General features: G+C 40.8%; 6 protein-coding genes across 7 annotated transcripts; 4 read left to right on the top strand and 2 right to left on the bottom strand.

The window, feature by feature from the left end:
• Positions 1 to 85,952: 85,952 nt before the first annotated feature.
• Positions 85,953 to 122,523, bottom strand: RFX6 (regulatory factor X6). The gene is made up of 19 exons (XM_074150687.1): positions 122,325 to 122,523; positions 121,942 to 122,098; positions 120,174 to 120,297; positions 118,567 to 118,628; positions 111,794 to 111,871; positions 108,658 to 108,685; positions 103,712 to 103,819; positions 101,265 to 101,342; positions 101,058 to 101,171; positions 98,938 to 98,987; positions 97,966 to 98,125; positions 95,880 to 96,024; positions 94,480 to 94,589; positions 92,373 to 92,490; positions 91,155 to 91,277; positions 89,533 to 89,742; positions 88,493 to 89,002; positions 87,294 to 87,512; positions 85,953 to 86,119 (listed from the first exon to the last, which is right to left on the bottom strand). Exons 1-19 carry the CDS (start codon positions 122,521 to 122,523, stop codon positions 85,953 to 85,955), a joined length of 2,760 nt encoding a protein of 919 aa, XP_074006788.1.
• An 18,830-nt stretch (positions 122,524 to 141,353) lies between these two features.
• Positions 141,354 to 153,345, top strand: GPRC6A (G protein-coupled receptor class C group 6 member A). The gene is made up of 6 exons (XM_074150902.1): positions 141,354 to 141,547; positions 143,115 to 143,418; positions 145,296 to 146,123; positions 149,001 to 149,213; positions 150,694 to 150,817; positions 152,225 to 153,345. The coding sequence occupies exons 1-6, from the start codon at positions 141,354 to 141,356 to the stop codon at positions 153,343 to 153,345; spliced, it is 2,784 nt and encodes a 927-aa protein (XP_074007003.1).
• Positions 153,346 to 158,321: 4,976 nt separating this feature from the next.
• On the top strand, positions 158,322 to 164,119 carry FAM162B (family with sequence similarity 162 member B). Its single transcript, XM_074150889.1, has 4 exons — positions 158,322 to 158,512; positions 158,916 to 159,027; positions 162,092 to 162,200; positions 162,408 to 164,119. Exons 1-4 carry the CDS (start codon positions 158,395 to 158,397, stop codon positions 162,504 to 162,506), a joined length of 438 nt encoding a protein of 145 aa, XP_074006990.1. The 5' UTR covers positions 158,322 to 158,394; the 3' UTR covers positions 162,507 to 164,119.
• On the bottom strand, positions 163,371 to 182,658 carry KPNA5 (karyopherin subunit alpha 5). 2 transcript variants are annotated; one of them, XM_074150887.1, is made up of 14 exons: positions 182,554 to 182,658; positions 180,345 to 180,478; positions 179,163 to 179,264; positions 178,984 to 179,083; positions 178,095 to 178,189; positions 177,121 to 177,252; positions 176,129 to 176,217; positions 175,131 to 175,230; positions 173,361 to 173,524; positions 172,180 to 172,258; positions 171,537 to 171,662; positions 170,530 to 170,657; positions 168,748 to 168,926; positions 163,371 to 167,050 (listed from the first exon to the last, which is right to left on the bottom strand). In XM_074150887.1, the coding sequence occupies exons 1-14, from the start codon at positions 182,555 to 182,557 to the stop codon at positions 166,863 to 166,865; spliced, it is 1,620 nt and encodes a 539-aa protein (XP_074006988.1). In that variant the 5' UTR covers positions 182,558 to 182,658; the 3' UTR covers positions 163,371 to 166,862. The 2 variants fall into 2 exon arrangements, with proteins under 2 accessions (XP_074006988.1, XP_074006989.1); XM_074150888.1 differs by lacking the exon at positions 182,554 to 182,658 and having other exon boundaries at positions 179,178 to 179,264; positions 180,345 to 180,473.
• A 1,947-nt stretch (positions 182,659 to 184,605) lies between these two features.
• On the top strand, positions 184,606 to 192,343 carry ZUP1 (zinc finger containing ubiquitin peptidase 1). Its single transcript, XM_074150650.1, has 9 exons — positions 184,606 to 184,691; positions 185,564 to 185,660; positions 186,763 to 186,931; positions 188,308 to 188,496; positions 188,594 to 188,609; positions 188,845 to 188,994; positions 189,640 to 189,791; positions 190,121 to 190,341; positions 191,573 to 192,343. Exons 1-9 carry the CDS (start codon positions 184,606 to 184,608, stop codon positions 191,618 to 191,620), a joined length of 1,128 nt encoding a protein of 375 aa, XP_074006751.1. The 3' UTR covers positions 191,621 to 192,343.
• A 5,596-nt stretch (positions 192,344 to 197,939) lies between these two features.
• Positions 197,940 to 206,782, top strand: LOC141466654 (amine sulfotransferase-like). Its single transcript, XM_074150702.1, has 7 exons — positions 197,940 to 198,015; positions 201,273 to 201,442; positions 202,594 to 202,802; positions 203,664 to 203,790; positions 204,336 to 204,430; positions 205,343 to 205,523; positions 206,280 to 206,782. The coding sequence occupies exons 2-7, from the start codon at positions 201,304 to 201,306 to the stop codon at positions 206,402 to 206,404; spliced, it is 876 nt and encodes a 291-aa protein (XP_074006803.1). The 5' UTR covers positions 197,940 to 198,015; positions 201,273 to 201,303; the 3' UTR covers positions 206,405 to 206,782.
• The last annotated feature ends 667 nt before the right edge of the window (positions 206,783 to 207,449 follow it).

The following is a 207,449-nucleotide window of genomic DNA, read 5'->3' as shown; positions in this document are numbered from 1 at the left end:
AAGCTTTGAAGCCAAAGGAAATATATCTGATACTCGTGGACTGATTACTCTTTGTGGGTATAAGTGATGATGCAGAGGCAGAGAAACTCCAGGTGGCAACTCAGGTGTGACAATGTGTGCTACCCTTTGGAAGGGAGGATGCCAGGGCAGATTCACACCAGACACCTTGGTAGAGCGTTCCCAGATTTACCCTGGGCTCAGGGCGCAGTGAGGTGCAGACGCCCCAGTGCTGGCTGGGGGCTGGCTCCAGGTGCAGGCAGAAAATGGCACATGGAGATGGTTACTGGGTTTGGACAGAAACTAACTAAAAAAAAATTAGATCTTCAGGTCTGGTGCAACAGCCTCCTCCTTTTTATTTCTCTTTTCAGTGCTCTTTTCCCTCAGTTAGCAGGGTCTCACCTCACTTTTTTGCTGTGCTCGGGTGTCCGCTGTGCCTGACCAACAATATGCCAGTGAATTCCCTGTGCTCACAGGGTGCCAGCAGCTGCCAGTCAAGAGAGAAGATCAAGAAAATTCCAGGCAAGGCAGAGCTGACCTGTCCAACTGGCAAGGGGGCTGCCACCAAGGGGAGCAGGGTTAGAGGAGCTGTCGGAGCCAGACCTGGTTTGTGATTATACATACATCCTCATTACTGAGATGTTTAACTATTTTGCTTGGTATCTTTTAGTCAAGCTATTTGAAATGTTTTAAAAGCAGAATGTAAAGTTTCATAAAGCCTGTAAAAATCAATCCTTAACAGTAACATCTTTATTTAAAAGATGCAGGGTCTGCATCTTTTAGTGTACTCTTTATTATTACTTCTGTTCTTGTGCCTCTGAACATCTGACTCCCTTTGCAAGAAAAGTGATGATTTTTCTCATTAATATTAATTTAAGTGTTGACCTTCCAAGCATCACTCAATGACTTCTGATTGTTTGGAATGATAAGCTATTACAAGAGGTGCTACAGATTCCTCTCTCCCGGAAAAGCAGCCTAGGAGTTTGAATTGTTTGCTAAATCATCACTTTAACAACTTTCTCAAAATAGAATTCCCTAGTTCTGTTTTTTGTGCAAAAGCAAACTTTCTACTTAATTTCATCACTGCTGCCATTCTGCTCAATCAAAGAGAAAAGGCAGTATTCAAGAATTGGGTTGTGTGTGCTTTTCTGTAAACATGATGAAGGAGAGATAATGTTCATTTGGCTTAAGACTATGGAAGAGCAAGGACGCAGAGAGGTCAGGAATAACTGGGGGAGGCCAGAAGATTGATTCCTCCTTAAATATTCAAGCATTTATATTACTTGTTTGAGTTGAGTTGCTGAATATTTTCAAATGCATAAGGTTTAATTGAATAGGAGGGCTTTCTGTCTGATTTTTCTGAATCCATTCTTGTTGCTTTTGGGTCTCACCTTCCCTGCTTGCTATTGCCCATTGACCTCAGCAGTGTTGGCCCAGCTGCTCTTTCTTCCTGCCACCTCCGAGTTCTCATTGCTTCCTTTTGATGGTGTATTTTCTATAGCAAGAGTTTAAGGGAGCCTGATGTTGCTGTCAGCGAATTAAGCAGCATGTTGATTGTGGCTTTCTGAAAAAGTTTAAAAATGTGCGTCAGTGTAATGGCCAAACTGTCATTAAGGAGCTCTTATGCAGACATGAAGAGCCTGTGGTCCGAGCCCGGTCACACACAGCTATTCATCTCAGTCTCCACAGTAGTAACAAATGTCATCTATATACAGAAGCTACTCACGTATCTCTTTTGGCTGACATTATTGATGCCTGTTTTTCTGGTTACATATATTGACTAATTGCAACTGCCAATGTTTTAAGAGTCAGATCAAATAATAAAAGCTGAAGGTGGCTAAGTGACACTCCGAACTCCCAGAGCCCTTGGAAATATGGAAGAATTATTTCCATTGGTTTGATAGAACAGTATATTAGACTTAGCACGGAGACAATATTCCAAAAACGTCCTCGTCCTCTGCATGTGTTCCTGTAAACATGCCATTAACAGCACCCTTCCCCGAAAACAACCCTTCCCTGCATCCTTCCTAACAAAAGGAGCTGGTGGAATAGAGGAAAGAAAAGCAAGAGGTTTAATGCGGCACCTTGCAGACTGCTGTGAATTATTATCACAGTTCAATTCCTGCCTAAATCTTGGACAAGAACTGGACTGGAGCCCCTTAATCCATCCTTGAACTTGTCCATGTAGAATAGAATAGAATCATAGAATCATCTAGGTTGGAAGGGACCTAGCTTATCAGGGTAACACAGTCTTTTTGAAGGAATATTAGAGCAAAGTGTCTTTGATAGTAGAGGGCAGATAAGGATGAATGAAGAAATGATACATTTCAAATTCTGGTGAGCAGGGAGACTCTGCATGTAATCAGGTCCTTGTCTGTGTTTTGTCTTAGGGGAGACTTTCTTTCTTCACCCCTTTCCCCTTAGGCTACCCACACTTGCCTATATACCTACATATGCCACATTTTACATGAGCTTTGCTTTTTGATTCATTTTCCTCTGTTATAGAAACCATCCAAGTCAATATTCTGATGGCATTAATTTCCTATTCTCTAATTTCAATAATAGTCTCCATGGTTTTCCTTGTTTTTTGCTCATAAGGACTAAATGTGCCTCACAAAGACATTGTAACCATCATATCACGCAAACCATGTCTCTTGTCCTAAACATCCAGACAATACAGGCATCTTGTTCAGCCTCATATAACTGCTTTTCAAGAGCAACTGTAAGGGCTTACCCATTTTGCTGACAGAGGCATAATTAATCAGTGCTCACCTGACCCAGTGTAGCACACAGTTTCATTCCCTTGACATTTAATAACTTGTTATCCAACACCTTGCTTGTGTCCTCCTAGGCATCCTGTCTATTCTAAGCATCCTGTATTACTATGGCCATGTGCATGTCATGTTCATATAGTCCTGACTTCTAACATTTTCTCCGCCAGCCTCATGCAGCATCCCCATTCTTTCCCCCTCCTCTCTACTACTTGCTTACCCTGAACATGACTTTTGAGTCATTGCACATGACCTTCTTATTTCCAGCCCTGAAACACAGTGTATCTGATGAGATGTTTGGGAGGCAGTATTTTGAGTAGCCTTTGTCTTTCTGCATTCTCAGGACAGAGTACAAGGCAGTTGTGTGTCAGGTAGACACCGAAATGGGTCCACTGCCACTGTGACATGGCTGTCCTTGCCTCCACATCACTTCTGATCCACAGGATTGCATTTAGTGACAGGTAAAGGCTTGGTCTGTGCTTATCAATAACAGAGTTTTTGTTAGCTGAAAAAAGGGATGGTGTGATCTCTTTCTCTCTCCTAACAAGCTTCAGCTAGCAGTAGCTCATCGGTATTGACTGTAAATTTTGGAATAGTAAAGATGGACAGACTTTATTCACTCATTAATCTCTGCCTTCTTTACTCTTGCCACAACACTGTCAGCACTTGGGTTGCTCTTCCAGAAGGGTGAATGGGGCAGGAAATAGAAAACAGGAAACGTGGCTGATGGGGAGAGGCAATGTCTTCCCGCAGCTGTTTCTGGAGCTCTTCTTGGTCCACTGTGGCTATACCTCCAGACAGCACTCTCTTTTCTAGCCTGCAGGCCAGGGAGCACATCCTTTCTTCCCACCTGAACCCGCAAAATAAGGGGGCTCCATCTCCCCATTCACAGTGGGTTTGTCTGTTCCTAAAACACAGTCTTGTCTGGTGCTTATCCTCCACTCATTGTCACTGAAGTGTTACCACCATCATTCAATCCTTGGATATAGCCTCATCTTCAAATTTGAGGCTCATCTGCCTGGTAGATGAAATAATTAAAATCACAAGTATTTTTTTATTTACCATGCTCTTTCATTAGTTCTCATGTAGGTTCTTCACAGCACCAAGGCTTACTGCCAAGGAGAGGAACTGCAGTCCAAGTTTGCCCTCATAATGCCAGGCTTACTTTAACAACACCTTTGTTTTTCAAATATATGCTCTAAGCTGGCAGATGTTATTTAGTTACCCTTCATCAAGCACCTGACTCCGGCTTGCAGCCTGGAAAAAGTAACCTCATGTTAGGCTTTGTGGATTGCCTAAGAACCTGATATTCCTAAACTCCCTCTGCAACCATCCTAGTGAGATCTCATGGTGGTGACGTATACTTATTGCCACATAAAGAGGGGACATAGAACAAGAATTGAACATGGCCAAGGTAGCCACGCTTCTGGGATATGAAAGAGAAGCTAAGGAATGGCACAGTATCTGTCCTCCCATGGAGATTACAGGGGACTCTTCCCTCCCATTCATCATGACATAACTTTCCTGTGGGGATTATAGCATTTGTTGACGAGGAAATGCAATAGTAGGAAATTATCTGATGCATTTTGATGTGTCTAAGTGATATTGAGCAGGTGGAAACATGAACAAGATCTTCCATCTGCAAAAACAAAAGTCCCGTGCTTGTTTTCTATTGACAACACTTTATTATTTATATTCCTCAAGGACAACAAGCAAAAATGTCACATCTAGGCTGGGGGTTAAACAGCCAAGTCATCCAGCTAGGCAAAGGACAGAGGAAGTGACCAGATCAACAGGGGGAGTAGGGGTAATGTATTAGGGAAAGTTTCAAGACAAATAAGAAAGGAGAGGAATGGAGATCATGAGGTAAATATAACAGAAGAGAAAGTTGGATATTTCTTGTTCATCCTGGAAAAGGCAAAGATGATGACCCTCAGTGAATTTAAGGAATGTGGAAGCTGGCTGTGTAATTAATATAAAATATGAAATTGCGGCTATGAGTTAATTCAAAGTTCCTACATGAGGGACTGCAGCATGGCGCCTGCTGTACTCAGCATGTCCACTACCAAGAGTGAATATTGGACTCCAGTTATGTTTTACATCCTTCCCACTAATCTTTTTGCTTGCAGCCTCTGATTAAAGTTAGGACAGGGTGCAGAGTACACAAACAGGTGTTTTCAGGCCTGAAAGTGAATGGCTCTGGGACCTTGTTTTGGTTGCAACAGATTCAGTAGTGGTGTCTACACTAGGTTTTGCAACTGAGCTGTGCATTGTTCATAGCATTGAGCTCTGACATATCTGTGGAGCCCAGACAAGGCAAGGCCACCATTTTGTGAAGCAGATACGTTGGCATACAATGACTTACACCTTTCCCTGTTTAACCTGGTGACAGACATTGCCACTGTGTACCATCTTGCTTGTAAATCCCAAAGATAAAATTCCCCTCCCATTCTAATCTGTCTGAACATGAAGCAGAAGTGAGGTCTGCTGGAAACGGTGTAACTGAGCTACAACTTCTTCTTGTTCAAAGAAACAGGAGGAATACAAAATGATTCAGGTAAAAAACTTATCAGTGACTGCTTCATAGTGAGAAGAGTGACACATCTTAGATATTCCTGAAATCCTGCTGCTACATACGTTGCTCAGCTTTTGTTTTCATAAATCCAGAGTTTTCCCATTGCAGGTGATCACAAAGTGGTCTTCTCTGATATGTGGATTCATGTTACAAAGCTGGGTGCTGGCAACCTCAGTACCACAACATAGCAAGCTCCGTTATTTCAGGTCCATTTTCCAAGCAGATCATGTAAATTCTTTTGTTACTTTATATTCAGTCATAGTTGTAACCCATCATTACAGAATGAATGTTTTTTGCCCAGAGTGGAGCTTCATCTTATCTTAAAACTTTAACTTGTAACTTTTCATTGAATCAGGCTTGAAGATGAGTTTGATTAGAAAAACAAAGTTAACCTGTGATAGCATGTGGAATAGCAGGCTTCTCCATAAGGAATGGCATCACTGGCTTGGTGATATAGTGCTATGATGGCAAAAAACCCACTGCTTCACAGCAATGGAAAAAGCTCTTTCCACTCAGAAGGTGGGGTGTCAGCTGTCTTCCTGCAGGCAATCTGTAGTCTGTTTCCAGCAGAGTACTTTCCAGTACTCAGTAGTGTTGGTGTCTGATACAAAACCATCATGGGAAAAGCTGGCATCAAGCAGGGGGTAGACCTACCTGATAGCAGGGGAATAGCCTGTACTACTCCTCTGGAGTGAGATACAGGAACGGCAAGAATCGCCTGTGGCTGATGGTCTGTGTAATTCTGTCTCAGAATTCCCATTAATGTCCCCAGGAATGTACGAGATCTTGGATATTTCTTCACATCAGGTGGCCGCAGTTGAATACTGTCTGTAGGTTTGGGACAGTGACACATTTTCACATGTAGACAAATAGTTCCACTCCGAATCACACTGGAGCATTAGCTCTTCTGGTTGTCAGCCTAATTCTCCATTTAAAAAAATTTTTTCCAACCTTGGGAATGTTCTCCTACAATATCAAAAGTGGTGGAAATGAAAACCATTTAATCTTGCAGTTTGTTAACAAAATATTACAAACATACCAGTCTTTCCAAGAAAATATGCCTAACATGAATTCTTTTTTCCTAACAGAAAACTGTCTTGGGATGTGTGCAATGAAGAACTTTGCCTATAATTACAGTCATATAGATTGAAACTACATAAACGCATATTATAGCGCCGCTTCTCCAGAGGACAGGGTATTAGCTTTCTCTCTGCAGTCTCCGACTGCACGGCCCAGCGTCTCCTCACTGTTATTCCCCCTATTGAAGTTCATTGCGTTTTAAACACATAAAATCCTAATCATCTCGTTACAAGAGTACGAGCATAAACCGAAGCACAGTTTGTCTGGCGCTGCTCGCATAAGGAGACGCATGTCTTCGTGCTTACAATGTGCACCCAATATACTACGGGTGCGTGTTTCACTGCGAAAGTGAAACTAGCCAGAATGCTGTCTAAAGAATAAAGTGAGGTGACATCACTGCGTTCGCCTACTAAATTAGAAGTTTACTCATTGCCCCTTCAGGTCTCAGCTGACCCGATTTGGATTTTAACCAGCAAGTAAACAAGCCCTATTAACAACACTCTTCAACACCAGTTCTAGCAAGATGCCAATATGCTTATAGCTAAACAGTATTTCAGACCATCAGCACCCAGTCACTAATTTAAAAACTGACCTTTTGCATTCACCACGTGGATGAGCCCGGTAAGTCAAAGGACAAGGAAAAATCTTATAAAAAAGAAGAAAGACAGCTGCCAAGGGTGCGATTGGATCAACTTCAGAGTAAGTCTGCAGGACAGAGTGGCATTTGCAGAGGCACTGAAGCTCTCTCATGGCATCAGGCTGGTGGTGGTGACAGAGCCATCTGTCCTGTCTTTTTTGCCCTTTCCTGTCTGCTATTAATTTTCCACAAAGGCTCCAAGCGACAGTCCCCTCATAGTGACCATACTTGGAAACAAGGTGTATGACAGGCGGGGGGAGAATGGCAATAATCTCGGAGAGCTCCCGTGTTACCGCTTGGGAAAAAATAGCTGAGAGTTTGCAAAGTAGCGAAGAAGAAGTGAAAACCGAGAAGATCTGCTGACAGGCGGATTCAGCAAGCACGCACTGCCTCATTACGTGCGCCTGTGACTCGGGGCGCAGGGGCGGGGGGTGCTCGCCTCCTGCACACGCTGCCCACAGTAAACAAGTGAGTATTTCTGGAGCAGCTGCCCGTGTAAGAGGAGAGGTGCCTGTTGCTGTCCTGCAAAGCCACAGTTTCATGGGAGTGTGTGTCTTACCCTCCTGAAACTTGCTCATTTCTTGCACTAATTATGCCAGGCCTTTGCTCTGCAAACGGTTCTTCGGGGCAAAGCCCGTGTTTAAAGTTAGGATATTTTGCTGAGCTGGATCTGTAAGAAGTGGGATTGCATGCCATATTTCGCGTTTTAAAATGAGCAGCCATCAACATGATCTCAACTGCAGTATACACAGAAATTAATATAGTTTGCTTTATGTTCGGATTGGTGCTATTCTTAGCAGCAGGCAAGTCTAGACATGTTTTACAGAGTTTGATTACACAAATTCCAGTTCAGAGATATTATGCTAAAATTCAGTTCTACTCCCCATATATTCAGTTACCATCTTCATCATTAGACTGTCCAAGTATCCTACAGTATTGCTTCATGCACTAAAATTAACACTTATCCCACATTTATTCTCTCATCTTTTCCCCCAGAAGGTTACGTGCACAGGTTTTGATATCTTAAAAGTAACATGGTTGCACACACACACACGTGCACACACTGTTGCACGGCCAAAGTGTGTGCGAAATGAGCTGCCTACCTGGAGCAGAGACTGTTTCATTTCGTGTTGGTTGGTTGTTACTGAGGGAGGTTGCATGGGCTGACTCCTGTGACAGATCTCACCCCTGTTATTGCTGAAGCTCGTACTGTGTCCAAAGACTAAGTCCTGCAGCCTCTGCCAAGAGGCTTCCTCCAAACTGGTTTTAGGACAGAAATGCCTTACTGACCCTTGAAGATTTTGACTGCATGCCTCATTGCGTGTGACTTATCCATGGAGAGGGTGAGAACTGGGTGTTTAATATGACTGTGACTGTACCCAATGATGGGTACTTCCCAGCCTTTACTCCCATTCCAGGCTACTGTTCTCAGGACCCAGTAGGATCAATGAGCTCATATGATGGGCTCCCATTTTATTTCACTTTAATTCTGTTACACTAGAGATGTACTAGTGGTTTGGCAGGAACACAGGGACCTGCAGAGACGTGCCTCCAGGTGACTTGTGTAGATATTCATGACAGCAGATAAAGCCTAGTACTTCTCGGAATGGTGACTTTACTCTTGTTTTCTTCCTTCCTATTAAGAAAATGAGGGAGAGATCATTTATATTATATTATCCTGACAATGCCTGTTTTTCTTCCAGAGTAGGAATAATCTTTGATTCCTCTTTCATTTCAACTTCACAGATAGCCTCTGCTTAATGAAGTTGGGCATATATCTCCCTTGTATCAAGTGTGTTCTAATGTTATGTGACCAACTGAACCATGAGATGGTTAAACCAAGTGCTCAGAACAGCTTATTTGTTCAGCAGTTTATTTAATGTGTTCTTTGATGCTCTGGGTAATTTCTGCTGGCTTCTAGTCAGAGCTAGATGTGCAAAACTTCTGAAAGTTTTGAAGCCCCAGGAAGCATCATTCCTTCCCAAGGTTTTTCAGGTTTTCTTGTAGTTGTTAATTTTCTAGTAACTGAAGTTTGAAACAACAATGTGGGCTACTTACTTGTAACCAAAACAAAATTTTCTTAACTTTAAGAATGTGAATTATATTGTTTAGTTAGAAAATCAGGAGTATGTTTGTAGTGGAAATAATGGAAATACTAGTGTTCAATGCTGGGTGGTTTAAGAATACAAGAGATACAAACTTTGCAAGAAAAGTAATGTCTTTTAGCTGCTTGTCTAGCTACATCACCACTTCCTAAAAATTTTGTGTTTATATATGTGTTCTTTGGGTATGAATAATGAAAATAGAGCTAACAGCTAATACTAAGCTTTACTGCATGAACAGGTATGTAGAGATATTTTTGTATTGCTAACACTGCACAATATTAAGTCAAATGATCTAAGAAATAGAGGAATTTTAATAACACAAAGCTGAAAGTTTTCCAGGGAAGAAACTTCGTGTGAAAGGCTTAGTTTTCATAGAAGTAAAATTTATTTCTTGATGTTCAGCAGCTACATCCTTTAAGAAAATAAGCTAGAGATTCTTTCACTGTTCCTTCCAAGACAAAGTACCTCTTTTGTGTGAAAATCTTTCCTTTTAATTTTTCCAAAGCTTTTCAATTTTTTGCACAGCTATTCACAGAAAAAAAAAAAAAAAAAAGTTGAAGAAAACAGCTTCATATTCTGAAGTTTCCAGGTTTTCTCCCAGAACCTCAGACCTTTAAGCAGCCTGCAGGGGCCCAGCAGAAGTGCTGTACCTCTCATGTAGTGATCAGCAGAGAGGATGCTGCTGGTTGGAGTGTGTGGCAGCTGTATGAGAAGGCAAAGACTGGTAGTGTCACCTTGCCTCTTCCCCTTCACTCATCTGGAAGCTGCTGTGGAAATACTCCTGTACCCTGAAGAAATTGTGACCATGCTTGGCTAACACTCAGGATTGAATCAGATGTGAGATTTTTTGCATCATCCTTATCCTTGTGGACCTGCTCAAAGTTTAGATCTGATTTCAAGCCTTGAGAGTGTTGAGATGTGCAGTTTTGTTCAAACCTGATGTCTGAGGTCACTAGTGACTAGGTAGCTTGTAGGTAGGTTCCAGTGGAGAAAATTAAACTGCAGTTGACTGTTCTGCCTATGCTAAGGTAGGCTTCCCTTTGAACCTCCTTCCAACTTTTTTAAAGATATGTGAGAGAGATTCAGGCTGGAATCAGATCCAAGTAATCTAGGTGACTCAGGACATGCTTTAGCCAAGAGTTGTTGAATATGACATTGCTTGGCTACTGATATGTGAGGTGTTTTTATGTTCCTCTATTTATCTCATTAGTATTAGTATTATCATTAACATTAACATTAGCATTAGTACTATCTTTTTGTTAAAGAGCAACAGAACCCATGGCCAGGAAGAACGTAGGCAAACACCCTGCCCTTGAATGAATGACTAAGGTGAAGGGTCTGGGGCCACCAGCAAGGACTTTACTGTCATGAGGTAACCTGTGACCACTGACTACATGTGGCCACAAAGGCTTGGGCTGTGTTCTGTGCTTTGAGGCAGTCTGTCTGGCAGAGGAGAGAATGTGTGACAGTCACCTGTGTCCTTGGGGACTCCCAGCCTCACCCTTGGGTTGAAACCTACCTCCAGTGAATCAAATCTGGATGGGGATATCCCATTCTTCCTTCCTCTGGCTTACTGCCTGGAAAAAATCCCAGAGCCCTGCTTCCTCTCAGCGGTGTGGGGCTGCAAGGACTGGAAATACCCCCTTAGTGGAAACTGTGTCACAGGGTAGCACACCCTGGGGCTGACACGGGTTTCATGTCCAACTGTTGGCCAGGGCCAAAGGAGAGGCCTGTGTCATCTCACTGGCAATGGGGACAGTCTGGGAATGGAGGAGCTACACCGGAGAGCTCACTTGTCTACTTGCCCTGTGAGCCCTCGCTGGTGGCTGGGAATGCTGGTGACCATGCAGCTTTTTAGGTCGCCTTAGAGTGTTACATTTGGTGGAAAAAATTAAACTGGAGTTGACTTTTCTGCCTGTGCTAAAGGAAGGCTGCCCTTTGAACTGCCTATCGGCTTTTTGGGAATGTAGCAGCAGTGGTTAGTGCTGTGAGGCTGACCATGACTTGATTTTAGGAGACAGGATCTTCCAGCTAATTCATACAGCCTTGCAATGGAAAATTTCATTTTTCCAGCTGATACAATGACTTTTCAAATTAACAGCTATTTTGCATATACTTAAAGTAATATATATGTAAAAACTTTATTTTTTTTTTTAATTTTCAGAGTGGGAAGAGGATTACCAACGTACATGAAAAAATATGAATTAGTAGCTGATAATATTGAAAGCTTTGAAATATCTTACAGCACAGCACATTAGACATAAATACCAGAAATGAGAAAATTGGTAGTTAGACAAAGCATTCAGTTAAGCGCAACCTGGAAAGACCTAAAAGTGGGTCTGCTTTGTTACCACCACTTACCTAATTGTGTCAGGGCCATTTTGATCTACAGCTTGGGCTTGAATTGGGGGACACAATGCATTTGAAATATAATTCCCTACAGCTTAAGATGAAGAGCTGCTTTAACACATTTCTATCCACTGTGAAATGGGCCCACACATAGCAACTGATTACATAGATATTAAACCTCATTTTAATATGAGATGTCTTTAATAATGCATATTTTTTATGGTCTGAATGTTGCCTCAAGCTGTCCTGGCACACGTGCAATGAAAGGTCCTTACAAGAAAATGCACAAAAATCAGGGCTACTTGTCAGGAATTTCTTCTTGCTGCTGACATAAGACTACACAGAATCATAGAATCATAGAATGGTTTAGTTTGGAGGGGACCTTATAGACCATCTAGTTCCAAATCCCCTGTCATGGGCAGGGACACCTTCCACTAGAGCAGGTCTGCTGGTGCTAGTGCAATCAGGATGTTCAGATGCACAGAAACTGCCAGGAAGATACAGACAGTTTGGGTTTATATGGTCATATGGACAAGCGTAAGCATGTTGCTTCTCATATTCTGGGCTGTGTGTTGGCCATCACTTGGAGTGAGCCATCTTCGTTATCTGAAAGGACCGTCAATATCCTAAAGAGTCCAAATTGTTTTGAGTGACTCTCATTAAAGATGGATGTTCACAGGAATGTTCACAGGAAATCTCTAAAGTGTGCTCTCTGGAAAACATAATACTTGGATTTACTCTTCACCAAAACCACCCACTGAAATCAAAGACACAGAGAGTTCACAGAGTTTCTGTGGCAGGAGTGTTCACATGACTTTTGTCAAACTGAGAGTTTGGGGTAGTTTTGACCCAGGGAGTGTTTGTAAAATTCATTCTTTAATGAGTTTCACTCAGTTAGATGTGTTTGAGAGAAGGCTGTTGCTTGACAGTAAGCTGTAGGGCTCCATTGGTAGAATGAGAGCAGCAGATTAGCAGAGACAGAGTAAAACCACTCAGTAGAGCGAAAATGTACAGTTAAAGAATGAAGTTACATTTGCATAAAATGACTGGAAACCTCTGGTTCAGGCCATCCATGATCATACCACGTTCGATACCTGAGCTGGCTGTTCAGTTGGAGAAAGCCTGAAGCACCTACATGGCTTGAGACACTAAGAAATTATACTACATAACGTGGGTAACACATACTAGATTATAGCCCAGGAGGTATCCTGTGCAAAGGTGGGGGTGGATTTTACAAGTGAACTGCAAAGAGATTTAGAGATCCTGGACGGATACAGTGATGCACGAATAGAACTTCATGAGGACATTGCTTCACGGTTATGTAATGGAATGGGTAGCTGTCTATAATTGTCCAGCTGGACTACTTAAATGAACTAAATAACTAATTGAACCTGTCTCATAAACTTTTTTCATCTGGGCTTTTTTTCAGTGATCCCTGTAATGTCATCGGGGCTAATTTTAGCTGCCATTTTCCCTGTGAAAATATTTACCAACACCGTGCCCTCAGTCTGTTGTAGTATAGGAAGTTGGGGCTGCATGACATCTCTCCAGGCTGAATGCTCTCCTGTCAATGAGATCAAATTATAAGTAGCTGCACTAATCTGCCCATCATCAGAAATAGCCAAAGAAAAATGCACAAATGTAAACATAAAAGACAACTCTCATAATTTGCATACTTGTCATAGTTCACCATAAATCAGCCTAAATGTCAGCAGGCTTGGTCTTTTTGACACAATCTGGAGGCTAGCTTTGCTTGTTAACATCTTATCTTCTCACAAGATACTGTATATTAGTGAAGTTAATTGACTAATCATTTTCACCACTGGGAGTGTAAGTAAATAATTCCATCTATTCCTACCTAGGCTTCTGTTTACGGTCCGAGGGTGCCAAGCATTCAGACTAAATGAAAATATACCCTCTAGTAACCATGCATGGCATCCCCCATAACAAGCTGCAGAAACTCTCCGAAGCATTGCTGTTATGTTGTGGGGAATCCTGAGAATCTTAAGCTTAACTCACCATGCCGGCCAGCCTCCCGCAGGGCGGCCAGGCAGAGACTGGGACGGCAAGGGGATGCATCTGGGCAGCCCCATGTTAGAGCACTGGCATCTGTCATTTTTAGGAAAAGGGGGCAGGTCGGCAAGTAATGAATTAGCGGTGGCTGGGAATGTGCATGAGACGATGTGGTAACACACGCTTTCAGCTAGATGAGAGGAGCTGGAGAGTTATCTAATAGCTGGCATTTTCCATCTTTTGACTGTACCTGCATAATCAGCCATAAATATTTTCTTCCTGTGACCAGTTTTTCCTAATGGCGAGGAAGGCAGATTTACTGCTTCTTCTTTCTTCCACATCTTTGCCATCTGGTGCATTAAAGAAAAATTGACTCTGAATTAGACTTTGGGATGTACTTGTGGTTTCAGTGACAAGACTTTGGTGGGGCGAGAATTAGTAGTCCTGAAATTTTGCTTTAATTTGTGATGAAGATTTTCTTGGTGATGTAGGGGCAAGTTCTCAATCTGGTAGCTCCCCATTTGGCCCATAGGAATACAGGACCAGTTTTTTTGCAGCTGTATCTCATAATTAGTTAGGACTTGTTTGGTACCTCCAGACTGTCTGTATGGTGTACTCTGTCCTGTTTCTTTTTTTGTGAAAAATCTTTGTCTAGAAAAGTGTCTTGAGTTTTCTTTGCGCACGGTGTGTCTAAAAGATACAGCCTGAACATTGTCACCAATTCTTGCCACGCTGGCCCCTTTGTATGACTTGCTCCAGAAACCTTTCCCTTCACGTCTCCCCCTCCTCTTTAGAGGAAAGCAGGGTCCTGTGCTGGCTGATGTATTGCCCTGCTTACTTTGGTTCTGGTTCTTTCTGCTGTGACTTCTGCCATCCCGGGTATCGATTTGCGCTGGGGATTTTTTGCCGTGCACAACCACCTGGTTTGGGACCACCAACTCGTTTTCCCCGCTGGGCTGCAGCCAGGAGAGGCAGTGAGTGCTGGCTGTGGGCTCCCTCCCACCCAGGATTCACAGGTGAAAAGCCTGCAGTGAAACCCTGAGACCAGAAGGGTTCAGTCCCTGCCAAACTGTGCCAACCTGGCTGTCGTCGACAGCTTTGGCCATTCTCTGGTGCCAACCAAACTAAAGTCTGCTTTTTCCTACTTGTGAGGTCACAAGAAGTTGATGACAGCTAATTGCTCCTACAGAAAAGGAACTTTAAAGAACAGATTTTTTAGATTTAAAAAGCTGAATTGTAATTGAAAAAAGGACCTAGCCATATGCTTAAGTATCCCTATATTCATCTGCATTTAAGGAAGGGCTTTCTTTAACAGTTAGGGACCTAAACAGTTAGTTAAATGGTTCTAGTAATGAAGATTTTTAGCACACAGAGCCAGAGAACTTGCAACTTTGTGCCCTGAATGTTCAGAATGCATTTCACAAAATACAAAGGCCACTTATACTTTAAAGAAATAGTAAGTAATTCCACTGTATGTTATCTCACATCTGTAGCATGTTCCCATGTCCAAAAAACTCTTAATTCCCCAAATGAAGTTCTGTTGACATCTTTGCACATTTAGCTTATAGATGGTCTTAGTTTGTGAGATATGTGCTATTTTTCCTCTCATTTTTGTATGCAAAGAAATCTTTTATGTGGTTATATCAAAACACAGTCTTGTATGCAAGTTGTATTTGATTCTGACCAAGTTGTCCTCTGAGGAGCATGGTTGTGTAAAAAGTGTGTGGGGGGAGGGAGCTAAATGTAACATTTAATGGGAAGTCCATTCAAACCCTCTAGCAACTGGAACTAATGGGGACAGACAGGGTTGTGAAATGTGAGCCTACAAGATCTCCACCGAGAGATATCCGTTCCACTTTGTCCTCCCAGGCCTTACTTCCCAGAGACATTGAGTTCTTTTCTTTAAATCAGTTCAGATATTTATGAATAAGAGCAGTACCACAGTGATTTCTTTCTAAAGGTATTTCTTGACATCCAGGAAATCTTTCCAAACAGAGAGAGTGTTTTAGGCTGTTGGCTTTCTGAGGTAGCATGTTGCTTCTTTTTTTCTACCCAGTGCAGTGAATGGGTCTCTGACTGTGGTTTTATTCACACAGAAAAAAAAAAAAACAAATTTTTTTTAATGGCTCCTTAATGAAATGAGATTTAATAATAGAAGTTTGTTGCATTAGAATTGGTAACCATTTACCCTTACACAATCCTAGGGATATAGCAGTGTTAACAGAATAACAGCATCTTGGGCAGAGATTTCTGTGGAAGGACAGCACAAATTATTGTAGTTGATGAAACAGAGGATGTTTTAACAAACAAAAATATCTGCAGATGAGCATATATTGCAGGTGTCTGAGTAATTCTGAACTGTTTACGTATTGGGCACTGAACACTGCACCATCAGAACACTTTGAACATCTGAGCATCTATGAACATCTGAACACTTTATGTATTGGGGAAATTAAATAGAGACATTTCCATGTGTTCTTCCTGGCCAGAATTCAAATTTGGAGACTGGTGTAATCAACCACCTTGAATAAATGGAAATATGCTTTATTACTTTGCTAGTACCAGAATAACTTTGAGCCAACCTCAGTACGAACACATACTGCAACAGTGCCAGCCTCATTCAGGTTACTGACTACCTTGCAGCTCTGGACACAGAGGAGCCTAAATATGCTGAAAGGGACAAAGTAGCCCCGGAAAGTAGAGGAAAAAGGAGTTCCCCTGGGTGGCAAAAAGAAAATCTTTTAACTTCAGAGTGGTGGATGGAAAGGAGAAGGAGTAGGGAAAAAAAGACGATCCATTGATGCAGCCATGAGGAACTGCAGACGTTGCTGAGTGAAGACTAAGGAGAAATGCAGTCTTCTGGGATGCCATGAGGATTTACTCAATTAGGTCCTGTGCTCACCTCTGGGTAACGAGGCATTCCAGGCCAACTACTTTGCATGGATCAGATTTATTATTTTCTTGGCCACCCAGCTGGCTGGAAGACGGCTGGCATGGTAGTGAGAAAGCCTTCTGGACCTAGTTTGGTGTACAGCACCTTTGATATTTATGCTGTTTCCTTCTCCTATTAATATCTGAGATGGAAATATCCCTGATTGCAAGATCAGGGAAAAAAGAAAGAGTAGGAAAAAAATACAGTAGGCCATCAAAGGAATTTTCAAGATGAAAAGCACTTCCTTAAGATTGTTCCCTAGAGGCTAAGCTACTTCAGTGACTACAAGAGCAAGCAGGGAACTGGGTATACTGGGAAGTCTCAAGTGCAAACCGAGGGCACTGCAGGCTGTGTTGGGGAAGCTGAAGGCATTTATAGCTGTGGTGCCAAGGAGAACACTGGCAACCTGCATTGGGTTTAAAACCACTGTTTCATTGACTGCATTTATAGCGAGGAGAGATATTTTAGAACAAGAAGGGAAATTTCCTTTAAATCAGAAGTAGTACTGTTCTCATGTCTCCGCTAACATGCTCAGCCAATTAGACATGGAAGAGAAGAATAAGCATGGACTACTGTATGTTTTCATTTTTGTACAACGAACTTTAATCAACATACCCACAGTATAGAAACATTATATATATCATATCAGTATGTAGTTAGAAAATGGCATACAGCTGTAAAATAATTCAGAAGCTCTTCTGCCTGACATAGTCTTTAAATTACATTAGTGTTTCCACCAAACAAGATCTTTCTTCTGTGAGCATCTTTGCTTGAAAATACTGTGCCCTTCCAAAATGAAAGCTCTTGCTCTTCAAGTAGCGAATGTGTATTATTGCTGAAAATACAAAGCAGTGGAATCCCTCCTTTTAAGCAAAATTTAGTGCAATCTTAACGAGGGTGTCAGGATCATAATGAAAGCTTTTATGTGACTGCAACAATACATGTGCTGCATAGAATTAATTATCTAGAAGTGAAATGTGTGGGTGATGTCAGCCTGGAAATATCTAATCAAGATGTCTGCTGGTAGGTTACCTTCAAACATGTAACCTACTTAACCTGTAATATAATGAGGATAACTGTAAAGCTTCAAGTAGCTTCCCAGCAACTCTGGCTATTGTTTGGAGATTATTTATGTTTAGCTAGTCTGGTACAAAACTCCAACATGTGATGCTCTCACTTGCCTGGGTGGTGTACTATTGACTCATAACTGTGATCAGCTTTAGCAAAAATGAGCTATTATTTGTATGGTTTTTTTAGTTAATTTGCCCAGAACTTATTTTTGGCTGCTTAAGAAAGCAGTCCAAGCCAAATTTCACACCCCTGGACCCCTTTTCCTGGACATGATGGGGGGCTCATTGGGTACTGAAAGCGCTGAGTTCACTCCTGCTTTACTTAATGACTCAACAGGTAAATTACAGAGCTGTGCCTGGAGAGACTCTGTGTGCCCACTGGCCCAAGAGATGTCTGTGGGTGGTTTTCCTGCTATGGATCAGTATTGTGAGAACTAGTTCACTGACTCCTCCCCTGTATGTTCTCACAAGCATGATCTTGTCAAATTTTCCCTATTTACAAAATTCTAACTAGTTAGATTCACCCTTTTGTGAAGTAATTTAGCAGCACAGGTCTAAAGGAAGTCTTTACTTAAGGGTATAGGGTCCGTTAGGTGCACATACAGGGGAAGACTGCACGTCCAGCTGTAGGCCAAATACTACAATTTAGTAACGATTCATATTGCTTTTATCCAATATTAGGATGGGTGGTACTGGCTCAGGTGATTTAACAGGCAGATGGATATTACATTTATGTTTGGTAAAAGATTGTCACGGAGCCTTGGACACGTAGGTATTATGTAGAAGATTTGATCTTCCTGTGCCTAGACTGTCATCACCACCAAATGGCTCAGTAACTTGGAGAGAGAGATGAGACTTTATCTTTAATATTCTCTGTATGTCTTGTTTAATTCTGTTTCTTGCTGCAGGGTCAAAAACGCTTACCAGGAGTTGTTTCAGCTGAGCTGTCAAAGCCTGATTTAGTTTCCTTTTTCTGCATGTAACACACACAGAGCAAGCAACTAAAACAACGGACAAAGATCATTTAAAAAAACCCAAAAAGTCTTTCTGGGACAGATACTATGCAAAGTAACTACTGATTGGGCTGGATGAGCAAATGACAGGCATCTCAGAGCTTACATAGTCACCACCTTGTAGACTCTACTGTTGCTCTGTGGTGGCCTGTAATAGCCTGGGAATGCCATTTTTCCAGGGTTGATTTTTTCCTAGTTACCTATTCAGAAATTACAGTCATTCAGCTGGTCAATATAATTATCAGTTATGTTGTAGCAGAGAAAACACCAAAAAGGGTTCCAGCAACTTAGAACAACTGCACGGGCACTGTGGCTGTCTGAAACCTATTTTGTAGTACACTGATTAAGAAGGGATGTATTGTATTGGAAAGGTGTTTACAGTCAAAATGAATGAAATAGGATATGGATAATTAGGATGGCCATATTACTGGAAAAGAAATAGGGAGCAAGCTCCTAATTCCATTTGAAGCTAATTAGGTGGCCTGTCACTTTGATAAGATGTTTGGGCTCACAGAATCTGCTTTGTTGAGGGTATTTCTTCTTTAATTGGCCTGTCAATTACAATTTGCCATGAAATGCTGCAAACTGCTCACAGCCTGTTTTCAGGCTGTCTTACAAAATGGATCCCAGAAACCAGGTTTTCTTTTCTTTTCTTTTTTTTTTTTTTTTTTTTGACCAAAAAACCCCACATTAAAATGCATACTGGTTGTTACTTTCCTGCTTTGTTTTAACTGTTTTTGCTGTTCACTTTGACGCCCTCAGGACTGAGGCTACCTAAGTCTTCCACAACTGCAAAGGTAGGAGTTATGCTTATAATGCAAGTAGCAATGGAAAATTAGATGTAAATTGAGCATGAGATATGGAACACAGTGTTGCTTTTTCCTGGGGTGATGAGCTGAGAATGCTAAAACCAAAGGAGAGGAGCAGAAGAATAGGTGCCTTATTGGAACAAGATGTTTTTGACACCATTAAGGGTTAGCTGAGAAACTGAAAATTAGCAAGTACTTTTTAGAGGGTGCATGGAAATAATCAAGCGTGAAATAGCAATCTATTGACCTCTGGTAACTTGATGTCTTGATTTAGGCAACTGCTTTAGGAGCTTGACAAACAACTTAATGCCAGCGATACTGGACTTTTTATGGTAGTTTGCTACTTAGATGAGGAACGGTCACCATGTGACAAAACATTAACAGCTGACTCAAAGGCACTCTTGGTCAAAGCAAAAGCAAGTGTTTTCCATGTTGGTATTATTTGTTTCTTTTTTCCTGGCTGAGAAAAACAATTTGGCTAAATGCAAGGGTGCTGTAAGCTATTGCTAAGGGCCCGCTTTCCTTTTGGAAGCAAAAGCTGTGTAGAATTTGCTGTCAATACACTGTTGACAAAACCAATAGTGCTAACCAGTGCATGAATGTAATTCTCGTGTTCCTGGGCATGCACTGTCTGTGTTCTCACAGCGCTGCAGTAGCCAGTATCTAGTCCCTGTCCTTGTCCTTTCCCTTCGCACCATTCAAGTGGTATGGAAGAGTTATTTTTAAAGAAAATTCTATAGGGATATCCCCCTTGCTCTCTCTCCAATGACAGACAGAGCTGGAGAGGGCAGGAGCAGCAGTAAGTGCTCTTCAGTTTTGTGTGGAATTAAATGGGTGCTGTAAATCCAGGAATAGGTGTGTTATGGATGTGCATGTCAAAACCTAAGTCACTATTGGCCTCTAGTAACTCTCATAACTATTAAAACTATCTGAGGTATCTGGCTAAGCCAATTCCTGTTTCTCTTCTCTTACAAATTGCAGCAAAATGTCCTGAGCTTAGGAGGTGTGAAGCACGTTTTGTGAAACAGCAGTTGTTTGAAAGCACTCAGCCCCCATCTCAGATCTGAATGGAGAGCAGTCTGCTTTAAGATTTTTTCCAAAGATTGGGTTAGGTAGAGAAATAGTCATTTCCTCTCCGGATTTCCTCTCCTTTTTTCTTAAGGACAGGTTCTATTAACACACATTCAGCAACTTTCCTCTGCAACAGGGTGTATATATGTTTGTGGCCTTTGCTTCATTTTCGGACTGGCATAGTTCAGCTGGAAGACACCTACAATGATCGGTCTAGTCTGACAGCCATTTTAGGTTTTGGCTGTGACTCAGATTCAAAGCAAGGTGGCTGCAGCCGCAACGCAGAGTAGTGACCACTCTACACTCAGGGCCGCCCAGTGTCTGGTGCCACTGCTGTGCACGGACATTGGAAACCTGCCTCTTACTCTGATGCTATGTCCAGTGATGTGACTTAAAATTTGATTCTGGTAGGAGAATTAAAAAAGCTAAATAAAATGATGACTTAAAACCTTACACGTTCATCGGTCCCTTGAATAGCTGTTTACACTCCTTTTACTATAAATTGGTACCTCATGGCTTCTTTGTATAAGACAGTGAGCTAGTCTAGCGGGATGACCTAGTTATTTTTAAAGCCTGCTTATGTCAATGCTCTCTGTCCTGTGACCATGTTGGCCACCATTATTTCAGAGTGAGGTCAGTCTTTTTCTTTGCTCGGGCCGCTTGCCAGTTTCTCAACACCTGCCTTGAAAGTGACAGCTCTATGGGTGTCCTCATAAATTACAAATCATGTGCCTCTGCCCTGATGCCTTGGGACAGGCACAAAGTTAGAAACTGTCCTGTAACCCAAGCCCTGGGGCTGCTGCATGGGACAGCTGAGCAGCAGGCAGCGAGCCACAGCAGCGGGGGGCCGGCTACACCGCAGACCCCAGCCAGTGCCCGGGCTGGCGTGGTGGAAACTCTGCGTGTGCCGGTGCCAGCAGGCATGTGGCTGTGCCTGGCGGGAGCCAGGGCTGGTCCCCAGGTGGGGAAGGGTGGAGAAAACCAGCAATGGGGGTGTGGTGGGGTTCGGGCAGCACCTCTGCCCTGGCGTGTCCGGGGCAAACTGAACCAGACAGGGAGCAGGAGGGGGGCTCTCTGCACTGAATGGGCAATCCTGTGCGCAGTTGTCACTATCCTCTGCCACCTCCCAACTCCTCAGTTACAGCTCTGGCATATGTTTGACCACAGCACTAACTCAGTGATGTGTTTTCCTCCTTCTGCTGTGCCCCACAGACACTCAGCCAGCACACACACGCTCCATAGATTGACACAGTCCTAAACCTTGAATTCAGCAAAACACATAGGTGCTCCCCTTCCACCCACACCTAGCCCCCCAGTCTACTCTGCTCTCACCAACCCCACCATGCAGGTGACATCCACCCCCAGGGAAACTTAGACCATTCAGAGAAGCTGCAAGACTCCACTGTCCGAATCATTCCGCTCCTTCCCGAGATGTGTGTTGTTCCCCTCTGTTGCAGGGTCCATATCTGGCAGTGTCCAAGATCTGGGAGCAGCACCTGCTGTACTACAGCACCACAGTCCTCGCTCAGCTCCATAACTGCAGGTGCTGGGCACAATTGCTAATCTGATCCCCGATGGATTGGTATGCTCTGAGCTCCTGGCACGTGAGATCCCAGCATGGAAAAGCCATACAAGCACTGAATGGAGCAGAGGCTGATCAGGCATCTTCTCAACCCACCTGTATGCTCCCTCCAAAGGCACAAGCAAAATCTTTTGCCCTGTTGGCATGGGATCCTTAGCTGGATGGATGACTAGCCTGCAACAAAGTGGAACCCTGAATTTTTTTAAAATGATCCATGAGGTGTATTTTAACAGAGACTGCTTTCTTTCTTTCTTCTAGATAGTTCACATCTCCCATGTTCCTTTTGACGACTGGGTAGGATGTATAGTTGATGCTCTTGCCCGTTCATCAGTGAGAGAAGGCTGCAGAGGGACGCTGAGCAGAGCTGCCTGTAAGCATGCACCACCTTGCATTCTTTTGATTTTAAATTCATGTGAAAATACATTGTACTTCCTTACAGCTGTGCTTCAGAATATTGTGCATATTGATTTCCAATGGAAATACTGAGCTGGGACTGATAAGTAGGCTGCCAAACAAATTTATTGGCTTTGTGAAATAATCAGGTTACATCTCTTGGTTTTTTTGGGCCACAGATTAGGTCTCAAATTAGGTGGTTGGAGGTGGATGAGTGAGACTCCAAACTTAATTTGCTCTAAGTTTTGTAATGTCAGCTGCTGTAATTCCTGCATGTGATTTACCTTCCCAAGCACACTGTACGGTATGGGGTTTTCACCCTGGATCTGATAGGGATGATATTTTTCCTTCTAGAGGGTGGTATCTTCTCCTCAGAAGAAAATATCTGTGACCTCCAGCCAACTCAGGGTAAACCTTGTAGGGATTTCCTAGTCCAGTTTTGTTTTCTGCAGTTTCTGAGCACACTGTGACCACAGTAATAAAGTGTCTCGGCATAGAAACATGCCATAGTGAAGGAGCTGTTAGTCACAATGACAAGAGGTAGTGGCTTGGAGGAGTCATCACCCAGTGTTTCTGCAATACACACCAAACACTTCTGTGATATGGTCCCGCTCCCATTCAGTACTTCCCATACTGTATCTCAAAATAAATGCATAAGTATCTATTGGAGTTGGAGTGCTACTGGTAGTGCAGTGTGTACTTTGGCAAGTTTATTGTTATGCATGTTCCTTGAGATCATTTCAGCTATTCAAGTTCTTTTCCTCTCCCAGCTTTGTTAGCAACTGCCAGCACTGAGGACTCAAAGTCCCTTTTTCCAGCTGGCAGCAGCAACAATGACAATAAGAGTACAGACATACATGGTTTGAAGTCTTCTGCCTTAAAAACACCTATGACTCCATCCCTGCATCTGATGACATCCTATAGGTAGATGGGACACTCTAGACAAAACTGCGGTTTCATAATGCTCAATTTCCATGGTACAGGACATACACACACAAAAAGCCTGAAAAGGCTTTCTTTAGGTGGTAGGATCAACAGGTGCAGGAAGTTACCTGAATCTGAAAGAAAATATATCCAAGTGATTTCCTGCTGAAAACAGGGGAAAATTAATTTGTTCCCACAATGAGGATTTGACATTTGAACCTGATCATACCAAAGGATGCACACTTCTTTGAGAGAGTGTGGAGTTGTAGCTCACCCTGAAGGCTGAACATGTAATTTATTCTGTCCAGTTCCAGCTCTCTTCTCCTAATAGCTCGGTCTTACTTTCTTACTGTTTCAGGGAAAGGCTAGGCGAGCTTTGTCGCTTCTCTGGTCTGAATTGTCTTTGGATGTGAACAAATTAATGAACTAACTCTAGGGATGGCAAGAGAGGAGATCCCTAGTAGGGCGTATATTCACACAAGTTGGCTGTATATAGATTTGAAAGGCCAGATCTTGGAATTTTATGTTGAACTTTAGGCCACTTATCTTACCTAGCCTTCAGTGACGCGAAAGTCCATGTCCAGCTATGTCTTTCAAGAAAATAACAATTTGCCATTACTATTATTTGCAGTAAAACAAACAAACAAAATGGAAGCAGTAGTAGTTCAGGGTCCTTGAAGTGACTCATGTCAGCAAAGGGACTGAGAATAGAAATGGAGTGGGATGAGCATCTCTGGGGAAGGCTGCTCTACCACTGGCAGAGTTGGAGGCCAGCTCCTTCCTCTACGGTGTCCTCCTCCTGCTCACCCCACCCAGTGCAGTGCTGGGCGACACGCCGAGCGGGGAGCGTGCCTCCTGTCCTCTGGGCCTGGTGGTGACAGCAGCTCCTGGCCCCTGGCCAGGATGACTATTGCCTGGGAGGAGGCGTTCCGAGGTCTGGGAGGCATTCACGGGCCCAACAGCTGCTCCCAGCTCCCGGGGCAGGCAGGGGAAAGAGATGGAGCAGCCTGTCAGGAGCTGGAGCACGGCCCCATGGTGGGGAGGGGAAATGGTGGGGCTGCAGGAGAGCTCAGCAGTGGCTAAGGTATGATGCCACTAGTGAAAAACAAACGGGAAAGAGCTTTGCTCCCGTTAGTAATGAGAAGTAAAGATAACTCTTCAGCACAGAAGGGAAGTGTTTCTTGCCATGTTATGGTTTTGCTTTCTTCTTTTCTTCCCCTAATGGAAAGCACTTACAAAACTTATAATGTTAATAAACTTTTGAAAAATATCACCTCACACCTTTCCAAATCTTGAGGCAATGATGCCATTGCCAAGGAGATTGTCTATTTGCTGTCCACGAACAACAGTAGCAAATGTTTTCAATCAAAGCAAGGAGTCATCTCACTGACAGCAGCACAAGAAGAACTTTCCTGGCCTGTGGTGGACTAATGTGTCAGCTAAAAGTCAGACTGAGATTGCCTTGGGGCAAATAAGATGGTCGTTGTCACACTGATCTAGTAGCACCTATAGCTGTCTTCATCAGATCAGCAAAAATATGGCAATCAGGAACAATCCACTGGAGTAATTTTTTCAGGGAAAAATTTATGCTAGTTGTTGAAGAAAGCAGTGATTATGGTATTTCTGCAGGTGAGATCAAACAATTCAGACAAAAAATGGGGTTCAAAGAGCTAATAATTGTGCTTTTTGTCTTTAAAGAGAACTTTTGGCCTGAGCCAGCATGTTCTGAAACAAGTGGAAAAGAGAACTTTTAAGTTATTCAAAACTATAAAAGTCCTGATGCCCTAGGATTGTGGTTGTCTCAGAAAGGCGGTATTTCTTTGTGGATATAGAGTATGACAAGATGTCAGGTGACTGCTAATTTTATTCTTGCTCTGTGATGCACCCGTGCCTCCAGAGACCTGCTTGTCCTTGAAGAAGTCATTTAATCTTCTGGAGCCTCCGCTTCCCTTCCCTGCGCTTCCTTTTCTCACCAACTTCAACCGTCAGTGACTGAGCATGAGATCCCTGTCTCAGTCTTAGCTTCTCAACCCTCCAGTGTTATGTGGATGTAAATAAAATAAAATCAATACCATGTGAAAACACAGGACCATCCAGTACTGTGCAACTTGCAGTGCTGAATTAATTATATATCAGAAAAATGGTAGCTGTAGGAATTGTGGTAAGTTTACTGAAAAAAAATGTGGTTTGCTCAAACCTTTCCTAGCTGCTCTTCATTGGATGCAGAGTGCAGTTATGTTTGAATTTTTGTTGTTGGTGAAGTAATTAGTGCTGAACACAAAACAAAATGAAGCCTGCCTTTCTCCTGAAGGGTTGACTATCTAAGGTCCTGAACCTGGCTACACTTATGGACATGTTTAATTTCATGAAGATGAGCAGAAGATGTCACTTGTGTATAAAATTACTTTTCAACTATAACAACCATGTCAAGAGAGGTCTTGACTAAAGTTTCTATCATTCAGGATTTTTACTTTTTACCCTCTCCCAATAAGTTTTAGGGTTACTTCACTTGATTTCTGTGGGACAAGTTGTGTGACTGAAGTTGCTTGAGAACAAAAAAAAAAGCCTTTGTAGGATTTAGGCTCTAGAACAGCAACCCTATGGCCTCGCTTCAGCCTGTGAATAACTTTCAGCATTTCCACATTTAGCCAACAAAGCATTGAAGAACTCAAGTCACACAGTACCACTAGGAGGTAAACATTTTGTTTAATTAGAGTTTTACATATTTTCTTGGCTGTGTCCATCATGGGAAAACTTCTGAACCAAAATTTGCAGAAGGTGCCTTAGGAGTCATCCTCCAGTTTCCTTACACAATCAGGTCTTTTTGAGGAAAAATGGTGTAGAAAGCACACCAATGACACCAGACCAATTTTATGCACTAAATGCCGACACCTTGAAAGGTCACAGTTACTAATTTGTTTTACACTGTTCCAGAGCAGAAAAATAGTTTTATGTTGTTGGTGTCCCAGCTCAGAAGAGAGAAAAACATAAGAGTTGGTTTCCGTGACCACATATGTACAGACAGGATCCTGTGGGAACGGGAGTTGTTCATGGTTGTGCCCATGATGTACTAGTGGGTGTCAATTAGCCATGTCTCCTGGTGGCTACTGATGAATGAACACGTCTTAGGAAGAGAGGAGGAGGTTCTGCAGCTGTCATGTAGCAGAATAAAACTTCTGTGGCTTGATCTTCTTAATTTCATTTGTGGAGCTTTTATACCTGTCACAAAACACTGCCTCACCATTGCTTTATCCATGATCCTGTACCAATGCGTTGTTCTGTGGGAAAAGTGACCATGTCTGCATAAGGCAGAAAGTGAGAGAATGGACACAAAATGTCTGTAAATATGGTGTGACAATTTATATATTTGCATATGGGAAAAGCTAAGTGAGTGTTCTATACATAAAAGGTCAATTCTCTTTGAATGCAAGTGAATGTTCCTGCCTTTGCTATCTACCCTGGAGCTACATAACCTTTGCTTAGCACTATTTTGACTCCTTCTAGCAGTCACAAAGTAGACGCTAGCACCTTAGTCCATCAGGATGCAAGTATGCAAACTTTATTTTATAAATGTTTTTGCATTCAAATATTTTAACTTAAGTAATTGGTTTTGGTAACTTCCTGTATAATTTCCTCCTTAGAGTCAGTGTTATCAGATGCAGAACATCATTTTGTGGTGAGAAGAGGTAGATTCATGGCTTCTGCTGGAGCCTGTCAACAGTCCTCCCATTGGCCATAGAAAAACAATGATGTCAGGCATTCACTCATGTTCTTGAGCAGGAAAGCAGGCCGATAGTAATGTGGGACCTGTTAATGGAAATAATACAATATCATTAAGCTTCCCAAAGACATATGTTACAGCATTTTGTTTCTTTTATTTTAATATATTTGAAGAGATGCACAACTGTCATAAACAACAAAGTATCTCCCAATTGTTGACCTCTCATGAAAACTCTAGGCATCTTCTATCACAATCCAACAAACAGAATTGAACAATAAAAAGGATTCCAGAAGGTGTTTAAAATCATTTTTGCTTGTTGAATGACTGTACAGGTTTTGCTATGTTCAAAGAGTTTGGTATTCAGGTCTTGCTTGAAGCTAGTGATAAAAACATCTTTCATCCCTATAAAAGTTGAAGGGCTGCTTTAAGTGCTGTGGAAACAAGTTCAGCACCTCTTGTCAATTTGGTTATATGTAGGTGGATCTGTTTGCACTTAATACATACAATACCTTAATACACTCCAAGACCAAGAGAATTCAAAAGTGGCACTTGTTGAAAGCTTTTCTTCCTTCAGCTTGTTCTTCTGAACTTAGTACTCCATTGGAAAGCATAACAGTAAGTTTTCTACTCTAGCAATATTTTAATAAAGGCCAATAACTTGTATCAAGATGATCTGGAGGATATCCAGCACTCCCTGATGTTGGTGCCTTCATTACAGGACAAATGTAATGCTTATTTGATTTCACATGCTGTGTTTTACCTGGTTTGTTCAGTGAGGAAGTTGGCATATTTCCAGGCGTGTTGCCTAACCACTGTGCTGAGAATAGAAAAAAATTTGGGGGACTTCTCCTGCATTATCACTAAGATGCACAGTATCTTAGTGATAATAGCAAAGAAAAGGAAGGCCAACTCATTGATTTGCAGTTTATGTCTTTAAGTTGTGCTAGAGCCACCTCGTCAGCTTCAGTGGAGTTGATGTAGATGTCTCCAGAAGTGACTATTTCCACATTTGGCTGAGGAGAAACAAGAATGTGTTGTCTGTTTCCCTCTTTATAACAGATTCCACAGTGAGGTCTGGGTGCAGGAGCAAGATGAACTGCTCACGGCAAGGAAAGGCTGTGTGCTGTGCTTTCAAGACACCAGCTGCACAGGAGCCATCAGAGCTCCATGGAACAGGGTGCACCTCCCTCTCCCTTTGGAGGATCACATTTGCTAAGTGCTTAATGTCAGTGAAGTTCTCTGGGTGACCAGGCTGTTATTGCCTTTCCTACGCAGCCTGTTAAAGTGCACGGGCTATTATTCGCCTACTCAATTAACTGCTAAGGAGACAGAGGAAATATGTGCCCAGAGGAGAAAATGAAGCCATCTTTATTTGCTGGCTAATCAAAATCCAATGGCTTTTGAAGACAGTATGAAATGATCATTAATTAGGAGAAATACCTAAATTTGGAGTTCAAAGGACCTTGTACAAGCCAAGAAAAAAAGGCTGGGAGGACAGAGCTTGTTCCCTTGGGTTGATGAGCTTGTTCCCTTTGTGGGCTTAGGCAGCATAAAACAGTCTGCATCTGAACTGGACGTGGTCTGAAACACATCTCCAGTTCCCACAGGTGCACGCATCTGCAAGCCAGAGATTCAATGCATTATAGGGTATGGGTCCCAAAGAGCAATATGCTAATTTAGTTTCAGTGTATGGCAAACAGAAGGTCCTTATATGAGAGTGGATTGAGACCACTACTGACCACTCCTTGCTCTCTCATGCTCTGATATCAAAGAAGCCATCAAAATGCTGGATGACAACCCAAGCCGAACACTCCCCCCAGCTCTCCTTGGGGCATGAATGCTAGCGTATGAGCAAGTTGAGGAACAACACCTAAATGACAGGAAGGCTCAAGCTGTGGACACCACTGTGCACACATCCAGGACCACGTCCATGGAAAGGCTCTGAAGCTGTGCTTATGACGAGGACAGTGGGACGGTCCCAGTGAAATATAAGGGGAAATGGAAAGGGCAGGGGAAACGCCGCAGGGGTTGACACTCTGGGCTAGGGGCAAACAAACCGTGCAGCTGCTACACAAAACCTGCCCTGTGGCTCAGAGCGGCGCAGCCAGAATCCTGCCCTCGTGGATGTCCCAGAGCTGAGGCTGTGCATGGCAAAGGCACCTGGATGAAAAGGAGCAGGGAAAAGAGGTGGTGTAGCTGTGATCTGGAGAAAGGCAGACTGGGAAGAGGTAGCTATGTGGTGACACCAGCCCCATGCCCTGCGGAGCAAAATCTGCCCAGCCACATAAATTTTTCTAGTGTCTTCTTGTTAGACTTTGCCCCAGAAGGGAGATGGTCAATGGCTTCTGACAACACAGGTCCTATTCCTCCATGTCAGTTGTTTGTCCTGCCAGTGTCTCTGGCAGGGCATCTCTGTGTCTCTGTGGTGGTGACCTGAGCATAGCCACAGTGGTGAACCAGGTGGGATGTACTTAGAAACTACTTAAAATGAGTACATAAGGTAGTAAAAATAAAACAAAATTCATCTCCAAACTAAGAAAAATTGGAAAGTCTGCAGTTCTCATAACAGTCACCATCCTTGGTAGACTCAACAGACCCAATAGACCTTTGCTTCATTTTCACTAAAAAAAAAGTTGATTACGGAATGTCCTGCCAATTGTGTACAAAGGAGTAGATCTAGGATTCATATATTCCTCCTTTAGAGGATGTATATCCAAAATATAATACTTGAAGGTGTTATAAAGGTGAAAGGATATTCTGCAAACACATAAAAACAATAAAGCACTACTGCCTGGTTTTTTCAGAACAATATCACTTCAATTATTGTGAGTAGAAATCTGTCTTCAGGCTCAAGTCAGAGTTGGACCATTTTTTTGAGAAGAAGAAATTTTTCCAGCTATGTACCAATTTATTAAAATAATTATGAGACAACCCAGCCACCAATGGGAAACCTGAGGAAAAGAGAAGAGAGCAACACTAGATCAACTTAGGAAATCAATAAAATTTTCTTAGGGTCAAAGGGCTGGAGTATTTCTCTCCTGGGAAATAAACACTTCAACATGTGTAGATCTGACCCCAACCACTATCTTAAAGATTAGCCTGAAAGATAGTGCTCTGGAAGGGCACGCAGAGAACTCCATGTGATAATTTCCTGGAATTTCTGGATTGAAGCAGATAAGAGCTGCATGTTGACATCTGTGAATTGATGTGACCTTTAACTTGCAAGCTGATCAGACTGTGATCAGCAAAGAATCATGCTCAGAAGCACTTAATAAAGGACTCAATGAGTTAAATTTGGGAAAAAGAAGCAAAAAAAATTTATATTTAAGGACTTCACTTCTACATAGATCAAAGTGGTATTTGCAGACTCCCTCACAAAAGGACTGCTTCATGGGTGAAATTTATTGTCTTATTTCTACATGCTAAATCATATTAAAAAGTGCAAACTGCTTACAAACCTTCAGGAAACCAACAACTGCAGTTCCAAGAAGTACAAGTATGGCAATAGCAAGGTGTATTTAGGGACACAACTTACTTTACATATCCTGTTTTTAATTACCAAGGTGCTAAAGAGAATGTGTAAAGCACTTGATAATAACACACACATTAAAGACCTGCTGGAGCATTTATTAGAAGAGCATTTCTTTCTTCTTTAACATGTCAATGTATATGGGGAGGACAGTTTTCCTGTTCCTTTTAAAAAGAAAAAAATATTAGGCTTTGATTCTCTGGTTTCTTTTCATCTTCTTCTAGCTTAAAAAGCTTCTGGAAAGGAATAAAAAAAGATACAATAGCAAAGAAATCACAAAAGGAAGATATCAATAAGAAGCACCACTGACTATTCTCTAAGCAGTTTCCAAGCAACTTTTAATGGAAGGTCAGGCACAAGCAAGATAAAGGGACGAAAACCAAGACATTATTTCATACAATAAAGTGACTTTGAATGCTGCCAGTTACAGAGGAAATAGATTGGCCAGCCTGAGCACTTATTTATGTTTTTCTGTGAATACAAATGAAAATCCTCTATAAAGGGCACTATCAAATTTGAGCGGGAGTGTTAATTCCAGCAATAGGTTTGCGTTTCTCCCCTGAGAGGCTTTCATCACTGAATATGAAATGTTGACACTGTGGTAGTGATGGCGGTCCTGTTGGACTCCATCAACTCCTTCTGCCTGAAAATCTATAATACTTTTTGTCTTTAATTAATCATGTCGCACATTTGCAGCTCCAAGCAGATTGGGTATGAGTTGTGTGGATGGGGCGACTGAGGCATAGAGAGGTGGAGTGACTTTACCAATATTGCCATAACTATCCACAGACATTCTAATGCAGAGATTGCAACGGTCAGAGGCATGCCTCCAGTCAAGAAAAGACAACCATACGTGCAGACAACCCTGGCTACCCAGCACCGCTGGCTCCTTACAGCAGCTTCCAGTGGAAAGAGATAGAAGCTGTATCTGAAGTGCATATATGTAAGTTATGTATCATGTCTACTTTCTTCATCCAGCATCTGGCAGCCTTAGAGAGACGGCAGCAGAAATAGTCCTGAAAGAGGGTTTGAAGGACAGATTTTGACAAATAAGTTGTTTCTGTGTCCTGAAAATGTGTTGTGAGTGAGACTGTCTTTTAAGATCAAGGGTGGGCAATGAACCACAATACTCATTTCTGCCAACATATGCTTATGGAAGAAGCAGGTATAGATATAGCAGACCATTGTCTGTAAAATGCACTCAGATATATCTGAAAAATGCTGTGAAAGTCTCAGCATTTTTACAGCATTTCTTCTATTAGACATGATTTTTTAAAAAATCACAACCCTCTACAAATTGCATGCAAACTGCATGCATCCCAAGCTTCTGCCTGTGAAGAAGGACACCAGTGACAGCTAATCACCTAACTAAATGTGTTGACTTCAGTCTGAAGCAGAGGAGAGATTTTTCACAAGACGTGCTTAGCAGTGGATGTGGCAACAAATTATCAAGGGTGGAATAACATCTCAGACTGATGCAGCTGTGCCTGCAGTTAGAGTTAGCTTTGAAATAAGACCTTGGCCAGTATGATTTGTTCTATGTATAGACTCATATAGGGACCAGCAACTGACCTTCCCTCTGTTGTCTTCTCCCAGCTTTGTGGTCCAGACCCGCTTGGCTGAACTTACCTCCTGGGCTGGAGCAAGTGATGCAGCTGCCAGCTCTAGGTCAGAAGATGGATGCGAGAGGAGATTTCTGCCACAGAGTGGGTTGATACTGGTTTTATATGGGCAGCTCTGCTGTCCCCTGCTGAATCCTGGTGCCCAGCTCTGAGCACGTAGGATATGTCGTGTCTCATCAGCTGAGTAGTTTGGCAGGGCAGCGCCTGTCTCTGTCAGCTGCTGGTAGCTTAAAAGAGTTCTAGTATTTTAATTACAAAGTTCTGGTGTTTTTTGCTTGCTTTTAATTTAGGATTGTGAAAATGTGTTCAGGCAGGATGTGAAAAGAACATCTTGATGTCCATGCAATTGCATTTATCTTAATTTAAAATAGTTCATGGAAGTTATTTATCATGATTCAAATCATGCACTATATGAGACAGCACTCCTCTTGTTTACTCACTACACTTTTTCCTGCCTTTATTATCTAATTTCTTCTTTACCTGCTTTTAGGTTTGGGTGTGTTACTTTGAGAGTTACTTGAGTTTTTTTTCAAAGTAAAAATCTGCACAGCACACAGCAGCTGGGCATCTTTGTGGGACCAGAGTATGCGTGTGTTCCACAGAACTACTTGCTCTCTTGTTTCTGAGGCCAATTTAAAGCTCTCATCTCAGTCTTCATGAAAAATCTTTTGAGTATTTTAGAAACCATTTCAGCTGGAGCAGAGCTTCTTTTGAGCCAACAAAGCTAATGGTGCCTAATAAAACTCCTTGTAGCTAAGGAAAAAGTTTGACTGGATGAAGCCTCTGAGTGGAATTAACTACCAGAAGGAATGAGTTTAAGCCCAGTCTAAGTTGTTTTTGGAGCAGCTGAAAACATTTTAAAAACAATCTTCTTGCAATAACCAAAGATAAGAAATTACAGCAATAATAACAGGAAATTTGGGGTTTTCAACCAGTCCTCTGCAAGAGGCTTTTAAGAAAACATTAGTAACGGGACAAGAAGTAAGGTAATATCACGGCTATAAAGGCAAAGGACTGCAGGTAGGAGCAAAGAGATCCATCTTTCCAACTGTTGCTTTCTGGGCAGTGGCCTCTCAAGCAGCAGCATTTGGAGATGAGGTATCTTAAATAGGATTTAAAACATCAATAACTTACAGATCTATCTTTTAATTCCTAAGACATCTACTCCTGCCCAAGTACATACCTTGTCTTCTCTCTCCTATAACACTTAATGGATGTTTAGTCACTACTTCAGGATTTATCTAGCTAAAACATGACTCTTCATTTTTACTTTCTACACCTTCTTTTGCCAACACTGTACCCAGCTTATCATCCTGTGGCCAGGACAGTTCTCAGTCTTACAATTCTCCTGGCTTTTGGCAGAGGAATGAATACGAGACATCTTACCCCAGACTACTTGGGGGCTGCCATGCCCACCCTGACTCCAGCCCATGTTCTTCCTCCCTCTCACACTCTTTGTGCTTTGGTGCAAGCACATCAGGCAGTTCAGCAAGTCGTGCTGTTTCTAGACAAATCTGATGTTTTTGGAAGATTTTGTTTTCAGCTGGGTTGGTTCTCTGAAAAACCTCACTGTAGGTTTCATGGACTGCAGTGTCAATAGGTGGGGGAAAAACAGTCTGGACTTCAGCTGCTTTAAGGTCCTACAGAAGGGTACCTAAACTGATGACTTTTTTCTGTGTAATTTATCCAAAATGTAGCCTTTCCTGTTCACCATACATCTTTTGTTACTGCAAAATTGTCATCCCTGGTCTTGATGAAACACCATCCTGTCTCATCAGTGTTGCTGCAAAGACAATTTTCTCATCCTGTCACATTCCCCAGACAACCCCTCCACCAATTCCCCATTTTTATGTTGCATTAAACACTTCAAGTTCAGGGCCCTTTCTGGACTTTCTTATCCTGACTCAACAGTTCTTAATTACTCTTAAAATATCAACTTTCTTCTCCGGTTGTGCCCTACTGCCATCATATGCTCAGTTTCAAGATGCTCTTGCCCATGCAGTTAGGGAAGCTTCCACGTATCTGTGCTATTACTCTCCCTGAGACCCCTTCTTAAGACTCCTTTATCCTGTAATACCTACAACAGGTGAAAAAAAAAAAGACAAATATCTGGTGTGCTCAGTTTGTAGACTGTTGTGTCAGCCAACGTTGTATTACTGTACCTCTTCTCATGCTCATATCTTTTTCTATACATTTTTTATGTTGATGCAATGTCTAACAGAGCAGCATTATGGTCCAGGTGTTTAACTTGGAGGGTGGAAGGAGAGTACTACTCCATTTTTATTGACTACTCCATCTTTACTAGGTGTGCAATTTGACAGTATGCTGATTCACATAGTCCAAAGTTCAAAGCAGAGGGCAATATGCATTGGCAAAAAATATCTGAGCTCATTCATGTTGCTAGATTCAAATGTAGAAGCACCAGCTCGAGAAATGTCATCAATGTCATTTTTTATAAAGTTATTTGTCACAAACTAAATAGTATAAGGTGCAATAGAAAGAGTGGAAATAAATGGAAAGAAAAATCTAAAAAAAAAAAAAAAGGAAAATGAAGGTATGAAGCAATCAGGAGCTTCATTGTTCCACAGGTGAAGCTGTCCAAAGACACAGGTTTTCAATAGGAACTCAAGAACCTATCTCCAAGTGACCCCTATCTGTCACTGGAGCCAGGTCTTTGAAAATGTTTCCATGGTTTTCCATGGCTTATGGCCTGATTTTCCAAATGCTTTTGAATATTTGTCCATTTATGCATGTGTTCCTAAAGAAGTTGTGAATGTTTTGAAAATCTGGGTACAAATTGGTAAGCTTAAAAATACCTAGTGGGACATATCTGCAAAGGCAAATAATTGTTTGATTTTGTTTGGGAGTTTCACAAGCTAGTACTTTAAAAATGAATGTAAATGGAATTAAACTAAATAAAATAAAACTTCCAGGAGGAGTTTTTTTGGCTTGGCAGACTTCAATGCAGACTGAAGAAGCCATTTCTCTGCTCTGATGTTTGTTTTTATGAAGCCATTTTGTATATAATGATGTGATGATATGTTACCGTGGATGTAGCACTAAATATAGCGTGAGAATATGTGTGCTATTTAAAGTGATCATGAAAGAGTGTGTAGTGGGGGGTGCACTTGCTGTATGTGCAGTACCCTATTTATAACAGACATATAGGATGGATTTAGTGTACTAGAATTAAGCAGTTGAACTGTAGACTTGTAAGGACATGGTGATAAGGCTAAACAAACCAGAGTATCTAATGTGTCAAAAGGAATACTGAATTCATGAAATGTACACAAAATTAGCTGGTTTTTTTTTTCTATAGTAACAAAAAGCGTCTCTGGCTTGATTTATTTGATACATAAATTTAGTATTAAATATGGCCTTGATCTTGCATTTTATGGTGAGTGGGTTTTTTGCACCTACAAACAAGTCAAGTCATAGGATGTGTTGCAAATTACAGAATTTTGGGCTAGTGCTGGTAGGTGCCGCCAGGAGCTGCGTGTTAGCGAATCAAGACGTGGTCTCTGTTTTCTGGGAGGAAAAGATGGTGATCTGTTTTTCCAGACTGCTCCCTCTCTCTTCCTTTGGAATGCTTGAACACACCTTGGTACAGCTTTGATGAATTTTCTTGACCCTGCGACTTCTGTGCAACCAGGTAGAGAAGCTGAGCATCTATTTTCTCACCTATGACTGAAGAGAAATTATTTTTTTCCTGGATGTTGCACAGACTTCTTCTGTACTTTTCTACTGCACTTTTCTTTGACATTATCTCCAGTGCTAACATTCCTGATGTATAAACTTCCTTCACAAAGAATTTAAGTTTGGCCATAGACCGTTGGTTTTGAACACTGAAGCTATTTGAAGTAGGCATATGACTTGCAGATTGATTTCGGAGACCAACAAAGGATGTGTTGAGGAATTTCATTTCCCTGTAGCAGTAGAAGTAAATTACTTGCTTGATTTGTCACAAGTTAAAAAATTTTGGCTTACATTGAAGCTGAAACACCAGAAAATCAGAAAATAAAAGCTATACACAACTCTGACTTCTTCATCTGTATGTGGTTCTGAAACAAATCATTAGAAGTATAAATGTGAACACAACTTAAAGATTTTTAAAACTGTAAGTGGCAGAAATTTATGTTTCATATTTTAAATATATGTTAACAATATATGTTTACACATAACAATATATATGTTTTGAGAGATTGACTACATATGCAACAATACAGAATTTTGCTCTTAATTGCATCATTCCTTCAAAGATTATAAGGTTTTTCTTGGCTTCCAGAAATAGCGAAGGTAGCACAGGGACATACCATCAGCCTTGTGCAGAGAAACCTCTTTCCAACATCTTTTCAAAGTCCACAAGCTTCCTGTACAACACCCTTTGATTCCTAAAGGAAGCCTAACCCCTACAGGATTAAATTGATTGATGTCTGCATGCCCTCTTCTACTGATGTTCTGGATGGAGACATGCCTGTGGCAATCCTGCCCTTTAGGGTTCAACCTAAGCTCCCTCAGCTGCTGAATGCAGTAAGTAGCTGGTTCTGGGTCTGACCCAGAGGGATGGCTTCCCCTGGAGTTCGATACCCTTGGGAGCACACAGGGCCTCTCTGGTTTGCACGGCACCTCTATCTCCCCAGTCAACCTCATTGTCTAGTCCAAGGTCCAGCACACAAGGAGAACCAAGCACTTAAGAGCCCCGATCTGATCTCTGTCTCTGCTTTGTACCTGTCTCTACTTTGACCCTGACCTAGTTACACCGCTTCTCAAGGCTGGTACCTACTGAACTCTAAGTTTGCTACTTTCTTTCTCCCATTTACTTCTTGCAGTTCCCATTAACACACAAATGAATGATAACTTAGCATGTGTTTAGAGACCTCTGTTGTCATACCTCTCTGTCATTACAGATATCCTTCATAAGAATTCAGGAAAACTAAGGAGTTTCCCTGAATCCTTCCTTGCCAAGCTCATGAGTCCCTTTTATCAACTCCAGCATGAGCACTCAGATCTACTACAGCTGCCGGTGATTGTCAACAAATGGTGACTGGGGGAAACCTACATGCTCATCAGCACTACAGTCGTGTAGGGTGTTTCTGGCTGAAAGCTCATGATCTTTGACACAAGTCATGCAGTGAAATGCAGACCATGGCCTGGACCTGTGTGATGCATTCAGACTCTGGCCCAAAGTCTGCACCTTCACACCCAGCAGTGTGGGAATGCTGCAGCATCTGTTCCTGCAGAGGTGAGAAGGGGCGTTTTTCTTTTCATGGTCCTTTATATTATTGGTGCCTTATATAAGATACCGACATTGTAGGTGATCTAGAGCCTATACATTGTGTTACTGTTCCAGTTGTTCTGAAAGCAAAAGCCATGAGAGCCTAATGACAGTATTTTCAAGAGAAGTCTTTTCAGAGTTGAAGTCGGCCTGTCAGGTTCTAGGGCTGGACTGTCAGTAAGAAGAACTGAACATACCTTTGGAAGTCTGGCGTCATATGTGCTAAGCAAAGTGTAGCCAGGCTCACAGCACTTCTAAAAGTCCAGCATTCAGAACTCACAGGAAACTTGAGGCAAATGTTGGAGTGGGACCCAGGACTTGTTTCCAGGTTTCTCTGGCCCAAGAAGAACATTCCTGTTTACTCAAGAGAAGCATGCTACGTTCAGCTCCAAGTATAAAGGAAAACGTGGTCAGTGCAGAGTTACCAAGACTGTAGCTTGGCAAAGATGCTGGATAAAAATACCAACTTTTCTCATGAGATTTAATGACTGTCAGTAGTCAAGGTGAGGCCTGTTTGAAACTTTTTTTTTGAAGGATTTTATTTAGTCAAGCTAAAGTATTTTCATCAAGAAGATGGAGAACTTCTTGAACAAGAGATGAAAACATTTTCCAACACAGGCATAGGAACATACCTGACCCTACTACTTGGCCACATACTTAAACTGCCAGAAGACAACATCCCCTTAGTCATAGGCATAAAAGCTTCTGACAGCTCTCCTTTTTGCAGAGGATCTTGATTTTGGTCTGAGGGGCACTGCGACAGCCACGGACAAGCCAAGGTGAGGGATGGCAGCTGGGAGCAATGTCTGGAGGAGAGCATGATAAACCCCCCAGCCCTGGGCACAGCCTAACCAAGCCCAGGCATCAGTGTCATGAGAGTTGCTCCAAACCTGGAGACCCTTGACCAGCAATACTTCTACTTCTGAAAATAATTTCAGAGTTTAAAATGTTTTATCTGGTTCTGACAGCAGTCTGTGCACTGGAGGGAGTATGAGGATAACTGTCTCCCGGTGTCATCCAGATAATGGTATGATGGTGTGCAACTAAATCTGGCCTGCTACCAGCCTTCATGAGGCTGGAGATGACTTGGCTTCACAAAACTGGCCTTGTACAGGGATTTTCCATTCTCTGGTGCATAGGCCCTCCCAGAATTAGTTTTCGGCTTAATGCATGGCTGGGCCTCTTGACATGACTGAGCTCTACTGTTAAGAAGGAATGAAGGGTGGGTGTCTTTTTTTTTTTTTAATAGATGATAATGTGGCATCTTTGGCCTGTCATCTCCTGCACCACAGAGAAGAGCAGGGACCTAAGCAATGAATGAAACTCTGAATAGAAAACACTATTGTTTCATTCCTTTAAAAAAAAAAGAATATTACAGGGGCTAATTGCATGATTTAACATTTGAAAACTTTGCATTCCTCCTCTGCTTTGGAGAGTAAAAGGGCCTATTATCATTTCCAGGCCAGATGTTTTAGTTTATTGAGCCTGTTTGATCCCTGCACCTGTCTAAGACCAGCAGTTGCTGGATTAGTGTAAGGAGCTGAATTAAAAAATCTGGACAACTGTTACTGAACAAGTGAATGGTGTGAAAATGAGCAGGCTTTTGGTATAAAGGATTTACTGTTTGTGACACAAGGCAGTACACATCATTTATAGTGCGAAATGAGCACGCAGCGTTCATTCTGCATGTCCATGTGCTGGAATATACATTACAAAGTGACAATCACAGGAACTTCCAGTGAGGGAAAGAAAGGGAGGGGGGAAGCGAGGGAAGCAGGGGACATATTACACCATCCATCTGTGAGACAGCCGTTCAGTTACAAGGAATTATATATTATTTCTGGTGGATTATGCTGATTATAAAAAGAAGAATTTGGTTCCTGCCCCCACAGCGAAGGTTGCTGTGCATCCTGAAGGAAGCAATGGCTTTTCACTTGCGCCTTTCCTGTGCTGTGGCTCTTTCCTTTGCTCCCTGCTCCCTCAAACATAACCATCGGATATATTTTCTTTCCTCCTGTTCTTTCTGTTTTGACTAAAATGCACTGTGCCATGTGACTTACAGAAGTTGTTTCATGTCTCAGTTCTTTTCGGTTTAGCTGCAAATATGGCCAGCCCTAGCGGGTCAGAGACCAAGATCCATCTTGCCTGGTAACCTGTCTCTGACAGCTGAGATCAAGAGGATGGCTAGTGCTCATACAGCTTTACAGCTTAAAATCCCTCAAAACAAATATGCCTCAAACACACACCCTAGAGGACAAACTGCAAGAGGTAGCTTGTTGGAAAGCTGTTTCACTAACTGCCATTGTAAAATTTGCTTTTGCAAAAAAACCCCAACAAAACAGCAAACAAAAAAAACCCACAGTAGTGAGCCTGTAACTTACTGAATCATGGTTGCAATCCAGTGTAATACAGAGTATTGTGATTTGCGTTTGCAATCATTGACTTCTGCCAATCAAGGTATAAATCTTGCCGGTTCATATTATCAGCTATTTACTGCGTATATATTGCGGAGCCTAAAGATTATGGGTAGACATAGGTGTGAAAGTGACAGTGAAGTGAAGATAAATGGTTCCCCTGCCATGTGAGGTGGGTCTTGGATCATTCACTGTACTCCACACACACAGAGGTGACTCCCCTCCTTGCTCCCCGACTTCTCCCAGCCTTGCCTATTAAATCTGCCCTTCCCATTTGGAAAATGTCAAGCGTGTATTCAAATACTCAGCACGAGGTTGTTCCTGCCTCTGCAAAGATCATGCCTGAAGTAGATGAGATTTAGGACTGTGGATGTTACTTCTGCTTTATAGGTAGAAATATAGCAAAATAAAGTCACTCATCCAGCCTCAAACAGCTCGGTCTATGGTAAGAAGAGAAACCAAACATCCTGTGTGACAGCTCAGAGGTTTAATCACAAGTTCATACACCCTCCAGCTTTTTCAATAGCATGTTCAATGTCTTACTTATCTGTATGCATCGACCCTGTATTTGTGCAAACAAACTGATCTAAATGACTATGACCTGGGCAAGGACATTCTTACGTGTCTAAATGCAAAGGTAGACTCGGTCCACATTCATTAGGAACCCTTTTTAGGCCCAGACAGAAGAACAGAAGACAGCCTGTGAGGCTTGTTCAAAGGCTGGTATGATAGAGGGAGGACTTGCTTCTTCCCAGTACCTTCTTAGATGTTGTTGCAAAGGGACTGGCCCATTACGCAGGCAGGTTGATGAGTGTGGACTCTGATGTACTGATGGTGCGGATGTTCTCTGTATTTGGAAGACACTGTGTGTGAAGAAAGCTTAGAAATCAATTAGTTCCAGATTTCAAAAGGTATGTTTGTGTGCCCTCTCTCTCATTGCCATATTTTACTGACGTAGGATCCTAAACTCCATGACTTCCAGTGGACTAGTGCCTAAAAACCTGTAAAACTCTGGCTTCTGCTCAATTATGACAATTAGAAAGCAAGAATAGAACATCACAAAATGTCCTGTGTTGATGCAGCTGGACAACTGCAGTTTAGTTCTACTGCTTGTCATTAATACTTCACACACATACAGCTAGTAAAATGATAAAAGCTTAACATCAGACACTTCCAACATCTTCATATAAAGTCTTTGAATAAGGAGAAAAACTTATTTTATTTAGGAAAAACTGATTTTTCATTCAGATTATAGAAGGTACACCTTATTAATTACTTATTAATGTGCTTATTAATTACTGGTTTTTAATAGAGGTATAGTTATAAGTTTGAGCTAGAAAATGGAGAAGGTACATATTTTTGTGCAGGTTTTTTTGTTTTGGTTTTTTTTGAAGTAATTGCTGTTTTAAGGTGTTTGTCTTGTGCAAATACACACCCAAATATGTGTATGCACATAGCTTGTCTGTGTATTTCATCCTATATGTAAAAGACTGTCTCTTCTTATTCTGCCTCCATACTGTAATAAAAAAGTATTTCACTGGCCAACTGATTTTACATTTTATTGCTGTTTTCCATTGGAAAAATTATGTGTTTTATTAAAGATTTTCTTAAAAATCTAATTATTTTTCATCATGATGACCAAGGTAAAGGAAACATAATGAAATGAGATATGGCTGGCTAAGTTAAACTTCAGTGTAATTGTCCTAAAACTGGTTATTGCATTCAAAATGAATGGAATAACTGAAATTGGTTATTTGCTTTATTAAAAAAAAATAATAAAATGCTGTATTGAGTAAAATTAAGTAAGTGCCCTGCTAATTTCAGTTCTGTGATGTCTTCATCAGCAGCACTTCTGGAATGTTGTTTTATAATAACCAAACTGGGATCTTTTCTGTTTGGTGTCACCAGGACACTGCATACAGGTGTCTTGGCACAAGGGACTTTGGAGATCATGTAGTCCAACCCCCCTGCCAGAGCAGGTTCACCTAGAGCAGGGTGAACAGGAATGCATCCAGGTGGATTTTGAATATCTCCACACCCTCTCTGGGCAGCCTGTTCCAGTGCTCCGTCACCCTCAAAGTAAAGAAGTTTTTCCTCATTCTGAGATGGAATTTCCTGTGTTCCAGCTTGTGTCCATTGCCCCTTGTCCTGTCACCAGACACCACTGAGAAGAGTTTGACCCCATCCTCTTGACATCAGCCCTTCAGATTTATAAGCATTGATGAGATCCCCTCTCAGTCTTTTCTTCTCCAGGCTAAAGAGTCCCGGGTCTCTCAGCCTTTCCTCATGAGAGAGGTGCTCCATTCCCTTGATCATCTTTGTAGCCCTCTGCTGGACTCTCCCCGGTAGTGCCCTGTCCCCTCTATGAAGAAGCTGATGAATACCTGCAGGGGGTGGGGGGGTCAATTGCATGAGGAAACCTGCTAATAACAGTTCTGGGAATACCAAAATGTCCCTTGTTATTTGTGTGAGAACATAAGAGGTGGTCAGCCTCCTGGAATGTAAATAAGAAATAGAAATTCATGACTGGCTCCTGTTGACCATGGTGGCCCTAAGTGGTGTTTGCTGCTGTAGTGGCTGATGTTGCTTGTGTCCAATTCCCAGCTAACCACAACACGCAGTAAGAGAAAACATGGCTAACTGTGATTGTGGACTTCTGCAACGAGAGGTGAGTAAAGCCCAGGCACAGCAAGGCTCCCAAGGGCCCTGATTGAGTTGGGCACTTCCCTGGAAAGGGCTATGTGGGTACCAAATTCTCACATGCCCTCCCGTAGGAGTAGAGCAGTGTATGAGGCTGTTGGGAAATGTGTACTGTCTTTGTCACTATGAACTTATTTTAACTTTAAGCTACTCATACAGCTTTTATCAGAACGCTGAGCCCTCTGAGGGACAGCTGAGTGACATGCTGCCTTTGAAGATCAGGTGGTATTGCTAGCAAGACATCAATAGACAAAACATTAAACTCACCTGGCCTGTCTTGTATGTCACCCAGCCCTGTTTTAGGCGCTAGACCTTAATGAAAATGCACCGCCTTTGTTGGTCTGTGGCTAATCCAGGCAGAGAAGGAAGGGGAGCTGCAGAAACACCATTTCCCTTGTATAGGAAGGATTATAGGTGCCAATTTGACATTCTACATATTCTTAAAATTCTTGTGCTGTCTGCAAATGAAGGAAAAAAAAAAAAAGAAAAAGAAAACAAAAACAAACCCAAGGGATGGCATTGTGTGTGCTGAGCCTGAGATACGAACCTGCAAGCCAGAGCCCCATTTTGTCACTTTGCACTTGCGCTTTAAATTCACACTAATCCTTCCAATGCAGTGTTGAGTAAGAAAGAAGTAAACAGGCTAATGCCAAAATCCCCCTGTTTATAGGATTACTCAGCGGTAAGAAAATGACTTGGATCTTTGTGCTGGGGAGCGGGTGGGCAGACCTTGGGGTACCAGGTTCTTTGTCAGATGGTGAGATGGTGGTAGAGAAAGGAAAAAAAATAAATCACTACTTTACATCCTTTCAAGTCTATTTAACCAATATACACCAGGAATGGGTACATGCATCTTCTCCCTGAGTGGCGGAGAGCTTAGATTTAACACTTCTGTGAATTAACCGCATAGCTAAATGCAGAAATAATCAGGACCTGGTTACTGTCAGTCTGCCATTGCGGATTTATATGCCAAAGTTCTGAAATATTTCAAATAGAATTAGTATGGAACAGAGTTGAATCCAACAAACCCTCAGGAACGTGCCTCTTGCAGCTCCTCCTGTTTTCAGGCTAAGTAATTCTGTGGCACTAGGCTGTCCATACTGGTTTATCTTTCTAAATTGTTCAAATAAATGTTCACAATTCACTTATAATCAACCTGCTAATGAGTTTTAGCAGACTGAACTAAACAGCATCGTTGATGTAGTGGAAGTCTGGAGAGACTGGAGCTGTGTAGTACCAGGATGGATGTAGCCTTGTAGAAAACACTTGAATCCCACTGCTTCTGCTGTCAGTAGATTTTTGTGATCCCCTGGAACAGAGCGTTTTTAAAAATTTTGAGATGTGTGTGGGATATCTAATGAGAACATGTCTGCTTTGAAATAGTTGCAAATAGTGATGCAGGGCCAAGGCTATTTATGGCTCAGGATAGTTTATGTGACATTGGAACCAGCTGAGGAGCAGGAGAGCGAGTATGGCACTAGCTCAGTTCTCACCTTGGCCACAGAGGTGCAGAAGCAGGGATGGATGCAGTGGATTTTTTACCCAAGCTATGTTACATTACCTGTCAGGGAACTTCTATTGGCAAGTAATTTCTCCACAGTTTATTTAATAATCTGTGGATTTAGTAAGAAGAGACTGAAATACAGATTACCACTATTTTATTTAACTCTTTGAACACACCTTCATTTTTAGGTGGGGGAATTACAGATTTGCTAGCTTATCCTCTGAAGCAATCATGGCATCAGTCTAATTACGAGTGCAACCACCTTTGGAACTGCTTGCTGACACTCTTAGGGAATGCTGAGAAGAACCCAAATCCACCAGTTGTGGCAACGGCTGCACCTGGGGCTGCAAAATCTATGCATGAAAATGCTACTTCACATTGGGTAGTGTGGGTACTTCATGCAATATGCATTTAAGCCTGCAATAGACTGGAGGTTTCAGCATACTCTAATACTAGGACAACACATTAGGAGTAGATGGAATTGTCTACCTCACATAATGGACAATCAACCCATAAACACAGGGTTTAAAGTTATTTGACTTTCGTTCAGACAACTAAAAGCCATCTTTACACTCATCTTGGGTTAATTTGAAATGAAATTATCAAAGAACCAAAATCAAATGTTTCATTCAAACTAGTTTTTGTTTTGTTTTGGATCAAACACTCTTCAAATAAAAAAAATAATCAACACTGACAAGATCATTATGAACTGAAGGTTCTAAAATGAATAATGCATTATACAGTTTTGATTTATTTTACTTTGTGAAACTTGAATTTGGTGAAGGTATTGATAGTGCAAATCTGCCTTTCTGTGAAAATTTTGGTCTGTGTTGCAATAATTTTGCAAAATTCTTGTTGGAGTCACCTATTTTAGCTTTTTAAAGCATTTTGACCTGATGCTTATGTACCCAGCTGAAGTGCACTAACAGCTGCTTTCTGTGCTGAGGGAATATGTTGTAAGTAACCTGCTATTTTTGTGATTCCCGTGGTGTAGCTCCTAACATTAACATGCTTATTTTTGCAACGTGAGAGGGAGAGCTGAAGCATAAGAACATTCAAGTCCAGGTCTGCAAAAGCACCTAGACAGAAGAAAGAATAAGCCATTAAACCTCACCTCAGTGAGACCAAGGGGTCAGAAGTACTCTCCATATCTGCACTCAGGCTCTGCCACTGTTAAGCAAGGACTATCAGGTTAATGGGGTCAGTCAGAGAGAAAATAAGCTCTTGCTCTGCAGCCTGGTGAGGGAGTCCCTCCACTGGGAGAGTAGGTCCTGTGCTCTGGCCCTTGGCCTTGAAGTGCATATCCATTTTTCATCAAGAGTGTTGTTGGTAGGAATCAGAGGTCAAAGCAGATCTCTCTCCTCTCCTACTCTGATCTTGAGTGAATGCACTTACCTAGTTATGGAGTCATGCTCCTGTCTCCATGATCTTGGTCTTGCTGACACTTTGAGTTGCTGGCTGAGCCCCTCAGGGACAGTGAAGGCCAGATGCACTCTCACAGAGTCTGCAGGCTAGACGCTGGAGGGTTTGAACCTTCCAAAAGGCCTCCTAGTCCCTGGCTCATTGCTCTGCACTGTTATTTAGGAAGGCAAGTTACCAGGTCCCACCCAGGAAGGTGCACCTTCTGAGAGAAGACGCAGGGCTATGAAAATCTGGGCTGTGGAAAAGCACTTAAGCTGAGTAAGGGAGCAGAAATTCAGATATTGATTTGCTCATCGGTGGCTTCTTTCTGTTCTCGGGCATCAAACTCCCTGCATCTCATGGGGCACATGAACTCCACTCCTAGACTCTAAGGGCTGGGACCCTGTTGTAGGGCTGACCTCATGCAACTTCTGTGAGAAGCACAAGAAATCTGTGACACATAAAGGGCCTGAAATAAGGTATCCCACAATCAAAAGCTGGTTCTCCAGTCCTGCTCTTCCTTCGCACCCAAGGAGGGGAAACATGGGGAAAAATTTGCACTGCAAGGTAATGGGTAATGCAATCTACAGGGACATAGAGCAAAAATCTCTGTGAGGCATAGCAAGAGTTTACTGGTCACTGGCAACTTCTCATAACTTATCAACAATGGGTAATAACCCCCTCCTCTCTGTCTGTATCTGATCACAGCCACTCTATAACAACAGCTTATAAATCTTAATCATAAATAAATTATTCTACGTAATTTTCATAATCAAAAGTAACTCTCATGAATGTTCAGAAATTAAGTGAAACAGGTGGACACAAATATTCATTGTGGGATGCTCCCACAGTAACAGCAGAATTGGTTTTGTGACCAAAATATGTATTTTAGAGTAGAAGGAACAATGATCAGCCTCTGTCATAACAAAGCAGATGCCATTAACTAAAAAGCAACAGAGAAAGCACTTTTGACTTTCGCTTGCTAAATGTAATCTAACATTTACCCACCACAAGCCAGAGGTCAATGCCTCTTCCCTTCTAGCAAATGCTGGCTATGGAGGAAAGCTGAGGAGTAGTGTTCTTCCTTTGAACAGTGCTTTCATTAGCAGAAACACTGCTGTTTCTAAGTGGCTTTGCTGTTGAAGAGCATGGCCACTGTGCTTAAGAGTTTCAGATCTTTTAAAACTGCAACAACAGCAAAACCTTTTAAGCCAAAAATCTTCTTGAACTTAAACATTTTAGACAGAAACTTTCAAAAAAAGTTTGTGGCATCACCAAATTACTGAGCTTTGCCTTTTACACTTTAGGCTGGGGATGAAGAACACTCTTGTTCCTTCCTTTGGGCTTATATTCACTTTGCAATGAAGTATCCATTATTCATTTACACTGAAAACCGAAGCAGGGAACCTGTTCACTGATATGTGCTCTATCAATTAGTAGTAAGTGAATGGGTTATTGTGGCCTCATTTTTGGAAAATCCAGCAGAATAGCTACGTTCCTGCCAGCCTTAGGTATTGCTTTCTGCTTTTTGGGCATAAGGAGACTCTTGGGTAGTACAGAGCTGAATTGGGGATGCCTGTGCTTCACCCTCCTGATCCTTAGCAAAGGTTTGCTACAACTGCTGAACCAGTCTTTCCATTAGTCTGCACACTGTCTTATCCTTCACACTAAACAGAAAGACTAGTAAGCACTGACAGATCAATGGTAATATTTTGTACATCCCTTGCAAATGACAAAATTCTCCTTGGGAAAACAGATAATCATAGGTATTGTCTGGAAGATGTGTTTGCATCCCTGTAAAATTTCTGTCTCTGTCTTCTACTAAGACTGTATTTTGTTACCTGATGCACAATTTGATAAGGTTGCGTGTAGCTTCTATACAAAGTGAAATATCCTCTCCCTTTTATTTTCTATTGTTTTGGTTAAGACTTGCCACTCAAAAAACTGTTCTTGTCATCGAACCAGGGAATTAAGTCCTCTTTTCCCGAATAATTCTTGAAAAATTATTATCAAAGATTATTACAGTCACTTTTGTTCACATATATGTTTTTTAAAAGTAGTACCAGACAATTAAAAACATGAACACAAAGTTAAGATGTTCTAAAATTGAAAAATGGCAAGTACTTTATTTCATGGCAAACATCATATGCTGTTTAGGAGAATTAGTGTGTAAATGGGTCCTTTGTGCTGTTCACAGAAGCCCTTCCTCTGTATAATAAGGTGCATATTTATGATAAAAACATTGCAGCAGAAATCAGTGATTCGAAGCCAAGGTAAAGGTACTTCTTAGATTGTAAACAGCTGTATTAAAAGATATATCAGTACAGTTGTACTTTGATTCAGTCTTTGCTTTGAGAAGAAATCCTATTCATGTTTTAGTGTTTTGATATAGTCAGCCTCCTTTGGAGGTATTCAGTGTTTTTTGTATGGGAAACCATCTAACAGGAGCTACTCAGCTCTTTATGAATAGAAAATCAATTTCTTAAGTATAATAGGGCTGTTCATTGGCTCTGTCCTTGTGTTCTATCGTTGAAATTCAAAATATATGTTCATAAACAAAAAGTGACATTACTCAGTCCATATCCAAAAGGATAGAAACCTAAACATTTATTTATGAAGGTAAAATGGGGTGGCATGTAACAAAAAGGAGAGGCTTTTTTGTAGTGTAGTGTAACCAGATACAACAAACAATGTGGACTCTATAATATAACAGCTCTAAGAAATACACTACAGACTTTGATGGCAGTTTTCTCTGGAGTATTCTTCATAGGATGCTGAATATCTGAGCAAGGCTGTGAATCTAGAGCAGCTAAACAATATTTTTTGTTCCGAAAAGAGTGGATTTGTAAATCCACTAAAGAATAATTTGTAAATTTTGGGAGTATCTCCTCATTATTACAAGGGGTAATGATTTTAAACTGAAATAGGGGAGATTTAGACTAGATATTAGGAAGAAATTCTTTACTGTGAGGGTGGTGTGACATTGGAACAGGTTGCTCAGAGAAGTTGTGGATGCCCCATCCCTGGAAGTGTTCAAGACCAGGTTGGATGGGGCTTTGAGCAACCTGCTCTAGTGAGAGGTGTCCCTGCCCATGGCAGGGCATTTGGAACCAGATGATCTTTAAGGTCCCTTCTAACCCAAACCATTCTACGATTCTATAATTTTAAGTCGGTAATTGTGAGTTGGATGCTTGCAAAGGAGCTGGTCTTTCTCAGCCTATGGAGCTTTTCACTGGCTTCAGAGAAAAAATATTTGCTAGGACAGCAAGAGTTTAGTTGTGTACAATGAAAAAAATATTTTTTTAGAACTACTTGGGTTCCAGTGAGGGTGAGCTTAATTATTAAAACAGGGTTAATTATAAAATCCCTGTGGACAATAAGATTTCAAAGACTTTTTCCGAGGAGAAGGTTCAGTGTTTTGGATTTAGGGACAGAAGCACAATCACAGGGAACTGGGAGAAATGCCAGGCTGCTTCTTCTTGTCCCCTCACTCCTGGTGTCTGGATGTCCCTGTGACCGTCCTTCTAAGAGAAGCTTAAAGTGCCACTTTAAGGACTTCTCCTGAGGTCCACAGGGATTTCAGAACGTGCTGGACCCCAAGGCTCATTACACTAATGACCTGCATCCATCCCTCTTGTGCCTGTGCAGGTTGTCTATACACTCCTCTTGTTGATGGTGAAGATGTGTTGGGGGCCACCAGGGAGCAGGGCTGAAAGCTCTACTCTGCAGTAACCTAATGGGGTTTCACAGAATCACAGAACATCTGGGGTAGTATCTCTCTGGAGATCATCCGATCTACCCTCCTTGCTCTAGGTGATCAAGAGCAGGTTATCCAGGACTGTGCCTAGTTGGGTTTTGAATATCTCCAAGAATGGAGGCTCCACAATGTCTCTGGGCGACCTGTAACCTGTAGGTTTTGATATTGGGTATTCAACATGTTCGACATTCTTGATCTGTAATGGTTGTCCTCACTTCATGGGATGGCAGTCACATGTGCTGGTCTAACTAAAGGCGGTGCTGGAGGCTGTTCCCACCAGCAGCCAGCAATTCCTCTGCACAGTCCATGGCAAGCAGCAGCCCCAACTGGGCTGGATGGCCTCCCCCATGCTCTCAGGCATGAAGCTGCTGGTTTCAGGCTCCTGGAGCTCTACTTCACAGTGGAGGCGGACTCTGGCCAGTGTGCCTGGGATCTCTTCCATCGTTTAACTGCACCGTTGTTGATCTTGCCTGTAGGCACCAGCATCCACTGCCTAGACCTGGCACAATGGTGAAAGCCTCCAGTGAGATCTGGAAGGTGAAGGCCATGCATCTGATGGGTAGTCACCACTGACAGCCATTAACTCTGGGCAAGTCCAGGGCTGTGGCCTCCCACGAGACTCCCAGTAAGCATGTCAGACCCACTGGGCTACCAAGAACACCAGACTGAAAGACAACATCTGAGAATAAGGGCATAAGGGTGGGGAAAAACTTCCTAAGGCAAGCTAGGCTGGGAGAAGGGCTGGTCTGCTGAGACACAGAAGAGCAGCCGATCATTACCAGGGTCCATGCAAAATCACTTGTTACCTCTCTGTATGGGGGACTCTGGAGAGGCACAAGGTAGATAGTGATATGTGGGGTTTTTTGAGAAGTACACTTCCAAGAATTTTGCTCCAACCTCAACAACCAATAATGTCATAGACATGAGGACAGAGCTTCAAAAACTTTTCCCATATTAAAATACACTGCAGGAACTTTAGGCCAGCAGGGTTTAGGCATCTGCTTTCTCAGCAGGACCTACATGCTGAACTCGGGTGCATGCATTTGAAGATCTCTCTCTGAAGTTCTGAATATGAGTGTCCCTGAGAGCTGACAAGAATTGGGTTCCTGAAAACTTTCGGAAAAAGGACTTTGGCACTTAAGCATAAGATTTTTCTCACTAAAATCAACATGCATAATTGCTTAAGTTACTATTTGAACTAAAGCATGACATGCTTTTAAAGCTATACCCAGTCTTCCTGTATTTCAAAAGATCAGTTTAGGAAGTAAAGCAAAATGGAAACATTTCTTTACTCTTTTCCTTCTAAACCTCATTTTGATTATATATTTTTTTTGCTCTCTGTTGTCTTGTGATAGAGACCTGGTTTGCTTGTTCGTTCTGTTCTCACAGTGCAACTTGAGCTGTGTTCAGTGTTATGTTACTTCCTTCCTGCACCAAGAAACCTCTATCATGCCCAATTTGCACTCTTTGCTTTCACTACGCATTGTGTCAGCATTCCAGGCTGCAGTTAACGGTCATTAAATAAGACAGAAATGCCTGAAATCCACTAGCTATCCTGCCTGAAACGCAGGAGCTGACAACTTCTCTGCTACTTGTTCTGTACAAGTTCAACTTGCTTGCACTCCTTGCTGAAACACAAAAGTTGTTATTTTCTGAAGAAAAAAAGCAATAAATGTTAGCCTGGAAAATTGGTTTTCAATATTGTTTAACAGTCTTAAAAACATCGCTGACATATGACGACAGCTTTTCCCCTTCCATCAGCATGATATTACCAATGTGTACAAAACATGTGCTTTGCCTGAGTTCAATTTCTTGGAGATATAAGCTTGACTTCAGCTCCTTTAGGTGTTTGGCACCCTTGTCTATTTGTGGAGAGCTATTGTCATGCCAAAACTGCCAAGTTTTACTGGGATAAAAACCAAAAAGAGGTGGCTAAATCAATATGAAAATAAGTAGTCAAAATTTAGGGTTGAGTAAGATCTTTCCCCAAAACTGTATTCCAGCCTTTCATGAAACTTGCTAGATTTTGAGTGCATGCTGTCAAACCACTTTTTGCCTGTTTTGCTAAAATGTAGGATTTCTGTAAGTAAACTCTGCCTGGTCTGTATGTGTGGCTGTTTGCATGCTGCTGCCCATTTCAAAAGCATCTGAATGAAGAACGGAGACCTCCGTGATATTGAAAGTTCCGTGACACTGAACTAAGTCTTGAGAAAGCTATCAGATAAGTGTAGGAAGCACACAAAGATTAGTGCTTTCCCCAAAGGGGAATGTTGTAATTTTAGCTTGCCCAGATTACCAGGGAGCAGACAACCCATGCAAGGCAGCCACAGAAAACCTCTCTGCTTGACTTCCGCTGCATACGGGATTACCCGCTTAAATTCCTGTTCCTCATCTGCTCCTGCTGGCAGGGTTGGGTTGGCCATCTCTGCCAGCCTCTCCTCCCACTGCAGGTGTTATTTTCTAACAAACTCTTTCCCTCCCTCTCCCCAGCCCCGGCTTCTGGTACCCACATGGAGGAGCTGCTCTGGTTGCAGCAGTTAGGATCAGAGGGTGAGTGAGGGCTCTGTAACATGTAGACTGAGGCTCACAAACTGTCTGTTGTAACCACCTAGTCTATGGTATTATCCTGATTAATTTCTTTCATCAGCATGGAAGCCCTCCTTTAACTTCTCCCCAACCTTATAGAAGTTTATGCTCCATTAGCCAGTGCCAGTGTCATGTTCCTCCCCTAAAGAGTAGGGCTTCAAACCAAGGCATCGCCCTGTGTTGCATCCAGGATCTTGTCTGGAGCAAGGCTCTGCCATGGCAAATCTGCCTTTCAGCTTGCTTGCTGCAGGGTGACCGCTCCCAAGCGAACAAACACAGAGATCAGGGAGATAATCGATGCTTGCTTTAGCAGGGTCTTTGGACACCACAGGGGTGGGGAGAAGAGGACATGCGTTCTCCTGCAAAGCGGGATACTGGTGGAAGGCTTCAAGGCAGGATCGCTGTAGCAGGACTTCCTCCTCCGATCGGAAACGGAGATAAGAGTGAAACTCTAGCTAGAGCCTCTTCTCAAAAGGAAGGTTTAATGGCTTCAGAATGATCGTGTAGCTGTCTAATGCATTTAGCCTGTGGCAGAAAAAAAAAAGAAAAATAAAAGGGTTAGGAAATACAGGTCTGATCTTAAAACTAGTATGAAGCAAATCTCAGCACATACATTAATTGGGTAGAAGGTTCATTCTCTTCAAAAACATTCAGAGAAAACCACAGGGTCAGAAAGCAAGTTCTTTGTATGTTTAGCAAAAAACCCAAAAATATTAGAAAAAACACCCATTTTAGGAAGAACTGAAAAAGACCAGGACTTGGCTTGGGTTTTTGTTTTGCTTTCTCTTTAGGTCTTTTCTCAGGACAGCACTAAATTACAGATAGCACAGAGTATGTAATGTCTAAACAGTACATAGTTCAGGCAAGCAAAATTTGTGCCTTGTCACAATATTGATATGAGGGTTTTATTAGAGAGTGCACAGACACTGCCTTTGTGACAGGGGAAACATGACCATTAATTGGAGTGAAGAGGGACAGGACAAGTATGCCATGAACAGACAGACCTGACAAAGATACACCTTCCCAGCAGCCAAAAACTTTAGTAGTGTAAACAGATAATTAAGAAAGACAGACAGAAAACAAAGCAAAACGGAGAAACTTTTTGACTTTTGAGAACTACTTGGTGAGCACCTCTGACATGCTAAAATTCCAGTGTCTTTTGTTAGCAGTAAGTCTGGATCTTTGCACTTTGGGGTAGTTGGTAGCATTGACACATCTCTTGTGAGGCACTTCATTGCCATCTGTCTGTGGTCCCTGTGAAATTTATTTATTTTCATTGTTTCTTAAATATGCATAGTAGTAGCTCTAAGAAACAGAGATGTGACGCATGTGCTAAAGTAAGCTCATGTGGACTTCAATGCAATCTTTGGTTTTTTCCACTTTGCTGACAACAGTCATTGACTGAAAAATCAGTCCCAGGTGGGACGGATCCCACTGTGAGCCCCCTTCCTCACCTCGAGCTTTCGACCAGGCCCCACTGATGATACTGTGAATGATGGGCTCCTGTCCTTCCTGTGCGGGTTGAAGCAAGGCATTTGTTTACACAGCTCCTGGAACTGGAAGCAAGGAAGAGGGAAATGCAAATAAATATGTATATGCCTTACTGACATGAGAGCAGCTCTTTCCTCTCTCCTGTTGGAGCCCTGCTCAGCCCACAGCATACAGCAGTTTCAGCAAGCTGGCCTCCCAGATCCATTTTGAGCAAATGGAAAACAACTGGTATAACTTAATATTATTAGCTCAAGAGCTTGTATCACAAGACTGTAGCTCACATTGTGCAGAAAACCAAAAGCCAACCCTGCCAGGAAGTGTTGATCTCACACCGTCCCTCCATTCCTCCCTCCCCCTCTCTTTCAGCCGTTTCTAAGAGGCTTCAAATAATGATTTTGTCATTGCTGCGGGTTAGTGAGCACAGTTCCCCTTCTCCTCTTGCCATTAGGGTCTTTCATGTCTTATTATCGAGGTCTCTAGTCTTCCTGCCCTTTGTTGAGCATTGCAAGCCTTGTTGCAGCTGTTCTGCATGAGTTTATTCTAACTCACTAGATAGATGTGTGGATGAGACTCTCCAAATGCTTGTGTTCTGTTTAGATGTTATCATGAAAACATAGCAGCCTTGACCTTTCACATAACTTAGCTAGCCATGAATGGTGGCAAGCCCTGTCCCCCAGCCACATAAATTTCATGCCTGTTCATCAGCTGCTGTGATGCAGAAGAGCATTTTGTCTCCCTTACTTTGGACATCTCAATTTGGTTACAGGGCTTTCCTAGAAGGTGTTCTTTGTATATTTTTATCCCCAGCTTTTGGCTGCTGGTAGGTATTAGAAAGCAGAGTGCAGCCTGGACCCTTTCATTTGTAGGACATGAGCTAATTAGCACTTTCAACAGGTTTAATGAATTGCGTCAGAGTCTTACAGAAACAATGCTTCTAGCTAGCAATAATTGGGAACACAAATTAGTAGATCCCATTCTTCCTTGTAATTGCATTAAATCAGCTGATATCTGAGCTGGAATGTACCTATGTGAATCCGTTTATGAAAACTGTTACACCTACTTTATTTTGTCTCTGTGTTGATATATGTTTATAGTTGTTGCAGCAAGAGAACCTACACGTTGTTGTTTCTGCTAGTCCGTACTTCTTTTGTTTTGGTACTGTTCACCATTTGTAATGAGATCCTAAGAGATGACACAGCTTTATGATGAAGGGTTACCTTCTCTTTCTTAATCCCTTGTTATGCAGTGTTACATGTATTAGATGGTTTACATATTAGATGTTAATTAAAGGGGAGCAGATGGAATCTGTCAGCATCAGAAAGGCTACATGTTCAAGTTTCTGAGCCAGCAAAAGCAATCCACTGGTTTGCCAGGAAGGCAGCCTGCTGAATAAAACTGTTGTGTGTCAATGTGCAATCAGAACCACAATTTCTTTGCAATTTAGCATACAATGGAATTGATTAATAATACAGAAATTACAAAGTAGTTAAGAATAACAAACTTGCTGAGCAGCAGCTGCTGCTTATATCAGTATGTCCTTGATGGCAAAATAGCTTTGATGCCAAACATGAAGCGTTGTGCAAAACCCTAGCACTTTTGAATTTATTCACTACTATTCTTCCACCTTCCTGCAAACAGGTTTATTTCTGTGTAGCAAAAAAAAGCATCAGTGTATTTTTTTCTGCTCCTGGTGCTTCAAAATTTCTGTATGTTTCTCACATACAAACAAACCTCTCAATTTTCCAAGTGTGCAGAGTAAATTGAAGGGCAGGCTCTGAAGCTGCTAGTACACACACAGCTTCTGGTGGGGAGCGGATGAGTGGCTGTGCTTCCAGGCTCAGCCTTTTGCTCACTAAGTTCCATCCCTACTCAGAAACATGCTTGAGCATGGAAGTAAACCAGCAGAAAATTTGGCCCCCGTGGTGGTGAGTGTCACTGGTCAGTCAGCTGTAATATTATTTATTTTCTCTCTTTGAGTCTCTTTTCAGTGGTATGGCTGCAAAGGGGATGCTCTATGACAGCTGTGCTGGTACATGTAGTGGCACAAACATTTGCTCCCTTGAAAATTGGATTACGAATCAACATTTTTCCACAGAAAGCTTTAAGTAATCTTCAGAACATTTGGTGTGGAGATGAGCAGTGGAAAGATCAGGACCAAATGGAAATAATGATTGGAGAGGGGATGAGAGAGAAGGAAAGAAAAAGCAGAGGCAACTGTAATGGGTATTTATCGATATGGTACTCCCGTTTTTGACTGTCGACACCTTCTAGCTCTGTTCTTGCCCTCAAATGTGGAACTTGAGTTCACCTAAAACACATTTTTCTATCATGTCTTCCTGCCCACCAGATTAGGACCTGACAGAGAGATGAAGTGAATCTGCAGTGTGAGACAACAAAAGGGAAAAAAGGGAAAAGGAGCCTGTCAGATGGATGTGGGATGTTTGTGTACAGAGCCCTTTGATAGCTTTCAGCTTTTTATATCCTTAAGCAATGCAGACCTCTTCTGATGGTGGGACGCAGCCATGGGGTTGTGTGCGGCCATATGTTTGGTGAATGCCTGTGGAGAACGGGGTGAGAGAGAGAGGGCGGAGAACAGCTTACAGACTGACAGGCACGCTCCAGTGAGTGTGTTTGTGTTGTGGGGTCTAAAATCTGGAGAGCAATTGTCTCAGCTGAAGTGGAGATATTTGACTACGAAATAAGTGAAAATGAAACATATTTTATGTGATCTGATTACATTGCAGAATCGTAGTCATCTTCCACACTGTTTAAAAGGGGTTTTTTTGCTAAAAGGAAGGGGCAGATCTTGATTCCTCTGGAAAACCCTTTAAAAAAAAAGATTATACTTTCTCTGGGGTGACTAAGCAAGGTTGTATGTAAGCAGCTTTCAAGGTCACATGCTATTGTTATATCCTATTTTGTGTTATGGTGTTGGCCAGGCTTCTCAATCCATTAAACTGGGCACTGGCGAACAGAACGTGTCCCTGGTTCAGAGTGAACTGGGGTTTTAAAATCAATATAACATTTGGTACTATATCAGATACCTGGGATAAATCCAAGATACGCTATCAGAAAATAGTTGCATTTATTTACCAAATGTGTATTCTTAGTACTTTTTACGTTTAAGAAGACCAATGTTCCACAAAACATGCTGATTACCTTTAACCATATTTTTGTAGCTTGTAGTTTCTTAGTCTTGGTAGACTTGAACATATTTCTTTAGTCATTTCCCCTTTCTTTAAAAAAAAAAAAAAAAAAGTTCAGTTTTCTGGTTTTCTACCCTTTGTCATCTTCTTAGTTTATTACTGAGTGCTTAAAAACAAATTCTGATCTGAAAAGCTCCTTAGCTTATCCTTCAGGATTTTGGATGCAAGTTTGAAGCTGTCAGTTTTGAAAATAAGTAATTTTAACAAGTGTTTTCCTTATGTTCTTTTTTCCCAAACAATGAGCTTCCTCTTCTATTTATAGCTCCATACAGAATTATTTGTTCTAAAGGTGGTGCAGCAGTCTCTCTTAAACCTCCTTATTTTTCTGTACCCTATTTCTAATTATACCATCTGCTCCTATGTTAACCTGATGCCTGACACGGATTTATCTATTGTATATGGTTTTTATCTTTAGTTTTAATGAAATGGCCACTGATATTTTAGATATTCCTTTCATTTCTGTGAATGGAAAATGTATATTACTTTCCTTTTCTTCCCTCCTTATAACTGTTGTCATTTAAAAAAAAAATATATCAAAAGTTTATATCTTTTTTTAAGTAGGACAGATTTTTCTAAGCAATTTTTTTCTTCATATTTGTTCAATTGTATCTACTGGTCATCCATTCCTCAAACAATTCCTACTTAAAACTGATTTCCAAATGTGCTAGCAACCGCTAAAAGCTTTGGGAAGATTCAAGTTTCAGGTATGCCAATCTCTGCTCTAGTGTGCCCTCACCACATAAAACCACATTAGATCACAATATTCTCACCTTGCTGAATGAGTTTGCATTATATTTAATTTTTAAGTCAGTGATTAATACTTTGTCCATCAGAGAGAAGCCAAATACTGAATTAACCTGTAAGGGATAGTGTAGTAAGAAAAGTCTCTTGTTTATTCCTTTTACAAAAGCTATAAGAGCTTCATTACTAGCATCATAAAAAGTCCAGTAGAAGTTGGGGGGGATTATGGACAGATACAATAGGATTTATTCATCCCCAAACACACATGCAGCACTAGATCCATCTTTAATGTAATTACTTAAAACTTTAAATCAGAAAGCACCTTTCATTGACGATGTCTCTGTAGAAGGCTGAAACATTCTCTTCCAGCATGCCCTTATCCAGTTTTAATAGGAAAATTAATTAATCTCTTCATTTCAACATTCAAAGTGTGATCTGTGTTACCAGTATCCATTACTTTTCTTCTGTGAGTTTATCTGGTTCACAGAGGGATTTTTATGCCAAGTGCCATTTGAGCTTGCCTTTGGTGCATGAGCAAGACTCAGTAGAACTTAATCCAATATTGGGCAGGTGAGAAACAGGAGACGCTTACGGGTGGGCTGACTGAGGAGGGCCTGTTCATCCACTGACTGCATGGTCATGGTCCTGAACCACGTGGGCTGAAGTCAGAGTGAGTCTTTCCATTGACTTCATCCCAGAGCATGGACCCAGAGCTGTTGCTTGAGGATGCAACACTGGTTAGATGATTCTCGTTGAAATATGTTACCTTAATTTCTTAGCAAGAGTTTCACATTAATTTCCATTTGCTGCACAGATAGATTAAAGAAACGTGTTTTCCTCCTGAGATTAATGTATAATGACATCTATCCAAAGAATGCTTAAGTATTCACACTTCAGAGAAACTGACCTTTAAGCCACACTTAGTGAAAGTAAGCTAAAATCAGTATTGCATTCTTGTTACCAAGGACACTTAAAATCATCTTCTTAATTGTCCTTGACAATCTTATCATTAAAGATCTTGGCATTAATTAACTATATAATGTCCCTTGCTTGATAAAATCAGCCTTGCTGGCACAATAGGCATTGTATTCTCCAGGCATTCTTTGCAGGCACCGTATCTATAGCAGGTGTCGTTCATGTTACTAATGTTGCCCGGATGACACAAAAACATTTGGAGCACTTAATTGTCCGAGAAGTGAGCTGAATGAAGGCAGTGGTGACGCTGTAAAATATGTTCCAACTCAGTGTTTCTTAAGGGAGCTTTTATGCCAAGATTAGTATCAGTGTTTAATTGACAGCCTCTTCACTTGGTTAATTACTTGGGCTATTGTAGCAGAAAGAGAGAAATGGACAAAGGCATTTGTGATATGAATCCCTACCAATACAGAAACAGATATGAGAGTGCTGTGAAGACCGATAGGAAAAATACTGAGTCTTTTTCCTGCTGGAGTATGATCTTCTTTCAGCATTTTCAAAGGAAAACCTGAATCACCACAATAATGTTGGTGGTTCAAAGGTGGCCAGGTTCAACGCTTTTATATTTTTCAGATGACTGTTAGGAAAGACTGCAAGTTGAAGGCTGAAAGTTCAACCTGTGTGTTGTATATCAAAACACGGTCAGACAGAAATTGCATGTAATTCCATATCTGCACACACACAAAATATGTATAATTAACAATACAGACCCACTTTCATAAATTGGGATCATCTTTAAATAATGAGAGACTTGAAAGACCTTTTGTGCTTTCTTAAAGCACAATACCTAGCTAAACTGTACTTGGGCTATCTCAGACATCAGATTGTTTTTGTAAAATATGGTTACAGTGCTTATGGAACCACCACTTTCCTTTTAAAAAAAAAATGGGCAGGCTACATTTTGAATGTAGACTGTAAATCTCCCACACCTTAGTGCACTGACTTTGGTTATGCTTAAAATGTGAGCGTGCACAAGATATTTCAAATGCAAACATGGAAATACAGCAGTCCTGTTAAGAATGCTTTCCAGAAGGTATAGTCACAGTCATCTTGGTGTCTCACCCCCATCCTCTTGGGTATTCATGCAATACCCATCTCCATCTGTGCCACCAGCAGACACCAGCTAAAACCACACGGCTGCTGAAGGGAAGCAGTTCTAGGGTGGTCCTGCATGGGGCTGAGGCCTCCAGTCTTTGGAAGAGCAAATTTCTCCTTCTGTCCTGTGATTCTAGAATGTATGAATTCTTGTTTTCATAAGTTTGAGAAATGCTCCATTCACTCTCTCAACAGTTAGGATTTTACCCTGGCTGCTCGTTTTGGAAGTCATCATATGTGTCATAAAAGTATATCAGACAGATGGGATTTGGTGGATGGGCTAAAACTAAAGACTGGGTCTATAAGGATGTGCATTTAAACAATTACACCTGACCTATAGGAGTAAGCACAGCTGATCTAACTCATGCATCAAGTTCATTAAGGTGGTTTGTGATATTGTAGTGTATAAATAAATAACTTCTACTTTTCCTCTTACTACTTTATTAGTCTCATATAGGTTCAAAAACTCAAAAATAAACAAAGTATTTTGAAATGACATGCACCCATGAAAGAAATAAACTTTGAAAGAATGAGTCTGGGAAAAGAATAAGCTGGTTTCTGGGACTGTTGTTCAGGCAAGCAAGGCATGATGAGTCAGCCCAAGCCTTGGCTACTTGTTTTCTCTGTAGGCACAACCACTGGTAGAGCTGAGTGGTCCTTTCTGTCCAAAAGCTTGACTTGGTAGCTAACTGCAGCTGGGTCTTGATTGCCTCGATTCCCACTGACACAGGGAAATCCTGTATGAAAATACCTTATTGCTCTGTGAGTCAAATTATCCCAGACCTTCTGCTTGTTCTCACTGTTGAGGTAAATGAAATGAAGCTCTAGAAAGAAAACAACTCATGGCTCACAAAGAAAAGGTGACAGAAGTATGGCACACTTGGCTGCTGCCTTCGTCAGAAAATCTTTCCTTTACTTAGTCCTTCTACAAGCAGTAAGCCTCCCCATCTCCTTTTCTTTAGTTCCCCATTCTCCATCCTGCAGAACTTCTGCTGTTATTTTCTCTGGCAGCTTACTAGAGCCTTGGAGTAACTGAAAAAATTAATACAGAGGAAAAACTAGACTGGAAAAAATAAACTTTATGGAAAAGTGCATCTGTTAGTCTCTGGAATAATCTTCACAGGCAGAGTCTGAAAATGGTGTATTTCAAACAGAACCAGGCACTGGTCAAGAGCAGCCCAGAGATGGTTGGAAAAACATAGATAATTTTAGGAGATCTTTTTTGTTTTATCTAGACCCCTGTTTACAGGCCGGTGTCACCTGAGGCAGTTGCAATGACAGTCACCATTGCGTTGCTAACACTGGGATCTCAGAGTTAGTTTCCCATAAGACTGGTTAGTTGGAACATGTATTTTTGGCTTGCTAGCTGTAATTTTAAACAAAGAAACACATATATGTGTTTAGCAGGTTTGTTCTGAAATCATAAAACCTAGACTTTTTTAAAAAATGAAACGTACAACTTGCTGAATATAATCGAGTCTCCCAAAAAGTACTGGAACTACCTTCTTGGTATTCTGCATTACTAAAACTGTCCTTCCATAAAGTGCTGAAGACATAAATTAAAATTATTGATCATTACCAGGTAAAACATACACAATATCCTTATTTTAGTTTCAGATTATGCGTGTCATAGCATCTTCAAACAGTTTGATGCAAGACAGCTCTTTGGGCAGTCACTGCTGCAAGATGAGACGGATAAAATAATAAATTTGAAAAATCATTTTGAATTCAAAATGGAAACAATTATTTATCATTTGTGCATTGAAAGCCACAGCAGGTACCCACAAGACGCTATGTGCTGCTTACGTATGAAGAGCACTGTTAGTGTAAGCAGCGGAGTGTGGCAACAAGCCTGGGGGACTGATGGGGGGAGCGGGAAGGGGAAGATGGATAACAGTGATGCTCTCATTCAATTTACTTCTGACAGCTATTCTTTGCTAATTGAGTGGTGTGACTATCTCTCTACCTAAGAGATGTCCTGATGTCCCGTGCACATACTCAGTCCATAGTCAGTGTAGATGTATGACAGCAACAGCCTGCCTACGGTACAAATAAATGGTCTGTTATGCAGGTGGCTTGAGAGCCACAGTGTGGGGACTGGGGAGCTAATCAACAGGGAGACTTTTCAAAAGTACAAAGGACTTTCAGGTGCCCCTGATGCTTTTAAAAGTCTTCCACAAACCCGGTGCCTTGGAGTGAAGGCATGTCTGCCAGGGTCTGTGCAGTTGCCTCCTCCTTTGCCTTTGCAATGAGCTAAGCGGTTGCAGGCCAGAAGAAGTTGGGATACCGTGTAACTATGTCAACGTGCCGTTGAGCATGGTCTAATAAGCGCTGCTGAGAGGCAGCATCTGTTGCCTCCGTCTCAGTTTAGCGCTAACAGGGGTATATCTGCTGACTTGTATCTGGCTGGCTTGGTACCTGAGATGAATGACTGTCAACGTCTGATCGTTTGCGTCTTGAAGGATGATTTTATGCAGCGCAAATCAACATTATTAATTTTTTCTAAAGCATTAGGTTGCCTCTCCCATGTTTAAGAAAATAAAAAAAAAATAATTTAGAAAAGTCTTAGTGCGAGGAAAATGTTTTCATTCAATCTGATGAGCCACAGAACTCATAGACATCCCCAGTTACCACGTGATGCTCTCTATAAAGATGGGAAGTGCTCAGGTGTCAAACCCAGCAGCTTCAAACAGGACCAACATAAAGTAGCAGAGACCATTAACTACCTTCTGAAGGCTGAACATTTAAAAAGGATAGCTGTAAGTGAATATCACCTACTCCAAGAAAAGCTGAAAGCTTGAGCATCTGCCAAGGATGAGCCAAGCCAAGGGACATGACTTGGCTCTCCCTGCCAGAGTCTTGACAGGGGCCAAGGGAACTTGCTGTACGCATATGGCAAAGCATATAAATTAAATGTTTTTTGACGATGGCCACCAGAAGGCAGTGTCAGCGTCCTGTCACTTGGCTCTGCTCTAGCCCTGCCACAGTAAGCAGCTCAGGGTGAAGGGCACAATTAGCTGGATTACGTCTGAGTCCACTCGCACGTACTGCAGGTCATGAGTCCCCTTTGGTACGGCAAGGGATCAGAACAGAAAAAGCCTCCATTTCTCAATCCAGGCTTTTATTTTGCCAACTACTGGCAACTAACCATGGAAGAAAACACCGTGGCTTTTTTCACTTGTTGCTTTGTTTTCAAAGGAGCAGTTTCCAGTGCAATTGAGAGTGTGTGAGGACACGAAAAATGAGGTATCAGCATTGGCCTTTGTGAATAACTAGTCACCAGCAGCACTGTTCAACATTTCACACCACAAATCTGTTTGAATCGGAGACAAACCTAAATCCCATGGAACAGGAGGCATGATCTTCCCAGGATTAGTGAGCACACTCTGCTAACGTACATCCAAACTTTTGGAATCTGTAGCTTTAATAATATTTATACAAAAAGCAATCTAAATGACACCGCTAATTTGAAACTAATGGCAGCTGAATGTACCATAATTTATCTCTAAGTTATAGCTGAGCATAAGATTTACGGTGCCAAAAATGCAGAGAGATTTCCCAGATACTTACCACCAATGAGATAAATGCCTGTAATGCCTGATGGCGGAGCTGGCGTGCACCGCTCCAGTGCCCACGGCTCCGCTCAGGTTGGGAGGCATGTGCCGGAGGCAAGTGGGTTTTTGATCCATTAGCCACCATAGAGATCAGAATATATTTTCACTGCTGAATCCCATGGTACTTCTTCACATTTTCTAGCTCATATCGCTCAATAAATAGATCAGGTGAAGGACGAATATGTGAAATAAAGCAATGCTATTTACCTTATGGTGTAAAAGACAAATGAGTGGAAAGGGGAAACATTGCACAAATATTTTAATACAAGTGCTAATAGGCAATGTTGATAACAACGTATAATACAAAAGTAAGGAGTACTATAGCACAGATGCATTAAGAACAGAGACCTGTTATACATGCAAAGAGTGAGACTGGCAGTAAAAGACAGTCTTTGCAACTGTGAACTTCCAGGCTAACTGGAAGGGGAGGATCCCTATTCATATTTACACATGGGAAGCTGACTCATGCAGAGGTTGAGAGAGGGGCATCCTCCAAGGGAGACTCAGCCTGCCGAAGGCTGGGCTCACCCTTGGAGACGTGCCCGTCCCTTTCCTGAGACCAAGGAAGCACAGAGGAGACAAAGTCCCAACTGAGGACTGCAGTTTGGTACAGATGACCCCAAGGGACTTCAGACAGTCTCCCTAGGAAGCCTCTGGCAGAACAAGGAGTAGGTGCCATGCACCCAAAACTCATGTACCATAACAAAAGGTATTCTTCCTCTTTTCCTGAATAGTGCCTGAAAAATGTCTGTGATTAAACAAAACAGTGTCATACAGTTGTTGTATTACCACAGTTCAATGGTCAGACAATTAAGGAGAAAAAAAAGAAAAAAGAAATGTCAGTCAATAGTCAAACTAAAAAGTTTGGTTTAACTCTGTTAAAGAAGAAGTGAACAAACCCTGGAGTGACCTCAGTTGAAGGAATTAAGAAATTTGCAATGTTTTTGGAGGGGAATCAATTCAGTTCATTTTTAGTGTGTGAGGCCTCACATAGTGCACTTGGACCTGGATCTGGGAGTGAGTGTTAATCCCATCCTTCATTTGAAGATATTTGAATCAGACATTGTACTGTTGGCCCAAAGATCTGAGCATGATTTTTACCAAAGAAGTAAGGTATGACAAGTAAGTCAAGTTTGAGAATAAATGACAGCAATTATTAGCGTTCAGAAAGCACCATTGGTTCATTTTATCAGCTTTCTTGTTCAAGTCTGGTACCTTCTTTTCACCCATTTACCTTCTTCACTGAACCTAATAACTTTATAGATAGCCCTAAACTCTCAGAAATAACGTTCAGGAGACTGTGTTGTTTTAGAAAAGGAACTTGGAAGATCTTAAAATAAAATAAAAAGGAGAGATTTGATCATCCTAGACCACATTAGTGTTTGGTCTGGAGGCTGAAGGTACTGACTCAATCTTTTCACATGAAATGCAGATCTCTAAGTCAAGAGATATATCTCACCCTGAGCGGGGTGTCAGATGACTCGCCCTCTGGAGGAAGGAGAGCAAGATGCCTACAGAGGGTAAATAATTAGGGTTTCTTGACCATGAATGAGATGAATCCTGTGCTGGGGAACTGTAATTTGCAGTATACTATGAAAAAGGCCATGCATTGAAGGCTATGTACAAAAGCGAGTATTTTAATCATCACTTCATCAGCTGAAACGCCTGTTGGGGTGGGTGTAGCAGCACATGGTGATGTACTTCAAGGCTGTGTGGCAATGCCTATGTACAATGAAGCAGAGTTAACGTTGTTCAGGCAATTTTCATTTTTAGTTGATAACATGAAGTCATTGGCTTACATTGGATTTCCCCCAGTACAACTCAGACTGTAGAAGAACTTAAATTATTTTCTAATGAGCTCCATCTTCGCTGGTGACCTGTGAAACAGTTTGCAGTGTGCAAACTGGTGTTATTAACACACTCAGCAAAGCTGCTGTTTTCACAGACTGCTCTTGAAAGCACTGTAACAGAAAAGGTCGCTTCGGAGGAACGCTTCCTCAAACAATTCACTTACTTACAAAATACTTTTTCTTCTAGGTTTTGCACACTGGATGACATAGCTCAAAAAATCTCACTGTTTCCCCCTCCTCCCCCATTCAGTTCTGGGAAGAAGGATCTCCCTAAATTGCTAGTGAGGCGTGTCCCCAAATGTCCTATTTCCTTAACAGGTGAAAATGTTCTTCTGGAGGTGACAACTAGCCCCAGCTGTTGAAACATTTTGAAGGCCGGTTGTACTGATGAAGGCTTACTTCATGTGATGAAACTCCAATCAGTAGTCCAAATATAGGATTACTTTTAGCCCCTTTGTTTTGAGAACTGCTTCACTTACTACCACATAGGCTTAAGCATGCTGAGGGATTTTCCCTCAGGCATCAGCTTGGTAGATCATTTGCAGGATTGATAGTTTTGTACGCTCAAAGCAGCGATGGACCTGAAGGGGTCACTGGTAGAATAGCTGCATGCTATATGTAGGCAAACATAAAGGCATCATATGGAAAAATCTGTCTGTAATTAAGGCTTCATTGCCAGAGAAAAAGAAAAGGAGAAACTGAAATCTGATGTTTTCCTCTCCCAAGTTCCTTGGGTGAGTCTCTGACTTCTCTGTCTTCTCTGACTTACAGCGAGGAAGTTATTTTCTGGTTCTGGAGGAATGAGAAAGTCCCTCATATAAGTAGAATTCTTAGGAACACTTACAAATACCATATATGCCTATTCATCTTGTTGATTTTCTGGTATCTGCTGTGACAGTATGCTATTTACCACATTTGTAATAAAACAGTATTGGAAGATAGTGTGTGTGGAAAATTGGTACAGAGGTGTATTGCAAGCCACACAAAGCAGGCACTATTTTTTTCATGTATCACCCCAGTTCTTAGTGGGACCTTAAGGCTCTATGGTTAAATGAAATAGTGTTATAAGAGCACATTAAGTTCTCTTCTGCCTCTTTGGGGATCTTGTCTACTGAATTTTCAGCTCTGGAAGATGTTGCTTGTCACTACCCAGAACTAAGCGTTTTGCAACGGGCAATGCATTTTTAATAAGTTACAATTACACAGCACCCAAGTTTTGGCACACAGAAACATTTGTTTAGGTACAACAGCACTCTGTTAATGTATTCTGTGTGAAAGAAGAAAGCATAAACATCACATGTGATGTGACTATCCATATGCGTATGCATATGCATATGCATATACATATAGGTTGTATGAGTTTTTTCATCTGTAAATTAATAGGGAACTAATTATAAATACTCTAATAGAAAATATTGTATATTAAGGTTGCCATAGTGCCTTTAATTCACCCTGCTATGCCATGGGAGAACTTTAACCTGCAGTTTATTAGCTGCTGTACAATGATTGCACACCTAATTCTTAATTTTGGTTCATGCAGGGATGTATAATGGACTTCCTTATGATTCCTTTCAGGAAAGTTGTTAAGGAGGTAAGAATGCTATAAACATTTTTTCGAAGAGGGATTAGGGTTATATGTTAATTTCCTGTTATCATTCCTTTCTCAATAATAAGTTTCTTTTTGTTTTGGGATGAGGAGTGATACAAAGGGCTGGGGAAAGAACATATATTACTACAGATTTTGCATTAGGATAAGTTTAGCTGTGTTGTCAATTAGGAGCACTGCTAGGTGAAAGCATGTATTGAATTTACCTTCAAAGACAGTAAAAGTAACATGCATCTCATGGCACCTGTGGCTGTAGCATAGATAATCAAAGCACAAGCATTTGCATGTAGAAATCCAAAGTCCTTAATTCTGTTATCTCCAATTGTGGGTTTTTTTTCTCTCTGCCTCCTATAAGAAAGCCTCCAGTGCTGTGTTTGCAGTTTACATTGCTCTGCCATTCTTCAACTCCACATTTTCTTCTAGGCAAAACCAAGGACTATAATGAATAAGGTTTATATGTACACAGCTTTCAAATGTGTAAACAAATTTCTTGAAAGTTCATGGAAATGTCCCCCAATTTTCTTCTGCTATTTTTCTGTTCTACTATTTTGTCTGTTACTGTGCAATTGGAGGATTTAGCAGGTGGCAAGAGGAGAAAAGATTTTAATGGAAAAGACTTTGCCGAGTGCCAGTGACAAAAAGTGGGCGATGCACATATCTTGAAGATTTGGGTTAGGAGATAGGCACCACTGGAACAATGTAATTCGAGTGATGAAAAATCATTCAGGATGATTGTTTAAGGTGTTCAAGGACTTACACTGCAATTTGTTTTATACATGTATTTCTATTTTAACAAAGAAAACTTTCACGTGGTATTAGGCGAAAAGAGCATGAAATTAATGTTTTACCACAAATGAGAGACATCAAAACATGCTTTAGAAGCACATTCCTAAATTGAATTTGGCCTTGAGTCTGTGCAGGCACAAGAATCACAAGCAAAAAGAACACAAAGCTTGAGCTAGGCTTAGTGAGATACTTTTGAGCTTTATAATACATCCCCTAATAAAAAATTTATGCTTGAAAATCTCTCTTCACTATCATACAGTCCCTGTGAGATAAGGATGTGTTAGGTCTTCCATTAAGCCTTCACTATTACCTCTGTGGTTGTTTTAACAAAAAAAACCCTCATTAAGAAAAGAAAGTTCAAGACTGGAACTCATCATAAAAAGCTTAATTGTTAGGCATGAACGGGCATGCCCAGAGAGCAGCTGGCAGTCACTCATCTCCCTGGATGGTCTTGAGGGCAAAATGGGAATCTGGGACCCCCATCCTGCTGGAGCGGGCAGGAGGACATGAAGACGGTGAGGGAGGCACCGCTGCTGCATGGGGATTCTCTGCGCCATGTGGGATGTTTGTTAGAGGGTGAGTGGAGTGTCCTTCGGCAGGGAGAGATGGAGCGAGCAGGGCAGCTGGGAGGTGGTAGGGCTCCGAGTGGGGGGAGATGAAAGGAGGAGAAACTGAAAACAAGTATGCACGCCTCCGGGTCTCCAAAGGCTAAAGCTGTTAAACTTTGGAACCACACTAGCTCCAGGAAATAGCTGAAGTTCACATCCTATCCCCACAGTCTGCATTTAGCTGCACATTTACTCTTAAGTTTATTTTTAATTTTATGGCCGGTCCACATGCCACCGGTTGGCCTATGCTTCTGGCCCTGCCATATTTACTTGGGAGATTCAAGTAAGTCTCTCCTTTTTTTTTTTTTTTTTTTTTTTCAGTATAACGCTATACCAAACAGAAATTAACTTCCACATTCCCCAGCTTTCCTTAACTGTTATATTTTTTAGACTTTCATAGTAACTTTTACTTTAGGAATATACAAGAAGACAGTGTAAGTAAAGTGGTTAAAAATTAATTAAGGTTATTAAATGATAATCTGTTGCATCATTAACAAAATGAAGTGCTTTAAATCATTATGAATCCAGGAGCTGAGGAATTAAAACACTTAACCAAGTAGTCAAGTCCCAGCCCTTTCTAAAACTGAAAACCTCAGATCCTGCCCACCCTACACACAGCAGGGAATCGGCCAGAGGAGACCATCAATGGGGCTTTGTCATCTCCCCGCGGGGGTCAGAGGGAGGAGATAGCAGGAGATGTCCAAGATATCCAACCTCTTAGCATTGCAAAGCAGAAGAAGGATTGCCCCATCCTTGGAAGTGTTTAAGGCCAGGCTGGATGGGGCTTTGAGCAACCTGGTCTAGTGGGAGGTGTCCCTGCCCGTGGCAAGGGGGTTGGAACTCGATGATCTTTAAGGTCCTTCCAACTCCAACCATTCTATGATTCTATGAAGAGCAAAGGGAAGCCCATCAGTGGATGTTCCCTTAGGCTTTCCTGATCTGCTATGGGACTAGAGGAGAAAATCCAGCATCCAAGGAAACATCTGTAGCAGATGGATTTTCCTCACAAACACTGGAGGAATCTGCAAACCCACAGTAGCTGTAATGATGGCAGTTTTGACAATAATATTCATCTTGGCTGAGGTCAGGAACACACTTCTCTGAATGTGGAACATTCACAGGGAGTTAGTCATATAAACCCAGACGGCGAAGCCAGCCACAGCATGGAAGATTTTACTATAGATCAGGGTTGGAGCTATGGTGAACTCACAGCTCAGTGAAAAGAAAATGCCTTTAGAACATCTCAGGTTAGTATTCTCATAATGCTCAAAGACTTTTCACATTTAATAGAGGATTTTTTAAAAAAACAAACCCCCAAACTATGCCTAGTTTACCGTAGCATTTTTAAATGGCTAAGTCACATTTCCATTGAGGAGAAAATTCTATGATAGTTGGATGTGGTTTCAGGAGCAACTTTTAAAGAAATATCCTAGTCCAGCTCCTTCAAGGATCCTGCGTTATGTGTATAGGAAACTCTCACGCATTCACCTCCGTCGTTAGCGCTAACACCTCTCACCAAACCCCTGCAAACACTGCCCTGCTTGTGTGAAATCAACGGCGCCGATTTCTGCTGGATTTTGTTAAGTGCCTAAATACGTGGTAGAAATCTGGCAGATAGTGGGAAAAAATGAAGGTTTAACTGGCACCACAAGAGTGTTAAAAGGGGGATTAGTATTAGCATGTGCTTTGAATTCAGAGTAATAGAAGTAAAACCAGACGCGTTTTGTTTGGCATCTATTACATGTCCCAGTGAAACTGGCATACCACCATTTGATCAGGCACGAAGCCATCCCAACAGATGGTCCCCAGCAGCAGCAGCCAAGAGACCATGTATGAACATCAAATGTGTTTGCGAAGGGCAGGACTCCAGGCTGCCAATGTCGAAATTGTTTTCCATTCCCAGCTTCCGTGCCGATGGCTAGCGAGGCTACTCAGCCGCTCCCCGAGCCTGCGGACCAACCCAGCACCATGCAAAGGGTCTGCTCTGCATCCAGTGCCATGGAGAGAGGGCATGGTCACAAGTGTTGTCAGGCCTTTGTGCCCACCTCCCTTTGGCCTTTTGGAGGAAGACTTCATCAAGTCAGCTTAAAAACGTTCCTGGATACATAGTTTGGGTTTAAATAAAAAAAAATGGAAAAAAGCATGGGCTTCTGCTCCATGATTTTCTCAGGATCTGTGTAGGCATAAGGGCACCAAAAGCGCTTACAGAATGTGTGTGTCTGGGAGGCAACAAGATACTTCTTTAAAAACCAAAGGTGCCAGCCACTACGTGTTGCAAGCAGATACATTTTTGCAATTGCCAGTTAGCTGGCTGCTGAGCAAATCCATTGCTCGTGTTCCTGTGTTGTAGCCTACATGGGTTGAGAGTTTGGTTTGCAGATACAGGTGTTTAGTTAATCCAGCATGGATCTGAATGAGCCCCATCTCTTCCATCTCCCAGTTGTCACATCTCTATGTGCAGCCGCAAAAGCCATTCAGACTCTGTTGAGCCCTTTGCAGCCACTGAGTACCACCCTCCTGAGGTACCTGTGCAGGCATGTGCTTCAGCTTCTGGGAGGACTGGAGCACTGAGATTACAGCCACAATCTCTGCTTCTCCTTCCCCTTTTGTCATCCTGCTCCAAAACAGGAGGTGTTTATGCTGCCAGGCCAAACACTCCCTCCCTATCCGATGGTAGAAGAAAGAAGGAGTCAAGCAAGCCTAAAGTCTTGGAAGAATGACTGAATGACTGCAACACCAGTTCAGCGTGCTCCTCGCTGTGCTCCCCGCTGTGCCCACCAGTGTCTGGCCTGGGCAGCCCCACAGGCATGGAGCTGGAGTGGTGGCAGGAGCTGCCACCACTGGTAGATGGTCTTATCTCTTGCTGGTGCACTGTGCAAAGAGATGAGACCACCAGGCTCTAAGGCATGATCCCCAGACTGTTTGGCACACAGGGGTCACTGGCTGTGGAGAGGATTTTTCACCTCTTCTTCACACATTTTTCCACTCTACAGGAGCCTTTTTACCCTTTTAAATTACAAAAATACTCTAAAGTTCCTTTGGAGTTCAAGGGGCTGAGGATCAGCCTCTCTTTGCTAGGTTTGAGGCTTAATTGCCGTCCACTGTGTATCATGGTGTTGTCCATCAAGGAGCTTCCTAGAGCTTAACAAGCCAGACACGAAAGCTTCACAAGCATGCAAATATAGATATATGTATTCCAAATAACTTCTCTCATTGCTGAAGTGCAGCCACCCCGCCATGAATTGTGGCAATTTTTCAACAATGTGCAGCTGCACTGCAAAAACGTGCAGGATATGAAGGGAAGGATACCCCATTTCAAGGAAACCCAGGAGGAATCTGAGGTTGGCTCCATAGAATTAATCCCACGTGAATTTGTCTCCTGACCAGGTTAAATATTTGGCAAGTGGAAAGGAAATGAAAACATGTTTCATTAATATCGAGGATTTAATTTGCTTATGTTTGAACCTTTTTGTGTGTATGAACCTTGAAATTAGCTTGTGATTCAACATCAACTGCTTTTGTGCAGTTGTCCTGCCAAGTGAAACTTGTTTGAACTCCATTGATGTTCCAATACCAACAATTGATACAATCTGGCTAAACCCTAAATTTCCATTTGTTACGCTCTTTGAATGTTTCCAACGCTAAATAAAGTGTCAAAAAATGAGATGGATCTATGAATATGTTGGAGAGCAAAAAAAGGGGTCACATGCACTGATTTGTATATTCAGTGAATACTTAAAGGTCTTGAATACCAAAAAGTCTTGAATCTGGCTAGGATGCCAGAGTTGGTGCCAAACTAACTCCAAAGAGCTTTTCCAATACCATCTCCCCTCACTGAGCTCTCAGGTGGACCAGCTCTAGAAAATGCTGACAGCGTCAACAGGACGGTGCTTCCAGCAAAGTCTTTCAGCACCACCTAATGAATTGCAAGGCTTTTTCCTGGCAACACCTTCAGGTCTGTGGGAATTCCTCAATCACAGACTGAGCAAGTCTGGAGTCTGGGGCAAGAGAGAAGCAAAATACATGGCTTGAAAATAATACCTCTGTCTGCAGCTTCTGATTCAAATCTCATCAAGGAATAAGTCAGAAACAGCCTGCCTATGGTGATTTTAGTTTTGCTCAGGTTTGTTTGACTCAGCAACAGGCTTCCTACAGGTGCTTTATGTTCTCTACAGGTTTGTTATTTTTTTTTTCTTTTGGAATGAAACAAGCAAAGATTATAGCAAAACTGCATCAGCCCTGCATGCATCAGGGAGCAGAGTCTTTGCGGGTCTGAGATAAAGCCCTGCTTATCAGGCTGGCAGATTTTTAAATCCTGTTTTTCACCCATTTAAAAGAAATACTGAAAAATGGGGAAGAGAAGCGTCACAATTTTATCATTCAGTTATGAAGCTTTATGGTTCTGTAGGTGATATGGGCATGCTTCCATGTAAACTGGTGGCAGCACTAGAGCAATGAAGTCTATAGAGGTATTTCTGGCCCTTCTTTATTTTTTCTTTTGTAGTATGTTGCAACATTTTGGAGAAGGGTGTGCTGCCAGCATCATGCTTAAGGACTCCTGTAATGCACACATGCAATTTCAGATGTGATCTTTAACTGGGTTCTTTGCAATTCGGCTCAAATACTTACTGGACATGTGCATGTTTTTCCTGTTTAAATTTTTCTTGCAGTGCTTTGCTTCCCTGAGCCTCCTGGGATTTTGCTAACAGGGAATATGTATGTTGGGGGGAGGTTTCCGAGCTTTCCAGGGCTGTGCTGCCATCTCCTGATCAAACCCGAGGCTTCCCCTGCTGAAAGCCGGCAGGGAAATAGTCTAGCAACCTTTTTCCTTCTCTTTCCAGAAAGACAGTAAATGGCCTTTGACCTCGAGCTGTGCCAGTACCTGCCCTGTGAGGAACCGTGTCCCTTTCCTCCTGCCTGTTCCGTTTGGCGTGAACATTTTTGCAGAGGATGCCCGTGAGCAGCAGGCACTGAGGCTGGTCTCGGAGGAGGACCAGAGCTGCCGGGAGATGTTTCTGCTCAGGGGTCTCCCTCCCATTTGCCCCAGCAGGCACAGGAGAGGCTGAGCAAAGGCTTTGCCCATTCTGGGAAGATGAGGAACATTTTCTGAATTAAAGTTTTTGGGAAATCCAACCTAGATTTTTTAGAAAGGGGTTTTTTTTGATGTGTCCAAACCCACCTTTTTTGATTCATTCACTACTTGACCACCTCCAAGGTACAACCTGAGGCTTGTGGGTCTTTGCCTGATCTCCTTTCCTCTCCCCACCTCGATGCTGGGACTTTCATCTTCCTCTTTTCCCTCCTCTCTTCTTCCCACACAGACGATGCTGTACCAGCTGCCCCCTGCCACTCGAGCTCCTCCTTTCCCTCGCATGGAACGATGGCGTGGCTGTGGCACATGTCCCTTTTTCCTGTGGCACCAAGGACGCTTTTCGGGTCGTCCCCCCGGCCCCACAATAACACTGGGCCATGGTGTTATGGCAAGCGGGGCACAGTTTTGATCACTGATTTAGAAGAAAACGCTGCCGGCCGTGAGCCCGCCCTCTGCCCCTCCGCCGGCTCCTCCGCGGCACCGACTATGTGGCCGCGCCCCGCACCGCGCCCCGCACCGCGCTCAGCACCGGCGGCCGCCAGCGACCCGTTGGGCCGCGCTGCACCCGCCAGGGGGCGCCCCAGGACAGAGGCGGCATCGCCTCCCCGGCGGCCTGCCGTAGCCGAGCTTATCTACCGTTATTTTATTTTATTTTATTTTATTTTATTTTATTTTATTTTATTTTATTTTATTTTAGTTTAGTTTAGTTTAGTTTATTTTAGTTTAGTTTAGTTTAGTTTAGTTTGTTTTGCCTGAAGGCGAAAAACCCCTCCCTCCATTTGGTAAGTCTAAGAGCACATTTTGCAGGAGCGACTTAAGGGATGCGCTTGCTCACGCGAAACGAACGATTAAAATGTTAACTGACCTGCTGTACACTTATAATGGCAAAGTATTTCCCTCTCAGGTACTCAGTGACTCTCTCGCATCCAAAACCAGCGTGGCATTTATTCTTTAGCCCTTACCCTCCTTATTTATCCAGGTTTATTTATCTCAATAAGTGAGCCATTATTGGAAAATCTTTTTAGCAATAGGGACGAATTTGCTACTCTGTTCCTTCTAATCCAGGAGTAAAGATTTAATGGTAGCATATCAGCTCTCTTACAGTATGTTTTCTGTCACTAAAGTAATGGCAAGTGGAATAAGAGACAGGTGGTGGTATCTATAAACTCTGCTAATGGCCCCATCAACATATGTTTAATGTATTCTAAACTATACTTCACATCCTACTGTTGCTAGTACATTTCCTCTAGCACCTCTTCTCAACAAAGAAATTTGGAGAGGAAAGGAAACATTAATAAACCCAAAGTGTTTAATTTAAACGCAGATATAAAGTTTAACACTACTCGTAAGGAGGCTTATTTGACAAGAGAGCAGCTTATTATAGACCTCAATAATTTTGTTGCCAGCATTAGTGAAAGGCTTTGACAAAGCAAAGGCTTTTTAGATACAGTTACGGCCTTTCTGCTGCATTTGGTGTTTGATCATGTCATGCAACCCCATCACCTTCTAATGGATTACAAAAGTCGACCAGTCATGAGACAACTCTAGGTAAATGTTTGTTGGGAGAAAAAAAGGTCAGGTCTACAACAACAGGTTTGCCACAGCTTAGCTTTTAAAACATATCTTCCTCTATTAAGAGTGTATTTTGTGTTCTAACACACAGGTATATTTTGGGCTGAATTCAGATCCTCTGCTTTTTGGTGAGGTCTTGGGCAAGCCTGTGCTGCCCTTTTGCCTCCAGACCTTTCAGAGGGTGAGCTTTGGGTGGTGGGAACTTGCCGCCTTCCTCCTCCTCCTCCTCCCTGCACCCAAGGAGCCGCAGGCAGGGCCGTAATCCCCGGCAGCATCACCGAGTGCTTTGAGAGCACCGATAACAGTGATGACAGCACTGATAGTCCTTGTGCCAGCAATTTGTACCCAAAGCCTTGCCGACGAATGTGAAGTGAAACCAGCCGTCTTCAGAGTGCTCCTACAAAGATGTATTGCTGCAGGAATAGTCTCATGTGTGAAGGCAATGCTCCCGTCATTAGGACCAAATTCTTCCAGATCTACTGATGAATCCCTACTGAATTTGGCGAGGCAGAGAAAGGCAGGATTTGGATGCCATGGTTTCTAACCAGCCCACAGCAGTTATCCTGAACATATATCATGTGAAAGAGCTACTGTTGGGCAGCCTGACTTAATAGCATTATTATACTTGGCCAGCAGGAGCACTTTCTTCCAAAGATCTGTGTTTCTTGAAAAACATTATAATTGCTATGTTATCATGCTTTTCCTGATGATGTGCTTTTCTAGCAATGATGATAGCCTGAAATCACTTGAATCACCCTACTTCCTTGTACCCTGCTCAGGATACAAGGCCCATTCCAAAGAGCAGGCACTTGATTCATAGATTCATAGATTGGTCCAGGCCGGAAGGGACCTCCAAAGGTCATCTAGTCCGACCTCCCCGCAGTCAGCAGGGACACCCCCAACTAGACCAGGTTGATGTGATATTGGGGTAAAAAAAACAGAGTCAGAGCCAGTTGTAAAGTGTCAGTTCAGAAGAGATGAGGAGCACTTAGGTACCAAACCCCAGCTGGACTTCAGGTACACAAACTCCTATGCATCACTACATATGTGATCTACCTAATGCACACCAGTAGGACGTAGGAATTGACTCTTCAGTCCTTTGCTCCTGCTGGGGTTCAGAAGGAGAAGGAGGTGGTGCTTTTACTTCACAGCTTCTCCCTCAGAGTATCTGCCCGGATAAGGGGTGCCCAGGGTCATCTTTGTCTCAAGGTGGAGAAGAGTCCCACTCCCAGAACTGGGTGCTGAGTGTCAGGCCCAGAGGTCCCAGGTGAGAGCAGTCATTAAAGAGTTACTGGCTTAAACGCAAAATTATCCCAGGAGCAGACATGGGAATTGTGTCCTGCATGCGCCATGGGGAGAGACTGAGATCTGATGTAAACCTCCAGGCTCAGTTTTATTAAAATGCTATGACCATGCCTTATTTCTTTGGATTGATTTCCTGGCTACGAGTACATACTTAGGGTAAAAAAGGGAGGCAAATATGAGAATAAAAGAAATTACTTGAAATTCATAATGACTCTAAAATATGCTCTAAAGGGCTATTTGTTATTAGAGATAGTAACAAAATTATTTATTATCATACTCTAGGAAGAAATATAAATATCTTCTCTTCATATAAATAAAGAATTCAAACTGCTTTTGTGCTGTCAGTGCTATGCCAGTCGTGCTATGATTTCCAACAGAACTTTAGTTTATGGGCTTTGTCTATTATTACAGAGGATCAGTTCCGTCCTAATGAAATGAAGCACTTCAACCTGTACTTAGTCTTAATTGGAAGTCAATTAATCTACTCATATATGTAAAATTAATTTAATAAAAGCAGGACTGGAATATGCAGCAATCTGCAGGAAAAGGCCCTAGGAATGTTTTTTCTTTCCTCTTAAAGGTTTTCCTTTAGAGTGACTAGGGTATCCCTTCCCCCCATTTTAGCCAGTGCAGCTCTCTATCCTGAATACTGTCGTTTATGAAGAACCCCAGAGAACGAGATTAGCTACTAGAAACTCTTATTTGACTTAGGAAATACAATCTTGGACACCCAAAGTTACTATTAATCTCTCAAACTCCGTAAAAAAAAAATAAAAAAAATATATATAAAGGGGTAGCACAATTGTGAGAACTCCTCTGTGTTGTCGTGTCACTGTTGGAGCCTGTTTTCCCTCTTGCTTTAGCTTCTGATTTTGCTTTGGGGTCAGGGAGGGTCAGTGGTGAGAAGAGGCATTGAAGATGATCTCCCATTTGTCTATTTTTGCTTTTACTTTCATGAGACTGTATCTCTCATCAGCAGCTTGTCAGACCCTGCTTGATAAGAGAGCGGTGCCTCACAGTGCTTCCTACGTATCCTGGATGGTGGGTATCCTACGCTGTGTCGTGATGGAAGCAGATGGGATCAGCCGTTAGAGTATTGCTAATAAAGCAGAGCCCGATTTCCTCAGACTCTTCCGGCTCCATGTTTGAGTTGATGTCTATATGGGATGCAAGCCAGCAGAGGGAGGGTTTGTCACTGTTAAAGAATATGTAGAATATGTACACACTCAGCAATGACCAAGGCCCAGGCTCTCAGCTGCAAGAGCACAGCTTAGTGAGACTTTCCTACAACACGCTGTAGAGAGTTGCTGCTTTCCCTGCGTGTGAAAGATCAGATTTGTGGCATTTAAAATCATCCCCAAATTTTCCTTTCCCTGTACCTTCCCATGTCCTCTTATTTTTTTCTATAAAATTCATAGTCTAAAATAAAACGTTGCTTATTTCACCAAGATTTATTTTCATTTTATATATAAATAACTTTACCGGCTCATCTTTTTTACCAGGAGTGTATTAACTCCTGGTAAGGTGCTCATAGCCCTCTCAGTTGTACGCTTGCAACATTTGGACTTTACATACAGTGTTGCTGAGCCTCAGCTTGCAGTATAGTATTGCAGTCTGTTTCCTTCGGTTTGTTTGTGGCTCTCTCCCAGCCGCCCATTGATACTAAAGCAGAGCTGGTTAACAAATACAGGCTGGGAAAATCAGTTGATCTTCCGTTTGCTGAAGGCCTGATGGAGAGCTGTACTGCAGTAGCTAATGCAAAGTTCTGGTTAAATATTTTCCTACCGTTTGCACTATACCGTCTGTTGTTTTTACACTGAAGGCTTAGCAGAGGTTGGAGGCAGTATTGACTTTGTAATTAAACTATTTTAACTTCAGGATTTTGTAATCACTGTACTTAAACCATCTGTTATGGTACATGGGTGATTTCCCCACCCCCCGCTCCACCCCTCCGCTCCAGGAACAAAACGCCATCATGTCTTTAATTGCAAAGCCCCTCTTATGATGAAAGTAGACAGAGAAAATGAGGATAATTTCCTTTTTCTAAGACAACGTGCAAAAGCTCATGGACCTTTCACTTGTTGTGTTGCAAGGGGAGCTCCACGTAGGTTGTCCACTCCTGGCCCCTCCTGGCCCCTGGTCCCAGGGGGAAAGTAGAGGGCTTCCTAGTGGAGCACCTCCCTTTCCCGACTGCTCAGCCCTCACCAGGGACTTCCACTGGGAGAAGCGATGGAAAGGGATAGAGTCTGAGCTCTACCAGCGTAGAGCCTGGCAAGTGGGCTTGCTCATGTGGGGATTCACTGAGCTCTTTGTGCTCAGGGAAAGAAAAACAAAAAAAAGGGTTAGGGCAGAAGACAGAGCACCAGATTTTGTGAAGCTTTTTGTGTCTGTTGACCTAACTGTGTGTCTCCCTTGCTTACCAGGACACCCAACACCTTGTAGCTGAAGGTCTCAATGCTGTTCAAACAGTAGCAACACTGCCGCAATCTTGGCAATCTTGGGCAAACCCCTCGGGATTTGCCTACTCCTGCAAGTTGCACTAAGCCAGTATGGAGAAAGCCATAGCAAACCATCCCCAGGGGTATAACGATCCAGCATTCCCAGCAAAATGAGCATTAGCACTTGGCAACACCAAATTCTGGACTTTTACCAGTGTAACTAAGTCAATGCAAAAAAGATAATCTTAGCTGAAACAGTTATGGTAGTAATACTGCTAGGTGTTAAAACCTGGGCTGTCTTTCTCTAAATCGGTAAAAAAATGGCATCCTGTCCTTTCTCCCAATTGTGTGCGTTTCTTTTGTTTTGTTTTGTTTCACCTAGCTGGTTTGGTCTGCAGTTTCAGCAGATCCAAACACATGCTGAACACGTGCTGAGATAACGTAAGGGTTTTCCTATTTTACACGTATAAAATTAATCAGAAGTCTTGATTCCTGGTGTGCTGCTCTGAATTCAAATCACGAGGTCAGACATCTTTGTGCACCCCTTAGTTAAAAATGTCTTTTAATTGTTTTGCTTCATTGTGCCTCAGTTTTGTATGCTCACCTACATTTTCCTCCTGGCAGTCAGCTCAGCAGAGCTCTTTTGACCAGCGCATGAGAGAAATGCACTCTCACATCTTGTCACATAAACCTGAGGTATTGACAAAAAAGAGAGAGAGATATAAGCTGGACGAAATCTTCTCAATTGTATTGAGCAGAATTCACTTTTTTCCTCTTGTTCTAGTTTGCCAAAGAAGTTTTCTTTCAGGAGAGATGAAAGTGCTAAATCAGACAGCAAACATTCTATATACCAAAACATTGGATCCAGTTGTTGTCCTGCGTATCATGCCCGTCACACACATTGTGTAGACCCACATTTTGATCTCTGCCCGAGTTTGTTTGGCTTTTTTGGGGCACAGCCGATAAAGCAGTGCTTGAGAGAGGCAGATTTTGCTGTTAAGCAGTGCAAGCACACCAGGACTCCTGAGGCTGCACCTGCGCATGTAGACAGAGGGCTGGCCACCCTCGGTGTGTGTTACATGGCCTGCCCCACCGACTCGTTTCATGAACCTGTCTCAGAAAAATGATGATTTCTTCAAATTTTCCTGGAGGCTGAAAGAAAATCGGTCAATGCAGTGTCATTCTGGGTAGATGAGAAATTCCATTTAATTCATTCCCATCTGACAGCAATAACCGCCCTTATCAATGATACTGGGTTTCGCTAATTTCTATCTCCCATGTAAAGAAATGGCATGTTTCTATTTATTTCCTTTAGTAAACAAGGACACTTGCTGTAGTTGTTGTGAAAAAGGGTAGTGTTTTACCTGGTGCCACCGTAGGCCAGTGACATGCAGGAAGACCGGTCCCCCCGCCCCCATGCCCACCCCCACCGTGTGAATGGTTTGTACCTCTGTGCCTCTCCAGCAGGCACTTGCCTGGCAAAGCCATTGCGCTAATGCCAGGCAGCAGGAACTGCTGAGTGTGCAACACCTCAGAAGAACTGTTTGCTTACTTGAGAAACTAACTGCAGATGTGGAAGCCTTGCCTTACCTTTTGAATTGTCAATAAGCTGAAAGAACGGAGGCTAGCATTTTCAAGCGTTGGGCACGCAGCCTCGTGTTTTTTACATGTTTTCATGTGTGTTCTGCTCAGCATTGCAAGGCGGGAGTTCTGTTTCTTTAAACGCAGATAGGTAAGTATTGCTATAGAGCTAAGTTTTCTATAAATTAGATGCCTGGATATTTCTAGAAGGTATCTTCTATTACTTACAGGATTAAGGATTAGCTCCTCATATGTATCCAAATCCCTCTGTACCCATCAGCATTAATAAAGCTAAACTCCAAACTCCATTTTCAGAAATGCTTGGGCACACGTTAGCTTATCTCTCTGGTCACCTCTCAGCTTAGCCCCCAGGACATGTAATGCATGTCAGATGTTGATTAAACACACCTTCTCCACTGCACACTATCTGGACGTCATCCAGTTTCAGCTGAGATGCTGTGTGTCGCCCAGTTCAATCTGCTCTGCTAAGTGACTAGTATTTCTTGGAGGTTGTTGTTAACTCTTGTTGCAGGGCTGCAGCCAGCCTGGGGCTGGGACTCACAGTGTGGCCCAAGCTGGTGGACAAACATCTCACCCCGACATCACAGACTGCAAAGAGACTTTCCAGGGCCAACAGCCATGAAAGGACTTAAGGCTTGTTGGGTACTCTGCTGCATGACTACTGCATGTCCTGTTGCCAACCAGACTTCTTAACCTCAACCGAGGCATCTAAGATCCCCACAGGATGTGTGGAGAGGCTCATGTTTCACATGGAAACCACGTGAGCCACAACCCTAAGAATCTGTGTGAGCAGCAAATGCTAAGCAAAGGGATTCACTGAGCAAAAGCATCCCTCAGGGACAGCGACCTGCCAAGCTCCACGTTGCCTGGAGGTAGATGAGAGAGGGCCACAGTTCCAGGACTAAATAGTACAGCTTTGCTTGTGTCTGAGTTTTCCAGTCACAGATCATATCTTGACCGCTGGCAGAAGCAGCATGAACCTCATTCCCAGCTCCTTGAAGAGAGCAGGAGACCTGCAGGCCTACTTTTGGAAGACTGTGAAGGGCTGGGGAGGAAAATCTGGTTCATATCAATGATGTAGAGTAGATGTGGACCCTGGAGTGGACAAAATTTTGATTTATACTATTTTCCTGCAGGGGGAACTGCTTGGCTCGAGGGTGAAGCCAGGGCATGTTCCCACAGTTATACGGGATGGACTGTATAACTGGGAGATAAAGACCACTCGGCAAAGCAGAGAAGTAAACCAGGGTGGCTATGTAGGTATGTCTTTAGTTTCTTCTGATGGCACTGTTCCACTTCATGTAAACTTTGGAGCAGTATCAGACATCTGATTTTCTTCCAAATGAGGAAACACCATGATCAGCTGGAATAGCTCAATATCAAGCTTAATTTGTGGCTTGATTCATATTTATTTAAGCGAAGTGTTACATCCCCAGTACAGTGGACTGAGTCCATTTCAGTTTCATCCTCAATATTTTACCCTTCTAAAAATTAATTTCCCCGGAATTTTCCACATACCCTTCATTTAGAATGAAATTCACCTTTCAATTTTAGAAGTGTTGGTAACTTTTTATATTCTCTTCTAAAATTCTTTAAAAATTACCCATACTATCAGTTATACAATGACGAGTATTTTGGTAGTTTCAGAAATGGAACTGAAAGAGAAGTCTTATGTATAGGGCACTGAAGGTGGTTCATCAGCTCTTTTTCAGGAGCCAGAAGCTGGATAACTGCTATCTTAAACATGCATGGAAGTTGGCCATGTGAATTAAAGTACTTCCCCAGAACTGAAAGCTGGGGGCTGTCAGAAACTCATAGCTTCTCTGGGAGGACAGATCCACTATATCAGCCAGCGGATGTCACATCTACTTGTGAAAAAACTGTCTAGAGTCGAAGTAAAGATGCTGTTAGAGGATGCTGTATGTCTGGGCTAGTTTTTGAAGGCTGACCATACTTTGAAGATGACGCTTGATGAAGACTGTATTAGACAGAAAGGAAGGGCTCTTTATTGTCCACCTCTGTATTGTTGATATTTTTACTGTAGTGATTTTCTAAAACATGTCATTTTAATTAAATTTTGAGTGATCTCTATCTATCTTGGTGCAAAACAGGTGAATAATGAATAAAGTCAGCTTCTGAACAAAACTGAATGATATGAGAAAATTAAATATGACTATTTAAAAAGGCATGTAATATCAAACTCTAAATGTACAGTTTCACTGTATGTCTTTTTTTACTGTAGCAACCAGGGCACAAGGGCACTATGAACATGTGGCCCTTTATTTGATCAAAGATAATAATCAACTAAGCCAAAAGGAAAGGAAGTACATTTTCCTAGTTCAGATGCTAATATAATCTTTTATGTGTTTCCAATTGTATAACCATTGCTCCATGCAGCACTGTAACATGCAGCCATTGTTAAATGGGAAAAAACTCTGCAAATAACAAAGAATCCGAAATGTAGAGAAATGGTATTTGTTATCACAAATTATGCAATGGGCACGATATTTTGCCTTCCTCCATTTCAGATCCCAGGCCTGTTCTTCTCCTGTTTTGCCTGCTCATGCCACTGTTGACAGGCTCAGGTCCTGGTGAGAAGCGATTCTGCTGAGTCTGTGGTTGCTGCCAATGCCTGGTGCCTGTGAAAGCAGCAGAGTTTGTGGCAAGATCTCCCACTTTCCTGATCTCTCACCATCCCAGTAATGTTGACTACTTGAGGTCTCATCATTAGCAATAACGCAGCATCTCTCTAGAGGCTACAGGTACTACAGTCTTTCCATTAGGGATATTATTCTTGTCTTAGGCTGTGAAAGATGCATCTCTTTTCTGTCAGAGATGCTTCAGCTAATGGCTACTTACATGTGCATTGATCCTTGCTTACACTATTTCTGACCTAGTCCTAGCCTTTCATTCCAACTCTTAGTTGAACCTAATGACTATGTCAGTGACTCTTACTGATTTCAATAATGAGCACAGATCCTTGCAGATCTTAAATCCATAATTAGTTCAGATTCATTGCTTCGTGTTGGTCTGAACCTCAACCATTACTTTAAATTCCCCAAAGCTAGCCACAGAATTGTGATTGACAATGTGGCCTCCATCACTTAAAACCTCAAATTAGTCTCACTCGTTTCTTCTAGGCTTTAACCTAAATGGCTCATCCTCCTTCATTTCAAATCAACTTTAAGTCTGCTCTTAAGACTAAACCTTGAAGAAATCATAACTAGATCACCTGGTCTGGCAGTAGGTTTCATGTAACCTCAACAACCCCCGCTAAAAGCAGAAACAACCCACTTTCACCTGTTCTTGTCCAAGTAAATCTTAATTTTAATTCTAACTATAATATTAGTCTATATTGGTCTCCCTACATTCTGTTTTATCTAGAACTAAGTATAGTTTGTAGGTCCCTCTAAGCAGCAGCATTAAGCTGAGCTTGACGGCCACTTCTAAACCCAATATTGACTCACGGTCTCAGCTTCACCACCAAATTCAGTGTTACTGGCAAACAGATCAAAAGGATTTCATTTTTCATCTTTCCTTCTCAGGAAAAAAAAAGCTTCCCCCCCTCCCCTCCCAGGCAATATTCGTTTGACACTGATTGTACTCAATATCTATAATTTTATAATAGCACATATTTTCTGGTGTATATATATTAAAACCAACATATTAATGCATCCACAAAAATGCAACTGAGCTGAGTAATACAAGACCACAAAGTGGTAACTCCATCGAGTCTTCATATTACTTACTGGAATGCTGTGATCCTACCAAAGGTAAAAATCTTTCCATCAGGTATCCACAAAAACTATGAATGCTTGCATTTCTCACAGACAAAACTTACTGAATTTATCAAACAACATATTTGACTGAACAAATGAGTCATAAAATGGAAATTTCCCGTTTGATTTTGCTAGTTACACTTATGGGTTTGTTTTGTTCTGCAACATTATGAGAGAGTCTTCTTAAATGGCTATTTGAATATTAGAATATTTTTTTACTGCTCTTTGCTGTTGATAATGAATTGCAATTTACAACTGTGTGATACTTCATGCTACTCTGCGTTTTGCAGCCATCATGAGAATCTGCACATTTAATGATATAATATTGTTTCTTATGTCAGATAAAGTGCAGTTAAAGTAATTTACACCAAAAAAACCCACCACAATGTAAAATGGTTCACATGAAAAAAAAGGAAAATTACTGGAAATTATGCATCTAAATCGTAGATGAGTCACTACGTACCCTGAACTGTTCTTTTTAAGTAGGGCCTGATGGACTAAGACCTTACCTGCTTGTGGCTGCCTACTTCCTCTAAATTTACATATTGCTTTCATGTAAATTCAACAATCTGGAAGTTTCCAGTTTAAAGTAATTATTTATGCTATGCCATTTGTCAGCAGAGGGAGCCAAGCATTTCAGGATAGTGACATATCCCTTACATTCATATCCCCTTTCCCACCTTATCTCACTTGGAATGGGAGGGATCTATCTCTCTTCTGAGAGAGACGGACTGACTGGAGAGGTGACCTGCTTAAATAGGGAACCTGACTTTCTTATGACTAATTTTAGGAGAAAATATATTCTGTTGTGAGTAATCATGAAGAAAGAACTCTTTTGTAGCACTTCACTGGATGTAAAGCATTACCCCAGAAATTCTTGTTTGAGCAGCCTGTATTACCGCTACATGTCATTGGGAATTTTTGTCGAAACTAAAACTTTCATGCATCATTATGGCATTTTCAGTTGCAACATAAGACTTCAGTTTGAATTAGGAAACAATTGAGCTGGAGTCTTCTACATCTCAAATACTGATCTATGGTGTGTCATTTCTGCACATCAGGGATTATTCACGATTCAGCCCAGTCAATGTTCCTTATTACTTTTCTGCTGCAGCAAGACTTCTCATGATAGAAAACACTAAAGGAAGTGATACAGGATTAGAAATCAAAACTTCATCAAGGTATCATCCATTTTCTTCCACCAAAAATACCATACTATCTAATCCCACAATATCCAATGGACTGAATGGGAATATGAACATTAAATAGACTCAAATGATTCAGAAGACTGGATTAAAATCTTAATATGAATCTGATGGTGGGACAATCTGATTATAACATAATACCTGTTCTTTCATGAATGCATAGCAAGAAGCTTGTTTTGTAAGTCTGTTCTCTTCTCTGTCCTCTTTAATACCATATGTAAATATTCTTCACCTGGTTTATCCAGAAACATACATAAATGCATGTTGGTATACTGAATATCATGGCACTTGGAAAATATTTTTTATTATAATAACTGATCTAGAGGGTTGCATTTTTTTTCATCCTCTTCCACCAGTAGAAATTTTGGGCTCATACCACAATTAATTTTGAAATCCCATGATATTTTGTGGCACAGTTTCATTTGTTTCAGTTATCCAGCCACAGTAGGAGGCTACTGCAATTATTTAGCTTATGATATTCACATGGTTTTTTTGGTTTTATTTTAAGAGAAAGTGGTTTACTTTAAAAGAAAAAAATCCCCATAATATGTTTTATTTATTTCCTGAGGACTTCACTTACACAAGTAGGCACTAAACATTTGAAATTGAATTTCCAGAGCACAACATTAAAAAACTTAAGAATTTGGCTTAGTTTCATTTAAAACAGTAAAAATTGACCTTGTAAACATTTCCATAGGAGGTAGGATACATACATTTGACAATCTGTCAAATAAGAGAAAGTAAACAGTTACTCTGTGGTCCTAATAAATAATGAGCAACACAGGCATTAAATAAACATTTTTATATAAAAAGATATAAGGGAAAGACTAAAATAGCATTTTTAATAAGTTAGGAATAGATGTAATAATTTCTTTACAGCAGTCTTGCTTGCAAGAATCACTGGCTCTTTCTGCTTACTCTGAATTTCTGACTGAGAAGCTGGAATGGTAAAAACAATTCTGAGTGATTCATAAGCAGGACCCAATCTGAATATAGTAATTTTTTTTGTGTGGAGGGCTGCTAATATCTCTAAAATGGCTCCTTTAACACCTATATGTAATACTTTTCTATTCTACCAACTTGAAGGGGATTGTCATCACAGCCTTAATGTCCGGATTTGGAAAGTAAGCTTAAGGCACTGACATGTCTCTCCCAGTTCAGGTTCCTCCAGCAGCTGCTCCCATGAAGACGGTGTTGATTGGTGGTAAAGATGACACCATATCTCTGCTTGGTGGGCCATGGGACTCCAGATTTTCCTGAGAAGAGAACTGACCAGATGTTCCATACATACACTGGGAAGAAGATGTGGTTTGCATGTTTGAAGCTGTGGGGAAAAAAAGTTACCATCATTGCAAGTTTTCTATCTATTGAATTTAATAAAAAAGACAGTCGAATTTCATCTGATGGAAACCCTGATTTACCAGGCACACCATCTGAAGAACAGAAATGTCAACACGTCTATATTTCACTCAATTTACCTATACTTCTATAACTTTTCTGCAGTGGTTCTTCCTGCCAACAGGGAATAGGTCAAAACCCATGTATAAGTGAATGCTACTAAAAATCCAGCTTCAGGCCTGAAGTTTGCAGCTTGCATATGAGCCATCTTCTGTGAAAATTGTGCAAAGCTATTTACGTGCACTATACTCCTCTTTCCATATCTTGCACCATTCAGGCCCATATTCATTGGTGGTACCACTGCCACCACCTGGCACATATCAACACAGAATACAGAAGATACTTGAAGGGCACAGTCCCTGCATGGTGGTGCTGGGGTTTTTAACCCCTCTTTAGCATCCTTTAAAGAACTGAGCACTGAATTCTTGCAGAGCCTTAATGAGGCAAGTAATGTCTGATCTTCTGCGCAAGGTTAACAGGTAAGTAGTAGGAAGAGGTAATCTTGTGGAGAAACCAGTGGTGCCCTGGTTTATATCTTCCATGCAACCCTTTTTGGAATATGAGGCCAAACTCAGCTGCCATTGTTTAATGCATATACCACACCAAACCCTTTGAGGTTAGGTAACTTCACCTAAAATTCACTGTCCATGGGAGCTTTGCCTAATACACGAAGTTGTTGAAATATAGGACAGGAAGGGACTATACCACAGGAAGTATATATCTAGACATCCCTGACCCAGGCATTCATTTGATCTGTTTGATAGTGAGGATCCTTAAGAACCATTGGAAAAGCCCAGTCCATTATTAGCTCACTCAATAGTTAGAAAGTGTTTCCTATCGTGGATTTTTCTGCAATTCAGGCCAGTCATTCCACTCCTTATGGACAACAGACCATAGTCCTCCTATGGAGCAAAGAGTTATTAAACCCACTGTCCTGCAATTTTAAGGAAAACACATCTTATGATGCATCCTGGGTACTGAGCTATTTTATCTCTATATTGCATCTTATATGCTATATATGGAAGTCACAGATCAATGCTCAGCACTTGTTAGGATGCTAAAAGGTTCACAGTTCTTCCTCAGTCATTGGCTATACTTACGCATAGGAGTCCGACAGACAATTGAAGGTGAGGACTCCGTGTAGTATGAGCCTGTTTGTTTTCTTCCGCTGTCATCCAAAATATTCAGTGGATCATGTATATCATTGTATGATGGCAATGATCGAATGCTGCTTACACTGCTGATTACAGAAACATGCTGATCCACCATTGTTCCAAGTCTGTGAGATTCTGGATAATTTATATTGTTTCCATAATATCCTATTGACAGGAGATTAGAAAAAAGCAGAGTGAAACTACTGTTGAAGAGAAAGGGTAGGAGCCTGTGATAACCTGGGAAAAAAGGTGTTACCGTCTGAATCCCTTGAGAATAAGATTATTTATGTACACATATATCCTAGAAACTTTAGTAAGGTACGCAATGACAGACCCAAAAGAGGGGTAGTAACAAGGGAGCAAAAACATCCTAAGAGTTCAGTCATGCCTTCAGTTCAGAATTGCCCTTCCATTCTAAGTTCAGAATCAAATAGCAGCCTGCAATCAGTGGCTATGAGAGACACCATGGGGACTCCTATCCACAGTTCAGTGCTCCCTTCTGAAGCTCACAATCAAGGAAAGTATATGTGGAAAGAAAATCTGGATGGTAATACATATTTACTGCATATACGAATCCATATAAAGGCAACATTTCCACTGTGTCTTTCCTCCAGAAGAGGGAGGTGTTTTTGCTGACTATATCTCTGAAGCAGGTTGAGGGAATAACTATACGTATGAGAAGTATTAGGGCCAAAGTTCAAACTAATGTTAATGCACATTTTTATGATTCCTTTGACCATCCTGACCCTGTGACCAGAACGGTGTACTATGCTGGTCCCAGAGGTAAGGTATCTTATGCCTGCTCTATTTCATAGTAGAAGTTTTGTGGACTTTTCAAGAGATTGTTAAATCACAAGGTTATCCTGGTTTTGCTTCCTTTGCACGAGACATGGTGGTGGTGCCAAAGGAAGATTAGCATAGGTGCATCAGATGCGTTTGAGGTCAGTTGAGGATTTACCAGAGGAAAATAAATCCTTAAGTATCTTGTTAAGCCACTTTACAATCTCTGTGTGTCATCATAGAAATGGGAAACAGGAAGGTATAAATAAAAGCCAAAAAACATTTTCCATAGAAAGAAGCAGAGAAGTGTTTTACTCCAGCAAGGACAGAGAAACAGAAGAAAAAATAAAAATATATATTAATACCATTGGAAGCATTAGTGGGATATGCTGCTCCTGGGCATGTAGACACTGAGTTGCTCAAGAAATTGAAACTCCCAGTATTCAGAAACTGCATATTGTGTGTGTCCTGAGACATGGATGATGGACCATAGCTGGAAGGGGATCTGGCATTGTATGGAGACACAGCACAACTGTTGCTGAAGTAGTCTCTGGAGAACTGCTGTTCACTCAAGGCATTGAATCGGTTATGCTCTGCTCTGTGGTGGTAAACTCCTGAAGTGGAATGGGCCTGAGTTCTGAACACAGCCTGGTAATTGGAATTGTTTCCATAGTAATTCTGATTAGTTTGTGACAAAGTCTGATAAAGGGGCTCTGAGTAGGAAGAGCACTGTGAATGTGTGGATAACACTTGACCTACACTTGGAGGTCTCACAGCCATTGGCCCCTGGTTGATAACACTTCCTCGGCTGACCATGGCTGGTGAAATGGGTGGAGTCATCAGGGGACCAGTGCTTTGAGACATCTCCATCTGACCTGGAATAAATAAGCATTAGCCGTGATTATAGTTCATACTGCAGTACTGCTGAATAGAGCGTATCTGTTAAGACACTAACCCTCCAGTGAAGTGTACAGCACATCTGAAACCTTTACAAAGGATGTGCGTTGGCCCCCACCTACACAACATACTCTTTAATCAATGGCTTCAGGCTATAAGGCCTCCCACTTACATTCTCCAGCCTGGAGACTGCCACATTCAGTGGGAAATTCCAGCAGTTACAAGACTTGTGTGCTCCAGGTGTTACTGTTCATTCTCTCCTCACAAGAACCTCGACAAGCCAAGAGGTATAGGATCATTTTACCGTTGTTCCAAGCGGATCTATTACTGGCAGGGCTCTACAATTGCTACCTTCTGTAAATCAGCACAGAGGATGAGCTCAGGAAACATTCTTTACTAGAGGTCATTATAAATGCATATGGTCATTGCTCCTCCTACAGCATCGTGTTACTGTGGACTGAAAGTCTAACAAGCAAGAGAAAGAAAAACTAGAAGAACTGATACATACCTGTCAGCTGCATATTCTCACTGTCTCCTGTGACAAAGGGGTTGAGACCAGAAGACACACTGCTGGGCTGGCTAGCTGACAAGGACACGTAGGTTTGCTCTGCCAGACACTCATTTTTGACAGAAGTGTCACTGGGCAGAGGAGCAGCTTTGTTACGATTTGCTAGGAAGCAAGAGCTTGGTGATGCAGTAAAGGTGGCTTTGCTTGCATCTGGAAGAGTAAGGGAAAACTCTTGGTGGCTGTTACGTATGCTTGTTGCCCATAAATGCACCACTAGTATATTAATAGCATATGAGCTGCTCTTATCTTTGGTTGATTATTTTAAAACCCAGTGAAGCCTCCATATTTTGCATGTAGCCAATTATTACAAATATTGCTGTAGTCTTGATCTTTCCAGTGGAACTGTTTGTATCACATCCCCTGACCTGATCTACATCACAGATGTATCAGGAGTATCAGCTCCTTAGTGAAGCCATCATAGTGAAGCAATGAATCAGATTTATTCCCTTGAAATAAAAGTCAGCAATCACGTCAAGTAAATTGCACTAAGAGTGACTCAGGCTCGTGACAGCTCATCCTAAAGAATTAACAATGGCAATTTTAGAATGCTTGAACTCTATTTTCACACTAATATCTAGAGAAAAAAAAATTGTTATACTCAGCAGTTTTTCAGTTTTCTGCAGACTATTGATAACGTCAGTGGAAATTTTGCTATTCTTCAGTGGAAACCATGACTTTACGTTATGGTTTCAAGTACTTCACCTAAGTATCCAAGGGTAAGACAACTGTTATATAGGACAATTTTTTTTTCCTGTAGGCTGAATTAAAAGCAAAAGCGTAGCATCTACCGTCAGACAATTTCTACGCAAGTTTCTTGCAGCAAATTGCAGATTTAGAGTAACAACAACCAAAAAGTTAAAAATTGATTGCTGGTGTTAATGTTAATAAAAATTAATTCAGTAGAACCCAGCCGAGTTTCACTGGATATTTAGGGATTAACTTGGACCAGAATTTGATTCAAATCAATATTCATCCATTTTATAGCAAAGGACCTGGAGCATATGACTTCAAACTGTCTAACCTTGAAGGACCCTGGTTGATGGAAAATGTTAAAGATACTGTTTTAAATGCATTTTGTTTCTCTTTCACATAGTAATACTTCAGATAGATGCTAAACAGGGCTCCAAAATTGTGTTCCAGTCTTGCACAGGTATTTGCATTTTAGTAACTTTTAATACATTCCTAGTTTAAGGTGTAATTACGTATTTAAGCTTTGGTAGAAAAACTGGATTAGGAATTCCTGCCCTTTCTGCCACTTACACCTCTTTCCATACTTCAGCTTGTAGCCCTTCAGATGTACCTACAAGTGTTTGTTTCATCCAAGATAATTTCAGTGATCCAGTGTATTCACATTCCCACAAAATGTTATAAAGTAACTATAGTAGGAAGATGGGAATGAATTGCTGAGTGAATGATCACAAACTTTTCAGGTGAATTTGACAAAGTTGTGTATAACTACATATTGAGGAGAAGACAGTAAACCTGCTTCTGTTAAAAGTTAAACAAATATGCCAATTTCTGAAAATACAGGAGTACATTTAAAAGAACCAAGCTCTAGTTACCTAAATTTTTCATATATTTGTCCAGTAGATTCTGGAGTTCTTGTTCTTTGTCATTGTTGAACTGTGTCTCCATGGCGAGCAGGATGTACTCATCTAGTAGCATGCGGATCAAATGAAAAGAACCTTTTGGAGGAGAAAGAGAGAGAGTAGCTGAGTTATCTTTTTGACCATCTCTCACCACTCTACAAGAAGCGAGTGAAACAAACAAATAATTGTGGACTTTAAATGACCTGGCAAGACCAACAAGGAATAGTGCCTAACTTCTAGCTCTAATCTCTCTTTGCACTGGCCCACCTAGCTCAATTGTTTACTGTCCTGTAGGCTATTTGACCACTAATTACATCAAAGAAAAATACTGATGAAAGTGAGACATGCTTTATACTTGAAGAGGGCACACAGTGGAGCTAGATAAGGCCGAAGTCTGCCAGAATGCCTCTGCTCTATTTCTGTTTGCCTTGTGCTAAATAACCAGACAATAACTGGTGAAGTCTTTGACCTCATTTCAAGGATATATCACATTAAAAATGTGTCTCTCCTTATAGCCATTTCAAATACCCTCTGAATTTTAGATAACAATGTACCTATGACTAAACTTAGGAAATTATATACTAGATTTAAAGTGAGTCTCACTTGCTCTACCATCTTTTGTTTTATAAAAAGTTCTTTCTGAGAGTCTCCCAAAATGTAAACATTTCTAAAGATGGACATGTGAATCTTAATTTTTAAAAGCCACAAACACTGTTGAATTGACTGTCTACTGACCCTAGAGTTAAATGAGTGGTGACCTGTCAAATTCGTTTTGCTTTTATGAAAACATACCATACACAAGAACTTCTATACAGCAGTATTTTTTTACAAAACTGATCCACATGTAAAACTAATAATTTAAATCTCTGTCTTCTATACTGAAGACTGTTATACTTCCATTGCCATATCAAACCAAACAGAGCTTCTAGCTCAGAAATGACAAAGCAGTTTCAAGCAGCAAGTCAAAAGAAAAATACCTTTTAAAAATGAAAATGTGACACAGGTCACCAGCAAAATATTGCTAGCATTTACTGTGAAATCTTAGTTTGAACAACATGTTACACAGCATTTGTGGCTTTGATTAAAGAATCTTTAGATTAGGACAGGTTCCTCTGCTCAAGAAATAGTGGAAAGCTGTTAAGTGCTAGCACATATGTACAAAATAGGACTGTTTTTACAAAGCCCAGGTACCAAAACTTGACGCGTTGTTTAGAGTTAGGTTATGCATCACTCGAGCACCAAAAAAACTCCACTTGAGAAGGAAGTCTTGAGCTCTCTTCTTTAATGACCTCCCATTCTGCTTGCTTGCCTGAAAGAGAATAGTAAAATACGTTAAGTGTACTAACTTGCTTTCTGTACACAGGAGAGAAGAAAGGAGAACTGAATATGCTTAAGAGTTCAAGGAGTCCTTGACTCAGGCTGATGTGGCAAGGTGGATCAAGCTGCCTGATTCAAACTGTCTTCACAATGTGTGTCCTAAAGTGGTAAAGAAGAGCAGCATTCACTCTTTTCAGTGCAACCAGAGTAGAGCTCTGACAATGTTAGATGAAGCAAACAGCCACTGCTTGGGCTCTGCTGCGTCCTAAAGGTATATAAATTACTGATATTCTATTACTAAAGGTGTCAAATTGTTCTGTAAATATACAGGTGTACAGGGCAGAAAGAAAGACAAAAAAAACCACCCTGTGGCACTATGATATTCCACATAAACAGGGAACAGAAACTAGTCTTTGTACTTTAAAGTAATCTGCATAATTCTGGCCAGACTTTCTCTTACAAAATGGTATGTTTACTATCGTAATATCGACCCTTTTAATGCTGCTCATTTCATACTGTTGCTTTGCTCTGGCAGTGATTCATTTGTGTGGTAACGTATGCCCTGTTGCTTTCTCAAACAGCAAGCAGAAAAAAGGTGTTTTGTGAGTTTGACAGTAACCACTCTTCAGCATGAACAGAAGGCAGACAGCAATGGAAGGATTACATGTTCTGTAAATTATTTGCTTCTGCTGAGTTGACCTAGCCTCATATCAGGATTTGCTGGTATTTCTTACCCTTAACTACAGGAAAACAATGCTAGGAACCATACCTGTTAATTTCAATAATACAGTATCACATAGTAGATGCTGAAGGGGAGAGTGCTTCACCATTTCTGCCTGGGTTGTTTATCAGGAATTGTCTTCTGAAATTATGGAATCAATTTTAGACCACATCATTTGGTTCTAAAATAAGTGGTGATTGCTCAGCTTGAGTGAGTTTTGTGTGCAGTTAAGTGTGTATGAGGACTTGCTTTGGGTCTGCTGCCCAGAATCAGCCAAAGCTCCTCACTGTGCTGCTCACATATGACAGCAAATATTAGGAAACTCAGAGTGCTTTAAAATGAAGGAAATTATCACTGTCTCCATTGAAATTTGGGAAAACAGGTGAAGAAAGGAAAAATGACGTGCCCATGGTTATTCTGTAAGTGGCAGAGTCACTTTCTGCAAGGCAGTCAAAGCTAACTGCACTGTCTCCTCCTCTTGCATCCATTCATACCAAGATGCTCCCTAAAATGACAGATAAGATATTGCATTTCCATACAGAACAAGACCCGATGAGAAGACCAGTGTTCAGCTACCAGCAAGCAACATGTAACATTTTATTCTTCTAGTTTACATTCATTAGGGTCATATTCTGAGCTATAGTGTAATCATTCCTGTATAATTACATGCATATAAAATACTTGTGATTATAAAGCATCTTGTAAATCACCGAGGAAAAGAATCCCATCAAAACTACCGATTACTACATTAAGCACCTTATAAAACTACAAAACTGTATCTTCCATCCTGGTCTGTAGAAATCCTTCTGCAGGTTAGCTACTTCTGAATCCATCTGGTACATTAACTTACACCACATATGGTACCATCCAAATACCATGAAAGGAAGAATTGCTTCTCTAAGGAATGGCTTCTGCCTACCTTACTGAGAAATACCCCTGTGATTCTGCAAGCACAGCTAAGGTGGATGGGTTTCTTTCATGTACAGTTTATGACAGTGCTGACTTTAATGTTTTAGTTAAGATACTTCTTAGTTTGTAACACACATAACACACATCAACAGCACTCAACATGACTAATTAGAGCTAACAGCACTGGAATCTTTCACACCAAATGAAGAGCGCCTCTGTTACAGTAAGGGGATGGGAGCAGACATGAGAATCCCATGTGGGAAACCAACGGGACTGCATTAGAAAGGGACTGTGTAAGGAGTAAGGGGAGTAGGATTTGGTCTTGAGTCAGGCAGAACATTTGAAAGGTACCTTGATAACCCTTTGCTCAACCACAGTATCCAACCATTCAATAAATGATTCCACAGTGGCATTCTTCTTTAGGAGGTCCTTCAGTTCTTGGAACACTGTAATAGAGTCATCTACCACGTAAAAAGGAGAACATATCATTCCATGCTATTCTGAACGTGAGAAAAAGCCACTCACCAGCCATATGACAATATTGTAGCATGGAAAGGAAAAGCAAAGAATTAGAGCAGTGAAGAAATAAGCAATTCTCCAGCAAAGGAAACAGACATGCATCCATCGCACATACATATATTAATTACTTAAGCATTACAATGATACACGTTGTAAGACAATGAAGTTTTACAAGAAAATAAAAGCAAAAAAAAAATCTGGTATTTTCTATTCCTTTTAAATTCAACCTTGAAAAGCTTTCTATTACTAAATTTAGTAGTAAGGCTTTATCTGTAATGTGGCAGATCTGTATACTGTCTAAGGTTTCCCTTATGTTTTATAAGTTTCTCACAATATAATGCAAAGTTAACTTCCTCAGTTCTCATTTTCAAAAAAGTGCCTGAATGACCAGTTATTTCGCTTACCCTTTTCTTTTTTTTAATGAGTGTGAGAGAAGACAAAGAACAAAAATGGAAAACAACTACAAAAAAAATAGAAAACGGGCAACTCAAATGAAAATGCGAATAGGATTGTGAACCATTGAAGAGGACAAACTTTCATGATCAAAGTAACAATATTTAGAGGACAACACATTGCTATTGCTCTCCTTTCAGCATTCTAAACTCTGATCAACATGGTTCCTATGACAAAAGTTATCGTTTTAATAGAGAAAATGACTGTGGTTTTTTTTCAACAACAGGTATACATATGAAAATTAACACCCTTAAAATTTGTACTTTACTCCACCCTATTTTGTGTATGAAAATAGTTGTTACACTTTATAGATAATTACGTATTTTTTCAAAGATCAACTTTCAGCAAAAAAAAATATCTATTCATACCTAGCCAAAAAAGTAAACCAGCTCAAATATCCATTAAATTAAGCCATAATGATACGGAATTTTTGAGACATCTTTCAAGAACTGATCTGTGTTAATATCTGTGCTAATATCCCCATGAGACTAGGGTAAAATTTCAAAAGAGGTTTTATTACACTTAGCAACTGACGTGTAAATGATTGTTTCAGTCACCATTTGAAGTCGTCTAATTGGGATGACTTCCCAGCACAAGCTTCTGTTCTTGTAGGACATGCTAGGACAACCAATTGGTTTTCTGAAGTTAACACTGAGCTAGGTTAGAGAATGCCGTGTCTACGTGTCCCTTTACTCAGTCCATCCCCAAGTAGACTAGTGTGGCATCGAATGAAACAGTGAATTACTTTTAATGATACAAATATATTGCCATGTACTTACATTCACTGTAGACCTCCCCATCAGAATCTGTGCTCCCTGAGACTGCAAGGAGTGCCTGAGAGCCAATACTATTCAAATCAACTTTTTCAATATCTGACACCATGGAATTCACCACGTGCTGGTCAAAAAGAGCTGGCCGAGCAATCTGTAAGAGAAGGCAAGGTAAAATGCCGAGACCTGTCATGGTTTAACCCCAGCCGGCAACTAAACACCACATGGCTGCTCACCCACTCCCCACCCTCCCACGGGATGGGGGAGAGAATCGAAAGTGTAAAAGTAAGAAAACTCATGGGTTGAGATAAAAACAGTTTAATAATTTTTCTAAAAGAATATTATTATTGTTGTTGTTGTTATAAGGAAAAGGGCAAAAAAATAACAGACAGAAAAATACAACCCAAGAAAGACAATTGATGCAAATGAAAACAATTGCTCACCACCAACCGACCGATGCCCAGTCAGTCCCTGGGCAGTGTCCTCCCCGCCAGTCTCCCCCCCTAGTTTTATTGCTGAGCATGACATCATATGGTATGGAATATCCCTTTGGTCAGTTGGGGTCAGCTGTCCCAGCTGTGTCCCCCACCAACTTTTTGTGCACCCTCAGCCTAGTCACTGGTGGGGCTGGTGTGAGAAGCAGAAAGGGCCTTGGCTGTGTGTAAGCCCTGCTCAGCAGTAACTAAAACATCCCTGTGTTACCAACACTGTCTCCAGCACAAATCCAAAACACAGCCCCATACAAGCTACTATGAAGAAAATTAACTCTGTCCCAGCCAAAACCAGCAGAGACCCACACCTGGGGATCACCTGAATAAATACTCAGAGAAGAATCACATTCTGTTTAATTTTCTTGTCATGGCTGGGTTTTTCGTAGATCAAATGAGATAATGTTTCCCTTCCATTAGACTTCTAATGCTTGTCTTATGTGCCTTCCTATGAGACCATCTTCAAGATGTCACCCACTTTTGTCTTAATATTTATGAAAGAGAAAACTAAGTCAAGATGAATATATGGTGCATGTGCAGTTATTGAGGACTACTACTTCAAAGCCCAAGCTGTTAGCGCTTAACTTCCACAAATTGCATTGTATCCTTTTGTATAATTTACCAGATCATTGCATGGAGGTGCCTCCTAATTGCAGATACCTGTATCCTGCCAACACAGCCTTGGACCCCTCAACTACCTCTCACTCACATGTTGTCCTTTGAGTCAAAACTCAATAAGAAAAGACATCATGGACAAGACAGCGAACCTTTCCTAGGCAAGAAGGGTCATCTGATATTCTCCAATTTGGAACTAAAACAAATACTCATATATTCCACTTTGATTGCCAGAAGTTCCCGGGATAGTAGTTCATTATAACCTTGGTCCTTTCTTTCTTCTCTACTACAAAATTTTGAAGTTTCAGTCAGATCTATTTATGGCTGCTTCCTTCTTGCATGGTTAAAATTACAAGATGTAATTCTTCCATGGTTGAAGTTGAACCTTGAAAAAATAATGCATTATATCTCATAGCCAGCAAAGTGCACTGAATGCAATTGACAATTTTTTGGATGTTGTCGTGGTTTAACCCCAACCAGCAGCTAGAACCACACACCTGCTCACTCACACACACACACACACGCCCCTGCCCCGGCCTTTTTTCCCCACCCTCAAGAATGGTGGGGGAAGAGGGAAAAAAAGGAGAAGAAAGGGAGGGGGAAAAAAATCTCATGGGTTAAGATAAAGACAGTTTAATGAAAACAATAACAAAAAAGGAAAAATAACAATAATAATGATGACACAGGTCACTCTCATCACCCAGTGAATTGGCACTGTCCAGAGCAGTGACTGTGGATTACTGCCCCCTGGCTAACCCTCATTTATATACTGAGCATGACATCCGAGATATGGAATATTCCATTGGCCGTTCCATCGTTCTGTCTATGCTTCTATGGCAAGCTGAAAAAAGTCCTTGAATAGTGTAAACATCACTTAGCAACAACTAAAAACAATAGGTATTATTGACATTCCTTTCACAGGAATCACTAGAAAGAAAATTAACTCTTTCCCAGCTGCAACCAGGACAATTGTGTAGTTTTATTCTCTTTACCTGTGCTAGGTGTAGAAATGATGTTTGTCGTTTCAGGGAGGAAACAAATCTTCGTGCAATAGGAAGTTTCTTATCCGTCAGGTTTTCTGGTAGATTTTCCAAAGAGGAAACAACCCACTGTTCCCAGTTTTTTGCAAAATTTCTTATATCTGCCAGTAAACTATAGGGAAAAAAATGTGGTTTAGAGAAACATCAATAAAAATTGCCTTGCATTATTTTAAATAATTGGGTTTCAATCTATGATTAACAGATTCCTGGACATATCTGTGAATTACTCCTCAGGTGTCACCAAAAAAGAAACAGGAAATGACCAATAACCAAAAGGCTAAAATTGACTATATATTGATCTGTACCTCCTTTGAGAAAAATTGTAAGCCACCTGCCAATTTAAATAGGTTGAAAAACACTAGCTTTAAGAATAAACTGTGAGAAATCCAAGAACCATTAGAGATATATGAAGCTAAAGGCCTTAGTCAGAATTAAAACCCAAACCAAGATGCCTTTCAAGGGAAATGAAAGATAAGAATTTTCAGAGGTAACTTATAATAATCCTCTTATTACTATGTTATTGAGAAAATGCTTAGGTATTATGGTGATACATAGGATACAAACCCCAAAAGTATTCTGAAAAAAAGGTAACAATTATTTCTGCTTGAACACCATGAATACATTTGTTTGTTTTTTCATATTCTAGGGCTTCAGATTTTCATATTCAAGGCCTCTTCTAGGCAGAAGAAACCTGTTTCAAAATATCCAACAAGCCAGTAAAATGAGACATTAAAATACTGTGTCATATTTTAAGGCTGTTCTAGAGCTGTCCTCAGAGCTGACACTATTTTGCCATACACACCTACTATTCTAAACACGAGCATAAATACTGTGAGAAAATTTCTCAAGGATATAGAATTTCTGCTGTTTACCTGGAATATGCCTAACAAACAGAATGTAGCATTATTATTTTCAAATACCTACCTCTCTGGCATTTCTTGCATTGTTGCAGGGATGAGTACATCTGTAAGGACCTTCAAAAAGGTAACAGAAGATTATATCAAGCTTCCACTGGCCATTTATTCATTCATGTCTTTCTTGTCTACTTAGATTGCAAAGTGATAAAGACAGGAAACTTATACAGAATAAAGCCATTCAACCTATTGTCCAGATGTTTATATTCCTAGATTTCTCCCATTGTGATTAGATAGGAACATATGATATATTTATGTACCTAGATAGCTCCCATTCTTAATGTATGCCAGCATGCCAGTAAAACAAGAAAGTGCTATTACTCATGTCTTACAGTGGGGAAATCAGTAGAAGAGAGATGCATAAACACTTTATTTTTTCTAGCATCACCATGTGTCTCAGTAAAGCACACACTCAGGCACCTCCCAAGTTCTCGAGTGCTATTAGCCACTTGTCTCTTCTTTCTGTCATCCTGGATGGGGCACTGAAGGTGTTCAGAATTTAGGACCAATTCCCTATAGCTAACTGTGGTGCAGAACTGTTTTTGCAAAAAACTGTGCCATCTGGCATGCCTTCTGGGAATGTTATCAAGGTGAGAAAAGTTAGCCTATATCCCAAAAATCTGTTTCCACTACTAATGTAAATGGTTTGATAACAACACAATAAAATTTCTCCTTCTTTCTGGCAGCTGTGCTGTCAAGAATATCTAACATGATTATAAGTGAGAAATAGTGAGAGACAAAGAAGAGGCATAATAGTAAATTTATGAACTTTTGAGAAATTCTGTCTTACTAAATTTATAATTTAGTGCCCCTGTAATATTTCTTCATCTGTCACATTGAATATTTATTACAAATAAAGATAATATTGGATCTATTGGGACAGCACATTTAGAGCAGGAAAAAACTCATAAACTCAAGGTACAATATGACCTCCACAAGTAAATGAGTCTTAATGGCTCATCTCCAGGGTAGTAATCATGATTGTTGATGCTTATCACCTTTACTTCACTTTACTAACTAAAACACCTCTTCTTACTTTACAGCTTGATATGCTTCTAAGAAATACACGTTTTCATCTTGTCTGGATTTTCCCCCATACTTTTGTACAGTTAAGAATGACAAATAGATGACAATAAGGTACGTAGTGTTAAACAGCCCCAAGTTTTTTGCTTTGACTGCTCAGTGTTTACTGTTACACCAACAGTTGTTTCTTCCCATCGATATGTGGTTGTGATATGTGTTAGAGAGAGGATGGCAATCCTTTTGTATTTGTATGGCATGTCCTATCAGAGGAACTTAAAGTACTTTGCAGCATTTAATTAATGTTCCAATCAGGTTTTCCAAATTAAAAACTCAAGAAACTTTGGTGGCATTACTTTATTCTTTCCCCAGCGCTCTATTGCTTAATCCTGACCTTGCAATGCTCCTTAGTTCCACTTAGTTCCAACTATTTGAGTGATCATGCTATGAACTAGATCAAAGAACTCACGTGGCACAAAAACTCTGCAAAACCAATGTTCCTTAGTTTTTTTATTTTTTTAAAACCCAAACCAGTTCAGAGTGCAGCAGTTTTATGGGTCCATCTAGCAGCATAGGAACAGAAATTAAGGGCAGAAGGCAGGAGAGGCAGAAATATCTTAAGCCAGTACAGTTGTGCTCTGTAACACAAAACCATAGTCTGACATAACCTGTGAGTAGCAGATTCGCATGTGGAATCACCTCCCTGATCTGCCACCGACTCTCTTTGCTGGTAGAAATGGCAATAATCTTTTAAGTAAAAACAAGGCTTCAGTTTTCATCCAGGCTTAACTTAGTCAGCCTCATCCGTGAAGCACACAAGCATTTCTTTTAGCTACATTCAAGCAAGTAGGTCAGGATTTCACCATTAGTGTGCTGCCTGAAGTCACACAATAAGTGTGCAGCAGAGCTGAGACGAGTTCAGCTCTTACGTGTGCCAGTTTTATGTGCTTGATTTCAATGGAATCCTTGCTGATTTACACAGTTACCTGTGTAAAAGGTAAGGTGGAAAGCAGCCTAGTCATCCTGTTATTCTAACTTCAACGCTGTTTTTACACAAGCAAAAGCTGTAGAGTGGTTGAGATTATCCATGTAGCTAAATGTTTAGCTTACCTTATACAGTATTGAGTCACAAACACAGAAGATGTCAACAATGATGGGGTTTTCAAGCAGGGGAAGCAGATGGTCAGGCATTCCTTGCCAAAAATGTAATAAGAAATGCTGAATCTAAAGGAGTAGGAACCAGAATCATTAACATAAATAATGCTTTCTTGGCTCCCTGTGCATATATACCAAGAATGTGTGTTCAAACAGCCTTACCTCTTCAAAGTTCCCATTAATTGCATTGTCAAGGACACATTGACAGTGTGTTTTGTACATCATGATAAGAGTATCTACCTATTTTGGAAGAAAGAAAGATTAAGCAGAGTTTCTAAGCTCTCTCCTTTGTTAATATAGTGATCTAGGTTTCTGCTTTCTGTAGCTAGTATTTAAATATAGAATATAAATTGTATTACAATGAATATTTACAAACAGACAGTCTGTATATCCAGAAGTGATGAGGAGGTCACTCATCTCTAGTTTTTATTGACATCTTTAAGTCTCAATGCTGTTGTCAGAAATGTGGCATCTGAATCTGTATACACTGTGAAAATGTGGATATAGCTAAGGCAATAGCTAGACCAGCCAGGCAGATGGTAAAGTAAATTCACCTTTCTGAAGGTAAGATTAATCCCATAGAGTAGTGCAAGTTAATCATTAGGCTACTATAGGCGTCTATGAGTGTTCTGAAACATCATCTAGTTGGACAAATGAGAAAATAGCTGCCAGTCATTTGGTCAAAGTTTAATCACTACCTTACACGAACTGAACTTTAAAAAGCAGAACTCCCTTTCATCTCATCAGGCTAATTTATCTGAGTGGAGTGTTTCCTTATTTTAATAAGTGTACAGAGACTTTGCAAAAAAAAATGGTAGTAAACTTTTAAATTTGTAGGAAATTATAAAACAAGAATTTTGTAAAGTATTTTAAGGAAAGGAAAATACGAGCAAAACCATTCTTATGGTCTAGAATCACAGAAAGTTTGTTACAGCTTGTGAAATTCTCTGGCAAAACAATACCAGGTTTTGAATTAACCCAGTACCACATTATTCCAATAGGTTTAGCAAACAGATTTCTTTGAAAACAGACCTTATTGGCTTTCAGAGCTGCTTCTGTAGTTACATATCTTTGAATAACAATGGCAAAGGGTAGGATTCAAGAACATTTTAAAGAGTTTTTTTGGAAGGTGTTGATGCAAGCTTAAAGTTTGGGTATGTTTTCTTCAGAAACATAAAATGCAGAAATATATCAATCTATTCTAGTGCAAACTGCTACTTTTATGGACTCTCCAGAGATTTCTGTTGTGTGCAATTTCTTAGGAGTTTAATAAAGGAGTCAAACTTCATGTATGGGCTCTCTTCAATAGAGTACCTAAATATCTTAGGTTCAATAACCCTTGGTCAGATAAGCTGAAGGAGGGAAAGACAGTAAGGAAATAAAAAAGCAAATAAGAGAAAAGGAGTGAGGACAGAGCAGCAAGGAGAGAAAGAGAGCCCACACACACAAATTCATCTCTCTTCCCACAGTCTTTTCATAACTCTATGAGTCTGACCCCAGACAGAGTCACCTGCTGGGCTCTCCTGTCATCTTGTCACAACACCATAGAAATTACATGTTGCTGACCCAAGAATGAAGGCAAAATGTGTTGCATCCTTTTCTTCACTGTTGGAGTGGTAAAAACCAATTTTGCTTACCCTGCTCTGTTGGGTCTGCAAGGAACCTCAAATGCTCTTCAGATTTAAATGTTATGAGAATGCTGTATACATGAGAGATGTCAATTGGAGTGATGGAGTCTATAGCAGTAGGTGATGTGCACCGCCTAGTACACCAGTTCTTGGCCTTTCTTTAGGAACTGTAAGATTTCCCGCTAAGATCTCTGTACTACAGATGTCTACTTTCGTTTTGCTCCTCACAACGGGAATCCTAGGTGTCACTACTTGCACAGAACAAACTTAAGAGGCAGGGCTCATAAAACAAAAAGCTTTAAAGCAACGTGTCTCAAGACAGCCACCATTATGACCTGTACTGGAGACTAAACCGGAGAGTTCACAGTGAGTACCAAAAGGTTTCTAGCACAGTTCTGGGATGTAGCAGCCAGTAATGTGACCAGAAACAATACAGACAAGCAGTCGAAGACTTAAAACATATGCCAGTAACACTTCTAACTAAACAGTTACCCTTAGGATGAGCAATACTGAGTACTGATTTGAGGAACAGGATTTTACTACTTTAAAAAAAGACACACATATGCTCAGATTTTCACAGTCTCTTTCCAAACAATTAATGAAAGAGAGTAAAGTTAAACTAATTATTTGTTGTGAATTATTTGTTCTGATCTAATCAGAACAAAATTTACCTTAAATCTAAAGGCATTTGGAGTGAATACAACTCTCAGTTATTTGTTTGTTTTGCTCTCCTCGTCTTACATACCATCAGTTTGTAAAATACTAGGTCAGTTAATAGGTAAATAATTCAACCACCTTTCCAGTGGAAAGCCAGTTAATCGGTGTTAGTAAAGGTTTGCCCCCTCTATAAATCAGTCACCTCTGTTTGATTATGGACATTTCTGGCTCTTTCATGTCAGTACCTCAAAGGCTAAGATATGAAGAAACATTCTGTGGTAATTTTTGATCTATAACTCGGAAGAGAAGTAGCTCACATTTTACCTTGTCTTTAGAAATGCACCCTTGAAGCAAAAGGTGTTGAGCACTTGGAAACTCTGGGAGGAGAGTTCCAGTTTTGGAACTCAGAGAATATTTACGAGTGAAGCCACCCTGAAATGGAAGGGAAAAAACCAGGAACATTTAAATAGCTAATATAGATTCAACTGAAACCAACAATTAATGTTAAACGTATAATATCTCAGGAGTCTCTCAATGTTCCAGAATATTTACATTCAGACAATTCTTCCAAAATATTGATGCTTATCTAAATCTGGATTCCAGCTCTGGAAGGTAATTAAATATGTGTCCAGATCTAAACTCCACCAAACACAGTTTTCAGAATCATTTGAGACGTATGATTTCATAGAATTCTACAAGCTTGGAATTTAATCTATGTTTAAAATAGAATACAGTCTGTTGCTCTGCTCTGCAGTATGGACTGTTACATCATCAGGGAGACCCTAAATTTTATTTAATATTTATCTTTCTAGTGCAAGAGTCTAGGGTATCGGTGATATTATTGTTCTCCTTCGCTGTCTTCCTGCTCTGATAGCATGGCAACAGTGATTTTAGATTACTATGGTAATCACTATTTTGGTTTATGATAAAATTTGTTAATATTTTATAACATTATGGACATCATGGTATATAGGATCTATGGACACTTCTGAACTATGTATTTATTATACATCTCTCTGTAATTTTGGTAGACCTGACATGAGGGCCCAGAAAATATCTTCCAGTCCTGTATCCTATTGTATTAAAACAGATATGCACATAAACATGTGTACCAAGAGCTTTGTTGGAATAAGGAAGGATACTGAGCTGCGTGCCCTCCTGGGGAATGCCACTGATTTTAGCTGCTTTCCTCCTGCTCTCTTGAAGTGGCTGAGAGTTTGGCCATTCGCCTCAGAGAGACTAGACTTTGTTCTGTGAATATTTTTGGAGCATTTTGCTTTAGTCCATAAGGGAAGAATAAAACTATGCTGGGTAGCATAGGCACATACAGTCACAGGTCTACACAATATAAAAAATCCTGTACAGAAGCTCAGACTCAAAGTTCCAAGTCCAGGATCACAGACTGAGCCTGGAAAGAGGAAATGCAGTTTCAAAGGGACTTAAAGGAAGGGAATAACTAATTTTCCTCTTGATAACTCTTTAGCAACAAAAAAAAGGGGGAGGGGGGAGGCATCTATTAATATGATCACAGTTTCATATCTCAGTAAGAATGATATTCCCAGCCATTTAGTGTTCTACAGTTACTTGGTTGAGGAACAGTCAATGCTGACCTGGAGACAAGAGAAATGTCTCTTGAATTATCCTAAATTCTGCTATCTGAGAGTTCCTTGCAGTTCTTAAGCCTCTTTAGCTTGTGACATCTGAAATATCATAGTCACATCTTGTACTAGTCACAGACTGCAAAAAGATCTTGAATAATTATGAGAGATGGGATTGAGGGATGAAACAACAAGCAGCCTCTTATGTGTGAATGCTGACCATGAAGCGATATACGGTAAGTCAACTCTTGTTTAGACTCCTAACCTAATACTCTCACAAAATCTGATTTAGTCTACTTCTCATTAAGGCTGAGCAGCAATATTCTGTAGTGATATAGTGTTACTATGCTTATTTTTATAATGCATACATTACTCTTATGAAGCTTTCAAATGATACAACTAAGATGATACAACTCACCCTCAAGAGAAGCAATGAAATCTGCGTTATGATTCTGTCCTTACTGACTGAATTGTGCTTATTCTCATTCAAACCTAGAGAAGACTATTTGGCTGAAACCCTTTATGCCATTTTTGCCCACTCAGTCCTGATGCCAAGGCAGTGTACAGAGCCTTGAGCAGGCTTTCTGCGTATTCCTGCAATAAATCCACTACTTCTGTGCAGATTCCTTTGTACTGATGGATGGAATTTATGACCATGCACTAGGCATTTGCATGGTACTTGGCCTTTTCCTACCCCTTTGCATACAGTCAGATTTCACTAAAGCGGGAATAGCAGGTACATAGTGTAATGCATAGGGTAAAAGTGTGCAAAAGGGAGTATTTTCCTATATATGTTGACTCACCAAGCAGAGGTTAGTTTCAACTGAAATTCTCTCAAATACTGAATCCAGAAAACTATAGCTCTAACTGACATTCACCATATATACATCCCTATTTTTATAGGGTGATATGTCTGGCAAAACAGACAGCAAGGAATGAAAGCATACGTTATGTAAACACACTTTGCCTGTGCTATCTAATATTCATATACATAAAAGCTCTAAGTCAAAGAAATTGCAGAAATTAGGAACATTAGTACTTCTTTGTGTCAATAGTTTTGCAGTTTTATAATTGCCTATCAGTATCAGGAGGTTTGTTTTTTTTAATAACAGGAGTAATCTCAATGATTTTATTATGCAATTACCCATGAAATATATTAAAAGCTCTGATTAAACAGGATTAGTTCATGTAAAAGAAGGCAGTGATGGTGGTGGGAGGTTTAAGAGAAGATAATCTGCAATGTTTTTTACCTTGCTAATGGACTTATACGACTGTGCCTCAGTTCTAGACTTAATATTTTAACCCACTGCCACTTGCCCTTTCAATTTAATGCCATCTGTTTCTAATGGCCATTTAACATTAAGATAATGACAGTAATATTATCTGCCTAATTAACCATGCAGACTCTAATGGTGCACTAACTGGTTTAGATAAAAGAATTTGCTGATATCTCCCCCTACAGAGAGAATACTAGAAAATGTGATAAAACATACCAGAAGTAAACAGTGTCCCTGGCACTCAATAAGTGTTCATTCAAATGCCATTTACTCAGTATATTTAGACAATCAGTGCTTTAACATCTTCTCAATGTCTTTATGTTCCTACTGAGAATTACACCTTATGCAATCATTGTAAATCTTTCTGGAATACCTAATTGCATGTACTTTCCAGCAAATGAATAAGGATATATCACCTGTTCACTTTAATGGAAAGTATATTGTCAAATTTTCAGTTTGCTAAGTTTGCTAAAATTCAGTTCTTACCATAAAAGCCTTTTTTTTCTTTTAAGACCTGGTTGAATAATTTCAGAAAACACAGAGCTAGACAATTAAAAACTCACACCAATGTGCCCTTTCTCACTTATTTCCACCAACTTCTCTATGATTCTTTTTCTGGGAGGACCAAGGTATGGAACTTTGGGGCGGGAACAAGACAGGTTTATGAGACTGTCAATTCCCAAACAGGCTGGGGATGCCACATCAGAGATGGAAGTAAATGTGCATTCACTTATGCCAAGGGAACCAGAAATTTTCCATCCCCAAACTCTGAAATAATGAATGCTGTAGTAGTGCTCGTGAATATGTTGGGGATATCCCATGGCATAGCACTATTTATTTTTTTTTTAATAAGATAGCTGATTATCTAAACAGGGAAAACACTAATCTACCTGAACCTCACTAAAATATTTGATGTGGTGTCACCTGGGAAATTATTAGTTATGCTGGTGAGAATGAGGATTAGTACAAGAATGTAAAATGTTTAAGAAACTGACTCTAGCTGCAATGCTAACAAGTTGTGTTCACAGGGAAACTACTGGGCTGAAAAGGGATTGAAGTGAAGATTCTCAAAGATTAGGCTTGGGGCTGATCTCATTGAACATTTCATAGATTAAACTGGCTGACATGAGCTAGTGAAATCTTCAATAAAGACGACGACCAAGAGGTCATGTAGAAAGGCCTGGATGGCTTTGAGATAATGGCAATAAAGGGGGTGAAAATCAATAGAGCAAAGCTACACCCTCAGTGACCAATAAGAATTTCTGCTATCAGCTAGAAGTTGCTTATCTGGAAATGAAAAAGGCAAAAGACTTGCTGTGTATCAGTTGATCACTGAGGGTATATTTAGTCTGGTAAATTAAATGGTGTCAGGGAACGTTCCTAGGCAATCCTGGAACAGTATTACACAGACTGGCCCCAGGAGTCTTTTGGCCCATGTCAATTAGCAGTCTCCCAAACAATTCCTAGTTGTGCTTCACCAGTTGCTGCATGCTAGGCACTTCTCTCCACAGCAATGTGGCTGAGATGTGCCTGTTACTTTGTAGGTTCAGGACTTTAATAACATGGATGCAGGCTATTCCATGCCAGATGAACTCAGTGTCAAAGAACAATCCTGGGAGCAATCCTTAACCCTTAATGTACAATTATCAATCATTTTCTAGGATAAATATGACCAGAATGACAGTGACTATACTATATTTACAGTAGTGAAAATGTAGGCGACCTGTGGGGAAAAAACCCAAACTAACAAACAAAAAAACCCCACAGTTCTAGAATTTGTCAGAAGGCATATTTCCAATAGAAGCTGGAGACATGCCATTCACAAGAGTCATACAAGATTTTTTTTCTAGAAAGATATTCAAATTGGAACAAGTGCAGTGGAAGGCTGTAAGGCTGATCAGAAGTGACTAAAAGGCTGCTTTTTCCATCTAGCAAGCAAAAGCAGCAAAAAGACGTATCACAGGGAAATGTCACAAAGAGCAAAAAATTGAGAAAGACAATCCTGACCAGGAGATATAAAATTCAGTTTATTAAAAAAAAATATCTTTTGGCTTCCAATCAGACAAATGAGCACATGAAAAAGCTGTCCTGCAAAAGTAATGGATGCAAAATATTAAGCTAGAGCTTGATCCTTTGCTTAAGAGGGTCTATTATGAACCTCTGTAGTCATTTGGAACTGGATTGGAACAGGAACCGCAGCAGGTGCCTTCCACTATTATTTTCTTTTGAATATTTAAAGGGGCAAATACTCAGCTTCATGAAAAAAGGTTATGCAGTCTAATCTTTAATGAACAAAATATTGCTGTAATTTTCAAATAAATTAATGTGAAGAAAACCACAGGTCACATAATATTTGGATTATAACAGGAGTAAAAGAAAAGACTACAGCACTTACCTCATTCTTTAACTTGCTTCCAGAGAACCTTTGGAAAGAAACACATTTGATTATTTTTTCATAAGCAGAACATTTTTAGAGTTTGTATATGTACATATAAAATAGATAGATATAGTATATATATATAGTACATAAGATAGATCAATTAGGAAAATTATCACATTTCTACAAATGTAATTATAATAAAAATCATGCTTTTTTTCTTAACTTCTTCCATTGGTTTGCAAGTGCCTGACAATATCAGGAAACCTACTGATGTCTTCTAAAACATGAAGATTCACATCACTGACCAAACAATGATGTATAAACCCCAGTTTCAGTTTTTTCTCTGGATCTTTGCAACTTCATGAATCAAAAGGAAAGCATAGGTGCAAGTCCATAAGGTCTTTATGAGGAAATACGTAAAGTTTTTCATACAGCTGAGTAAATTCAGACTAGAAAAAATACATCTAGAATTTACGCTTCTCAGGAAAATGAAGAAATAATAGTGATTTCCCGTTCTTTTTCACCACAGTATTATTCCGATACAGGTGAAATGCATTTCTGAGATCAAAGATTCATTAACAGTCAAAAATGTGTTGCAATATAGTGCATGACCTATTAAGAGTCCAATTGAGAGATGCCCAATGAAGTCACTGGACTATCAGGCAAATCTTCAGTGCAGAAATTAGAAAACACACATTTTAAATTATAAGTGCTAAACTAGAGAATGTGTAGTGATAGAGATCCTAATGGACCAGTATAATGATAAATGTTGATTTATTATTGTTATTTCCTGTTCTGCTAGCTGCCAACTGATAAGATACCTTGGGCAACAAAAAGTCTTATAATTATTAGTGGCAATATTGTGATTTCACGCTGTTGAGATGCTCGGCTGGCAGGACAGAACACCAGAGACTGAGTGGTTGTGGAATTCCTCCTGCTCAGGCCAGGAACAGGCACCTGACAGTTCCCATCACATGATGATCCAGCACATGTTACCTGCAGAGTTCCCTTGGTTGTTGATAGATGAGTATGAAAGAAGGCATCACTCAGTCGATTACGTCATGAAGCTAATTAGCTTCATAGCTGGATGTGTTTGTTATGGACTGTGGATTTCCACATGTGCAGTAAAATGTACACAGAATGTACAGCAAAAACATGAGGCAGCATCCTCTAGCACTGCTCCTCCAGGGCCTTAATTGCTAGCTAAAGCTACCCTTCACACAGTGATGTGGGTTCTAACCATCGCTGGTGTTAGGTGTGCTCCCCTCACAGCGCAAGGCTTGATATTTAAAGGAACTGGGAGGTCAAATTTACAGTGGAATTTACAGATTCAGGCATCTGCAACCCTGCATTAAGGAATATTGTATTCAGCTCAATTACCTAAATATTAATACACGAATGCCAGTAAGTTTGAAACAGCAGTAGAAACCTATATTTAGGCAGCTAAACTGAGGCCCATTGCCCCTTCTAGTTTTTGACAAGCTGCCATCTAACATGGAAGCCTTGTGGTAAAGGCCTCCATATGCCTATATTTGTGCAGGGGCATGGTGTGATCTGATACCAACCCAATATTCCCTGCGTATTTCTGCCCCAAGCTTGATCCAGGAACCATTTCTATAGCTCACCTACCAGAACAGACATCAAAGGAGAGATTTTATGATGGATCATTATATGCAGCAGCCAGCACCTGGGAGATTCACTCTCACTTTTGAATCCTTACACTGCCTGACTTTCCTTACCCAGAAGCTTGTTCTTAACCCCAGGCTACTGCATCATTCTCTTCACACAGACAAATCCAACCACAGTGATGACCCAGACTGCGCAAAATGAGCATTTGAGCTGCTGTTCTAAATCAGCCAGGGACACAATTCACCTGCTGGACCCTGAAAATTCAACATCTCATACATGAGAACGTAAGTCCCAACATAAAGAAAAGGTTCCTAACTAGTGAATCTACTGAATCTAGTGAGTACTCCTGAAAATCTTAGAGAGTGTCTATGCCATCTTTATGTGAGTGTATACTGTTGGAAATCCAGCTGTGGAGAATTTTGCAGAACCTCCATTTTCTTCGCATTCACTGCTGGTAAACTGTACAAGGACAGAGCTTTACATGAAAAGGGCACTGGCTGACATAAAGCTGAGGAGTAAGAGTGATTATATTTCCTTAAATGAAAATAACTGCCTTTTAGTCAATTAAATGAGAAATTTGTTCAAGATAATTCTGTATTATGAAAGAACCTCACCTTGTGTACCAGAAACACCTCCACAGATCTAGATAAATACTTGACAAAGAAATGGTATATTCCAGGCTATTATACCTTAAGTTCTGCAGTGGAGAGATCCTGCCTTTTAAGCATCATTGGCAACATTGTCTTCAATTTTTAGACTTGTCCTATTGTTTGGGAAAAGTCTCTTTGGATATAACCTAATTCTGCCAGCAGTTGAATTTTCTGTGTGTGATTATAAACTCATTTATTCCTTTCCTTTCTCAGAGTCCCCACTTACACTTCTGTAGACAATGAAAGCCATCATTCAAGCCATATGTGAACAGAGACATTTGTTTTACGAACTATTAATCTTTGGCAAACCAACAGGCAGCTATCGTAACGTATTGATCCTGCTAGCTGTCCCTTAAATAAATATAATTAGAGCTTCCTGGGTTAGGTTTAAACTGATATTAGCCAGTCAAAGGACCTGCAAATATTAATCTACGCTGACCCCTCCCTCCTGCCCGCAGGTGCCAGCTTCACACCATTCTCCAGACGTTTCATAATGGGAAGCTGTCCTGGGGAAAGAACTCAGAGGGTGACACACAAGCAAACAAAATGATACAAGTGTTCTGGAAATGGTGTTTTGCTGCCTTACACAAACTTGAACAAATCCTCTACTGGTATAAGTTGATGCAGGTCTACACAGACTGCAGTTGGACCACACTGGAAGACACTAGCAAAAGATCTAGATCATCCTCTTAAAACAAAATCAATGTCTTTAGGGAGCAAACTGTTACTTAAATCTAGGAATACCAGACATTGAGATATGCAGCAATACTAGCTCTGGTATCAACAAAAATTAGCGTCCTACAAATACCTTGCTAAGGGGAGGTTAAAGTTAGATCTTCACTGTCTAAGTCTCAGAAGTTATGTTGTTGTACCTGGTTAAGCCTTTTCCAGAATACACAGAGTGGTAGTATGCACTGCTTTCTTTAATGCCAATTCCATAATAGTGATACCTATGGAAAAAAAAGAGTGTTTAGGAGTGACATGTCACATAAAGCAAATTGTCAAATTGATTTTCAATGCTTTCTGAAAACTTTTCTTAACAGTATCTACCAATTCCTTTCATTGACATGGAACAAAATCTGGTCTTATAGAAAACAGTATTGTCATGATTTGACCTAAAATTCAAGTCTACGATCTTTAAATTTAAAATATTTTCTTTTTTACAAGAATGTAGTTGGAATAGCAAATCTCCTATAAATATGTTACATCTCTTTTCCCTAATGTGCATTCTCTTTCATTTTACTTTGTTGAAACGGTGCTGGGTTTGATCTATCAGCTTTATTTTATCAGGCTTACCGCTGTTATATTTAGACAGCCCCACAGAGCACTCTTCAGCCAAAAATAACTCACCAGTGTACCCTATAAATTAGTGTTCATCTTCCTATGACTAAAAATGCTAACATATCATTCATTCATTCTTCTCTCAGGTTGTAGGCTGACCGACTCAGCTGAATTATTTAGCTGCTTAAGCCATTCTCATACACATATGTCTCTCTTGCTGCTCTCCTGGAGATTACTGCTCCCAATAGAGCTCGAAGAAGGAAACGTCCCCATCGCTCAGCCTCTGCAGTGCTGAGCCCAACACCTTAACCCAAGACGCTAAAGAGGGTGGGTGGGTGCCAAGAAAACTGGCTCTGCAGTAGATACTGCTTTCCACTGATTTTGCTACAAAAGAAGTGACCTTCAGGAGAAGGGCAGGAGAGCAAGCTGGGGGCAGCTATTTCTTGCTGGTCATAGCAAAGTTTGCTTGAGTTCATCTATCAAAGGTGATGGGCCCTGTCTTATAAATTCCACTCAACAGATTTTAAACCTGATTGTGTTAAAACAAATTTGTCTAAGAATGTTATGGACAGCATAGTCAGGATCATTTGCTTTTTACTAAAGTTAGCTTGAAAACACCATGGCATCTGGTTTAACTGAACTGCTTCGAAATAACACTTATCCTTCAAGTACATAGCACGTAAACCAAGCCTAACACAGGGGTAACACTTTGCAACACATTGCATCAATTTCACGGAAATGTCTCAAAAGCTTGAAGAAATTCACTCTTAAGACACAAAGCCCCCTGCAAATAGTTCATAGAGCACATAAACAAAAGTTTTCAGCTCATCTCTGCTGTTCCAGGTGATGCCCATGAAAAAAAATCACAATCTTACTGTTTGTTCTTGTATGGGACCGTCACAGATAAGAACAAAACCCTCAAATGCTTTATATTTACAAAGCTGACCAAAAGCATTACATACAAATGATATTTAAGAAAATGTTCATTAGGATGATGTATTTGCTTAGCCTAAGTACCTTTGAAAATCTCAGCTGAAATAGTAATTCTGTTTCTGTTGTGTGCATTCAGGATTTTACAGTCAAGAAATGTGACAGAAAGTGGCTGCTGTTAAACATCAGAGGCTTTACTCTTTGTCTTAAACTGATAAGCCCACACAACACCACTAAATCATAGGGGTACCTGGCGACCTACAGGAAGGCCAGAAGTTTCTCACCTCTTTCTTTACTGTTGGTTTTCTTGCCTGGTAAGTGTGTTTTTCTGAGGGAAGGTGATGTGGTGAACTGACCATTTTTAAATACGTGTTAATATTCAGAAGCTCAAACGTAGGACTATCTGCTGATAGCAGTTCCCTTTTTATTCATTACAGTCAGAGTTGGCTGATCAAAGCAAAGTGACACCTCAAGGTGGTTTAGGATGCTAATGGGACCTTTCATTAAATGTCATAATGCTGGACAGTTGTCCTCTGTTTCGCATACAATAGTGTGTCACCCATGTTATGAATTAAAGTCCTGGAGGTTTTCAACCACTACTTTTGGTTTAGGAGTATTAAACAGGTAGACTTGGGCCAAAGATCTGGATCTAGAAACTCCTAATATTTGTCGAGTTCCAAAACAAATGCTGAAGGCATGAACATTTTTTCTTCTTTCATGAAAATCAAGTAATTTCAGGTGTGATACAAGATGCATTGAAAATATACACGTATGGATTTTTTGAAATAAAAGCATTTGACATTGCAAAGGTTGTGCATTGAACAAGATGAAAAACAAAATAAAACGGTGACTGCTTCTTTAACAATGTTATCTGCACATTTGTCATTGGCCATGTAAGCAAGTAGTTGCCTACATCTCATTCCAACACCCTAAATCTCCCAGTTTCAATCACATGCCATTTTTTAAATTATGAAAACAAAACTTCACACTTTCACCACAAATTTGGAATTTCCTCCTGCTAAAGATGGAGTGGGCCAGAGGCCAAGGAGAAGCATTAATTCTTTACAAAGTTAGGATTCAGTATCTAGATTATTCAAACATCCAATTCAATATTAACATATGTGGGCTAGAAATGGCAACTGTTGTATGATTTGGATTCCCAGGTTTCCAGTAATAGGCAAAAATACTTGTCCCTGCTCTGGAATGCCCCAAGATATCAGAATTTACCATTGCCACATTTTGTTATATAGAGAATAGACAATCTCAGTACCTATTTAGTGTGTCTTAAAGGCATGGCAGTTATCATTCTAACTTCATTCAGTGATTTGTGTACTTTAATTTTTAATTCTAAAAAATACAGCTTTCCAGTTGTGATACAGAAGCAATTAAAAAAATTATAATCTGTACTTTTCAAGCTCTGTCTGGAATATTTCATAGAATAATAAAGTGTAAAGATTTTTATTCTCTTCCAAACAAAATTCATTAGCTAAACAGCTTATTTTGTACTCCCTGTTGAGAGTAATATATCCATCCCAGACACACCAATAACATCTTTAACCTACAACTTCAAGTACCCTCTTTCTGTCTCTTCATATGCATATTTCTATGTGTATATACAGTATATATGTATTTTACTATGTTATACTTCTATTGTATAATTAATAAAAGACAGCCAGTCATCATAAGGAACTAATTCTCAATTTTCTTAACAAACCTTTTAAAAACTGAACTGAACTGCTTTCCTCTTTTAATTTCAGTGGTTGTAACATATGTTCCTACGCAACTAGTAGCCCTGATTTTAGCATACACTGACACAAATGATAGCTGATAAGGAAATGATAGGCTTAAGCTGTTCAAGGACTTGCAATAACTTGTTATCATGGGGCCAGCTGCCATATCAGTTTTATTAACCCACTAAATCACTCCTAATAAATAAGATAATAGTTTTCAGACATGATGGATAAAAGCTAAGATTCATCATTGATCAAAGTCTACAAAGAAATTAAATTGTAACTTGAGCTCAAACAGTCCTCTGCGTGTATGGGCTGAGCAGTATGTACATTTTCCTGAATAGCAGCTCCAGGAACTTAGGTACCATGAAGATTATAACTAAATTCTAGCAGTGACCACAGTATATTCAACATTAGCTATGTAAAGAAAGTGGAATCAAAACCTGCTGCACAGACAACTGCTGCTTATGAAATACTAATTTAAGAGCAGTTTGCTGTATTTATTATGCTGGGTCTTCTCCCACTCAGCAGGGATATGGAAAACGTCCCCTACATTCAGCAATCCGGAGTGATTAAAATGGGCATGAGAGATGAATGAACTTTGTTAATAAAACTGTGTCCAATGTGTTGTACGTTCTTGGCCAGATATTTATATGAGTGTTTTAGTATTGACACTTTTGTATAAATGGGTTGTTGGATGTAAGCACACAGAGAGACACTCTGACTCTGAGTATCAAAGTTCTGGGATTTCTTAGACCCATTTTTAAGTCTCTCGTTTTCCCAGAACTGGAGATGACAAATGTTGCTTGGAATCAGAGGAGGAACTAACATTTGTATGTCTATCCCACACCTTAGAGCAGCAGATCTTTCTCAAATCTAGTTCATGCTCATGAGAATGCTAGAAAGAGCTTGGCCTTGTTTCAGCGTGGGAGAAAATTCCTGCCACCTTGAAGATGATGGAAAAGGGAACTAATTTTCTTTGCTTTCTTCTGACCACAGCCAGGCTCTATCAATACGTTGCTGTGTATGCAGTGTCCAGTAAGGCACTTTATTCCTGGGGAGTTAGCTTTTCTTTGCAATGTATGAACAATGACTGCATTGGAGAGGAATCGTCTTTTTTCTTTCATGCTTTGCAATATCTGGCTCAGTAGAATCCTGGACAATGAACAGAGCTCCTAGACACTACTGCCATATGAAACATCACTGTCAGGAATAGTTAGTAGCGTTACTGCTCCTACTAACTTGATATGGAAATAATGATAGCAATAGCAACAACAGAAATAAAACAATATCACTACACTACCACGCTTAAAAAAATAGGATTTAATTGCTAGTAAGAACTGCCTCTTACCAGTCCCAGTAACACAGTTTTGTTCAACATAGAAACAGCTTACAACATTTAGAGTCCATGCTGACATAAAAACAGAGGGTAACTAGTCATTTACCAAAACCGATGAACAGTTTGTTAATTTGCTTATTAATTTAATGGACATACTTCTGTAAATGAAATTTATATGACTAACTGCTACTTGGCGAAAGCAGAAATGAATTTGCTACTTGGTGAGTCTGTGGTTCTGAGAGGAATATGGTCTACAACAACAGAGACAGATAATCAGAGGTTATTATTTAAACTGCCACTTCTCTGTGACTACTTGCTGAGGTATTCAGTCTCTGAACTGGAGATACTGTCACTTGTGCCTTTTGTGAGGTCCTTTTTTGCACAGCAAGAACAATGTAAATGTGTCTTAGTGGAAATGAGAATTGCAGAGGAAAAGTCTCTGAGGAAAACTCTGACAAAAAAAAAATAAGAAGAAACAAATGACAGATGTTCAAACAAAACCTGCTGATGCCTCATCCCTTTGAGGAAATTGTTCAAGAACAGTTAATCCATATGAAAATATGGCACATAATGCCACCAAGGTCAGTAGGGATATGGGATCTGCCAAAGAAATGTTGGGCATGAGGTATTTCTGTGATAATACTGTTAAATGCCCTAGAGAAAAAGGGAATATAGTGACATATGTTTGAACACAATTAATTTTGTAGCTAGATTCTCATGTCAAAAACTAGTTTTGAAACATACTCCTTTACTTAATAGACATTGACTTACTGTGCTTTAAATTATGCACACACATGATATATTTTAGAAGTTTGGATCTTGATTGGATCTTATTTATCAATTCATTAGATATGTCAGATCAAAAATACTATGAGCATTTGGGAGACTTTTCCCCTTGTATTATCTCATCTCATTCATTATAACTCAAAAGTGCTTCTCCAAACATGTTGGGTTATGAACCTAATACTTAACCAAGGGATTGATGAATTAGTAGGTTGTCAAATATACCTGCACAGACTGTGAATAACAGATCTCCTAAAATCTTAAATACAGCAAATGTCCATTTGCAAAGCTGACTAAGTCTACACCAGTTTATGCCTGTAACCATAGCTGAACTTCGTCACAGCAATTTATGAAATCCCTCTTTTCCTCTATAAATAACCTTTCTAATAGTAACTCTCCTCAAAATCCCTCTATGCAGCATCTATAGGTCATCTACAAAAAGAGAAATGAACTACAGTTCCAGTTTTACTCCATACAATACAGATTGTGTACTCTCTCCTGAAAAAACATCAGTGGATTACTAATTTGTAAGACCATGACAGAAACTATGTTAAGAACTGTCCTCTGTTAAAAAAGGAAAAATATTCTATGCAGTTTTTATTTCACAGAATCTTAGAATAACAGAATGGTAGGGGTTGGAAGGGACCTCTAGAGATCATCTAGTCCAACGCCCCTGCTAAAGGAGAGGAAGGTATTTCCCTTGGATTTTATTTTTATTAATGATTATTTAAAATAAATAGTCAAGAAATAAAATACACCACACAGTATTTCATTTTCTTAAGAAGGAGCATTCCCCTGTTAAAAAACAAAATCAGACTGGGGACAATTCACCAGTCCTTCCTCAGCAGTCTTAATATCAGGACACAGGAGGGAGGGTGGATGTAAGGGAATACGTTGTTACCACAGTCCACCACAGTTTTACAATAAACGGCTAAAAGCATAATGCCAGAACCAGAATTAATAAAAATTTCACCACAGGTGATATATAATTATCTGTGATCTATTCCCACAGCCTAATATTCCACAGATCAAACACACAAATTAATTGGATACACTATTTATGAAATTACTGCACTATAGGTTGTATACTTTTCAGAGTATTTATAAATTACCGACAAGACCAGACATATACCTTCCTCTTAATTTAAGACAATGCTTTTTTCCAGTGTCTTTAATCGATATTGTTATGTAGAGAAAAAAATGAAAGTTGTTAGATTTGCAAAAGGCAAATAAAATCACAGTTAAATTGCACCTTATTTGTAAAGATGAACAGCCGAAATATATGTGTTATATAATGTTTTTAATATACAACATTTTGACATATATTTGTAACAAATGCATGATTCGGTAAAAATAATGACAAGTTTTAGAAGCTTAATCAGTTTAACTTTAGAAATTATGCCTGCAGCACTGTTTTCAAACTCAAACTCTGTATCAGCTTCATCATGTACATGAAAGCTATCACTTGCATCTTATCATCTGAACAACCCCCCTTATCAATTAGTATATGTTATGGAAAGATGGAAACGTGTAATTCCTAGAATGTATTCTGCAAGTGGATACATAGATAATTGTGCCTTACTTTGAATGGCCCCTTGTTCCAAGCCGCCTTGTGGTAAGGAGAGGGAATTTCTGGCGAATGGTCTGAGGAGAAAATAACTGTATTAATTTCTAACATCGGTATACTTTCTTAGCAATCTGTTAATGGAAAAAATTATAGTGTAAATACGTGGTCTAATGCAGTCTGTGAATAAATATTTATGACACTTACGTCATAACATAAACAATTAAGGCATATTTTATACTGCAGGGGTCCTTCCATCCTCATCCATCTCACTGTGTACCTCCAGTCTTCCTACCCACAAACTCCTTCCCACCTGTTGTTCTTTTCTGTTTTCACTTCTACAACATAAACCCTAGTTTTCTTCTCCAGAATCCTGTCCCATTCCAGTCCCTAAAGTACAACTACATCTTTTGCTTCAGAGATCTAAATAGCACCAGGGAAAGATCTGGCCTCAAGTCATTCTGTTTTCAAAGGCAAACAATGAAAAATAAACCAATTTTTTATTTGAAAAGTGTGATCTGATGGTTAAAGCAAGCAAATATTTGCCTCACAGTAATTCTGTGTCCTCCACTATCAAAGTGCTGGACAGTCTTAAACATGTTTATGTTCACTGAAACCCTATGAAAGTTTCTGTTAGCTCTATGCTACACATAAAGAATTCATGTTACGTGATTTAATCCAAGTGAAGCAAAACATTCTGTTACTGGACTCCTGAGACTGAGATTGCTGCCCTAAAAGCATCCTAATATTCCTGTAAAAAATGATGCTTAACTCAGAAGGTTTAATAGGTAAAACAGTAATTCAGTGATAGAGGCAGATCTAATAGATACATCTAATAGACAGCTCACTGTTAAAACAACGTTTAAATAGAAACCCGTTGTCTTCCTCATTTATACTGAAACTCTGTAATGAAAATTAGACATACACTTTCTCAGTATATCCAACTCAAGATGAAAAAACTACTAAGTGAACATTTTATGAACTGGATTTTAAATCCATTATTATTATTTAATTAAATTAATGCATTTTGCTATGCATGAACAATGACGAGATCAGTAGTGTTTAAAAAAAGATGATCCTTGAAGCATTTTTGGTTTCCTGTTTCACTAACTACTCAGGATTTAATTTGGAGAGTTCACATCTCCCTTTCATTAAATGATTTCAGGATTAATTGTAGGGAAGGGTATAAAAGAGGATGAATCAACAATTTTTCATTCAGGAGCTCTTTGTGTTATTAATTTTTATTCCCCTTCTTGTATTGCTTCTTGTGTCACATCTCACTTTACACTGCCTTTAGTATAATTAAAAGCATCTTCCATGTCAGATCTGGTTTTGTGGAAAGAGTCCTATTAATGTCATCATCAAAAAAGAAAAAGAGAAGAAAAGCTCTCAGAGACAATGCCTTTTTTGATTGAAATAACAATAAATCAAAGGGAATTTCGGTTTCATTCTCCTGAAGCTGATGTAATGAAATCCTTTCATATGGAACAGTGTAGTTAGCCTGATTCCATGTACATTAGCAGTAGAAAACACGTGAATTTGAGAGGCATTTTGACACAGGTGTACTAAATTGTGATTCTATCAAAGAATTAACCTAACAATTCATGAAGGCATTTACTCTTTACCTTCCCAAAAGTTGCAGCACAGGCAGGTTCCAGCTTCTCTTTTCTGCAGAAGTCTAAATAATGTGCATAAAGGATGCATCTGGGTAAACAAACTCCTTCACAGACAATGTAGTTTTCTTCCAGCCTGTATAGAGAAAGTAACTGCCAGAGTAAGAAGCAACACGCCATGTCTCCCAATTTTATTTTCCTTCTGGTTTTCGGTACTGCCCTCTTTTTTTAAAAAAAAAAAAAAAACAAAAAAACAAAAACAAATTACAGAAGAATTCCATGAAAGCACACAGGTGAGTTTCTCCTGAAGAAGACAAACACTACAGACTGACTCCACACTTAGTGCTTAGGTTAATTGCAGAATATGGAAAACCTGGGGCCAGGTCCCTTTCCTTAATGAGTCTTTTTCAATGTGTGGACTTTTTTGCTTTATATAACTAAATGATCATCACCTAAAAGCCAGACTTGCTCTGAAAATAAGAGCGCTAATGAGATTATGAAAGACTTTGATTTAAGTCTGTCCTTTGAACACAGCTGGGGCTTGAACTTGCATCTTCTGTCCCACTGTGTCTTTAAGACCTGGGCAAATGTCTCTTTTTTCCCTACTTTTGCTTTTTAATTTCTACACTGGACCTGAAACTGTTTCTTGACCAAACCACACTGAAAAGCAAAGAACTGGCTTTTTCTGAAGGGGGTGCATTTTTATGTAGCTTCCCAATCCATTTACAGAATATAAGTGCCTACTGATTGACGTTAAAGTAAGATTTTAAAAACGGAAGTAAAAAACTGGCTGTCTTCACTCGAGCTGAACTGGTAACAGTTGAGTTGTTTCAGTTGTTCAGTTTCTTTTCTTTATCAATTTACATTATTTGCCAATCCTGGGATGATTTGCAATAAATTTATTTCTCAAATTACACAAATCTGTAAGAAAATAATGTGTAGTAAATGCTGCATACTGAATAATTTTGCCCTGACTCACCAGACTCAAATCCTTAGAATTTATGCTCAGAAGCCAGATGTAAACTGGGTAAGAAGAAACTGGGTAAGAAACTGGGTAATTTGGATTACTCTCATTTTGCAGTTGGAAGGAAAAAAATATCTAGATTTACAGTCTGCATTTGGTAACTAAGTTCCCATTTAATTCAACAGCACCCCTCTCTAATTTCAAGTGTGCTTTAGTAGAAACATTTATCAATTAATGACTGCAGAATTTGACCTCTTATTTGGGTAATTTTTTTCCCAAATAGAATGAGGTACAGTTAGGGCTTCCAAGGATGGATACAATGTAAAAAAAAAAAAAGTAGCAAAACAGTGAAAGTCTTTTATAGCCCTAAAGGATAATTAAAACTGGATAATTAACACAAATGTATTTCCTAAGTAATGTTTCATTTCTACATTTTTTTGGATACATTTCATCCATAGCCACTCACTGTGAGAATCTGACAGATTTCTCTTAACTAATAAGCTTCTGCGAATTAGAAAAAAATAATCAGACATTCAGAGGTGGATGTCCTCATTTGTAGACAAGCCTTACCCGGAAAAAAAAACCACCAGAACTCCACCAAAAAATATAACCAAACATCCCACAACCCCACAAATGACAGCTATTTCTAAAAGAGCGGCGGGGTGTAACCCTCCTTGCCGGCTCAGCTTTTAAAGAACTGTCCCTCCGGGCCCAAGGGACACGCCGGCTGGGTCCTGCCGGTAGCAGCGCGGGGGGAAGATACGGGGTGACCCCGCCGAGCGGCCCCGGGGGCCGGGTCCGGGTCCGGAGCCCTACCATTGCAAGGTGAGCTGCGTCTGCTTCTTCTTGTCCTTCATGATCTGCGTGATGCTCCTCTTCGCAGACGGGCTCCGGTCGGCGGCTTTTAGTGCGCCGTCCCCAGGATCCGCATCCTCTTCTTCCGAGGAGAGGGCTTGGCTGTTGAAGCGTGTTTCTGAGGGCCGGGAGGGAGGGGACAAGAGGAGAAGCCCGAGGGCATCGTTACGGGCCGGGCAGCACCCGCCGCCTCCTTCCCGACGCCACCGCGGCCCCGCAGGAGCCCGTTTAACCGCCCGAGGGGACCAGCCCCGCCGCACCCGCCCGGCCTCGCGTCTCCGCCGGACCCCGGGCAGCAGCGACAAGGGAGGACAAGGGGCGGCTGCCGGCACCCCACCGCTTACCTGACTTGATGCCGGCGGGCAGCGCCGGCTCCGAGAGCCCCCTCTGGGCGCCCGCCGCGGCGCACAGCCCCTCCTGGGCGAAGGGCAGCAAGCCTCGGCCCGCCAAGCCGGTGTAGCTCTCCTCCTGCGCGGCGGAGGGCGCGGCCTGGGCCGCCGGCAGGTGCAGGAAGGCGTCCTCTTGCTCGGGTCCCTTGGCCATGCTCCTCACCGGCGCCTGCTCTGCCCCACCGCCGCGCAGGCGGCGCCCATGGGCGGCGGGAGGGGACGGGACGGGACGGGGGTAGGGGTGGCGGCGGCGTTAGGGCGCGGGGGGCGCCGGCTGGAGCATGGGCCGCGCCGGGCCTTCGAGCGGGGCTCTGGCACCTCGGCCGGAGAGGGTGTCAGCCGGCGCCGGCAGCGTGAGGGGAGAAGAAGCGGTGCGGGGGCGGCGGGGGCCGGGTGTGCCCTACGGAGACCTGCCGGGAGGCGGCATGGCTCCCCGGCGGGCACAGGCGGCCGGTCTCCGCGGGCGCCACTCCCTCCTCAGGGCAGCTCCCCCGCGCCCGCCGAGGGGGCTCCGCCTTAGACGGGGTCTCGGAGGTGTCCCCTGTCCCTGCCTCCCGCCTCCCCGCCCGCCGCCGTGCTCAGACAGGCCCGTCGCGCCCGGCCGGGAGGGGACAGGGCATGGTTGGAGGCCCCGGGAGGTTCAGGGGAGCCGGCCCGGAGCTGATCTGCCCGGGACTTAATGATTAACTCCCGCCGGCGGTGGCTGTCCCTTGTGTCCGGGAGTAGCTCTCCTCATCCCTTCGCGGCAGAGGGCGGCCGCGGGGGGTCCCCTCATCCCCGCCGGGTGCGGGCGAGGGGTGGCCGCCGGGGGCTCCGCTCCTCGCAGTGCCCTCTTGAGAGCCACAGGGCCGAGAGGGGGAGCGGGGCTGTGGCTAGAAGGCCATGGGACTCTCCTGGGCATTGCCTGTTGTTGTCAGTGTTTCCTTGTCCCCTAGTGTAATTTTCTGGGTGTTGGAAAAAAACATCTTGATTTTTGTACAAATAAAAGCGTTGGTCTGGCAGACGTGTATTTGCTTAGCTCCATTTCAGCATGCTGACTGAGAGACATGGCATGGGGCAATCCCAGACAGCTGGCCCTTGCTTTTTCCAGAGAGCAAAGCTGTCAGCAGGATGGAAAGTTAGCCTGATCACTGCAACATCCACTGTTTTAACACACCCTTGTTAAAGCAAAATCTTGGGCATCATGCTTCTGCCAGATGAGGGCTGGGAAATTGTAGTATGGCTTGTGGTGGCAAGCAGCCTTGAAACGCTGTATCGGATGAAAGCTAAAGGCCGCCTTCTAGCCATCAAGTAGTGTTGGGCTGTCACAGACACAAAGCTTGTGAAGAGCTGTCCTTCCTTCTACTCTCTTCCAATCTTCTGTTGTACCTCAGGCCATGGATTCCACCAGCAGCACAAAGCAGCAGAATATTACCACTTCCACACCTGCACAGATGCATTATCAGACATGACCAGACATTATCAGACAGATATATTATCAACATTATCAGCTATATCGCATCTGTATTTAACAAAACCCCAGGTGTGCCCATATCTGCCAAAGTCCCAAAAACGAGTCATAAGTATGAACGACGGACTTGAGAAATGAGGACAACCCATGAGAGAGTCTTGAGAGTCAAAAATGGCATTTCGTCCAAACTTTCTGCTGCTTCTACTTACACCTCTTCCCTTAACTGTGTAAAATACATTTCCTTCCTTACTGGTTACTCTATTCAAACATTTCTTCACTGTTCCCATGTCCCTTTCTTACTTCATATGTGATGCTATACATGACTTTTTCCATATGCCTATGTTCATACATGACTTTGTCAGTCCATCAGTTTTTAGCATAACTCACTGAGACAGTTCAGCTTCTGGTTTCAATGGCTTTGTTTTGAGGTTATAGCAAAATCACATTCAACCCTCTGACTTCTCTGTGACTTTTGGCTGACCCAAGCACTTCAGACCTGCAAGGATCAGGATTTCTATGGTATAATAAAACCTCCCAGCTACTAGTTGTTGTGTTGAATCTTTTGTGAGCAAAATCCAATGTCCCATTGTCTTTTTGGTAATATGGAGCTACATGTATTTGTTGCATAAGAGCAGGTTTCTCCTTTGCTATGATGTCAGAATATCCTGAGTGATGCTAATGAATTCTGTCCACCACCAGCACAAGGACTAACTGAGTGAGGGGGTCCGTCCCAGGGACCAGCTAGTTTCCACCCTGGGGCAACAACCATTTGTAGTCCCTTCCCGTTCCTTCTAAGGACCAGGCGCTGATTTAATTAATTTACCTAAAACTGATGATGATTTTAAGAGATTTTTCAGTAAACAGAAGTTCTCCTGTCTCCTATCAATATTGCTCATTACCCAGTGAAATCTAAATTGTGAAGTAGAACTGTTAAGATGTATATCCACATATATCTGTTTATTATTTTCCTATTCGAAAATTGCACTATGTTAATTGCAATCGTGGTATTTGTCCCTGGACATGAAGCATGGGATACATCTTGTTTACCTTTCTCTCAGTTTTCTGAATCTCATCTGGTCACCTCAATCTCCCTTTATAGTCAGTGGAGAAGAAAAGGTGTTTCCAATGGATAATTCGTGCCAGGCACATCACCCACTGAAACTAATCATCCTCTTGCAAATCTGTTTCTTTTCCTTGTCTGTACTGAGAGCCTATAAGTTTCGCTGAGTTTTAAGTGAATTCTGTAATGGTGTAAATCCACCAAAATTCAACAGATTCTGCTCTACATCCTGGAGCATTCTCAGATACATGTGCTCTGCAGCACAGTAGAATTATTGATCATAATTTACATGTGAAATATCTTTTATATCAGCACTCAGGTATTCACCGTGTCATCTTGCTGCAATGTTTCTCTTTCTTCTTGCCAACACAGCACATTGAAACAAAATGTTTTCACCTTTACTTGTATCATGTGACTTCCCAGTGACAACAATTTACTTGAGGGATTCTGTGTGTCGAACTGAAAAAGGTCTGGAAGATAAATGTAGCAATAGAAATACAATTTGTTATTGATCTCTTCCTGTGTAACTTCATGCTGTTTACCTAAGAGTTGGAAACTGTTTCAACTCATATATTTGGTAGACTCTAACACCTATTTCTTTCCAAATATGCTGGCAGTACAATAACAGTACATACCAGTATTCCACAAGGAAATAATAAATTTCCCATTATCATTAGTCTTTGTCATTCTCTTTGCCTTGACGTAGTGTGAATCTAGCTCTTTCCAAAGCTCCATTTCTGATTTCCTGAGACTTATTACAAGGAACAGTTTTAACTACCAGCAGTTCAAACAAGTCAACTTTCCCATTTTTTTGTTCTTACCACATTTCAGTGTTTACCTTTTGAGAGTATTTTGCTCTTGAAAAAAAAAATAAAAAAAATATATCAGTGCATTAAGCTAAGAGCCCCTATGCATTTAGCCCTGTCACTGCCAATGTGTTTTGAAAGGGTATAACCAGGAATAAGTTTTTTCATCACACAAATTTCTTTAAAGAAATATCTATCTATGAATTAAAGGGTCAAAGCATTGAAACACCCTCTGTAATCTTGGGCTTATTGTTTCTAGTCGTTATCCAGTCATTCTTTCTGATAACTAACAGCTTTAGGTCGACATTCACTACAAGGAAAATTTCTTTGCCTTTGCATGTTTATTGCAGCTTTTTTACTGAGCTCTTTCCAAGATGCTTATATCTCAGAAACTTTTTCTAAATAATTTCTCTACAGATTTTCTTTAGTTCTGGTGGCTTGAGTTACTGGCTGTGTGAGTGCAATGAAACAAAGCCTGAGAGAAAGCAACGGGGAAGAGGAAGGCCCTCAAAGTTTTAGGAAATCTCCATTAGATCTCCCTTCTTCCACAGTGGAGGATACTTGTATCATTCCTTGCTGCCACACAGTGCTGTGGCTTCTCTGAAGCTTGAAGAAAAAAAGGAGATGGGGTGAGATGCAAGGCGAGGTGACCATCAGGCAAGGAAAGGACCATCCTTCACTGTGGGGCCAGGGATTTCTGCTCTCAGTGGGGAAGGGAAGGAGCATCCTTCACTGCCCAGCAGGGCCAGCCCAGCAGCTGCAGCAGGGGAGCGCAACCTGCGCTGGTGCCTTTTGTCCTCAGCAAGCTCTGTGAGCCCCACTGCTAGTCCTGATGCTGTAAAATTGCATAAATATGATTGAACACGATCTGTGCAGCCAAAAGAGGGAGCAGATAATATTCAAAACTATGGAACCGCAATCAGCATATGCTACTCAGGGGACAGCCATGCAGGTCCGTGCTGTGCACATTTGTGTGTATGTATGTGTCTCTACACAAACACACTACAAGAAAGCAAACTAATTGCCCAAAAGATGCTGTTGACCCCATGCCTGACTATCCCCACCTTCTTTTTCTAAGTTCCTATTGTGGTTTATTAACAATTTTGCAGTCTGTATTATATGACCCAGAGAACTTTTGGTCTTTGTTTTCATGGTGCTGAAAATCTTTTCCCAACCTAGTGATGAAAAGTTCCACAAACTTTGGGCTGCCAATAACCATATAAGCAGTGCTGGACCTGCAAAAGCAGAGGCTTGTCATACAAGTTAATTCAACACAGAAGCTTAGGGTTCTCTTTGTAAGGAATAAATGCTGGCATCCAGTAGATGGTGATGTTTAATAATGTATTTCCTGCTCTGTTTCCAGCCGATAAAGCCAGATGTCTGTCTGTCTCTCTGCATTTGGGTATTTTACTTATTTCCTGTTCTTACGATCTTTACATGAAAAACCATTCTGTTCTGTATAGAAGTGGATGCTTCTGCTTTTCTCCCCAAAGATCAGTCTTCAAAATAAATAAACTATCATGATATATTTGTGTTACACTAACCCTTTCACAGTTCATGTGTCTCCATCTTCTACAACCACAGGGACACTCTACACTCTGTAGGCAGCCGAGGTAAACTGCAGGTGGAGACTTCATAATCTGACCTTATGTAGCTACATGGAAGTAAAAATTCCCTATGCTTATCTCTCTCTTGAGTTGATGTTAGACAGTTATATCAGGTTGCTTATCTTGATTTTAAAATGCCATTTTTCAGTATGTATTCTTTTTTCCTTTGCCAAATTGGGAGAAAATGTTTGTATTCATTTAAGTATGTGCTCCTACAAGCTTGCAGACTGAACAGCCACTTCACTATTCATGTATTTGCACTGTGCTTTGGTGGTCAGCATCCATGGAAAGAAAAGTAAGGAGGCCAGCCGAGTTTTTCACTGGGCTGCTATACAAACAGTTTCCCTGTGAATGATTCAAGAATAGAGCTGAAGTTAGAGAATATGTTCACCACTGAAGAAGTGGTTTTGAGAGTTTCTGCGGATACTCCAACCAGCTCTATTAGCAACACTTGTTCCTGTATACCTAGCCTATCTGCAAATAGCTGCTAAATAGGTGTTAACAGAAGCAAACCGCTAAAGTCAAAGTCTCTTCGTGTAAAGCTGAGTCCTAAAGGCTCTACCACCAGTTGGATACAGCTCCCTGAAGTGCTGCACTCACAGACAGCTCACCACTGCTGAAAACAGGTTGTTCTCCCCTTCTGTGTCTCTCTGTCCACCCTATTGCTGGCCACACACTCCTGCTGCTAACCTTGTGCCAGCTTCAGCACTTGTCAGACACTTCTGTCTCACTTTGATTCACTGAAATAACAGAAAACAAGACCAGGGAAAAGCAATTAAGAGCTTTCTGACATTTCAATGAGTTAAATCAGTCAGGGAGAATGATGAGAGCCAGAATATGGGTGGCATGGTGTAGCTGGGACTGAGGGAAAAGGAAAGAGGATGGAGTAGGATAGAGGAAGGAGAGGGTGTGTGAGAATGGAGGAAAGCAAGATTTTCTCACTTCTGCAACAATAAGATCTGCTGAACTGCCTGTGGAACAACAGACCTATTCATAGTTGTCAGGGTGATGTGCATCTGGCAAAAGGTGTTGTTTAGATTTATGCAGCCTTCTTTGAACAAGTGACCTCACACAGTTACCTTGCAAATTTATAGTTCTATAATGTATAACTACCTCTTCCTTTTTTAATTTCTTTTTTTTTCTTCTTTTTTTTTTTTTTTTTTTTTTTTTTTTTTAAGTCCCAGGCTTGACTTTCCATGCTTTATGGAATATTACCAATCATAGAATTGTAGAATACCAAGTTGGAAGGTTGGAAGAGACCTCAAGGACCACCTGGTTCAACCTTTCTTGGCAAGAGCACAGTCTAGACGAGCACCCTGTCCAGCTGAATCTTAAAATTGTCCAATGTTGGGGAATCCACCACTTCCCTGGGGAGATTATTCCAAAGGCTGATTGTTCTCATTGTGAAAAGTTTTCCTCGTGTCCAACCGGAATCTCCCCAGGACTAACTTGTACCTATTACCCTTTATCTTTTCCTTGTGACTCCTTGTAAAAAGGGAGTCTCCATCTTCTTTGTAGCCACCCTTTAAATAGTGCAACATGGTGATAAGGTCTCCCCTAAGCCTTCTTTTCTCAAGGCTGAACAAACCCAATTCTCTCAGCCTTTCCTCATATGGCAGGCTTCACAGTCCTTTGATCATCTTTGTGGCCCTTCTCTGGACCCTCTCCAGCCTGTACACATCTTTTTTGTATAGCAGGGATCAAAACTGAACACAGTATTCCAGGTGTGGCCTGACAAGCGCTGAGTAGAGTACGATAATGTCTTCTTTATCTCTGCTGGTGATGCCCTTATTGATACAACCTAGCATCCTGTTGGCTTGCTTTGCTGCAGCAGCACACTGGTCACGCACATTGAGCTTGTTGTCCAGTAGGATCCCCAGGTCCCTTTCCACAGAGCTGCTTCCCAGCTGGGTAGATCTCTGCCTGTGCTGCACTGCTGGATTATGTTTTCCCCGGTAGAAGACCTTACACTTTTCTTTGTTGAACTTCATAAGGTTCTTGTTAGCCCACTCTTCCAGCCTGTCCAGGTCTTCCTGCAGGGTGGCTCTCTCTTCTGAAGTGTCCACTTTCCCACTCAGTTTGGAGTCATCAGCAAACTTCATTAGGGTACACTTGATCCCATCATCCAGATCACTTATGAAGATATTAAACAGTGAAACCTCGCTGTTTAATATCTTAATAAATGATCTGTTTCTTGAGACTGATTAGCCACAAGACTGTGGCTAATCTCTCTGTAGGCATTAGTCTACAGAAATCCTCAAGGACAGACAATGCCTTCACTTGGAACTTCCCAGGCCCTTGCTTGACCTGGAAACAAGACCACTGCTTACCATTTTTCATATTCCCATTTGTAGTGTATGCTCTGTATTGACATGCAGGGGTGAGGCTTTGAATCTCAGTTTCCTGGACAGAGAAAGAGTTTCATTCACTAACTAGTCTCTGAGTTATAATAATTCCAGCAAATGTTTTCTAGGGTTAGGAACCAAGTGTTTGCCGTTATCTGTCCCTTATTGTCACTGACACAATGGTGCTTGCCAGAAATGGATATATTACAGCCAGTTATTTTTAAATTCTTGGCTAGAAGAAAAAAAAAAAAAGGTGGTTTTCTGCATAGTATATTTGGACAATATTTTTAAAGGTATTTTTTATATATATTATACTTAATGACAGACAGTGTCAGAGCAATTCAATGCCTGATCCAGAGGCAATAGTATTCTTCCCACTGACTTCAATGGGCTCTTGATTAGGTAATTATTTGCTAAGTAAACAATAGATAAAAGTTCAGTTTGTCACATGTACACAATCGCAAAAGTGTTGTGTTCTAAGTAAAACCACAGATTCTTGCTGTTAGCAGATTCTGGAATCTCTTCAGGAAGAAAATGGACTCTGATACCTAAGGGAAGCGATGTTACTTGTTGTCAAAGATCTCTTATCTTCAACCACAAAGTGGTCATGTTGCTTTCAGAGCAGCTGAATGTAAATAGTGGCCAAAGACAAGATCCCTGGATACTTGGGATATGGATAGTAAATGAGCTTTGCCTTCGGGATGGCACAGTGTGAAGCCCTCCATGCCACAGAGGACCGAGAGATGTGCATTGCTACGAGTTGCTTGGTGAAGGGATACTAGATATGGTCAGCAACAGTCAGGTTCCTGGTGGGCAGGGTGCTTTCCAAACCACTGGTGTTAAATTAACAAGCTGGCTTGTTTCCTGCTCTGCTTAACACACCGAGCCACAGGAGGGTGAGCATCTCCTCGGCCCCAGCCAGCCTCAACTGCTCCTTTCCTTTACCCAGAACACCTTCAACACCACCTGTTCAACCTGCTACATGTTTTGAAAACATCAGCAAGGTCTTTGCTGTGTCTCTTATCAACAGAATAAGCAAGCAGAACGTTTGTGCAGCATTTAGCAGTGCATCCCACTGCAATCTGAACTAATGTGTGCTCCAGTTAATGGTGTACTGAAGTGATGGGTGGCTTATTATGATGGCACTCAGTAAAGGGTACTATAAGAGACAGGTCTTATTGCTTCCTTCCAGCACGTCTGATTGCCCTTGGAAAAGTCACCTGCTCTATCTGTAAAATAAAGTGAAATTGTTCCTCGGGTTCAGTTGGCCTTTTTGGGGAAGAACTGTTTCTTATTATGCATGCGCCTAGTATGGTACAGATCCTCTCAAACTACTGAAATTTTACAGGCGATAGTATATGTAGTTTTTTTCTGACTTTTCCATGCAACCCTCCTAGTATTCTTTATAAGGATTCCACAAAAGATTAAATCATAATACTTTAACTTCAACAGTAAAGGGAATCCCATAAAAAACATTGTTGATCCCATATTACTTTCTATTTTGGGGTGAAAAATGATAAGATGTGGTAACAAAGACCAGCCTTTGGTATTTATCTAGCTACGTTTTTAACTTTTCATGTATATGCATATGAACTTGCAGAAAATAGACATGGATTTATCTGCTTGTTTATCTAAATTCCAATCAAATACTACTGCTACACTTCATTAAAAACAAGGCACTTGGACATGCACTGTTTACAAAGGGGGAATAATATAAATAAAACAGGCTGAATAAGGGCTAGATCTGGAGAGAACAAGAAAGCTCTGATGGGAATGAAATTCATTATGAGAAAATCTGGAGATTATGTTTCTTCAAAACATTTTGTGTTCAATTGGTGGGATTAAACAATTCTACTGTAAAAATCACATGCGAAAATTTTGTTGAACACTTACATATTCACTTAAGAATAACTTTTTTCCTCTGGTATTTTATATAGCTCACAAGAAGCACATTACTGGCTACTGAAATAGCAACAACTTCCTCAAATCCTCTATTAATGTAGTCCTAGAAAGGCAGTTTGAAGAAGTACTTTTAAAATTTCTGTGCCTAAGTTAGTCTTCAAGCAAGGATATTATCTGTAAAGTGAGCATAGAGAAAGCTGTGTGCTTATGTGCAAAAGGGGTTAAGAGAGAGATTGTCAGTGGCAGTGCATCTGTGTTAAATCTCCTGAAACATAATTTTCCAATTAGTGAACAGGAACCAGAGATGTACTCTTTTTATCCTCTTTATTTATCTCACAGAATAAAATTATTTTTAAAGTGAATATTTGTCTGAATAGATCCTCTTTAATTTTGAATGTCTCTTCAATTTGTATTTTCTGATTACTGTGCAGTTACTATGCCAGAAAATGCAGAATGACTCCAACCTTAGAGAAGCATAACCATGGGCAACCTCTGGGGGCCAGAGTTTGGGATTTTCTGTGCAAAACTGCTATAGAGAATTTCACTTTTCTTAGAGTATATCACTATCCAGAAGTAAACAGGACCAGGATGAGCACTCCTTTTCCTTATTCTATTATAAAGGAGTTTTTCAGGTGTTCTTTTCATTTTGTCCCCCTTCAGAGACTGCACTGTTTAAAAGAGTTCTGTCATCTAGAAGTCCATTTAATTCTTAAAGCACTTCTTGTCAGTAATGCTAGGGAAGGGGTTTTGTTTTGCCTGTTGTTTAACAGTGGACTAGTCATTTAGGTATCAAAATAAAGGCTGTGTAATAATTACCACTAAGAATATTTACTTGAAATTATAGTAGAATTTTTGTTGTTGTTGTTTTGGGTTTTTTGTGCATGAGAAACAATAATGGTGCCATCGTAGTCTTGGAATATTTAAATACAAGGTAGTCTTTCACTGGCATTCAAAGTTGACATCTCATTGTCTACTGCTCTTTATGTTTTAGGTCAGTCCACCAGCGAGCACTGAACATTAGTCTGTGATCAAAATGCATGATCTGTGCAAGGACAGAGGATGGGAGGGATAAGGAACTGTTTGACGTACATATACCGAACCATGTGTCTGGAATACTATGATAGAATAGACAGTCATACTCACAACAAAATAATTTTGCAATTGTTTTCCTTGATCTAGCTGCCTGCTTTTTCTTGCTACTTGGATACATATACAAAGCTTGTATTTCTTGCGGATGAGCTATTTCCATTTCCATTTCTTCTCTTTTGTTCTTCTGTTAACATTTATATCTTAATAATGCAATGCGTATGTTACATTGCCATATATTAAAAATGTTGTCTTCAAAGACCTTGGTAGTTAACAGATTGCACTGTGTTTTGTTTTGAATCTGAAGGTATGTTGGTGCAGTCCTAAACATGTTAGTCTCACAGTTAATCTGGAGATCTGTCATGGTTCAGTCCTGGAGGGTACAGATCAGTCTAATGTAGCCAAAACACCTCTGCAGATTTAAGATGTGAGTTACTCTGGTGTAATTCAGAAAATCATTTAGTTTTCTGTTTCTTAATTTCTCACTAATGAGATAGGACTAGATGTGGTACCTGTGCAGAGACCTTTCTTTACTGCCTCACTTCCTCAAATCATGAAATTATGAATCACCTTTCATTAACCTATAGATGTTTTTACAGACTCTAATGGGAACTAATAGAAATGCTACCTACCATCATCACCGTCATCATCATCATCATTATCATCATTATCATGTTTTTATTGTGTCTGGTTGATGATTTATGAATGCTTGTCTGTGGAAATAATGACATTATCTTTTAAAAATAAAACATTGACTCAAAACCAATGAGAACATTGTTTTTGTGGCCTTTCAGTATATAAAGGGGCCTTACAAGAAAGATGGAAAAAGACCTTTTACTGAGGCCTGTAGTGACAGGATGAGGGGTAACAGTTTTAAACTGAAAGAGAGGAGATTTAGATTGGATATTAGGAAGAAATTCTCTACTGTGAGGGTGGTGAGACATTGGAACAGGTTGCCCAGAGAAGTTGGGGATGCCCCATCCCTGGATGTGTTCAAAGCCAGGTTGGATGGGGCTTTGAGCAACCTGGTCTAGTGAGAGGTGTCCCTGCCCGTGGCAGGGCGGTGATTTTTAAGGACCCTTCCAAATCTAACCATTCTATGAGTCTAAGAATTTGTTGCCCACATACAACTTCTTAGACAAATGTATGTTAAAGAGTTCGACATTAATGTAAATAAGAACATTTATTCTATAGTTTTAGAGAAAATAGTATCTGCATTTCAATGTATTTGAGGTAGATGAAGAATTTTAACAAGTTTAAAGTTATTATTAGTTCATTGTACAACTTCGGCAGCCATTGGTTATGAAGGCAGGTTACGAAATCACAGCTGTAGTTTCCTTAAAATCAAGACTATTTTTAAGTTTATGTTGTGGTTTTCTGAGGTGCCTCACAAATATGATTTTTCTTATCACTAGGAATAAACTGAAAACAGAACTTCCCCAATGAGTGATGGAAATCTACGTAAACAAGTTGATGTGTGAAAAAAGGGAAACCGTACTGATTTAAAAAACCCAACAAAACAGATGGGAAAACACTACATGCACTGGCCTCAAACTCCTGAAGTTCTTTTTTCACTCTGCCCCTCTGGATTATAAAGCTGATATAATACCCTTTTGCTGTTGAAGGAAGGGAAATCTTTAGAGTAATGTGTAGTACAAGCTTTTATGCTTATCCTTTCAGATTTTAAAGTGGGTCCATCTAACAGAAAACACTGGTAAAGGAGGCAACCTTTTAAAAATACAGATATTTAAATACACCTCTAGGAAAATGCTAGCTTTCTCTTTTCTTTTTCAAATAAAACTTCCTTGCTTTTCTATGAAATGACGTAATTTCTGTCTTGCAGTGTGACTATAACCTTTTCATCAACATAGGTCACAATGTGAGTACCTGAAAATTTCAGGAAATTTAATGTCTGAAAATGTGCTCTGGGGAGATGTAAAATAAAAAGCTGAAAAATTCTCATAGCTAATGTCTATTTCTTTCTGTCCTTCCTTGATTCCAGTCAATTCTCACTGCTGATGAAATGGTTATAGCTACACTGCAAGACAGAAATTTTGATCAATCATGGTTTTATGCACTGTCAACTACTCTGTATTGTATTTCTAAAAGATGTGGATAAACAGAATGCTCAGGGAAGTAATTGCAGATTAATTATTTTATCCATTCTTGCAGTATGTCTTCAAAGACAATTTCTTGTCAGGGAGCAGAAATGACTTAAAGCAATGTCTTGTTTCCTATTTTCTCATTAGCCAGAGTTAGTAATACAGTATTTTTTTTGTATGTGATCTCTCCTTAACCAGCAGTGCATAATATTCTGTAGGAAGTGTCCTGAGTGATAAGTTATTCTACAAGAATTTAAGAGTGAACTTTTTAGCAGAAAACATTCCCAATGGTTTTAATTTGTGATTTTTTTTTCTCAGTCTTTGACTCTGAAGATTGAAGTCAGTCTCTAGAGTGACTCCTGCAGACTTGCTGTTTGGGGTTCTTTTCCTTATCTGAAAGGAATTTTTATGAGTGTCACCTGTTCTGCCTGTACTTTCTTTGTAGATGTATGTTTACTTTTATAACACAATCAGTTAAACCTTGTACGGTGAGCTGAGATCTTTTAAGATCTCAGAAGAAAACCAAAATAAATAAAAAAGTCAAGAATAAGGGTGACAATGACAACCTTGAGTCAATTCTCAAAAAAAAAAAAAAAAAAGTGATAAAATAAGTTGAGACCTGAAGTCCTAAGATCCTAAAACTTTTAGAGTAAAATTTAAATGTATTTAAGCATCAAACTTGAACTGAGTTAACTAAGGCATAAAACCTTCGGGAATTTTGGCCCTTGTCTGCAGAGCACCTTAGAGCTGTGTAAGGAGCTCCTAGCAGCTTACCTCTTGTATGAACATAAGGAGATTTAAGTTCTAAAAAACAGAGTTCCCCAAGACCAGCTGGCTGAGCTCGGGGATGCCTACAGTAGCCTGTACTGAGAGAAGCCTCAAATCCCACTCAGCTCTTCTACAGTTTGGAACCTATGAACATCAGCCCTTCCCCCAAAACACCAGTGGAAGTAGCATTATCACAGAATCGCATAATAGTTGAGGTTGGAAGGGACCTCTGGAGATCATCTAGTCCAATCCAAAATTATCTTTGTGTCTGATCACTCAGTGATCAGGGAGAAGGTAAAACAGATATGTACTTGCTCAGATATGTGGTTTCAAGACAGTAACAAGACAGGGACTTGTATGAAGTTAGGGCAAGTGAAAACCAACCCTTTCCCTGGTGTGCTGTTCTATATCCTCTCAGCCAGCACATTTGGGAGACATGGACTCTAATTTCTCTTCTATCTGTACAGGTTTAAATCTGTGTTTTCCCTTGATAAAGTATCCTGAGGGAGGGTAGCAAATGAATTCTCATTCTTTCCTATGCTGATGTGTGCACAGGGTAATTAGAAGGCTTGGTACAGAAAGTGAATATTTCTGTATCTTTTAGTGATGAAGGCATTCCCTTAAAAGTAGGGTCCACCTGACTTTCAGTCCCTGCTCCCAAAACTGAACCTTTTTTCATTTCTGTTATTCTAATTACTGCTTAATATTACCAGTCATATTATATATATATAAAATATACATATTATATATATCTATATATAAAATATTTGGCTCCAAAATTACTGAAGAAAAAACTCTCATATTTTAAAAGGAATTTATGTGGGACAAGTACTGTAAGAGTTAAAAAATCACTAAGTGCTATTTTGCAAAAGTGATTTAATGAGAATAGGCTCAAGGTCACCAAGATGGCTATTTGGATTTAGGTATCTACCCTTTAACAGCCTATATTCAAAGTTAACATCCTCAGATTCCCACAATCAATTCCTTTGGAGATGTCCAAAAACTGTAACCTCTTATATTTTTAAATCCCTATAAACGTAATTCTATTTGAAGGTGTGTTCAGTGTTAATAATGCTGAGAGATTTGACATCAACTTTGTACCTGTTTCCCACCAGGATTTTTATGTGAGATGATCTCCAGCCTGACTTGCTTGCAGATACCTGTCTTCTTAGCTGGGTGGGATAGGAGCAACCTTGCTAGATTATTTTGAAAAAACAGTTCATTTACAGAGAAATTGCATTTTGGGATGACTAAAAATATTTTTCCTCAACATCACAAAAGTCAAATACATGAGTTTTTGTGTCAAAATTGTATTTGACTTGAATTTTAATCTAAGTATATTAAAATATAGAGAAAGAAGCTAAAATATATTAAATATATAAATATATAATATATATATAAATACATAAATATATAAATATATAATAAATATATAAATATATTAAAATATAGAGAAAGAAACTAAATGAAAGAAGCATCTCTATTCTGAACTAAAAAAAAATGTAGAAATTAGTTGTATAGCCCCCTTCACAACTCTGCTTTAATTTCTTATAGCTCTACTGTAGCATAAATAGCAAAGGTGCACTGAATATGCAGAACACTGACTATTGACTTAAACACTTTCTGAAACAGAAATTACTGTGGGGCTGCCCAGGACTGCCCTGACAGTCCAGTCAGGAGGCTGAAGGCACTGTCACAGCCCTCCTCTAGGCAGATGTTCCAGCATCTCAGTTTTCCACCAGAAGTACCCCAACAAGTCCATTTGCATTGGGGTAAATTCAACTTTCAGAGAACACAAGGAGGCACATTATAATATTGTGACCTGATAAAGAAAAACAGGACTCGTCCTCTCCATCATGCAGATCAGCTGACACACTCTAGAGGACAAACCCAATGAACTTGAAAATTGAGTTAGCTTTTCTCGCAGGAATTAATGTGACTGTTTGGCTTCCATCCAAATTCCCTTTCACTGTTGATGTGTTTTTAATTTTACAGAGGTCTTTTTTTAATAACAAACCACAAATCAAAATAATAGGTATTCTCCTTCCTGTTCTTTAATTTTAATATTCAATATTAAGCTATGTAGGGTCCCAGTAAATAGAAGAATTTTTTAAAAGATAATTAAAATTAACTAATGCAATACCTGCTTCTTTTGGTTTTGCTCCATTGTTAAAACTTCCTTAAAAGAAACTCAGTAATCCAAAGTCATTGGGTTAAACACAATGGTTCTATTTATCTAAGAATAGGATGCCAGTTTTCTAATGTTTTGACCTCAACACTATTTATTGTCTTAATTAATATAGATGCAGTCTATCATATTGAAAGGAAATGGCTCCATATACTGATTGCATGGAAAAGAAAATGATTTCACAAAGGACAATTCCTTCTTCCTGGCCTAGAAGGTGTTAGTGTACTCACTGGTAATGGCTGGAAACAACGGATGGTTTTAGTTGCACAGGTTTTTTTTACAGGTGATTTTAGAGAGCAGTTCCACACATGTTTTCCTTGGTATTTCTGGTTTATGAAGTGTTCCCAAATTCTGCTCATAGACAATACATAGTGAGCTTCACGCTTGGAGTCTCTGGTTTTCTTTGCAGGAGATTAGCCTTCAACTGGCCTTTCAGCCTTGGTTATGAGGTGCACCAGCTCCCATGGACTTCAGTAAGACCATGAGGGAGCAGCTGGGCTACCTGGGAGCCTTCCAAGCATGCTGCTTACTGCCCCAAAACACAGGCAAATGGAGAGATGTCTTGCTGGCCAAAGCAATGGGATACCATATCAGCTCTCAAGTAGAAAGGAGATGGCAGCAGACACAGGTATTTCTGCTAAACAGCTCCCTGGTGGGTTAAGGCTTCCTGCAACCACAGCATTTACAGTATTGCAGGGCTCAGTTAGAGTTATGTGAGAAGTAATACGTTTTTAAACAGACACCTCATAGAAAGTATGTTCCTTTATTGCAGCACTGATTTATATTCAGACTTGGCTTAGTTTAGCTTGTTTTCTCTTGCCCGGTTCTTACATTACTTATTACTTATATAAAAATATCCTATATAGTCTGGCGGGTCACAATAAGTGAAGGACAGCAGTTATTCTGTCCTATAAAGAGTTTATGACCTGAATGTAAAGACATTATTGTTTTCGTTTTCACAGATATGATATGAATCAGAAGAAAGTTAAGTCTAGTTTCAAGGCATTTGGCACTACTTAATTTGTGAGAGAGGTAGAGCCTTTCAGAAGCCTGGCTGTGAATGCCTGACTAGGGTTGGGAAGCCATGGCAGAAATCTGTGCAAATCATGCACAAAAAACCAGTGTCAGAACTGGGAACAAACCACTCAGTTCAAAATTCTGGCTCGTCTTTTCTTTGTGGCTCGTGTCTTCCCCGGGAACGTCACTAAATTTTAAGCAAAGAACATTTTGTGCTATACACTTAATTCTGTTCGTACTTAAGTGTCAATGAAAAAGGGTATTTGTGAACAGTCAATTCTGCAGTTTGGCTGAGGTTTGGCTGAGCTATCTCTGTAACACTTCTAAATACTTCTCATCACTAGCAATAATTATGAGATATAGGCCTTAAAAACAAACAACAACAATAAAAACCCTTCACTGTGAAAATTCTCTACACTGTGATGTGGATGTACTCAATGTAGTTGAATTTGAAGCACACCTCATTTCCCGGTGTTTTTATAAATAACATGAAATTATGCACCATTTATATGTGATGTTTATTTTGTCAACTTCCACTTTTCAAAGTGACCAAGTAAGGATTTTTGTTTGTAGGTAAAATCCTCTTCTATAAAAAATTATTAACTTTTCAGAGACCGGCCAGAGTAAAGTTTCTTTTCTGCTTCTAATCATAAATTATAACGAGTATGAAATTTCAAATTATCAGTACTGTATTTCCATTGAATCCTTTATGCAATACTTAGTGTTAGGTCTTTAAAATCTACGTTTTATACTAGAGGCATATGGCTGAGTATTTCTTGTGGCTTGCTTAAGGAAATGACTAGCTCCAACTTTATTCTCTAACTACATAAAATATACACAATATTTGTACACAAAGTTATATGCAAAGTCAGGAATAAGGAAACACCAGAGTATGCAGAGCCAGGCTTTAAGGTGCATTACCTGGATGGAAAGAAATGAGTAGATGAATATTTGCAATTGAATGTCTCATAACTCAGGGCCAGAGTCTGGGTACCCTTAACGCTGCTATAAGTCAAGAGGAAAGCCTTTGGAATAACCAGAATTATTCCAAGTCAATATAGAAGCAGAATAAACTGGTATCGTCATCTGCCCATAGATGCATGCGATCAGATACACTAAAGAAAGCGCAGGCAGCTGTTTACTATAAGCCCTGACCCAGCAGTGAGAATGCCACATGGAAAGAAAGGTCAATGAAAGAAAATCAAGCTGTTATATTATAACAAAGAAGAGGCTGAAGGGTGACTTAACTGGGGATTAACATTTGCATTTGCAAGTAATATGTCTGTTACATTTGCATTTGCAAACAATCTCTCTGTTGTAAATGGATCCTCTAACTACAAATAGACTAGTGAGAAAAGAAGTAAAATATAATAATTCAAATAATTTGTATGGTATGCATTATGCTTATCAGAAAGAATATGTAACAGACATCTCATTTCTTTTTTTTGCTTGCCAGAAAACAATCATTGATTCAAATTTTCTGTGTAAAACCCAGCCCTATTTATAGTACAATCGTAGACAATAAACACTATGACTGACCCCATTCCTCTGAGAATCTTTTGGCATAATACCAAAATAAACAAAATCTGAAGAAGTCATTATAAGAAAATAGACAAGAAAGCCAATGTCAAGAACAGAAAGGGATTATTGTCAAATTTGTGTCTCTTACATAAATTGGTGTTAATTAGTAGCACCAGTCATATTTCTGTCCTAAAGAGGTTCGCTTTGGTGTTTAGGTTGCAGTTTATGAAAGCTGAGAGTCCAGATGCTGCTTCTTTTTTCCCCCAAGTTCCCTTTTGGGGCAGCATCCAATCCCTGCAAATCTGAGGGGAATGATGGCGCTGAGAACAGCTACTTCCCGGTCCTCCCACAGCACAGGAGCCCATGTGCTGCTGTCCTCAGACAGAGGCAGAAGAGAGCATGCTTCCCTGCTGTCAAAAAACTAGGATTAATATTAAGTTTTCCCATAATGTTTAGCAGACATAGCCTGGCTTATAAATGCAGAACCTGATCCTGTGTGTGCATCAGAACCATGAATATCAGCTTATCCAAACTATTTTTATACAAATATTTTGAAAATAAAAAGAAAAGGGTTGAGAGAAAAACAGTCTTTTGATAGTTTTGGGGTGGTTTTGTGGGGGCAGAGTCTGATCTAAAGCACACTGTGGCAAGGGGATCTTTTTTCAGTACTCTTTGGACCAGACCCTTAAAAAATGGTCGCAGCAATATCACTACCATATTACAATTGCTTCTTCTCGCCATGCATGCAGTTGGAAGGTATTCAAGCCAAGCCCAAATTTATACCAAAATATTTGCTATGTGTTTCATATAAGGTGTAATAAACTTTGAACACAGCAGAACAGATTTTATGTCCAATGTTTCCTTTTAAATGCCTTTATCTTTGTCCCTCCCTCTTTGCTCTCACACCCCTGCGCCCTCACATTTCATGTGCCAGCATTGTAGCCTTGCTGTAGCACCTTAAACAAAATAGCCCCAGCCAGTGAAGCAAACACAAGCACCTTATGAGGTGTGACTGACTTCTGAGTGCAGCCCTTTTCCTTTGCTGCTGTTTATAGATGACATAGGAGCCCTTGTTGGCCCTGCCGCTCGCTTAATTGACTTAAAACTGGTAGTGAACAAGTGAAACGGAAACATGGCATTCGTTACCTTTTTGATCCCCTGCTTTGTGATCGGCACTGATACCGTTTTCTCTTGCCAGAATACTGATGACTTCGTGGGTGCCAGTTCTCCGGGGGACATTGTTATTGGAGGCTTGTTTGCAGTCCATAGCGAAATGCTGCGTCCAGAAGAATATCCCATCAAGCCAGTCATTCAGAATTGTGCTGGGTGAGTAATACTGGATGTTACATATATAGCAAAAAAGAGACCACTGACATCAGGCATGCACTTCTTATATTACAATCAATAAAGTCTATTTCTCTTGCACTTCTTAGTCTTTAAAAAGACCTTGGACATCACATATATTGCATGTAAATTAATATGGGATGACAAAATATGGAAAAGTTACAGTAAAAAAATAGTGTGGCTGCCTGAGGAAGGGAATGAGCATTTGATCCTATTGCAGTCTTCGTATATAATCAAATAGCCCTGGAGGTTTGTGCTGAACAATCATTTAATTTCCATATAAATGCTAATTTTTTGCTATATGTCTGAAGTACTCTGCTGTGCAGTTGTTTGTTATTTGTTATGGGTTTGCACCTACGTGATTTGAACACAGGCAGACTGTTCCATTTTACCTAAGCACATATTAAAGTATGTTCCCCGCCTCACAGGGCAGCTCAGTTGTAATCTATGATAGTACCTTGCTGAGTAGATTGTAATTATTGTTATAATTACTGTAATTATTAAACTTTGTATTATAATTGTGGCGTTATATTATAGGAGAGACTATATATAAACACCATGTCATGTATGCATTCAGGTTCAGACTGTGCATCAGAATATTTATTTTGTTGACTCCAAATCCTATTGTGCTTGAAACAAATATTTTTCTGGAAAGAATGCAAAGGAAATCTGGTGAAGAACATAATTTTAAGTACATAATAAAGTTTTCCTGAGCCCAGGAATTCCAAATATGCATTTTCTTTTATTTTAATACAGGTGCAAATCCTCAAATTTTCTTTGAATTTTACATGCAACTTAATCCTACATCCAAATCTAATGTTGGTAATTTTGTCAGTCTTTCATTCTTTTTCTATGAAGTCATAAACTACTTCAGGTCCATTTGAAATTTAATTTAGTTTGCAATATTTGTGAACTTCAGAGAAGCTTCCCTGAGAGGAGGGTTGGTTTTATGGCAGACATTTTGTGCTGGCACAGTTCTGATTAAATATCTGTTATGACATCCACTGGAGATAAGGGGAATAGCTGTATTCACTTCATCAGTTTTAGAGAGGATTTTAGGAATGTTGATGCAACCGCTAGAAGACCTCAACCTCTGAAATGTTTTCTTCTACTCTGAAACATTTAGTCCTTTCTTTCCTCTCTTTCATGCTTTTGGTGACAACAAATACATTTTCAAAAAGCTTACTTGGCAGATGGAGTGAATTGAAACTGCCCCACTGACTTTAACAAATGCTTCCTGAAGATAGCACTTGCAATTTTTCATGTATCATGAAAATTTGAGGTTTAGTACCTGTTTTTTCAGAAAATAATTTTTATTAATTTTAAAGTTTGTGTTTATGTTGTTTAATCTCCCATTTTGGTGAGGCAAAAACGTATGATTTCTAATCTTTTGTATGCTAAAACCCAAGGAAATCACACAAAACATACTATCCATTCTTTCTTTCCCAGAGTTATCAAGTTCTAAAGGATACGCTCAAAACAGATTTTGCTTTGGCCTTGTTCCCAGCAATGTATTTTTCTAAAATAAAACTTCTGTGTTTCCTGACAGCTTTGAAATTCAAATTTTTCTTCAGACACTTGCAATGATACATGCTATTGAAATGATCAACAATTCAACACTGTTATCTGGAGTTACTCTGGGCTATGAAATCTATGACACGTGTGCAGAAGTTACAAAAGCCATGGCATCCGCTCTGAGGTTTCTGTCTAAACTCAATTCTTCTGAGGGTGCTGTAGAGTTCAAGTGTAACTACTCAGACTACATCCCGAGAATCAAGGCGGTCGTTGGAGCCAGCTACTCGGAGGTCTCGATGGCGGTTTCAAGGCTGTTGGCCTTGCAACTAATCCCACAGGTAGGTTTGGACAGAGGGTCAAATTTACCATGCTTAGAACGAAGGTGCGGCTCTGATTATAGGGACTGCAAAAGCCACATGTTTGCTACAGGGCAGGATGTGGCTCAATCAAAGGACATCAGGAGGGCTGTGATTCCACTCCAAATGTAGGGCTTGATTCACTTGCCTAAGCAAAGGCAGTGAGGACTAGTTTATATGCCTGAGGCATGTGCCTCCAAGTGCTATTTCAGGATGATGCCGGGCTCTTGTCAGCCTGGCAGCACCAGTAGTCAGTCCTGCATGGTTGTGCCAGTTACTCCAGTGTGCCTTGGGTGACACTTGAGGATTTTGCCTTTGTTCAGGCAAAAAAAGTTACACTCTCCATGTCTAGTCTGGCTGGTGGTGAATATGACAATCCTCAATCTCAAGCTGAAAAAAAGATAATTCAAATTTGGCCAGAAATTTAGAAAATCTCACCTGCCTGAGAGAGATTAGATGTTGGAGTCTGTTATAACTGTGGACAGGGAAGTGAGGAGTATTGGTCTAAAACACAGTTTGACTGTGTTACTCTTCAAGCAGTTGTAGAAAAGAAGGAATACAACTCCCACTGCACTGGTCTTTCCCAGAACATCCTTCTCTGTTTCTGACCTCTCTAGGACTAGTACAGTCCCACCCTTGCACTTAGGCTGGTGGTTCCATTTCTTCTTTCACCATTTCAAAAAAGTGGGGTCAAGGCCAGGACCGACAAGGAAAAAGGAGATCCACTTCCACACCATCCTGTGTCGCACCCTGGGTTTGTCAATTTGACATGTTACCTCACTGCAAAGTAGCAACAGAGTAACCAAACACATGGAAAAGACATAAAATCTGAACTAAAAATAACTTCTGAGTGTTTTCCTCTTCAATGGTAGGAAGTAATTATGGCCTCCAGCTTCACCGCAGGGGTTATGTTAAGTATGAAAATTAAAATGCCACACTTGAAGATAATTAAAAGGCAAGTGATGAAACAAATCTGCATTGGGACATAGAGATAGAAAAGGTGACCCATCATATTTTTCTCATCAATAGCATCTGCAATCTTCTGACATCAGTAAGATTTGGTGTCCCTTCCAAAAAGGTGACTGTCATTTTGGAAAGTTCACATTTATTTTTTAAGAACTGTCAAGAAATGTAGGAAACATAGGTGTAGGGGGAAAAAAGCTCCTACAAACAAATACAAAAGGATTAAAACTAGAGAGATTTAAATAACAATGTTCCATTTATGTTTTTCTAGCTGCACTCACAAGAAAAAGGTAATAAATCTTTTATATGAAAGAATTATAACATTCTGTAGTATTGGTTACTGTTTTTTTTTCAGGGAGGTCCTTCTAACAGACTTAATGATCCTATTAAAATATAGTAGTTAAAGCTTGCAGAGGAAATATATATGTGGGTGAACCATACTGATGCACTCAGTGATAGAAAAATACTGCAAAATGTAAGGGTAATAGCAAACTGAATAGTAACTCAAACAATATTTGATGCTTCCAGTGCTTTAAATATTTTTTGAACAGCATGTTGGTGGTATCTGAACAGAGTAAACCAAAATCCTTATACCAGCATAATTGTGGTATCCATTTTGAAAGGTCTGAAAGGTTTGAAAGGTCTCTGCTGTCATTACCATTGAAGTAATTATGTGGATGAGGATGAAAATAGTGGAACTGGTACTGGGCATGAGTCTGCATCCGAACAGCAGGGCGAGGGAACCTGTCCCATTTGGCTGCGCCTTGTTGATGTTCACTCACAGGAGGAGGGAGCCCTGGGTCAGGCTGGATGAAGGAGCAATCATGGCAGCTTTGGATCTCTTGGTGTCCTTTGGAGGAGATCGCCTCCGTAACTGAATTGTTCGCTCTTCCTAGGTCAGTCCTGTGTCATCAGCTGAAATCCTCAGTGACAAAATCCGGTTTCCTTCTTTCTTCAGGACTATCCCCAGTGATTTCCATCAGACAAGAGCAATGGCCCACTTGATCTGTGAGTCTGGATGGAACTGGATTGGAGTAATAGCCACTGATGATGACAATGGGCGGTTAGCTCTGGAGAGCTTTGGGGTCCAGGCCATGGCAAACAATGTTTGCATAGCTTTTAAAGAAATGCTGCCTGCCTATCTCTCTGACAACACCTTTCACACCAAGGTTGATCATGCAATTGAGAAGATTGTCAAGGAAACCAGAGTAAATGTTATTGTTGTCTTTATGAGACAATTCCATGTGCTTAAACTATTTAAGAAGGCAATTGAGAGGAATGTAAATAAAATCTGGATTGCAAGTGATAATTGGTCGTCTGCAGTCAAAATCAGTACAATTCCCAATATCAGACAGCTGGGGACCATTGTGGGATTTGGATTTAAAAGCGGAGACATTTCCACATTCCAAGATTTTCTGAGAAAACTTCATGAAAAGCCCACTGACAACAACAAGTTTTTACATGAATATATTATGCTTTTGTCAGTCTGTGCACACCTGGAATACTACGACTTTCAAATGTGCATTTCAAACCAATCCCAGGATGATCTATTGCAAAATGCTGAAAAAAAATATCAGATCTGGAGAGATGATTTTTTGAATGCTAATATTGAACCGGGATTTATCCATAGTACTGCACTTGCAGTCTATGCCATTGCTCATGCCATTAAAGGGCAATGCAAAGACAGAAACTGCAAGGATCCCTCTGCCTTCACTCCCTGGGAGGTATGATTTTAATTCTTTCATGTCTCATTCTCTCTGCAAAACTTTCATCTCTTTTTTGCTCCCACATTCCTGGATTTACTAGCTTGGTCCTTTTACTAAATACTTTTTATTCCTGTTCCTGCCTTTCTTCACCAAACGAAACCACAGACTATGTGCTAGACCAGCAGCATCTAACTGCTGCAGTGCTGAGAACTAGAATTCAGTTTTACTGCCCCCTTTTTTCGGCTCATGTAGACACAGAAGCTCCTGGTGCTAAACCATGGCTACGATCTGCTGTAGATACAGAACGATTATTGTATTTCACATACAGACAGCTAACTGATTGTGAGTAACTGCATACCCACCATCTCCTCCTTCATAGTTACAATAGAAATGGTTTTAAACACGTGACACCACAGGTGCAGAAGGGATCTTTAGCTACTGGGGTTCATTAGCTACCCTAACATTTCCCCATCACCTTCGAAGAGCACATGGAGCAGGCACCAGCTTGGATGAAGGCTCCAGTCTGCAGGCTCCTTGCTGGAACATCTTGTTACATTCTCACGTGGGACACAATAAAATGCATAGTCATTCTGCAGTTGACTTATCAGCTATTCAGCTACTAGTGGTTGGTCCTGTTGCTGAAACCACTGTAATACACAGCAATGAATGCTCTTGAGATATGAGGATATTGCAGGGTAGGAGCATTCACCATAGAGTTTTAATTTTCTCTCTCTCACCATTGTCTCTGTTTTGTCTGAATTTAGGTATTTTCCTCTATAATGAATCTTTACTTGAAAGTGAAAATGCAACAGACTATTCCTCTGTCTGATCTTGATTTATACTGAAATGCCTGGTAGGACAATTAGACACAATCTTTAAGATGGGAGAGGTACTTGTTATCAAACTATACTGGGTGGGAAAAGAAGAGGAAAAATCAGACAAGTAAACCTGACCTGACCTTTTACCCAAGAACCTGCTCAGGGGTATTCACTTTTACACACTTTTACTCAGAGGATTAAACAAAGTTCATTTAAAAGTCAAACAACCACTGAAGCACTCTGACTTGCTCTGACCTCTTATGCTAGGTCAGGGCAGGTCAAACCAAGATAGGGGATTTGGAAAAAAAACCCAGTAACAATAAAACTCATATGTGAATTTGTTAATGCAAATGGGAAAAAATCAGGACTGCTCTACAGGGGATGCAACTTTATGGAGCTGCATTTACATCATTGCTGAATTAAATCCCAAACTAAAAGTCCCATTAAGAGCCTAAGAACTCATGGAGAAAACCAGAAGAGTTATTCTCTTTTGCTGTTTCCATAATACTTTTCCTCTACACGGAATTTAAACCCTCCAGAAATGGATATATATACATAAAGCTTAGGGTGCAACTAATCTGTATCACACATCTCTCTATATAGAGAAATGACAGAGGTATTCATGCTACAGCCTTTGCAAAAATAGCCATCAATTAAATCAAAATGTTGATAATTATTGGCCCCTTCTGCCCGAAGCTCAAGATGTATTCCAAAAGCTCTGTTGTTCCCATATTGTTAGAGAAATTAGAAAAGTGGAGAAGGGAAAGATTAAATGACTAGCCTAAGTATATACAATAAAAAATTTCCTTTTCAGTCTCCCAAGACTGCAACATCCAAATCAGACGTAATATAGGTTAGAAGCATACTTTAATTGTTCATAATTGGTAGAGATCCAGTGAGAGTATATGAAGTCTGAAACAAATGACACATTATACATGAAATAGTTACATTTTATATATGCCATGTGTGTTATACACGCATATATATACATGTATATGCCAGAGCCTTTTGAAGTAATATACTTGTCAGTGTGTTGGTTAAATGCTACAATATCACAAAATGTTCCCTGTAAGAGTGTGCTTTGAAAAGGGCTGTTAAATTCACCAAAATCTTGGGTTTTTTTCTTGTTAATTGATCCCTGTTGCCAAGATTAGTTAGACCTGCGAAGGGATAAAGCACTTACTTCAATTAAGAACCACAGTAACCAAGGATAGTCCTTGTATGGTCTCCCCATGAATTGGGAGTGGGTTATACGTGCCTTAACCTGTCTTTTTCCAGATTTGCACAGAACTTTTTGATCTGGATGTTCGGGATAAGGGAGAGAAAAGTTTCACTTTGTTGAACAGAACAGGTTGCAATACGGAGCTGGACAGTCGCCTGATCAAAGCATGCTTGTTCTGATACTTCCTATGATCCCTCAGATGTGGCCTAGCTGTTTGTTGCCATTGTGTCACTGAACACTTCGTCTGAGCAAGCTGGCATGTATTGTTCATTTAACAGTTATGAGTCTCACCTTGCAGTCATATAACAGTTATGAGTCTCTGACAGTATCAGAGTCAAAGCTGAAAGCAACGTTAGAGTAGATATTTCCAGACACGATGGGGGAGGTTACTTTGAAAGGAAATGTTGCCCAGATTGACTCCAGTGACAGTAAAGTAACAACAGAAGCATCATTCACAGTTGTTCTTTACAAGAAGTTACAAAAGAGTTCCAAAACACCATTGTTTCTTCAAGCAAAAAATCTTTTCTTTCCCATGATTGTACCAAAATTTCCAAGGCTAGGAAAAAATACTGACATGCGTATTTGTACACATTGCATAGAGTTAAGAAATTATAATTTTTTTTTTTTTTTTATTAATAGATGTTTAAGGTCAACTGGATTGTCTGAATAATGTAATTCTGTGTAGGATGTGAAATTAAACACTTATAAAGATGACTTTTAATTTTAAGGTCTCTTTTACTCCTAAAAAGCAACATTTCTTTTTAACTTGATATTGTCATAGAGATGTTAAACTATTGAGTTTAACACACTGACATGATACTGATGTATGTTATTGTTCCTTATACTTATGTTCAGCTCCTTGAAGAGCTTAAAAAAGTTACAGTCATTGATGATGATAAACAAATCAAGTTTGACCCCAGCGGAGATTTGAGCACCGGTTACGATGTACTTCTTTGGAAAGAAATTGATGGCCACATGGAAATCACCACTATGGCAGAATATGACCCAGAGAAAGGTGACTTTATCTTTGAGGATGAGGAGAAAAAAAAAGAATTTCTAGATCTAAAGGTAACTTTTCCTTTGTTGACATAACGTGTAAAGTTTTTTTCGTATTTTTCTTCTCCCTCCGGTATTTGCAACTGAAGCATGTGTCAGATAGAAATCTCTCTTGTGGTTTCATGTTCTCTTTTTAGAACAAAGAATCCTCTATGGGTTTATCCAACCACCTTCATGCACCTTATGTTAACCTGTAAGCAGGCTCAGTGATTTGAAATTGAGTTATTTCTCCAGAATGCTCCCGGAAAGTTTCCTAAGATGAGCGAATCAGAGGTTATGTCTATCTTAAGGATGCTATTCCAGAATCTTGAAAAGGGGGTTTAAAATAAAAAATGACTGTGTATAAAAGCTCCCTCTCTTATGTAACACCACCATTTATTTTGTACATGAAGATTCATATCTGTTGACTTTACTGTTAAAAAAAAAAAAAAAGAAAGGAAAAAGGTGTTGTTGATTTTTAGCTCCTGTTAGAGCTGAGATCAGCACAACTACAGGAGTCTGAGGCAGGTGGCACCACCTGGACCCCTGGCACTGGTGGTGCCACTGGCAGACTACTGGGTCACTCAGGCCACTTCCGGCTGGAAAACTTGTCTGTGCATGGCTGGAGGTCTTGGTTCATTGTGCAGCTCTGTGCTGCAAAGTATTCACCACTAATGGGATGGGGAAAAGCTGCTCACTGGGTGGGCTGACTTCGAGTCTCAGCACGTGGACTCAGCTGACAGAAAAAACTGAGGGCAGAAGAAAACCTCAAATCTTGCCCGTCTTTGTGGCAGCAAGGAAATATCTCCACCTGTTTGTGAGCACCATCCTGGAGGGAGAAGATATAGCAATGTCCCTCAGGACTGCTTCTCCACCTTAAAAAAAATTGTCTTTGGAAAGAGGACCTGAACTCAGACCTCAAGAAAAGGCCCCGATCACCCTCCTCCAGAGTGGTGCTTCACGACTCAGGGATGAGCTGCCAAGAGTCAGGAACATTGGAGCTGCAGTGCAGAGCCCGCTAAGGTGTCCCCAAGGTGTCCCAACTGAGCTGAAGTGTCTACCCCAAGCTGAGGTGTCTCCACTGCACTCAGAGCAGCTGAGCAGGGTTTTGGGATCCCACTTGCAAAGCAGTCCACTTGAGTCCCCTGTCAGATGCCTCTAGGCTTTCTTTGGAGCTGATCCTTAGAAGTCTAAATCCCACTTCAAAGCTGGATGAGGCACTTTGATCTCAATCTTAAAGGCACAGACAGTTCCACTGATTGGCACTCAGGGCCAAAAATTAAAATTGTTGGGTAGATAATGTCCCATCCTGTCACTTGACTGTGTGGAGAAAATACAAGAAACATGGATCCTACAATGCCTTTTTTCAGCATCACTTTCAGATTCCCTCAAAATATGTTAGGTACAAAAAGAGAGTACAAATTGCAGAGTTACTGGAGGTTTATTTTAATGGCTCTTAGTAATTAGTTTGGCATGAGCTGATTTGGTTTTTTTTGTTCTCTGCATACTGCAGAAGGTTCAGTCAACATGCTCCCAGCACTGCAGGCCAGGACAGATGAAAAAGGTTACAGAAAGTCCACACACATGCTGCTATGAGTGTGTTTACTGCCCAGAAAACCATTACAGCAATCAAACAGGTAAGGAATTATGATCCAAATAAAGGTTTATTTGGACAGCAATACAATTTGTATGTTTGGGTATAATGTGCCTTGGAAACCTTGGGTATAATTTTGGAATGGGGTTAAAATATTTTTTTTTATTCTCGGTTTCCCAAATATGAGTGTTCAGCCATAAAAGTTGGTTTAAATGCTTTTTAGAAGACCAAACGTAAAGCAATTAGATTTTCCAGGTGACTTGCATTATTGTTCATTAGGATAGAAAGTCTGACTGGTTTATCAGTAAGACTGACTCATTAAAATATCCTTGCTTCCCTGTCTTTCTGCAGCACACCCAGTCCAATAAGGAAGAATTTTTTTACTGTGAGCGTGGTGAGGCACTGGAACAGGTTGCCCAGAGCAGTTGTGGATGCCCCATCCTTAGAAGTGTTCAAGACCAGGCTGGATGGGGCTTTGAGCAACCTGGTCTAGTGGGAGGTGTCCCTGCCCATGGCAGGGGGGTTGGAACGAGATGATCTTCGAAATTCCCTTCCAACCCATTCTGTGAGTTTATGAAGTTCAAGGGTTATGTATTTTGCTTACCAGCATATTTTTTGTCTTACCAAGGAGTACTGTGAAGTTCGATATGACTCTACAGTGATGTTTTCTAGTATCAAATTTGATGTGTACTGGTTCATTTATAGGTTTGAGCAAAGTTTTTTAAAGGGTAAAATTAAATGTGGAGAAGATGGAATTAAGAAATGTGCTTATAATATCCTGAGAGCAGAAAGAAATTAAATTTCATCTTTTAAATTGAAATAACTGTGAAATTTCTCCATATCAGAGAAGAGGGATTTTACAGCAAAAGTAACCTTTCAAAGCATAATCTAAAGCAATATTTATTCTCGCTGTTGTATTTCAAAAGCTGTCTGCAAAGAGAAAGTTGTGTGGTTTTTTTCTTGTCAAAATAGGTAAATGAGAGAAACATAGTTCCTATTTCTGTAAGATAATTGATTTAATCTCAAATGATTGTTCAGGTTTCAGTTAAAATTTGCCTGTCCGGAGCTTTGCCCACGTTATTTATCACCAGTCAGCGAAGACCAAGGCAGTTGTAGGACCCTGCTCATGCTCCCTGTCCCCTCCCTGCCCCTGGCTACAGGCAACCCCTGCTCCCAGCTGGCAGGCACTCATCCTTTGCTCCTTCTGCCGCTGCCACCACTGTCACCACTGTCACTGGTGTCACCACAGCCGCCGCTGCCGCCGCTGCCACCGCAGCCCTGCAGCTCCTCCGCCTGGACGGCGGCAGCAATCGTGGGAAGCAATCCTCAGCCCTGTCCATTCCCCTCAGCATCCCTTCCCACATTCCTCTTGTATCTCAAGCCTCGATAATCCACTTCGCAGTTTATTTACTTGGGGTTTCTAAGTTATCTTTCTTTTTTCTGCTTTCAGATATGGATTACTGCTACCGATGTCACAATAAAACCTACTGGGCTCCCATCAACAGTACCACGTGCTACAGAAAGACAATCCATTTCCTCGCCTGGACTGACTGGTTTGCAGTTTTCCTCCTCCTCCTCTCTGCTTTTGGGGTTGTGTTGGTTTTGTCGATTAGTGTAATATTTACTAAAAACTTGAACACACCAGTTGTAAAGGCATCCGGAGGTCTAACTGTCTGCTATATTATTCTCTTCAGCCACTTCTTAATTTTTTTAAGCACCATCTTCTTCATAGATGAACCCACAGAATTCAAGTGTAAAACTAGGCAAGCCCTCTTTGGCATAAGTTTTGCACTCTGCATTTCATGTATTTTAATAAAGTCACTAAAAATTTTACTAGCTTTCAGCTTTGATCCCAAACTGCAGAATTTCCTGAAGTGTGTATATAAACCTGTTCCCACCGTGGTCACCTGCACTGGAATTCAAGTTATCATTTGTACCTTCTGGCTAATATTTAGGACGCCTTTTGTGAAGCAAAATTTCTCAATCCCAAGAGCAATACTTCTGGAGTGCAATGAGGGCTCTATTGTGGCTTTTGGGATTATGTTGGGCTACATTGCTGCCCTAGCCTTCATTTGCTTCATATTTGCCTTTAAAGGTAGGAAATTACCAGAGAACTACAATGAAGCTAAATTCATCACCTTTGGCATGCTGATTTACTTTATAGCATGGATTGTATTTATCCCTGTCTATGCAACTACATTTGGCAAATACCTGCCAGCAGTGGAAATCATCGTTGTTTTAATATCCAACTATGGAATCCTCTGCTGCACTTTCCTTCCAAAGTGCTACATCATCATTTACAAGCAAGAAACAAACACAAAATCTGCCTTTCTCAAAATGATTTACACGTATTCCTCCAAGAGCGCTGGCAACGTTGCAGTTAGTCAGATTTCTTTGGATTCAAAGTCTTCCAGCTCCCGAGCTACTATCTCAGACTTGTGTAAATCTGAGAAAAACTCTGTGAATGGAAACTGCCATTTCAAAGTGCCTGGGCAGAGAATCATAAAAGGGAAAGTTCTTCCTAAGACTACTGCAAGGACCATGGCCAGGAAAAGACTCTCCAGCATATGACTGGCCAGTGTTAACGTACTAGAAAATGAAAAGCCATATTAGCGAGCTATTTCTCTTTCAGGTCTCTTTCCTTTTTGGCATCTCCAAAGAGAGCAGGCCACATGAAATGCCTTCTCCTCTGTTACTTAAGCAGTTATCCATTACCAGATTTGCAAGGCTCTCCTTGGCCGTGGAGCCCAGCCCCTGCTCCTGCCAGCACCCCGAGGTGCGGTCCCCCTCTGCAGCTCCCTCCTTTCCCCAGCCCCCTCACATAGACCTGCAGGAACTTCTTCCGCAATCTCACTCCCCCCGAGTGAGGCAGAAACATCAGGAAATTATTATTTCTCGCAGACTGTAGGTGGGAACATATGAGTTTGCCCCATGTTTTTTGCGTCTTTGATGCCCAATTGTTTAAGGAGTGATTCTTCTCGCCTGGATCTATTTTACAGATCAATCAGAACCCTCTCCCAGCCTTTGTTTGCTAGGATAAACAAGCCCAGTCCTGTAGTCTCCACTTTTGAGATAGGCTTTCCATTCTCCTGAACAGGCTGAGAGAGCTGGGGCTGTTCAGCCTGGAGAGGAGAAGGCTCCAGGGAGACCTCACAGCAGCCTTCCAATATCTGAAGGGAGCCTACAGGAGAGCTGGAGAGGGACTCTTTGTCAGGAAGTGTAGTGACAGGACAAGGGGTAATGGTTTTAAATTGGAAGAGGGGAGATTTAGGTTAGATATTAGGAAGAAATTCTTCTCTGTGAGGGTGGTGAGGCACTGGAACAGGTTGCCCAGGGAAGTTGTGGATGCCCCATCCTTAGAAGTGTTTAAGGCCAGGCTGGATGGGGCTTTCAGCCTGGTCTAGTGGGAAGTGTCCCTGCCCATGGCAGGGGGGTTGGAACTCGATGATCTCTAAGGTCCCTTCCAACCCAAACCATTCTGTGATTCTGTAATTCTGTGAACATCCAATCCTTTTCACTCGGCATCAGTGAATCCCTTTTTTTTTTTACCCCCCAAATTGCACATCTTATTCCAGACTGTAGTAACTTTTAAAGTTCCTTGTAATTACCAGGATGATTATAACTCAAAACAAGTCTATATAAAAATTAAAGAATTTCTCTGAAGCTCTGTAGTTATATATATGGTCAGCTGCTTTTTTTCCGTACTCAGAGGAAACACACTGATTCACCTCATGTGCCTCCTCTGATTCCTCATACTTGAGGATGTAATGTCAATGTGTAATGTTAAAACTTATACACTAATTGATTCCTCTCATTAGCATAAATAATCTAATGACCGTGAACAGCATAAGCATACCCTGAGAATTTTAGGGGTTTTGATACATACTTAAAAAATCCAATTTTCAACAAGAAAATGAAAATGCAACATTCTGATATGCAGAAATAGTAGGGGAATTAAATGATACAACCTGCACCGGATGGGTCTCTGCTCTGTAGCCCCACACACATAGCAATGCTGTGCCTTCTGTACTAGAGGAAAAAGGCACGTTCAGAGAAGGACGAATTTTTCTTTTGGGACAATGGTACCACAAGAGCCTTTTCAAACCCTGAACAGCAGGGCTATGCTGCCAGTCCAGGACTGTGAATAGTTTTCTGTGTTCCTAAATCCCATGGCCCAGACCACAGAAACATTGCCATTTTAATTTCTGTGCCATGTTACTGTGAAATATTGTTAAATTCCTTTAATTTTGTCCATGCTTTTTTTTTTTTAGATCTGGAATAACTGGATGATGTGGCAGGCCAAAATAAAATTCGGTAGATTTGGTGTTACACAGACATATTGTATTATTGTTACGTACAATTTATCTATTTTTCTGTCATTTCTATGTCTATGTTCTAAACCATATACATATGATTTTTCTACTCATATTTTGTTAAAAATACCTATAAATCACATTTCAGCAATGGACACAGGAAAGGAAATTACTGTGACATGTAGACTATATATCTAATACATATCTGTGAAGACATTTTTAAAGTAATTTGAATGGCAAGGGTGCAATTAATATACATATTTGAGTAATTATGTAAGTTCTGCAGCTGATTGGAAGAACGAAGTTTTGCACACATGTATTTATATGATGAATGCTGTTCATCCATCAGTTGTTGTGAATACTGTTCTGAATATGAAATTATGAATTTATGTATGATAAGGTTAAAATTCCTGCAATTTGGCGGCAAGAAGTGTCTCCCCAAAAGAGAAGCAAAGCTTACATTGCACAATGACTGTCAGTGCTCAGCTGGTTAGAAAAGTCAATTTGACTTGAACATTGTATCTGTATTTATTGTTTTCAATAAATACATTTATTTATTATGTAGCATGTTATGTCTTGAAGATATAAGGAAAGGAAGGGAATTATTAAAGCCATATTGTTATTTAAAATTGAGTTTGTTTACTTAATTTCCTTACATTTCCCCATTAACTTTGGTTTGGTCTTGAACAGCAGCAATACATGCACAGGTGCAGTGTTTCCACCCAGTAGATCTCAAACTGCTTCTTGTAAACCTCCTTTAGGTTGAGAGCTAAGTATGGTAGGGCATTCCCCCTGCAGGACAATGAGAAAAGCATCTTGAGGAAGAGGGTGTGGTGGCAGCAATGTGAAGGTCTCTACGGTGGTATCTCTGAGGAAAGACATAGCACATGGCAGAATTTCAAAGGAGTCCTATATTCTCCATCTGCCTTTCCAGCTACTCAGGTCTTCTGCCTAAGGCACAGTCAGAGGTGGAGCTGAGAGGATGTAACAGTTAGACTTGGCAGAAAAAAAGAGGTGCTATACCAAGCTGTGTGACGTTTTTAAATCCCTTGTTTGCCAGAAGCAAGTGACTATATGCAGGTATAACATAAAGAGGTTGTGCTACCCTATATAAAAAAAGCTGAAAATAGGGGTTCATGATGCTAAAGGAAGATTTGCACACATTCCCCTGCCCAGAACAGTAATTATTCCAGCAATCTAACTATTCCTGTTACCGGGCACGGGCACATTAAATGAGCCTGAAACAGATTGTCATCCCCAGAGCAGAGAACAGGAATCACTTTCCTGAGGCACAGTGAGGTCTCAGTATAGCCCCCCCAGAGCGACGGTCTGTAGTTCAGTCCGTGCGGGACTGAAAGGGTTAGAGCCCACCCTGCTTGCTTACTTTGGAAAGATCCCTGCTTTCCAAAATGCTAACATCCATAAGTGTCCATCTGCACATTTTCCATGTCCAAGAGCCATAGAGAGGACAAGTGTCCCCAAATACAGTGCCACCCACAGAGAAGTCAAGCATGAAAATGTCATCTGTGGAGCTCAGCAGGAGACTGTTCTGGATGTAACTACTATTTAAGCTTTTTGGGTTTCATGTCATTCATTGTTGATAACGCTAAAACATGCATTCTGAAGCCACTGTCACACAGTGTGCAATACCTTTAGGGACAGACTATGAAGGCCACCAAGTTTTTCAAGTCCCCTTCTCCAGTCCCAATTCCCTCAAGATTTCAGTAGCTCTATCTGTGCAGGTGCCTTTCAGCTACTCATAATCTTTAGAGCAGTTCTTTGGTGAGTGCTGAGAACTCTTTGTGTGAGCTCCAGGCTTTCTCCCAGCAGCTCTGCAGATGGCCATTGGAACTACAATGACTCGAAATGTGTGGGTTACCAGCATGATGAGCAACTAACAGCAGCGCCTGGGATGCTGCTCCTGATGAACCATGTCGAGCAGCCCAGCCCAGCTGTGCGGACTCTTCCCACCCTTCCCAGCTGTGTCTCCAGAGACAAGGAGCACTGCTTTACACCACGCCACTCTCTGTGAGCAGGAAGAAGGCAAAAGCAAGGAGGCTACAGGCAGGCTATAACCCCAGTGTCACCCTCTGGGTCATTTCTATTGATGTATCTTCATCTCCCCAACAAATAAGGCAGAGCTGCTCAGCGTGTGTGTGCGTGTGCAGAGAGGTGCATACTCTTCAGTATTTTCAGAAGGACATGAGAAAGTCAGTGTGGAGCTTTGATTCAGGGAGCTGGTTTCTTCTGTTTAGAGATTAATGATTTTGGAATGGAAACTGTACATGTGTGAATAAGGAAACATCAACATGGGACTACTTACTGAAAAGACAGTGCTTTTTTGAGTATCTTTCCAGAATGAAATATTGTCCAAACAGCATTCAAAAAAAAAAAAAAAAAAAAAGGCCCTTTTAATACTGAAGACACTAGAGCTCACTTTGGTGACAAATTTCTGATTTCCTCTACTCAACAATTTGCTTTTAGAAAAAGCTGCTTACCTCTGGCTCTGCTCCTGAAAATAGATAGCTGGATGTTTTGGCTACAAACAGTCCAAGACTCCTCGTCCATGCCGTCACGACAAGCACAGGGCTTTAGCTGCCGCCGGGCAGTGATCCATCCCTGGGAGCGGGGCGTCCTCCGTTCATCCGCAGGCATCCGGCGCTGGCTGATGGATGTAGAACCCTCTGCTGTTCAGTGCATCAGACACAGTTCTGTTGAGACAGTGTTGCACTGGTATCGTGCTGGCATGGGCTGTTGCTTACTAATTATGTACTCTGTGCTGAATTTTCCGAAATATTTTTTTCAATGATACGTTTGTACTGGATTTGTCTATTTATTGATTTTTTAATAAAGGTTTACTGTGTCCAGGACGTAAAAGGGAAGAAAAAAAAAAAAAAGTTTTTCAACTGAAGTAAACAGAAAAGCGTGTGATGAGAATCGGTACATTTGAACCTTCTGAAAGGGGTAAAAGGACAGAAACAGGGATACGGGCAGGTCTGTGTTACGGGACTTGAGTCCGCCTCGCTGAAGCTGAGGTTCGCTGAAGCTGAACCACCGCGGCTCTTCCTTTAGTTGAATTTTGACTGGAACGTAGTGAAGTTCGGAGGCTAGAGATGCGCTGGGTGAGGCCGGAGGGCTCCGCAGGAGGACCGGCCCGCCCTCGCCGGCGCCACCGCCCCGCCTCGCCTCGCCTCCGGGCGCGGCTGGAGGGGCTCGGCGGGCGGTGCCGGGACAGGGACGGGGACCGAGACCGGGGCCGGGGCCGGGGCCGCTCCCGCGGAGGCAGAGGGTCGCGCCGCTCCTCGCCATGCTGCCGGCGCGCCTCCGCCCGGGACGGCTCCTGTCCGTCGGGCCGCTCCGCTTGCCCGCACCGCGGGGAGCCGCCGCCGGCGGGGAGCCCGCGCGGAGCCCGGCCACCCCCCGCGGTAAGGGGCTGCGGGGATGGGGCGGGAGGGGGTTGGCTTGGCGGCGGCAGCGCCTTGGGGCTGGAGGGGAGGTTTGGCGGCGGGAGGTGGGCTCGGAGCGGGGCTGGGTCCGCACAGCAGCCCGCGGGGGACACGGCGGCTCGGATGGTTCCAGGCGTGCTCCTGCCGGCTTGGGAACCCGCACCCGCAGGCTGCGGGGAGGGCGAACCGGACCCTCAGGGACACTCAGTGCTTGCGGGGGTGTTCAGGAGACTGCGTGGAGATAACTCTGCGTAGCGGAGAGCTGGAAGTTTAATCGCCAAGTTACTCTTCCAGCGACCAGGATGGGCAGGGATTTTCCCCTTCCTTCCTTACCAATCATTCATTGACTCTTGACGAAGTGGTTTTTTCCCTCATCTTTAAGCTGAGCAGGCTCACAAGGTGGTTGCAAGTTACAAACCTTCCAAGTTTGACAAAAAAATCCTCCTCTGGACTGGACGTTTTAAGACCGAAGAAGAGATTCCTCCGAGGATCCCGTAAGTGCGTGGCTCTTCTGAGGGGAACATGGAGGTGAAGGGAAAGTGGTGGTGTGATCCTGATCTAAAGCTTTTCCGCAGAGTTTGAACCAGTCAGTTTTTGAACACTGAAATCTTGGAAACAAATTAGAGGGCAAGGGAATTTCCTGTCCTGGTTAGAGGTTAAGAAGAAAAAATGTTCCATACTGGAGTCCCCAGAGCCTGGGATTAAGAACTGGATCCATCTGAGTAGATAGCCTCAGTTACATTTATATACTGGGTTGTTTATTTTGTTTATTCCTAATGTGCAATCAAAGAAGGATGTTTTTGGTAAACAATATTTTCTGTTTGTAGCTCCCAAAAACAGTTCTAAGGGAGCTGTCACTGTATGATTACATCCAACAAATTATGATTTATTATAGAATTTGAGGAAAAATAGAGAAAGAGGTTATGAGAGAAATATCCCCCACCAAGAAAAAACAAGTATTTGACGTAGCCTTAGCCTGCCATTCTTGTTGACCCACTGGACTACATGATCTTTGAAGGTCCCTTCGCACCCAAACCCATGATGATTCTGTGTTTCTCTGACTTCCTGAACGTTAGCATCCACCCCGGGAGTCAGTCGCTGATCACATCAAACCCTCCTAATGCCAATTGCTGCCTTTCTGAGGAAGTTCGATAGCATGTTAGATGTCTCTCTGCAGGACACTACTTTTTATCCTCACAGTGTGTCCCTGTCTGGGGTGGGACGTTGGGCGTAAGCAGCGTGGAGAGCTGTGCCATGCAACGGGTACGTCCTCTGCCTGCTCCTGTTGGCTCCTAACAGTGTCACCGGCATTTGTTGAGCTGGGCAGCAGCTTTCTAAAGGGTCCCATCTCTCTTGCACTGTGCTAGTGCCATCGTCTTCCCCTAGAGAAAGGTTCAGACAGGTCTCGGAAGCTCTGAAGTTTAAGTCATTGGGAGGCGTTTGTAAAGACAGAGATATTTGCCACTCCATCCACCTACAGGCACACGCATCCCTCGCTGCTGTGCAGTAGTTGGCCTGCCAAGTGCATGTCACCACTTTGGGCTTTCTGGGTGGGCAAAGTCTTTTTAGAACCGTAAGATTGTAAATGGTAATAAATGGTAATATATTAGAGGAAGTGAATAGCGAGACATCAAAGCTGAACTGTGTCACTGCTTTAACTTAAAAAAAAGAAAGGATTGCAAGATAGTGTTACCTGTGAACACAGTCTGGCTGCTGAGGATAGTTTGTACTAAGGGTGGAATCTGCAGTCCTTATTCAAGGTTGTTGGGTTGTTGTGGTTTGGTTTTGGGTTTTTGTTTTGTTTTGTTTGCTTTTGTTTGATTTTTTGGGGGTTTTTGTTTGTTTGTTTGTTTTTTAAACAGCTGTTACTGATTGCAGCAGAGGTTTACCCAGAGCCTTGATGAACGACTGAGTAGCAAAGGCCCTAATGTGCAATTAGGGAAGAACATAATCAGGTCTGTTCTCCTTAAAGCAGAGGCAGAAAGCAGGAAGAAAGTGAAAATCTGCTTCAGAAGAGTTTCAATTAGTGCATTGTGGAATATGATTAGGCTAATCAGCCAGACTAATAACATTTAGGGGTTTGCTTTTGTTGCTGCAAATGGATTAGTGGATTGATGGTTTTATCTGCTAGTCTGATGTGCGGTTTGTTTTAAAGATGATGTTTACCATTGTACAAAACAAAAGCAGTTACTTAGAACTGCAGGCAGTGTCAGCCATCGGCAAGAACCGTGGCGGATACAGCACACGTGTGTGTGTTGGAAGGAAGGGGGTAGTATGGCATGGCCGCTCCTCAGACCTCCCCTCTTCTGTTGCATCAAGCCTTGGAGAGCAGCACTGCAGCCCTCAGCCTTGGGACACGCTCCCAGGGGCACAACTTCCACTCTGAAAACTCCAGCTCTGCCCCATCCCACCACTCATCCTCCTTAAAGTGAGGCTAAAGGTGTTTGGGGGGGAAGAGATCATTACAAGATCTTTATTTACAATGTAAAATCAATTCTTTATGCAACTATCCTTTATAGATATATATGTATAAAAACATAACTGTATATTATGTGTATTTATAGTCTGTACCTTATGAATATATGTTTATACATATAAAGCATTCCCATGTGATTTATGAAAGGCAAATAAGTGTACAGCCAGCATTATAATGAAGATCTTAAAAACGGTATTCCCAAGTGTAACGCCTGACTCCAAGAACGACTGGGGTGAAGGTTTTGAGACAATTTCAGTGATAGGGAGATTCCCCATGCCGGTTCTCGTGGGCAGGCAGCCTGTTGCTGCTTCTGGGAGCAGAGGAGGGTGGGCACGGGCACGGGCGCGGAACCAGTGGAGCTTGCTGGGCCGTGCAGTGCCCCTCCGGCAGCAACGCAGGGCAGAAGTTTCAGTGCTTTTGCCTTCAATTACCAGCGAGAACAATCATGGCGATTGTTCTTGTGTAGGTGTGTGTTCCCGTAGCAGCGAGAAGGCTGACATCAGCTGCCCACTTTAAATAGAGCGCCTGCTTTTCTAGAAAAACTAAAAACTTGTAGCTGTATAAACTGTTTTAATCACCTATCCAAGCATGTAAAGTCCTCAGCCTACAGTATGCAGGATGCCATCTAAACGGCAATATGACAGCAATTAATTTGTAAAGTTAATTTTGAGTAAGAGGAACTCTCACCACCTTTGGTTGACAGTGCATATACTTCTCCATCTGTTTAAAATAGGTAAAACCCCTTCAATATCACTGTTTAAATAGAGGTTAAGGTAGGATTTCTGGTGTATTTACCCCAAGTATGTAATTGTGAGTATTTATTGCATGAGCCATTTTGAATTTTGTTTTTAGCTTAAAAAAAAATTAGCTTAAATTCATTAAACGTTGCTTTTCCACTGGAAACAGATGAGGGTCAGAAAATGCAAAGTTCTTGGGTGGTACACAAACCAGTCATGGCAATCTGATGGCACTTCTTTTAGGAACCAATTCCCGTTTTATTTTTCAGTGGCGGCGTTACGTCTGCCAGGCTTTGAAGACGAGAGTAGTTTTGTAACGATCCAATTCGATAACTTTAATTGCAGGCCAGAGATGCTGGACAGGGCGAGGAACAAAGCTCGAGTTAAAGCTTGCTACATCATGATCGGCCTCTCCGTCGTTGCCTGTTTTGCAGTGATTGCCTCAGCCAAGAAGGTGAGCACAGCCACTGGCGAGCTAGCACGGAGCAGTCCTAAAAACCATGGAATTCTGCGAAAAGTAGACACACCTGAACAAGCCCTAGTTTTAACTAACCCGTGTTCCTGTCACCCCTGAGACCGGCTGTTCTGGGCACCGAGGGGGGGGGGTTCCCCAAGGTTATTCCCCCTGCTCTGCTCTTAACCAGACGTTTCACACCCTCAGGCTGCCGCGCGTCACGAGTCCCTGACGAGCTGGAACCTGGCAAAGAAGGCCAGGTGGCGCAAAGAGGCTGCGCTGGCGGCCGAGACGAAAACAAAGTAACTTCACAGGAAATGCCAAACTGTCCTCGCAGGAGCAAAATTAACTGATGCCGAGAGCGATTACTGAATTTCACCAATAAATGGGTAACTGTAGTATTGCAGAGACGGGAGCCGACAGGAGTAGTTACATGACCACAAAAAGAAAGGGAGGGTCTCTTCGACCAGAGAGATACTCAATGTACTGGTTGCATATAATTAAAATCAGTTAGAACGTTTTTGCATGTGATTAAAAGCAGTAATGAATTTCAAAGGAGGTGAGGTCGTTTCCTAAGAATGTCAGGTATGGGGGGAGCCAACTTTCTGCTATCTTAAAACCTTTCTTTCAGGCTTGACCTTGCGCTGTTGTACAGCTAGAAGTTCCTTACAGAAAAACTAGTTGACTTTTTCAATGAAAGGTTAAATACAACACAGACCAGGCACTAGCGAAGTCCAAGTATGGAAACTGCAAAAATAAGACTTAAGCAATTCACTTTTGCGATTCTACCCGAAGAACAAGCTGTACTCAGCTCAAATATTACAAGTCTTAAACAATGAGAAGGTTTGGAGAAGTGAGTTAAGGGGAAATGGTCTGATAACCCCACACATTCTCAAGGCCGTATAGACTTAACGGGAATTCCCGAAGAAGTGGTCAGTTCTGCAGGCAGTCAGGGCTGTGAAGATGATCCTACAAGTACATGTTTGGTCAGATAGTTGCAAAACATATTTAAAACCCGTAATTCTTCTGTCTGGTGACAGCGCATAGTTTTAGAGCGCACAAATCAGCCAGTTTGAATTCATTTGCCTCAATGCTGTATTCAAACTGGCATTTGTGTTCTCTAGTTTAAGCAGCAACACTTATTGAACCACTAAATAAATACAATAAACAACCGTAAAATAGGTTTTATTGTTTTCTGTATGGTATTTTGAGATTTAACATTCCATAATATTGCATACTACTCATATGTGTTCTGTTACAGTAACGGGCCTTTGGCCTGTATTTAAAGATGCACTATCGCTCCCTGAAGTTAGTACAGGCATTTGAGTTTCCATACATTATATGAAGATATTGTGCCATATGTAACTGAAATTTCTCATTCCAGATTTCGGTGAACTCTTGAGGTCACAGTTAAACTTCACATATCAATTGGCAGACCTATTACAAAAATCCTCAGTTGTACAATTTAATAAATTTAAACCGAGAACTAACCGTGGAGGAAAGACAATAGTGCATCTTTTTTTATTTTTAAAGACAGACCTGACAATAAATACTTTCCAGTTGCAAACTTGTTCTACAGCTAGCTTACTTCTGTGCCAACATTATTACTATTTTCCGATTGCTGCTAGCAACGGTGTTTAAAGCAAACACTAGAAAATTAAAAAGCTGTATGAACCAGTCCTCAGACAAAAGTGCAACGATGAAAAAATTAGATATGATTCAGTGTATCAAGAGTAGGGAACTGAAAAAAATCTTATGCTTTGCATAGTTGCATAGATTAGCTAGTTAGTATTCACATTTAAGCAGAACAAATGGTACCCGTTTAATTAAAACCAAAAGGACAAACCCCAAAAGCCCGTATTTTTAAACGGATTTTGTAACTGATGGGGCACTTCAGATTCCATTAAAATAACAAACTGAAAGAGATCTTCTTCTCTCAGTTACTTTTTTTTTTTGTCTCCACACTGGCAACACCATCATATTCATGGCCCTACCTGCAAATGACTACACCAGAGCTGACCTCAAGTCATCATCTCTGGGTTTATATTGTTCATTTACATGCTTTTAATAAAGTGTGATGTAAACCCAGTGATAAAACAGGAGAAGCGATTTTGCACGTTTATCCTTTAAAGAATTTTCATTATTACTTTTGAACGTTTTTAGGGTAAACCAAATGTTGAGTTTAAATATGACTTTCATTAGCTAAAGTCCATCAATTTTAGTTCCCTTTTAAACTGTTACATTTAAATGTATCAGAGGCATGAAATACAGTTCATCTAAATGCATAAAGTGCAGTCACTAACCGTTCATACATATAGAATATATTCACAAAACTGAAGACATTCTTTCAAAACAAATATAATACTTTAAACGTCCCCTCTTTTCTTCATTTTCAAGTCTTGTAATCAAGATTTTTTTAGAGTTCAGATTTGGTTTAAATTAGAGAGGCTTATAAATGCAGTTTTTACAGGGTTCTCCAAATAAAAAGCAGGCACAGCTGGTTGTGTTATCAAAACAAGGTTGTTAGAAACAATGGAATACCCTGTTACCTGAATAATTTTCTTACACTAGAACAACACTGAAATTCAGCATTTATAGTAATCCTGGTAGATTTCCATGATTGTTACCCTGTACATTGAACAGATGGAGTGGGTGGAGAAAGAAGGAAGGTCAGTGTATGAAAACCTAAAACTATGAGAGTAAAAAGGGCACAAATACAATCATCTAACATTATATGAAAATTTGGCAGCTGTACTCAATATTTATCACACTATTCAAAACTGTTGTGTACTGTAAAAATCTAGGTTTAAAGTGTCATTTGCTAAAATATCTTCATTACTCAGAGTCCATAAAGTAACAGCACTTCTATATACACTTCTTACACTTCGATCTCCTACTAAAAAGACTTCAAAAAGAGGTTTCTTCCCTCCCAGTTACATCTTAGTCAAAACTAAGACCATTAATCTTAGAAAATCCACTTCAAGTTCCACATTCAATTACAATATAGTATATATTGCTGTAACATCAAAGTGAAACATCTAAGAATCTTAACTTGCATGTAAAAAAAATTCTAAATATAAAATGGTACTGTAAATGATACCACCTTTAACCTGTTTTTTTTTCAGTGCATTAAAATATTGTTTAGTGACAAGCACAGTGCCATGGGATAAGTAATTTGTAGTTTAAATCGCAGCTTTTTATGAAGCATGAAATGCTCTCTTATGTCAAGGATTTCACTTAACCCAAGAGTTTGATGTTAATACATTAGTTACAGGTATTAAAAAATAATCATACTTCAGAGTACTTCTCCAAATGAGATATACTACTAACAAACCAGAAACACTACTTATATGCAATTCAAAGCAGAATATACATTTTTCTGTATTCAGAATTTTTAATGTAAATATTAGTATTCTATTTCTTTTAGTGTTTAACAGCAAACACTGTATATCATAGAGCCTAAATATTTAGATGACAATAACTTCTAGTTAGTTTTGGTGTCCACATACTTAATGCTATTTACAGTACAACAAACTTCTCCTTCAGCTGGAAAGGAGCGAGTCACCATTCATTCTTCACTGCAGTATTTCTATTGTTTTACCAAAAGAAAACTGAGTTAGTGAACTTAAAGAACAATTCAAGTGGCGGTAGCATATTTGGTCAAAAAAATAACACCTACTGTCTAAACTTTTAAGAAGCTACTGTACTAGAAAGGCAAACATTGCGATGTTTCTCAAACTTAAGTGGTGTTACCACAATTTTTGACAGGAGACAGCTGTAAACCATCTGCTTGGCGATTTGTGCAAATCACCATTCTCTGTCGTTCATCATCACAGCAGTCTTGTGGTAACTACAGCAACTGCTTCCGCTGTGAACTCTATTTGTGGCTGACTTCTAATGCCACTTAGCAGCTTGAATTTCAGAGCCAACATCAAGTGACCAGCAAGCTCTCTGCTGATTCCAATTTGAAAACCTCTGAAATAGTCCTCTTCCCACATAATTCAAAGAAAGCTTTTTCATATATTCAATACTATATTAGGTAATTAGCATTATATATGTTTATCTATTATGACTTTAAATATATTTTATAAATAAATTCCAACAGTGTGTTGTAAAGTAATGCGTAAAAGTTCCACAATTTAAATAAATATTTTTCACATTCCAATTCAGCTTCTTGCAAGCTCATCTTTATTTCATGCCTTAGTTCTGAAGCAATGGTTTTGCTTCAGTACAAGAGGTAGATTTGATAGAGACTGGGCAAGTCAAGCCTACTGCCAAAAATGCAACTGTCAGTAACTGTATTGCTGATATGCAGTTTGAGACTACATGAAAAACTCAGAACCACTACCTAAAACCCTACCAAGTCTTAGCTTAACAGCTCTTGTTAAATCACATTTAATGCTTTACTTTAGACATGATTACTCACAGTTGTTTTCTGTACATAAAAGATATTGAAAAACACAAATACAAAACAAAGAACAGTTGTATCTAACACAATATATAAAAGTGCATGAGCTGCTGCTTCACCTATTTCTGCAAAACATATTCAACTGTTTCCTCTAACTTTGGCCATAAAGAAAAGACCTCTGGGGAAAAAAACCAACCAACCAAACCAAAACCCTACAAGTGTTTACATATTATGCTTGTCTTCACTTCAATAGCTTACAGCTGAAACCCCTCCATTGGAGCCTCCTGCTGTTGAAACACAAACTGCTGCTGACTTTCATCCACCTGAGGAGCAATACTGGAGTCCTCTTCTTCGACACCAAAGTAATGTTCTATGAGTTCAAAAGCCTTTTGGTAGATCTCTTGGTTTTCATGCCTCTGAAGAAATTCAATTTTATCAAGTCCTAAATTCAAAACAAAACATTTTCAAAATCTAGTTGTTTAAATGAATGATGAATTCAAAGCAAAACAGCTTGTAGTACAGCAGTACTTCTTAGATAAAACAAATGCAAACCTGAATCATCTAATATTGTTGATACTTTTTTCCTAACCCATGTATTGCTAATCTTCATTTTCTGCAGCATTTTCTGCTGTCCAAACTAATTTTAAAACTCTGCTAAAAGAGTATCAATTAAACAAAGGAGGAGGAGGCTGTAGTATCTATGAAGAAATATGCTATGCCTACGAAGAAACTGAATCTGTATAGAATTCGGATAGCATAGAACTGGTTGTTGCAGCAATTTCCAATATCTCCAATTCTTTTTCTTTTACTCTTTCAGTCTTCCCCCACTCTAAATTCTATCCTCTATCATGGAGTATTCACTGGACAGAGTCTGTTATCATTTTTCAAATTTAATTTTAAGATTTGAAGATAACATCTTTCCGAAGTCTTATTCATTTGCAAGTGAGAGGACATAACCTCTGCTCTGCTGGCAGAATTACATGCTTGGCAGTCAGTTGATTCATAACTCTTCCTTAGCTATTTAAGCTAACTCAGTTTTCACTTAAGTTGGACTAGGAAGAGCTCACGAACCCTTCTGTGACTGCAAAGGCCAAAAGCGATGAGGGTGATATAATTAGCTGTTTCCCCTGCTTACACTCTACAGCTTCACCAGCCTACAGTTTTTGTTAAAAGAAAAAAAGAACCAAGACATTTAGTTGAAATTATGAAAGGACTCAAAATCTGGAACAGAATAAATTCCATTAAAGTATTCAGTACTTATTCCTCTTATACATTAGATTGCAAAGTAAATTCTCCAAGTACGTACTCGATTTTAGGAATGAAAATCTGTAACACGGAACTCAGATTTAAAGGCTGCTTCACAGAAAAGTCAGTACCATCTATTCAGATATAATGTGGTCAAGTAGAACTGTTATTAGCAGTTTCTGAAACACAAATGTCTGCCAATTTTGTCAGAGCTACAAAAAGATAACCTTCCACAGATAACACCATATTCATTATAAGCCAGTTTTAACATTAACTTTGTTAAATCAAAAGCATTTAGTCCGGAAATTCCACAAATAATCATTTTTTTTGATACTCTGCCTTGAAAATGTGGTTTAATTCAACAACTCTTAAGAGAAGAAACAGAACAAAACACTTTCACAAATTTAAGTTCAAACGTATTCAATGTTATGATCTGAAGTTGATTTTGCTATTACAGCTATTTACTATGCTAAAAAGTGATCTGACTTTGGGAGTAAGTAAAACAAACTCTGATCTGGCATCCCTATTGGCAATGAAACTGTACCAGACAGGACTATATAATAAAGTAATAAAATTGTATTTAGGATTGGCTGAGAAACTTATGCAAACCACGGCTCCAACAGACTAGGACGTTTGTGTGTTAAGTATTTCTGAGAATGTTTTTCTAGAGGGATATTTCCTAAACTGACCAGACAAACATCCACAGGTTTTCTGCATTTAACCAGTTTCCCCACAATGTTACATTACTTAATTTATGCTACTGTAATGTCCACTTATGCTCAAAGTAATTATTAAACGTACCTACACATTTCAAAACGGTTCACTATGGCTTTGTTTTGACAGCCTGAAATAAGGAAGTTCAGTTATGTAGCTTTACAAGAAGTAATTTCTTACCATATGCTTCCTCTATAAGGGCGCAATAAGGATTAATGCCCATTCCATTTTGCTTAGACTCTTGCTCTCCAAGACGCAGAATATTTTCAAGTCCATTTAGAGCCACCTGTACTATTTTTGAATCCATCACAGTCAGGAGGTCACAAAAAGGCTTGGTACAACCTAGTGCTACCAAATACCTTCATAAGAGCAGAAAAACAGAAGGGGGTGGGGGGAGGAAAGAAGGACTGATAATCCACCACATTTATTCTGACGTGCCAGTCTATGACTATTGGTCCTTAATTTTACTAAAAAGAAGTGGATGAAACAGAAAAATTTCTAAAACATGCAACAACACAAAGATAAGCTTAATCTGAAATTGAACAAATACTCTAATTATCCTAATGAGAAAATTTAACATGCATATTCCTAAATGGAGTGTGGAATCTGCAGTTTTTTGAACTCCTTTTCATTTGTGATCTTCAGATTGGGTTTAATTGAACGTAAGAGAAAAGGTTAGTTTTAGCAGTAAGTTCTTTTCTCAGGCATTTGAAATTTTGAAGCAAGAACATCGAGCAAACATGTTAGAAACAGGTAAGAACATTGGACACAGCACTGTGTTAACACAGTCCACACTAGTAGTCCATTAGATATTAGCATTAGCTACTATAAAGGGAGGGACATAATTGTAAATATAAAAAAATACTGGGATTCCAAGTATCCTATTCTTTTTTCCAATTTTACACCAAATTGTGTATGAACTTTTGGAAGTCAGAACCCGTGTCCTTGTCTCTAGCATGTAAGTAAAATGAAGACAGTAATGTTTGCCTGCATCAAAAGGTTGCTTAAATATAGTTTATTTAGTGGTTTTAAATTATCCTGCAGTTAGACAGCAGTGCCTTGAGGACATTAAAGGGCTAAAACTAAACACAGATAATATATCGTATTTTGTGACAAGAAGCTACTTTTATCCTATTACATGCACATTTACTATCCTGAATCAAAAATTTAAAATATGCTAGATTTTAAGATGTTATGTTATGCAAGCAATCAAAATAATAGCAAAAACCTCACCAAAACACCTTCCTTACCTCTGATAACATTTAGTGATTCTAAGAAAATCAGGATTGTTCACATTTTAAATACATAAGCTTGCACTTACTGCAATAGATCTCCGAAATGCACTGGAAGAGTTATCACATCACTTTCAGTTCTGGCTTCCAAGTAATGTGCTGTCATTTATCCATTTATCAACTACTGATTCAAACTGATCACTACGCTGATAGTATTCAGAGAAACTGGGGAGTATTTTATTCTAGTCATTCAAGAAGTCCAATCTTTGCAGCACATAAATAGCTGCTGACAGTAAAATTTTAATCAAATTAAATTTTGAAAAAGCTTAGATATTCCCAAAGTCACTCCACAAAAAATAAAATTTCATTGCACAAGTTTTCTAAACAACTCTCCCAAAGTTTTCCATTTTTTAAACACTGAAGCTGTTCATTAACTGCTCCAAGTGTGTTTGACAATATAGTATCAACTCTGGAAGATAACCCTGTGAATGCTTTTGGTGTAACACCATGAAAAAACCAATGTTGGTCCATTTATTATTAAATCTACTGCATGTATTTCACTGATTTTTTCTGAACTTCTGTATGTTTTTACAGACAGTTTCAAGACATTACAGATGTGTTTTGGGGTTTTGTTGCTATGTTTGTCAAGATTCAAATGCAGAAATAAAAATGCATTAGAGAAGACAGAATAGAAGATAGGCAGAGAAATTAGTAATGCATACAAACTTACCTAATCTGCTCAGGGGTTCCTCCTGATGTTGCATTAGTTATAGCCCATGCTGCTTCTTTTCTGGTGCGAAATTCAGCTTTTTGAAGAATTTCAATCAATATTGGAAAAATATTTGCATCTATAACAGCCTAAGAGATTAAATTGTAATATTTTACGACCATTAATAAAGATTTAGTATACACAAAGAACATTAATACCCTTCACCACAACACTCAGTGATGCCTCGATATCAAAGCAAACAATGTTTTGTTCGAAGCCACCACATTAACTAGAAACGCTAAACTGAACTATTCCAACATTGCACTGCAGCAGCCATCAGAATATCATCTTTTTTGATTTCTCTGTCTCTGGTGGACAGAATACTGCTTACTGGACAGGCCCATTTAATAATCATATGACATAAGCACTAAACCAGAGTTTTTGAACTGGAGATGAAGCCTCAGAACAAAACTTCATTTTGTCCATTTTATTCAGGTTTGTAGTCTCCATGGAAAGATTATGTCTATAATCGGAGACTTATTATATACTTTAAATGACATAGAGAAGTAACATTTTCATCTTTGATTGGAGGGGGAGGGAATCATATTGAAACACATACTCTGATTCAGAATTCTCATTTTTATCAACCAGAACCTTTTTTAGGTAACTCCAGACACCTAGTCAAGATTTAGTAGTTCACACAAGAATACAACTCAGTATTGATGACATCATGCAGGTTTTTTATCCAAGCAAAATGTTCCAACATTTGCAAATCAGTAAAGTTAGTCCACTGGACTAATCTGTGCGAGGCATTTTGTTTCAACTTTTGGAAAAGAAAAATTGCTTATTACTTTAACACGTATATTATAATGCAAAACAAAATGACAAAAGAATATACCAGTAGAGGATGCTCCCACAGGGAAAAATAACAACCCTTGATGTTGACTTATTTCTCCTTGTGATGGAAAAAGGAGTGAACTAGTAAAATGAAAACAAACCCAACCAAGTAACAAATACACAGGCTTTACCTGAATCTGAGCTCTGTTTCCTGCAGTAATATTAGAAACCGTCCAGCATGCTTCTTTTCGAATAGATTCCTTGGGACTACTGAGCAAGTGCAAGAGACAGGGTAATGCAGAGCAGTTTAGAATCACCTAAAATAATTTGAGAATTGAAAATTGGGTTGTACAATATACACACACACATATATATATAGGCTTGTGCAATATACATATATATGTAAAAGCACTTTACAGATGACTTCAAATGAAGATTTTGCAACACATTTGTATTACACAGAATTTCATAGATAACATCCTGCAAAACTAGTGTTCAATGCTGTACTGTGTGAACAGGCAAACAAACAACTGGAAAGAATCTGCCTTCAGTTAAGTTCAGACCAGAAGACCAACAACAGCAAGACTAAATAAGGCTGCTTAAGGCAAGAAACTGAATAACTGGTAATAACTGAGACAAGACAAATTAGACTCGAATTAATTTAACAACTTAATTTAACAATTTTATTGTTAATTTGTCAAATTAACAATTCAGATTTGTACAGAGCCTCTTTCACTGATCTATGCAGGTACCTGTACTGGGTATGTATTTTGTCACAATTTTTTACAGAATTCTGTCCTGCCAATTCATTTTTCTTAAATCAAGTAGTCTTACCTGTGTTTGGATATCATCACCAGTCACAATATTTCCAACTGCTCTTAATGCAGGGGATACCACCTTGTAATCATTATGCCTGGAGAACAATATTAAATGGGTTGATATTACCAAATGCTAAAGTGTAATTTTGCATTTTCAGTGAACTATGCTTTACTTCAGCTGTTAAATTTTTAGTTATAGAAAACACTGCATTACTTCTTATACTTTCCCCCTATTTAGCTATATTTGACAAATGCAAGCCCACAGTTGAACTGCTGATTCAAGGAAAGGGCATCTCTATAGAACAACACAACTTAGAGCAATCTATCTGTCCAGCAGGTTCATTTCACCCAGCTCAAGTATTATTGAATACAACACTGGAACCTGCACCATTAAACAGCTGCAGGAACAAAAGGGGTGTTATTAGCTGTATATAAAATACAGCAGTCCTGCTTTGTAAGTGAACTTCTGCCTTTTGTAAGTCAATAACCCTAGAAGCCAGTACATGAAACTGATATTCCGATATTCACTGCCTGAGGTATAAGGGAAAGAAGTCTACTTGGTTGTCCTGAAACCTTCTATGAAAGATAAAGCAACCTCACCCTCTCCTGACAGCTATACAAATAAACTTTTCACAGGGAACTGTGCTGAGCTGTCAGCACTGGGAACTTCTATCCCTGACCTACTCTGCAGTCCCCATGTGAACACAGGGATTAGTCTCTCTTTCCAGGAAAATAACAAACCATAAACAAAATATACTCAAACAGTTCAAAAGTAGCACAAGTCTGTCTCTGGACTTTGCGAGCCCAAGAACTGTCTGTATTGCACCTACATCTCCTAGAAAGCAAGAAAACAAAATACAACAGTGAAATAAAAAAAAAAAAAAAAAGCTGAGAAATTAATTACAATTCAAGCTTGGTTTTCAGTCTTCACCTTTCTATTCCTCCATGTAAATTAAATCCTACATTAAATTTAAAAAAATATAAAGGAATATTTTAGAGAAGATTTTTTTTTAAACTGTCAATCTCAGGAAAAATCCCAGAAGACAAGCAACGTAGCAAGTAACTTAAGAGGTTTCAGACATCTTCATCACTTCTCACAAAATAAATTTAGACTTGAGGTGAGAAAAAACAAATCAATTTGAATTCATGAATATTAGGAGTACTGCAAGACACCCATTTGGTGAAGAGAAGACTTACATAAGCAGCTCTACCAATCTTCGACACACTCCAGAATCAATAACAGCTTGAATTTTATCATTGGGACCATCTGAAAGGTAAGAGAGGGCCCAGCAAGCATCTGCTAATACATCCGGGTCACTGCTAAATAACAGTCTTGATAAAACATTTAAGCAAGGAGCAACCTAGGTTAAAGAAAAATATTGCATAAAATTAGGTGATTCATTTTTTTCAAGTTTCAGAGAACATTCTGCAAAGGCATAAAGGTGCAAAACTATTTACTGTCAAAGCACATGAGCTCGTTAATGAATCAGGACCTAGCTAGAACACTTCCTGATCAAAGTAGATATCCAAGTCAAAGTGGCAAATTGGATCTTTGTTTAAAGATATTATATTAGATATTTAATTGTTCAGCTTGAACAAAAACCATCTGCTTTTACAGGTAACCAGATGACCAGGAATTCCCAATGCTTTTTCTTATTACTCAGGGAACATAATTTCACAGTAACATTTTTCACATGACTGTAGGAGTACTGATGGTTATTTGTAATAACCGATTTACAATTGCTTTACACAAAGACACTCAGTGTAATTCCCCAAGGACCCAACATTCACTGAACCAAATCAAACAAGCAATGGCTGACTTTAGTTCTCACTGTAACTGTAGCCTCTGGCCTTAATTTCCTACAAGTTTCACACATACAGAGCCAAATGAACCAGACCATCTTAACATCACTTGAAACCTGACAGGTTTCAGCTGTACAGCTTGGGAATTTCATATTCTTTATAGAACTTAATTCTTTATCTTGCATCACTTACGAATTTCAGCCTCCTTTATGTGTCCAACTGGTGCTATTGCAAAAAGCAAAAAGCAAAGGAGCTATTCTTATTTGCAGCTGCCTACAGGACATCCTTTTCCACTGAAGGTAGAAGTGTTTAAGCAGCAAAAAATCTTGCTGTTCTTTTACTATCAGAACAAAACACTACTGAAGGATATAACTTAGGCAGAGCAACTGTGAGGTGATTAACTGACATCAGAAATCCCCCCTTTTTGTTAATATTTCTCCAAGAATTATTAATTAGCAATGACAGTAACTACTATTCCATGAGGTAAGCTTCAAGACACATAAATTCTCTCCAGATTACCTTTAATGTTCATTTAACCCCAGTCTCCTTTACCAGACTATCCAATGTTCAGTTCCATATTTTAATGTCATTAAACTTACCAAAAATAAGGAGTTAATACTCCTACTAGCCTCTACAGTCTCACTGTCATTATAACCACACACTGGAGAGAGGAAGAAGTGAAGGGGAGAGCGTACAGGCATACCACATCTGTCATCATAGTCTGATTTAACTGCATCTGACAGCAGAAAACTCCAAATTTTATTCTTGCAGCATGCACTTGCAATCATAAAATAAAAGTTAAAAAATAATAATTTAAAAAAGCTTCAATCATAACTCATACCCTCTAAAGCAGATCCGAAGAAAATAGTCCCAGGGGATTTAGTGCTAAATGTATTATTTGCCCATCATCTCATACCACTGAATGACTATTTGCATCTGATTAACTACAATTTCAGGTTTTTAATTTTATTGCTGATAAGTGTCAAAGTAGATGATTTGTGCAGATTCAACAGATGGACAAGACAAAACAGATGGACAATGTGATTACATTAAAAAGATAGACTTAATTTATCTCCAGATTCAAAGATTCTATGTGTTATAACATATTGCAAACTTAAGTCATCTTCAGCTTTCTGATTTCTCAAAATGACTACTTTATTATACCTTACTGAAGTCTGGAGGTGGGTTCTTTCCTCTACAGAGATTCGAGAGAGCCCAAACTGCATTTCTAGTTGTTGTAAGACGATTTGAATTGGTTAACAGTCTGTCAAAGAGAGACAACAATTAAAAAAATAATTTCTTATTTAAAAGCTAAGTCTTTTTATGCCTACTATTACCAACAGTACCTCAAATCAGGAAAAGAAATCCTATCACTGGGCACTAGTTCCAATTTATTGCTCTTTATAGTTTACATGCTGCAAATATTTTCTTAGAATCAACTGAATCTGAATAGATTTTCGCTGAATACAAAAGATTCAACATCTGAAAAATCAGGTTTACTTTCAGATACATACCAAAATGTCTAAAACTGTTCATCTTTTAAATCCTTGAGAAAGGCAATCGCATTCTACTCTATTATTTTAAGCTATTTCACAAACATTTTAAATCATTGTAAATTTTTTCCCTTTGATGAAGGTACCTTACACCCTATTGGAAGCATATAGTAAATGCAGGAATGATATTCCTACTGAAGAGAAATCTTTTGGTGGAACACAGGTCATATAACAACTACTCTGCCAGGTCATCTCAACAAGCAAACGGATGGATAGCAAGACTGGAGCTTGGAGCTACTTGACAAAGGTGGGGAAACCAGTCTACTGTCCAGCCAGCTGGAATCGCACAACTCTAAGTGTGAATTAAACCATCTCTACCACCCTATATATCCAGAACTCTGGCAACAGAGTTCTGCACAATAGAGAAACTTCATACCTGTGAAGTAATACTGCTTTCCTTTTGCAAACATTGGAAAACTTACAGTCATGGATTAATTAAAGATATGCATGAAGCTCAGGTAATCCAAAACATTAGGTTCACAGCAATAAAAAAAGAAACATTCTCAATTTAGCAAAAAGCTTATATTCTTTTCAAATAAATTTTAAATTGAAGTTTACAGTTGTGTACACCAGTACACTGTAGTTATAGTATTAATTTGCAATACTTACTCCAAGAGGGGTGGTAATATTCCACAGTTTAAAACGAAGTCTCTGCATTCTGCATTATCACCAGCAATGTTACCAAGAGCCCACACTGCCTTTAAAAGCAAAGCATCCAAGTGAATTTACACAGCCTTGCAAATCAACTTTAACAGATCATCTACACATTTTTTACAGCAAATATTATGCAATTAAAAAAAACCGGAGTATCATTCAAACATAGTATTTCAAAAGACTACTTGTTTCTATATTGCATTTTTTGTGAACTCACACAAAGTCAATTAGCTACACTTGACGTCATCCTTTCAAGGAAAGAAAGTCTTCGGTTATGAAAATATGTTGATTCATATGCTTTTCAATAAAAAAAATTCACATACTTTTTTCAATAGTTACATTTGCTCACTATGTGTAACAGGTTTCATAAAACTGGCTCAAAGTTGCAAAACACGTATGAGGAATAAAAAACTTAAATCATGAGCTTTCACTATACAAACTTTCAAGTATGCTAAATAAAAGGCAGTAAATTACAGCCTCTCAAACATAAACAAAAAAACCCCAAACCAAATAAAAAAAACAAACCCTGAAGTTCAGGAAAATGTTACTGAAGATTGTAACATACTAAGATGGAAGAGCACAAGGATATAGGAAATAAAGCTGCAAGATAACTTTGGGGAAAAAACACATTTTTTTCTACTATATTATTTCTATTATGGTGTTTTAATTCCTGTCCACCTGTAAATGCCACAACAGAAATGAGATGCTTTCTTCAAATTACTCAATAACATGAAACAAAAAGCAGGTTCAAACCAGCCTGAAAGAATCAGAGGAAAAAAACATGATGGAAAAAAAATACACTGAAGGTAAATTTTAATCTTCCTGGAGCCAGATCAATGGGCTAGTAGGCAAATAGGGCTCAAAACCTCTCTAGCCACACACCCCCCAAAAAAGACATTCACAGATGAATTTCAAATAGTTATAAAACACCTCAAGAAAACTGTTACCTGCTCCTGTACATCTTCATGTTCTGAACTAAGCAACTTAATAAAAATCGGTACAGCTCCAGTTTCAATTACAACTTTGGTGTGTAGAAAAGTTCCAGATGCTATGTTTGTCAAAGCCCAAGCTGCTTCAAACTATTAAGAAGCACAAAAAAGAACAAGTTAAACCACTCAGTAGTAAAACTTAAATTCAAGAAATACAGTTTAACATGAGAGTTGCAGCGGTTAATTTTTCATTTTTTTTTTTCCTTTCCACTGAAATGTAATTATTACTACTATTGTACTTTCTATACAATGAAATCATTATTGACAAAATCTCCATTTAATAAGAATCTTCACTATGTGAAATATTTTTAGGTTTTTGCTTGCAGCACTAGCCATAAGGAAGATTTCAAATCTCTATTAACTAGTACAAATAAATCCCTTCTGTTTACTCTATACTAACTTAATTCTTCTAGTATGAATGTACACGAGGCCTAAGTGCCATTCCATGGGCTACCACAAGTAGACGGAACTGGTTACTCCTATCATTATATTTTTTTTCAAAAATTTTCTAAAAGGATTTCATACAAGCCTTTCAGTTTCTTATATTTTTTTATTCTTTTCTAAGATTTCAACTAAAAAGTACTACAATATACTCAACACAAACAAAACAGGTTCTGCTCACACATCAGTGCTGATGATGTTAACATATCACCCTGGAAACCCTCTTGAACATGTTCTGCTTTCAACACCCAAGTATGTGACCAGCTGAACACATAACCCTAAAGACTACTACGAAATTCACAACAGTCAAGTCACAATTTCATTGGTGGTAACTAAACTGCCAACTAAAATTTACAGCTTCGGTGGTTAAAAATTATTTAATTTGATTATATATACACATAAAGAAAAAAAAAAAAAATCACATGCTTTCCAAAAAGCTCTTTTGAGCGTTTCTAATCCCATTCCAAACTCCCAATCAGTACCAAACTCACTTGCAGAGTGTAATTCTCATTCCTCTCTAGAAATTTCACAAATCTCTGTACTACGCCTGGTTTTTGTATGACCTCATCTATAGGTGGATTAGGCTCTGGGGAATAAAAACAAACATATTTGTGTAAGTCTAACATAAAAGACCAAATAAAATGCTTTTTCAGTATGACACAAAACATGGATATGATTCTCAATTCTTAGAATAATTTTTACCATTCAGTCATTTTAACATCAAACAAAGGAGCTAAACTTTTGACTTTAGAAGGCTGCAGGATCATCTCCATAAAGTGCAACAATTTAGTAAACACCCTATTATATATAATAATAGTAGCATATGCTATTACCCATTGGCATGTTAGTAACACATTACAAAACACTATTCCCTCAATCGGTAGTTCAAGTCAGTGGAAGAGCAATTATGATTAGATACTATTTTAAATAAGCAAGTATACCTTTGCCTATCATGTTATACAAGTACTGGCATTAATTTAAGACTGTATTTCCCACAGTTTCAACAAAGCCAAATTACAAACGTTCTCTAGCAGCCATATAATTTTTCTCCCCTCAAATACAGAACGAGAACCAGAAAATGAATCACTGCAACAAGTACTGTAAGTCATGTTAGTGTGCAGTTAGTTACCGCCCTGGACACTTCCATCAAAATATCCTTGCTTTTGTTACTTTGTCTGAAAGAATTAACATTAGAATAATGAAGCTTTCTGTATTTAGCCATTAGGTCGGAAGAGATTTGGCACGATTTCTCTATAAACAGAAATAGAAGTTTCAGCAAGCTCTATTTTAAAGTAAAACAATACTAAAGGTTAACTGACTCTCACTAAAATTCATAACAACACGGAATGGAAAAAAAAAAATCAGGTAATGTTTATGTACCTTTAGATAGCAATTTTCTGAATTTCTGAGTTGCTGTGAGTTGCTGATCAGGATCATCCGAGAAAATCATCTGCACCATATCTACCGTAATAACTTCTTCCTAAAAACGAAAGAAGGATTTCTTACGTCTAGTACTATGCACATTAATAGATAACATTCTAAACACTCTCAGGTATTACCTCTGGAATAGGTACAGTAGAGCTGACATCAGGATCCTGAATTGGACTTTCTACCATAGATTCTTCATTTCCTGGTAGAGAAACATTTCGGCGTTTAAACAGCTAAACAAAGAAGAAAATTTTGGAAGACATTAGAACTTACAATAGAGTGGGTACTGATGACATACACTTGAAGAAATGCTTTCACCAATACTAGTCAAAGCATTTTAACTACTCGCCTTCCTATTCATCCATGCAAATAGAATTCTACATGAAAGTTTTAAGAACGTAAAGAAGAAAAAAACTACTATATCACTCATTATTTTCATAATTTATCTAGGGAGTATTTACTACAAAATAAACAAACAAAACTTTCAGCGGGAACTGCAGTGCAGTTATCCATTCACAGGTTGCTCCAGCATCATACTACTTTTTACTCTTCTTACCTCTCTGGCCCAACTAATTTAAATTCTTTTTCCATGCAGTAGCACTACTTTCCCAGAAGGGTAAGCACTCCCACCTCAGAGAAGACTGTAAATTAGCATCTGGAACACTCTCTAGGGTGTGGGAGACAAATTCAGCCGCTTTGGACCAAGCAGAAAAACAAAACACATTCCTTACTTTCCTGGCAAGAAACTACTAAACATTTTGGGAAAAGGAACTACCACAAACCATGCAATTACACAATGCTCCACGTACTGTGACCACTAAAAATTCAATTAACTGAAAATGTTATATACAATAGTTCACGGATCACTAAGTGGTAGCCACTTTACTAAGTTACTGTAGAAAAGCTCTTGGACAATTTGAAGTATGGCTTCAAAGATGAAAATAATCCTTCTCCCTTCTAGCAGAACAACTTTGGCTTAAACTCTGGAAGAGAATGCACGGTTTCCAATTCTTATGAGAAATAAGGCTATCCTTTCAGCCCAGTCTTACATGTTTAAACCTAGACTAAAGATTAAACTTAAGACACCCTTTTCTCCTCTCTGTGCCCTAGTGACTTAAAAGTGCTTCTGTTCACTTTTTTATGATCCTATCAAGAGATGCCTGGTGCTCCCCAATCTCTCCCCCAAGGTTGCACAGAAAACAGACATTCAACCTGGTGCTCTGGATTCTGCTCCACAGGAGGACTCTGCTCAAGTCTTTTCACACATCTGAATTTAGCTTCACAAGGACTTAACAGCTCACCAAGATACTGACCTGTTCTTCCCTTTTCTGTTTCCGAAGCTGGATTCCTTCCTCCTCTCTTCGTCTGCGCATTTCTTGCGGATTAAGTGCATTATTCTTGTAGCTTTTCATTCGGAAATTATCTTTACCCGGGCTTGCCATGTCGTCTTTTAAAAAAAGAAAAATTACTCCAGAAGGTCAAACCTTGCAAGGCAAACCTGCCATCTCTTGTACTACAAAGGTAGCAGCTATATATTCCTGTACTAACAGTTCATCTCAGGGATCAGATACTTCATTAAAGGGCATAAGCTACTACAAAAAGAAACCATGGGTCTTATAAGCAAGCTGAGAAACAAAAAGCAAATCCATTATGTTGTTAAATTTTGATTCTGTCAGCAAGTAAAGGAATTTGCTTCCTCCTCTCATAAAGTAGACATTAAACATATAAAAGAATGAGGACAAATCCGAGAAGAAAACCTGTGCTAACTACTGTTTAGTTTAATATCTTACTGCATTGGTTATTTTTTTTAAGATGCCTATCTCGCAAATATAACATAGGATCTAAAGGTTATGCTGCATTTCTTTCTAAACTGTATGCAGAAAAAACTGCAGAAAAACAAATTAAGGGTCAGTAGCACCCATGCAGACATACTCTTTTCCATTTTAAACTAACAAAATAACTGATTCATTCTAATTAACAGATCTTTTGATGGATTAGAGAATTAAAATCTGACTGTCATTTCAGGCATACCAGTTGTGAAAAGATAAAAGTGATAAACATGATTCTGTCACTGAAATGATCAAACTGACTGATAAAGATTGTTAAGAGCATGGTGCTACTTTTTAAAGCTAGAACTGTAGCCTTCATCTGAGAAATAACTGTCAAAAATATGATTTAAGACTCTACATGAACTGTCACTTGTCCAGAATTCTTCCACAACAAGAAAACATCTGAACTACAGCTCTTGAGCTGTGCATAATTCTCTATCAACTTCCATGCTGAGGCTATTTTTTTTAAAATTTTTTTTTTATATATCAACAATACCAAGGACTGCTGAGCAATAAACACAAGCCATAAGAGAAAAACAGACTGCAGGCTTAGGCAGACATCAACAAGACACTCCAAGGACTCAGCAGCCTGTTTCACCCAAACACATTTGCTTCACAAGAGCCTTAGTAAACTACTGCTATGCTAAGCGTGCCACAGTCTAAAGCAATTTTCTAGTAATTGTCACATCACTTTTGATGTACAATTTAAGACCATTTTTCCAACACTACTGGCTTAACTACTCCTAGAACATCATCACTTCCTTAATCTTTCATGCCTTGCTAATTGAGTTGCGCCAATAACACTGTCAGGACAAGCAAGGAACCAAACAAAACAAGCGTGCACCCAAAGTAAGCCTGTTCAGGCCACCAGCTCTGTGAAGAGTTACAGAAACACAACGAGGAAGAAGCTCTCATCAAAACTGTTTCCAAAAAGAAAAGCTTATGAATTTATAGCTTCTTTCCCCCCCAACAAAGGTTTTAGTATAGACATCATAAGGGCAAAACCAAAAAGACTGGTAGTCCCTGATCTATTCAGGCTTCGAGACCTCTGCATTTACATCCAAGGAAACCTGCACTTCTGCTCTGCAGAACTACATGCGTTTTAACCCTAAATCCCTCCACCCACCCCATCCTGCATCTCACCCACTTGCTGTGCCTAGACTAAGACCTTTTCTACTCACAGTTCTTCTTCTCCCTGCCTACACAAGGCTCCCTAAACACCGCGCCGCTCGGTGCCACCGTCCCCTCCCCACCTGCCAGGGCCGGGGGCGGCCGGACGCTGCCCGCAAGCTTCGTACCGTCCAAGACCCTGGCGCAGGGCCGGGACAGCCCGCAAGTCCCCTTGTCTGAGAGGGCACCCGGGGTAACCACACGGAGGGACTACCGAAGCGCTCCACCCATGTCTCCTGAAAAACCCCCTCCATCGGCAGCAGGGCAGGGAAGCGGGAGGACGGCAGCCCTCCGGCTGGGGTGGAGAAACAGCGGGGGAAGACCCCGTCCCAGCACCGGCTTAGCGAGGACCGAGCTGCCGTGCGCAGCAACGCCCCGCTGCTGCCAGCCGCCCCCGAGCAGGCAAGAGACCGGCCTGCGCCGGGGGAGCCTCGCAGCACGGGGCGCCGCACCCCGCCCGGAGGGGAACACAGCCCCTCGTTGCCCCTACCCACTGACTTCTTAGCGTTCTCCCGGCTCTTACCCATCGATGCGGAAACGCTCGGCGCCCGCCGCCCTTCAAGCGGGGAAAACCTCGCTCCGCTCCGCCGCGGAGCGCGGCACCTGCAGCCGATTGCAATCCAAGATGGCGGCTGCCGCCCCGCCGCGCGCCGCACTGGCCGGGCCCCTCCGTTCCCAGCAGGCTCTGCGTGCGCAGGCACCCGCCCAGGGCCAGGAAACGACACTTCCCAGCAGGCAGCGCTGACGCATTGCGACGTGACGTGACGTCACGCGACGCGACGCGTGAGCACCGGTGGGGGCGACCGTCGGGCGGTAGCGCGACAGTTTCGTTTCCCGGGGAAGGCGGGTGGCGGAGGCGGCGCCATGTTGGTGTGTGAGGCCTGCGGGCAGGCGCTCTCTTCAGAGCCGGCGGTGGCGGCGCAGCGGCCCCTGCAGCTGGGACGCCAGCCTCGCTGCGACGAGGTGCGGCGGCACGTCGAGGCGGCCCACCCGGAGGCGGGGCCGGCGGGCGCCCGCCGCCCCGAGCCGGCCGAGGGGCTGCCCCGGTGCCCCCTGTGCGGGGAGGCGGCGGGGCAGGAGCTGGAGGCGCACGTCTGGGCGCGGCACGGGCAGCTCCTGGGCGCCCCGGGCGGAGGTGAGTGGGGAGCGGGGATGTCGCGGCCGGACCCCGCCGAGGTTAGGGCTGGCCGGGGGGGGGGCCTTTGCCGGTGTGACAGGGACTGACCGCCCGGGGGTGGCTGCGCCGTGTGGTGTGTGCGGCGGGGATGCCCGGTCCGGGGGCAGTTTCATCCCTGAGAACGCAGGTGGAGAGCTCCGAGACCGCTGGTGGGTGCGAACCGGGGGCGGTGAGGGAAGACGGTAGAGGGAAGTCACTTGGAAGGGGACAGCGAGTGAAGACGTCGCTTGAAAAATCTTCTCCAGAGAAGAACTAAAAACACTAACGCAGAAATAACTTACTTGTATGCATGCCAATTTCTGTTTTAAAAGTAGTTGCATTAAAGGTGTTTTGGTTTTTTTATGTACATAGTGTGTTCCAGGAAGCTATATGTTTGCAGTGTTATGTAAAATGTTGCCGGTGAATTTGGATTATTACACCATTAAGTTTCTTTCCAGCCAGTCATGAACTTCTAGCTTGGGCAAATGCTTTCCAGAAACAAGTGCCGTGGCATATTAATTCATACGTTTTTTGAACCTAGGAAGGTGCAAGTAAAGTCTGGGGACTCAAAAGGAGGGCAGGAAAGGTGGAGTCAGGCTTTTCTCTGTGGTGCCCAGTGACAGGACAACAGGCAGTGGGTACAAATTGAAATACAGGAAATGCCATTTAAACATAGGAATGCTTTATTTATTATCGTGAGAGTGATCAAAACACTGGAAGGAGTACGTTGTCTGGGGAGCTTGTGGAGTGTCTGTCCTTGGACTTGTTCGAAAACTGATTGGAAAAGGCCCTATGTAACTTAACCTGTTCAACTTGACCCTGCTTTGAGGGACTAGATAATCTCCAGAAGTCACTTTGAACTTTACCTATTCCATATGGTACTCTTCAATAATAATACTAAAACTCCAGAAAGAATATTTATTTTAGGAGATGCAGGAAGACTAACAAAGTAAGAATGACAGCACATGTACTATTCTTTCTGCCCACCAACTGCTGTTATCACCCGAATATTACAGTTTTGTAAGCAAGCGTTCTTCTGTTAGAAGGACAGGTCTTTTCATTAATGGTTTAATATTTCAGACCAAATGTTTCTTAATACAAATGTTATCATAGCAAATTGTGATTATAGGTTAAATGGGGCAAAACATGGTTAATAGAAAGAAGGAAAATACGTCTTAAAGTTGTCAGGTATTTCGATACAAATTCTTAAATGGTTAGAGGAGAGTAACAGCTATTTAGAATTGGCTGCCTTTCACTGTGGAGTTTCAATGGCAGCACAAAATTCATTACTGTGTATTTATCTTAGGCTGTATATCAATTAGGGGGGTGATTCTTGCGAAAAAACAGGAATTGCATTAATTAAGAAACTACATTTCTTATTCAGACATAGGAAATGATGAACAGCTATATGAATGTCCAATGTGCAGTCTTACCTGTACAAACATTCAGATTCTTGAAGAACATGTGGATTTACACTTAGAGGAACAAAGCTTTTCAGAAGGTACGTGAAAGGATACAGACTTGATAATACTTGAAAGCATTTACAAGTATTTGCATGTTGCTGCATAGAATCTCAGACAAGATTTAAACTAAATATTTCTTTAAAAAGGGAACTGGACACATACATAATGAAGTGAACATAGTTAGTAGCAAGTAAAGGGCCTGTATGTTAGCCAAAACTAAAACTTAGAGCGAAAAATGTTTAAAAGACAGCCTTTTTTTTTTTTTTTCTTAGCTGTATAGAAGATTTACATACACAGAATTTAAAGTGGCATATTCTGGTGTGTTGAGCTGAAAATCTATAGCTTATGAAAACTTCAATTTTTTTTTTCTTTTCTCTAAATGCTTGTGCTGATTTATCAGTCATAGCGATAAAGGAATCAAAATTAATTTTTTTGTATTAACATGGCTGATAAACCCCTGATCCTAAATTTGTTTTTGTCACTTTGTTATAAGACTACTGGCAGTGATCCTAGAAGCTGGTAAGTGCGTGGTATTCAAGAAACTGGGACTTCTTGCTAACAATGAGGTAAAACATAGTAAACAAAAGCTGTTTTCTTAGTAGTAGAGGTACATGCATTATTTGCCAAGAAATTGCTCCTGTAGCTCTGCATAAACTTTGTCCAAGTCAAGAGTGTCGTGGTTTAGGCTGAGTCTTGATAGACTGAATGCAGTCAGTCCTGTTTACTGTTTGTTGCTAATAGCTCAAAACGGTGCGGGATGCATCTGCTGATATTAATGCTCACTTGTGTTTATGTTTGTCTGCTTAGAAAAGAATCTTTAAAAATTAAATAAATGATCCATCAAAGCATTGTTAACCTCCTCATCAAGTCCTCTCTCTTTGGAATGTTGTTGCTTGGCTAGGTGGGAATGTAAGAGATCTAGAACTGGCTCAGTGGCTCCAGACTGAAGAAGACAAACGGCAGAGATCAGAAGAGGAGAAGCGAGAGAGGGAAGAATTTAAAAAGCTGCAGGTACACTAGTATTTCTGAATGGTAAAATTTTGAACAGTTGTGCCGTTAGAAGCTGAGTATGTTGAAACTGTAATGACCTGGAATGGCCATACCAGGTCAGACCTGTGCAGTAAGACGGTTGAGTTTGAAGTATCTAAAGGGTGGGTTGAAGGAGGAGGGAGCCAGACTCATTTCAGTGGTTGCCAGTGAGAGGACGAGGGGCAACGGGCACAAGTTGGAACATAGGAGGTTCCACTCAAATATGAGAAAAAACTTCTTCACGGTGAGGGTGACAGAGCACTGGAACAGGCTGCCCAGGGAGGTTGTGGAGTCCCCTTCTTTGGAGATTTTCAAGACCCGCCTGGATGCAGTCCTGAGTAACATGCTCTAACATGCTCTAGGCAATCCTGCTTCAGCAGGGGAGTTGGACTAGATGATATCTATGGTCCCTTCCAACTCTAAAAATTCAGTGAAATTCAGGTAGCGGTACAGGAGTAGGGTGCAGGCAAATGCAGGCTCTTGGCAACCCTGTTCCTGGCGCAGGTGCTGGGTATGCCTGCCTTGAGCTACTTGGCTTTACTGCTCAGAGTGGTGCTGGCTCAGGATGGAGCCGGGTGCTCCCTGTGCACACCACACTGCTCTCACTGGGGCCTTGGCATGCCTGCTGCCTCATACTGTGCTCCACCCAGCTCCAGTGCTCTGCCCTGCAGCGCAGCCTGCAACATACTCCCTGGCAGAGTGCCTGAGGCCTGAGCATCCTGGCTATCCTCTTCCTGGGTACCATCACTCCAGTGACCACTCCCCTGCTTAGGTCCTGCTTACCTCTCCCTCCCATCTGACAGCCCTGATAGCTCATTTCCCACTCTCATTACCTTCTGGCCATTGACTGCCTCTGTGCCAATAGCTGTCTGCCCAAGAGGGAGCAGAGGGATGTGCCTGCTCTTCCAGGTGTGGCTTTCCTAGTCCCACATTCCTATTCAGGAGTGAAGCTTGGCCTTCAGTTCTAAAATATCTTATTTCACTATTTCTCACAGTTACTGATTGTGCATGCAGCTTCTTGAAATCGTTAAATGTGAATTTTAAAAAAACATTATTTAAATCATGCACGTTCCATCTCTAACAGAGACAGTATGGCTTGGATAATTCTGGAGGCTACAAGCAGCAATTCCTGAAGAACATGGAAAGGGAAGTTGATAGAGGAAAGATGCAGCCGTTTGAGTATCACAAGAGAAAAGCTGATATGATGGAATGTTTGGCTTTTGGTATAGATGATGGGAAAACAAAGACCTCAGGTAAAAATGGTGAAATTGTATACAACTAAGACTATAGGTTTTAGACATAGGCTGTAGTGACCAAACCTGTCTTGGTATGGTATGTTTCTAACCTTTATTCTTTTTTTCTTTTTTTTTTTTCTCATTTCTTCTTTTTTTTTTTTCTGTTTTCTATGGAACCTTGGAACCAAGTAGTCTGGTTAAGGGCTCAAATACAATATGTATCAAAAGATACAAATGTCTTATTACAAGTTGTTTGTCCTCAAGTGTGTGCTTGTTTACTACTTAGTCATCATTGGTTCCTAACCTAGTGTAGCTGTCAAAATTTACAGTAGCTTTTTATCTTGTGTTTCAGTTAGTTGTATCACATGGATTGATCACAGGTAAGCACAGTGTTCATCTGGTTACAAAGTCCAAGACAGGACTGGGAGGAATACACATCGACTTGATAAATCTTCTTTGAAATGTTTTATAACTGGTATAAAAATACAATGCCAATGCATTTCTATGTCCCTTTCAAAAGACTTCCTTGTCTTTACTTGCCAAGACCACAGTTCAGAGGTCTTTTAGCTTATTGCTAGTGGTTGTAGTTTATAAAATATCCGTTTGGTTCTTGACAGGTGAAATGAAATTTCTTCTATAAGACGTATTGAGCAGAAGTAATACACTTAAAGTTTTCATTCTTGGTAATGATTTGGACTTCGGAAGGGAATTCAGAAAATAATCTGGGATGGCTATGGAATGATTGTCTTCACAACTGCATGGCACTAAATGGCTTTTGAGAATTTATATATACAAATTGGAGAGAGCATTCCCAAGTATGTTATTTTATGTAACAAAGAAGGATTTGGAGTATTCTGCAAGTGGATTTTTTTAAAGAATATTTACAATCATTCTCAAATTCTGTGCCATTCCTTTTCTTGTTTTAGTTTCTCCAGGAAAAGTAATTTTGGGGGAATAAAAGGATTACATAGTATGCAGAAGTATTGCCATGTTTTTTAAGGGGATGTTGTACTGGAGGTGGCAGTGGCATAGAAATGCTTTATTGGTGACAGGTGCTTTTCCTGTTTCATCATAATAGTTCCTGTGCATATCACAGTTTATAATGTAGTCCAAGCTGTTAAATTTAAAATATTCATTGTGTAGCAGCAGTGAAAAAATAGCTTGAGTTCTGAAAGCTTCATAGTACATACATTCATCAAAGAAAAAACGATTGAAATGTAATAGGTGCAGTGTCCGCTGGTTTTGTGGTTTGGATTCTAGATGTAATACAGGATAACTTACAAGTTTTACAATAAATTGTCTTAATCTGTATCTGTTCCAAGCTGAGGAAAGAATCTTTTTCTGGCAACTTTTCTAGTTCATTTTACAGATAAAGGTCGTGTTTGGTCTTTTAGGAATCATTGAAGCATTGTGCAAGTACTATCAGAACGAAAACAAAGATGTGAGGCACGTATGGCTTTCAACAGGAGTAGATCACTTCCACTCATCTTTGGGCGACAGAGGCTGGGGTTGCGGTTACAGGAATTTCCAGATGCTCCTTTCCTCACTGTTGCAAAACAGCTTGTATAATGACTGCTTGAGAGGTATTAAACAAAACGCTGCCTATTTGTTTCACGTGCCTTGCATGACAACTGATGATGACAACCGACTGATGCTTTACTTTTTCATTTACACGGCAAGGCTTACTAGGTCAATGGTACCTGTTAAAGGCTTGTTATGCCACTGCATCTTGCTGTGGAAAGAATCAGAGGGGTGAATACTGGCAAGGCATGATGTGGTTGCAGTTTTAGCTTTAGTTTTTTTTGGTGCATCTTTGTATCATCAACTGCCTCTTATTCAGTAAGCTGAATATTTTTAACTAATAGACTATTTCAGTAACTGTAACCATAATTCAAAACTTCTTCTGTTCCAGATACTACGTCGATTCCTAGTATACCAAAGATTCAGTCCATGATTGAAGATGCCTGGAGAGAAGGCTTTGATCCTCATGGGGCATCTCACTTCAACAACAGATTACATGGTTCCAAAGCATGGATAGGAGCATGTGAAATTTATTCACTGTTAACCAATCTCAGGATAAAGTAAATATTGCTGCTGCTGTTGTTGTTTTTAAGTGCTGTGCTATTAAAGGTCAGAATTACCAATGGTGCAATGACAAAGTACCTTGGTGGCTTTAAATTTAACCAACCTACAAACAGATCTGATATAGCACAGCATAAAGCTGTATAACTACTTATGCAGGTACAAAGGTTGAATAACTACTTAGATCATTGAGACTTGGTGAAGAATTGTGCCACGTATGCGTAAAATCAAACATTGGTTAAAAACTTAATTTCTCTAGAAGTTTCTTCTGAAGAAGAAACTGAATTTCAGCTATTCACTTGCATCATTCTGAAAGCTGTTAATTGGATTCTGTAGTGTATGTGTATCACACCAAAAAATCAAACATTTTAATGTTTGCAAGCTTCACAAGTTGTTGTTAAACTGAGGAGTAGAGAGTTGCTTTGCATTGCTTTGTAATTATGTGTCCCCTACTCCTATATTTAACAAAAAAAAAAAAAAAAACAAAAAAAAACAAAAAGTGGTAATGACCACTTGATGCCTGGAATTGCTGTGTTTGCAAAACATTCCTGGTGCAGGAGGAAAGGACTGAGAGGTGAAAAAGTTACTTTAACGGACAACCTATTAGAAAATTTATTGTTGTTTTTATTCTGAATGTTCTGTAGGTGTCAAATCATTGACTTTCACAAACCAACTGGCCCTATGGGTACACACCCTCGTTTATTTGAGTGGATTTTGCGTTATTATTCTACAGATCGTGAAGGTGGTGCAAAGGTAGTGTGTACTTCCAAACCACCTATCTACTTGCAACATCAAGGTCAGTATCACAATAAGCTGGTTTCTTTCTACTCTCTATCCTTCTTTATATGTGCTGCAATTCAAGGCAGCATTTTACATTCTGTCTGCATTTAATTGAAGGCATGGCTTGATTTCGTGTTATTTTTTATTTAGTAAGAGCAATGTTAAAGTTTGTATTTTTATTGGAAGGAAGAGCTGGGTGTGACTTGGATCTCAACTTTTTGACATCTGTTTGCTTATAACTACCTTATTCAAGTAACATCCTCCTTGATCTGAAAATAAGTAATATGCTACAAGGAATGGGATTTATGTGTTTTTAAAAATACTGAAACTCTATTCTGAAATTAGGTCATAGTCGTACCATTGTTGGGATAGAAGAGAAGAAGAACAGAACCTTATGTTTGCTACTGTTTGACCCGGGATTTTCTTCCCAAGAAATGCAGAAATTGCTAAAACAAAACAACGATGGTGCTAGTCTCAAACTACTTCGGAAATTTGTGGGTAGCTTAAAAGAAACGCAATACCAGATAGTGGCTGTAGATGGTGTGCTCTCATTGGAAGAGAAAACTGTAAGTATTTCAGAAAATAGTTTGTCTAAGAAAATTTAAGAGAATTTGCCTCTTTAATACTCAAAATGCATTTGCATATATGGTTGCATGGTATGTTTTTTTTCATCTCTTCGCTTTCCTTGTTCTTCTTCTCTGCTACTCTCTGCTTATTCTCTCTGAATTGAGTAATCATAGGATATCAAGACCAGAAAGATTTTGCAGATAAATGCGTGCCACCTTGATGTAACTGACAACTTCTGAATTTTTTATGAAGCTTGCAACAGTTTGCACATGTAAATTAGGAGAAAATATTGTAAGAAAACAGAAAGAAGAAAAAAAAGCCTAAGTAAATTATTGTGGGCATATAAGCTACTTACAAAGCATTCATAGTCCAGAATTCATGTTCAGGGGTTTTTATTGTAAATTTGTAAAGCTTTGTGGAGTCTGTCAGCCTTTGATTGTTGAAGAACAAGGCGCACAGATACTGAGGCATAGCCATCCAATTTCTCCTCAGCTTTGACAGAATAACTAGTGCATTCTGTTTTCTGAAAGTACTTAGAAATTAATATATTCAAAAGACAGCTCTGAGCAACTTAAATGTTTGAGCTGTTGGCGTTTTTATAAATCCTATCCACGTGTTTCACTTCAGGCATTGAAACTTTTTAAGACATCACAAGTTTTCAGTTGAATATTAGATTTAATGTTTGTTTCTTAAGCTTTCTCTTTCCTACAATAACAAATTGATTCTGAGGACCCATGTTCCTATTCTGTGGTGTCTTATCAGCAGTGCTCAAGCTTCAGAACAGACTTTTGTTTAAACTATGAAATAACTGGTGACTGAGTCACCTGCTCAACTGTATTTAGCATCTGCATATTGAAATGAGGCAATGTCTTAAGTGTTTTCTGGTCCTGAATGTCAGAAATATCAGTGAAACACAAACATCCTCTCTTACTCCTACTCGCAAATGCTTTAAAATTCAGGACACAGTAAAAAGAATTGTGTTCTATGGGATTTCGGGGGGGGGGGGGTGGGGGGGTGGGTGGGTTTGTTTTTTCTTCCTCTTCAAAGATTTGATATATATTTAAAAATATTAGTTGTTTAGAATTTTATCTTGAAAGCTCCCATTTAATTAAGATGAAATATAGCCCCTTACACTCAGCTTACTAAACTACTAATTTGGAAAATGCTCTTCAAAAGTGGTATTCTTGTCCATTAAACTATTTACATTCCTCTCTCCCCACCTTTTCTTAGGCTCGCTGCCATGCTTCTCGGGTCTTAACATCAGAGAAGATTCCTTAAAGGATGCCTTTATTACCTCTTTCTGGAATTTGCTGGATGCAAAACATTAAATTTCTGGACTGTGACCCTAACTCAACAATTTCTAGACATAAACTATGTCTCCATAAATGCTTGGGGGCTGCGGAGAAGCACAACACTGGAGTAAACCTGTAGTTCTGATCTTCAATCAGAACTGCCCTCCTAATGAGTCTGTACCTAAAGTATTACAGCCCTTGTCTTACTAGAAAATTTGGTATTTTCTTAGTTGCTTAAATTACCAAGCAACACTTACCTTCCCGTAGCAAACTATGCACCATAGTTAACTGTCAATAAGAGTGGATAAAGATACTATGGAACTACTTTACTGGAGTGCCTGGTCATGGTTTACCTCTGTAAATATATTTATGCTGCCTCTGTGGCCAGTGCTCTTACCAAATTTGATTAAGAGGTATCTATTATGCCTCAGCAGATTCTGCAGCTATTTGCAAAGTACAGAGACAGTGCAGTGATTTCATGATACATTCCGCCAGCGATTAGTTGACTCCTGAACTTTTTTCCAGTTAGCTGGTTGCTCTGGCTGTGTCCCTGTAAACACCAACATGCGCTTATGAGATGGATCAGTGTTAGCATTGGCTGTGGGGTCCAAAGTGGGGTGCGTGTGCTTTAGGGGCTGCACAAGACAATCCATTGGAAGTAGGAAGAAAATACTTCTTTTGTATCATGAATAAATAAAAAACTATTTTTAAGAAGTCTTTATTTCATAATTTTTTATTTCTATATTTCTGTATGCTTTATAAAGTATATCGCCTAGGTCTCAGAGGTATCTCAAAAGGATGTTTGAACTGACTGTTGACTAAGAGGCCCTATTGTGCAGGCTTAATGCCACTTAAGAGACTGGATCTATCGGCTGAAACAAGCATGTTGGGCGTTGGAGGCACTCTGCTGTGTCTGAGACCTCAGTCAGCCAGAGCAGGGTGAGTTGTGCCTCCCCAGCAGGGCAGCTGGTGGTTGGGGAGGGATGGTCAAGTGTATTACAGATAGCACTAGATGCCTTTGCTTAAGCAGCTGAATCGTGCCAGAGCATCCATTTGCTGTAGCTAGAGCTTAGATACTGCCCTTCCGTTTAGACGCTCTTACTTGTTGACATCTGTCTAGGTGTAGGTGTAGGAGTCTTAACATGAAGCTGTTTCTCTCGTGTTTAACATGCTCTGGCAATAAGCGCTAGTAATTTTTGGAAGTAGTGAAACACCTGAACGTGTAAGGATATTACAGCCCACAAATCAATAATTTTCTGAAACATGCATGAAAATAAAAAAAATTCCAATTATGCAAATGCATTAACGTCAATAGGTGTGTGGAAGCGGCCTATAACCTGTAAAAGGGTTAAACATTTAGGACAGTGGGGCAGAGACTAGGGCAGAGTTCTGGGAACTGAGGGATCATCAGCTCCCACGTTAGCCCTGGTCCAGGTGGCACGTGTTCTGTGCCTTGTGAGGTTTTGCATCAATGCAATTGTTTAACCTCTCATGGAGACACTTCAGTCTCCTGCCATATTCCCTCAAGGCTCTGCTGATTCCAGACCAACCGTGTTCCTTACCGGTGTGACACTGTGCCCAGAATTTTAAGCCTAAGAAGTGGGAATTGCCGCTCAGCCCCAGTTCTTCCTTTACGTGTTCAAACTGCCACTGCCATGAAGATGGTATTTCAGTGAGATGAAAGACCCATAAGAAGACATGTCAACTGCTACGGAGATTAGTCGATGCCTCTAAATTGGTAAATACTTTGGAATTCGATCCTCCTTTGTGAAGGATACGGCTTCCTCAAATTAAAGGACCCTGTGATCAAAATGTGGTCACCTGTAGCTGCCTTCCCCCCATGCCACTCCTGGAGGAGCATATCCCCCTGGCAGAGGGTCATCCCTCTGGAACCCCTGAGGCAATGGAAAAATATTGTTAGTCCCAGCCAGGTTCATGTCACAGCTGAAAGCAGAAACAGCTGTTACACTGCCAGAGGCCTTCCCATGGGCTCACTTAGCCCAACGCCACCCCGTGCAATGGCATAGTCAGATGCATAGACTTCTTCATCGCTTACCAGTGTTCAGCACACCCTTTGTAACTTCTGTTTTGCTGCTTAGTTGCAGCTGTGGCGAATCTTTTGCTGATAGGTAGGACCTCTAAGTGTATTACTAGCTTGCTGAAATGTTGATAGGAGCCCTTTGATATGGAACTGGGTCAAAGTGACCTGAAATGAGGATGATTTCATTGTCCTGCCCGAAAGAACTACTCTGGTAAGGCCTCCTATGTGTCTGTAGATGGTAGAAGGAGTTACTGTGTAGGTTGAATGGGACACTGCAGCAGCCCCTTCACGGGAGGCAGGAGGACCGTTCATCGAGATCCCACCTCTCCCACCATGGAGAACAGCAGCGTGTTGTGATTTGCTCTACTTGGATACACTACACCTCGCCAGCGAAGGCTCCTGGTGCCCCGACTCTGCCCTCCCGAGTCATCTCGGTGCTATAAAGCAACTCTTGCTGCACGTACCCGGGCTCCAGCGTGTGATGGGAGGTCGGCAGGCAGGGACGCAACAGCAGCTGCCATCCCAAAGCACATGGGCTCCCCTCGCGAGGCCACAAGAAGGGGGCGCTGAGCTTTACGCAGAAAACAGAGATTGTTTTATTTTCCCTTTTCCTCCATGAGGAGTTTATACATAGTATTGTTTTGTTTCCACGTGTTCTCTTACCAGCACACCACTTTCTGCTAGGAAGAAGTCAGAGAGTTACTGAAAAATCAATTATGTCCTCTGGTGAGTTTTGAATTCAACTTATTCCTAAGGACCAAGCATATTTTTCAATCTATTGCAAGGGCTCAACCTTTGGATCAGCTCCGGGAGGAACATCGTGTCCTAGCAGTATGCTGCCGCCCCTCTGTTCCTCCTGACACCATGCTTTTGCTACAGCTTTTTTCTCATTTACCTCTCACCTCAAACTTAGAGAGCAATGTAGGCAATGAGCTGCCACTTTACCTGCACTGTTGGCTCCATGATAACATGGGACCAACAATAGTCCAAGTGGGATCACAGTGTACAAGACTTATCAGTGAAAAACATGCAGAGTCTTGTCCTCCTTCTTGGCTGTTCAGCGCTTTACAGTGGGGTAATATTTGTCACTCCCCGATGGACAGCTAGTGCCCACAACCTCACAGATCTGGGGTTTGTGTGTTATGTCACCTATAATATGGTTTGTGGCATCTTGGCTTAAATTTCACAGGAAAAAGCCTGCGTGCTTTGCAGTGGCTTAACCAACTGGAAAGTCTGTAGAATTTTAAGAAAAAGATTGCAGATTTTAAAGTCCAAAATCAGCATGAGCTCATCACCTCCCTTTGAAAGGAATAGGCTCAAAGCAGACAGACGAAGCAAAGGAAGATTTTTCCATGAACTGGTTCAAACCCAGAGACACAGAGAGCTCCTCTTTCCAAAATACAGCTTTTGGCACTTAACCTTGTTCAAAGCGGCACTGAGAGGTAAAAGGTCAAGGTGCCTGGATAAACCTGGTCTCAAGGGGAGTATAATGGAATATTTCATGGTATATACCTCCAGCCCCCATCTACTGCTTCCTTTGCAGGATCTGAGAGATGCTGTGTTTAAAATCTACAGCTCTGAAAACAATAATCTGAACAAAAGATGAGTTAGAGGCTGTGGTGGGAACAGGTTACACCCAAAGATGTGAAAAGTGCTGCCAAGGCAAACTATGATGTGCTTCCAAAGAGCCTGAAGAAGAAAGGTTGTTATTCAAACAGCAAACAGGAGTGTCCAGCTGATATATCAGAAGTTGAATCAGGCTAAAAGGAGAAAAGCAAAGCTGTAAAAGGCAAGCGCTTGCCATGTTAACTATGAGAAGGTGTAATGGCGGGGTAAAGCAAACAACATTACAACAGAGCTTTCTATGATGCCATAACTGGTTGGCTGGATGAGGGGAGGGCAGCAGATATCATCTACCTTGACTTCAGCAAGGCTTTTGACACTGTCTGCCATAACATCCTCATTGGAAAACTAAGGAAGTGTGGGCTGGATGAGGGGACAGTGAGGTGGATTGAGAACTGGCTATGTGACAGGACCCAAAGGGTAATGGTTAATGGAACAGGCTCAAGCTGGAGGCCTGTAACCAGTGGTGTCCCCCAGGGGTCAATACTTGGTCCAGTCCTGTTCAACATATTCATCAGTGACCTGGACGAGGGGACAGAGTGTATCCTCAGCAAGTTTGCTGATGATACCAAGTTGGGTGGGGTGGCTGACACCCCGGAGGGCCGTGCTGCCATCCAGCGAGACCTGGACAGGCTGGAGAGCTGGGCAAGGAAGAACCTCATGAGGTTCAACAGGGAAAAGTGTAAGGTGCTACACCTGGGCAAGAAGAATGTCAGGCACCAATACAGGTTAGGCGTGGACCTGCTGGAGCCAAGCTCCGAAGAGAAAGATCTGGGAGTCCTGGTAGACAGCAAAACGACAATGAGCAAGCAATGTGCTCTTGTGGCCAGGAAGGCCAACGGAATCCTGGGCTGCATAGGGAAGAGTGTGGCTAGTAGGTCGAGGGAAGTCATTCTCCCCCTCTACTCTGCACTGGTGAGGCCACAACTGGAGTATTGCATCCAGTTCTGGGGTCCCCAATTCAAGAGGGATAGGGAACTACTGGAAAGAGTCCAGTGAAGGGCAACAAAGATGATTAAGGGATTGGAGCATGTCCCTTATGAGGAAAGGCTAAGAGAGCTGGGACTCTTTAGTCTGGAGAAGAGAAGGCTGAGGGGAGACCTTATTAATGCCTATAAGTATCTCAAGGGTGGGTTGAAGGAGGAGGGAGCCAGACTCTTTTCAGTGGTTCCCAGTGACAGGACAAGGGGCAACGGGCCCAAGTTGGAACATGGGAGGTTCCACTCGAATATGAGGAAGAATTTCTTCACGGTGAGGGTGACAGAGCCCTGGAACAGGCTGCCCAGGGAGGTTGTGGAGTCCCCTTCTTTGGAGATTTTCAAGACCCGCCTGGATGCAGTCCTGAGTAGCATTCTCTAAGCAATCCTGCTTCAGCAGGGGAGTTGGACTAGATGATCTATATGGTCCCTTCCAACTCTAAAAAAAAATTCAGTGAAATTCAGAGTAATGGATCTTGGATACAAGACACAGAGGTAAAAGACATTCGGTTGTGAGTTACAGGAGGGAAAGAAAGAGGAAGACAGAGTGTGCGGGTGACAGAAACCCTGTAGGAGAGAGCAGACACGGGGTTCATGAGAGATGTCGCCGTCCACACTGACCGTGGAATAGCACTGAGACCATTGGTGGTCTTTAAATTATACAATAAGCCATATAGTTCCTTTCCAAGACTCACCCTGAACTTTGTGCAACTGCACGCACAATACATGTTTAGGTATTTGGATCCCCAGATTAATTATTAATATTGCAATGGACTATTTGTGCTGAACAAAAAGATAACATACATTACACCTATGTTCAGTTAACTGCAGATAGACTGTAATTCATCATTGCTGACAAGCCAGGACAAATCCTAGCTTTAGGATGCTGACATTTGAGAATATCCTTTGGATTCATTTGCTTTCCCCGCTCACTATCTAAACCTCAGCCCTACTCCTCTTTCTGGCTCTCTCACAAGCTGACCAACCTGACTGATCGGTTGTCCAACTTCAGGGATTACCTGGGGAATTGATCCAGGTTAAAAAGCAATCCTATACAAAACACAACATAGAGCTGGAGAACAAAATGTTCTTCTTTGTAATGTCATTGGAGTGCAGGTTTCAGTGAGAAGTGTCTCAGGCATTATTTTATTTTGGTTATAAAATTCCTCACAGCAAAACTTAACATGAGCACTTACAGGTGATTAACCCAAGCGGCTCATTCCAGGCTCATGGCTGAGACCAGGTCAGACCGGTCTGATCAACCACTTCAGGGGAGTAGTGGATTCCGGCTCTTCTTTGGGACTACTCTCACACGCAGCTCGGAGATACAAACCAAGTTGGGCAAAAGGTCAGTGAAAGCTGAGAAAAAAACCCACACTACCAAAAAAAGCAAAAGATTTTATTCACTTCTGCTCCTCCCCAAGCTTCCTCAATAAAGCTCTTGAGAAAAGAAAAAAAAAAAGAAAAAGACGGAATGAACAGAAATCAAAAAGAGCATGTAAATAATTTCAAAAATCTAACTGGTCTGCTTTCACATTTTTCCTGAGTTATACGCTAATCTCTGCCTGTGTTAAAGATAAGCAAATATTGAAAGTAAGCCAGCCCACACAGTGTCCCTGGGTTACCTCCCAGTTTAAAACGAAACGTGATGCACAGGCATCTCTAGAACGAGACTCGCATTCACGGAGCTGGGAAGTAGTAGCACACATCTGCGTTGGCACCGAACGGAGAGCAGAGGAGGTAAGTGTGCCAGAAATTATTGGAAGGGCAGATCTGTGAGTTAAATGATGCTGTATTACCCTCTCAGAAGGTCGAGAGCGCATTGCAGAGAACGAGGGGGTAGAGCTGGTCCGTGCTTGGGAGGAGGATGGCCGTCCAGAGCAGGGTTATCCCAGTGCCGGTGGGGAAACTGGAGCCTCACGTGGGATTTTCTGTATCACTCAGCAAAGAAATGGGAGTCGTAGCTGTGAGACAGTTAACTAAGCAGGGGGAAAGCGTGCGGATGCTGTGGATGTAGGAGATACACTGGCAGGCACCTTTGTGTCTGCATTTGGAGAGAGATCGTTGACATGCGTGTTTGAGATGCGTAGCTGGCTGGTATGAGCACTGCCAAATGTTTATTTTTCCTCACGCCATGTACACTAGAGCATGAATAGGCTTTTCAGGATATGGAGCAAGGCTTTTTTTCCCATGGTATATTTTTCATGGTGTATTCCTACATCTGTAAGAAACAAGCAGTGCAATAACCTTTGTCCCAAAGTGGTATAAAAACTTAGGGGTTTGGCAGAACAAGATCAAGGAGGTTTCTGCATCTTGTGCATTGAATGTGTCTCCTTTTTGTTTCCCAGAAGCTTCTTGCTCTTTCTCCTGCATCAGTAACATTTTTTGCTCATTCTCCATACCTTTGTATTCTTAGCACTTCCCCAGCTTTGTGATAACAACTTGAATTTAGAAGTGAACCATTCCCTTACTTTTTAAACCTGGGGTTCTTCTCCATTTAGAGCTCTGACTCTCTGAGGCTTGTTTCAGTTGTGAAATGCAGGCTTCACTGTGAGGTCGAAGCACCTCTCAGGCTTTTATAGAGACAGCGGCTGCCCTCGCTCCCCTCATCCCCCTTGCTGTCCGTCACTGCCCTCTCTCTCCATCGCTCCTCTCGCTGTCCGTCGCTGCCCTCCCTGCCCTGGCCACGGCCCACGCTGCCGGCACGGGTGGAGGGAGGCCAGTGCAAGCACAGGGGTCCGTTCTCCCAGGCAGGAGATAGATCTGGCCACATTTTCTTTAGCTATGGGCCTTTTGCAGTGGAACTGAGCTTGTGCATCCCCCAGAGCAAAGGATTTCTTTGTTGTCTAATGATACCAAGCAAGGGAGTTTAGGGGAGAAGTTAAATCGGATTGATCTCATAAAACAAAGGCATGTGTTTGTGTTAAAACCTGGTAGCACTGCATGCCCAAGAAGTTGTCTAGATCAGGGCCTGCCACAGTCTTTGCCACGTCTGAGAGACGTCCGTGTGTCCTCCTACAAGCCGCTGGAGGTTACCTGGCCCTGTCTGCCCAGCGCAGGGTGGGCAGCGGGTGTCCCCTGGTCATGGCAACAGCTGCTGCATTCTTATTCTTTCCCCAGCCCGGCCAACGAGGCGGAGGTGTCCAAGCACCTCCTCGGCCCTGCAGGTCCAAGGGCAGTGTTCCCACCAAAGGCAGCCATGCTGGCACAGCCCAGCGGGACGGCACGGGGCCCAGCGGGGAGCAGGCACCCCTTCATGGGGAGTTCACAGAGCGGGAAGGCAAAGGGGAAGCAGAGGGTGAACCGGAGAGAATCATAGAATTGATAGAGTTGGAAGGGGCCTTAAAGATTATTGAATTCCAGCCCCCTGCCATGGGCAGGGACACCTCCCACTAGAGCAGGTTGCTCAAAGCCCCATCCAGCCTGGTCTTGAACACTTCCACGTATGAGGCATCCACCACTTCTCTGGGCAACCTGTTCCAGTGCCTCACCACCCTCACAGTAAAGAATTTCTTTCTAGTCTCGGAAGTATCTGGTATCTAAATCTCCCCTCTTTCAATTTAAAACCACTGCTCCTTGTCCTATCACTACACTCCCTGATGAAGCGTCCCTTTCCATCAGTCATCTAGGTCCCCTTCAGGTATTGGAAAGCCGCTATAAGGTCTCCCCGGAGCCTTCTCTTCTCCAGGCTGAACAACCCCCGCTCTCTCAGCCTGTCTTTATAGACAAGGTGCTCCAGCCCTCTGATCCTTTTTGTGGCCCTCCGTGGACCAGTTCGAACAGGTCTGTGTCCTTCCTGTGTTGAGGACTCCAAAGCTGGACACATCCAGGTGGGTCTCACGAGAGCAGAGGGGTAGAATCACCTCCCATGACCTGCTGGCCACACTTCTTTTGATGCAGCCCAGGATGTGAGGGCTCTTCCCCCCCAACCCCTGCAAAAGAGGAGAGAGGAGAGAAAGAGATAAAGAGATTCAGAAGTTTAGAATGAACTAAACTACTTTAATGAAGAATTAATATTAAAATAAAAATAAAGAAGAAAATAATGAAATAGATACAAAACCGTATCAAGCTCCTAGGATGACAGTCACATCACCGGCAGGCACTGGGGAAGTCCCAGACTGGACTCAGCGACGGATGGGAACTGGATTCCAGCTCTGGAGTCAGGAACACACGGATCGGGATCAAAGGCAGATGAACAGACAGAGTCCTCTCCGGACATCGGCCATCGCAGGAAGGGGGCTGACCCTTTGATCCCTCAGCTTTTATACTGAGCATGGGGCAGATGGGATGGAATACGCCAGTTGGTCAGGTTTGGGTCACCTGTCCTGTCCACTCCTCCCCACCGATGTGACCCCTCTACGTTTTTCCGTTTCCGACTCTCTAAGGGGGCAAATAACGAAATTGGCCGACCTTGGTTGTTATAGCAATAAGTATAAGCAAGGGCCTCCCTGCATACCATTCCTTGGCATGGAGCACAAACATTGGTCTTATCATTCTGAGAACGAGCAGTTTTCTCCACAATATGCCGTTAATTTCAGAGAGTTAGAGGAGGCCTAGCTAGGATGTAAAGTTACAGAGCAGAAAATTGTTTTGGTTTTACTTCAAACCGGGACAGCCAGCTCTGGTCAAGAGCTACTGACATCCCAAAGAAAAATCTACAGTCACTCAGATCCTTGAGGAATCTTCACAAGTGATTTTTAATCGGCTGCCTTCAGTCACCGTATTTTTTACATGCAAGTAGCATACACTTGTAGAGGAGTAAAGGCTAGAGCTACACCCCTTTCTTTTTTTTTTCCCTTAGAAATGTATTCTGAGTGATGTTGTGAAAAGTTGAAAACTAAATTTCAGTGTGCTGCTTCCAGAATTATGCTGGAATATATGTTGCTAAAATTTGCCAGCACTGGATTCTTTGTTTGAACTACTCGTTTGTTTTTTTGTTTGTTTCCGTGAGATGACAACCAAAGAAAAACATATAACATCATATTTTCTTATTATAGGTTATTTGCCTACAAGGACAACCAATTAACAATGGAACCATCAAAAGAATATATCTTCGAATACAAAGGGTTTAATTTTGCTACAAATACTTCACTTGAGTATGTAGCTTCACTGGAGGATTTTGAAATCAGAGATAGTGACATATTTGTTGCAACTTACCCAAAATCAGGTAAGAATGGAATTGTTTCTTGAGGGTGAAAAATCTGCCTTTATTCAGCCATCTAAGTGCACAAGTACCTCGGGTTGTTAGCTTTGCTTTTAGGCCGGGATCATCTCTGAGTATGTGCAGAATTTTCCTCTGTCCTGCACCACCACCCCGTTTCTTCCCCAGCAGTTATCAATCCAAGGTACCCCCCAATCCTTCTCTTGAATCTCTACCACAGCACAGAAAAATCATCCAGGTTGATTATGCCAAGCAGAGCAAGACAGTCAGCAGCGCTGTGAAAGCGCTGGGTATTGTGCCTCTGAACACTAGGGCTTCACAACTCAGCTTCAGTCTCAGACGCCTTCCTTTCTCTGGACTTCTTCAGGGTCACCTACAGCAATAATTCAATGCTCTTCTGCATTGATTTTAATTCCCTCAAGCATCCATCTTTACTGGCCTATGGAACGGAAGGGGAAAGGAACCAGCGCTAGTATAGTGCTGAGAAGGGCAGAGGACCCAGGACTGAACAGTTCTGCTCATTGCCCAAGTGGGCTAATCATTCAGGACTAGCCTCCCACCACTGCCAGCTGGTACATGAACATGGACTGGCACAGCGGACAGTCTCCTTCAGGGTCCTGCCTTTTTAGATCATCCTCACCAGCAGCTTTGACCCAGGAGTCAGACCTTCCCCAGGGAACTTCAGAGAGCCTGTTGCCACAAGCATTTCCTTTGCGGCTCTCATTTGTGCTTCACAAATGTGGTCTTATCAGCTGTTTGCTGTGTGACATCTCACCTCGCTTTGCAGGAGTTCTGGAAGGAAAGGTCTTTTCCAGATCCACTCAGTATGAGAAGTTTTAAGGTGCCTGGCCTGCAAAGATGCAGCAATTCTTGTTGCCCCAAGACGGTGAGGACAGGCATAATTTGTGTGGAAGCTGAGTAGCCTGGGTGAAGGAACCGAAGGTTTTGTTAATGGCCATGTCTTTTCTGCAGGGACAAAACAAAAATATGCTTCCCTTCTGCACTCAGCAGTCACCAAGACAAGGTTTGCTCCCTTAAGTATGTGAGCATGTATCTATATTTCATTATAGCTGTGCAGAGGCTCTGTTTATGACAATATGCTGTCTTTAAATTAAAAAAAGTCTAGCAAGGTTCAAATAAAAAGGTTTCCTTCTCAGGTACTGTGTGGACTCAGAATATTTTGAGCTTAATAATTCATGAAGGCCACCGTAATGGAACAGAAAATGTGGAGACTATGGACAGAATCCCGGGGCTGGAATACAATGTAAAAAATATGGATTATGCAAATCTTCCTTCACCTCGTGCTTTTTGCACCCACCTGCCTTACTACTTAGTTCCAAGAGACCTGAGAAAGAAAAGAGCACGTGTAAGTGATGTAATTTTTATGATTTCTGTAAAACCAGTCATGCCAATATGCCTTGGTGAAATGGTCAAAATCCTACCATTTTCCTCTTTCAGTTCCCCATGTTTTGGTGGAAATATCAGCTGCTTCATACGTGTGGGGAGATCAGGGACCTTCTAAAGCACAAATCTTCTGTTTCCTTCTGCCAAGTCTCTCAGCCCCAACACTGCTAGAGAGAGAGGGGTGGTGCATCTCAGAAGCATCTGCCACGGTCAGACTTGCACTGATTTTGCCCTGGCTGCTGTTTCCTGGTCTGTGCCTGAGGCAGCAGCTCTCATGTGGTCAGGAGTAAGTAGGAGGCAAAACCACCCTGGCCCATAACAGCTCCTTCTTTTAAGGTGCCAGGGCTCCTCTTACACACCATTCAAAGTCAGCCTGCCTCCTGCCTCTGGCACCAGCACCACAGGCCAGGACTTTAGGTCACAGAGTGCGGATGCTGTCAGCACCACCAAAGCTGGGACTGCAAGAAACTCTTCTTCACTTCATCATGACTGTACACAGAAAGTGAAGCTGAATCAACCCAATGGTTTTCTCGTGATGCTAGTGCAGCCTGACTGCCTTGCACAAGTGACCAGCATCACTGAAGTCTGTAACACTGATCCCATGCAGAGAGTCAGCTGCAGGCACTGCATGACTGCAACTACAGAAATACCACCCCCGTAAACAAATTGACAGCACTACGTTACCCAGAGTTTACCTATCGGCATTGTCACCTTCAAACAGCTTTCACACATTTTTAGTGGGACCTGTATGGAAAACTGCACTGATGCTCAGGGTACTGGAGTCCTCTAACATCTCTGAGACAAGACTCTTACTGTTTTGCAGGTTATTTATGTTTCCAGGAACCCTAAGGACGTTGTGGTTTCTTACTACCACTTCTCCAAATACATAGCCACATTAGAGGAAATAACAGATTTTAACCTTCTCATGGAGAGATTTTTAGCTGGCAAAGGTAGGATATATTTTTTACTGAGGAGCCCAAATCCTATTCCATGCCCTCAGATTGAATGGAGATTAATTATATCAATAATAAGCACCAATTGTCAGAAGCCCCATCTATGCTGTGACCTGAATTTAAGCTGCAGAAAGCTGTCTGAACTTGAAACCATCTTCTGATGAAAGCTGAACCCAACAACATACAAGTTGCTTTTTTTTTCTGCATTGGATACTGATTCAGAGTATAACCACTATGATTGAAAATCTCTTAACACTTTCTGCACTTTGTTAGTGGAGATGAACGCATAAGAACAGACACTGTACAGCAAAAACAAAGAAGTCCTTATTTTGCTTCTACCAGTATGGGTTCAGATCACTAGAAACAAGAAATTATGTGAAACAAGAGGGGAGTTGCCCCATTATCTCATACAAACTGTGAGCATGAATCCCTCAAGTGTCAAAAAAACCTTTCATAAATGACTTATAATTTTACTGTTTTACTGTGACCTGTTAATTTTATTTCTTTATTTATTTTTTTTCCCCATACTTTCCCTTGTGAAGTCGTTGCCGGTTCGTGGCTGGATCACGTTTCAGGCTGGTACAGTCATGCAGAGGATTTCAATATACTCTTCCTTACCTATGAAGAAATGAAAAAGGTGAGGTCAATCAGTACCACTGTATTCAAGATATTCTCTTCCTATATTGAGTGCATTTTCAGACAGCTCTTTAAAATTACACTTTATATTGGAAAGTGCTGAATCTGTTGAGGACTAAATTCAAATTGAGACTTCTGAGAGGAGAGAGTCATTTGTCTCATTGGTTCTTATTAATTTCCTGACAAAGATTAGCTAAAACACTTTCCAGTATGATACAAGTTATCTTCACTGCCACCTCAAAAAACCCTTTCTGAAACAGTACAGAACACGGCTTTTGTGGGTACCTTCAGTGGGAATGTTGGGCTCATAAGGACAGGTCCACTAAAGGAAAGAAGTGCTGAAGAAGCAGGGCTTTAAAGTACTTGAGGAGCTCTCAAATTGCTGAGCACAATTTTCCAGCTTGGTGGCTGCCCGTGCCTTTGTGTGAGTCCTCATTTCTCCGAGGTGCCTGTCCTTCTCCTCATGGACAAGCCCCAGAGCATCCCAGCCACGGCAGCACAGCCCACGTCACCTGCCACTGCGGTGGTCCCTCAGGCTTCAGAGCCTGGGGTTGCTCAGGTCAAGTTCCTGGCTAGGACAAGGCAACTGACAAGAAGCCCATGGGCTGAGCACCTTTACAGTGACAGGCACGGTGCCAGCGCGACTTTGCCAGGGCACCAAACACGAGATGCAGGCTGGCTTTGCAGCGTGGGGAGCAGAACCCAGAATTCCCCCTCTCCAAGGGCACGGTGCTGCAGTGAGCTACGGCATCACTGCTCTCCAGGACTCAACTGATGCAAGTGAGACAAGGCTCACATAAAAACCATGGTGATGATTGCAGCCAAATGTATGTCCTTTATTATGGGGGATGTCACTACTGTATGCATTTAGCTCTTTGCTTCATCAAGACTCTTCAAAGTAACATTATTGCAGGATCTCAGAAGTGCTGTGCTGAAGATCTGCAACTTCATAGGCAAGAAGCTGAGTGAAGCGGAAGTGGACAGTGTTGTGAGACAGGCTACGTTTGAGAACATGAAGAAAGACCCCAGGGCCAACTATGAGAACCTGCCAGATGACATGGCCGCAAAAGACAAGGGTAGTTTTCTACGAAAAGGTAAAGTGGAAGCAGTCCAATGCAACAACTGTTTGATCCCATACTTCTTGGTATGAGATGAACCTAGGGTTTCTGGTCTCAGCTGGAATGCCCCATTTTCAGAGGGAGAGTTCAGGTTAGTAGGAAATAAAGTTTATAAGAACAGTTTTATTGCTGTGGCATCAATGATTTCACCGTATTGTCCTGAGGATAATGAAAAGGTAACGTTTACTGATTGTAACACGAGTTGTAACTGGCCTCTCAGATATCGGAATGATTTAAGGGTTGTACTGAACCAGGGGTAAGATCATCCTTTTTTAAAATGTGTTTTAATTTTTGAGGCTAGAGTCACCTTAATTGGGTGAGCATACACCTTCGCGACCAACTACCAGATGAGTCCATCCCTGGGCTCCTGGGTATCGCCAGGACGACCAGGAGGAAACCTGAGGTGGGGCACTGAAAGGAGAAAGGAGAGGTGTTGCTTTTCATGATTTCCTCTTTGATCTCAAAGGAGTCCACAGACAAAACACCAGAACAAAGGAGTTGTATAACTTCATGAGGAGTCAGGATTATAGGTCTATGCTGTGTTTTCTTCACAGCACCAAGATTTGGAAGCACATCCTGAAAAGAGCACACAGAGCCTCACTCGCAGCCCAGCAACAGGGAGGTGCTGAGGAAGCCAGGAATTCCCCCCAGGAGTAGCGCTCACTGTTTGCAGCAGGCTTCAGAGGGGTGCGCGTTCTGCTTCTCACCTCCCTTTGCTGCTTTTTTCCTCAGGCACTGTCGGAGACTGGAAAAACATCATGACAGTGGCACAGAGTGAAAGGTTTGACCAAGTTCTGAAAGAGAAAATGAAGACCCTGCCCATCAAATTCATCTGGGATATTAACGATGAAATGTAGGCTGGTTTTGAGTTTCAGCGTCCTTTGGTCTTTATACTGGATGGATATACCGGTTTCCTGTTTGCAATTTTACAAGGCAGTTTAATGAGCTTCCTTGGTAAATTGGCTTGCTTTCTTCATGTTCTCTTTTCTTTCATTGGCATCTAATACTACCAGAGCTGTAGACAATTGAGTAAGGATAGATCGGTGTTGCTACACACTTTCTGAAAGATCTTTCACTCGTGCCTTTCATGAGGCTTCTTTTGGTAGAACCTTCAACGCCCAGACTGGAAGTAAGATTGACCAGCTGTATGGTTACGCTTTGATATGCTTGAGATCCCGTTTCCTTTGTAAACACTGATGCTCAAATATTTGCTAATAAAGTGATCTGTATTTTCCACTCTGTGATGTTGCTTATTGACCGAAACAATTCGAGTCCACGCAGCCCCTTACCTATGGGCTTCACATGAGAAGACTAATTCAGAGACATATCTCAAGATTTTCTTTCTATCAGCAAGTCCAAAAATAGTTGCAAATCCAACAGCTCCACTCCTGACATGCATCTGGTCTACGTTATATTCACCTTTGTAGACAGTAATGCTTTCTGTGTTGCTTACAAAGGGAGTTCCAACTCTCACGACTTTTTCAGCTCTGTCCATTGAAACTACTCACAAGCTGGAGCTGCAGTTCCTCCCCTCCCCAGGTGCGCGGTATTAAGTCCCTGATGCATCTCTAGCACTTTTTTCCCCTCCAACAATCTAATATGAAGCTTCTAATCCAACCTTATCTTTGAAAAAAAAATCCCATTTAATATCACATCAACTCACAATTTTTAAAATGTATTTGGTATTCTGCTGGAACACAGATCCTGCGTATTGCTTTGAAACATACAACATTATCACTGAAACCTAGATGCTTGTCTAGAGTTCTTAGTAGCCAAAATTAAAATGATCAAATAGAGGGCAGTAAGGAAAAAGGGACATGGTTAATTTATAAAATATTTACAGGGTACTTGAGCATTTATTTCTATCTTCTAGAAACTCATTCATCTCGAATACAAAAAGAA

Source organism: Numenius arquata, chromosome 7 (genome assembly GCF_964106895.1).
Source record: "Numenius arquata chromosome 7, bNumArq3.hap1.1, whole genome shotgun sequence".
Lineage (NCBI taxonomy): Eukaryota > Metazoa > Chordata > Aves > Charadriiformes > Scolopacidae > Numenius > Numenius arquata.
The sequence above is the reverse complement of the archived record's forward strand: the minus strand, read 5'-3'. Positions and strand labels throughout refer to the sequence as shown.

Bases quoted from the DNA above. Each gene is read 5' to 3' on its own strand.
- KPNA5 (XM_074150887.1), bottom strand. The intron at 176,218-177,120 runs GTAACAGTTTTC...TTGCTTTTAAAG, and splicing joins ATGAAGATGTACAGGAGCAG to GCAGTGTGGGCTCTTGGTAA. The intron at 172,259-173,360 runs GTAAGTCTTCTC...ATTGTTCTCCAG, and splicing joins AGATTGGTAGAGCTGCTTAT to GCATAATGATTACAAGGTGG.
- FAM162B (XM_074150889.1), top strand. From the start codon at position 158,395: ATGCTGCCGGCGCGCCTCCGCCCGGGACGGCTCCTGTCCGTCGGGCCG. The intron at 158,513-158,915 runs GTAAGGGGCTGC...CTCATCTTTAAG, and splicing joins GAGCCCGGCCACCCCCCGCG to CTGAGCAGGCTCACAAGGTG. The intron at 162,201-162,407 runs GTGAGCACAGCC...TCACACCCTCAG, and splicing joins TGATTGCCTCAGCCAAGAAG to GCTGCCGCGCGTCACGAGTC.
- RFX6 (XM_074150687.1), bottom strand. From the start codon at position 122,523: ATGGCCAAGGGACCCGAGCAAGAGGACGCCTTCCTGCACCTGCCGGCG. The intron at 98,126-98,937 runs GTAGGTATTTGA...TTTTCCCTATAG, and splicing joins ATGCAAGAAATGCCAGAGAG to TTTACTGGCAGATATAAGAA. The intron at 91,278-92,372 runs GTACCTGGGCTT...CTCCTCCAAAAG, and splicing joins AAACAACGCGTCAAGTTTTG to GTTCTTTTCATTTGATCCGC.
- GPRC6A (XM_074150902.1), top strand. From the start codon at position 141,354: ATGGCATTCGTTACCTTTTTGATCCCCTGCTTTGTGATCGGCACTGAT. The intron at 146,124-149,000 runs GTATGATTTTAA...ACTTATGTTCAG, and splicing joins CTGCCTTCACTCCCTGGGAG to CTCCTTGAAGAGCTTAAAAA. The intron at 149,214-150,693 runs GTAACTTTTCCT...TGCATACTGCAG, and splicing joins AAGAATTTCTAGATCTAAAG to AAGGTTCAGTCAACATGCTC.
- LOC141466654 (XM_074150702.1), top strand. From the start codon at position 201,304: ATGGAACCATCAAAAGAATATATCTTCGAATACAAAGGGTTTAATTTT. The intron at 204,431-205,342 runs GTGAGGTCAATC...ACATTATTGCAG, and splicing joins CCTATGAAGAAATGAAAAAG to GATCTCAGAAGTGCTGTGCT. The intron at 205,524-206,279 runs GTAAAGTGGAAG...TTTTTTCCTCAG, and splicing joins GGGTAGTTTTCTACGAAAAG to GCACTGTCGGAGACTGGAAA.
- ZUP1 (XM_074150650.1), top strand. From the start codon at position 184,606: ATGTGCAGTCTTACCTGTACAAACATTCAGATTCTTGAAGAACATGTG. The intron at 185,661-186,762 runs GTACACTAGTAT...CATCTCTAACAG, and splicing joins AAGAATTTAAAAAGCTGCAG to AGACAGTATGGCTTGGATAA. The intron at 190,342-191,572 runs GTAAGTATTTCA...ACCTTTTCTTAG, and splicing joins TCTCATTGGAAGAGAAAACT to GCTCGCTGCCATGCTTCTCG.